Below are 228,660 nucleotides of genomic sequence, written 5' to 3' on the forward strand. Positions count from 1 at the left end.
AGGGTCCTGTGAGCATTAGTGTCAAGCAGCGGCGTGTGGTGCATTTCAGATGGGCGCCATCAGTGGATTCTTTGCCGCATTTAAGGCGTGCATGTGTGAGTGAGTGTGTGTGCGTGTGTGTGCGTGTACAGTGTGCAAATTAAATCGTAACCCCCCCCCCCCCCCCCTCCAAAAAAAAAAAAGATGCCACCGGGCATTTAATCGCCATGCTCGACGGCCAGTCCAGCCCAGGCCACCAGACAGACATTGCATGCGAAACATCTTCCAGCTGATGTTTTGATGCATGCATGTAAGCAAGGGCTTGTGCATTGGACATTTGTGGAAAAAATAAAACATGAATTGTTGCACTTTTATGTTCAATTATTTGCTATAAAACCTCAACATCAAGAGCTTTTAGCAAATATGCGCTGCGACTGAAAGCGTGATAGTGGGGAAGCTGAAATTTGATTGGTTTGAAGAAGGAATAAAAAAGACACAGCTATTATTACAGAGTATGTGTGTCATGAGCCAGCACTGGTTATTCTGAAGGCAAATTACATAGTCGCGCCTGACACAATTTTCTCACTACAGACAAAGCTTTATGACTTGGCAGCAAGTTTCTATGAACAACTGTCCACTCTTTTATTGACTGGTTTACTTGAGTGGCTTAGATATTGTGTGTATGTTTGCGTGCTTTGGGTTTATCTCCTCTTCAGTCTTTATTCTAAAAAAACAAAAGTGCTCGTATGTTTTGTGTCCAAAGTGTCATCTTAACGTGAATCTTCCCCATAATAGTTGAGCTTGAAATAGCCAGCTATAAATTTGTGTGCAAACGTGACGTCCCTCCTCCCGCTCATTATCCTTTTGTGAGGGTTTAATCAGTTGCAGATGTCTGTCTTTTCTTCTTTATCAAGCAGTTATAACTCTCTAAATAATTGTTCAAGAGGTTAAACTTGATGCTTTTGTGAGTGACTCGCCTCTTTGACCTGTACTCCATTTCTGTATTTAAAGAAACAACATTTGACATATTTGCTGTATTATGTGTTTTGCGGCTTTCCAATTTTGTTGATATTGATTTATGAAGTGCCAGCGACTGTGGTCACTGCCCTATTAGAGATTTATGAAATGGCCATGAGGCACTATTATTCAAACTTAATAAGGCTTTGCTCGTGGAACAATAGCCCATAAGTCTGATCAAATGAATCTCTTGTTTCCAGATTAAAAAGTTAAGTCTTTAAAGATGATTCCAGGTCATCCGCAGTGCTTCTGTTGTTGAATTTTCCACCGATTCATCAGGAAGCCAATTTGGGCTTCGACTCATTTAATGTCGTTCTCTTCATATTCACGCTGACTCGGTGTATCCCGATGATGATTCTCCTTGACTTCAAAACCCCAAGGCCTCCTTATTTTTAATGATACAGCCTCGAGACTGAATGACTTGTGTAAGTGCTTTGTTCAAACATACTCTTGGCAGTAGGTTTATTGAACAGAAATAAGAACATCCACACAATGGCTCGGATTCCTCACATGAAGTCACACTAGTGCAGTCAAAGTGAAGGTGCGTAAAAGGGAGTTGAAGTTTTTGTCTTGAGGTGACAGAGGTTGTGCGAGGTGTATATGATCCGTTCCTTATTGCTCACATACGGTCGGCTCATCACACAGTTTTCTTTCAGTGCGAGTGGTGGGCGTAAGTGCTGTGTTCTGGTGGGCAGAGACAGTTAATGTCCCAGATCTCCAGTATGAATAAAGTCATATTGTGAAGTGTGTGGGCTGATGCGCTTGGCAGTCAACCCTGACAAGTAGATTAGCTCTTAGCGGGCCACCTCTGAATGGCATGCACACGGTTCAAGCGTTTCCAGTCACAAAGCTGCATATCAAACATCGACTGCCCGTAAACATAAATGAAAGCACATCAAAACATGAGGAATGGGAAGGAACACTGTATGTTATGCGTCGCCTTGATCGCTGTATTGGTTAACAGGAGTCAAAAATTGGCATGTCTAAAATGTGGGATAATGATTATAAATGTGACAGGCTGAAAAGTAATTACAATTGTCTCACTGTGTTTTCCAATAATGCCTCAAACATTTCTATAAAACTCATTTAAATCTTTCGCAAGTCCAAATTTCAGTCTCGAAAGCCATTTGGCGCGTTTTTCACCAGTTTACGTTTAGAGGGGATTAGCTCAAGAGCTGAAAATAATCACGCCAGCTGTCTGCTACAGCAAGAAAACTGCCTCGCCGTCGGGCTTTCGACTTTATTGAGTTCTTATCAATCCGAAGTGAATGCAATCGTTCAAAGTCCTCGTCGAGGCTCTGTCTGTTTTGGTTTTATGTACACAAACAGCATTACACGTCACCTTTTTTAAATACACTCAGCTAACAAACACACCGTAGGCTTGTGTTAATGTACGGTATGGCGACGATAAACGCATAATATGTAACTGGGCAAGCTGGTGGAACTAAGGCCTAGGGGAGGTATCTCAAGCAGGGTATTTTGCTCAAAGAATATACGCCAAAGGCGTACAACTAATACGGTATTTGAATTTGGGTTTGCAATGTGCACAAAGTACTTTAGATATCTCCAACATCAAGCAAGTCAAACTGAAAGTAAACAAATTGCCAATAGTATAGGAGTGCTTGACCAGCTAAAATTACTCCAAGAGTGTGACGACTCATCCAGGAGGTTGCAAAAGAATCTTGAACATCACCCAAAGAACTCCACATCTTGCTGGCCTCAGTTCAGGTCAGTGTTTACGACTCTATCATTAGAAAGACACTGGCCAAAAATGGCATCCATGGTAGAGTTCACAGGTGAAAACAGCTGCTGTCCAGAAAGAACACAAAGGCTCATCTCACATTTGCCAAAAGACATATTGATGACCTTCAGGACTTTTGGAAAAAACATTCTATGGACTAATGAGTCAAAAATTTTACTTTTTGGAAGATGTGCGGCCCGTTACATCCGGCGTTTAACTGGCACAGCATTTGATAAAAAGAACATGATGCCAAAGGTGAAACATGGTGGTAGCCGTGTGATCTGTGGCTGCTTTGCTTCCTCAGGACCAAGACAACTGGCTGTGATTGATAGGACAATGAATCCTGCCCTCTACCAGAAAATCCTGAAGGAGAACGTCCAACAATGGGGCAGGAATGGGCCAAATACTTTTTTCATGGCACTGTAGTTATAATGAATCTGATATTGTTTCATCTAATAGGGATTAATTTATTCGCTTTTCTTTAAAAAAATACATGTGCAGCGGACTTGGAAAAAAATAAGTGCATATTGAATCGTAATCGCAACATGGAGAGGGAAAAAGAAATCACATTTGGATTATTTTTCAAAATTGTTCAGGTCTAACTTAATACAGTATGTGGGTACAATTTTCAAGAGTCATTTCAAATGATAATAAGTACGGCACAATTTAAGTAGACTTGGAGTTTTGATTGTAGTTAGTCGTGTACTTTTGGACAAAATCTCCAGGCATGTGCACAGTACATACAGGAAATATCTGTTTAGAATTTGGCATACATGAAATGTACTTGCATGTATGTCATTTGCTTGAGAAGTATTTTAAGCACACGCCTTACAACCGTGGTCCACTATTGTTTTGGTTGTGACAAACACATAGCACGCATGTGCATGTTCTCACAGAATACTACAATCACAGTCTCATCGTCAAGACATTTGAACTCCAAGACCATTTTTCAAATAAGTTTTGAATCATCAGGCAACAAAATGCCATTGTCCTGTCATCTAATGGCAAGAACATGCTTTGTTCTTTCGGTTAAAAACTGTGTTGTTGGCTGTCTTACCATTTGAGGAATTGATCCAATATCATGAGGACTTGATGTTGAGAAATAACGAAGCAATAAATGAACATCGATTGTGGCAGGCATCAGTTGTCATGACCTGTTGTGCATATTTCATGTTGCTTGTTTGAGCCTGGGGGTGGTGTTTGTTGGATTTGTTTTCCAGCTTTAATGAGCTCCGCTGGAATGCGGTGTCTCCCACATGTCTTTGGAAGGGCAGGGCCATCTTATTGCTGCCACATGTTGGGCTGCTTGTGACTCTTCCAGGCTTGTGTGGTCAGCCGGTTCAAAGAGCTGACGCTCATTTGTTATACAACTTTATGCAAGAGCGAGTGGATGCTTCAGCGTTGTCCCGACCTGCTGTAACCTCCCACACTTTGAGATCATCACTAAGCACTTTGGGGCGGATAAGATGGCACATTACTGTACGTCGATGTGAAATCACTTATTTGAGTCTGTTCATTGTTTGAACTCCTCACAGTAAAGCCTGTTGGATGGTTCTGGTGATAGCTAGCAGTTGATCACTGTCAGATCCCGGAGTGGTGCGGCGTGCTACATATGGCAACAATCTGATATGGTAATCCTCAACTGAGGTTATGAGTGACTAGGTGTGGGCTCCATGGATCAGGCCAACTCCATAAATTCTTCTGTTCACTTTTTCTGTGCAACAGTCAAGCCCCTGCTGGCGCTTGACAAGACATATCAGCGGGAGCACAAACCCAGGCCTTCAAAAGTAACCTGTGTCTGGCTAAAAAGGAAGGTAGACATATTTGGGGGAGCTGCATTTCAATGTTGGTATTTGCAATATCTCGTTTAATAAATTGTCTTTCTTAACCTCTTGCGATCCAAGTCATCTGGATGAAAACTACACATTTGCTGCAGACAAGCTGTTTTTCCTTCCCCACATCATCCACTCCCAGAGCATTTTCTGGGCTCGTCAGATCGTTAAGTCTTCCGGGACCTGCAGGTCCACTGTGTGTGCTGGCTAGTAGGCCATTTGCAATAATCTCCTTTTTACTGTTTAGAGGCTAATTATATAACATTACACCTGCCTCCCTGAGCCTGGCTCTGGCACGGTGCAGACTGTGGGCCCCCCCCCCCCCCTCCAACACTCCCTACACCAACACACACCACCACTCCACTAGGGGTGGTTAGAGTTTCTTAATGAGATTATCCCAAAGCTAAAATCTGCTTTGCGTCCCTTGCTATATGGCAAGATACTGGATCAGCAGAATCAAAGCTGAGAGGGGGGAATCATTGGAAGATGGAGGCAGCCGACCTCATTTCTGTCTCCACCCCCCGCTCCCCCCCGCGTGTGACTTGGACCAGATTCGTTGCTATCACACATGACATTGTGTGCAAGCTTTGCATAGGAAATATCTTTGTCTCACTCTGATGTTTGCTTGCCTCGATGTTTTTGTGCTTTTCTTTTATTTTGCCGTCCAGTTTCTGTTTGCTTTTGGATCTAACTTCGCAGTAGACACTTTAAGAATTGAGGACAGATGGCTTTAAATATTGAAGATTGGAGAAGAACAAATGTTTTTGTTTGTCTGAAATAGGAACTTGTCTGGTTGGACTCGGATTGTTTTATTTTATTTTATATTTTTTATTGTGTCAAATTATAGGATGCGTTTTACTAGAACTTCTAAGGCTGTCAGTAACACCACAATTTACAATGACAGTTGGAACCCTAATGTCCTTCTTCCTCTCAAGTCAGACAAATATGGAAAAACCAACCGAGACGTCTGGGTCGAAAAACAAACACACTAACACTTGTGCCTACTGTACATGCATTCATGCACATTCTTTTGGGCGTACAGCAGCAACGTACGCGCGAACACAAACGACTTCTCTCAAGACACATTCTCACTGACCGCTGCGAGAGATAACATGTAAATATTTTGCCCACTTGCTCTGAATAAGATGTTGATTAAGAGAGTAAAGGTTAAGGTTAGGGAAGGGGCAAGGATTAGTACTCTAGGCTGCATCTTGGGTTACCATAACAGCCAGACTGCTGGGACTAGTAATAACAACAGAAGTAATAATAATCACAGACTAATTGATTGAACCCTGTGGGTTCCTTGCAAGAGTCATATTTGTAAAGCCGAATACCTTCACTATTCTCGCCGAAGTAATGCCTCAGTCACCGGTCTGACTTTTATGAGTAATAAAAGTTACTTTACTCATGGTTTGAAATATGATCGCTTGTTTGTGAAATCGGGAGTCAAGGAAAATTAATGGAAAGCAGCCATAGAATTTACAACATTGCCATGATTTAATTGAGGTTTGTAGAGTTGGAAAGGGTTGAATACTGTACTTTAGCAAGGGGCATCTCCCAATTTTTCATTTTGATTAAGCAGTTAGGTTAAAGCCTCGGTTAGCCGAATTAGGGATAATATCAAAGCAATCTGATTGTGTGCTTAGTAAGTATTATGATCTTCCTGAAATGCTATGACATCACAGTTTCTCCCCTATTTGCTCATCTGGAATTGTGCCTTTCAACTTCTTGTGGCAAAGTGCAGCATTTCGGAACCAATAAAATAACAGTTCATTTTTCTCCAAGTAAATCACCAGCTTGGTTCCTTGACTGAATATGAACCACTCCAAATGTTGATGTCGGTCCATGTCAATTATAATTGGGTTGCAGGAAGACATCAGTGTGTATGCGGATCGTTATGCGTCAGCGCTGTTTTAAAACTTAAAGAAAAAGGGAAATTGTTGATAAAAGTAATTTGATGGATTTTAAATGTCTCCTCAATGTCATTGTATTTATTCATCTGCAACGTGGGTGCCAAGCAGCCAGCACAAGATCCTATCGTTGCATTGTAGTTTGTTGCATTTCCAAAGGAGCCCAGGAGCCCTCAAGCTATATACTGCTACAGAGAGCTATTTGCTCTGCGTCAGCGGAGTATCCTGTCATGGAGAGAAAATCCCGTTTGAAGTATGGCCCCCGTCTTTCACACTGACGATAATGCTACTGGCTTTATCGTGTCCTCCGTTGCAAAGCCCATGTCTTCTCTTTTGTCCGTCTCTCTCTCCCCCACTCCTGCACACCCCCTGGCTTTCCTCTTTTGTGTCACTCTCTGTCACTGTGCACTGTGAAGAGAAGCGGTCCAAACCTTATCCCCCTGAGGCATGCTGGGAAGTGTAGTAGAGTTTATGTTGAGGGATTGTTTGTTTAGTTTGGGGGACTTTGAGGGCTGAGCCTTTAACAATGGCCTGGACGTTGCTTCTCCCCCGATGAAAATTGATCATTTTTGTTTAGGTCGACTATCATTGTAATTAAACAACCACAATGTGTTTTATTTAAGCTTTTTTTTTTTTTTAGGATTGACTAAATTCTAAGGTAAATACTTAGCATTTTAAATTAGACACACTATTAGTATTCATTCTGCACAAGCTCTTCCTAAATCCACATCTTAAATGCAAATGCAGTGCAGTCTTTCCATCCGTGGCTTTGTTGGCCTCTCAGAACCTTAAGCTGCTATCTTAAATAGGGCCTCTCATGGCATATGCATGTGCACTATTTTATCTGGTGAATATCACAATCATTCTCTAGGACATCAAATATTTAGACAGACCATACAAACAAGAGACAGGAGAGCGGGCATTAAACAAGCCTTTTGTCTGCTTTGTGTGAAAACAATAAATTGGCTACCAGCCTTCAATATTTTCATATTCAATGACTCGGTAAGATCAGCATGATCCCAACATAAAGAGGGTCTGTGAACCCTCTCTCTTAAACTGTAGCAGGCATATATTACCAGGCTTAAAGCTTGGCAAGCGCTGTATCCCAAAATAGATTTCAACCATTCTCTATGAGGATGCATTAAATAAATCTCTGCTCGACTAATCCATGGAACAGTTCATATTTTTATTTATTTATTTATTTTTTGGGGTGAGAGACACTCTGGTAGGACAAAAGCGCTGCTCTTCTCTTCGTGCCTTCATCTGGAGACAGACACACATAAAGAGAGATATTTAGAGAAATGGTGCATGGGGAGGATAGAAAAATCATTCCCTAATATGGCAAAAGAAAATATAAATTAAATTAATAAATACATATTTTGTGTGTGTGTGTGTATATATACTGTATATATATATATATATAAGATATCTGTGTGCTCTTGCATAGCAAAGCAGATTCTGTACCACTCTACTTTTGCTTTTATTCCCGTGAGTGCAATAACTTAATCTTCCAGCTAAAATGTGGGCATGTGGGCCATTTCAAAACATGTTGTAGATAAATGTTAATCATATTAGCATTTCCCAGACTTCCGCAAATCACCATAAATAGCATGGTGAGGTTGATCCCTCTTTTTTGCCCATTGAGGCAAAATGATGAATTGCTTTTGCCATGCGTGTAGGCTAATGAAAGCTTTGCTCCTGGGTCTTACTTCACAAAGGCTCATGATTTTTCCCACTTTTGACTAAAATAAGAACCTGTTCCACTTTTAATTAATAGTTTTAACCTCTTCTGTGCAAGAGTACACGCTTAGTTTTTGCCAAATTAATTTTTAGGTGGGACCTGGTTATTAATATTGAAGAAACAACCCCTTTGTATTGAAGTAGCAGGGAGGGAGTATTAGCCTGCAGCTTTACAACAGTTTCCTCTCATCTCACAGAAAAGAACAGATGACACAGCTAAAGCTTTTCGCACCAGGTGGCTATTTCATTCACTTCATACTTGTTCAATGGGTGACATTAGGACTCTAAACACAGCAGATAAAAAAATCACATAATCTCCTTCGATATATTGCCACGACCTGATGTTAACGTGACAGTGATATGGCTAGCTTCTTTTAAATTGTATGTGAATCATTTCGTCATATACAAGCTGGAATGAGTGCCTTTCTTCCTCAAAGTGCACGCAATACGGTAAATGTCTAATCGCACTTCACTGTTGTACAGTCATGAGGCTCATCAACACGTGTGAAATGTTGACACCGATCCTGCAGCAGCATACTGAGTGGCTTTGGTTCTGTTGCTTTGTTGCAGTATGAGTATATATTGCCTGTTGCATCTCTATTGACAGTTTCTCACAAATGATCACAAGGCCTACTGCAAGTACGAACAATACAGTGGACCCCCACTATTCACGAGGACCGAGCCCAACCGCAAATAGCAAATTTCCGTTAATACCGTATTTTACGGACTATAAGGCTCTTCGGAGTATAAGGCACACCTTCAATGAATGGCCTATTTTAAAACATGTTTTCATTATAAGGCGCATAGAAAAGAAGCTATGATAGCGGCTGTGGTTGCCTTATGCATCCACTACATGGAGCTATGCTAAAGGGAATAGAATACAATACAATCCAGCTTTATTTATATGGAGCTTTTATTACCGCTGCAGTTGTAACAAAGTGCTTGACAGAACATTTAAAATACTGTGTCCAATGAATCTGAATATTGATGCATATATAATGCACATCGGATTATAAGGCACACTTTTGAGAAAATGGAATGCTTTTAGGTGCGCCGTAGAGTGCCGAAAATACGGTAACTGATGCCCCCTTAAAGGGGATTCGATTTCCCTTATTGTGAGTTGCAACTACAAATAAACTATTGACTATGATCCGAGAACGCTTTAAAAGCATTTCAAATATTCACAAAAGTCTTCAAACATTGCTCTGCCCTTAAAAATACACAATGTACGCACATGTCAAAAATTCTCTTTTGCCATTGTTAAAAAGACGCCTAAATGGGCAATAATCAAAGCGGTGTTAGGCAAGAATTTCCTTGCTGTTGAAAGAATCAACTGACATTGAACAAACCAAAGTGGTACTTGAGCACTTTTCTGTGATTTCATCACAATTAGTGCAAATCGTGTCGTACTTAAGATGATTACCCAGTGAGTTTAACAACACTCTTAAACTGACCCCTCTTAGGTAGTAGGTTCCTTGTGGAGTTTCGTGCCCTATGTGTTCTGTTAAAATGATGTGTTCAGAATTTTCCCCTTGCACATTTTTTAAATTTATTTTTTTAATGTTGGCTGGTGACAACTCTTCCACACTATTTCAATCCCCTTCATTTTAAGGAGGGGAAGGGTGCCTAAGCTGGGGACAAACAAACAATTTCTATCTGTTGCCCCCTCATCTTGGGGCTTTGGTGGAACTGCTCTGGCATGAAGTACAAGCTACTGTCTCCATGGTGATGAGCCACTTCAGCCCCGCCAGCTTTACCCCTTCAGAACCATTTGTGTTAAATAAATGCCATCAAACAATATAAAAAGGTACTAAAAATATACTCCTTCGTATTGTGTAAGATGGCAAAATAATAATAATAATGCGAAAATGGCTTGAATATGAGTTGAATTGCTGCTCTGCTGGTGAGAAGCTAATGGGTGGGGGGGGGGAGTTTTTGGCAGAGCGAGAAGGCCAGGAGAGGGAGAAGCCATCCCAGAGGTATGGATGGAGCTGATGTGATAGTTGTGAACTCTCCCAGTATTTATGTGTCAGCCAGCAGCCTCCAGAAGGAGACTTGAGATGTATTCTCCACCGTCTCACGGACAAAGGCTTCCTCCCCCAATTAAATGAGCTAATTCAAAACCATAAGCTTGTCTTTAATTAAGAAGAGCTTAGACATCTCCTGAAATGAAATGAAATGAAATGAAATGAAATGAAATGAGCTATACTGACGACATACGATGTTGCGTTCCCCATCCTCCATCACTCCATATGCAGGCATTCCACGACATTGATATGCCAAAGGGAGCCTGAACCGCGGCAAAATGCGTATAAATTCAAAGCCATTTTCAAAGTAGATCTAAAGTTGGCTGCCGCTTCATCTGTACCAACATATTCCCCGTTTGCAGGATGCACCCTGGTGTCACAGAGAGGAGGAGCGGGAGAGAGATTGCCGTATTAAGTAAATAATTTGTATGATAATTCATTACAGAGCCGTCTTTTTCAACTTTAATTGGTCTAAATGAAGAGACATTTCACACCATTTAGATAAAAAAAAGAAAAAGGAGGCCAGCATAATGAAAAGGGGCCTGCCTATCGGACTTCAGAGGTTTGCTCTAAATGAAAATGTAATTGCAGGCGGAATGGTACAAGAGGAGAGACCCGCGCCGCAGATCCGGGGGTATCTTCAGACAGCCGAGCAAAAGCTAATGACTGAGCAATTTGGAACATTTACTCACCCCAAAGACTCTCATTAAGTCAATCAGAGGCTTAGCCGAGACCCACTCGCTGCGATGGTGCCTGCGTTTATTCCAACATCAATCAGGAGGGGCTGTCTTCTGCTTTTTTCAGAAGGCACCAAAAAAAAAAAAACGCCCAAGTAATTTATTCGGGATCTTTGAGAGGATAATGGCCAATTATTTGTTTATAACACTGGTTAAATTTTCATTAGGCAGATTAATGGAATATCATGTACTGTCAACACTGGACTGAGGGGTGGTGTGTCAGAGATAAACGGCCAAACAGATGATGTCGCCTAGTTAGTAAATTGGTTTTTCTGCAACCCCCTTTCCACTCTACAAAAATGTAAAGGTGGACAATGCATAAGAGGAGGGGGCATCTGCCAAAAACCGGGAAAGAAAACATTGCCACACAAACCTTCCCCATCCAGTGTACAGTGTTTTATTGCTCTACATTTACATCCTCTAAATGCCCCATTATGTCAGCCATGCACACAGATTTATATTTTACATGGGCAGTATTTGTAGTGATAATTCAGGTGAACAAAGAGTTTCTCGTGGCAACGCGACTGATGGTTTAGTCGGATATTATGCAGCCATCTTCGTAACTGGAAGTGACAGTTAAGAATGCAGTGACACCTACAAGGTAGGCAGGCTGTTGATCTGCTGACTTCAGATGATGCTCAAAGTTGATAGAAAGCAGTTTGAACCTTCAGTTGTGCCTTCACCAGCCGCCACCTAAAAGTGGTCTGGGAATTTTTTTATTCTCAGTGTTGCATATTAAGGTTTCACATAAACCTCTTCCTGCCCAAGTGCAGGTTTCTGAGATAAAACACGGCATATCAAATTATAATTTGAACGCCCCGATCTCAAGCGTGCAAATGGCGCATCGTGGGTTCACATCCCCACATTTTTGGATGTTCAATTTTAAACAAGTCCTTCATTTTGGAGACTAAAAGTTTCCTCTAAGATTGCCTGTATTTGCGTTATGATTACCATTTCTGTAATGTTGTATGAATATACTGTAAATCTCATTACCACGTGTCACAATGCACTTTAAATGTTGTCCGGCAACCAGATGATGTTTTTTCTGTCAATATTCCAAAATTTGCACCCATAATGAAAGCCCCACTGAAAATGAACATCATCATCAGGGCAATTCCATAAATTCAGTTCGCATTGCTTCCTGTTTGGCGGCTCTTGGGTTTCTCTTTCAATGCTGCTTTGCTTCACAGTCTTTACACTCTTCATTCATCCAGTTAACTATTTTTAATACCTGAGCCGTAGCTCATCCCGTTTTAGATTGGGTGAAAAACAGGGTACACCTCGAACTGGTCGCTAGCCAATCGTAGGGTGCTTCTACTGTAGATAGACACCCGTTCACACTTATATTCTTCGACTTTCAAAATTGCTGTGTCAAAAGTATCCTAATCTGGGCACACAAAAACGGTCGCATACTTCAGTTCTTCAGCCCGTCTAAATCCAGTGATCAACCCAATCTGCTGGGTCCAAATATTGAACCCAACTTTGGGTGAAAATAACCCATTCTGGTCAAAATCCACAACTACCCAGGGAGTAGGCTGGAAAAAACAACCCAGCATTTTTTTTTTTTTTTTATGTATCAATATATATTTGTCTTCTGGCTTGTAGGACCCAAAAGAGGAGATCTTCTTGCTTATGGGCACCTTAACAGTAATCAGAAGGCAGACACGTCTCCAACTCCTTGACACTTTTTCTGTCCACAGGCACTTAAACAGTTACAGATAATAGTTTGTAAACGCTGTCTCGCATTTTGGAACTTGCCCGACACTAGCAGCTTGCAGTGTTGCAAAACGTACCGAAGACCTAATAGTTTATAGAACCCAAGGCATCTCTTATATCCACATTACATTATCATCACCAAGATTTCAAAGAGTTGATCCATCATTTTCCCCTGTAAAGCCAGCATCTTATAGGCGGGTTAATTTGGACTCTTGGATCACAATCTGCCAATCTTGGGGCACCGCTTGCTCCCCTATCCAAACACTCATCAGCTGAAGGAGGTTATCGTTGGGCTGGACTATCTGTCACCCGGCCATGGGCAGCCAGCAGGACACAAGGACCATTTAATTAGGCCTACTGCTCCTCTGTGGTGTGAAAGACTCTCGGGGCCCCTTTGATTCCCCATTGCTCTCCCAGCAGGAAGTGGTTGGTGATAATTGACACAGGATTTCCTTGTTAACCAGCAGCAGACTCTGTGGATTAAAGTGACAGAGATCTCCAGAAGAAAGTGGGGTGTAGATAAGGGGGGGGGGGGGGCAGTGGCTGGGAGGTGGGGGCAGCAACTATTTACCACTCTTGAAACCAGAGAGGAAATAGCAAAACCAGACTGGTGCGCAGTCCTGCCGAGAGATGTAGCCCCCGCTTATCTTCGCCATTTCAGCTTGGCTGATCAAAGATTGGCTTTCCTTAAAAATAACCTGGACTCAAGGTTGACTACATGCTCCCATGCCAAGATTTTATTTTTTTTTTTGTGGCTGGCAAATTATCAATCTTTTCTATCTCACCTATAAAGCTGATGGCTGCTTGTGTCGACATAATCTTATTTCATTTGCACAATTATACTGTGCCATGGAATAAATGCATATTTGCAAATTACGTGATTTCCAACTCTGTACTGATAATGCAAATGGGAGCTGTACCTAGTCGACTGTATTCAGAGGACATCATCCGCTTTATGAATCAATATTTTCCTTTCTGCTTATGCAACTTTCCGACACAAGTCCTTCTTGAAAAGTGTTGTGTGTAACTATCAAGTTAACTTAATTCCATTGGACAATTGACATTTACTTAAAACAAATAATAATAATAATCTTGTGCTGACCCACGAATAATGTCATTGAGAACATGTCTTCATTCTTACTCTTAATTCCTAAGCATTCATACATCAATTCTACGGCCATTCTGGTCCAGTGCAATCAATGAATCTTCATGAACTTGAGTGCTTGACATATTTACTCATACACCTGCCAAGGCTCAAGTCTGCTGAAATGGCCAACCTGCCCAGATTGACCCAAATGTGGAGTCCAACTTCATCTGGTCACTTCCAAGTGTTTACTGAATGGGGTGATGGCAGGCTGCCAGCAGTCGGCTGGGGTCACCAGCAGGTCTATCGTATAAATCAAATGAGAAATTCCACTCTCCACTATCCCCTAAGCCCATTCATTTATGCAGCTGGAGATTTGTGTGAGAAGAAGAAAAAGAGAGAGAGAAAAAAATGTTGCTTTTTTGTTACAAAATTGCTTGTGAGCATGTACATAAATGATACGGTGTATTAGTATCGTTCATAACAGGCCAAGCCATTTTTTACTTTAAGTAGCAACGCCACATTCATCAATTGTCTCACATTGTGTACCGTACAATAATAGCAGAACAACATTTCAAGCGAGACATCTTTAATTTAAAATAAAAATCATAGCGAGGAAATGACTCAGGATAACGGTTAGCCAGAAGGAATAAAGAACCTGTTTCTAAGAAGTGACGAGACGTTCTGGCGAGGAGCAGAAGTCTGACCGGAACCTAAATAGCGGATGTTATGAGTGATGGGGAACAGGTGTGCGAGGAGCGTAGCTCACCTGACCACGCCCAGCCCTGAAAACAAAGACAACTACTCAACAGGAAACAGAACTGAAACTATTTAAAAATAAGCGAGGAGCAAACGATCTTGTTCCAACGCAGACACCTGAAAATGTGAGTGTTGCGTATCTTCTTTTTCCTTCCTGAATTCTGCTCATCAAGAGAAAAATGTTTTTGTTTTGAACAACTATCGTGTACCAAAAAAAAATAAATTATGCACAGCAAACTGTTCTCCTCAAAACCATATGTATAAAAAAATATGACTGTTTGTTTCATCACAAGTCCGGTGCAGGGTCCAGAAATGAGTCATACTTGTGTTTAGACACGTTCTTACATAAAAATGCTGCCAAGGCTTTCTTATCTGTGCACCCTTATAGGTACTGTATCTTAGCCACGCTCTCTGACACTTCAATATGTGAGCATTAACACACTTCAAGGTCCTTGATTTCTGTCCACGAATTACTAGGTTGCAACCAGGAGGAGAAGCGAGAGATGTGTTCCTAAGTAAACAGGATGGAAGTGCAAGCAATCAGAAAACCGGCACATTCACCACTATCATGAAAACACAGGAGTCCACAGTAAGATTTGGTCATTTCCGGAATCATTGCTGTTTACTTTAATCTACAAGCAAGGAAAATCTAACCTTGCACATCCCCTCATGGCTTTGTGTTTAATTAAATTGAGATGAATTATGTTTTACTGAACATGTTTACCATTTTAATACATGATTATTGAAAACCATATCATCCGTTGAGGAAATACGACTTTTGAAGTGTACGTGTGCCCAACAGTAATCAGAAGATTTGCTAATTTAAAAAGAAAAAAAAACATACCGGTAGTCTGTTCAATTATTACAATAATTATGACCATTAGTGTGGAGTAAGCGTGAGTGGGAGATTGTTTGTTATTTAGTGTAGTGTTCATAATTTTTTATTTATTTTGTGAAACTCCCTGTGTGGAGTTTGCATGTTCTCCCCGGGCCTGCGTGGGTTTTCTCCGGGTACTCCGGTTTCCTCCCACATTCCAAAAACATGCATGGCAGGCTGATTGAACACTCTAAAATTGTCCCTAGGTGTGAATGTGAGCGTGGATGGTTGTTCGTCTCTGTGTGCCCTGCGATTGGCTGGCAGCCGATTCAGGGTGTCCCCCGCCTACTGCCTGAAGACAGCTGGGATAGGCTCCAGCACCCCCCGCGACCCTCGTGAGGATCAAGCGGTTCGGAAAATGGATGGATGGATGGAGATCATAATGCTAAATTAGCAATATGAATCTACTCCAGACTGCAAAATGATCCTGTTCAATATAATACAAATACAATGCCCTTTGTTATTTAGGGTGATGTCAAGTCAAGTCAAGTCAAGTCAACAGTATTTATAGAGCACTTTCAAACAGCCATCGCTGCATACAAAGTGCTGTACATGGAGCAATTTAACATGCACAATAAACAGTAAGACAAATCGGTAATAAAGGCGGTAGAAAGCACCAAACAGTAAAACCAAGAACAAATCTAAGTCATGCTGAGTCGAATGCCAAAGAATACAATGTGATGTGCTTCAGACATGGGTGCACAAGTGGTTAGCACATCCGCCTTACAGTTCTGAGGTTGGTGGTTCAAATTCAGGCTCCATCCTTCCTGTGTGGAGTTAGCATGTTCTCTCCAGGTCCTCTGGCTTTTGTCAGGTTCATTTGTGAATATCTGCCCTGCAATTGACTGGCGACCAGTCTGGGGTGGACCACCTCTTGCCCAAAATCAGCCGGGATAGACTGCAGCGAGCTCACTTGCGACTCTAATAGGATAAGTGGAATAGAAAATAAACGGATGGTTCAGGCTTGCGACGTTAAGATTTTTCCTGCCTTCTTGATCGTAGCTCGATTCAGAACTGACCACATCAAAGAATGCATTTAAATGTGCACCAAACCATGTTGCAAGTGTAGAGCGCAAGGCAGATCCTTCAGATCTTAGGGAGGAAACAAGTTGAAGAGAGGGAGAAAGTCATGACCTCTCTTGGCCACGCCACCTTGGCCAAAGGATTACCCAAACAGCGGCCACTGACAAACGTTTAGGAAATCAGAACCATATGTTTAAAGGGAGGTACACTGAGGCGATTATTTGTTTTTGGTAAATTAATGAGGGCTAATTGTTAATGTCATTACGTCACGGGAAGGGCACTGGGGAGGGCAAGGGTTAAAAAAAAATCAAGGAATGCTGCCCATCAATCGTCTTTGAATACAGCAGATGTTGGGCTCACTTTCTGCAGAAGATTAAGATATGCTCGGTTAAGCAGGAGCAGACCAAACGCGAACAGAACATTACAGAATGGCGGTATGGAGACAGCACACAGGCGTCGATACTTCATGGTCATCAAACAAAAGTAAATCAATAAATGAATAGATCTTTTACTGGATTCAACGCGCCTTATAACCGTCATCTTAGTTTTCTGTGGCCAAACCAGTGCAGTTGCATGCTGGAGAGAAGATGGTTGCTCAAGCGCTTCACAAGTGATTTAGGAGACAGAAAAAGCAGCTTTCCAAAAAGAAAACAAGTTCATTACACTTTCATACTTGCTGATCACTCCCCAAAGACGCGCCCATGAAGTGCGGGAAGTAAAATAGCAGGCCTCATCCTTCCTGCAAAAAGTAATGCGACAAAGCCCTCGGGTGAACGTGTCATTGACATTTCTTAAACTGAGACCCCTTTGACCTCAAAGCCTCTTGGGTCACTACTTCATTTCAACCTGTTTGTATTACCCGGGTGCGCACCAGGCACAAGTTTCATGCTTTCCTCCCAAATAGCATAAGCCGGTTTTGTACGTGTATGTGTGTCGTTTGCAGGGGTGTTGTGATGGCAAATGATTACAAATGTCTCCGTTCTAGTGTAATTGGATCAAGCTGACTCAGAGCTTATTGAACAAGATCTCGGTTGTTTCAAAGCAGATGGATTAACAATTAATTTTTTTGGGTAATTCCGTGCAATACACCTTGAAAAGACAATAAGGCGCATTAACTTGAATAAATTAAATTCTTTCCACGGGGAATATCATTAGCCGGGAATTTGTACTTAAAGCCTCCCAAAAGACTTTGTCTTCTGTTTCATCTTGTCAATAAAGGAAAACATCTGCAGTAGTATTTACTGCTTTAATGACACTTTGAATGGGAGTTCAACTTTGTATTTGCATTTACTTCATCTCTTTTGTGTTAGTGTCACATCAAGAATGTTTTATTAAATCCGCTGATCATAAATCTTTGTAGATGTAAATGTGTGTGCTGGCTCCTTAATTAATTCCAAATTGTACAATAAATAGAGTTGGTCTCTGCAAGCACAAATCTAAATGAAAATCACATAAATCATATATATATATATATATATATATATATATATAATACACTACACACACTACTCAAAAAAAAAAAAAGGTAACACTTAAACGGCATAATGTAACTCCCAAGCGGTCCCATTATTATTATTTTTTTTTTTTGCAGTTTTATATATCTGTAAATATGGGCTACATGGTAGTCGACTGGCTAGCACAACGCCTCATAGTGTAGAAGTGCAGGTTGCGAGACCGGCTCCGGCCCTCCTTTGTGGCATTTGCATGTTCTCCCCGTGCTCGTGTGTTTTTTCTCCAGGGACTGCAGTTTCCTCTCACAAAACAAAAACATGCGTGGCAGTTTAATGGAACACTCGAAAACAGTGGTGTCAAACATACGGCCCGCGGGCTGGCACCGGCCCCCAAGGAGGTTCGATCAGGCCCGCAAGATAATTTAAAAGTAAAAAGAATGCATAAAAGACACGGAATGAATATTTTTAATAAGGTACAATTCATGGATTATCCGCTACGGGACACACTGTTTTGAACAGAGTAGAAGACAACATTGTTTTGATCAGAGAAGAAAACAACAGCAGTCTCAGTCTGTCACTGAGACAGACCCAATACAGCAGACACAATCAAGGACATGTGAATATTCATTCTTTACACATTAATAGTACTCTCCTTAGTTTGTAAAGTGTAGGCATGGATTGAATTTATATTGTATATGCACATGTGTAAATGGTTGAAAAATTCCTTTCTTTATAAATCTCGTTTGATCTTAAAGTGCATTACGATATTTTTCAATACCAATTACTTGTTAAAGTTTTGTGCCTTTCTACAATCAGTGGGATCAGTTGAAATGCACATATGTGAATGATAAAATTGAATTGCGCATTTGTCCAAGGAAATCTAAGGAGCTTCATGAAATGTTTTGTAAAAGATCTCTTTATTAAATTTCAACATTTTCCTAATGTTATTGTGCTTCTTTAGACCAAAACAAAGGAAAGAGATATTATTTTGGTTATTTATAGCAGAGTAAGATATAATTTTAATGGTCCGGCCCACTTGATATTTACCGTGGCCATATGTGGCCCACAATGTGAAATGAGTTTGACACCCCTGCTCTAAATTTTCCCAAGGTGTGAGTGTGAGCGCGAATGATTGTTCGTCTATGTGTGTCCTGCGATTGGCTGGCAACCAGTTCAGGGTGTACCCCGCCTACTGCCGAAAGACAGCTGTGATAGGCTCCAGCGCTCCCCCGACCCTCGTGATAACGATGCGGATTAGAAAACGTATGGATGGATTGATGTGTACACATGTAGTCGAACCCTTTTTCAATGTACCCTGTTTACGTTTCCACCCCTAATACGTTCATATTTCAAAGTAAATAATTTTGAAATTCCTGATTTTACTTGCAACAAACACCTTCATAATGTAAACTTCATTATAACAACCAGATTGTTCCCACAAAATAGTGTTAAATCCCCATAAATACAATGACCTATTTTTTTCCGCCATTGTTTGTTACTGACATAATTCCATAACTCCAACATTATCCCACCAGTACTATTTGATCAAATCAACTTTCGAGCTATTAAAATAGTACACAAGCCTCCCAACGTCCACCGCAAAGGTGAGACCTTGCGTTGTACAGCCAAGCTTGCAGGGAGCCTATTAGCTTGACAGAGGAAAATATCATTTGTCCTCATCTTATTTTAAAGCACAATGAATGTCATCTTGCATTGCAGATGTTAAACTGAAAGGTAGTTGGCCTCACTTGTTAATATATGGGCACACATGGTGCTGGTCGAATGTTTTACGATGATGGCAGCCGCCACCTGGTTAATATTAGCATCCTCCTTATTGTATACTTGACATTCCTCACATCACTTTCCATTTGATTCATTCAACACAGGTTAGCCGTAGATATGAAAATCTAAGTTCGGTCATATCATAGATTTTGCGATAACTGGGATGAGAAAAACGCACGCTATATTTTATACCCCATAATGCGGCAAGGTCATTTTATAGATAAAAGTAGGTATTGCAATCATGTTGTGGTCATGATTTACGGTGAGTCTCTTGAGATTTGTCATCTGTATACGATTCGGGCCGAGGGACTAACCCATTTCATGTGGCTAAGCTCATCCGAGAACTTTATTTGCAAAGGCTGGTTGGAAGTCAAACAGCTGCAGCGGCGGAAGTAATTCATATTGTGTGTTGGACTCTGTCATCCAAATGTCTTAGTTAAGCTTGTTATCGTACTCGATCTAAAAGTAACATTTATAAAAGCAATTTGTCCCACAAGGAAGATATCGGATGGGACTGCAACAACCGATATGCAACGTTCACGTCATTTGATTGTCAAACTCTACAGTATATTTTCCACCGAAAAAAAAAGTAAGGGTATTCTTACAAAAAATGAGTTTGACCTGATCCTTCTTTGCGAACCTCGTCACAACCGCATGCTCCCGAACTGGCTTGGGTGCATTTTAGTCCTTGACAATAAACCAACAGCTGTAGAACTTACAAATGCTTTACCAGAGTTAATTGAGTAAATTGAAGCAAGCTGCAGAGCAGTGCTGATCTACGATCCCCTGTTGAGGGCCCAGAAGGGAGACAACAGATTTACTGCGAGGACAGTGGGCGGCCTTTTGTTGGGGCCCTGGTTCACGGGAAGTTTGAGGTCAATCAGGATTAAAATGTTTTAGGGAACAAATGAAGTAATTTGAGCACAATATGAGGAGTGCTCTGACAGCATTTACCAGGGATCCAGGTGAGATTTATTTGATTTTAAGCCCCATGTCCCCTTTTTATCTTGGTATGTACCCCTTCCCTTATTATTTGGGCTTTATATAACATGAGGAGTCGACCCTTTTAACAAGCTCTTTAGTTCTGGTTGACAAAACTGAGCAAGAACAATGCACACAAACGGACACTGAGGAGGCAAAATCTCCTCTTTCTCTTGGAGAACTTTTGAAGTGTTTTGAAAGGGGAGTCCGGGAGACTGCAGACGGAGCGCTTCTCGACTTGCTCTATTTTTTTCATCATCCATCAAACATCTTGTAGACAGATAAGACTCATTGTTTGCTTTTTCCTCATCTCTGCGTTGCTTCCAACGTGAGCAAAAATGTTGCTTGCTTTGCTCTATGATATAAGAGACACAGGTTGTTTGAGTCTGGGTTCCATCACACGTGGATAAGAGTCAGATAGGAATCCATCCATCCATCCATCCATCCATCCATTTTCTGATCCGCTTTGTCCTCACAAGGGTCATGGAGCATGCTGGTGCCTATCCCAGCTGTCTTCAGGAAGTTGGCGAGTGACAGCCTGAACCTGTTGCTAGCCAAATGCAGGGCACACAGAGACGAACGACCATCCGCGCTCACGCTCCCACCTCGGCACAATTTAGAGCAGAGTGGGCAAACTACGGCCCGCGGGCCAAATCCGGCCCGTTGGTCTTTTTAATCCGGCCCGCCAAAGGTTGGTCCACAATTAAGGTTTGATGTGAATGATTGCATTCATTTCAATTGGACTTGTAATGACAGGCATTTCACCGCCAGGTGGCGCATTGACTTGAAGTTGCAGAACACGGGGGGGGCAGGGCAATCTTTTCGACCACCTAGTACCTCTGTATCGCTCTACTTCTACTGGTCTGACCACAACCCATCTGCAGCGATGCACAGGCTAAAACAGGTCATCAACAACACTTTTGTCATTTAAAAAAAGTATATTAATACCGTACTTTCATGCTTTTGTTCTGTTGATGTTTGATATGGACTGTCAACAAATGCAGTTTTTTTTTTAATGTACCATAGCTCGTGCTGACCTGGCCCTTCTGTCAAATTTTAAAAGTCAATGCGGCCCCCGAGCCAAAAAGTTTGCCCACCCTTGATTTAGAGTGTTCCATTAACCTGCCTTTTGGAATGTGGGAGGAAACCGGAGTACCCAGAGAAAACCCACACAGGCATGGGGAGAACATGCAAACTCCACACAGGGAGGCCAGAGCTGGAATTGAACCCTGCAACTCAGCACTGTGAGGCCGACGCAGTAACCAGCCGCCCAGATAGGAATCCTTTCATGACATCGGTTGAAAGCAGATGTGCATGTAAAACTCTCCATGTACTGGTACCTCTCTTTTTAAAGACTGGATCAACATATCCAGATTGGAAACCAAATTCCTCTGGCATGTAAGCACACTCCGCATGCTCACGTCTCTGCTGAGGCCTATCTTTCGTTAGAATTTTTTTTTTTAAACCTTCATTTATTCAAGTAAGAATTTGCTTCCCATTTTGACATCACAAATTTAAATGCATTTAATAATGCGTTTGATAGCGTTAAAAAGGCAATCTATGATGAACTATTTCAGCCACTCATATTAAACTTGTCATTCCTCTCGTCGGCATCCTACAACCATGAGAAGACCTTTGGTGTAGACATAGTTTGGCTGAAGATCAAATTGCTCCCGGTACATCCATAAAACTAAAATAGTAACCTGATAGTCAACAACTTGCATTGGAGTTGAGCGTTTAAGGTACGCAGTGAAGATCCAGTCCAACATGAGGCGATCGCAGGATCTTCAGTGGCAGTTGATCAGATTAATTTGAAGAGGGGGCATAGCATTTTAGTTACAGGGGTCAAGAGTTTGATCCTCATTCCGGTTTTCCTCCTGACCAAATGAATCAGGTGGTTATCGTGGTCCTCCTGTGCAATGATTGCGCTAAATCGAGCATTCAAGGGGAACTACGTGGGGCCCCTGTTAAATTGTGAGTGAGCACATGTGACTGATGTTCTGCACCGTGAGGACTGAGGGTGTCACAGTAATTAGTTCTTGCAGGAAACCGAAACCTATTTACATGAACTTGACTTGTGTTTGTTATTCTTGAGCCAGTTTAATTCTATATTTGTCCATTTTTATTAATAATCTCTGTGTGTCAATGAAAAGAGCAGTTTAAAATATATCTTAAGATTTTTATTTTTCTTTCCCCCAAAGATAACTAATTAATTTCGAGTTTTCTGAAGAGTAATTCTGAAGATGCAAAAGGAATGGGACGACTGTTTTTTATTTATTTGGATTTTTTCCCTGTGTTGGACTGCCATGTGATTTGGAAAGGGACAAAGGCAAGACGTTATTAAGAATCTGGTTTTGGAACGCTGGACTGATGGAGCAAATATGTCTCGATGGCTCAGGCGTACCGTACTGGAAACAGCTGCTAGTGATTTCGGAATTATTTCCTTGTGTGACTCAATTTAGTATCAATATAGTGTAATATGAAAGAACTCGCTGTTTTTATGACATACAATAAATTAAAGACTATATAAAGCAGTCAGGACTCTGCTTTTCCAAGGATCTAAGTAGGATTTTGTCCAAAAATCAACACACTTTCAATAATCGGACCTCAATATATTTTTAGGGTTCAGCAAATAGCAATTTATGATTTTTATCAATTGTCATGATGAAAGTAATATGCCCTCCCACCCCAACCCTAAAAAAAACCCCCAAAACCCTTTGACATGGTACTTATTGGTTTGGAATGCATCACTGCTGGGCTTGAGCAGCCCTCGTGATTACTCATGTTGATGGAAAATAGTGCAGTTTGGTTAAGTTAGAGCAAACATTATCATATGACTATCATAATTAGAATAATCACAACTGGAAACACATCCAGTTCTGTGCAACCACCAGTTTATTTTTTATGAGCCTTTTTCATAACGGTGGCTAATATGACTTCTACAACATGAACGAATAGGACCACGGCAGATTTACACAAATGAGTCACACAATTTTGCAAACAACTGCATTTCAACAATATATTATACTGTATTTTATTACCTCCATCCTTTTTGATAAGGACCTGGTAAGAGTGCATGTTTTTTTTTTGTTTTTAGCATGTGAATCACTAGGATTCCCGCAGAATATTTCATCCTCCCGTCTGTTTCCCCAACTTCCAACAACCAGGAAGTAGCCTGCTAACTAACAACATATGGTCAAAGAAACTCAAACGCGAAGCCCTATGTATTGTTAACACGTTTATTAATCCTTCATCCATGGTGGCGGTCTGCGCTCTATTTATTTACTGTTGTGGAATTCAAGTTTTAATGATCATAATGGCCTAGCACAAACAACAAATGTAATTTAGATCCCCCCTTTATTTTTTTGCAACAATAGCCGATGCATATAGAAATCAAAGAACTGCTGCCGGCTATTTTCCTGTTGCTCAACATCTTGTATGTCATTGTTTAATACATTCTTGGTTGTTCATATTGCCACTTTGATATATATCCTTTCTGCGAATCATCTGTGTGTTTTACATATCAGTGTGTCAGGTAATTATTCACAGATAGTATATATATCATTGCCAGGGAGAGGACTTTTGATAGATACCGTCCGGTATACAGTACTTCTTATCATTAATTGTGCATTCCATATGCCTCTTATGGCCTCAAGATTAGGTACAGCTGTACAATCGAATGAGATCCAGTGTTCCCTCGATACTTTGCTGTTTGGCTATTGTGGTTTCACTTGATCGTTGTGTCATCTATTGCAGTTTGACGTCGCTATTTTCCGGGTGTTTTACCTATTTTTCTTCCTTCTAAGACAGACCAGTTAAGAATCACACACCTCTGACAAACAAGCAGATTGAGTGTCAACAAAACAGTTTTGGCATGTCCCCCCAAAAAAATTAACATGAACAACATGAACCTTATGCTAAAGTACATTTATTGTACTTTCATGGGTGAAAAGCATTTTTTTTTCTTTAAACCTTTTACAACTTCTGCCACGTGGCCCTGACCTTCGCAGACTCCATGAAATGTAGATTTCCCTCCATTAAAAAAAAAAAAAAAAAAGTAATATACTGGTACAGTACTAATTTTTTTAATGGTTGCTTAGCAACAAGGTGTGAGCTCAACTTTCCCCATAATCAATTTACCTCAATCTCCACACACACACACTGGATATTTACATTGTTTTGGTTGTACTGTTCATCTTTAAATCAAAACTGAACATAACTTCTTTTTTCATACTAACATTAACATGTCACAACAAAAGACAATGACAAAAACATCATTTCAATCAAAATCCAAAATACAACAAAACACAACCATCGCACAAAACAAACAATCGACAATACAAAAGCTGAAATACACAGACACGAATGTCAGTGCAACAATAACAAAAAGATAGTTTCCAAATGTCTGATTAAGATCACTGAAGATTAAAATGCGTCTTTTTAATCAGAACTAATCATTTCAACATTTTAATATTCGTGCTAGTACACCAAAGCTGTGGCCTGTGAGTGCATATTGGCAAAAACATTAAGCAAAAAAAAAAAAAATGGCTGCTTTTAAAAAGTGTTTTGAGTTCTTCTGAGTGGCTTGTTCACATCAGGGATTCATATTTAAGAGGAATTTAAAATAACAGTTTAATTCGTGGAAATATCTTGAAAATTGTCCAAGGATGTTGAACACCACAAAAAAAAGGCAGTGGTTTTATCTCTAATTGAATAATCAGATTGCAGTTTTGGGAAAACTACTAATTGCCACCCCCCACACACACGCACACAATGCATGCATTCAAATAGGTCAATCTGCCTAATGGGGATTTTCACCACGCAGCCAAAATAAAGCATAAGGTTTTATCATCACAGTTGAGACAAAATATTCCTCTCTTCTCAAATTATATTTCCAAGCCGGTCTTTTACATGATCCTTGTTAAAGCCCAGAAGGCTCTCGGTCTTATCTTGGACAGAATATGTAGGCCATATTGCATGTGCTCCAATCACGAGTGATAATTAGTCATATTGTGTCAATGGGCTGCCAACTACACCATCTTTTGAAGCCTCGGCGGCACAGACGCAGCCAACAATTGGCTCCGTTGCTGCCGCATTTCATTCATACAGTAGAGTCGGAGAGCAACTGCATGTGGCTTTGTGAAGGGGAGGGAGTGACACACACACACACAAACACACAAAGCAAAACAGGTTAAGAGAGAGCGAGCGCTCGAGAGGAAAGATGTTTCGTGGCGGAGGGGTGGGTGGGAGAAATAGCAGGCCAAACTCGTTTTCCGCTTGATGGGTTGGCTGGAGAGAATGTGCCTTTACTAGGTAAATGATTAAGGGGGCTGGAGGGGGCCAAGCTGCTCTGCTATTATGTACTTCAAAGGTCTGCAAAGGCAGGTTTAAATGAAAAGCAAATGTGCTACCCCACCGCTCAAATACCTCAAATGTTTTAGCAGGTGCAAGCAATGAAGAGGTGGGCGGTGACAGCGGTGTGCTGCACCTTGCTCAGGAGTCATGGATCGATCCTCCTCTTTGGGGGAGGCAGTGTCCGAGGCTTGACACGGGTCCATTGTGTGGGAGCACGAGGGAGGTCCACTTCTGCACAGTGTTCCCACCACTCTGACCTCCTCAGTTGATAAAGCAAACTGGGTGCAAGTGATGTAACCGAAGTCTTCTTGATTAAGACGTGGGTGACTTAGCCCGATGTACTCGTGCGAGGTTCACTTGGGGAACTCTGCAAAGTGACAACAACACAAATTGCTAGTTACACTTCATTCGTCGAACCACTTTTTATTCATTAATAGAGGGGACGGAAGGACAAACAGCTGCTAAAAAAAATATGCAAGTACACTTGCAGAATCTGCCGAGATCCAGTACAAGAGCTTTGTCATAAGATATTCATGTTGAATCGACACACATTCATTTAACGTCTTTTTAATTGTGGTCGATTAGCAGTGGAGAACTGCATGACTTCCTGCTGAGAGCCGTTTATAACGTGTTACAGTCGCGGTAGGTTGCATAAAAACTGCCATAATAAACATTAAATTAATACCTCTCTGGCAGTGTAAAGTGTTAATAAATATCTGGAACCGACTTTTATAGTGGGTCTCAGTTGATGGAGTACATTCAGCTTTGAGGACATTTTTGTGTTTTGATGTGTCTATTTCCACGCAAGCGTGGACACGCCTTTAGTGTTTCGGTGACGCTTTCTGTTTGAGGTTTATTCATTGCCTTAGGGATACTCCAATTCATCCATCCATCCATTCTGGGTTCGGCTTATCCTCATAAGGTTCGCGGGTGTGCTGGATCCGATCCCAGTTCACACACATTGACATTCAAAATTCAATTTGAATTCTGTTAGAAATTCTGGTAAAATGTTGAGAGGTCACGAAGTTGAAAGGCCTCATTAAAGCACTTCATAATGCTGTTTGGTCTCTTTATGACAGCTGGTCTAATGCCTTTGTTAATCCTTGGATATTTTTTCAAAGGGGGCATATGTCAACGTTAATTTTATGTTGCTTGTACACATATGCAATGAACAGCTGTTCATCGCAGAGCATATTTATAGAACCACCCACAATGCGTGAAAATTTGCAAAACAGAGAGCCCATACAACCAAGAACTTGTGTGAGGGGTCTGTTGTGAGCTGTGGCCAACAGCAACTCCTTCATGAGTATGCTCATAGTGTTCATGTGTATTCCTGTTCTCCTGGTATTGAAAAAATGGCTGAAAAGTTTATCGGCAACAGTTCCTTTCCCACATGAGCAGGCATTACGGTAGATAAGTGTCATGCGAAAATGACAACAAAAAAACCCGACATTCAATCAGTGGAATTAAGTTTTTTAAGTAAATCTGCCTATTACTATAAATGTGCTTGTAAGTGGGCCTTTTTACAATTTGCCAACTTACATCATCGCAATTCACTATTGAGGGCCGTAATGTACGGCTCATGAGAAGGCCGGCGTGGTACAGGCACACTAAGATGGTGTGAATGACTTTGGTTGGGCGTATGTGCAATAACAGCAGGATAAGTGTGGGTGTTGAAACGCCCGCTTCCTCCACGGGCGCAACACCTCTGCATACTTAATTGCTCTGTGAAGTTGCCAACTCAGCGGGGGGATGTTTGAGTTTGGCGGTGTCCATTGCGGACGTCACACGCACAGATTTGCGCACTAATGGACCATATGCAGAGCAAGACATGAAGCATTTTCCATCAGAGTTCAGGTTGCTGTTGTATATTAGAGAAATGAAAATACCATTATGTTTCCAGACTCACCTTATTTTTTTAGTGTGAGACGAGCTTGTATTTTTAAATTTATTACTAATCTTGAATATGTTTTGTTGCGAAACACGTTAGTCTATTTAACAGTCATACAAGTGAAAGTGAGTGAATATTTACATCACAAGTCCACTTACAGCATGTGCCCCTAAATTTTCTTCTTGTGCCCCAAAAATCTCAGTGGCGGGGCCGCTGTGCTCCTCGAAAAGAAAAATAAGAGTTAGTCTGGATCCCTGTCTGAACTTTTCTAACACCAAATTTAAGAAATGTCTTAAGAATTTTTTTTTCCCAACACATAATACAAAAAAAAAAAAAAAACGTCACTGAGGTTCACCTCTCCCATATCAGCAGGGTCCATTACATAATCACCACACAGTGATTACAGGTTTCCTTGTTGCAGAGCAATTACCTAATCTTGGTCTTTATCACCTCTTAACATCATCGACGCTATGCATCAGTACAGGCAACATAGCTGCCTAGCTCAGCGCCATTACTTAGCAACAGGTCACAAACTACATCTGACACACTAATGCGCCGTAATTGGTTCATTATACAAGTGGGCATGTAATAGCAGTAAGCAATGATTAGCACACTTACCATACCTGTACTTACTTTTCGCTGTGACATTAAGCCCGGTAGTCCAGTGGTTAGCACGTCGGCTTCACAGTGCAGAGGTACCGGGTTCGATTCCAGCTCCGGCCTCCCTGTGTGGAGTTTGCATGTTCTCCCCGGGCCTGCGTGGGTTTTCTCCGGGTGCTCCAGGTTTCCTCCCACATTCCAAAAACATGCATGTCAGGCTGATTGGATGCTCTAAATTGTCCCTAGGTGTGAGTGTGGGCGTGGATGGTTGTTCGTCTCTGTGTGCCCTGCGATTGGCTGGCAACTGATTCAGGGTGTCCCCCGCCTACTGCCCGGAGATGGCTGGGATAGGCTCCAGCACCCCCCGCGACCCTAGTGAGGATCAAGCGGTTCGGAAAATGGATGGATGGATGGATTAAGAACATATGACCGACCCATGTAACCCATGACTGCATGAAAAGATATTAAGCGAATTGTATGAGGTATGTCTTTTAAATAAATGAGACCAAATTGTATCATCATTATTACATATTCATATTTTAATGTACTAAGTTGAAATTGCGTGACAGGACATATGCACAAGTGATGGATGGACACCTTATTGTTTGTGATGTTAAATCTTGTGTTTGAAAAAATGTACTGTATATTTTTCAGGAAATATTTCAGTATGGATAGGCATGGAATGATTTTTGGTCAGCCCACTTCAAATTACACACTAACCACTCATGTGTCACTTTTCAATGTTGTCATGAGAACAGACATTTATTGTCCTAGTGAAATTTGTTCATGCAGTGCACCAGCCCCCCCCCCCCCCCCATACCACCGAGCCACTGGCAAGGCCATTTCAACACCCAAAGACAAGTGCAGGAAACATTCTCAAGATCTCAAGGACTTCCTTTGCATCTTTTGCACATCTGTTATCATAATTACCGCACTGCTGGTTACTCTATCTGCTTCATTTGCACAGCTGCCATTGTTTGGTACGATCGCGCTAATGGTATCCTTTGAATTGCTTCATGACTCTCTCTGTGTTGTGTCCTTCATGTTCATTTTGTTATAGTACAGAAGCTTGTCGCTTTGATACCAGAGTGGCCCAAACTACCACAAACAAATTATTTGTATGATTTTCAACATACTTGGCCAATGAAGATGATTCAGAATTTGATCAGGCTAGTTGAGACTTTTAGCTAACAATAATCTGTGTCAACACCGCAGGTTTGCTTACCTTATGGCCTTGACATGATAGTGCTTGGGCTGTTGCCACAAAGTGACTCACGTGCTCTTAGTTTGCTTACGTGTTCATGCATTGAAACAAATGGTGGGTTGAATTGACTCCATTTTATTTCGTCAAGTGTTCGCGCGAAACCAAATCATCTAGATCCAGATACATTTTTAAGTAGACTACACATCTACTTCAAAAATGCATCTAAATCCAGATTTAAATTCAGATTCTATTGTGTGTCTCCTGACAAAATAAAATTGAGTAAATTCTACACACAATTTATTTCAATGCGTCATTGGCTGAAAGGAGTGGCACTGGTGTGAATGAACCCCACTTTTCCATAACAAACGGCCCGTGGTGCAGGACGGCTCACTTTCACGCAGAGAACTGAGAAGAGAGTAAAAGATTGATTTGGGTTTATAAATTCGTACTTCATGGATGCTTTAATGCAGTTTAGCGTGTGGGATTTTTCCCATCATAATTACAGCAACACCACCACACACACATGCACACAAACACACCAACAACTAATTAGCTACAATAAGCTATTCACTTAATACTGCAAATGTGTACCCGGCCTGTGAGTATCTTCGATAGATAAAATGATATTTATAGGCCTATATCTCTCTTGATGGATACATCGAGCTTGATAATTATTACAGCCACACACATTTGTGTGAGTATACAGTAAGTGCACAGGTGGTTGCATGCATACATGTAGGGAAGGTATCATTTCCACATGTAATTTAAAAAAAACTGCAAAATTGCGTCAAGCCCTTATAGTAAAAACAGACATGCAGTACAGATATTTAAGAGTGAAGTTATACATGCAGCATGAATATCCATTGCCCCACAAAACATAAACACTGATCAACAGAATCTAGTAGGCCATAGTTTGAAGATCCCGTGGGGGGGGGGGGGGGGGGGTAATAAAATAATCCATGGAAACGAACTGGAGCTGTTGCTACAGTATAACCACTTTTTTGGCTTCTGAAAAGATCAAGATGTTATGTCGTTGCTCGTTCAACACATTCACCCGCTGTGCAGCTGGATTTGTCTCTAAAATTCAGCAAGTGATTGATACTATTGTTTTATTGTTTTCTCTGAGCAATGACGGTAATAGTATGCCCCTTTTCAAAGTTTTTTTTTCTTTAGAAGTCAGGTTGTGCACTCATGGACGGAGCAGTGTGGAATCTTGGCGTCTTCTCTTATCTGCTGAGTGGAGTGTGGGCTTCCTTCCTCCCCTCTTTCTCCATTTCTTCTCTATCTCTGGCACCAAACTTATCAAAATAATGTACAGTAAGATCATTTTTGGCATGTGCCTGACAAACTGATATAAATTTCAATATGCGTCTGACAGAAGTTTCATTTTGCCAAGAGTGCAAAACGAGGCGTTTGCGCATGTGTATGTTGTGTATGTGTTGGCTGTGTATCGACTTCTTTTTGAACACAAGTTGAAATTTACCCAAAGAGAAAGATGCCTCCATAATGGTGTGTTGAGAATCAACAAACATTTGTAGCGTATTTTCAACGCCATCAGTTAACCGTAAAAGTATTTTTGTGCCAATACTGTTTCCCAGATGAGAATAATTGAACAACTGTTCTTTCATGGAATTATTTCATTATATCATGAACAGCACCTGTTAGGAACCAGTCCAATTTAGCTGAGAAAATACTGCTTCTTAATGAACATTCGGAATACGTCAACTAAGGCAGAAAGTGCCCGGGACAAAGGCAAGACTATAGTTTTTCGGGTTGTTTTCATTAGCAGGATTACACAACACCAAAAAGGTGATTTTCACTAAATATTATGGTGTGTGCACATGAATGAAATTTACCGTGTTTGGGAATTTGGCCAAACCTTATGCGCCTCGTTGGGCATTCCAGTGAAATGAGGGTGTTTGAAACTTTGGTCAGGAGAAAGTAAACGAGACCAGCTAAGAACCAGTCTTAGAACCAATCTTAGTTGTGGCGCAGGTGCTGAAACATGATTTTGATGCTTTCGATCAAAGCGCATGCAGACGTATTCTGCGCTCCGCTGATATGTGTGGATCATTGCATTTCATTCAGAAATACAACAACGGTGTGCATTGACCCCTCTGAATTCTTGTTGAAACAAAGTACAGTCATAGAACGCATCATCTTTATTATATTTTTTAAAACACCCACCTGAGCTGTGGCACAGCAAGTGGGTGTGAGGGCTTTCACACAGATGGACAATCGGGGTGAAAGGTGGTCTCAAAGTGCCCCCTTCATACTGGCGATCTGTGATCACCTTGGTCAACTTTACATCAACCGCAAGCATCCTATCTACGTGCCGTTCCTTATAAATGTACTTTGTGCTTATTCTAAATGCACTCAAGTGAGTCTATTTCTGCTTCTGCAATGTCAAAGACTGTGTGTGTGCTTCACCTACGTTGAATTTAAAGTTGGCTGTGTTCACTCCCACAACAGCGCAAAAGCCTCATTTCTAACGTCCCCATCTACGATAAGTCTTTTGAAGCAAACTGCCTTTCATGTGCCCAATTACACTCCACTTTGTGCTCGATTGCGTCAGGCCTTCGTAGATTCAGTTCCCACTTGGCAATGGTTTGAATGTGAGCGTGAACGATTGTCTGCCTCTATTTTCTACCCTAAAAATTGTGAATGCATAAGTCCTTTGCCAATTTTGAAATGCAATGCTCAGTGGCACTCCTTCCAGTTTGTAATATCACCAAGAAGTAGTATTCAACATTTTATTGTCACTACTGTTCATTTTTCAGCCTTGGTGGAATGTCGTGTTCTACTGAGTACCGCAGCAATTTTTCATATGTTGGTCTTTGTCAGGTGTTCATTGTGAAGCTGATGTCACAGTCAGGGATACTAGAACCTCTCTTTCTTCGTCATGCCACTTGACATGGTGCCTCCAGCACCCCGGTGCCGCTTGGCTCTAACGTCCGGTGAAGGAATTTCGCACCCTCATTACACCTCAGCCACTCTAATTACAACCTGCTCAAGAGCTGTTATCCTACACCTTGCAGTGACAATGACAGCGACGTCTATTAGAGGCCAGTTTCCTGTTCGGTGGCGCAACACAACACCCCTGTAAATGAATGACGCCATTGCTGCAGAAAACACTTGCTGCAGGTACCAATTACTTCCGCCATTTTAACAGCATCTGACTTTTCGGATAGCATAAATCTATATTTCTTGATTTTTAACAGTTGTGTTAGGGATGCTGCTGTAAGATGATGAAACTGAGCCGATGGTCCTTTGCTTGTTGTCATGGAAGAGAAATCCAGTTAAACAACAGACAGCACCATTGAACGTGTTCCATGGTGTGTGCGTGTCTCTCTCTCACACACACACACACACACGCATTCACGCGCACATACACACATTATTGTTGGAGATCCTGTGTTATGCTGACAAATCCTCTCGTGGCAGCAATCACCTAAGCGTCTTCCATGAAGGGGATGTTCATATTCCTCCACTTATTTCAGAATTTATTGTGTTCGTCACTAATCCAAAGATGGGTTCCTCATGTAATACCCGCCATCTAATCATTCTTAGTACTCCAAGAGCTTGTTAGACAAGATCCTGTAGACTGTAATTGTTTTGTCTATAGCTCCCTCAGCGAAGTGCAAATAGATTAAAGCTTTTGAGACTGCATCGTTATTTTTGCAGGAATATATCACATTAAAATCTCTAACGGGGAATTGGCATATTCAGTGAATAATACACACGTCTATGTAAATACCTTGCTGGTTAAGACTACAGCATGCCCATTGTTTCCATGAAGTGGTTGGCTTTAAAATCAGCAACCTGCCTCTGCCTGCACTTTACAGTGTGTCCTTGCTTAATCTAAACGTATTACACAGCATAATGTTTATATACAAGTCCATATTAGGCCGCGCAGATTCTAAAAGGTTTATGACGACCATTTAGCATCATGAGAGAGGGGCTTAACATGGCCGTGTCAAGATAACATGCAAGCGCCTGTGTTGTTTTCAGTGGCTGTCAGGACAGATTTTACAGTGGCTGCAGGGAAAAGGGGCCATATGTGCTTAAGATGCTCATGCAAGGGCTGAAACTGCAGGAGAGCTGGGACGGGGGCATGCAAAAATAGAACAGAGAGACAGATAGCTCTCCCTGCCCAAATAGATGATGAGGAAGAATAGAGCGCAGCGGGTAATTTGACTGGAGAAGCGGGGGGCTAACTTGAAAGCAATATTTTGTTGGAAATGACAAATCTCTTCTCCTCACAGCCTCTCTCGGTCATCTCTGCACAGAAACTAGGTGGAGCTATTGCTCACATTTGTGCGTCCGAAGGTGAGGAATCAGCAAAGAGAAGGAGGGGGAAAACTTTGTTGAGGAAATCAATTGAATGTCTGCTTGACCTGTGATTCGAGTAGAGCACATGCGACACTGTAAACTGGGGCACATAAAATAAAGGTGGACTTTGTTTAAAAAAAACAAACAAACAAAAACAAACACGTTGACTCATCATTAAGATGACACCCAACACGAATCCATCTCGGAAGATTGTGTTGCAGTTGTGCTGAGTTGAAATTATTCTTGAACTCTATCGCGCCACGCATCATAAAAGAAAGGGTTTAGTGTGAGATGAATAATCTTGCTCATGCATGCCTCCTTCTCTACTGCATGCAACCCCCACCTTCTCCCGCCACCCCACCTCACGTCATAATCATCAGTAGGCAAGCCAGCTTAGTCAACCCTGTGCTACGGGCCAGGATAATAATTGCTGTATTAATTGGTGTTGTCCAGGCTAGACTAAATATAAGAGATCCCAGTGGGGCTAATAATTAATGTTTTGTACCCTCACTTTGTCTGCCTCTGCCTCTGCCTCCACCAGCACAGGCATCTCCCTGCACGCCCATATTTGTGGTATCATTAAGAGTGCCTCGTCCTATCTGAATGAGAGCGATGACGTCTCACAGGGCTTTCAAACAGCGGACTGCAGCACCGCTGCCCGCTTTGTGCACTTTAAACACTGTTCAACTTTGATATAACACTTTCGCAATCATTCCCTGACACCTGTTCTCGCTGTCGGGAAGATGGAGACAATCGTATAACATCACGAGCAATCACGCTTGCTTCAAGCCATCTGTCACTCCCAGTTGCGATTTGCTGTAAAACCAGCTCATGACACAAACATAGGATTTAAACATTGTACATTTACATTTCAAAATATGCCAGTAAACCATATCATATCAACCATCTGAAGAAAGTCTACGAGCTTAATGCTAGCATAAATGCAAAATACCATAGAAAAGCTAACCGAGATCATCATATATTTTACAGTAAACTTTTAAACAACTGCGACACACACAGGGCAGCAACACATACAAACAGAGCATGCAGCAATACTCACAGGCAGATATTCTCTCTGCTCTGTAGGAACAACCAATGTTAAAAGCGGCACTCTGCGGCACACTGCTCTAAATTTGGACTTGGATGTTGTATGTTGTAAAAACCCATAAATGCTTAAAAATCTGAACGACAATGGGATTTCACGAAATTGCGTTTCTGGATGTTTACAAGGATTGGAGAAAATTACCTGTGTGTGCGTGTGCGTGCGCGTGCGTGTGAGATAATTTGACATTTTTGACCAATATAAAGTGTTGGAAATGGCTTGCTCTCTTTGATGATGTGATGTTAATGACAACAAACATGCCGTTCTTTTGTTTTTTGAAAAGTGATGATTTTGGAAAATGCAACGATTCCACTTGATGCGAGCCAAACAAAAGTAAAGAGTGCCACAATTTGTCATTTTAACTTAATTTGTATCTTAAACTCTGAATTTGTTCGCATAATTGTTTGTTGTGTTTACATTAGCCATTTTCCCTGGGCATCCTATATCACCACAGCAACTTAAAAGTTGCCCCGCAGTGCGACTCTCTGTTCCTTTTTCAGTCATGTAACAGCCAATAACGACATTTCAAATGATCTGGCTGTTACTCATCCTGCCAGGCAAGGAGAGTTGGCTGCTTTCTCATTTCTGCAGAAGATGGCCCAAGCAGGGATGCGGTTTTTGCTCTCGTCGAAACACTATGGGCCAAATTTGCCAAAGGATTGCATGGCTTTTGCGTGGTGCTAACCGGTCAAATTGGAGCAAACAGATAGCATCTAATTCAGAAAGCACGCGCAGATGGTGAAATGCGTCACTCACTGAGAATACCGAAGAGAATGCATCTCGGTGCGCCGGTGGATTTTGCACATATTTCAATGAGATTCTCTGCATATTTGTTGGAAATATTGCCCACCCCTTTGCAAATGAGCCTCACTCATAAACAATTGCTAATTCACTAATGCCAATGCCAATAGCCACATTCAATTTGAGTGAGGCAAATAACGGTGATGCTAAAAAATTGCCGCTACTCATTTGAAGCCGTTTTTGAATGAGAACAGATGCAAACTGCACACGCATTGTGGTGGTGTTTGCGCTGGTATGTCATTAGCACAATGTCCTTTGTGAATCTGACGGAGCAAACTAGTTGTGCAAGTGTAGAGCAATTAAAGGGGCTATCAGTAGCCGCAGTTCATTCTTTGTGGATTCGGCCCGAGGTTTCTCCTCTCTATAAAGCCGAACATTGAACGACTTTGTAACATCTTCCCACTTGTCATCCCTTCTGCAGCAGCAGTGCGCGCGCAACCTGAATACATCATCGTTGTTTACGAACTTGACATGGTTCTATTGCGACTTGTGTTTCCTTGGAAGGCTGTTTCGCTTATCTGGCATAATTCTCGCAATTTCCCATCTCGCAATATCTCATTATTCTTCATGCGGGACTCGCAACGGTGCGGAGAATTCAACCCGGCGGGGGCGGCGCCCACCTGGAGGGTGATCTGAGGGCAATGGGCACCTCGCTATTGAGTGTGCAGGTGTATGTAGTGGTGTTCTTGATCTTGTTATTGCCCTCTCATTCTACTGTCTTTCTTTATCATCCACTGTCTTGGATTTAAAAAAATTAAAAAAAATTTAGGGGGCTTATTAAACCTGAACAGCTGTTTTGGAACGATAAGTCAGTTTTGTTTCAACAGGCTTGATTAAAAGTCATTTAAGATCATATCTTGCATGTCACAGACTGAAATGTCCCCCACCAAGTCCATTGACTGTAAACCACAATTACAGCGACCATTTTAATAAGGGCCAAAGCGAGTGGAAACACAACACTGGTGTGTAACGAAGAGCAGTGGGAATTGGCCAAGGAACAGCTTGGCTTTTACAAACAGGCAGGGAATTAAGATTACATAGAGGCCCACTTAGTTAACACTTCAGACAGGGCTATTTGACCATCTGCTTTAATTACCAGGTAGCGAGACAATCTCCAGCTAATGCCTCGCTATAAGCAGTACAAAGGTGCAAATTAGTTTCCACTTGACAAAGCAGGGCGTGCCACAAGTTGGACTAACGGCATCAGTTGGCCTCTGACATTGCGCTCCATTAAGAGTAGGTGCTAATCAGTGGGGTTAGCATGATTATGAATCAGATGCGGTGGTTAGCGTGCTTTGTTGGCTTCCTTTCACAATTCGCTTGCACAAAACATTTGCATTGTTACTCATGTTGTGAGAATGCATGTTGCACGAGGAACTTTTTTTTTTTTTTTTTGCAGAGTATTACATGTGCACACATGTTGACTTCGAGGCAGAATTTTGCCACAGTGGTTGGTATTTCAAAAGCAAATGTTTATGAAGCCCAGAGGGCAGATTAAAACAGCTGTCTTCTCCACACGACGTGCTGTACCCATTGTCAGTCGCCTTGAAAGGAGCCTTGCATTTACTTGACTTTGTATGACAACTTTTCGTTTTCCGGTGTTTGAGCTCGGCCAGGCCGCTAAAATAGCATGAAACACTCTTGTCGGATACCCAGTTGTGAAGCGCGCCTTTCCTTCTCCACTTAAACATCTGCAGCACCTTTACTCAGGTCACGACACGAGGGAAGTCTCCAGGATTACTTTTCACTTTTCACCCGTGCTCACCTCTGACTCAGTGGGTGTTACCTCAGCCGACGATCATCACAGGCGGTTTTCCTCACCACGTATCGACGGTTTGCCCGTTATTCTGCTTTCGTGTAGAAAAGCGGCGGCTATGTTGTTTTTAAATCAGGCAGTCATTAGTTGAACAGATGTCTTTTCTTCCAGTGGCTGTCCTTCAGATAAACAGGCCTGAGTGCGGACATATGATCCCTCCAGCTAACACAGCCCATCCTGACCAAGTGATGGGAGAAATCGTAATCAGACGGGCAGTCATGTGGATGACACACTTTCCCGCTTCCCACAGGATAGACACTCCTTAAAATACATACTTGTTGCATCGGTCTTTTCTTCAAATTAAGACTTAACAATCACAGTACATTACTCACACAAACATTATTTGGGTACCAATGTGCTCCATATTACACGTAACACTTTGAAATGTGATCGCTCATCAACTGACTGAGTCCAGAAGAGGAAGAAATGGACGCAGGCTGAATCCTATTCTTGGCAAACGCTTCCTAATGAAAGCTAAATGTGTGCCATTGAGAGCTCTTCCTGCAGGAACACGGTGTTCTGACAGCCCCGCAACCCGGGCAATCGCTGTCATTAATTAGGCAGATAAATTACGTCCAAAACAATGCCATGTTTAAATGGTCCGATTTAGCCCAAATGCTAAATGAGATATTACATCAAAAGCCAGCTGTTTTCTCTCTGTTAGCCCATTTAGCGCGGCACGCTGCCTTGCTAAAAGCGTTTGAAAGGTTATGATGTCCTCAGACGATAAGGCGGTACCTTTTAATGAAATTCTAATTAGTAATTTCATGGACTTTGTTAGCTACCGTATCTGATTAGCACATATTTTCACAGCCCACTTAAATTAAGCGCACTTAGTGTACAGTTTCCAACATTCCCCATTTGAAGAGCCGGTACGTCAAAAGCACACTTTGTCGACAAAAAATGTTGGCGTGACAGAATTTTATTTTATTTTCACCGTCACTGTTTGAACTTAAAAGATGTGGCGAAAAAAGGTCTTCATCTTCTTCAGGCCATTATTTAATACAATAACACAGTCGGTTGGCATTTAAGTTGTCTCTATTTGAGCTAGAAACGTTCAAGTAAATGCGCGCGCAGTAATTTCACCGAAATACAGTTACTGTGATAGGCACACTATGTATAAGCAAAGTCTCCACAATGTAATCACGTTACATGTTTTCCCAGTAGATCGCACGTCTTCCGTCCCATTTTGTCACAGCCAATTACGCACCATATAGCTCCATTGAGGCTTAGTGACTGTTGACCAAGGAACCCCAAAAAGACGTAATCTGATTTCACTTCCCTTCAAATCATTTCCCACGTTTAAATCTAATCCTGGTTTTACAAGATGAACTCTGACCTCGAATATCAACTTGACTGCATTTGGTATTTCATGTTCTTAGCAGCTCAGTGTGGGAGTCTTCACCTTCACAGTGAAGACTGCTTTTGACACAACCTTCACCCAGCCGCCCCATACTGGGCCCCCGTGGACCCTCTAAGGTCCCTAACCACACAAGTGTTTCCACGGTGGCGAAACTGTTTCGCTGTGAGTGACATCCCAGTCAGGGTGTTGGGGCGAACGCTTTTAAACGTGCATAAAGCGTGACAGACCACCTTGGCCCTACCTCCTTTGCCTCATCTCTCCTTTTAAAACACAGGGTCCACCCTGTCAAGTCACATGCCGTTGCCGTAATTTAGACTAATAATTGCCAGACATCACCACAATGAAACATCAGTGTCTGAACTTCTTTGGACCAAGCTGAATTTTAATACATTTGGAAAAGGTTGGCCGGAGGCACGAACCCCGCTCCCTGAGAAAGGCAACGCACATGTGGAAGCACTTTGGGAAGTGATAAATGATTTGAAATCCACAGCGTCCCCGAAAATGGAAATTAGGCAGAACAGGTGTTAAATGGGAACCACTGGTGCATTTTGAAAGGGAGGGGAGGCAAAACGGCCCGGGCCCGCGGGGCCAGATGTGACGGGGCTGGCCACGAGATGGGGAAGGCGTAGCTGGGTGCTTATGGCCTGGGGCGTGTGATGTTTGAAGCCCCCATGTGCCTGACCTCCCCTACAAGACATAACGGATCCCTCGTGTCAGCTGTTTGCTCCTGCTGCCTCTCCCCATCCTGAAAAGTACGGTGGAACATTTGTGGCTGACGCTGGTTGACCTACGATTTGTTCCGATTTCCAGACAATGTTTCCCATAGGAAATATGTTCCATGGCTGAGCTGTCAATATCATTAAACCTCTGTTTGCTCTGCAGGCATTTTTGTCGAATATTTTTAACACACTTTACAGTCACACAATAAGTTAAAAAAAAATGCCAGTCTTTGTGAAACAATAAAACACTCTTAATTTAAAAATGATCAATGATGAGGCACGAGGCATCTGCCATTGCATCTCATTTTTACTTGTTACACGTGTGTGAATATGAGTGACCCTAAATCAGGGCTCGGCAACCCAAAATGTTGAAAGAGCCATGTAGGACAAAAAAAACAAAAAAACAAATATGTCTGGAGCCACAAAAAAATAAAAGCCTTCTATAAAACTTACAATGAAGGAAACACGTGCTGTATGTATGTAGGAGATTGGACTGTCTCAGGATTGTTTCTATTATTCATTCCTTTGTTGTGTGTTCACAAACGCCCCCATAGAATTTACTTTGTAATTTCCTCGCTTGATTTTTTTGTTTTGGTGTATTATTTTTGCTTTTCTTAGTGTCAGTGAAGTGATCATTAATTTCCGTTTTTCTGAGGCTGTCTTTGAACACCTCTCGAGTCGAACGAGAAGAGAGAAGGCACGGAGCCGGACGCAGACGTGTCTGTGTTTGTCGAGAATGTTAAAAGCAGAAATAAAATGTACGTTTTAAAAAAACAACAACACCACAGCTCTCCTTTTTTCGGAGCTGCAAAGTGTATCTATAGCTATATGAGCTATATTAGCCTACTATCTAAAATCTTTTTCCACTTTCAAATATTTTTTTATAAAGCTCCAGGGAGCCACTAGATGTCGCTAAAGAGCCGCATGCGGCTCTGGAGCCGCGTGTTGCCGACCCCCGCCCTAAATCGTAAAAGCAATCAAGCACGCTATCTTAACTGCGTCAACAAGCAAAAAAGGTTTGGGAAAGCACTGGAGTCCAGCAAACAGTTCATCATGTGATGAGTGCAGAACTTAGGTGCCACGCGATACGCAAATGACAAAAATAGCCAAACAAAAGCAACGCTGTACACACAGCCAGATTTATCCTTTTGACTCTGACTGGCATGAGGTCTCACAATTACTGCGGTCTCTCAGATTCCCCTGCACTTAAAGACCACACCAATATCTTTCAATTTACCAAAGGTAAAGATCCAGTTCGAGATAAAACAATTTTGCTGTTAACAGTTAACGGTCAAAATATAACAGCCATTTCAGGGCAAAAAAAAAAAAAAACCCACATTATTTTCTCTGCGGTTCCTAGATGAGGCCCGAATCAAAATGCCCCGAGTCTGATCACCAGTTGGAGCCGTTCCAAAAATGATAAGTCATTTACATTGTGAGATCTAACGAATGAATAACAGTGCGGCCAATTGTGCAGTCATTATGGAAAATAAGCCAAGTGGGCAAGAGGAACATGGAATCGGGTTTCCCTGCTGGACAATGAGCGGTCTCTCATTTTGGACAATGTAGTCCCTGACACAGCCTCTGTGCATAAGTAACTACATGCCAAAGCTTTAATTTCCTTTCCATAGGCACACTTTGACACACACGACATACAAGGTTTGCGAGACTTTTCTGGATGAATTTCTTCTTCTTCCCTTTCAACCTGTCAGTCCAACTTATAGTGCAGATCTCATGGAAACTTTCTCAGGCTGTGCTGAATCGTCCGCTTGTTTTCGCACCGACTCTCAAATTGTTTTGTCACAGCTGTCAAAACACGAGGCGTCAACATCGGCTACGTACGCAGTTTTGATTGATGTTGATGTGCTCTGTATTGCCGAAATGCGTGAGGGCGGGAGAACGATACTGGTCTGGAAAATAGACAGCTGCCGCTATTTGAAGAATATAGTCCTCACAGTAATAGAGTGGCGCAGCGCCCAGATGGAGCTTAATCCAATCTATACATCAACGTATGTTAACTATTTCATTAACCTTGCTGTACAAAGCATTGCCGGGGAACGTGGGGAAGCTGCATTGTTTTGACATGACACCGCTGCACGGGAGTTTAATTAGCCGTTCCATTAATAACACGGCAAACTCATTTGGAAGAACCTGTCCTCTTGAAACCACAGGAACAAAGAGTAGGAGAGTGGAAATCAATCTCAGCTTTGTGCCTGAGCCACTGACCCGTTCACGCTTTGAAGATTGCTGCTGCTGCTGCTGCAAAAAAAAAAAAAAAGGCATCTGAGAAGTTATTGAACTACAAACAGAGCCTACCTTCCCCATCCATTCCAGCTGCATAATCAGGCATAATAAGTGACTGCAAAGGTCCACTTAATGTATTTCTAACACTGGAGACCTGCTAATCCTGTCAGGGGGAATGAGATGGAGGTGGGGGGCTTGGTGGGGGGGGGGGGGGCGGGTGCAGAAGCCAAGCCATGGAGCTGAGCATTTAACTCCATAACCATGCAGGCAAATGCCTGGGCGCCTTTCACACAAAAAGAGAAAGAGAGAGAGAATAAGCCCAGCTTCGTATTTCAGCCCAAAGTGGGGATCCATTTTTCCGCTTTAGTGCCCATCGAGGAACAGTGGGAATAACAACAACAGTAGCCGTGGCTGTAACAGCCCGTCTCGCCGGTCTCAGTCCTCATAAAGCCGCGCCATTATCACTCTCTTTATGGGCCTTTAAACACACAGCTTCGTAGATCGACTGTCTTCTGGAGAGCTGAGTCTCTACCTCTTCGCTGCTCTCAGACAAAACATGAAATGCTCTTTTCAGGGTTGTTGTTGTTTTTTTAACCCACAGTGCAGAACCAACACATCAAATCACAGCTTCTTTTCTTTTTTTTTTTAATTTCAAAAAGGATATTTTGTTTGAGAATTTGTCGCATGTACACTTTGAAAAGTGCTATTAAGATCAGGATTTTGTGGGACACATGCAACAACAGCCCTCTGCTCTGCCATTGGTGAATTAAAACTTTTTTCTCTACTTTTTTAATTGATGTAAAACAGTAAGTAAGTAAAGTAACGTAACAACATTTAAAATCTGCTGGGGGGGTTTTTAAAAGAAAAAAACTATCATAGTGAGTTAGATGTGTAATCAAGGAATATTTGTAAGATGCTGCAAGAGCAAAAAATTGATTCTCATTTTACTTCTGCTCTCAATATTTATCAACATTGACCGTCTTGTCGGTATCATCCCCTCCTTTGGGGAATAATTAAGTGTGGCAGTCGCGTTTCATAACATGCATTCTAAATGTGGAACTGAATGAATGCACATAACCAGAGGAACATTTGCAGTCTCAGAGATTGACCAATATTTTTTTTTTTAAGATCTAAATAGAAGCATTAAAACATGCAAGAATGAATAAACGAGCTCGAACCAACACACGCAGTGAGAGCCATCAAGATACCGCGTTTTCTCCAGATTTGTTTGTCCAAACACCTTTTATATTGGGCTTTGAAATTCAGGGAGCCCATTAACAGTTCAAGCATATAATCACATCTCTGTAATGAGGTATTAATTAAGCGAGGGGCATCTTTTGGCTCGCTAAATAGCCTCATAAACAACTGACTGGAGATTTGTGATTTTTGACACCATTAAACAAATCAATATTGGATTTTGCAGACATGCTCTCCGTCTGTCTACCCGCGCTCATTGCCAATCAGCTCTCTGGAATACTAATGAAGGAATTAGCGGCCTCATATTCCGCATGTGTTCCATCAAACAGATCCTTATCAAGTGGGTCTCATTTGCATGGAAGAAGACTTTGCTTTGGAGGTAAAGATTTGACAATATGTCACTCATTATTCCAGCCCACCCCAAACTCAATCTGCCGTCCGTCCACTTGTCTCTGATTTTATTTATTTATTTATTTATTTTTCATGAATACCACCATCATACACAATAATACCCACTAAACAGTCCTAACCTGCAGTTTCAATTCAGGTTAAGACATAATAATAAGTGTCATGACTTCCAAGTGGTTTGTTTGTTGATTCTCTGCCTACAAAATGGAAAGACTGCTCCCTCATCATGCTCCTTTTGACTGCTGCCCTCATCATATTAGAGTGGAGCAGTCTAAATAAATCCGTTTGGGTCTTTAAATTTTGTGTAATATAAATAGTATTGTTAAATGTCCTCAATTCCATTTGGACATATCAACAGGAATTTGTGGGGATAGTTTAGGTCAGGACATTTTCTGCCTGACCGTCCCCCGGTGAATCAAGCAATGCCAATATAGTGGCTTGTTTCAATGAGGTCGGCTTGGAAGAATGTGCACAGAACCCTGACTTCAACCCCGTCAAGCACATTATGGGATGGACTAGAACAGAAAATGATGAGCTAGCAGGCCTTTTCAGTAACTTTCGAGCCAGCGCAGATGCGTATGTGGAACTGGGAGTCGCCGCTTGGAATTGAAGCGGATTTACATGGGACAAGAGCCAATTTCTTTTTTTGTCAACAGCTTCTTGTTCGCTTTCTTGTTAGCTTGTAGCACACGTGTGCACCTTTTCCGCATGCCGGCTCTAATCCACTGGTGAAAGGACATTTTGATTCTCTCCTCATTCATCTTTAACTGCTTCAAACAACAAAGTGAATGCAGGAAAAGTGGTTAAGATTGCATGACTGTCTGTGTCTTATGTGTTGTGTTGTATTATTTTGTTATTTTATGTTAACTGTTCTGTTGATGGTGGCGCAGGTACCCACAGTGGCTCCTCTCGCTCGTGTGGTTGCACTGTGGCTGAAAGGGATTTCATCTGTGCTGTATGTTGCACAAACAGCATATTTGACAATAAAAGCTGACTTGACTTGAACTGACAAATGATCTTCGGTGTGCGTTACTCTCACCTGCCTGACATGTGCTGGTAGGTTCAGTGATGACCAAACTTGACACACTCACGTTTTAAATTTGCGTAATATTGGTTTGCACAACACCGGGAAGAACATTTTCATGTGTTGCTCTGGATGCGATCAAATAAGAGCCCCGTATGCGGCGATAGATTTTGCCAAGTAAAATAAGAACTATTTTGACTGGAATATACCACAACGGATGTTACGAGATGCAGTGAAAAATATTGTGTTGAATTCACTAAATTATGTTTCATCAAGTGTAAAATCATCTGTATACAGATTCTTTAATAAACATTGACTTTTAAAAAATGGATCTAAATCCAGGTGATTCTATTGTGTGCAGGCATTTGACAAAATAAAGTGTAATGAATTCAAAACAATTTGTTTCCAGTTTATATTGCTTACTTGCTTTTGTTAAATGTTGTTACTATACATTCCAATGAAAAAAATCCAATAACACCCGTTCCGTTGCATTGCTGCTTCAGTTTCAGCTCAGTTTCTTTAAATTGAGTCCGGCGGCCCGAAGGTCGACTGGTTAGCACGTTGGCCTCACGGTGCAGAGGTCCAGGGTTCGCTTCCAGCTCCGGCCTTCCTGTGTGGAGTTTGCATGTTGTCCCTGTGCCTGCACGGGTTTTCTGTGCAGGCACAGAAAACCCGTGCAGGCACAAAACCTCCCACATTCTAAAAACATACATGGCAGGTTAATGGAACATGCTGAATTGTCCATAAGTGTGATTGTGAACACATTTAGTTGTTTGTCCGTGATTGCCCTGTGATTGGCTGGGAACCAGTTTAGGGTGTACCCCGCCTACTGCCCGAAGTCACCTGGGATAGTCTCCAGCACGCCCGCGACTCTCGTGAAGATAAGCCGATCAGAAAACCGATGGATGGATGGATAAATTGAGTCAGAACTCAGTAACAACATAACTTTTGTCAGGCCGTTCAGTCTGTCCGCACTAGTTTGGTCTCGACGTTCACTAAAATGATGACATGACAGTGTAACATTACGTCAAACTCAGTCCGATCTGCTTCATTGCACATGTTTGCAGCATTTCATTCCTCTAGCTTATGTTTCAGCAGGCGATAGCAGAAAGCGGGAGCATCTCATTTAATCTGTCCTGGGAGTCCACTCGACACTGCTCAGACCAGGAAAATGAGTGACAGGGGATGGTCCCGTTGTCTTTGTGCTGTGTGTGTGGCCGCGGGGCCCTGAGTTAATGCAGGAGATTGACTCTTAATTGCAGCGGGGAACGCTCATCTTTTCTCATTAATGAGACGGAGCCGGAGCCCAGAGATTTTCTCATCACACAAACACTCCTCCACCGGCCAGGTTAAGTGCTGTTTAGATATCGACTTCCCTGCAGAGAGGATTTTTCCGGAGCACTGTGTGTCAAATTTTGAACACAAGCAAAGGATGAAATGGAAGTGAGGCAAGGTTAAGAGAAGACGGCTGTGTGTGCGTGTGTGTGCGCGCGTGTGTGAGTGTGTGTGTGTGTGTACGTGCCGGGGAGGAGATTCGGGTGAGGGTCTCACAAGAGGCCGGCCTCAATATGGACTGCTGAACCCTCTTCAGAGCTCCTAACAAGGCAGATGAGAAGGCCGCTGATGGGATCATGTTACATTTGCACTTTGTCCAGCCTCCAGATCAAAAGACAATCCAAATTTGAGGGCTTTACCAATAAAAAGTGAGTGTTCCTTGATGGACACACATGTTGCAGACCAGAGGAAAGGACATCGGTCCGTCTGTCTGTCTCGATGTCGAAAGGTGGGGGTGAGCCTCCGCGTGGAAAACCAACCCTGGCTGGCTCCCCATGATGCATAACCGTGAGGGATTAGAGCGCACAAAGCAGCAGACTGTTTGGTGGAGCACTAAAATATGCTCCTCTGGGGCTCATTGAAAAATGATTGCCGATTAAGTGTTTGAGGTCTGCCAAAGACGTGCGTTTTCAGTGGCGTGCTGATGAAACTCTATCTTTCCCGCTTGTGCGGACAATTTTCTCTCTCTTTCTTCTGCAAACTGTGCTATGATGTACGCGCTCTTGTCCTGCCTGCAGTTTGAGGTTGCCAAACTCATTTCACCTCTTGGACCCCAGCTTGACTGGAAGCCAGACAACCTAAAATGATAAGAGTGAATTAAGCGGCTCTTCTCCAGCGGGAATGTTATTATCCACCCGGAGAGACTCATTGATTTCCTTAGGAGAACAACAGGTGAGCTTGTAGAAAACAACTTGCCGTCTATCTCAAGAGCAAAATGTTTTTCGATTCCAGTTGACCAGTGATATGTTGTGATGTGTCCTAATAACCTTATTTAGAGCACTACAAATGGCATTTGTTCTCGAGACAATCCAACCAAAGGTGAAAGTTTGGATTGGAGAAAACTTCAAATGTTCTGTTCTTTTTGTGTGCGCTACACTGACCCCAAATTATGGAAGTTGTCTTGTTTTGGTTGTTGTTCTCTTTTATTACCACACCACTTAGGTGAGGAATGGAACGCATTTTTAAAACTAAAAAGGTCACAGGTGTCCCAGTAACGTGTCTGTGGCATGCATTTGTTCAAAAAGCTCATCGATCAAGAAGCAAAACATTTTATCCATCCTATTTATTTCCTGTCTTTCCGAAATGTGCTCGCGCCACCTTATATGCCGTTGGAACAATCGTTGAGAGCTCTTGACGTTGATGTCACACATCCCACAATGCACTGTGACAAACGTAAATTTTGGCAGGTTAGAAACCTTTTCGCTAATTTGAGGAAATGCAGCAGTTCGACAATGGAAGATTGCTGGTCTGTACCACAACGAGATGGCACAAAAGAACCAAGGCGAAGTGCTGACACAGGTCGTTCTCCAGTGCCGCCCGCTTCCCGATCCCATACGCCCCCCTCAACAGCGAAAAAAATGGAGAAAACTACGACCAATCACGATCAAAATTCACATGCAAACCCCCCCTTCAATCTCTGAAAATATCAAAGTAATAACACGTGTATTTTAAATTTTCAGGCATTTTGCCTTTTTTTCCCGTAGACGTTCACTGTAGAGAAAAAGTCATCTGAGTGCAGCTCTGCTTACTCTTTGGCTTTCAGACATAGCGGCTTGAAAGGGGAGGCTCTTCGCTGAGCCTAGTTGTCAAGTCATGGGTGGAGAAATGTATGTAAATTTGATTAATTGTGCTGTTACAATCAGTGAAGTTCAAAATGGTGTGGCAAAATACATTTTCCGAAGCAGGCAGATAACCTTCGACCCTGAGCCAGACAAACGGTGTGGAAAACGGGTGCCACTTTCTCTGCAGACCAAACTGTTTTTTTTAAAGCATGCAAAAAGCTACATTTGTATAATATCTTTACCTTGAAGTAGAAACCGGAAAATTATTTGACTCATCTGTAGTCTGACTTTAACTGGGGTCAGTTAAAGTCACTCTGCAGAGACATATGGAACTGCACTTCCTGTGATTAATTGTGCCCTAAGATGACAAAGTACTCTAAAGAGAGCTTGAGGAAATAATTTGTGTGAGAGACAATGTCGAGAGTGATGACAAACACAGCTTGGTGTTTTCCTGCTCGCACGTCAACTCACTGCAACGGCAGCTTTGAAACCGCAACGCTCCTCCATCTATTATTGCGTTACAGCCATTTGTTTTCATTATTGCATCAAAGAGGACCTGGTCAAGCGGCGGCCATTTTCCGCTGTACTGAGACCTACAGAACAAATGTGACTTGCGAGTCACCGGGAGGTTATGCAAACAATGGGGAATTTGTAGTTGAATAAAGGGTTAAACTCACATTCTTATGTTACTGCGTAAACAAGAAGAGCAGCCGCTTGAGTGCAGAGCGCAAAAGTATTTCGTGTTGCCCTGCTCTGGGATGATTTATGATTATTCTTATAAGGCATACGCTCATTTAAGGCAATGTCATCAAGCCGTATTGTCCCGCATAATGTGATAGCGCTCGAAAGCAGTGTTGGTAAACAAAGCCCAAGGCTTGTTCAGGAGCCGTAAACGGAACTGAGCCGCTTCTGTTAAGTCTCCTCCGAGAGAAGCCGGAGGGCGAGAGGTGACGGGTGAAGCTCAGCCCGCCGGACAGGTGGAGGTAAACTGAGAGTCGTACCACCCAAGGGGGAGCGTGAACTTGAGACCTGTCCCTCACCGTCCCGTGAAGGTAGAGGTCAGCGCGATGAGATGCTCCAATCAGGCGCAAGGAGCAAAGCCCTCTTCCCGAAATGAAATAAAGCCAGCGGCCGGCCGGGTCAGTCACAATTAGGACTCATAAAATAGAATCAAAAGCGGACCTGCAGTACTCGGGTGGTCAGGAGAGAACAGAGCATCTTTGTCCAGGAAGAGGTATCACTCAAGCGTAAAAACAGACACGCCTTTATCACCGTATTCATCTCTTAATCAACTCATACCGCTTTGATAAACGGGGAACACTAAATGTTGGCATCATGGTGGCTTTTCCCCTCAATAGTAGAAAAGAAAAGCAAATCAACTTTATGACACAATTATAAACGGAGCAGTGTAAGAGCAGAAGCCGCCGTTTCTGCCGTGTCTTACTCAGGTCAAATAAAATTTTGTTCCAAATTAATTCTGTTTCGACAATTGAACAAACAAAGAAACCATTTGTCATACACAAACATTTGCAGGGTGCCGCTACGTCTGCTAGCTAGCATCGGTGATTTTTGACAATACATTACAGTCTACCTATATAACTTTACAATATCTTGAACGGGTCTCTGCGCTTAATATCGCAACTTTATTCTAGTTTTATCGTGCCTTGTTTTGCTCCCGTATTTACATTCTCAGTGCGGCCCTTAAACTGTTCTCCTTTCTGCCAAAATCCAAAATGAATTGTGTCAACTAATATTCACTCACGTTGGAATGTCGTCAACCTCAACGTTGAGCCACTTCCACAACACGTGACTTTTATTTAAAAAAAATTTTTACTAATCTTGCTAAAACATCATAATTTGGCAATAAGCCCAGAGGTCGATTGCTCTCCAGCAGCATCTCTATCAAAAGCAGGTTTATTGTTTGTTTTTGAAATCCAGTAATTAAGGCAGCCGCAAATTTGTATTTCTGTTGTCTGAGGCCTCAGGCCAGGATTAACAGCACTTAGCATTGTAGAATGTAGCCCGCCTCCGTTAAATAGGCTAGATAAAACAGCACCAACAAAAAAAAAGAAAAAAAAAGATGAGTTTGTCTGCTGAAATTTTTGGAACAAAGCCTTTCTGACACAAGTATGTAATTCTTCACGAGTGAATCAATCAATCATCCACACACACTGAGTCACTGTTAAAATGAATGACACGACTTAATGTAATGAATTATTGCCTCATGACAGTCGTTTCTTTTCCTCCAAATTTCAACATAGTGTTATGTCGGCGCATGTCTTGACGAAACGGGGGGAAAAAAAAGGCTGGTTGTATAAATGTTTAATGAGTAACATTTATGTTTTCAGCGCGTCGTGGCTCACCTCTGACATAAATCACACGTCGGGAAGTGAGACAGTGTCAGCTGCTACACCTGCATGCGGATTGCGTCTTTGACACCAAAGAAAAGGATAGCAAAAGGTATTTGGAACGGCCACAGCACTTTGACACTCATTACCCCGCTATTACACGAACACGTCAAGCATGAAAATATTTCTCATTTCTGCAGAACAAAGAGTTACATTCTGGCCCAGGAATCCAAAGATGCTCGCAAGGACTCAGTTCCCCCCGAGGCAGCACCCATGGGTGACAACTCAACTGCCGGGTTTATTACGCCTGCTTGTCAAGCTTCAGCACTCAACCTCTTGCTCAATAAGTGACATGATTTGAGCTGTCAGCAGCAATGACCTGAGAGGAAGTTTTCTGTTCGGATGCCGCTTGTGAAGGCAGATCAAGGTGATAAACCGGATTTGAGCAGGTAATGAGTCATTTTAACGGATTCATCATTTCGCTCAGGTTGACGCGCTGATACCCGCGCTGATAATATCCACTCCAAATTATAGCCTGCGAAAATATCAACTTTACAGGTTTCACTGATGTGACAGTAAAGAGATTCGAGCGGCAGATTAGGACGCCTGCGAGATGAGCGGCGGCCTCAATCGCAGCCCACAAATCACGATGAACGTCTCTCCGCAAGTTTTCCAACTTCTGTCTGCTTTGTCCCCGTACAGTCTGAGAGAAAGGGAAACAATTACTCACATTCTTTCTGTCGAAAGTGACTTTCTGCTTCACTAACTACCAACGGCAATGTGGAGAGTTAAGTATTTGACCTTTAACAACACAAACGACAGCGTCATGAGGAAGTCCGCCCCAGTCCGCTGCAGGAGACAACGCTTCCTCCATTTTTCTCCCGTAACAAATCGTGGAAAAAGAACAACTCTGTTTCAACTCTTTCCATTGTTTTTGTTACTTCCTGCTCTGAGTGTCGCTTCGATTTATGTTCGGATAAGTTTCCAAATATTCTTCCACTTAAACACCCTTTGTTGAGGCTGGGCATTTGGAATCTGCGCCATAAAAATGTGCAGCGCTAACGCTTTCGTGCTCCTATAATGCGCAATGTCATCCGTAATGATGGCCTGAATTTCCAATTTTAGAGGCAAAATTTCCCTCCCAAAAGGTTGGTTAAAAATTGAAACTGTAGACTCAAGCGAGTTTTGTCTTGGTGCCAGCGCTACCAGAAGCAACAAAGTGTTAACGTGGTGTGAGTGCTTGTTGAGTCAAGTCGCTTCAAATCCTGTTGAATGAGCGTAGGACGTGTAGCACCTTGAGGAGGAAACACAAGATATTGCAACACCTTGGCCTGTAATGGGAGAAAGCAACTATTATTGTGTCTTTCACCACACCAAGGAAGACGTATAATTATGAAATATTTCCGATAAGGATTTATGATTATGACTGTCATCCCCTAGTTGAGTTTGTAAGATTTGGACGATACTGTAGTCACAATCTGAAAGATCGGACAAAAGTAATGGTGGATTATTGTTTCTGGAAACCGTGACAAGCATTTAATATGACTGTGATTTGAACATTCAAATGTGTGCATGTGAAAAGTTTCTCTTTTTTTTTTTTCCTTGTACATTCCTCCACCTCAGGCTATTTTCTGCTCCACTGCAAATCCTAATTGATGGAGCTCAATCTCAGCTTTACATTACATGGGCAGATGACATCAATTGATATTGATATATTTTGCACGGTTCTTTCAGGCTAATGTTGTTTTGCCAGCCTCATGACAACACATCGTCGAGGCAAAGGTGTGTGTACACAGAAATCCAATGTCTAAATGTTTAGACAATCATTATTTTAATTCCAAAACGTTAGGGTTGACTTAGCTTTGGTAGAAGGCGCGAGTAATTGTTGGATTGTGACGGGGTGATTGTGTTGTGCGAAGGCCTCGGCTGCTTTGGAATCTGTCAGGCTCACATAGTTTGGGAGACAGCAGTCAGACAATAATGTAGTGTAACATATCACTGTGATGAATGTCAGACTTTCTTTAGCTCCCCCAAAGGCCAGTCTTGGCAATCAACTTGGAATTGCTTCATTCATGCAACGCTGCAATTGATGAACTCATCCGTGATCGAACAGCGAAAGGTTGAACAAAATATATTCCGGTTTATTGATCAACATCTGTTTTGTCCACATTGAGAAGAGATTTTTTTCCCATTATAAATATTCCGGTGAAAGAAAGAAACCGTTTTGTATTGCCAAGCTGAACCCTTACGAGTGTGAAGAGAAGTTAAGCAATGTTAAGTGCTGGAGCCTATCCCAGCTGTCTTTGGGCAGTAGGCGGGGGACACCCTGCCCCGGTTGCCAGCCAATCGCAGGGCACACATAGACGAACAACCATCCGCGCTCACACTCACACTCACACCTAGGAACAATTTGGAGTGTTCAATCAGCCTGCTATGCATGTTTTTGGAATGTGGGAGGAAACCGCAGTACCCAGAGAAAACCCACGCAGGCCCGGGGAGAACATGCTTCCCTCCACACAGGGAGCCCGGAACTGGAATTGAACCCGGTACCGCTGCACTGTGAGGTCAACGCGCTAACCACTGGAACACCGGGCCGCCATGTTAATCCATCCATCCATTTTTATACTGCTTGGCATTATTAGCATCACTCGGTCACAGGAGCTTACCCCAGATGCTGCGTACATCCTGGACTGTTTGCCTTCCAGTCGCTGGGTACATACTGGGCAGACACACAACCATTCAAAGATTCCCACGTATGGGCAATTTGGAGTCTTCAATTAACCTAAGAAGCACAAAACGACCTCAAATTCCAAGTGATGATCCATATAGGATCAATTGGTTCTTACTGATGTGAATGTGAGTCGGTTCACTTCATATCACTTCCAGTGCAAATTGTTCTTCTCTTTGCATGTTGTTTGAACAATTTTTGGCTGCCCCTTCATGAGGGATAAATGTCACAATAAAGACACAGAGAGCATACACACCTATGGCGATGGTTCGAATTTTTTTGGAAATGTATTAGTCCTCAAAATTCATTCTGATCTGACAGAATTTTGAGTTTCCACTCTATGTTTGAGAATGTCCGATAAGAACAAAGATATGTTTCCTTCAAAAAATACTAATTGAGTCTTTGTCGTTCTTTCACGATTCATTCTAGGCGTCAGTTGCTGCCGGTTTAGTGGTGCTCATTCTCCAGGCTTGCACAGGAGCCTCCCTGAGGGACTGCAAAATCTACCTCAAGACTGGTGCTTTCACCCCTCCACTACCTTCCTTCAGACGTTTACGAATAAACAACGGGTCATCACCTGTCGTGGTAGGTGATTTATTTGACCCTGAATGGCCATGATGGGCGTGCACTGGAGAGGGTGGCAGGTTGGGGGTTAAAGAGGGAATACCTCCAGCTCCACAGCCCTGCAGGCCTGGAAGTCAACGCCCCCACTGTAAAGCACTTACCACGCACTTCGTTCTGCTTCTTATTTGACTGCTTTCTTTATTTGCACAGTAAAAACGGCCTAATCATTCCCATTTATCACCAGGAGCTCATAAAGTGCCTGAAGGATTGACTAGTCACTTCTTTGGCAGGTGTGCGCATGACGGGGTGGGTGGGGTGAGGGACGGGGGGGGGGGGGGGGTGCCCCAGACTATGACATCACATCCTGAAGTCCAGCTGCCTCTGAGTAAGCTACGCCCAGTCTGATACCATTTAAGGCCCGGCACATGGCCACCATGTCATTGAGCAGCGATAACGGATTATAGCATGTTTCCCCGCATCTGTCCGATGGATTGAGATGATCAGAGGAGGTACAGGGCAGGATCGTGTCCAGGAACCTAACTAGCGCAGAATTATTCAGGAACAGGAAATTAAAAAATTCCTACAATGCCGATCCACCACTAAAAGCAATTCTTGTACAATCTTTCTTGTCCCCTGTCTGAACCTTCAGTCACTGGGGGTTCTGTTTATGGGCCATAACAAGTTTGCCTGTTTTCCATGCTTTGGATATCAAAAGTCTACACACTGCTGTGTTCTGTCAGGTTTTTGGGAGATAAAATAATGAGACCAAGATAAGTCACTTAAAAACCTTTTCCGCTCTTAATATGACATATAACCTGTACAACTTCTTTGAAAAAAAAGAAATATTTTCTCAAGGGGAAGTAAAAAAAAAAAAAGAACTGCTATACAGTAATGCGGTTGCAGTGTAGACACCTTCTTAGACTGTAGCTGGGGATATGATCGCTTGTAAATAACCAATCACAATCAAATTACGGGTATTTAGAAATGGGAGTCAGCGCAACCTACCACCATTTGAAGTGCCTTTAATGAGCCCCAAATAGAAGCCTTAAGGTTTCTTGCTAACACAAGAAATGGGATAGGCTCCAGCACCCCCCGCGACCCTTGTGAGGATTAAGCGGAACAGAAAATGGATGGATATATATATTGGCCTTAATTAATTGAATAATACTAATGCAGCCATCTGCGAAAACAGAAAAACTTGGTCTCGGCTGCCCCTTCACATATTTAGACCACGCAAGGTGTTGGTATGTTCGTAGATGCATGCAGTTTAGCCCCATCTTGCTTCTCAGCCAATCAAAGTGGCTTCTCTCATTCCTTTCAAAATCAGTGCACATGCGGTATACAGTCCTTGACATGATGAAAGAAGAAACTGATTTGCTGAAGTCCATGCAGGAAGGCAAGGCAAACCAATTACGTTTATCAGGAAATTCAAGATCTTAACTTGCAGATGATGTTAAGTTGGACAGGGCGATCACTTCCCACTGGGAAGTCAGAGCTACCTTACACCATGATAGTACGTATTCATGTGTGACCCCCAAATCCTAACAATGCCCCCCCCCCATGCAGTACTTGTGCCACGGCCAGGAGAGGGTGATTTAAAAACAAATCAACTGTTCAATGAATTGATTTCTACAGTGAGTGAGTGGGCTCAATGCACACTGTTATTGTATTTATGAATGGCATATGATGACATCCACCACACACATTTCCATTGAGCTTAAAATCTGTCTGTCTGCAGCTTCATCAAATTCACAAAATTTGCATTCGGCTCCTTGTGCCAACACTTAGGCGTGGTTCCAGCAGGTGCGAAATTTTGTTTCTTTCAGACACCAAATTGTCAGTTGCACCGGGCATGTGAGAGGACTCATCCTCAGTACGTCGTAACGCCCAGCATGACGAAGACATAAGAACTAAATAACCAAACAGGCAAAACGAGGCTTGCACCACCCCAAAAATCAAGATGAGCCAGTTTTTACACTTGAGGGCACTTGCACTGTCTATAAACACTGAGCCGCTGTTGTCAGAACTACCGGTAGCTATATTTGTATTCCTGTTCTTTGTTTTTAAGTCTCTAGCTCGGCCTTGCCTTGCCAAAATTGTGCAAAGAGAACTGAAATTTTGAACAGTTAGACATGCATTCAAAAATTTAGAGAAGGTGCTTTTTAGGTTCATCACGAAATGTCACCAATTTCAAAGCCAAATATCCCAAATTTATTGTGACTAATGTCTATATTTCAATACAACAATGTTAATAATGTATTTCATTTTACAACATCCACAAGGAAGAAGAAGATAGACAGCTCCGGATGGTTAATATGAAAGCAAAAACCTGATTCCACACTGTACAATTTCTCCATTTAAGGGATTTCCAGGATGTAATTCTGCAGATGTTGACGTTATACATACAGTAAGTTATGTCTCTTCATTCTGGAAATAATGTATCTGCCGCCGGTATCCACTTCCCTTTCAACATACAGTACTGCATTAAGGCTGCAACGTGCACAGTTGACTGAAATGTTCTGTGCAATAAACGTTCTACATCCGTCACCGACTTGAAAGTATTGTTCCTCCATGAACCAAATCAGACGGAGGGAAATTATGACATGGCGAAATGGCCTCCGAGTTAGACTGTGCGCTTTTATGTGGGCAATATTACAGATTCTGTGGCCGCATTACACAACCTCCTCAAAGCGGTTAAAGTTGAAGCAGTCATTGTAAAACTGTAAGCAGGTGTGAACAAAATCCGAACACAAGTATCAAACTGTGACCGCTCGCAAAGGTTGACCCTAAACCCACGTGTAAAATATTAACAAACGACGGAAGAATTACAGGTGTATTACTTTAAAATTTCAGCGGCATGTGGGAACAGTTAATGTGGCACCACTAATATGTCCTCGCGGGCTTCTGTCATTAACAGGCTGGCTGTGTCAGGAAGGCGGGGTGCGGTGTGACGGAGACCAGTCAAGCCTATTTGTCCAAGACCTCAGCGCACCTTTAAAGGCTGCATGAGGATGTCCATGTTTCAAAAGAATCACTCCTCCTAGAAGCCTTGTCGCTGGGATCACGTACATGCCCCATCAGTCTTCTTCTTGACCAGATCGGGGTCATATTGCGTTGGCAAGTAGTTCATTTGTTTTAGCCACTTCGGAACGCTCTGTGAATGGGCTTGCTCAAGTGGAACCATGTACAGTGGAGGGTTTAAAAAGCGCCGATTTTTCTTGTAATAGTGTTTTGAAATCAAGGTATTAATATTTTATTTGTCTGACCTCAAGAAATGAAAAGATGTTTATAAAGGTCACTGGATGAAAGATTAACACTGGAAGCGTCTATGTGGCGTGTGCGTGTGCGTGTGCGTGTGTGTGTGTGTGTTTGTTCATGACTCTTTGGGGACAAAAGTCACATCACTGGAACCTCTCGCAGAATAAAGTAAAAATAATACCAAACGGGAGCTCTCCCCTGAATATCTGTTTTCGCATTGGTCCTTACAACATATTTTCCTCCGGTGTATAGGTAGCAATCAGCTCTGCTAATATTAATTCACGTTAATTTGTCTGTCGATGACGTTGCAAATTCCATTCATAGTTTTGACTCTGACCTTTCCTTTTACAGTCTAAAGCAAAATGGTGAAATCACCGTAGGTTGATTTTTCTTCCTGTCCAAAGTTGGTTTCAGCCCGCTGTGACATCATATTTTCCCGTCAGGAATAGGTTAGCAAATGTTTATTGTATATTTATTTACTCATGCTGTAGAGCAGACGCAGCAACGTCACCCTTTCGGCAGTCAAACAGAAGTGTAACGCTCGCTCTCCTTTCCACTGTTTTTTTGGCCTCCACATACTCGAGTGAAGCTTTTCCAACAGCCAGCTCCTCAAGGCGTCTGGCTGGCAGGTAGCATTGCAGTTGGTTCATAAAAGCTTATTTGCTGGAAACAGCTGCTGATGAGTATGGCGCGACTCAAAGACACGTGACACGAGGTTGATCTTCGTCTTGCTTCGTTTCTGTCTGCGCTAAGTCAGCGGTGTTAAGTCAATCGGGTGGCGCTTTGGCTGCATGGTACACACACACACACAAAAAAAAGCAGTTATTCGAGCAGAGTCTATTTAATGCCTTTTCCAAAGCGGAGCCATGTTTAGCCCTGTCATGTACATTACATCAACCTTTAATTCTGCTGCCTCCTACAACAATCATGTGGAGGAATTGTCAGGGAAAATCTCAGTATACACACCGTGGTAAACGTGTGTGTGTGTGTCTAAACTCACACAGCTATTTTTCTCTCTGTCAGAAACGTGGAGTGTGAGTTGTATTTGAAAGGTGGTAAAGCGGCTGAGGCTCTTTAATTTCCCCCCTCTTCACTGGCATGAGGGATGGTTCAAAGGGTGACTCTCTGACAGTGCGTGTGATCGCTCCTCCGTCCTTTATCTGCCTCCCCACATTAGCACGTAAATGAGGCTGCACTTTGGGTTTTGGGAGCTGAAGCGTGCTCAGTGTAAACAGGAGTTGTACTGTTATCATTATTGGACAGATTTCCGACACCCTAACACCTCCCTTTCATTAACATTCAAAAAGGCTGGGATTTTGACACGGCCTCTGTTTATACAGATTTTGAATACTTTGCTGGAGGGATTGTATACAAAATACTGTATACATAATACCGCCACTATTGAGTGGAGTTATTGGCAACCTCAGCACAGCATTAGAGCCCGATGCGTGACCCAGTAATTATGGGTCGACCAATATTTCTTTTTTCATTAACACGATTTTATCCGAAGGGCGGCCCGGTAGTCCAGTGGTTAGCACGTCGACTTCACAGTGCAGAGGTACCGGGTTCAATTCCAGCTCCGGCCTCCCTGTGTGGAGTTTGCATGTTCTCCCCGGGCCTGCGTGGGTTTTCTCCGGGTACTCCGGTTTCCTCCCACATTCCAAAAACATGCATGGCAGGCTGATTGAACTCTCTAGCATTGTCCCTAGGTGTGAATGTGAGCGTGGATGGTTGTTTGTCTCTGTGTGCCCTGCGATCGGCTGGCAACCGATTCAGGGTGTCCCCCGCCTACTGCCCGAAGACAGCTGGGATAGGCTCCAGCATCCCCCGCGACCCTAGTGAGGATTAAGCGGTTCGGAAAATGGATTTTATCCGAAAAGGTGTTTGGACAAAACATGGGGAAAGAGGGTGAGGGGTTCATGAGGGCCAAGGCAACCAGATCAGTCTTCAGTCCGAGGTTTTTAGGAGGGCACTTGAAATGCATTGGGGGGGGGTATGCGTACTACCACATGAACAGAGGTGTGTGTGTGTGTGTGTGTGTGTGTGTGTGGCTGGAATGCAACAGTGCAACGGATTCTTATACATCATGTTTGGCTCCAAACAGGACCTCTCACAGTTTACGATGTTGCTCAAAGCGCTAAAAATGTGTCGGGTTTTGTTTCATGTGGTGTAACATAACGTTGCTTTCTTGCATTTGAGTACCCACAAGCACAACACCATGCTCTGGTTCAAAGTCTCCTTTTTTAAATCCAAATTACCTAAAAAAAAATATTTACCACTAACGCTGGAGAATTGTGTTCTGCACAATGTTCTCTTTAACTTCCACCTAAATTCCCAGTGTGTCTCTCAACTTTGCTCCCGCTCTCGGATGTTTGCATTTGGGTGCCTTCATCTGATGTACCGCGGCAAGCATGAAATGAGCAGGGGTGCATGGGCAATTTACAAAATCCTGCCGGTCCGTCATTCATTTGTCAGCGGCCTGGGCACCCATGCGTCATCGTCAGTCTGTCATTTTTTCGAGCCGAACCAAACTGTCATTGTCAGTCGGTCAGTCCATCATGTTATTTTAACCACATCCATAAATGCTTCCAGCAGTAAATTTCATTGATTCGCCAATCCATCTATTATCCCATGAAATAAAGAACACATTATTGTTAAATAGATGAAAAATCTAATTTGATTAAAACGGTAAATGGAGTGCACTACCCATCAGTGTATCTCCACCATACACTGGCTGCCCAAAGATCCTTTTACACACATACACTCACATGTTTATTTCACATTCACTTATTTACCAATCTAACTGTTAAGTACAGCGGGAGTACTCCTAAAGTGCTAAAAAGTTTTGGAGCTTAAAATGACAAACCCCACTTCGCTATATGACCAAGGGTATTATCCATTCCAAGGCGTTCTCCTATTCCTATCATCATCGTCGTCTTCTTCTTCTTGATCTTCTTGGTTCATTGACAGATTTCCAGCTCTTTGTTGAATACCGCCACTTACTGTACAGGAAGCGCAAAACAGACAACGGGTGTGACCGCAACCAGTGCTATCAAGGTGCTCGAACAAAATTTTGTTTCCCGCTACTATTTGTACTTCTAACTTTGAGCGCCACAACATTTTGCATCTCCCCTTTCCCCTAACCTGCTATGTCACTGAGTAGCACTCTTTCCCTAGCAAACTAGTGTGACAATTTGTTTTTGTGGATAAACGCGTTGCTCTTTGATGCAATAGAAATGCAAAAACATTGTGTGTTGCTCGGTGGAAATGGTTGAATCAACAAACTAGAATGAACAAGTGATCAAGAGAGTGTCTCAATCGTTGTGTTCATATGATGCGATTTGATCACATATCTGTACGTCCGGTGCTATGTTGAAGTGTGTGACTCATCTCGGCGTGTTTGTTGGAGTGCGTTCTCAGGCCGACAGTGGGGTGACTGCAGTGGGGTCCTGAAACTCCATTGTGATTCGAGCAGAGCTTATCACATGGGAGTGAACTGGCAGGCTCTTAAAAGGTATTATACGTGCTCCCGTTCGCCTTCCCTCTGTCTGACAGGAGCCCTTGGGATGAAAGGGAAAAGCTGTGGAAAAAGAGACATCGGTTCCCAACATGGGGAAGTCTTTGTTTCTATTCTCTCCATCCCAAGTCTCCCCAGGAATCCTAATTCCCACCATTCACCTACCTATTGGCAGATAAAAGCTGGGCGAGCAGGAAGGCTTGGTGGTGGTGGTGGGGGGTGGGATAGGGGCTCCTCAATTCAGACAGCTTGTAACCAGTCTAGTTGAGGGGGAGCGACACAAAGCTCTTGAGTGAGAGAAGGTTTGGAACATAGATCTCCAGTCGCTTTGAATTTAACAATATGGCTGCGCAAATTCTTCCAAAGGGCATTTTTACAGGAGCTGATCTGAAGTCTGCTATTGAGCCTGTGAGAAGTGGTTTGTAATCACAACATCACATAACATGACATGGGATTCGATCCTCAATCTCGAGAATCCTCCTCAAAGAAGGAGAGCAAAGTGTCAGTGCTCAACTCCCCAGCCCTCTCTCCCTCATTATTCCGGTTTCTTGAAACCACCCTTATTAAAGCTGTTCTCTCCTTTTGGAGGGGGCTGAGACGGTGATGTCCAAGTTCAGCCGATGCCAAGCCTGGCAGCTGATGCGCCTAATGCGGGTGCTTGGCATTCGAATGAGGGATACCAGTCTCTGGGGGAGTGGGAGGTGTTAACTTCTAATGGCTTTCTCTGTCACGGCCCTGACATCTGCGGGGCTCGCGGCAAAGTGAGTGAGGCCTTTTTGAAAAATTAATGGAGCCGAATGCATCTCGCAGCAAAAAGAGGGCTGGATTAATCAGCACATTAAGGGCTAGCTCCGGATTGGAAATAATTATTGGAGCTGACAAGGTGCAGAGATGCCAGCACCGGCTCCTTTCAGGAATGCATTTTAAATAGCAGTTTAAAAAGCCTTCAGATGTTGGCATTATCTTGCGTGACCAAATTAGGAGCAAATGAGAAAAGTTTATCTGGCATTTTGGAGTATTGAAAGAGCTTAGGCTTTATAAATTATACTGTGTGGTTCTTGTGTGTGACATTGTGTGTCTCTTTATGCACGTGTGCGAAAAGAGGGTACGGATATCTTTCCTGCAAGTATACGATGAAGGAATTGGGGGTGGGGGTTGTGGGGGGGAATCGCAGGTTTCAGATTAAAAGTGGGTGGTTTGTTTTTTTTTTTCTCGACAAAACTTTAAGGGGGATTAATTTATATGGGTGCTTGAAACCATCATGCTATTTGTGCAAATGAAGAGTGCATGTCTTAACAACCTGAAAGAGGCAGACACTAAACTGATTACTGCTGACCACCCATGAAAAGCATGAAGAGGGGCTGATTTAATAAGCGGCATGTTTTTTCCCCTTTCAGGAATAATCCTCTCTAATTTTTTTTTTCTCCCGGAGAAGTGATTGGGCCATGTTACAGACATTATTCATACTCAGTCGATTTTAGACATCAATTGCCTTTCATCTTTACAAAATCGTGGTGAAGTAGAAGAATGAAAGATGAAAAAGTAACTTTTTAAGATTAAAAAGCTGACATTTTTACTACATCCTGATGAGTGAGGAAAATGAACAGATCGAATGTTTCCCTAAAGCTGCTAAATGTTGTCAAAATGTTGAGTGGCATTCAGATATGCCACCACATCTTACAAATGCAACAATGATTATTTGGGATGAGGCATTAATCAAATTCAAATAGACATCTCAATGCAGTAGGATGCAAATTATAAATTGCAAAGGGTGCAATTAGAGACCAAAAAAAATTAATTGCTTAATTTAGGTCACCCGGGCGGCCCGGTAGTCCAGTGGTTAGCGCGTCGACTTCACAGTGCAGAGGTTCAATTCCAGCTCCGGCCTCCCCGTGTGGAATTTGCATGTTCTCCCCGGGCCTGCGTGGGTTTTCTCCGGGTGCTCTGGTTTCCTCCCACATTCCTAAAACATGCATGGCAGGGTGATTGAACACTAGGTGTGAGTGTGACCGCGGATGGTTGTTCGTCTCTGTGTGCCCTGCGATTGGCTGGCAACCGGTTCAGGGTGTCCCCCGCCTACTGCCCGAAGATGGCTGGGATAGGCTCCAGCACGCCCCGCAACTCTAGTGTGGATTAAGCGGTTCGGAAAATGGATGGATGGATTTAGGTCACCCACCAGGCTCTATTGTTTTTTTTCTCCATGTATTTATTTACATTTATTTGTCTCGACAGGTTCACTGCTGAAGAAGTTGTGCGTTTAGATATTGTTTTGCAAAACATGAAAGTTGAAGTGATAAAGCCACAAAATTGTTTGCATTATTGTTGTAATTGGATTCATGGTTATGCCGCATTTGTTTGGTAGATTTTTTTTAATTTATTTTTTTTAGTTGAAAAGACTGCAAGTCCAAGCGTCAAGTAAGTTAACAGCTCTAATTGAAGTAGATACATAAACTGTCTATCATGGTTTATTTGCCTTTATTTTAGCATAATCCTAACCTGTAAAACCAAAACATTTATGTAGAATAAATCTGATATTGTTTACTGGAATATAGATTAATTTATTGCTTGTGTTAAAAATGAAAATAAAACACAAAAAATAATCACGCATTGTATTGCAATCCCAATTCGATTATTTTCACTCCGCCCTATTTTTTGGAAGTTTTTAAAAGTGTGTTAAGTTAGTCATTCTGTATGAAACAGACTCAGTCCTGCCCTGAAAACAAACAAAAGAAATAATATGAAACCAACGATTAGCCCTCATAATGTTAACATAGTTATGGTTGGGGGAGGACAACACTTTTGAAGGGGCCGGTGGACATCAATGGGACTCGGCGAGGAATTCCAAATGTTTGCCTCAACTGTTTGATCTTTGGAGCACCTCCATCAGATATGTCACCCTTGGATAGAGATCTGCATTATAGCTGTTAGCCTCTTTTAACTGGAGCAGCTCTCCAGGTAGGAACAACATGCCGGCTGGTCAACTGGAAGCACCGAGTGGCCGCAATCATCTTTACGATCTCCGTTGCACTGAAATGAAAGAATCCCAAACTAATCGACGCATTATGTTGTCTCGAATGCCATTCGCAACTGTGTCATTGCACGAGGCATGACTAAAGGCAAGCCTTGCAACACGGGTGGCTGCGCCGATGCAATCATGTTTATGATTCACCTGATTTGTGGGGTGGCAAATACCATTGAACTATTCAACAGGGAATTGAGGGAAATGATACTCTCATACAAGCAGCCACATTGGAAGAATAAATAGGGAAGCCATCGTCGTGATTAGCTTGAAATTTGACTCTTATTGCATGATGCGGCTTATCACCAATTGACACCAGGTTGCATTATCCAGCAGTTATGTCCTGATTGTCGCTTACTTAATATGATGCAGTTGGTAGTAGTTTGAATGAAAAGATTCAATACTAGAAGAGTTCACTTGAAATGTGAAAGGTACATTTGTCCATTGACAGTTGGCTTGAATCTGGACCAGTCCCCCACAAGCTAGGAAAGTACAACGCCGATAGCTTCCCATGTCAGGGCTGATGTCTTCCCGAGTGCCCTGAATACTCACCTCGTCACAGACATTGTTGACCAAGTCATGATTGATAGTTGGCAAGATCTGTTAAACCGAAACGGGCGCCAGCAAAATATGCGAGGCAAGTTGAGAGAAATGAAGAGGTTGATTTCACACATTAGAAGGGTTGAAAAACAAAATGAAAGACCTCATAGATCCCAAGATCTCAAGTAGGCTACAAGTACAAGGTGGTGGACAGGGTAGTGAAGGTGACGTGCACATGCCATTGTTGGAATAATGAACTTTGCTGTACGTTATTCCAACACGAGCCAACAAAAGGTGTGCATGCCCTTGGTCAAAGCAAGCAAATTCTAAAAGCTCAACGCTTGATAATGGACACCGAATTCCTTTCACAAAAAGTCACTGAGTTCCAACACATTCATCCGGGAGCCTCCGTGGAATCTGCCCACTCTTAGGCCTCTTACTGAAGATGCACACATATGTCAGACTCTTTCAAGAGGAGCACTCCAAATCCGTAGCCTGAAGCCCTTCTAGCAAAGCCTGGTTGGAACAGGCAAAGGTGTCTCTCAGCCAGATGATTCTCTTCAACCCGTTTCTCTTCCACCAGACTGCGGAAACATGCAGCAACCTTGGGGACTCTGCTGTACATGGCCGACGCTGAGTTGGACCAGCTGGCCATTTTTCTTGGTCATGACAATTAGAGACCACAACTGTAATTCCATGATGGTTCTGCAGAAAAATGGTGCATTTCCTGATTTGGTCATAAACCAGGTCATTAGTAATCCAAGGTCCCACTGTATTTATTTCTCTTTATACTAACCACTACCAATGACAACCAACCAACGACTGTATGCCTCCGCGTGCCGAGCTTTACATGCATGCGCTAATACTGCGATGGCTTTCCGACTGAAGCGATCTCTCCGCAAACGAATGATCCCCACACGAAGTGACAAACTTCACAAAGGTGGGTGTTTCTCCAGAAGCATTCCCAGCTATTCATGACTGCCTGTTCCAGCTCCTACTTCAGCGCTTGCTGCATGCGGCAGCTCATCTGAGCCCTGTGGCCACAGCCTCGGGCAAAGCATTCTGGGTAGCGGTTGAAAACACCCCCTTTCTCCTCTGTTCAAAAGCTGTTTAGAGTTTACCGATGGCTCCTTCTCTGCTATCTTTGCATACCCACACAAATGTGTACAGTGGACGTGGATTAAAGGAACTGTGTGAGAGTGTGTAAGAAAAAGGGCTGCATATTTTTTGATGTTGTCATTGTAACCTGATCATTCAATCCACCCTTACCGGGTTGTTCAATTGTTTGCCGCAGTTCTCCAACCTTCTGCATACATGCTGCATGATTGAATTTTTAACCAAATCAAGCAACATAATCAACCTACCATTCCTCAAATGCGTTTCATTAAAAATAAGTCGACGGCTTTGTAGTTTCCAAATAAAGAAGAATCTGCGATCTCCCCAACATCCTGCAATTAAACTATCTTGATAGCACTTCAACAAAGAGAAGATCAAAGGTCATCGGCTGGCACCGCGTCCACTGTGTGGGTGCTAGCGGGACAGTGTGGCAGCGGTGGAGAGCTGAGACTGAGGGCAGCTGCTGTTGAGTTAATGAGCGAGAAGGGCACTGGGCCCCCCGCCGCTACTTGTTGCCACTTAATGGCCCCACTAATCCCTGCGGAGGCAATGGCTGTGCGCACAATTGCTTTGCCCTCCATGTGGTAATATATCCCGGTGGCTGGTTCTCACACCCAACAACGGCGCTCCGTTGTTCAATCCACAATTGAGAGATGCGGCTAAGAAGAAAGGCCGAGCCGCCTCATTATTTGTCCTTCAGTCTAGAACTTTCTTTGAATGTTGTTTTTTTTTTTTTTTGACAAACACCACCTTTCACCAGAAGGCAGGAAGGTCCGTCCAAAGGCTGTAAAGTTGAGCCCATTATTTTCTTTTTTTAACCAGTCAATGGTTTGATTTTTTTTTTTTTTTTTTTTTTTTTGCAAAAAGACTCATTTTGTGTAGGCTATTCTGCCATTTATTTTAAAATAATTCAAATTTGTCAGGGTTATAGACACCACTCTTCTGCGTGTGTGTGTCAAATTTCCAAGATTTTTTTTTTGTTTTTTTAGTTGTGCTTTACAGTGTCTTTAATGAAGAAATGGAAACATCCGGAAAGTGTAGACATGTACACCGTGTGTTCCCCTCAACTACATCCCTGGGTGGAGATATCATGATGTCTGTAGTGTACTGTGCTGGTTATCTTTTGTACTACACCACACGGTATAGGAGCAAGAAACACACACTTGCACACTCACCCTATGACAAGCTGAACATTTTGTTTCAATTTGTTGTGAAATAGCTCTGCTATTACGTGTGGTTCAAATGTTAACATTCAGCAGTTTTGGTTTTGTAGAATAACATGAATGTAAACGCTCTCAGCACTCATACAATTAGTCTAACTTTCTGACAGTGTCAATCAAAAATGAGCATGATTTTCATTGTAGGATTTTGGATGCAGCTCTTGTAATTAGGATCATTAGATTGTGTAAATGTTGTGGTTTGTGTGTGTATGCCAACATCTCCAAGTACTTGGGCAACAGTGTTGTAAGCGCAGAAGGGCATCAGGGAACTGATTTGCTGGGGAGATTTGAAAGCATGAAAATTCAAACCACACTCTAAAAACATTCCGCATCTGAGTGTGGTGGTGGTGTCAGGTGTCAGGTGGTGTCGCAGGTCCTGCAAGGTAACGCGTCTACAGCAGAAATGTCGGCGTTTATCATTTATAAAACTTCTCAATATGTCAATGCAATGCTAACAGGACTTACAGTTTGAAAAATTAACAGATAGAACTCAGTCACGTTTTCCCCCACTCAGGAGCTTTTCTTTCCTCCCGAAGCCGCCAACATACATATACCGGTTGTCTGGCTAATAAATACAAAGTTTTCAAAGCTTTTCCTGAATGAAATTAGTCTCACAGGGAGCCCGGGGCAGTGTAGAAATTATGATTTACAACTTTACAAGCATCTTTTTTTGTTTGTTTGTTTATGAACTGCTACTTCAATTAATTTGTGATTAGAGGAATAGGACAGTCGTCGAACCTCCAGAATGTGCTGCCTGCCCAAAATACAGACATGCGCAATCCCTGCAAACAGCGCTCATATATAAACACTTTCCATCCCTCAACCTCACATCCAGATGTGTGGTGCTCCCGGCTTGCCAGCTGAGCGGAGCACATTACCAACAGCAAAGAGCAAAAAGCACAGATGAAAACACTCTCTCAAAGCTTTCATTTATGTATATGAATTATGTGTAACTAACTACCCATAATACATTCACACTTGTCTGTGGTTGGAGTTGGAAAAGGTTTTACGCTGTTCTTACTCCTGCTGGAAGATACTGGCATTTCTTGGAGTTATTGACGTGGCACCCCATTGCTGTATTTCAAGAAATCCCCAGAAACCGTAGAATATTGGACAAATAAACTTTCAGGTCACTAACTTTATCAACACACTGCAAAGACATACTGTACATTTCAAACACTGTATGCATATATATATATATTTTTTCTTCTATATATACAGTATATACTGTATATATTAACTTTCATCATGAGATTGGGTGTTTTCAGATCATAATGCAAAAATAGCAAAATGTATCATGAGGGCAAAACGTTTCAAGATCAACAAAAATTATAAATATATAACAAATGTACAAAATATAAAATTTATACCTAGGAATGCTCATAAAATATTGCCTCTCTGAAATCGGTTTTATGAAACCGCTTGACTCCTTTTTTTTTAATGGGTAAATTGAACCAAGCTAGTTATCCTCTCCATTGTTCAAGCAAAATCCTGAAATACTTTCTATCTGTGAGGGGGAATTTTTAATCAACCACATTAGCTCTCTGTAAGACCCCTTTTGGTTTTGCAGGTGTACTTAATGCTATGGCGTGTATCTTGATTTTCCCGCAGATGTATTTATCCTGTTCTACTTTTATGTTGTCGCTGTCTTGATCTCACTGTGAGACTGTTGTGTCCGAGCAGGACAGCAGCCAAAGAGTACAAACCTCAAGGGGTGGTGCTTCATGTTCCTCTCCAAAAGGATTATGGGGGATTTTGTGCATGGACACCTCTCCACCACCCCCCCCCCCCCCCCTCCAAAACATATATATCAGTATATATACACTGTACAGTAGACTGGTGCAGACATTTATTTATTTTACGTTGCAAAATACAAGGAGATAAAATCCTGTCCAAAGCTGCAATGTGGCGAAAAGAAATGTTCTTTCAAATTTTTGCTGCTATTTGTCACCATTTGTAAAAAAAATAATAATAATAATAATAATAATATTAATACAAAATAAACAGGAGGCCCTCAGGCTTTGTTAAATTTTAGTTCCCTTTCAGCTTGTTCCACACACACACACACAACCACACACGCACACGCGCACACACACACACACACACACACACACACACAGTCAAGGGTGTCTCGGTGCTACTTTCAGCAAATAAACTGCAAGACATTAAAATTGCTAAGCTAACCAAGGATGAGGTTAGCACATTTAACAGTGATTGAGTCCATTTTTCACAGACGTCTGGCTGGAACTACATTAAAGCGGAGCGCATCCAACTTTGCACAGCAAAGTCATTAATGTGTAGAACTCCTCCGCAAAAAAAAAATAATAATAATAAGTTATTTGAAGCCTTGGGTCATATCCATTTCTTAAAATGAAATTCAGTCATTGAAATGCAGTAAATCATTAAACGCCTCTTTCAAAAACTAAGTTTGTTACATGAAATTACTCTCAAGGCCTTGGTCAAGTATAGAGGACTCCGTCCTTTTAGCAATTACCCAAGACATACACGAAGTCTATGGCTTGGGTAACTGGCATTTCTGGGCATATACGAAGTCTATTCGTGTATGGCTTGTTTATAACAGCCCTCCAATATGGCCACCGGTAGTGCATTGTGGGTAATTGCTCAAAGGTCGGAGCCCTCTATTCAGTTGAATCAATCCAGTAACACTGAATTCAAAATGTAGTTTTCATTCCTTTCAATTGGTCAAAAGTGACCAAGGCAGAACCAAAGATACAATTTGATGTACATAGTGTATTGTTTATACATTTGAAAAGCATAAGTTGGAAATTACAAATCAGACAAAGAAAAACAAAAAACATCACTGGAAAATTTCAGTACATTTCCATCAACAGCTAAATTGATTTCAGCACGTCAGGTGGACACGAATGGCCTGTTTTGAGCCCAGAAGATTAAAAAAAGCCAAATCAAACCATCTTTTTATACATGGTGGTGAATGTATATGATGAGCCCCGAGTGAAAAGTGAAACGAAGCGAGGTTTTCGCTGCCATTGCCCTCATCATCCTTGATAAATGGAGCAGCGGTAGAAAGGCCTCTTTGAGTGAGCTGTAACTTTTGGCAGCCCCTCGCAGGTGTGGGTGATCTTTCATCCTCCTCCTCCTCCTCCTCCCGAGCCTCCATGTCCTATCTCTGGCCTCTATCAAACGTGAACGTGCCGCCCCAGGTTCAGATTAACTCGGCTCTGGCCCCTCTCTACTTGTGCTCACACGTCGCCTGCAATAAGGGAAATTAGGGCTAGTTTAGCAGATCTTACAGCAGCACTCAACGACGCCCCAGATTGTTTGCTGATTGCCCCGCTCGCTATATTATTTCCCCCCTGCCCCACCTGCCTCATCCACCCTGTGCTTATCTTTTCCTTTTGCCAAAAGCGGCACTTGAGCCACCACATGCACATGCTCACACACACACACACACACACACACGCACACAATCCTCCCTCCTGCGTGCTTGGAGAAAATCTATAATATATAACTAACTCACAGCAAAGAACAGGTTCAGTAGTTCTTTGAGATATGTGCCTTGTCACAATGTTTGCTTTGTGGTTTTCCATAAAAAGTCACCCGCGTTAATCTTTCCCTTAATTGTTGTTTATTGAAAACATTACCGTGTCGGAGGTTTTTTTTGTGATAAACTTCACACTTTATCAAGCCACAATTATTGACAGACATTATAAACCATAAAAAATGTTTCTCGGTTACGATTAAGTTATTACTAAGTTATATAAAATTATTATAATGATTTTGTATCGTATCTTCATGATCAATTCCGTATCTTTCTGCTGATTATCTGAGAGAGATCTGTCACATCTGCATCGTGAGATGTGCCTAGTGCATGTTCAACACCTACTTAAGGAACCAATTTGGATACAAGGGTGCAGAATGTTTTCCCTTGTCCTGCTCCAAATTGAAAATATTGTTATAATTTGGACGGCAGCGCAAAAGTGGGAAAAAAAGGAAAGCACTACATTGTATTTGTGTGTGCCATTTTGTTCACTAGTTCGCAGTCTGCTTCCTGGTTCATGGCTGAAGGGGTTGGACTCGACTAATCACATCATTAGTCAACATGTTTGCATGCGCACATGCAACTTCCATTAATGTCGACTTTTTTTTAATGTCGATTTAATCCATCCTCTCTCCTTGCCACTCGTGTTCTTCTCTGCAACACTCGGTGGCAATATGCCCCTTTTCCGCTTGCTTCGCAGTGGAACTTTTTTCATGACCAAATATGGACTCCTCCACATATAGCTTTGTCCATGGTAATATTCATCTTCTTCGAGTCATGCTTTTCATGTTCCAGGTCACTTGCCACAGAAGAGAGCCTGGTCAGAATCCAAGCGAAGCTGGCTGTAAACTTGATTTACCTGAGACTTTTTGGAAATTTGGTTGGAGAAAAAAAAAAAAAGAGCAACAGTAATTCGATTTTCTCCATTGACATAAATGGATTTAAAGTGACTCAAAGATTGAAAAGAGAAGGAAAAAGTCATGATTTACATCTTGATCTGGCTCCAGACAATATTTCAAGAGGTTTTGTTTGTTTTTTAACCCGTTTTAAAGAATAGGTATAACTCTCGTCCCAATTATGTTTGATCTAGCTTTGTGGCAGAACGCTTAAATGCCCATGGTTGGGTGAGACCGATCATTTGTCTCTCTTGTCAGTTTCCTGTTTTCCTGAGCGACTCCTCTGACCTCGCTGTCAGGCCTGCCTGCCCTAAAGAGCACTTTCGCTTTCCTCATTCTGCACGGGGGATTGAGAGCGGAGAAGGATGAGGAGGAGGAGGGGTTCAAACTTAATCTGACCCGTTGCTCAGGTCAGTGAGCTGCTTACCAGGTCTATCCAAACATAGGGGCTTGTTTTGCTAAAGCTGTGGAAAGAAGAAGTACCCTCTTAAATCAATGCTTTACTGAGAGCTGTGCACATGCAAGGTTGTTATGCGTGAAACCGCAGGAGGCCGAGCTGGCACACAACCAGCAGCGTGCTCCTCTCCTCCGTACTCCCCTCAACATGAAGGCGAAGAAAAAAGAAAGCCTCTGTACGTGGCCAAAAAGGTTTTTCAAGCCCACAGCTTTTATGCTTGGACCTTTAAAGCTTCTACCTTGCTGCAATTCACCGACAAAAAAAAAAAAGAAAAAAAATTGCTGCAGCGTTTTTCATCCAGTGCAGACTTTTTATTACACCGGAGAAATGTTTTCAGCTGTGTGCACTTATCTTGTTTCTTTTGACATAGCCCGCCCCCCCCCCCTTAAAACCATGAAAATAAATAAATAAAAACAAGCAGGGACTGGTCTAAACATGACACTGCCGAGAGACACGTGTGACTGTGGCTGGAGTAGTTGGAAAGCTGACGAGGAATGTAGAAATCAGCCAGATTTATTGTTCCTCTTTGGCTCAGTGCGATCAGAGGAAAGCAGAAAAAGACGTTTTCCCCCCAGATCGAGGAGGCATTTAAGGCATCTTTAAAAGACTTTAGGCCACTTAACAGCCTTGTTGCACAGCCTGCAGATGAAATGAATTGTCATTGGGATGGGCGTTTTATGAGCGGCCAAAGGCACTCCTCTGAAGTGGAGCCCCGGGTCCTTGTTCTTAAATAGGTTGGGCGTTGGGAAGTCATTGAGCCTGACCCGGTAAAGGAAAGGAATTCATATGTGTCTTTAGTAGTTCGAACTCAAACAAGCGTGCTATGTTCACTCCCCGCAAGTGAACCGTGGCACACTTGTGAGCTTGGTGACAAACATCACTACTGGTTAGAAGGCACCGGTTGTGATGGTAAACAAATACTCTAATTCACCATAATGGTTGCATAGGTTCATTGCTCTGGGAGATGCAAAGGACAGTCTCAACAGCATAATTAGCATTCTAATTTGTATTAATGCTGGCTATTCTCTCAGGGATAATTATGTATCTCAGGTGTGAGCGGGCTTAATGAGGTTAACGTTCTGCACCGAATCAGGGTTGAGTCACCCTATAGTGGGAAAAATGGCCGCCAATTGCAGTGTTTTTCTCAAAGGGGCAGGATGACCATTAGACAGCGGGTTCTGGAATTTCAGGACAGCATTTTCAGCTAAAAACTCTTTTAGCTCTTCATTTACGCAACAAAAATTTGGAGGCCTAACATTCAAACGTCTAATTTCCTGCCTGCCTTAACATTGAGATATTAGCCCGAGAGACACCCTCTTCATGCTTCGTTTAAAGCATTCACCAGTAAGTTGCACCAAAAACAACAATGGAGCACCGGAAGGGTTGCTGTTGTGTACTTTTACTGTTCCAGCGATGTCATATTACATACAAGTGTCCCATGTGAAGTTGGAACACTTACGTCCCTCAATCTTCACATATACTGTAACATGCACGTCACCTACACCAATAGAAGATATATTGAAGATATATGTTGAATCCAGACGAGCAGGCATTCATATTACAACAGATTTGGCTATTGTTTTTTTTTTCTGGTCTGTGTTAGTCTGGGAGGTTTTTGCCAACTTATCAAAAAAGCACAAACTTTGTTTTCACAAAGACGTTTCTTGACGTAAACCATTCTGATTGACAGCCTTTTACCTTATGTGCTATCAGGTGAATACAACTCGGTTTTTCATTCACCGCGCAGTGCCAGCTCCTCTTCTGTTGACACTTTCTCAAGATCTCTGAGAATCGACCACTCACCGAGCACTGAACTGCACTGTGTTTAGCTGCTATGGATAAGGTGCTGATAAGAACTTGCTTCCTGATCTCATCTAAATTCCAAAAGTCCTGTGATCTTGCGCCATTTCCCTCTAGGCGCATATGTGACATATTGTGTTCAGCAAGCACTAAAGACGACGTACGACAACCAGCCACAACTTGATGTCCACATGTACACTATAACTACCTGCACACTATCAAGGGGCCATATCAGATTTCTGCCTTTACAAAAATGATCATGTTCAGTGTCAAAGTGTGGTATTATTTTTCTTTGAAGTCAAATAAGAACTCTCATGCGACATAATGAGAGATCTATGTGACATTTTGGTAACCTCGAACAGTTGCATCAGAGGGTAGAAAAAAAAATTGTCGAAATAATAGAAGCGCTCTCATCACTGCAACGTACAAGCGCTATAATAACGGTGAAATTAACCATGGGCACCTATCGTAAAGACAGAATATTTAAGATAGCTGTTGTATTGGATATCATTATTTTGTACAAGTGGTGTGTAGTCAACGCATCTCCTCTTCTGTCTGTTTGACTGGACAGTATGCAAATGTTATCCGCACATCCGTTTGCCGAACCCTCCCATTTAGTTTGCGCAATAATTGTTGATTATTGTTTCCCCACGGCAATTAGCAAGAGAAACCATCTTATCGAGGACTTTTGAGTTTGATTACAGAAAAAAAAAGAGAAAAAAAACAAAGATAATTGCTATTCATAGGCCAAAACTAACTAATATTTTGAATTCCACAGTTCTTTTTTTTTTTTTTTTTTTTTTCGTCCTGCTATCTCCAGCCTTGCCTGCAGCGCGCAGGAGGGGGAGGTCACACTGGACGATGAGGGATGGCCCGGGCAAAACTTCCACTTGGTGCCACTGGCTAAGACTAATGTGTGAGGAAGTAGTCAACATGAAAAAACCTCTTCCATGTAGGTCTGCCTGGAGCTGACAAACACCTGCTCTACTTAACCGGTAATGAGTCTACATCTGTCTTGGACTTTTGCGTGTGAGCGCAATCCGAAAACATTTTTCGGAAATCAGGTTTTAAATCATGACCGTGCGTGTTCACTTTTGCACTGTATTGGGAATAATCACATTCACATTGGCTAAAATTCCCCTCTGTTTTTCCCCTTGGCACGCTGCTCTTACAGTGAAGATATAACCTGGCATCTGAAAGGTCATACCAATGCTATGATGATTGTATTACCTGAAACACAGGAAGCATCTTTTTGTCTGTATGGGAAGGGTTGGTTGCAGGCAAAACAGGAAATGAAGAGTGTTGGGCTTGTCTGTCCATGCTGATCCTCCAGCTGACCAGGAGGCAGGGAGTTTAAGGGAGGGGAGGGTGAGAGCGCTCAGATGGGAGGTCACGAGTTCACAGCCCAGGTGTTGTGCCTCGCAGCGGGACACTTCCCAGTCTAAACAGTGTCAATGCTTTTTGAGAGTGTAGAGGTTAACCTGAGATCAAGACTGTCCACCTATGACTCCAACCCTCGACTGTATCAGCTCGAAACATCACTCGGTCAAAACAGTAAAACACTCCACATTTCAATTTGATAACATTTGATTATAACAATTTGGTTGATTTTAGATCAGTGGTTCTTAACCTTCTTAGAGGTACCAAACCCAATCAGTTAATATGCACATTCACAGAACTCTTCATTAGTGAAAAATAAATAAATATATTTTTGACAAATCCAAGATATAATTAAAATATAACGCATTTTTTAAAAACAAAAAAGTAAATAAAATTTCAAGAGATAAGTATATATACAGGTGTGTGTATATATATATATATATTTATTTATTTATTTGCTTTGTTTTACCACACGACGTCTGATCACGACAGTCACATGTAGACTACTGAGTGAACTAAATTTCCCACAGCACTGATTGGACAAGCAATGTCATGTGATCATCTGCCGCCACTGATGGTCACGCGGGCGTGTCATAACTAAATGTCATGTTGAGTCGGGTGTGTCTTACCCTCCATGGCAGAGGCTCTGTCGAACCTCCGAGATTGATTCACCGAACCCCGAGGGTTCGATCGAACCCAAGTTAAGAACCACTGTTTTAGATTGACCTATATGACATTGATATTTGTTCCTGTGGGGAGGGGTGAAAATATGAAGAGGTATTTCCCAATCTGGAGTTATTGTCACACTTAAGAATAGAATCAATTGAGTGCACATTTGCTTCGTGTAAGGCTAAATCCACCTGAATCGTTATAGGTGGTAAACAATAATGACGCGTATGCACAACCCGCTACTTGAGGGTAAGGCAAAAGCGAGAATCTGCCAACTAAGTTATAATAAACAATAAATATACATATATATACATATATCATTTGGAAAGCATCCCACCCGAGGATCCCCAGAATCCAGCTTGTCCTTCTTCCCATTTCATTGATTTAATTTCTCATCCTTTGAAGATGTCACTTTGCGAGGAAAATGTATTCATCCTGCACATGCAACTCTTACCGACGCTAATCTTTTCGCCAGCGCAGAAATCTCATGGAGGGATAATCTCAGATAAATATAGTTAATTGAGGCCAGGTGAACTTTCTTTATCAGCTGCATAGTCAACCAATCTGAAGTAAATGTGATAATTAGGACGGACATGTCTTCGCTGTGAACAGAGCGAAGTTATGTCCCTCAGCCATTTTCCTCCAGTTATATCTGATTTCACAACACGTCCGAGATCCATAGCGTGGTAACCATCACAGCGTTGCACTGCGTACATTTATGTGTGCTAGGGAGAGAGGCACATCTTTGAGTGTGGTGACTGATCCTAAATTATATTGCAACTTTTCACATCAGCACATTTGCAGATGATAAAGCAAGCCCATTAAAGATGCTGTGGATGTGAATTAAAAGTAGATGATGACTGTGGACGTACTTACGCTCTCTGTGCTCCGCTGAGCCTGGCCACCACTCACACCCCAGAGAAACCTCGTCCTAATTACTCATTCACCCTGACAGAATCTCCTTAATTACAAACTTCATTAGCCCGCAAGACTTTGTTTTTCTGCTGCAAAGGAGGAAGCAGGAGACAACTCAGGCCAAAGTGCAGTCAGGGTGTGAGTTAGCTGCTTTAGCACCTTTATCCCTCGATGCTTTTCTCTTTTTTGTTTTTTAGACCCCAGTCAGAGATCTAATTAGATTCGTGGTGGGAATCACACACCTTTTAACTAGCCTCTGGAGCCTTTGTAAAAGGACAGCAAGATGAAGGCGCAGAAAATTGCCAGGGCCTGCTAGTGCCAGTCATGTGCCAAGTCGCTAAGCAATATATATATATATATATATATATATATATATATATATATATATATATATATCCATCCATCCATTTTCCGAACCGCTTGATCCTCACTAGGGTCGCGGGGGGTGCTGGAGCCTATCCCAGCCGTCTTCGGGCAGTAGGCGGGGGACACCCTGAATCAGTTGCCAGCCAATCGCAGGGCACACAGAGACGAACAACCATCCACGCCCACACTCACACCTAGGGACAATTTAGAGCGTCCAATCAGCCTGACATGCATGTTTTTTGGAATGTGGGAGGAAACCGGAGCACCCGGAGAAAACCCACGCAGGCCCGGGGAGAACATGCAAACTCCACACAGGGAGGCCGGAGCTGGAATCGAACCCGGTACCTCTGCACTGTGAAGCCGACGTGCTAACCACTGGACTACCGGGCCGCCCCTATATATATATATATATATATATATATATATATATATTTATTTATTTATTTTTTCCTCGTCTCACCCCCGCTCGGGTGGTGTCCGTCCCTCATTCAGCTCAGGTACTCTACCAGAGGCCAGGAAGCTTGAGGGTTCTGCGCAGTATCCTTGCTGTTCCCAGCACTGCACATTTCTGGACTGAGATGTCCGATGTTGTTCCCGGGATCTGTTGCAACCACTCATCTAGTTTGGGGGTCACTGCCCCGAGTGCTCCAACCACCACAGGCACGACTGTCACCTTTACCTTCCAGGCTCTCTCCAGCTCCTCTCTGAGCCCTTGGTATTTCTCGAGTTTCTCGTGTTCCTTCTTTCTGATGTTTCCATCACTTGGGACCGCTACATCCACAACAACGGCTTTCCTCTGCCCTTTATCTATGATCACGATATCTGGTTGGTTCGCCATTACCATCTTGTCAGTCTGGATCTGGAAGTCCCACAGGATCTTCGCTCTGTCATTCTCCACCACCTTCGGAGGTGTTTCCCATTTTGACCTTGGGGTTTCCAGTCCGTACTCCGCACAGATGTTTCGGTAGACTATGCCAGCCACCTGGTTATGGCGTTCCATGTACGCTTTCCCTGCCAGCATCTTACACCCTGCAGTTATGTGTTGGATCGTCTCAGGTGCCTCTTTGCACAACCTACACCTTGGGTCTTGTCTGGTGTGGTATATCTGGGCCTCAATGGCTCTGGTGCTCAGGGCCTGCTCCTGAGCAGCCAGGATGAGTGCCTCTGTGCTGTCCTTCAGGCCAGCCCTCTCTAGCCACTGATAGGACTTCTTGAGATCGGCCACTTCAGTTATGGTCCGGTGGTACATCCCGTGTAGGGGCTTGTCCTCCCATGATGGTCCCTCTTCCAGTGCCTCATCTTTTGTTCCCCACAGTTTGAGACATTCTCTGAGTACGTCATCCGTTGGAGCCTTCTCCTTGATGTATTCATGGAGCATGGATGTTTCATCCTGGACAGTGGCTCTCACACTCACTAGTCCCCGGCCTCCTTCCTTTCGGCTTGCGTACAGTCTCAGGGTGCTGGATTTGGGCTGGAACCCTCCATGCATGGTTAGGAGCTTTTGGGTCTTAACGTCCGTGGTCTGAATCTCTTCCTTTGGCCACCTTATTATTCCTGCAGGGTATCTGATCACTGGCAGAGCATAGCTGTTTATTGCCCGGGTCTTATTCTTGCCATCGAGCTGGCTTCTTAGGACTTGCCTCACTCGCTGGAGGTATTTGGCCGTAGCCGCTTTCCTTGTTGCCAGTTCGAGGTTGCCATTGGCTTGTGGTATACCGAGGTACTTGTAGCTGTCCTCAATGTCTGCTATTGTTCCTTCAGGGAGTGAGACCCCTTCAGTGCGGACTACCTTTCCTCTTTTAGTCACCATCCGACTACATTTCTTTCGCTCTTAGCATACAGCTTTATGTCATCCATGTAGAGGAGGTGACTGTAGCTCCATTTCTGAGGCGATATCCATAGCCTGTCTTGGTGATTACTTGGCTTAGGGGGTTCAGTCCTATGCAGAACAGCAGTGGGGGGAGTGCATCACCTTGGTATATGCCACATTTGATGGACACTTGGGTAAGTGGCTTGCCATTGGCTTCAAGTGTGGTTTTCCACATCCTCATCGAGTTCGCAACGAAGTCTGTTAGGGTCCTGTTCACCTTATACAACTCCAAGCATTCAGTGATCCATGTATGTGGCATCGAGTCATAGGCTTTCTTGTAATCAATCCAGGCTGTGCACAGGTTGGTACGTCGGGACCTGCAGTCTTGTGCGACTGTTCTGTCAACCAGGAGCTGATGTTTGGCTCCTCTGGTATCTCTACCAATGCCCTTCTGTGCTTCGCTCATGTATTGATCCATGTGTCCACTTATCTTAGCCGCAATGATGCCTGACATGAGCTTCCATGTTGTGGAGAGACAGGTTATTGGCCGATAGTTGGATGGGACTGCACCCTTTGAGGGATCCTTCATGATCAGGATCGTTCGCCCTTCGGTTAGCCATCCTGTGTGAGTCCCATCCCTCAGCAGCTGGTTCATTTGTGCTGCTAACTCAATTGAACTGTGAGTTTCTTTAGCCAGTAGGTGTGGACCATGTCCGGGCCTGGTGCTGTCCAGTTCTTCCTATCTGAGACTCTTTCCTGTATGTCTGCCACTGTTATGGTAACTGGGTTCTGTTCAGGGAGGCTGCTGTGCTCCTCTCTCAGGGTCACCAGCCATTGTGCACTGCTGTTATGTGCAACCTCCTTCTCCCATATGCCTTTCCAGTACCTTTCAGTTTCCAGTCTTGGTGGGTCAGCTCTGTTGTTAGGACCCTGCCACTGAGCGTACACTTTCGCAGGTTGTGTTGCGAACAGCCTGTTTATTCGTCTGGCCTCATTCTCTTTCGTGTACCGCTTTAGGCGGCTGGACAAGGCTTGGAGCCTTTGTTTGGCAGTTTCGAGTGCTTCAGGTATGGTCATCTGGATGTACCTCTCGGGTATCGGCCTTTTCATCACACCTCTCTGGGCCTCCGTCAATTGACTCACATCTTTCCGAGCCGCCTTGATCTTAGCCTCCAACCGTCTTTTCCATGGTGGGTAACGTATCTCATGGCTTCCATGGTTGCTCTTATATCCAAGCATCTCAAGGATCACTGATGCTGAAGCGTATATCAGCTCATTGGTTTCCGTGATCGTTACGGTAGGGATCGCCCTCAGTGCTGCATTCACACTTTCCATGAGACTTTCAGGTGGTACTTCACATAGCCGTTGTAATCGGTTTCCAGGTTGCTCAGCTTTCATTCTCGCCATGATCTTAGCTTTCAGGTCAGTTGCTGCCTCGCTCAGCATTTCATTCATTGGGGCTGGCCTCCCAATCTCATCATCTGCATTCATTGGGGCTTGCCTCCCAATCTCTGGTATGACCTCCTCTGATCTGGCAGCCTGGGGCACTTCACCATGGAACCTGCGTTGTACCTCATCAATCTCAAGTTGTGATAGCAGTTGCCGTTTGTGGATGTTGGAACACTGAGCTACTAGTTGTTTCGTGGTCAACCGTGACTGTGGGTTTCGAAGTAACCATTTCGCCCACATTCTCTGCATGTAACCCCTCTGACGAGGGTTGCTTGAGTAGTAGCATTCCAACAGAGCCATGTTATCGCATCTCGCCCATCTCCGCTTTGTTCCAGTAGCCCATTTTTCATCACGGCTCTTGCCCAAGGACCCACACTGGATGGTGTTATGTGCTCATTTTTTGCATATATGTGTGTGTGTGTGTGTGTGTGTGTGTATATATATATATATATATATATACATATATATATATATATAGTAGCGGCCCGGTAGTCCAGTGGTTAGCACGTCGACTTCACAGTGCAGAGGTACCGGTTCAATTCCAGCTCCGGCCTCCCTGTGTGGAGTTTGTATGTTCTCCCCGGGCCTGCGTGGGTTTTCTCCGGGTGCTCCAGTTTCCTCCCACATTCCAAAAACATGCATGGCAGGCTGATTGAACACTCTAGTCTGTCCCTAGGTGTGAGTGCGGGCGTGAGTGGTTGTTTGTCTCTGTGTGCCCTGCGATTGGCTGGCAACCAATTCGGGGTGTCCCCTGCCTACTGCCCGAAGACAGCTGGGATAGGCTCCAGCAACCCCCGCGACCCTAATGAGGATGAAGCGGTTCTGAAGATGAATGAATGAATGAATAAATATATATATATATATATATATATATATATATTGGTTAGCGCGTCGACCTCACGGTGCCTCCGTGGGTTTTCTCCGGGTACTCCGGTTTCCTCCCACATTCCAAAAACATGCATGGCAGGCTGATTGTACACTCTAAATTGTCCTTAGGTGTGAGTGTGAGCGCGGATTGGTAGTTAGTCTTTGCAATTGGCTGACAACCGATTCAGGTTGTCAGCCAATTTCAGCTATACATTAGCCGAAATTGACCATGTCGTTTTTTTCGGCTAAAAATTCCGTCCAAAAACGCCTTACTATACATGGTCGGTTTTTTTCGGTCAAAAACGCCTTACTACACACGGTTGTTTTTTTTTCGGCTAAAAACGCCTTCTTGTACATGGTCGTTGTTTTCGTCTAAAAACGCCTGACTATACATGGTTGGTTTTTTTCGGCTAAAAACACCTGACTATACATGGTCGTTTTTTTCGGCTAAAAACGCCTTACTATACATTGGTCGTTTTTTTCGGCTAAAACGCCTTACTATTAATGGTCGTTTTTTTCGGCTAAAAACGCCTTACTATACATGGTCGTTTTTTTTCGGTCAAAAACGCCTTACTATACATGATCGGGTTTTTTTCGGCTAAAAACGGCTTACTATTAATGGTCGTTTTTTTCGGCCAAAAACGCCTTACTATACATGGTCGGTTTTTTCGGTCAAAAACGCCTTACTACACACGGTTGTTTTTTTTTCGGCTAAAAACGCCTTCTTGTACATGGTCGTTGTTTTCGTCTAAAAACGCCTGACTATACATGGTTGGTTTTTTTCGGCTAAAAACACCTGACTATACATGGTTGGTTTTTTTCGGCTAAAAACACCTGACTATACATGGTCGTTTTTTTCGGCTAAAAACGCCTTACTATACACGGTCGGGTTTTTTTCGGCTAAAAATTTCGTTCAAAAACGCCTTACTATACATGGTCGTTTTTTTTGGTCAAAACGCCTTACTATACCATGGTCGTTTTTTTTCGGCTAAAATCGCCTGACTATACATGGTCGTTTTTTTTTTCGGCTAAAAACGCCTTACTATACATGGTCGTTTTTTTCGGTGAAAAACGCCTTACGATACAAAAAATGACTTCAATAAGCCTTACTTATCATGTTGGTCAAAGAAAGAAGGGATATGGTTGCAACCTCTGGGGATCGAACACCCAACCGCTAGTTTGGGAGATGGTTTCTCTACCCCTGAGCCACACCACCACATAACTTCTTGTTTGTTTTGTGTTTTCTTCAATAAAGCTGCAAATGGTGGTTAAAGAGAGATGTTACCTTGTTGCAAACACTGGGAATCAAACACCCAACCGCTGGATTTGGGACTTCAGCTTTCTACCACTGAGCTAACCCACCACAATGAACCTTTGGGTTGTTTTGTGTTTTTCCTCAAATAAGTTGTATATGGTGTTTAAAGAGTCGACCTTGTTGCAACAACCAGGGATCGAAAACTCAACCTCTGGTGTGGCACTCCATCACTCTACCACTGAGCCAAAGCACCACAGAGAGCAATGGGGTTGTGTTTTATTTATCAATCATGGTCGTTACGGCTAAAAACTGACTATACATGGTCGGTTTTTTTTTTTTTTTGTCTAAAAACGCCTTACGATACATTGGTCGTTTTTTCGGCTAAAAACGCCTTACTATACTATACTTGGTGGGGTTTTTTCGGCTAAAAATTTTGTCCAGAAACGCCTTACTATACATGGTCGTTTTTTTCGGCTAGCTAAAAACGCCTTACTATACATGGTCGTTTTTTCGGCTAAAAAATTTGTCCAAAAACGCCTTACTATACATGGTCGTTTTTTTCGGCTAGCTAAAAACGCCTTACTATACATGGTCGTTTTTTTCGGCTAGCTAAAAACGCCTTACTATACATGGTCGTTTTTTTCGGCTAGCTAAAAACGCCTTACTATACATGGTCGTTTTTTTCGGCTAGCTAAAAACGCCTTAGTATACATGGTCGTTTTTTTCGGCTAAAAACGCCTGAGTATACATGGTCGTTTTTTTCAGCTAAAAATTTAGTCCAAAAACACCTTACTATACGTGGTCGTTTTTTTCGGTCAAAAATGCCTTACTATACATGGTCGTTTTTTTCGGTCAACAACACCTTACTATACATGGTCTTTTTTTCGGCTAAAAACGCCTTACTATTAATGGTCGTTTTTTTCGGTCAAAAACACCTTACTATACATGGTCTTTTTTTCGGCTAAAAACGCCTTACTATTAATGGTCGTTTTTTTCGGCTAAAAACACCTTTCTATACATGGTCGATTTTTTCTGCTAAACATTTCGTCCAAAAATGCCTTACTATACATGGTCGTTTTTTTCGGCTAAAAACGCCTTACTATACATGGTCGTTTTTTTGGGCTAAAAATGTTGTCCAAAAATGCCTTACTATATACATGGTCTTTTTTTTTTTCGTCCAAATACGCCTTACTATACATGGTCGATTTTTTCCGCAAAAAATTTTGTCCAAAAACGCCTTACTATACATGGTCGGGGGGGTTTCGGCTAAAAATGCCTTACTATACATGGTGGGGGTTTTTCGGCTAAAGATTTCGTCCAAAAATGCCTTACTTTACATGGTCCTCTTTTTCGGTGAAAAACGCCTTACGATACAAAAAATGACTTCAATAAGCCTTACTTATCATGTTGGTCAAAGAAAGAAGGGATATGGTTGCAACCTCTGGGGATTGAACACCCAACCGCTAGTTTGAGACATGGTTTCTCTACCCCTGAGCCACACCGCCACATAACTTCTTGTTTGTTTTGTGTTTTTCCTCAAATAAGTTGTATATGGTGTCTAAAGAGTAGACCTTGTTGCAACAACCAGGGATCGAAAACTGAACCTCTGGTGTGGCACTCCATCACTCTACCACTGAACCAAAGCACCACAGAGAGCAGTGGGGTTGTGTTTTTTTATCAATCATGGTCGTTTCTTACGGCTAAAAAATGACTATACATGGTCCTTTTTTTCGGCTAAAAATTTCGTCCAAAAACACCTTACTATACATGGTCCTTTCTTTTCGGTCAAAAATGCCTTACTATACATGGTGGGGTTTTTTCGGCTAAAATCGCCTTACTCAACATGGTCGTTTTTTTCGGTCAAAAACGCCTTACTATACATGGTCTTTTTTTCGGCTAAAAACGCCTTACTATTAATGGTGGTTTTTTTCGGCTAAAAACACCTTTCTATACAGGGTCGATTTTCTTCTGCTAAACATTTCGTCCAAAAATGCCTTACTATACATGGTCGTTTTTTTCGGCTAAAAACGCCTTACTATACATGGTCGTTTTTTTGGGCTAAAAATGTTGTCCAAAAATGCCTTACTATATACATGGTCTTTTTTTTTTGTCCAAATAGGCCTTACTATACATGGTCGTTTTTTTCCGCTAAAAATTTTGTCCAAAAACGCCTTACTATACATGATGGGGTTTTTTCGGCTAAAAAATTCGTCCAAAAATGCCATACTTTACATGGTCTTTTTTTTTTCGGCTAAGAACGCCTTACTATACATGGTTGTTTTTTTCGTCCAAAAAGGCCTTACTATACATGGTCCTCTTTTTCGGTGAAAAACGCCTTACGATACAAAAAATGACTTCAATAAGCCTTACTTATCATGTTGGTCAAAGAAAGAAGGGATATGGTTGCAACCTCTGGGGATTGAACACCCAACCGCTAGTTTGAGACATGGTTTCTCTACCCCTGAGCCACACCACCACATAACTTCTTGTTTGTTTTGTGTTTTCTTCAATAAAGCTGCAAATGGTGGTTAAAGAAAGATGCTACCTTGTTGCAAACACTGGGAATCGAACCCCCAAACCGCTGGATTTGGGACTTCAGCTTTCTACCATTGAGCTAACCCACCACAATGAACCTTCGGGTTGTTTTGTGTTTTTCCTCAAATAAGTTGTATATGGGGTGTAAAGAGTAGACCTTGTTGCAACAACCAGGGATCGAAAACTGAACCTCTGGTGTGGCACTCCATCACTCTACCACTGAACCAAAGCACCACAGAGAGCAGTGAGGTTGTGTTTTTTTATCAATCATGGTCGTTTCTTACGGCTAAAAAATGACTATACATGGTCCTTTTTTTCGGCTAAAAATTTCGTCCAAAAACACCTTACTATACATGGTCCTTTTGTTTTCGGTCAAAAATGCCTTACTATACATGGTGGGGGGTTTTCGGCTAAAATCGCCTTACTATACATGGTCGTTTTTTTCGGCTAAAAACGCCTTACTATCCATGGTCATTTTTTTCGGTCAAAAACGCCTTACGATACATGGTCTTTTTTTTTCGGCTAAAAACGCCTTACTATTAATGGTCGTTTTTTTCGGCTAAAAACACCTTTCTATACATGGTCGATTTTTTCAGCTAAACATTTCGTCCAAAAATGCCTTACTATACATGGTCGTTTTTTTTTTGGTCTAAAAACGCCTTACTATACATGGTCCTTTTTTCGCCTAAAAACGCCTGACTATACATGTTCGGGGTTTTTTTTCGGCTAAAAACGCTTTACTATATATACATGGTCGGTTTTTTTCGCCTTTGTTGCAAACACTGGGAATCGAACCCCCAAACCGCTGGATTTGGGACTTCAGCTTTCTACCATTGAGCTAACCCACCACAATGAACCTTCGGGTTGTTTTGTGTTTTTCCTCAAATAAGTTGTATATGGTGTTTAAAGAGTCGACCTTGTTGCAACAACCAGGGATCGAAAACTCAACCTCTGGTGTGGCACTCCGTCACTCTACCACTGAGCCAAAGAACCACAGAGAGCAGTGGGGTTGTGTTTTTTTATCAATCATGGTCGTTTCTTACGGCTGACTATACATGGTCGTTTTTTTTTGGTCTAAAAACGCCTTACTATACATGGTCGTTTTTTCGGCTAAAAACGCCTGACTATACATGGTCAGTTTTTTTCGGCTAAAAACGCCTTACTATATATACATGGTCGGTTTTTTCGGCTATAAACACCTTACTCTTCATGGTCGTTTTTTTCGAGATAATATGCCTTACTATACAGTACATGGTCATTTTTTTCGGCTAAAAACGCTTTACTATATATGGTGGGGTTTTTCGGCTAAAAACGCCTTACTATATACATGGTCTTTTTTTCGGCTAAAAACGCCTTCTTGTACTTGGTCGTTGTTTTCGTCTAAAAACACCTGACTATACATGGTTGTTTTTTTTTCGGCTAAAAACACCTTACTATACATGGTCGTTTTTTTTTGTTAAAACACCTTACTGTTCATGGTCGTGTTTTTTTTCGTTGAAAAACGCCTTATTATACATGGTCTTTTTTTTTGTCTAAAAACGCCTAAATATACATGGTCGTTTTTTCGGCTAAAAACGCCTGACTATACATGGTCGTTTTTTTCGGCTAAAAACGCCTTACTCTTCATGGTCGTTTTTTTTTCGAGTTAAAATGCCTTACTATACAGTACATGGTCATTTTTTTCGGCTAAAAACGCTTTACTATATATGGTCGTTTTTTTCGGCTAAAAACGCCTTAATATACTGTACATGGTCTTTTTTTCGGCTAAAAACACCTTACTATACATGGTAGTTTTTTTCGTCTAAAAACGGCTTACTATTCATGGTCGTTTTTTTCGGCTAAAAACGCCTTACTACACATGGTCGTTTTTTTTCGGCTAAACATTTCGTCCAAAAATGCCTTACTATGCATGGTCGTTTTTTTCGGCTAAAAATGCCTTACTATTAATGGTCGTTTTTTTCGGCTAAAAACACCTTACTATACATGGTCATTTTTTTTGGGCTAAACATTTCGTCCAAAAATGCCTTACTATACATGGTCCTTTTTTTCGGCTAAAAACGCTTTACTATATATGGTCGTTTTCTTTCGGCTAAAAACGCCTTACTATACATGGTGTTTTTTTCGGCTAAAAACGGCTTACTATACATGGTAGTTTTTTTTCGTCTAAAATGCCTTACTATTAATGGTCATTTTTTTCGGCTAAAACACCTTACGATACATGGTCGTTTTTTTTTCGGCTAAAAACGCCTTACTACACATGGTTGTTTTTTTTCAGCTAAAAACGCCTTGTTGTACATGGTCGTTGTTTTCGTCTAAAAACGCCTGACTATACATGGTTGTTGTTTTTTTGGCTAAAAACACCTTACTATACATGGTCGTTTTTTTTTTCAGTTAAAACACCTTACTGTTCATGGTCGGTTTTTTCGTTGAAAAACGCCTTACTACGCATGGTCTTTTTTTTCGGCTAAAAACGCCTTACTATACAAGGTCGTTTTTTTCGTCTAAAAACGCCTTACTATACATGGTCGTTTTTTTCGGCTAAAAACGCCTTCCTATACATGGTCCTTTTTTTTCGCCTAAAAACACCTAAATATACATGGTCGTTTTTTCGGCTAAAAACGCCTGACTATACATGGTCGTTTTTTTCGGCTAAAAACGCCTTACTCTTCATGGTCGTTTTTTTTTCGAGTTAAAATGCCTTACTATACAGTACATGGTCATTTTTTTCGGCTAAAAACGCTTTACTATATATGGTCGTTTTTTTCGGCTAAAAACGCCTTAATATACTGTACATGGTCTTTTTTTCGGCTAAAAACACCTTACTATACATGGTAGTTTTTTTCGTCTAAAAACGGCTTACTATTCATGGTCGTTTTTTTCGGCTAAAAACGCCTTACTACACATGGTCGTTTTTTTTCGGCTAAACATTTCGTCCAAAAATGCCTTACTATGCATGGTCGTTTTTTTCGGCTAAAAATGCCTTACTATTAATGGTCGTTTTTTTCGGCTAAAAACACCTTACTATACATGGTCATTTTTTTTGGGCTAAACATTTCGTCCAAAAATGCCTTACTATACATGGTCCTTTTTTTCGGCTAAAAACGCTTTACTATATATGGTCGTTTTCTTTCGGCTAAAAACGCCTTACTATACATGGTGTTTTTTTCGGCTAAAAACGGCTTACTATACATGGTAGTTTTTTTTCGTCTAAAATGCCTTACTATTAATGGTCATTTTTTTCGGCTAAAACACCTTACGATACATGGTCGTTTTTTTTTCGGCTAAAAACGCCTTACTACACATGGTTGTTTTTTTTCAGCTAAAAACGCCTTGTTGTACATGGTCGTTGTTTTCGTCTAAAAACGCCTGACTATACATGGTTGTTGTTTTTTTGGCTAAAAACACCTTACTATACATGGTCGTTTTTTTTTTCAGTTAAAACACCTTACTGTTCATGGTCGGTTTTTTCGTTGAAAAACGCCTTACTACGCATGGTCTTTTTTTTCGGCTAAAAACGCCTTACTATACAAGGTCGTTTTTTTCGTCTAAAAACGCCTTACTATACATGGTCGTTTTTTTCGGCTAAAAACGCCTTCCTATACATGGTCCTTTTTTTTCGCCTAAAAACACCTTACTATACACGGTCTATTTTTTCATCCAAAAACGCCTTACTATACATGGTCGTTTTTTTCGTCTAAATACGGCTTACTATACATGGTCATTTTTTTCGGCTAAAAGCGCCTTACTATACGTGGTAGTTTTTTTCGGCGAAAAACACCTTACTAGACGTGGTCCTTTTTTTTCGGCTTGAAACGCCTGACCATACATAGTCGGGGGGGGGGGGGGGGGTTCGGCTAAAAACGCCTTACTATATATACATGGTCGTTTTTTTTTTCGGCTAAAAACACCTTACTCTTCATGGTCATTTTTTTCGAGTTAAAATGCCTTACTATACAGTACATGGTCATTTTTTTCGGCTAAAAACGCTTTACTATTTAAAGTGTGCACGCTCCTAAAAAGTGTGTAATGTTGCGGTGGTTGCAGCAGCACGGCAAGATGTGAGACAAAGATCCCATTTTGCGGCACATTGCAACCTTCTCTTATCGCGTCGCGAGGGCTAGTCAGATTGTGCTAAATTATGTCCATTCAAGCCCCCTTGGATCCGGATTAAGAGATTAAAGTGGACCACTGGGCAGGTGAGGAACCAACTGAGGAAGATGAATGTGAGGAAGGCAGCAGGTCCAGACAAGATCAGTTCCCGGCCCCTCAGGACCTGCTCTGACCAGCCGTGTGACATTGTCCAGCACATGTTCAACCTGAGCCTGAAGCTGAGCAGAGCTCCACAGCGGTGGAAAACTTCGTGCCTTGTCCCAGTGCCCAAGACCCCCACCCTAAGGAGCTGAACAGCTACAGACCGGTGGCGCTGACGTCTCACCTGATGAAGACGCTGGAGAGACTCGTCCTCGCCCACCTTCGACCGCTGGTGAGCCGGCACTGGACCCGCTGCAGTTTGCCTATCAGCCTGGCATCGGCGTGGAAGACGCCATTATCTACCTCCTCCACTCAGTGCTGTCACACTTGGAGAAGGCTGGGAGCACTGTGAGAATCATGTTCTTTGATTTCTCCAGTGCCTTCAACACCATCCAGCCCAACTTACTGGGAGGCAAACTGCAGAACGCCGGAGTGGACCACCATCTCACAGCATGGATCATAGACTACCTCACAAATCGGCCGCAGTACGTGAGGTTACAGAGCTGTGAGTCGGACAGGCTTCTCTGCAGCACTGGAGCGCCGCAGGGGACTGTTCTGGCTCCATTCCTGTTCATCCTCTACACCTCGGACTTCAGACACGCCACTCCAAACTGCCACCTTCAGAAGTTCTACGATGACTCTGCGATTGTTGGCCTCATTACAGAGGGGGACGATCGGGAGTACAGGGGACTGACGAAGGACTTTGTGGACTGGTGCCAGCAGAATCTCCTCCAGATCAACCCTGGGAAAACTAAGGAGTTGGTTGTGGATTTCTGCAGGAAACAGTCCTCACCGGCACCGATGAACATCCAGGGTATGGACATAGAGAGGGTGACCTCCTACAAGTACCTAGGTGTTCTTCTGAACAACAAACTGGACTGGTCTACAAACACAGACACCCTGATTAGGAAGGGACAGAGCCGACTCTTCCTACTCAGGAAACTGAGGTCTTTTGGGGTTCAGGGGTCGCTCCTTAAGACTTTCTATAACTCGGTGGTGGCCTCGGCCATCCATTATGGCATTGTCTGCTGGTCAGGCAGCATCTCAGCCCGGGACAGAAAGAGACTGGAGCGACTGGTCAGGAAGGTCAGTTCTGTCCTGGGCTGCTCCCTTGACACTCTGGAGGAGGTGGGCAACAGAAGGATGCTAACTAAGCTAAAAGCTATGATGGACTGTCCCTCCCACCCTCTCCAGCCCGCCCTGACAGCACTAGGTAGCTCCTTCAGCCAGAGACTGTTACACCCGTGCTGCAAGAAGGAGAGATACAGACGCTCGTTCCTACCGACTGCTGTCAGGCTGCTGAATAAAAATAACAACAATAATAATAATAATAATAATTAAATGATGTGAAAGACAATTGTAAATAGCACTGCGATTTATCCATTTTGTATTTATTTTGCACTTAATTGAACGGTGTTTGTTGTTGTTTTTTCTTCTTTCTTCTTTCTACCTACATTCTTGCTGCTGGAGGCTGTAAATTTCCCCAGTGTGGGACAAATAAAGGATATCTTATCTTATCTCCGTCCCCAGACCTCATCCCCATTGAAAACCTGTGGTGGGGGCAAAAGAGGAGAGCGCGGACATGATTTTGAGAAATTGTGCAAAGAAGAATGGTCTAAGAGTCCACTATGTTGTACATTTGGGATGTGAGATTTTTTTCCTCCACTGGATTAATGCACTTGAGGTTACGGTTGGAATTTCCTTTTTTGGCACGATATTATTTAGGAGGGAAAACGAATTTATTATCATCTAAGGAACACATCTTAACCAGTTGAACCAATAATTAAGGGTGGCAGTCTATATACAGTACTGTACAAGCCATAACTGTAATGGATTCAATGACAAACATGCTTGTGTCTGTGTCCACATGAAGACTAATTGCAGTTGACTTTGCGATATTGCGATTCCACTTTATTGTTGACCGATTGTCACTTTAACCATATTGTACCGATCAGCTGGGTCATGAATATCATTTTTACTAAATTAAAATTCATTCATTCCTAATGGACTGGACATCCATGACCAAGTGTTTAAAGAACACATCCTGGGACAGACACTGGAAATGTCACTCTGGTGTGCACACAGAAAGAGGGCGCAGTGGTGATGTTTTGTTCAGGTGTGTACAAAGTATATGGAACAACGACTACATTTCTTGTCAGACCAATATTGTGATAGCCAGCTCGTCTAAAATGGATTGCTGCACTGTCAATGTTTTGGCAAAGTCGAAAACACTTCTTCAAAATTCCCATCTCTTAAGTATTTCAGCTTCTGTGAACCCGCAATAAGGCTTTGTGCTTGTCATTCATCAGTCATGGCTGCTTGAGATCATTACACAATGTTAGCGTCTCTCTTCTTCAATGACTAAACTGACAGCGCATAGGAGAAACATTATGAGTGAATGAAAGCAAATGATTAGCAGGAATCATTTGAGGTAGTTGGAATGGCGGAAGTGTTCATTAGACAATCACAGATGTCTCAGTGTGGATGATGACAACCAATCATTTACACACTGAAGTCAAAACATTTTCCCTCTTTACAGAATGATCATCCAAATTGGTGCCCATAATAAACAACAACCCTCCAGCTCTACACTACTGAGGATTTGAGATCACTGGAAAACACTTTGTGAGCGTACGACGCAAAGATTGTATGGTACCTACATCTGCCATCTTACATGTTGTATAACAAGCATGAACCTTTTTCATATTCCCTATTGTTAGCCGCCTAGCATATTTACATCATTTTTATCCATCCATCCATACATACATACATACATACATTTTCGGATCCACTTTATCCTCACAAGGGTCGCGGGGCGTGCTGGAGCCTATCCCAGCTGATTACGGGCTGTAGGCGGGGGACACCCCGAACCGGTTGCCAGCCAATCGCAGATCATTTTTATCATAAGGCATTTAAATCAGTCATTCCCAACAAGGGTGCCATGGTTCCTTTGTATAGCGTAAGAGATCGTCAGGGCTGATGAAGGAAATGATCAAATTATCATTGCAACATCTACTTTACCAGCGATATATTTTGAAAGGCAGAGCAATTAAATGCTCTTCCATTAAATGGCAGAAAGTACAAGACCCATGTCTATCCACTTGATATTCATATACGGTAACTTGAATAAATCATAGCTTCCCTGTGTTCAATTAAACGGGCCCAGATTTCATGCTGAGTAAGTCCATTTGTGAATCAGTTGAGAGAAGATCATCATTATTTTGGTTGTCATACTTTTTGTGACTTTTTGTTTAGTGGTGTGCAGCCAGATTTTTTCTAATGTCAAATGGATGTCTTGGCTCAATAAAGTTTGGGACAAATTGATTAAAGTCCTTGTAAAATGAAAATTAAGGTCTTCAAAATTTGACACACACACACACACACGGATGAGTGTTCTTAATTACTCTTTTGTGCGTTTAGTCACAAATTGCAATGAGGCGCTCTAACATGTGGCCCCGAAGCCCCAGTCCACTCGCTGGCTGTCGAGTTGGATTTTCTTTTCCTTGTTCTCACTCGTTTATCATTCTCCGCATGATGTGCACACACGCGCATGTATTTTTTGATGGCGGCATTGATAAACAGTTAACTCTTTGGTGCAATTGAAGCGGATAACCGTTGATGGCACCCAAGTGCATCACTTAGCCCCTTTTTAGCCAGGTCAATAAACTAAAATTTGTATTCTTTTGTTGTAACCAGGTGAGGCGATTGAAAACAGTTTGTCATTTACAGCGCTGACTTGGACAGTTTGGAAGGCAACATAATGAATTGTATTTAGAAACAAATATGAACAGATTTTACAGCAGTTTTAGGATCAAGAGAAAATAACAAAGCACTCACTAAAATTGTGTATTTTCTTGTTTTCAGAAAACATTCAAGGAATACTTCCACATACTATAGTTTGGACTATAAACTGTATTTCTTCTTCCATATCGAACAGTCAAAACAATTTGTCTTCAGGTTTGTTGGGGCCATTTTGGTGTTTATGCTGAACCGAGAACCAGCACATTTGCAGCCCCAACATCACGACATTAAACTCTTCAAAACGACCCCACACACTATTTTGTCATACAGACCGAAGAGCGTTTTTCCACTTAAAGAGGCGAGTCCAGAATGCACACAACTCCACTCCCTCACCACAAATATAGTGCATGAGGGAGGACATGGTGGAGAGCTGCACACAGACAGCTTCATGGAAAATATTGTTTGGGAATATTAAGTCATGTTAAAACTAACTTTAAGGGTATGTTGTGTTTGGAGGGGTGCTATTATGACAGTTCTGATCAAGGAGCTGGCCCCCTTTCACACGGATAACACAAATAGTACTTGAAAAGGATCTAATGAGACTTGGCGTAGAGGTTAGCTTCACGTTTCAGAGTTCAAACTTTCTGCATATGTCTTGATTGGGCTGCAGACACAATTTGGAACATTCCGGTTCTCACAAACACTGCGAGAAACTGATGTGAAAGTCTTTTTTTTTTTAAATACTGTATAGTGCTTTAATTCCATCCATTTTTCTACACCACTCATTCTTTTCATTGTTTCGGGGAGCTTCAGTCTGTAGCTCGTCGCCTTTCATTCTGTGCACATGTGGAGACAGAAAACTCGCTGAGTAGGAAGTCAGCATCAGCCACTGCTTTTAATGCATTTTCTAAAATAAATTAACACAATGTAAATAAAAAAATAAATACATAAGGATGTAATACTTTTTTTTTTCAAATGTTTCGTGACCAAAAAATTCCAAATGCTAATTTATTCACTTTGCAAAACTATGTTTCACATACCTGTAAGTAATAATGATAATTGAATAAATCTGTTCTGGGATCAATAAAACATTAGATTTAAAAAAAATACTTCTATAATATTACTACATTCACACTAATAAAGGCCATAAAACAAGTCTTATATTGATAACAAGTGGCATACTGCTCAGCATGGGCCAGGTACCGCTTTCAAGCTATGCCATTGTTTTAAAAAGTCACCATTCCAAAACCACTAAAACGTTCCATCAGCCATATGAGCTGTGAGGTGTTTGTTTGTTTGTTTGTTTGTTTGTTTGTTTGTTTGTTTGTTTGTTTTTTATCGTCAGTGCAGGCAATGTGACCCCTGTGTTCCAGTTGATGGTGCAAGAGGTCAGGAAAGTACATTATGGGGGACAGATTTGCAAAACATGCTTTGAAGAGTGTCAGCTATAGAAGGCAATACTTGCAATTTGAAATCACAAATTCAACATAACGTTAATATAAATGCTGTCTCTAAATGATTACCGGTACTAGCAAACAGCTATGGGAGTTCGCGTGACTACTAATGGGGAAATTGTATATGTTAGTTGCTCCATATACAGCACTTTGTATGCAGTGATGGCTGTTTGAAAGTGCTCTATAAATACAGTTGAGTTGAGTTGAGTTGAGTTGAGAAATAAATACTATAGACTCACGAATTAGCTGGCAAGCTAACTAATGTCGCTAATCCTAGTTAATTTCCACGCTCATCATGAAATGACTTCACAAAGCAGAGAAGTGAAAAGTAGCTGCTGATTTTCTGAGAAATAAGCACTTTTATTGTTGCACTGTACATGTACTAACATTTGATTTTCATTAGAAAAATGCCAATTTTCTTTAGCTTTACAAATGTCAAGTCAAGTCAAGTCAACAGTATTTATAGAGCACTTTCAAACAGCCATCGCTGCATACAAAGTGCTGTACATGGAGCAAATATACATACATACAACAATAAAACAAGTTAATAACAAAGACAGTAGAAAACACCGAACAGTAAAACCAAGAACAAATCTAAGTCATGCTGAGTCGAATGCCAAAGAATACAAGTGAGTTTTGAGGAGGGGTTTGAAGATGGGCAGCGAGGAGGCTTGCCGAATGTTTAGTGGGAGGTCATTCCAGAGCATGTATCTACAGAGCTCTTTCAATGGAAAAAGTTATTTACCTAAACATTTCAAAGCAATACATTTTTCAGCTGTAATTACAATACTGAGACCTGGTGAAATAATATCATACCACAATACTTTTTCCTCGTGGTAAGAATCTGGTATCAGCCCATGCCTCCATACAGAGAGCCCGTTGCTTCCATCTATATCCTTTTCATCTTTTCTCACCGCTCCTGATAAGTATTGGGGAAAAAAATCCAAAGAAAAAAAATCCCTTCATGACATTACTCTGACCTCCAAGTTTCTGCATATGTCTTCCATAAGTTTTGGTTGGTTCCAATTTTGAGGTACACCTGTAATTCCAAACATGCCAACAAATCCTCTCCAATATATTCAGCTAGAGTGTCTTCTAAACTTTTGGAAATATAAAGATGTGCATTTTATTTTGAATAGATTTGCATATTTGATGTCATGTTGAAACAGAAGTGTGATCCATCCATCCCAATGCAAACAAGCATTCGTCCTACACCACTGCTATTTGTCTGTTGCTTCACTTTCCAGACACTCATTTGCACCTGGACTTTGCCAATAGAAATGTGATATATTGGGTGAGGGGGTGGGGGGCGGGGAGGGGAGGTGGTTATATTAGACTTACTTTTCCACAACTTTGTTACCAAGAGAGGGAGACACAGAGAAACGGTGCTATGTACAGAGCAGGTGTACACCTGTCACCCACTGCAAGCTTTATTTCAACTGCACTCACAATTAAGTGCAGCAGAGTAATGTAATGAAAGACAATGTGAGGGAGTGTAATCTTTAATCTTGTAAGCTTTATTTTCAACATTAATAGCCGCGCTCGATGGGCAATAGAGCTGCACAGATGACTCTCATATCAGTGGTGATGAGCGAGGCAACTCACAGGTCAAGAGATGCCGAATAGTTCAGCAGGCACATGTGATATATTTAGTGAAGCCATTGTTTGTTTTATTTAGGGAGCGAATTGAGGATTTTCCAAACTGCAGGGCCCCTGAGGTATTTTATCAGGTGTACAGTCCACCATATGTTACACATTAGGGCACTGAGGGGAATGTAGCCGCTTGCACATACGACTTATAAAATGTTTGTAATTTCAGAGGACGGGGGGTCCACAATTGCTCCCTTCAGAGCTGGCGGACGGATGGAAAACATGCCACTTATATGCAAATGAAACAGCATCGCATTACACACACACACACACACACACACACACACACACACACACACACACACACACTCCCACACACACACACACACACACACGCGCACACACACACACACACACGCACATACACACACATACACTCACACCTCATTAAAGAAAATAAACCTCATGGAAACTGCAGGACTTCAGCAGGCTGTATGAGGGCTGTAAAAGTTGTGTAGTGTGGTGTTCAAGAAAAAAAAAGAGGATAAATAGCTCTTATGTCACAATGCGTTCAGAGAAGACAGCACTGGAGTACATGTGCAGAGCAGTGCATCGTGGGTATGAAGTCAAGATGAAATATTGCCGTATTTTTCATTTCTTGTTGTGTTTTGACCCCGGGCAACATGCATGCTACGTGTTTAAATCAGTGAATGACTTTTATCATGTCACTACCTCATCACAGTTGGACAACATGTGTGTATGTGCAAATGCTGAGTTCACACAGTGTGTTCAAAAGTTGGATACGTAAAACACACATAAAAATAAAACATGGAAGTATTACTGCCATCATTATTATTACTCTCTTATAATTTACATGTCTGTCTCTAAATCCGAATTAGCTACTAATCCAAGCAACATATAATAATAATAATAACAATAATAACAATTAAATAATAATAATAATAATAATAATAATGGGATTAATGCAGAGTGTAAGGGCAGTTACACTTATGTGCTGACTGCACTGGTTGAGACTGGAAAGTGCTGCGACTGTGAAATCATCACTTCACATCATGTATGGCTCATTATTAATCAATTTTTTTTTAAAAAGGAAGACCGAAAGCGAGCCTGCAATGTTTCATTCATTATGATGCAAGCTGTTTGAAGGCTGATTGTAATTGCTCATTTGTCTTGTATATTTATCGCTGCGTCTTATGTCAAGGTCGAGAAGAATTGTGTGGGGTCCATTCTCTCGTTTCATGGATCCATTTCAGTGGCAATTTGCGAAACGGGGCAGCTCAAGTTAGTCGCGACCCGGGTCCGCGAACGTGCGGCGGCCTGGTGTGTGCCGCGGATTCTCCAGCCATGGATAACTTCTACTCGCCCAAAAAAAAAAAAAAAAAAAAATTAAATAGAGCTAAAAATATCAAAATGCAATTTGTTGTTGTTTGATATCAGCGCCGACATTGAACCTGTCTGGTGTGTTCCCTTCCCCCATTCAGCCTCCATTCACATTAGTGGTGTCAGCGGACGTCATTAGAACTACTAATTGCAGATGAGAGGTTTTGGGTCAGTGGGGGTCACTTGATAGGGGCAACTATACACTTTTCACTAAAGGATAATTATTTCATATTGCACGCTAAATCTTTAATGCTGCAAATTGTGTGGCGTACACGTGGAAATGCATCATCCAAGCAAGGAGGACTGGAGATGATGTGTGGTGAGTGCACGATATTTGGAATAGCCTACTCAACATTCGTTTTCGCAAATTTGTATTCCCACATTGCGCGTTTTGATTTTTAAAAAAATGTACGTTTTAAATAATTGACTGCACGAAACAGAATTGTTTTTAATACATTTTTAGGGTTATGTTTTGTGATAATAAATAATAATTTACGATTATGCATGGGGAGTTTATGATTTTTTATTGTAAATGTCGGTTCGTGATTTTTATTACTTAACCTGTGGGGCTTGCTAAATAAAATACAATAGTTTTAGCGTGGGGGTTATTTTGGTATATATTTCAGTTCATGAAAATGCATGCAATTAAATACACTGAAAAAAATGGGAGTCATATTTACATTACAAATAGTAACGTTTGTTTCACTCGGAAATTCTAACATTTTAAAAGGAGAGTTTTTTTTTATTTTAATTGCATAGTCTTTGTCTATTTCAAAAAAAAAGTCCCTCAATGGTTGATGAACAAACCCACGCCACTTTGTAATACATTGCTCAGGGTGTCAGGCGGTAATACTCAGATAACCAAGAGGAGTTTTGAGGATCTCCTTTGGAGACACCAGCTCCTGACATATTGAGTGGCGCGGCTGTCTTCCAAATTGAAGATTGTGGGAACGTTCCTCAACCCTGAGCGACTTCTTTTTATTAAACTACAACTGCGCAAGTACAATTTTGTGTAAAATTCTCCTTGTAAAATTGACTTCGAAATTCTCAGTGGAAAAAAATATACTGTATATAGTTTATTTTTTGAAGTAGATATCACTCCCAAATTTGCTCAGTGCGTGACAACTCTAACACAATATAATGTGATATAATATAATGTGATATAATGAAAGATAATTTAATAAAGATAAAATAATATAATTTGAAGGTAAGTCGTCGAGAAACTTGATGGATACCAAAATATAATATAATATAATATAATATAATATTAGGCCTACATAAAGAGCATCTTCCCATTTTGTCACTGACTTGTCTTCCCTGGTACATGTATTGGGAATTTTCCTAATCGTAAGGGGTTGAATAGAGGGATTTGCAGGTTAAAACATATGCATTAAATTTATCAAATGGTGGCAGGCTCTAATGAGACTCCGTCCTGTCTCCTGTGTGTCCACACAGGCGCACAGAGGGTGCGCCAAATTTTGTTTGTGGCGGATCAAGGCTCACCGCCTCCACTGCACTTTCTTTATCTTAATTCCAACTTGAAAAGATATAATTATCTAGTTTGAACAGGACCGCTATCAAATCCGTCTTTATAGGCAGGGAGGGGAAAAACTCGAGTGGATTGTGAGGCTCTGAGCCGCTCGGTGTTGCCCGAGATAGGAGTAATGAAGTTGTGGAGTCCGGAGATACAAAGGGCATTAACCTCATTAGCATGAAACCTTTTCTTCTAACTATTGTGGGACCCTTTCAGTGCTCTAATCCCCCCCTATTTCAAAGCTGGGTTTGTAATAAAGCTTTTAGCCCCCCCCCCTTTCCCCTCTAACGCTTAATGGTATTCTCTAAAGATTTTTATTGCTGTTGTAATCAAATGGACCGAGTAAGAATTGCCCGTTACAAAAAAAAGAACACTTGCGAAAATATGTTCGTTCAAAAAAACTTTCATCATTCATGCTGATTTAAAGTGTGCACGCTCCTAAAAAGTGTGTAATGTTGCGGTTGTTGCAGCAGCACGGCAAGATGTGAGACAAAGATCCCATTTTGCGGCACATTGCAACCTTCTCTTATCGCGTCGCGAGGGCTAGTCAGATTGTGCTAAATTATGTCCAACCAAGCCCCCTTGGATCCGGATTAAGAGATTAAAGTGGACCACTGGGCAATGCCCCCCTCCCCGACCCCCCCCCCCCCCCTCATATTACTCGCATGATAATTGCCCAAACTGATTTGCACTTTCACAAAAGCTTGTCGAGACTCTTTGGAGCTGCTGCACACAATCATGGGAGAAACAAATCCTGAATTGTGCGCAAATTATGAGCTCTTCTTTTGCTTTTTTACAATGCACAAAAAAAACGGCAATGGCTATCAATTAAGAAGTGCTTTTAAAATAAAGGTCTGCGTACTTTAACAGCGCGCGACATATTGATAAAACTTTATTGACAAAATATTGACAATTACATACTTCTTGGAAGTATACTTTGTGTTAAAATTGTAGCAAATTTAACACATACACAAAAAAGTATTTACATTCTGTAAAAGAGAGTTTAACAGAAACAATAACAATAACCTTTTTTCTGTACATGGAATATGCTCAGTGCTTGGATTTTCTTTTTATTTTTTTTGTCTATAATTCATTTTAGTCCTTGTGGCATCTTTGAGTGGAGGCTCACGTCCTGACAGAAGGCTGCGTGGGGCCAAGCACAACCGCACACTGGTAAAGCTTTAGAGGTTTAAGGAATGTCTTGATAGTTTCCCTTAAATTCTCTCTCATTTTTTTTTTTTAGAAAAAACAGTTTTTGCTTTTTTTTTCTTGGAAAACAAAACATGATAAAGCACTGCTACTTCGTATGTTTTCACAATCACTTTTACACGATAATTATGAATTAAAGACTGCACACTGTTGAAAAAGAATTACAACACCCCTCTGTTTGAAAATAGTTAAATCAAATTTTTGTTTCGTTTTCCACTTGATTGTGTCAAATTAAAACAACTACCATGCAATTCAAGTTTTTTTTTTAAATGCAGTTTTGGTATATCTGGAGTGGGAAAAAAATAGAAGTGCAACCGTCCAATTTGAATTGGAGAAGAAAAAAATAATATTTCAGATGGTGGTGGGTGGTGACACACAATCTGTCAGTACCATGTTCCTGGTTCTTTTGGACTGACGGAGCTGCAGGGTGACAGCTGGGCCACGCCGCAGCTGGCCTTCCGTCGGCTTCAGATGCCCATCGGGGATGTGAAATGAGACATCGGGTTATTTGACCCGACTGTCTTCCCACGGTATCCTGTATTCGTGTCCTCCTCCGCTCAGAAGCACGTTTGAGTCTCATTTTAATCGTCCGAAGTCACATCGATTTCCTCCGGGCTGGACTGTTTGGTGGCCAGCCTCCAGCGGTTTATGTGATGGGAGCCCTTCTTTTTCTGCTGCGACTCGGAGCCCTCCTCCTCCAGCTTCTGTCTCTTGAACTTTGTCCTTCGGTTCTGAAACCACACTTTTACCTAAGGTGGAGAGGAGAAAAAAAATGAATCAGTATCAGCGAACACGGATGCGCAAATCATTGCGTAAACGGGCACAGGCCTTCACTGACTGAACATGTTGAAAATGAAAGGGTAAAAATATTATCACATTGAATATTTGTCATGATTAATTCAAATGGTATTAAGCATAGAAAGGAAAAGACCACCGCTGCAGCTGTTATTTTAAACCGCAACAGTAAATTACAGCTCGTCCTATGAAAACAGGCCGTGATGACACAGCGTCAATTAAGCCAGGCACCATTTTTACATGGCTGCTAAAATAAAATCAGAACAACGAGAGAAAAGGATTTCCATTCGGTGACACATTTAACACGCGCTCCTCTAAATCCACTCATCGTGATGATCAGTGGTACCCTGGGGAATTAACTACATCTAAATCGATAAATTATCTGGCTCACGCAGCTTTGTCACTCCCTTCAATGGCAAGTGAGGTGCATTTAAAAAGCTCTCTGTGTGCTAATTGAACGACGTGATGCTTCATTTGGGCCGATGGGCTCGAACAATGTGGCAAATATGGCAGCGCGACCCACCGAGGCCGCCACCTTCTTTGTATCGCTGAGCCACAAAATGGTTAACTCCTTCATTTAGCCTCCATTTTGAAAGGAAACATTCTCTGAGTCCCCCCCTCGAAACAAAAGTCATGCAACCCCTCCGAGAATGAGGTGAGGTGAATTGTATAATGAAGGGGCGGGGGTCAGGTATTGCCTCGTATACACCACAACACAATTTAAACGCCTCTGCCGCCCAAATACGTGCTGCGCAAATGTATTTTATTTTTTTGCCATTAATGTTTAATTTTAAATACCACAATCAATTATAAATTTTCACTTGAAACGTACAAGAGCAAATATTTGGGGGAAACGGAACATCACGCATGGTGCAGTAATATATTCAAAATGTAAAAGGATGCACATGCACGTTACCATTAAATGGCAAGAGATGCATTAATAAATACATGCAAATGCCAAATTGTAGTCTTACCTGAGTTTCTGTGAGACTAAGGCTGTGCGCGAGCTGTTTCCTCTCTGCGCCCACCACGTAATGATTTTTCTCAAAGGCGTGTTCGAGCCTCAGGAGTTGCGACGGTGAGAAAGCCGTGCGGATTCGTTTGGGCTTTCGGGCCAGCGCGTTGTGCAAAAGGAAGCTCTCGGGACTCGTTTCGTTACCTGAAGCCCAACAAGGAAAAAAAAAACCCCCCACAACGCTGTCAATCTGTTTGGCTGATTTTAAATGATACAGCGTATACGGTTGACAATGAAGGCCCTTGCAAAGATTGGGAGGGGGTTAGAAATTTTAGGATGAAAAATTATTTCAAGAATTACCGTCAAACGTCATCTCACATTTTTCACATGCCAAAACGAAATCAAACCAAAGGCTTAATTTAATCCATTTGTATTGAAAAACTGAAAAGGAAATAATTGTGTCCATTTTTGATTAAAGTCCGTTAATTGAACTTCGCCTTAATTTCAATGCAAATATTTTCCTAATAGTACAAAAATATATAGCGCGAACAATATGCGAGCGTCGGGGCTTGCTTTTTCAACAAAAAGAGGGTGGCCCTAAATTAAAGACATGCCATCTGCAAATTAAAAAAAATAAAATGTAGGCGCAATCCATAGAAATAACACGACTAAGCCTTTAAATGTATTTTTTTAAATGAATTGTGATTGTGTGCCAAAAGGATGCAACCTGTAGTACATATTGCAGAACATATTTCGAAATGCGCAACAAAACACAAAATATGACGAACATTTTTCTTTAAGAAAACATGAGTCAATATAATATTCAAACAAATCAATTGTTTGAATTAATAACACCACACAGAAAGGCGATGACCAATTTTGAAGCAATGTTGCTTAAAAATTCTTCCCTCCGTGCTCTCTGAACACAAACTTTGGGAATGGAGCATTCCACGCCAAAAAGCGAGCTGAAAACTTACCTTGAAATCTGTGTCCTAAGTATCTATATCTGTGTAATAACCAGGGGTAGAAGGTTGAGGGGTCCCTTTGCTGGCTGCCAAAAAGAGGGTGCGGACTATGAGGGGACGAGAGCGGATGAGCGGCCAGGGCGTGCGGCGGGGCCACCGGATGCACCGGGACCGCCGAGTTGGGCGGATGCGAGACCGTCTCGGCGAACACCAAGTCCGGGTTCGAGTAGACGCCCCTGGCGCCGGAGTGAAAACCGTTGAGGAAGGGGTTCATCTGGCCCGAGTTTGCATAGCTGAGAGCCGCCGGCCTGATGGGCTCCTCCGTGCGGGACGCCGGTACCGGATTATCCTTCGCCACCAACGACTCTATCGTGAAACACCTCTTGGGTGTGGGTTGAAACATGGCGCGATGGTCCGGGTTCCCCAGTTTAAGTGGAAGTTATCGCGGAAAATACTCCAGAGTTGGGGAAAGAGGCGAAAGTTGTTGCGCGCGGCGACGAAGTTCAGCAAAAGCGCAGCACGCACCCGCCGCGGCGGACACCGAAGAAGGACGTCAAATCAAAAGTGTCCGTGAGCTCCCAGACTAATCCATGGATGTGATCGTTTTCCTCCGTGACTCGGTGCGGGCAGATGTGTTAGTTCATGAGGCTAATTAGCGCTGCACTCCCATAAACAGCTTCCTGTGAAGTCGCTAATGGCATGCTGATTGGCCGCTGACTCTGCCGCTCGCCTTAAGGTGGAGAAATAGCGAGCCGCTTTAAAGTGCGTCAATGGCAAAGCGGCCTGAGCTCAGAGAGGCGGACTCGAACGCAACGCCGACACGATTCGTCCGCTCGACGGCAACACGCCGTGCGCGCGCAAGCACGCACGCACGCACGCACGCCAGCGCGCGCAACTCACGCACGGAGCTCAGGCTCGGGGAAGGCCTCTGACACGTCCGCACTCGAAACGAGCCTTCGCTAGTTTATTCCAATCTTCCGGGACCGAGTAATTGCATCGGTCGGCCTTAATTCCTCTGCCAATTATGTTTGTCCGTGTATTGTTTTGGTTCAGATCGATTGAGCCCATTGTGGGACTGCGTTTAAAAAGTATTGGAGGCTACAGTCGACAGTCGCAATTCGTTGAAAACTAGCGAGGGAATTACTCGATCAGAATCATTCCAATCTGATGTAGACAAATGAAAATCGAGTATTTACGAAATCAGACATATTTGTCAACAATTGTCACGGAGCATATTTCATGCTGTGCAGGCCTTTCAATCTTTATACGTAGACTACATTGAATCTTTTTCTTTTTTTTTAAATCTAAGTTGATTTTACTCACCTACAACAAGCCTTTTCCTAATCCATATCAATAACTGCTATTATTTATCTACGTGACCCTTTAAAGAAAATCTATCATGTCCACCGTCTCTGGAAAAATACACAATTTGTTATCCCGTCCTTGGGCCAGCAGCACAAGGTAGAAAAAAAACTCCACTAATTTATTTCAGACTTAAAATGTGAATTTCTCCGATATGAATGTATTATTATTATTTTACATGTCGAGCATTTGCTGAAGTGAATTTTTATTTTGGTGCCTTGATATTAGTTTTGAGCAAAATACACCCGAATCCAAGATGATTACTTTTAAATTATTTAAACTTCTGCAACACCTAAATTTCCCCTTTGAAGACCAATAAAGGAGGTCTTATCTTATAGCATTAAAGGCTAATTAATACATAGTTAATAGTTGAATACATGTTCTATTTTAGAGTGCTTGCGTTTTGGTATAATTATTGGGAATGCAAAGTTTCTGATGATATTGAACACATTTCCGCGGTAAAAAAGCCTCATTTTGCCTGCTATTGCCATGTGAAAGGTCTCGCTGCACTCCGTGGAGCTTTAGTGACCTCTAGTGGATTTCATGTGTGCAAAGGCAAAAGTTCGAAAGCGTGAGCTGATTTGCACAAATATTCAAATCGTGTTTGACCCTTTTCGGAAAGCAATACATTTTTAGCCAGCACAATGGTATTTTTATTGATATTGTGTATTATATAGTATCGTTTATATTGTGTGCAAGCGAGAAACAACTGCTAATAATGGCCTAACGAGAGCAGAAAAAAATGTTCAAATACGACCAAGTGGAAGTTTTGACACTGGCATGCATTGAGCAGTATGTCTGCAGGTTGTGCACGGCCAGTACATTTCCTGAATATCCCTGCAATAATGAAACATAGCATGTTTTTAGATTATATAATTTTCCCCGTTTAATTTACAGGGGGAAAAAATGATCAACATATGTGTGCAGACTTGCTATTTGTTTTCATCGTTGATTTTTAGCTCTGGCACCAGTAAGTCAGCCACTGTCCCATTTCTCCTCATGAGAGCTTGATATTAGGATGGTCACATCCAACTTTTGGCTTTTGACAAAAAAGTATACAACTGGAGGTCAAACAATTTTAATAAAGGCTTTATCTGTTTACATGCAATCTGGTATAACGCCATTGCCACTGCAGCGAGAGAAGCAGAAAACTATTAGATGAGACAAATTTAATATTTGAAGCACACACTTCAAAACGGATATTTCACTCATGTAACATGTTAATATCACCTGAAATTGATATTTTCCCAAGCGCTTGGCATTAGTATAAGAGTGCCATCATACAATACCAATGCGAAAGTTAACAGTTTAAAAGAGGCAGTTGGTGATTCACTGAGTTTGCATTGAGAACTGAGGTTGATATATTGTCCAATATGCTATGATAAAATGGATAAGACCATTTTACCTGTGAAGTCGCTAATGGCATTTAGCGACTTCCATGGTGGTCGTCATGTCTGCGGCGATGGTTTGCTTGAGGCCTCAAGTTTTCCAAACTGCTGAAAGTCAACTAATAGTAAAAAGAATATCCATCCCCAGAAAAAATGAGTTATGACACTGAATTTGAAAATGAATAATACATGGCGTATCAGAAGCTTAAATGGAGCTAAAGGAGGAATCAATTACCAAAGGCTAATCTAATTTGTCTTTCCATCATATTTGGAGCCACGTTACAGATGTTGGCACTCAGCGGCGGACGGTGGTCCAGCCATCATCATCGGTTTCGTTCTTCGTGCGACGAGCGTCTTTGTCTGCACGCCAGTTCTTCTCTCCTTCAGCATCTTTGTCTTGCTCGCGCTCCTTGGGCCTGTCTCGTTCCTCACGCCTTTCTTCACCACCACGACGCCAAGTGCCTCCTGCAAAAAAGGGTTGCTCATTAGAAATGATGTCTATAAAGTCATAAATTTGCTCACTCTGTTGGAGCCATGCAGAATAACTACTTTCATAGGTACACGACGCCACCTACTAGCTGCCGTTTGAAGTGTGGCTCATTTACTAACAGGTCCCGTACCATCAAAATCCATCTCCCCCCAGTTTTACACGACATACAGTAGGTCAAAAGAAGACAGAAGCCGAGTTTACATGGATCCATATATTCCGATTACAATGAATCTGAATGAACAAATGGAATGAAAATGAGCCATGACAACATCTCAATAGGAATAAACGGGTCAAATCTGAATGGATGTTCGTTTGGATTCAGAGGTGATATTCCTTTTGCCAATCTGACCGAGCGTAATGTACATGGTTCAATCAGAATAGCCAAGCTGCATCCGGTCTGTGCACACCCTGTCTTGACGTAAATGCTTATTGACGTGGTCGTATATGCACTTTAAAATGGCAGCGTCTTACCAGAACTCATCTGTGATGGGAGAAGTTGTTTTGAAGTACTATACCTTGTTTTTATCAAGACGTTGCTTTAATAAGTGTTAAAACTATCATGACCACTGTTCGAAATAAACTTCTATCTTGATAAATCGTGTGATGTTGGTATCAAACTCCGTGCATTACACAGCTGGTATAATCAACGGAGGTAAGCGGCAGATCGGAAAAGATCACGTTGCATGTCGTAGACTCACTACTACTTATTCTTCAAGTATGTACCTACTCTACTCAGGAAGAATGGCTACCCGGTGACAAACCTGCCACCCTTCGAGGAGTTGAGCAACGAAAGGCTGAAATTCATTTTGGGAGAAATTCCAAAGCATTTCAGAATGACAATTGTGCTGTGTTCTAAAAATACACCGACCACCACCAAGCCATATATGTGCTTTACACAATGATTAACTATAGTAAAAATTGATAATGCATTCATGTATGTGTGAGACGAGATCTTTAGAACATTTCTACAGCACTTTTTGCAATACAGTGAAACTCCTCTAGAACGAAACCTACATGGGCGAAAATATGTAGGTTTCGTGCAAAAATCTTCATGCATTCACACAATTTCCATTCTCCTGCCCCCATATGACGAAAAAACCCCTGTTGCGTGATACAAAATCATTCTCTCTGCTCCAGCCTCGCAAAGACATTAACTACAACAAAGTCTTATCCAATAGCGACCTCCACTGCTTCGTTCGAAAAAAGGCAACAGCAACCACCACACTGGTTTACATAGTGAACAATGTTTATTTCGGTCACAGCTGCGAGTTTCCTGGACTCAACATACTCATAGCTGCTCTGCCATTGGCATCATCCTGGCCTCCGATTGGCCAAGAGGGACCTCACTGTCTATGTGTGTAGATACCGTAGCATCCGATTAGCTGCTCAGAGTAAATTGCTTATGACTCGACAGACATTCAAATAAACTAACGTTTCCTCGAATGCTTTACTTGTTATCATGATAAAAACACCCACAGGACGCTTCGTAGTCCTCGATGGTCATAGTTAGCTCTCGAAGGCTAAAAACCTTATGCTAACTGGAGCTCTTCTCTCTCATTAGCGCTCCAGTTAGCGTAAGGTTTTTAGCCTTCGAGAGCTAACTCTGGCCATCGAGGACTACGAAGCGTCCCGTGGCTCGACGGACATTCAAATAAACGAATGTTTCCTCGAATGAATAAATATTCTACATTTCCCAATAATACCAAACCTACCACTAAAATATGTCTGAAACCCTTGTGATGTGATGAGAGTGCAAGCACACGCTTGGTTTACCATCATTCGGCTCTCTCGGTGGAGCTTTCTGAGGATCATCACAGCGAGCTCCGTCACGTGGGCGATCATCACGTTCCCCGCCGCGATCATCGCGGTTGCCACGACGGTCAGTGTCCTCTCGGCGAGAATCTCTCCAACTGCCCCTTCCTTCTTCTGATCTCCTCCAGCCATTGTCCTCTCTGGAACCGCACACATTAATTAAAGTGACAATCCACACAAACGAACAAAATCCGGGATTTTCCTGCGTTCAAAATTACCCTCAGCCAAATGGATTGATATCGCTTAACACAGCTTAAAGCTCCAGCTTTGCTGATTGAGCAATTGATGTCCCTTCTGTGGCAGCTTCGTATTGTAACTGCAGATGGAGCATTACGTCACTATGAAGGTGAGATATCAACTGCAGTGCACAGGACAGACCTGAAGCAACTACAGAAGAAACATATCAAATCGTGATTTTTCCACGCTAGTCGGTGCTCATGGCGTCCGAATTTTCTCTGGCTGATGGAACACATAGGTAAATTTAGCCTTTTTTGCGTCCAAGCATCTCGTGTTTATTAAAATAGAGTTTCCTTTTATGAATTTTAGGCACTTTTTAAAAAAGCGAACTGGGGTGAAAGTGAAGCTGAGATAAAAGAGCAGAGAAATGAATGCAACAGGCAGTTAACATGTAATAGTTCATGGTGGTGGTATGAAACACTGAGTATAGCAAGGGTCAGAATGCAGGACAGGACGAGTCCGCGAGGCTATATAAATCCGTTTCCAATTAGGTGTATAACATCGCAAGCGCAACGTGTACGTGATGGAAACCTTATTTTTTAAATTCCTCTTTCCATATCGTCTCAAAAACATACAAGCCAGTGGCTTTGACAGGCAGTGGCTAATTGAATTTACCTGGCTCAGGCATACTGGGGAAGGCATGCACTGTTATTTATGCAAAAAGCACCGTGCCCCCCCAACACAGCAGGCAATTGCTGCGTCCCTTGTAAGACAGCCATTAACTAACTACAGGCTGGACACATTAAAAAAACATGAGGTGACAGCCATTCACAAAGCAGCAGAAGGGGAGAAGTATATTAAAGAACTCAAATAATTTACAATAAGTTACAAAACCAAAAATAATATCGCTATAATAATGCTTTAACATGATAATAGTCATTCTTATTGGAACTCTGAATGTAAAGTATGTTTCCTGTAAAAGAAAGTGAGTCAGTTCAATTTACAGAATACATGCACGCCATGGAGCACGGTCAGGTTGGTCCCACCTCTGCCGCAATTTGAGCCAGGAAAAACCCTGAACATGATCTTGATTCTGTCAAACTCACCTTTGACGGTCTCTGAAGCGGTCATTGGGTCGCTCCTCTCTCTCGTCGTCATCTTGGTCATCATTGGTACCGCCACGAGGAGGCCCCCAGCTGTCCTCCCGAGCCTTTTCCCGCTCACGCCAACCACCTGCAACATGAGCCCCTAGCTCGTCATTTTATCAAAATCAAGTACACTAGAACCTCAGGTTATGAACCACCCACCTGATCGACAAACATTCAGGTCTTGCACAAAATATTCGCACAAAAAAACCACAAACATATGCATTGATTTACAGCGATTAGCCCATGAACAGTGTTATTTCTTCGCAAATTAAATTTCACGTATTTCCTATATCCTGCTGTATTTACAACACATCCATAAAAATAAGGTAAATACAGCTTAGTTTTGTAACTGGGATTGATTTCTGTGAAATGCAGTGAATGACACTCAGCCCCAGTACTAGATGCCCCCCCTTAAACTGGCCTGATAATTGAGCCTCTCCAGTTGGGAAGACGAGTCAAAACTTAAATAAAAGCCTACCAAGGCACTGATGTTAGTGTATTACTAAATTTGGAATCATTTTAATTTGAAGGTGGCATCACGACTTTGCGGCGTGCTCCACCATGGATAGCATGAACAACTGTTGCTGTTGGCTTGAATAAGTCTTCCCCACGGTGCACACAAGCATTTTTGTAACATTGGACAATAAATATGTTGGAATGAATGTACCCTTCTCTTTTTAATAACATTTAATGTTTTTTTAATGAATCTTGAGTACCATACTGTGGGGTGACTTAAAATCATTTTTTAATTGGGGGGGACTCACTGGATTTTACGCTAAGTGCATTTTATTAATTCCATTCATTTCAATGGAAAATGTTACCTCAATTTGCAAGTTTTGTGTTGCTACTGATGTTATGGAACAAATTGAAATTTGTACTCCGAAGTTCCACAATATGGATTGAGAAACCAACACAAGTTTGCTTCACCACTACATGACATTAAAGGGACTGGACGATTAGGCCTGTCAAATCCATTTGGGATCAACCAAATTTAGAAGCAGAAAACCCACTAAATTGACAATGGTCATTTGGGAAATGTGTAATAATGCGTTTTCTGCAACAAAAAAAAATAAAGGTCCTAATGCTGTTCTTGGCTCTTTTGTGTTGACAGACATCCAATTCTAAAATTGCCTTGAGAGGTCAAAAGCATTCAATGATACCTTTTCTGACTAGTCACAATCCCAACTTCTTTTTTACTGCAGCTCTGAAACTAAACTGTTCTCTGGATTGAACTTTAGTCCCCATTTACGAGATGACTCAATGGCCAAATGCTTACCTGGTCTACCGAGGGGCTTCCAGGGTGAGGGGTCATCACGATCATGATCATCTCTTCTTCCACCTCTGTCGTCATCGCCCCCTCTTCTTGCTCCCCAGTCATCCATGCCCCTACGTGGACCTCTGTCGTCATCAAAGGCACGCCGGGGGCCGCGATCGTCGTCAAAGCCACGCCGCGGGCCACGATCGTCGTCAAAGGCACGCCGGGGGCCGCGATCGTCGTCAAAGCCACGCCGGGGGCCGCGATCGTCGTCAAAGCCACGCCGGGGACCGCGATCGTCGTCAAAGCCACGCCGGGGGCCGCGATCGTCGTCAAAACCTCTGCGTGGGCCTCTGTCGTCATCCATCCCTCTGCGGGATGGACGGTCGTCATCTCCACCCCGACGTGGACCTCGATCATCATCATAGCCCCTACGAGGTCCTCTGTCATCCCCGCCCCTACGTGGAGCCTCTCTTTCCTTGTCGTCATCACGACCCTCTTGCCTCCAATCCCTACGCAGAGAGAGAGAGAGACCAAGTTTTAGAAGAGCACAGACTCCTGCAACCAATGAGTATAACAGCAAACACACCTGTCAGCTACAGGACGACGCCACTCTGATTCCCCTTCAGTGCGCTTCCGCCATCCTCCCTCCTCTTTCTCACCCCAGTCCTGTTTAGACCAATGAAAACTTTATCCTTCACAATAAGACTGTACAGCAAAGATGCAGTATATTGCCAAGTGTGTGGTAGGGGTAAAACGATAATAATGTTCTCATGCGGCCTCTCATAGCAGATGTTGACTTATCACAGGAGATGGGTGGCTTGGAACATAACTCCACAATAAACTGGCATATACTGTTTGTATGTGGCCCTAAAATATCTAGAATAACTGATGAACACATTGAGACAATTGAACCTTGGGTTTCTCATCTGGGACGCGCCTCTCCTCTTCACGACGGCGCTCGCGCTCTTCGATCTCCTGCTGACGAGCACGCTGCTTCCGTTCCTGCTCTTCTAGTTTGCGCAGGCGCTCCTGGTACTCTCTCTCCTCCTCCTCTCGCTGCTCCTGTTCAATGCGCTCACGCTCCTCACGTTCTGAGAGAAAAACAGCAGCCAACTTCAGTCAATGTAAACTCAAAAAGGTTTTAGTTAAAAAGGGGGGGAAAAATATTAACCTTTTCTCAAATGCATGTTTCAAGTTCAACACACAACAAAACAGAATGGCTTCAACTATAGAACAAGTAAAGCAAAAATATGTTTTGATATCTTATTAACCATCTGGTGTAGGTGGGCGATACGGGGGAGAGAAGGAAAAAAAATCAATTTTCAAAACATTCAATGATAATTTGACAAAATTCTGCAAAAAATTCATTCTGAACTTACTTCACAGAACAATTATGAATAGATAGCATTTATGAACAACAGCTCGTTTTTATTTTAAATTGCTTCAAGCATCTGCCAAACATTGTGCGACATTCTATGGCAATATTCAACAATAAAGGACTTCAAATTTGCGCAGGCTATATATTAGGCCTGTGTGATATGACTGAATAGCAGGGGTGTGTGACTTCCCACAAACGACAAGTCCATACGTTTCGCGATACGTCGGGTACAAAACGATTCAAGGACAGTTCGATTTGAAGTCGGAACGATTTGATTCAACTCAATGGGATTACGATTCAATATGGTACAGTCAGTTCAAGAGGGTATGATGCAATTACTTTTTTGTTGTCATTTTACCAACAGTACATTTCAATGAATGTGTTGGTATCGTAAACGTACAAAGATACAGCTTTCCAATAAATATCTCCATATATTTCAAAGTGGAATCGTCCACACCTACCCTCTGGTTTGAGCGTCATAGTGTATAAATAAATGTTCATTACCTTTCTTGAGTTGTTCCTCATGGATACGCTGTTCTTCTTCCTCTTTCTGGAGGTAGAAAGCCTTACGTCTGTCTTCTTTACGCTGCCTCTTCCTTTCCTCAAGACGATTCTTCCTTTCCTCCACGACGCGCTCCTGGAATGCTTTCAGTTTCTCCTACAAAAAGAAAAATCCAAGTACACATAAAAAGTGTGCTTATATTATGTTACTACTAAACCAATGTAGGCATTCTATCTCACCTCATAAATGAAGCTTCGAGCAGCAGTTATTTTGGACAAAAAGTTTTCCTTGTCCTCCATCATGCGAGACATGCGCTTTTTGTGCTCCAAGGCCTTCTCCCGTTCTACTTTCATGTTACTGATCTGCAACAACAAAAAAAGTTTGTAGAATCTGGAAGGGACTTAATGTGTGTACAGTACTTTATCTTCCAACGAACCCGTTCCTCCTCCTGGAGCTCCCACAGTTCCATGTCCTTGATTCGCTGCTCCTCATACGCCTTTTTAATAAGAGGAATTTCCTCAAGTCGTTTTGCCCTCTCAAAGTAGTCAATCTGCGGAGAGAGAGAGAGAGAGAGAGAGAGAGAATCCAGTACAAAGGTAAGTGATCTCACCAATAAAATATCTCAGCCATACCTTCTTCTCCTGATTCTTCAGGCGCTCTTGGAGTTCCTTCTTCTCTTTCTCCAGCTGCTCCACTTGCTTAGCCATGATGAAGTCGGGATCCAGCTCCTCCAGGTCCTGCTCGCCAAAAGGTATGTTAGAGACATCGTCGTGAAAATTACGATATACTGCTCCAATACAGAGATGATATGAAGCAGCAGGGATGTAGTGGCTAGACGTTACCTCAATGTCAATATCCTTGAATGCCTTGGCTCCCAGTTCAGTCTTTTTAATTTGCTCCAGCCGCTCTCGCACCGTCTTTTTCTTGATCTGCTCGTGTTCTTGCATAATGCGCTCCTTCTCCCTCTCCTTAGCCTCCTGGCGTAGGCGCTCCTCCTCTGCCTTGCGAACCTTCTGCATCTCGGCTTCCCGCTGCTCTAGTTCCTCCTTCTCACGTTGTATGTTTAGGCTTTCCAGGCGCTCCTTGCGCTCTTCTATGGTCTGTCTGCGAGCCAGGATACGTTGATGATCTTTGCGGGCATTTTTCAGATAAGCAGCTATGGCCTGCTGGCTCTGCTCCTCACGCTCTTGCTAAAAGAGAAAAGTATGGTTAGTTAACATTTTGCATTGAAGAATACAAAACCTATTTAAGAATCAAGGGGAATTATGCCACATCTGTTCAAATGTGAGGATATACAGGTCATTTAGCAAAGAAAAGCCTTTTTTTGGCTTTGCAACATTTGTGAGAATTTGTCAAAGTGTTTGACGTGCAGGCATAAATCAGCATGAGGCTATGATAGTAGTTTTATGTAAGTTCAGTTTTGGTAGTTGTATAAATAAATTTTGAAATCAATGAATATATATATTTATCGTGAGTTCAATATGAAACTAAATCGTGATTCCTATTTTTTTTTTGTATAATCCCCCAGCCCTCTTTTAGCAAAGCTAAACTAATAAATAAAAATCTACTGAAATGTAATTTTGAGAACATTTGTTGAACAGGCCTCAGAAGTCAAAAATAATGACTACTGAGAAAAATGACAAATAACTATTGATAACAAAATTGTTATATTAATACTTTTAAACTTATGGTCCACTCCTCCTGGCTGAAATACACCATAACAAAATTAATTTCCGATTTCCATCCGGTTGAGCTGTGTAGTGAATAAGACGAGTATTAAATTGCCTGCTAATTTGCCATTTCAAATTGTACACCCAAGCAATTAATTCTGCTGTTTCAAGATTATTTGTGAAACTGAGGTTAGATTTGGAATTAGCACTGCTTTTCCGTCTTTCCTCATCATCCCTTCATGACGATACTCGTCAGAAGTTTTGCTTATCCACCACCACGGAGGCAATGACTACCGACTTAGGAGTGACACTGCGACGAGTTTAGCCACACTAGTACCCAGCCAAAGCTCGTTGCTAGCGAGTTAGCTGCTGCGGCATAAGTAGCACCAAGTTTCCTTGATCTCAGACAACCCATGCACGTGTTTTTGCCATCGATGCAGCCCAAGCACAGTTTTGTTTTTGACCGTCTTGCGAATCAATGACTGGAAAAAAAATCTGTGATTATCATTTTTGCTATTCAATGTGTTTTTGTCTTGCACTCTAAAATGCAACCGGTGGCGACTTAGATAAAAGTGGCAAGCGACTGTGCGAGAAGAAACTGAGCTCACCAGTGTGGAGGCAGGTTTGATGACCTGCAGAGCCTTGGCCAAAGAGGCCGACATAGCAGTCAGCTGGTTCCTTATTTGTTCAGAGGGCATGTTTTGCAAGAAAGGACCAACTGGAGCATCCTCCTTTGTCGAGTAGTTAAGGTCTGATCCAAAGCTCAGCGTTCGAGAGGTGTGGTCAATTCGAACCTTCATAAGGGAACACGGATTTTGATGATGATAGCCAACACTTCTGTGCGCCAGTGTGCGATGTGATCATGACCTTACCTGCAGATCACAGTGCCTGGCAGCATCAACAATGGAGCGCTCCAGCTGGAAGGCATCCACGAATGGAACAAGGGAGGCCAGACGACTGAACTCAATGCTCTGATAGATCTGCCCGACCTATTATCATGGACACAAAATATGAAACTACCACAGCAAAGGTGTGCTTGTAAAATCAAAGGGTTTCAAGGAAATACATTGTTTTTACTTGTTGCAGGAGACGCAAGATGGTGTTACTTTGCAGGTGAGGGACATAGTGCTGAAGGTCAGATTCCTTCTCACCTTGGTCTTTCACCCAATTCAGCACCTGTGAACAGAACAAAGGAGATTTTGGCTTGGGAATGGGGAAATTATCAAAGGCAACACAAGGCATACATACGGTATGCATTTTATAATATTCTACTTGTGGAAAAACTACGATATTGCAAAGTTTATTGCTCTCAAATGCTTTACCTTGGTTACTCTTCCACTCAGCTTCAAAGGATGAAAGTCGACTTCAAGCCAGTTGTGAAGGTCTTTTACTTCAGGTACTACATATTGCAACAAGTTAAATCTCACCTGGAAGGAACAAAATAATGTCTTTCAATACCACCAAGACAAGAGGTTTACAAAGTTAAGCGGCATGCTTGTATATGACCACATTATACTCCACGGGGAATTCACCAATTATTCAATATTGTAATGTAGACAATGTACAAAGATAAAACTGATTTTCTTTCTTCTTGCATATTACACGACTGGCCACAATTTTATGCCCATCTGCACTATTCAATATGGTCTACGTTGTGATTTCAAGTAGGGCTGTAACTATCAAATACAGTAAGTATTCCCACCTACGGACTTCTGTCAAACGGAAATTCCCTCACCCAGAATAAAAACCTATGCATTAAAATTTCGACTATGATATTACATTAATGATCGGTTCAGAACAACGGAAGTTCTGGTACCCAGACTCATACGGAAGCCCACAGTCGCGCAAAGTCAAGCAAGTCCCCCTCGATACTATGAAATAACTGTGTCCGCGACGCTATTTACTCTCATTGGGTTCAAAACGGCGACATGTCAGTGACTCTATTGGCATGAGTTTTACTGGAATCGCGAGTGATTTTTTAAAAAATGTCATTCATTTACATTTACGTCCTGTATATCGCAGCATCCAAACGAAGAGGAAGGGTAATAACCGTGGAAGAGAGAGTGGAATGCATCCGATTAACTGCTCGGAGTAAATTGCTTGTGGCTCGACGGACAGTCGGGTCAACGAACGTTTCCTGGAATGCTTTACCTGTTGTCGTGCTAAAAACCTTCCGCTAACTGGACCGCTAATTGGCGAAAAGGCGAGTTCCATAGTGCTAACTATGGGCATCAAGGACTTCAAAGCGTCCCGTGGCTGGCTTCAAAAGTTCGTTGCACGACATCAGATGAGCAACGCTGTCATGGGTGGTGATCGAGGGGAGGTAAAGTTAGAGACAGTGAGTGAGTGGAAACAAAAGGTACGAGGTCTGTTACTAGTCTCATTTTGTAGCAAATAGTCCTACTTTTGTGACGCGTCTTGTTATACTGTATTTTGTTCATATACCTGTACTGTATGCTGCAGTTTTTTCAAATGAAACAACATCAACATAAAGAACACAAACTCACTCTGAAACATATCATGTAAAACTACTCCACAATCTAAAATATTTAAGAAAACATTCATACAAACGACGCACCATGTCATTGATCAGACTTTGGCGGGTAGGTGGCGCCTGCAGGCCCAAGAGAGTTGCCAGGCGGCGGTGTTTCTCCACAATGATACCATCCATGTCCAACAGCCGAGCGATATCTGTGCGCTCAGGGGTGATGGGAATGGAGAGAGTAGCCAGGAGGACTCTGGTAGACATCCTGAATGTGGAGTGAGAAGGTATTTATAATTAAATTGTCTTCATCAGAATAAATCTGATACAAATCTGAACGTATTTATAAAAAAATAAAATACAGATACCTCTGCATCTCCTCTTGTGTGAGATTCTTGCGCATCTCTCTGGAGAGGTGATAAAGCCTGTGGAGGGTGCAAGCATGGAAAAGTGCATTTCCAGACTTCCAAAACACAGTTGACACCTTGTTGTAATAGTTGGCCATTAGCTGCGGTTTGGGTGGCTTCTTGGACAGAGCAAACAGACCATGGATGTCCTCAACAGCCTTGAATGCTTCCTGGAAAGACAAAAGTTTTCGCACAGAAACCTTTATCTTAAAAAGTTGCAACATTAGAGACCATTTACAGTATCATTAATGGGCTACCTCAACTATTTCACAGCGTTTCTAAATATTTGTCATATACAGCGGAACACGTTATTCGTGAGGCTGACCGTACAAATTTAAAGTTACACTGTGTAGAATTTAGTGCCATCTAGTTGTAAACTAATAGTATGCAGTGACCAAAGCTCGAAGATTGCATTTTGAAGCATGTGCACTGTAGTTCCTTGGACAGACAACACTTTGCGAGCCTATTACCAATTTTCTCAGCAATATTTATCCCGAACGGCTTCTATATCATTAGTACCTTCCCTCAAATTATGGAGTTCATGCATTGCATCTGTTACATAAGCAATAGTCATTATGTTGAAAACTATGTTTGCCAAGTTTGTCGCCTTCGGTTATGCATAGCAGAAAGATAAGAGGCGACACATGGCATCCTCTTATTTCACAGATTATTTCCATTTCCAATATTTATATTCATAAGTACCACAACAGATTGTGTTCCACCTTTTAGATTTCACAGTATTCAAAGTGAACGAGATATTCATATATTCTTCTGTGAGAAACAGACCTGCCAGAGCTCCATGCTTATGGCACTGTCAAGCTGCACCAGGCGCGTCTCCAGGTGCATGGACTGGCTTTCAGGGTTGTTCAGGTTGATGGCAGTGCTCTGGTTATGGTGTCGCTGAATCTGACCCAGATGCATCCGCAGGTTGTCACACAACTTGCGAAACTCTGCCTTTCGGGTGTACTGAAGGCAAAACTTGAATGCTGCAAAAGAGAGAACACTCTTGATGAAGAGGAGTTTGCTTCCGAACGCTTGATCTTAAAAGAGAGACCTTAAAGTGGTGATTTGTGCCGAGGTAACTGCGGTGAGAACATAGTTTTGTCCATGTGAGCAATAAACAGACCAGATTTTCTCTTTTACCAATCCGCCCCTTTGAACATGAGATTAATAAATACATTAACGGTACCTTGCTGGGCGATGTCATGGTAAAGGCGCTCCACCTTGGAGTTGTTTCGAAGAAGGTCCAGGCACTGGCGGTAGGACTCCCACAGAAATTTCACCCATGGAGTTAGGAGCAGACGATCAGTACGGTCCTGAGTGTCCTCTCCACTCACAGCACTCAGGAGCACACTGAATGTAGACAACAAAGCCCAACGTAATAAGACTATTTAAGTGGAACCAATAAACCGACACTTAAAACCAAAACAAACGCTCTCACTTTTCTGGAGTCTGGATGCTGTCCAGATCTTCGATGTCCAGGACCATCTGCTGAGACTCCTCTTTAGCCGTTTCGGTCTTGTCCTCCGCCAGCTTCAAGTAAGCTCTAACCACATCCTCGAGAGATTTGATGTTCACCTGATAGTACAAACAAAAAAAATACTTTAACCCCTAAAGAGCTGAGACAAGAGGACACACCACAACCTAACCTGCTGGCAGATGTTTTTGTACTGGTAGAGACCCTCCTTTGCCAGGTGGCTCTTGCGAAGATCCACGCAAAGCTCCAGGTATTTGAGCATAATGGGCTCGTGGATCTTCTGCCATGTTCGATGTTTCTTGCTCTTGATGACATCATACAGAACATCCAATGCGGGTTGTTTCTTGCCAACTTCCAGAAATTCTGTATGTTACACAAAAATGAAATGACTGTGTAAACAGACAATCAACTCGGCAGAGCTGCATCACCTCTCGTCAAATGACAGTTTTTAGTACGCAGCAGGGCCCAATGGGAGAAAACATTAGCATATACATCGTCACCGGTTACGAAAGGAGAAATTTTACTTTAGGAACTTGACAAGGCATCATTCAGTTTGACTGTCCAACTTCAAATGGTCTCTGGGCTTAATTCTCATCAATCCACGACAGCTGCCTTGCTCGTTAACTGGCTGAAACATTCATGGTGACTTCCTCCGCGCCATTCACTAGCTAGCATTAGCATTGGCACCGTTAGGGGTGACGAGGCGGCTCAAGGCTAACCGCTGAATCAAATTATTTCTACTCACCATTCGCTCGTTTCAGAGCATTCTCTGGGCGCTGAAAGTACGCCGGCATCTTGATGGTTTGCTTGTCTACTCAAATCGCCGAATTTATAAGAATTTTGAAAGAATCCACCAGTCCATCCAGGCCACGGGTTCATACACGGAGACGTCGGTGCCTGAGAAAGGAAGAACCTCGTGAGCGGCCTACTAAGGTTGCCGATTCCGTCAGGCGCTATCCCCCATCAAAGTAGCAGTTTACATGAAGGACATTTAATTGGTGTACTTACGATATATGTTACAGATAATATAGATATTAGAATAATTCTTGATACCAAAAAATACTTTCGACAACTTTGAAGGACGTGCCTTAAGAAAAACTTACATCCAAACGGGCGTTTCACAAAATCTGGCCTCCAAAAGGGGGTTTCACAAAATCTGGCAACTCTGGATGGCTCTAAAATTCCCGTATGTACGTCATTTGTTGTGCGTTCGTCGACACTCAAATATCACAAGTATGAAGTCTTAGTTATGTTAAGTGTTGATTCCGTGTCAATCCAATATAAGTCAAATGTGAAGTAATTGAGACATCCAACTGGATTGCTGGGGTTGCCTAATAGCAGTTGCACTTAAAAGAAACCCCATGACCCAGGTTTATAATGCAGTCAAAATGAAATATGCATTCCTGTATTTTCTATTGTTGCAGAAATGTGTATATCTATGAGGGAAAACGGAATTAATTTAAATACATTTTATTGATAAAGGATTAGGCCGGCAATTTGATCATAAAAATATTTTAGACGTAGCCTGGAATGCGTCGTTTACGCCCACAATGTGATTGGTTATGCGAGGCCTGTCAGGTCTCTTGACCCGGAAAAAGGAAGAAATAAGCACAGAGCAGAAGAAAAGTGGTTGACAGCAGAGGTGACAGAAACAACTCGTCAATGTCATCGCGCTTTTGGTCTCATCACTTGACTGCAGCATCCACTTCGAGCTTTTTGCATTTGAATAGCTTTTAGGCTTCGCGGCTTGACAGTCGCATCTTCATGCGATTTTGTGCCCCCCAATTTTATCAGTGATTTGTTTAAACTCTACGGGAATGGAATATGGCAGCAACTGAAACACAGTCTATGTTAAGCATTGGATTGATTGGTAAGTTAACGTTCTCGAGCCAATATGTTACCTCTGTTCTTTTTCATGGGAGGTTAGTGACTCACGCAGGCAGTTTGTGCTGTAGAATCACATGATGGCAGTGTGAACTAAATTGCTCCCATAGCGCAATTATCATGCTCTGTCTTGTCGCTGTTACACCATTGCATCAGTGTGTACAAGTGTGTTCACAAGAGTCATCCATTTAAAATGTCCCATGCTGTCCCCAGAAAAAGATGTGAACGGGGACACTCTGTGGGTTTGGTGCTATCCCGCGGTGGGCTCCGAATTTAGACAAGTCCTGCTCAGCAAGTGCTGTCTGACACAGAACAACGAAGATTTTCACACATTTGTATTTGGCCAATTCTGTCGTTCTTGGTACTATATCAGCACACTGGAGGTACAGGAGCCTACACCTCTAAAGAAGGTACTTTGCTCATTCATAACAACAAAGGCGCAGCAGTTGCTTTTCTTAAATACATAAAGTTGTTTCTCCCTTTCCTAGGTCACTCATTTGTCAGTGGTTATTACAGCAAAAGACTTCAACCCTGAGAAATATGCCGCACTCAATCGAATACTGTGCAGGTACAGTACTGTGCATGTAACAAAGCTAGTGAACTAATACACAATTTGAGAGGACCACCTTTAATAAAGCTTTGGTATTCAGGATGTACATCAAATATGGCAGTCCGGTGAAAATGATGGAGGTCTACATCGCTGTTCTCACCAAAGGTATTTGCCAGAGTGAAGAGAATGGCTCATTTTTAACCAAGGACTACGATGTTCGAAAGGCCTTCCTGGCAGGATCAATCAAAGGTAGGGATGTAAAATGTGACTTCTGCTTCATTTCAGTAATAGACCATCACTTGATTTCAATTGGAAGTGAGGTAAAATATGAGGATTTCCTGGGATGGGGTGACAGATTGAACTTCTGCCAATGTAACCCAGAGAAAAGACTTGGGCATAAAAAAGACGAAAACCATGATCCTATCTTATTAAAAACAACATTTGGATTATGAGTTATAGTTCTGTAATAATTGCAAACTAGAAACTGAAGAAGCCAAATCAAGCTGATAAAGCATTGTTGCTACCATTATTACCTCATCTTAACTTTAACTTTTTTCTCCTTATCAGTGTTTGTAGATAAATAGATAGGTGGTAAGACACATACAAATGTGCACCTGTATTTTGTATCAGATGTGGTGTCTCAGTTTGGCATGGAGACCATTATCCTGTACACCGCTGTCATACTGAAAAAGCGTATCGCTGTGCACCATCCTCGAATTGAAGCCTTGTTGGAATTCACAAGGTAAATTTAATAATATTTCATTTAAAATGTAATTATTATTTCCCTCTAGTGGCGGCTGTGGTAATTTTAGCTATGCATGTTCACACTGTGAATCTTGTCTTTCAGAGTGCTTCCTGCTCTATCGTGGCACAGGAAAGACTGGTCTATTCTGCATCCATATGTGCACCTGACTGATACTGAACTGGAGCATCTCAGTAAATGCCCAGGTGAAAAAAGTTTCCTGCTTTCATTCATCCATTTTCAATGTTGTCTCATTCAATGAATAGCAGGTCAAGTGGGGTCCATCCAGGTGACTTTGGGTGAGAGGTTGGGTACACCCTAAAACTAATTGCCGGCCAATCGCCGGACAGATACAGACAAACGACTGTTCACACTTACAATACATTCACACCTATGTGGGATTTAAAGTTTCAATTAACTTAATAGCTGGAATACCTTGAGAAAACCCACACAAGCTCAGGGAGAACATGCACGTTCCACACAGGAAGGTCTAACAGGCTTCCCTGATTCTAATCATAAATTCTTGTAAATAAAGCACCAGAGGTGGGCATCATCAGTCCATCAGTGAGCTGCTGTCAGTATTTCAGGCCGGCCCAGTCCGTCAAGAGTCATCGTCGACAAACAGTGTCAGGAGCGAATTTGCCGTTCCTACGTAACCACACACCTGCCGCACACCTGAAACGCAGCTAAATATGGAACAAATAAAACTGTGTTGTATACTCTCTGGTCCCAAAGACCACAATAACATTATTCCATATTTATATCACCACACTCTGTGTGTGTGTGCGTGCGTGTGTGCACTCTTTTTTTATTTGATTTATTTGGCTGCGTGCGAAAATACGCTCTCGAATGCTGATTGACTGTTGCCACCGACATGTTGAAAATGTTGTGATTTCCAACACATCTTTTGTCATGTTCTTGTGTCCTTTCTAGTAAGAAGACAACATTTCAGCAACTAAAGGAGTCACTTTAACTAAACATTTGGCCAGAGTATGAATAAATGGGGAACTGAACTATATTTTTAAGGGTGGGGAAGAAAAAGGGTCACCATTTTTTTTTAAAGGATATGACTTTTTTTCTCCTTAACTGATAGGTTCAGCAGAATCAACCTTGTTAACCCCCCCCCCCCCCCCCAGCAGTTTAGCTCAGTGAATTATGGAAGAATGGGTGTTGCAATGGTCTGATCAATGTAATTTTTGTTTTACCATGGTCAGGGATCTCAGTTATTTATGTGCAATTTTTTTCCCCGACAGGGTATATAGCAGGATTTGTCGATCCAGAGGTGAGCAACAGGTCAGACCTGTTTGATGTGTATGTGAATCTCCCAGACAGCATCATCACTGTGTCACAGAGTGCCAAAGGTGCTGTAAACTTTTAGTAAAGAAAGTTAACACAATAGTTCTGCGTTCGTGAGCATTTTGACCGCAGGGAGTAGGGAAATGGCAATAAAGGATCTGGTGTTTCAACACAGAGGCTATGATGATGGGGAAGTTACACAAGGACATCGGCCATCTTATTCTCCAGTCTGCAGAAGACACAGAGAGGTCAGATAGTCACGTCATTAAGGTGAGAGTTTTTTTGTTTTTTTTTTAAGCTGCAAGGAATGGATACACTTTTTTCCCCAAGTGTGACACCCACATTCTCAATTGCAGGACATTTCTTTGAAGACCAAACAGATTCTTGCTCATTTGGGGACCTTGGCTGATCAATGTGAAGGCTCTAAAATCACTCTGGAACATTTAAAGCAGCAGAATTTCCCTCCAGCGACAGAAAACTTCCTGTTTCATCTGGCTGCCGCTGAGCAGATTTTACTGGTGTAAGACTTTTATAAGATTTTGACAGATTTTCAGATGCTTTCCTAAAGGGCGATGACAGTGCGGGCACGCCTGTCACTTTAGCAGACCCTGCATATGACAATAAAAGTATGCCAAATGTGGCACTTATTTATTTTTTTAGATGAGGTATGAGTTTAAAAGTGTTCTTACTGACCTCAAATTCCAAGACCTGATACAGATCCAGAAATTAAGTTGTATCTGCTCATATGGCTTTGTTTTATGTCTTACAATAGGTTACTGTGCCTCATTGATTCTCAGCAGAAAATGTTGGTAATATTTGCTATTAAAAAGAGAATGAATTCTTTTTGACAAAAGATAACATTTTAAAATATGTCTGTCCTAAGCTCCTTGTCGGAATGTAAAAAAAACTAAATAATTTTAAGCCTGTTTTGAGGGAGCTTTCCTGCCTCATGAAAATCAGTGACATATAACCCCGCCAGCTCCACCGTAACTGAATAAGGCTTTTGTAACCATGACGACTGTGAGAGGAGCGATGTGTGCCCATCAAGACAATGAAAACATTTTCACCCATGAAGTCAGTTCTTCTTTCTGTCAGCCAAGTACGTTGCACTCACCTCACACAAACGTTAATCTGACTCCGCTTCAAATGTAGTAGTGCTCTTCAGTTTGACCATGCCTTGAAAGTGGTGGTTTCTTTTCCATGGGAGGAGAGTTGAGGTACTTGGGTGCCAGGCGCAGTTACAATCGAAATGATCAGAATTGTGTTGTCACAACGATGAAGCGCCAGCTCACAGACACATTGACAGCAACAAGCAAGTCATAGAAAAGTTACTGGGTTCTTTATCTTCATACCTCATGCATGGGCAGAAACTATAATAAACTATTTGCCAGTCAATTTTTCATGTCAGTTTGTGGGGGGGATGAACAAACAAACTTTGGATTGGTTGCCATAGTGCTAACAATAATTATACAACGATTTCAAACCATTTGCCAACCATTTCAGATTTGTTGAAACAAGTGTTTCATTTCATGTTATCTTGTTAACAGATCATTGCCTACACCTACAGATGCATTGTCTCTCTGTTCAGGTTTTTTAAATGTTACTAATAAGTACTTGGGTTGCGGTCTACATTTGCCAGAAGGACAGTTAAGTGCCTCAGTTTTTGATTACCGGTACATAGTTCAGTGCATAGAATTCATGATATAATGTTGGAGGGTTGCATTTACTGTACTTGTATGAGCAGATGTGTATTTGGCATTGATTGATATGCTGAATATTCTTCCTTTATTAATTAAATGTAATGTTAAAAAAAAGGGCGCTGCTTAGTCATTTTACATCCAAGCCTACTAGGTTCAGTTGTATTAAACTTGCTCAAAGTCCTCGGTGGTAGAATAACTGTTCTTCAGCCACCTTGGCCTGTAGGTCTTCATCAACATTTTCTTTCCTTATCTGGAAGAACAAGGTCAGTGTCGGTGAGCTCAAGTCGATAAATTCAGTCAAGAGGACTTCCAGAATCTTACCATCCCCAATTGGGGGTAGAGACTGAATGAAAGTGGGATCATCAGGCCGAGGACAAATGCGACACTGATGTGACGGATAGGAGCGACCAGCAGCACATTCTTCTGGAAAATTCTTGTTCTGCATGAGAGAATTTGTTTAAGTCACCAATTTCAATCTGATGATTCATTTTAGAGTAAGCTGACCTCTGTAAGACTGAAACCAGGAGATTAGGAACGGCAGCAGTTGTTCCAAACAGTACTGCTCTTGACAATGCAGTTTCCATCACAGCCTGACAAACATACCAGAGTAATCGTGAGGATAAACAACATGGAACTTTGAGATTTACTCTATTACCTTTTCTGCCGCTGCCTTAGATAGGCCGACAGAATTCCCATTGGAATCGAACACTTGGATACCATTTTGACATTCCTCCCCTCTGACAGTAAACACGTTGAAGAAAGCGAGAGCAGCTGGCAAGACAAAACATGTTATGCTATGAAATATTTTACCATCCAATTCTGACAAATTGGGTCAGTTGCATTTTTTTTTCTCAAAATACTAATTACTGTTAGTCAGTCCCCTCGAGCTAAACAAAATTAACCAATCTTAAGTTCTGAAAATAGGCTGCTGTCAAATTATACAATGTTTTCATAACTTAAAACAAATCCTAAAAAATTATGGGTTTGTAGATATGAGGATTCCCACCAACAGCAATGTTGCTAAATAAATATAGATGTATTTATCGAACTGCTTTTATTTTAAGAAATGACAAACCTGAGAGCGGGATTGTTGCAAAGAACCTAAAGAAATTTTGGATGAATAGACTTCTGATACCTAGGCGGTTCACAATAATTTGAGGAAGGGCCTGCAACCAAAAAATACAGGATATTATAACAATCTACAATCTCTCAAACAACTTAACAATATCGAAAGGACAAAGTATCACAAAAAGGCATAATGTACAGTATACTTATATGAGCTGCATTAAAAAAAAATCTACGTTGTCAAAGATAATCAGTTGTACGCAAAGGTAAAGTATACTTAAATGAGTCCATTAAAAAAAATCTGTGTTGTTAAAGATAGAGTTTTATGCTTCATGACAGCGTTGTGGAAAATATCTTGCACTCTAGCCCTTGAACTGTATCTCAGCGAATTGTGGTCGTGACTTTTACAGGTACACTACAAAAATATTGACAGTTGATGTAGCACAATAACTGCTGTACATACCCCTGCACATGTTGTATACGAGACTGTGCCTGCTATCAAGAGGAGCTGCTTCGGAGACGGCGTCTGACCCTGCAGATAAGCAAAAAGTGCCAACTCCTCATTCATGAGTCATTTGATTGCAACTGTCAAAGTGGAGGTCTTATGCAGTCACTTGATTTAGTATATTGGGCTTCATGACAGTCTTGCAAAAAATACATTACCTTCTCTGAGGAGCAATTTCTGTTTGCATAGTTGAAACCGGCAGTGTAAGTTTGTAGCAAAAACTGAAATGAAGCGTTTGGATGATGTTAATCAAGTAGCATGCAACACACAATTTAGAAAAGAGAGTTTAATATGGTAAGTCCCATACCTGCCAGAACAAAGTTGGTTTGATATTTCTATGTGGCAAAAAGCTGGCAACCACCTGAAAATGGAGACATTTTTAAATATTCCTCCAACAAGTGCCAGACTATTACAAATGACGGACGTACCAAAGGAGCTGTAAATGGCAAAAATGCTGGAAAGAGAAGAGACAGGCACATTCATTAGAAGCACTCAAACTTCTTCGAAAGGGAGCTTTGCAGTTTGTGGCTGAATATGAGTAGAGAGTACAGCCCCATGCACATCACAAATATGTGTTCGTGTACTTGTCAGCAGTCACTTTATCAATAAACACCAATGTGTGCTTTGGTTGTCTTTTACAGCTTCTCAGGCCATCTCAATGTTGTTGGGCTGATGGGCACTTTGTTGATTTGGCCACATCAATGGTTTCAATCTTCAAGATATTGTTATTATATTCTCATGATGGCCTCCTTTGTTTGCATTAAGTGCTATCCTCAGACTTCATGTTGCTCGAGTCAAAAAGCTGCCAAAAGGCAACTCAATTTCGGTCGAATCTGGACTTACATGGGCTTCATTTGTTTGGAAATAACAAGGTAAGAGCATGGGGCCAAATAACCTCTTTGTGAGTCAAGAGTCCAAATTGTCCAAATACTTCTGAGCCTCTGAAAAAAGGAGGAAGTCTTGACTTTGACACCTGTGATTTAGAGTGTTCCATTAACCTGCCATGCATATTTTTGGAATGCGGGAGGAAACCAGAGTACCTGGAGAGAACCCATGCAGGCACAAGGAGAACATGGAAACTCCACACAGGAAAGCCAAGGATGGAGCCTGAAGCGAACCCTGCATCTCTGCACTGTGAGGCGGACGTGCTAACCAGTCGATCACCGCGTCGTCACGAGCGCACATGCGTGTGTGTGTGTGCGTGCGTGTGTGTACATAATGTACCTGGAGGGCGGAAAACTAGTGGAAGCACAGAACCAGAATCAGCATGGATGGATGACTGTTAAGACAAACTGGTCGTTAAAACATGAATATGAACTTTAATTCTAAGACCATGAATGATGTAGAAACATTTGATTGAATTACAAGCCCAAATTATGGTACACATCAAATATAGGCCAAACAATATTTCTAGCAACTAAAACAGGGATGTGTCTCTTGCATTACTTACAAGGGAGATGTTCCATGCATGTTCATCCTACAGGCAGTAAAAGCAAACAGAAAAATTTGTACGTGTAGTAGTTACTGTGTCAAAAAGACAAGCGAACACTGAGCGTATCTGACCTTTTGGTTGAACTTTTCTGCATTTCTGAGTTGGGTGCAGGTTTCTTGTATTTCTGCCTGAGAGGAGCGGGCTCATCATTTCACCACTTGTGGTACATCACTTTCCAGTAGTGTTGGGAAAATGAAGCTTCAAATTTTCTTCAGGAACCAGTTGTTTTTTTATTTATTTTTTACTATTCTCGATGGCGCTGTCGATTTAAATGAAGTGGGTGGATGAATGGCAAGTCAGTGTACTGTACTTTCAGCCCAATGTTGAACAGAGTGCCATCTAGAGGAGTCCAAAAATACAACAACTGGTTCATGAAGCAAATTTGCAGCTTAATTTTCCCAACAATACTGTCTAATATTGTTAGACTGAAGGTTCCTGATACTCACGTTTGATGTGAGCAGAAAGGATGGATCCAGAAGATTTACCCAGATCTTTAAGCGACTAAATACAGACTGAAAATAACACGTTCATCATTGGAATCAATCTGTATCAAAAGAATGTCTATATATAACCCTTTCCACGTAAATATTCACGCAAATTATACAATGCACAAGCTACATAATATACCTACTACAAATGGAAGGGTTATTTTACGAAATGATGATGCTGAAGAAGTTTAACTTGCTAAATTACCTCTCCACGGTTCTTCCAGTACAATAGATTGGCATCCATTATACCAGTACTGAAATGGCTCTCATTTCAAGATACACACAAAAATATTCTCACATTCAAACAGAAGCGTCTGACATGTTGAGGTCAAGTAAGAGCTACTTCCGTTTTAAGTCACGTGATCATTGTTGTTCAGGGTCGGTCGGAAAGTTGAAAACTGCAATCGTCCATGTTGACAATGAGATTACAGTATGTTTAATTTACAGAAACACAAGTGTTAAATTGTACGACGTGTATCCCATTCTGTATATTCAACTCAAGTTGAAAAATATCCAGCTGCATGTTTAAAATATCAGCAAATACATTTTGTCAGTTCTGTGAGCACTGGAAGTCTCATCGATTTCGTTTCATTTTTTAGTATTTGTTTATTTTAATTTCAACATAGATTTTGTACTGAATAACAACAATAGCAATAGTATTACAATTATATACAACACTGTAGTATATAATTCAGTCATGCACGATGTAGTAACGTCCAACCGCACTCTTCTGACATAATCCAAAATGGCAGCCAGCATTGGAAGTCTCCTCAGGACGTCTGTGAGTTCACGACTTAACACTAAATTATATCACGCTGTGTTTGCTTTCGTTTCACCTGTTAGTAATGTCACTCGACATGCTGTTGACGAATACCTTCTTATGTTGTATTGACATGCTGCTGCACTTTTTGAGCTACAACGGTGAACATGGGGGCAAATTTCTGGTTGATGACCACTTGGCGTTGTATTTTACATTTCGATAACCAAGTGAAAACCCAGTCAAAATATTCACTTTCATTTCGATTTCACATCTGGAAATGTATAATACGGAATAGTCGCTGAGTTTGCCTCCATAACTTCCCTCCTGATAAGTCAATTGGTTACGAAACTGAAAATAAATAGAACGTGCGCAGGTCTTTTGAAAATGCGCAACAGTTGACCATCAACCATGTTGCCATTTTTAATTTTTTTTTTTTTTACAGACGTAGTCATCACTCTACGTATTATTATTATTATTACTATTATTGTCACTGATGGGACACTTGCGTGAGTCAGTTGTGATAGGCTCCAGCTCCTGGCATGCTGTGGCAGGCACAACGTGGTACTAAACTGAAGGCACTCAGTTTAGAGCCTCAAAATTAAGATGCCACTAAATTGGCTGTGTAAAAAAAGATGTCTTATAAGTCTACAATAACACAGATGCACGAATTATGGCACACGATCACAGAGGATGACGGTGACACACAAGTATAACTGCATGTTTAATCATGACTATTATTTTCTAGGCAAGAGTTGCAGTCGCATGTCAAGGAGTTGCTGCAGCTGGACAAATTGTGTCTGCTTCTGCACTTCACAGGGCCTGTTTCTCTACCAGTATGTACTCATGTCATCAGTCCGTTTCTGCTGTGGCCACATATCTGAAAAATTAGATTTTGTACAGATTTAGGACAAAGTAGTGCCGAGTTCACAGTGCCTTAAGTAGCTAACATATTCATTCTCTCAGGCTCGAGCAGATGGATCGCTGCAGTCACTCAACCAGCACCTGCTTTTAAAGCCACAGCGGTCCAGAATGGGGAATTCAAGGAGATGAGCCTCGCTGACTTCAAGGGCAAATACTTGGTCCTCTTCTTCTACCCACTGGATTTGTGAGTTCTGCCAGTCCCTCCGACAAACTTTAAAACCTCCCATGCTGTGCTCTGTCAGCGTCCTGTGTTTTTGACAAGTATTTCCATAATGACAAAGGCCAGACCATTTATCTGACTAAATGGCTAGCTGGTCAGATGAGTTAATATAGTAAAGGAATGATGCTGAAAAAGCTGATAGAACTTTGATACTGAAAGTTCTTAAGCTTATGTGAACCCAGTTACAGAGAATGAAATTGATAGCAGGGGTTAAAATGTAGTGAACCTCAATTTATTGTGAGGGCTATGTTCTCGACCCCCCCCCCCCCCCCCGGCAAATGTTGAAAAAATGAAACATGGAAAAAACAAATGCAATATAATGTTGAAACGTCAAGCAACATTTTAAGGATCACCATATGTTTACTGACCAAATATTGCACAAGGCAACATGCCTGAGCCATAAATAGATTAACAGATGGAAGTTTCAATTATGTACTATACTGTACTTTAAAATGGTTTTTTTGTCTTTGCTTTATTGTAGCACCTTCGTGTGCCCAACAGAGATAATCTCATTCAGCGACAAGGCAAATGAGTTCCATGACATCAACTGCGAGGTAGTGGGTGTGTCTGTGGACTCTCACTTCACACACCTAGCGTGGACCAACACACCTCGCAAGGTATGCTCCCTTGTGGAATAAGATACAATTAAATTCGATCCTCAATGCAACAGACACGTGGTGTTTATAGCTGGATGAAATTTGAATTGTTTTATTAGTAGTAGTGTTGAACATAAACGAATGCCCCAGTTTGTTTGAAAACCTTGTTTTCCTTTACAAAATTTTCTATTTTATTTTTGGGCAAAAATACTGTTTGCCGATGACATTTGTCAACAGATAATTTTTTTTCTTACTTTCCAAAATGATACAATGCAAGAAAAAGTATGGAAAAATGCATGCTACTAATTTTTATCTTTTATATGCCTACACGTATCATAATTGAAAATATATTCACATAAAGCATCCGGTGACTGGAATAATGTCCCACCGTGTCATCGTGGGGACATGGTACTCAGAATTTTGAAACATTATTTTATATTTGCTTGGGTTGTCTTTGTGAGATATCACAATGTTTAAAAAAAAAAAACAACAGATTACCGGCAACCCTTTGAGCAACTAATACCCTGACAAAATCGGGCATTAGGAAGGGGAAAATACCGTTTTATCAGCACTGTATGTTGAGTGCGGTAATTGACGTATTACCTGAGCGTTATAGACCGTTGTTATGGTGGTGTTGACGTTTGTCTTGCAGACCGGAGGCTTGGGCAGCATTCATATACCTCTGCTCTCCGACCTCAATAAGCAGATTTCCAGAGACTATGGTGTACTGCTGGAGGACCCAGGCATTGCTCTGAGGTACAAACAGTATTTTCAGCAGATTACTGTGAAATATTTGATAAACTCAATAAGTAAACTATTAAAGCGTCCTGCCAGGAAGTAGGTTTTTGTTCCTGTTTGTAGTTCAAAGTCCAGGCACAAGCCTTGCCATTTAAGATCATTCAGGGTGAATGCTGACCTGTATTGACCCAATGAAATTATATTGTTGCGTAGTTTTCCTGATATTTTACATTTACCTGCAACTTTCCTCTTAGGGGTCTGTTCATTATCGATCCAAATGGTGTGGTGAAGCACATGAGCGTAAATGACCTGCCAGTGGGTCGTTGTGTTGAAGAGACCCTTCGTCTTGTGAAGGCTTTCCAGTTCGTGGAGACCCACGGTGAGGTGTGTCCAGCAAGCTGGACTCCCAAGTCGCCAACAGTGAGTGGAAATTATTCTAACATGCTCATATTAATTTGTTGAGAGACTCTGAAATTGAAAGTCAATACTGTATTGTTTTTCCTTTTGATTTCAGATCAAACCAACCCCTGAAGGATCAAAAGAGTATTTTGAAAATGTCAACTGATGGTAAATCATGACAAGTCCATGTAAAGTTTTTGTTTGATGCACTGTGACTTGGACAATTATGCTAATAAAAGCTCCTTTATGGGGAAAAAAATAGTAAAATCTCTTCCACTGTTGGTACTTTTGTTTTGCACAATAAGTACACGTCATTTACAAGATAGCAGGCTTAAGATTGCGACCCCTGTACATAAACGTGTTTATTTCCTCTTTTTACAATATGCAGGATGAAAATGTCTCATCAGACATTGGTACACAACATGGTGCCAAAATCAACTTCAGTGGGGAATAACGAACTGAGAAGGCAGTACAAGTAGGGAACATACTGTATATACATACACAATATGTAGGGGGTAAATAAAGACTTTGAAAGACTGAAGCACTCCGTGTGGTTATGAAGACATCGAAGTGTGCGTTGTCTGTAGTTATGTGATAAGAAAGCTCATTCCTTTGGACATTCACACAGAACGTGTCGTGTTAGGCAACAAAAAGGGTGTGCAAGGGAAATGGCTTACGAGATGCCGAGCCTTTTTTAAAGCTTTAAATAATAGGAAATTAAGTGAGCCTAAGTGTACCAGCCTGCTTCCACAATGCATTTCATTGTGAAGCTGATCATAACGGTGAAACAATTTGAGTTATCTGGTATGGTGAAATCCTCATGCAATTTCAGGCAAGATGAAGCAGCGTCACCAGCCCCCACCCCAACATAATTTTTGTTTTTCGCCGATTCATAAAAAAACACCCTATTGTAAATCTGTACAACGAAAATACATTTGGGATCTACATCTAAAGGTACATTAAGGTTATATACACTCCCCTCATACATATATTATCTTTACATGTAGACGTAATTCAAAGCCAAACATTAAACAAGACTAAACCTAGGGGAAAGCATCACAGCCATTTAAAAGTCTGTTACTGTCCCCCAACGGCTGATCTGACCCTCATTCTCAATTCCACAGTCAACTACAGCAGGACTCGAACATTGCCACTGGATGGACAGGGACCGTAACAGGCAAATTAGAGCCGCCAAAATGGGGGGATGACTCAAGTGACAGCAGTGGAAATAAATGGGAACAAAGTACTTCAACTATGCACTAATGGTACAAAATAGAAATCAAGTCAGAATGTGGGCACAGAGCCAACTCTGTTATTCTGACACATTAGAACAAATAAAGGCTTTCAATATACTAAGGCCTCTTCACTGAAGAGAGCTGCACTATTCCATCCATAAACATGTATGTAGTCTGGTCTCAGGTGGGACTGGTTTGGAAGAGAAGCCACGTAAGCCTTAAACATTTGCCCCCGATATTTGTATGAAAGCAACTGATAAAAACAGATCTGATCACTTCATGTTGCAGCGTTGAAAATCATTCAGAAAATGGAGAACTACATTGTACAAAGTGAGATTCTCACAATCTCTTTGCAAGAAAGAAAACTACTACAGGATGTTGTCTGCCGGCCGTCTTCCAGGATACACGCAGGTGACTCCATGACCATGATCCATCTTGCTGTGCTGCTTTAGTCTATTTTCACATTTGTGTATATCTTCCTCACAAAGGCACTTGTTCCCATGTATCCGACTGCACCTGCAAACACACACACACACACGCACGCACACACACACACTAAGGTTCAGTCCAAGTTATTGGGATTTTATGATGCTGCCTGCCTATTCCTAACAAAATGCTGGTTATAAAAAAAATGCAATGTGTCCACAATATCCTCCCTGAAGGCACTATTCAGAATGCAGCATTCTTCCCTGAAAAATAATGTATAACGCAGTCTAAAGGCTTCAAAATATATAGATCTGTCAATTACTTCGATTTTTAAAAATGTGATGATTGACAATGAGACAACTTTTGCCCAAAAGGTAGCTGGGACAGGCTCCAGCTCACCCATGACCCGAATGAGGACAAGCGCTGATGAAATTGGAGGGATGGATATTTTACCAAATGGGAACTTATGTTAACACTAGTGTCAACGCTGAAGTCAGGGTTGTGTGACTTGTTTGTACGAATGAAAAGTAAAACGTTCAGACAATATTTATTTCAGCATATAGTCCATTATTTTGTGTGGTGCTCTGGTCATGACCATGTCTTTATTAAAAACGTCTTATCATTTGTATTTGATAATTTGGTTTTGAAGAACAACAGGCAGGACTGACCACACATGATTCCAAGAGCAGTGCTGAACACAGCCATGTAACCAAAGTAGAAGGATGTCTGGAACAGCCCGTACATCCTGAAATAGGCCAGAGAAGAAAGCGTTCAGTTTGTGCAATTGTTTTGTACAAAAAAAATATACAATAATAATCACCCAGACTCAAACTCACTTTGTTTTGAAGAAATAGTAATAAAAAGAGTACATGTAAACATAAACTGCAGTGGATGCAGCAGACAGGAAGCTTGTCCACTGCCTGGAAAGGAGAAATGTCATGTTCCGTTATAATTTAATTTCTTCCAAAATTACAGTCTGAGACAAGACAAAGATGTTCACCATCTGTAGTCCTCGGCATTGAGCAGGAAGTACGTGCACACGATGGTGACACACACCGTCACAATGCAAAGGATAACCAGGACCAGCATCATGAAGCCGTAGACGTAGTAGATTTTATAGGCCCAGAAAGATGTGAAGATAAAATACCTGATGAGGGAAGAAAAGTCAACTTGTGTCATAAAAAATGAGCCTAAAATATAACCACCCCTCTCAGGATGTCGACTTACATTTCAATGAAAATGGAACCGAAAGGAAGGATTCCACCGAGACAAACGATGACAGCTGGCTCCATGAACCTAACGGCACAAAATACCCCACAGACGGCTTTAGTGGGTGGTTGTAAACATTAAGAGCATGTCACTGAGCAAATGCAGACGACCCTTGTTTGGCCCCAGAGAGAACGGTGCTCAAAGCACACCTACCATTTCTTTTCAGGGATTGGCCTCGGCACAGCGTTCACCCTGCATGGGAAGTTAGGCTGCCCTGAAAGATTCCTCCCCAAAATTGTTCCCACCAGGTTTAGTGGCAGAATGACGAAGAAGCAGATGCAACAAACAGCCACCTGCAAATGGGCAGAGGCAATTTTCTTATCGCCAAAGGTGGCATGACAAACACCACCACCACTGATACAACAGTAACAGAGATTGTTCCCTTACATGTACATTGTTACCAAATGGAAACTGATTCAGTTTCCATACAATTCGTTTTAGTGTCACTTTTTGGAACAGAATCAGAAAAATCGAGACTCCACAGTATTATATACCAATCCATCTGCCTCACAATATTAGTGCCATGCAGGTTCACCTCAAAACTGCTAATTATTGAACTGGGCAAGCTTTCTCATATGATGTGGTGTACATGTTTGTCTAAACCCACCATGGTGCCAAATGGGATTGCTCTGGAGGCATGATAGTAGATTGCGATGAAGTTGATGAAGAAAGCAGTTCCGCAAACCATTGCTGGGATCATAAAGGCCCCGATGAACATTTGCTTGATCCATCTTCTTCCTGTATTTGTCAAGAAATCAAACAAGAAAATTTAAATCCAGTATGATGACATGCAAATACAACGGTCGATTGTCAAATATCATTACCTCCTTGTTTAGCGTATAAGCTTCCACCAAAATAGCCATTAACAGGGGAGGTGGCCGCATAGACAAAAATGGCTGTGCTCAGCATCGATCCTCTCCTGTAAAGGGGGGGGGGGGGGGGGGGTCCACGTCTGTTAAGTCCATGATTCCTTGCATGGAACTGTACTTTCTGACTTACTCTGTATACAGATCCTCGACCATTGCTACGATTATGACAATTAGAGATACAGAGAAGATCTGGCAGCCAGAACCAATGAGTGAGGAGAAAATCAGTGGATGGCTTGAGGGCCGGAATACATCCCCATGCACCTGCTTCCAACCGTATTCATCTCCCAAGTCTCGGTCCTATTGGGAAAGCCGCAGCATGGTATAAGCTCATTTGAAAGTGCAGGTTGTCACTCAATAACCATTAGTGATCTAACCATGTCATCCATTTCCTCCTCTTTGCTGTATCTGGCATAATCCTTTCGGAGAGTTCTCATCAAAATCATGGACACCAGGCCCACCAAGAAGATCACCATCATGAAGGAGTTAAAAATAGAGAACCAATGTATCTAGAAATGAGTGAGTGAATACCACAGGTTAAGAGGTTCAAAATTCAAAGCTGTGTGTAAAAGAACTTAATAAAATATTGCTTGCAAGATCCCCCGATACCCTTTTGAGAACACTTCACCTGAGAGAATATTCTTAAACACTGAAACGAAATGAAACATCTGCGAAAGCATGTTGACATTGTACGCAAACTGCTTGCTTGTCATTGTGGATAATTTTGCATGTGGATTAAAAAAGAAAATCTATTCATGTGCCCTGAGATAAATTTTGCCATCATGTCTCAGTTTTTACCATGAGAGAGTTCAGACACACACTCACGTCATGGCAGTTATATGCTTGTTCGTGTGACATGATCTAAAGCAGACAATGGACTCACTCACCCTGTGCTGGAAGAAGGATGGGTCGAGGTACTTGTCAAATCTGTCCTCAAACTTCACATCCGACTTCTTCCATTTCACCTGTATATGCATTTAGGGACACTCAAATGCATAGTTTATAACATTTGTTTACAACAAAATCACATTTACAAGACTGACATTGCAGGCACAGCCATCATTATTAATTATACCAAAGGAAATTCGAATAGCCCATCCAGTACTCACAGAGTAAGACATTGCAATCCTTGTGTTGGGCACGAGTCGAACTTTGCCTTCACTTGTAAGATTTACATCAACAATTCTGTTGCCGTTAAAGCCAATCTCGAGTTTCTTGTACGTCCAAAGGTAGTGATCTTCTCCATTTTCATCTGCCTCTCCAACAATCCCTGGACAAAAATGAATAAGGGTTGACGTTTATATCAGAAACAGACCAGCGGATGTACACAAGCACATTGTTAGAGTATTACTTCATCAAACATGGTACATGCAATATTAAGAGCATTTGTGACACTGGCTATTTGCCAAGAGACACTATTCCAGCATTTGCCAGACACAATCCCACTGATTTACCTGTGTACGAGAACATTGACTGCTGTTATGTTTTGGTATTCCGATTGGTAGGAGTTTATACAAAGGGTGTTCCGATCAGGTTTTATGCTGCTGATTCTCATCCATAAGTGAGATCGGCCGATACAGATTCAGATACATATGGATTTGCTACACATTTTTCAATTTTAGCAAAGCTCACCAACAATTATTTTAATAATTCATTAAACTGTCAAACATCTTTGATTTGATGAATCAGTTGAAAAAAAAATCTACCTTCACAAATCCTCCTGTTCATATTTATTCCAAACTTTTCCTTTGTGGGAAACCCCGCCTAATGACATTTTTTTTAACTGTACTGTTCACCACAAATACTGTCTACAGATGTTTTATCAGAAATCAGGGCCAAACAATTTTCATCTGACTGCTACTGGCTGAGAGAGCTCACCCCCAACATTTTTCTTCCACGGATGGCAGCTAAGGCAACCTGAAAGATGCTATATAAACTGGGTCTGCAAATCCTGTTACGGTGTAACTTAGATCTCGCTAAACATCGTCGATGATCTTAATGAGCAACAGGTTAGAAAATGTGACGCATTTAAAAGACTTATCTTCTAACTGAGCAGTCGAGCACGACACAATTGTTTTTGTGCCTTACTGGTTGCGTTTGACAAGGCAATTCATCAAAAGTGATGAGTGTAAACGAGCTGAGTTGAACACTTGCCCACAACTATGCAACTGAGGCTGCACTGACTTGTCATACCACGCATTCGATGAAGGCACAGTTTTAAATGACCAACAATAAATGTATTGTTTACTATAGAAAAGGCCAAATGGCTCAAACATACTGTAGAAATCCTATATAATATTCATAGCTATCAGTATTTACCCATCCATATCATACTGAATTGTTGAGGTACCATATCGAGAGACATGCAAAATCAAGAGGGGCATATGGACATTACAATCACTTTTTGGGTGACCCCCTGCAATTCAGACTTTTGATATTTGTGGCCAGGCTTGATGCCATTTCCCTGCCAACAGTGGTGGCCAAAATGGGAATATAATTATCTCTCTCCCTGGCCGGATACACCAACTCTTTTCAGAAAGTTTTGCCTTCCTGCACGGTGAGGTCAAAAAGCGGATCCGACAATTTGCCCTTTTTCACATGTGAATGATTTATCGTCGTATTTGAATGTAAAAGACGCACATTGGCCGAGGGAGTTCAAAGTCCAAATTCATTTATTTTTGCTACGCTGACAGTAGATACACAACACTCCACCCATTGAATTATAATTATTATATTTATACTGCGCTTTTGTTTGAGCAGCTGTCAGGGAATTCACCTGAACATCTTGAACTTTGAATTAAAAGACTCGATTCAACTCAGGAACGGATTGTCTTTTGCTGATCAGCAAAGGGAGCGAAGTTCCCCGAAGGCAGCACAGGTCGTGTTGAGACTCTCAGATCGAAACCCCACCTTTGCACCCCCGCTGACCACTTTTTATTCACAGCATATGCAAAATACAAGTAACATATCAGAAAAATATTCCTCCTTATTTGCATGTCGCGCTTTCCAGCCCAGCCCACCGTGGACATGCTGCCCTCCCGAAGTTGAACCTTCCTGTCTATATTATCAGTTCATGAAGCCTTGGCTTTATTCAGCTCAAGTTGGCCCTTTTTTCTGTGTGCTCCCTTGTGTACAAGTTGTGAGAACATAGCGTTCGAGGTCAATCAAGTATAAACTGAAATGAAACTTTGAAACATGATAATATTAAGTTTGTCTTTCTCCATCAGCAGCCCCAGGTGTGGCACTATGTGTGTGATGAACTAATAACATACGTGTTTCACTTTTTGAAAAAAAATATTGCAATAAATTGATTTTTCACACCCACCAATATTAGAGGTAAACCAAAGCATTAGTTAATTAAAATGTATGGGAAAAAAGCTGTTTTTTTTAAATGAAAAAATAACAGACTATAACACACAAAAGGTCTGTAAACTAAAATGCTAACATTCTGCAACAAAGGCTAACCGTAAAGGCTGATCCAGACATACAGGACAACAGACAGGGCAGCAAAGATTATAACAAAACAGATGTGTAGCTAACTATTCACTAATTCATCTTTTTGATTGTCACTTACCCCAAATGGGCAGGTCATCAATGTACATTTGGTACCAGTAGTGATTCTTTATTGCATATACAAAAGCATCCCGTTTGGCTTTGTCCAGATCAATTTCACAAAACGTTGTCTGCATGACTTCATCTGCAGAGGTAGAGAAAATGCATTGCTTTGAGTGACATATTAAAACTGTGAATGTGAAGGCATACATCTACACTTTGAGAAGCTGTCATAATGAGAAAATTGTCCAACTTGATGTCTATCCTCCCATTAACGCTTGTGTAGTGTTCGTATGTTTGTATTTCAGCAAGCCAATGTACACGGGTCTGGTGGAAATCTATGATCAAGTCTGAAATGCAATAAATCATCTGAACTTCATTGATGTCGGACTTCCTCCCACCTCTAGCAAAATGTTCGGGACTATGAGAGAATCAATTAAATCCTTTATTCATCCATCTATTTTCTAATGCGCTTATCCTCACGAGTTGCGGGGCATGCTGGAGCCTATCCCAGCTGTCTTCGGGCAGTAGGCAGGGTACACCTTGAACTAGTTGCTAGCCAATCACAAAGCAAACATGGACAAACAACCATTTGCGCTCACAATCACACCTTGAGACAATTTGTAGTGCCCAATCAACCTGCCATGCATGTTTTTGGAATGTGGGAGGAAACTGGAGCACCCGGAGAAAACCCACGCAGGCACAGGGAGAACAAGCAAACTCCACACAGGAAGGCCGGAACCGGAATTGAACCCTGCACCTCTGCACTGTGAGGCCGAAGTGCTAACCAGTTGTCCACCGAATCGCCCTAAATTCTTAATGTAAAAGGTTTAAAATGTGTATATTCTCTGAAAATGAGCCAAGGAGTCTGAGCCTAAAATAAGGCTTCTTAATGTTCTCATAAGAATACATACACAATGGCTTCTTAAAACGTTTCCTAAGAAAGGAAATCATGCCCCACCATCCTTGAAAGAAAGGCAAAGCACGTTTTAGTTGATATACCATTTCTCACATTGGGACGGTCGTGTCTGGAGGCTATCCTAAGCACACGCAGATTACAACGCGAGTTTCGTGTACCATAACACAATGTCATGTTTGGTTACACATATTGTAGCATCTACTATCGACTATAGGGCCATTCGTCAGTGAACCCTGTTAATTAATAAACAAAACACAGCTGCTGTATGTACGGCCATATTGATGTCGAGACAAAAACATTACACACGCTAACTTGCTCTTGCTATCTGGTTCCCACACTCACGAACATAATGATGCGTTCACAAGTCGGAAACAGGAGCACTCAATGTAACAGAACTTGAAATATTTGCCACAACACCTCAACAGCAACACACACATAACCCAGTTTGTAACTACTAAATGTTTCATAATAATACATTCCTACTGATCATAAAGGATTTTTTTGTTTTGTTTCAAATCCGTACCTTGATTTGGTAGATCAATGCAATCCTTTTATTAGTCAACCAAAGCTTTTTGGATAAATTAATGAATGTACAATCATCATAACTGTTTTTTATTTTTAATTTGCACATACGTTGAAGAATATTCAAGCTGTCAAATAATGATAGGGCAGATAGTTGCTAGTGTGATACGCCACCATTTATTTACCCCTATTACTCGTTGATTACTCACACGTACAATTGGTGACTAGTCGACTAGCAAAATAAATGTTTGTGGCTGCGCTAGCGCCTGACAAGTTGCAGAATTTTAAAAGCAACTGATCCCTCTGATGAAATGCTCAAATATTACATTTTGGGTGCACAATTACATACCTTTGAACTTGATATCAAGACCGCTAAATTCCAGCTCCACTCCCTGCAGCGCTTCTCCAAGTGTTTCATGATAATGACTGATGGTTTTCTTTGTTCCAACACAGAAGGGTAAAGAGAAATACTTGTAGGTCTCCTGTCGGTTGTGGTAAGGCCCCACTGTGTTCATCCATAATACTACCTCCTCTTTATCTGTGTACTGAAAGGGAAAAGGACACTTAGTTTGTGTCAACATCACCATAAGATGACTGAGATTTCCCCATTTCACCCCCACAAATCTTATATTTTCGATTCATATATATTGTATTGAGTAATGTTATGCTCAATACAATATAATATAAATGCAGTAATGCATTTGTAAAAAATGGATATTGGTAAAGCCCTCACACTTTCAGAAACTTACTGCAAGCAGACCATGTACGAGTACAGTATATGTAAACAACAAAATATGTGAACATGTTAAGCTTGTCAACATTCAACTATACACATAATAGGATGAACATTATGCACCATAAATTTAAATCTTCAACCAGAAATGAGTCACAGTTTCAGCCTCTAATAAAAAATAAAATGTGAGGGTTTGCAAGCGAGCACCTTAGCTTGAACCCTGAATAAAAGAACGCCCAAGTATTTTTGTTGGTTTCAATACCAAAAAAACCCATCATTTCTTCAAACTCACGCACAAAAAAAATGGAATCCCTCGAGTCCATGTCGAGGAAAAAAAGCGAAACAAGATGAAGAGACTGTGACTCTGAGAAATAACCAATTAATCGTTTGTACGTTTTCTCTACACATTCTAATTTTATTTCATGTGTTGTTTTCACACATTTCCCCCATGTGCACTCAGCCCTGATGCGCATAATGTTATCCCACACTGATTGATGTTTGTGGCAGTAATAAACTATAACTTACTTAGTAGTAAACTATATTATAATCAAATTTAACGGGGCAAATAATAATTTATCATTACGTCCATACAGACATTATGTTGCAGAATCATAAAATATGCCTGTATGTCTAATAATAGTAACATAACTTCAAAAAATATCTCATTCAACTAGGGCAGTGCTTCTCTAGGTTTTTACAGCAAGGGCCACCTAAAAACTGTGATTTTACAATTACCGCTAGCGGCCATCATCAAAATACAGCAACAGATTGGGCCTAACATTTCATAAAAAATAGGTATCCCCCCCCCCCCTAAAATATACCTTTATTTATTATAGTAAGCAATTGTAGAGTTATGCATAGTCGAAACATTAAGACTGTGCTATACAATAAAAAGTAGTCATGATTACGTTTAAATGTTTGAAAAAATGTTGAATAATATTCATACTCCAATAACTCTTTAAAAACTAACAATTCTTAAACGCTAAACACCTTTCGGTGTGTTTTATATCACTAAATACATTTTAGAAACAAATGTGGAAAGAAATAATAAGACTGACAACAATTAACTCTATACTGAATTGCTGAAATTTATTGTAAAACTCTTTTTTCATCCTCCGACATTGGGGGCGGGGCTGAACGCAGGCAAGTTGACAACCAAGGAACAGCTTCCTGACTGATGATAAAGTTGCTCATTTGAACTACAACAACGTGCAGTTGGGCTATCAAGCTGTGCCTATAACCTGAAAGACAAGCTCCAGAGTCGTCCAAAGGCCGCATTTGGAGCGCATGGTGCACAAATTCACATTATGCCTGTCCGAATTTGCCACGGTTTACGCGGTCGCTAAGGCTGCATTGGGAGTAGCCTTGGAAGGCCTTGAAGGACTCAGCATACGAACTGTTTTTCGAGAATGTTAAAATCACGTGCGGTCGAGTCGCGCCGAAATTGACGTCACGCCACCAAGAAACGCGGCCTTCTGTGGACGTAGCCTGCGAATTTTGGACACGGCCGAAGTGTGGCTAGGAGATTTATATTCAGTTTAGCCACATGGCCGAGAGGGGTTCATGACAAACCACCAACCCAGATTCAACCACTTATTACAGTGGTTAGCAACACAGTGTGGGCCACAAGCCCAAATCAGGAAGACATCAGAATTTCATGACACTAGTAGTTTTTATGTCACGGCGATTGCTATAGGAACATCAGTGACATTGACCCAAATTCTAGGAATCCATACTTACATATAAGGACTGACACAACACGAACATTTGAAAACTTATCGTAGCCATGACGAACGCGTGATTAAATAGCAGCAAATTCCAATTCAGCAGTTATTTTAATCTATACGCGTGACAACTGAAAATCACAAAAAAAAACCCTGTCAATTCGAGAGACTAGTGTGAGGCCTGGCACTCAACTAGTGTTTTCAGATATCCTTAGCACAGAAGAAAGCAACTTGGTCTCTTACGGGCTGCCTATGCGGTACTGTAGATAGTTTTACGACGGGGTGTATAAAAACACTTTGTGACATGACCTGATAACGCGACTCATCAAACTTGAGCGCCGCTTCCGCCGGTCGGTGCTCCGAAATAGCTTAGGAGATAGGAAGCCGTCCTGGCAAACCAGTAGGCAAACGTTTGGCCATAAGTACTTAGGCCGACGAGCGCTGACAGGTTAGCTAGCTAATGGTCGGGCTCGCTGTCGTTTCCCTAGCCCAATATGTAACGAGAAATAACACGAGTGGCTCTCCTCTCTGCGAAACGAGTACAGCTCCACTTTCAAGCTAAGCATAACGTTAGCATGCTGAACACAGTACAAACGTCTATTATTTCAAAGGAAGTCCTTTTTCATTCGGCCTTACTGTGTGTATATGTTCATCTGCTTCGACAGGTAATAAGGAGCCGAGTAGACTGAGGAACACCGCAGCTGCCACCCTCCACCTGGATGATCCCATTCTTTTTCGGTGAAAGTGTGCAGAAAGATGTTAGCTTTGCAGGGCTATCCCACCTTCTTCCTGGTTCCGACTGAGGCGATTTTTGGACGCTCCTCTACGCATATGGCGTAGGTGTTTCGCGATTACTCATCGGATACACTTTCGATTGGACGAAGGGCACCACGTGACTCGGCTAATCCAATCATGCTGGGTAGCGGTGAATGAAACGATGGATAAGGAAACGGTGGCTGCGCATCATCCGCAACCTTCAGCCACGTCATCCGACTGCCAAAGACCGGAGCTTTTTTTTTCCTTGTCAAAGACCGGACCTTTACGTTTACAAAGGATACTGAATGACGTGAAAGATGTAATAAAGCAAACACCATCCGAACCCGCCTCCCTCTACATGAGGTATACTGAACATTTATTTAGCTTTTCAGTAAAAAACAAATAAAAAGCGCACGCCAAAGTGAATGCAATATTTTAGCTGTGTGTTTCAATATACTGCATGTTTGCACTGTGGTTGAGAGAGGAAAGTAATTTCATCTGTGCTGTATGTTGCACATATTTGACAATAAAGCTGGACTTGATTTGAATATGTACATTCCCCAGGGTTGAGATTTTTAGCTTTCTGAATGCCTATGCAAATATGACAACGAAGACATGCGTTGACGTTCAAACAGGATACGGGGAAAGGTTGAATACTGGTATTTTAAGGTTGACACGGAAAAACAAGGTTCCGGATATTGAATATTTATATTACAACGTTCACCATATTGCGAAACTGTATGTTTCCGGGGTCGCTTGGTTTATAAACTAATGACATTTAAACACAAACTCTACATCGAACCAGGACATTTATTAGTCGCTTCAAAAATCAAACGCTTGTTCTGAATTTTGCCGTGAAGATCCTCGTCAGGGAACAGCAACTTGTGCAAAAAGAACTGAAACATCTAACAGTTTTAACATGTGCATTGAAAAGCTGAGAGAAGGTCACATTACGTTCACATTGCAAAGGTTTGAATGCATTTTGGGCTCGTCCCGTGATTTCAGCCAAAAGCCAAATATCCCTAACTTTTTTTCTAGGAGAGAGGGAGAGAGAGACAGACAGAGAGAGAGAAAAAAGAGTGAGTGTGTTGAGTCAAAGTGGAGTGTGTTTCTAGCTGAACTTCCTCTAGGTGATGTTATTTTTCTATTCTTCAGCCAGCAAGCTAATGCTGAATCACTATCTATCAATACTTAATGTTTCATCAGTTTTCATAACATCTCTATAATTGAAACAAAAATAAACACCAGACTGTTTTCAGGAATTACCAGGGTACGTTCTGGAGCTTTGTCATCCCTTAATTACATGTCCTAGAGCAATTACCCAAATGCGTTTGCATTGATCACATGTATAAGACAATCAAAATAATAAATGGCATGCTACACTTGAGATAAAGCAAATCATACTTTCAACCATCACTGAATATCCACTGAAGGTGTCTTCCCACATCACAAAGTCAACACGAACTTTCTGTGGAGAAAAATGATACACTGTTAAGACGCTATTCCTTAACATATACAGGTATGTAGCCAAATATTTACTTCACTCTATACATATACACACACACACTATATATATATATATATATATATATATATATATATATATATATATATATATATACATGTATGTCAAATTATCAATGGTCTCTCACTTAATGATGTCTGGCAGACGGGGGTCTTTGTACAATCCATTGTGTAGATACCCTAAAGACCCTTCAAAGGACACAAACTTGACTCGCTCTGCATTCTGAGCACTCACTGCTACGTTGTACAGCTGGCGAGAAAGGCCAAACATATATACACATAACTAATAATACTGTCACATTTGGTAAATAGCAAAATAATCATAGTAATACTTGCTGAGCAGAATGAATGAGAACAATTGGATCGTCTTCTGCATTCAGGAAAAGTAGAGGGCTTTTCATTTTTTTTACACTGCAGAATAATACAAAATCATGTTAGGCAGGTGAATATTAGTTTGAACAAATTACAATGTAAATTAATGTTTGAACAGATTAGGCACTGCCAATAATTAAAACTTACTTTTCCTCAGTGGGAAAGACAACTTTATTTTCAGCCCATGGCTCTGGAAAGAAATATCCCCAGCCAGGAAACTTCCAGTAATACTGATACAAAAATGTAAATAAAAGCAAAATCAACATTATTTTTAACCTAAAATAAATCTATCAAGTGACATAAGTGGCACATGTGAGCGTAGCTTACCCATGAAAACACATGAAATGGTAGTTTCTCATTACGCATGTTAAAGGTGCCTTCGAGAATCACGCCGTCCAAAACAATACCTGCTGATGCAATCACAGTAAAACTGAATTGGATTTCATAATTAGTATTTGCTTGTGTGGCTGAACCCACCTTGTTCTACAAGTTTGACTGCAGTGTTCGTGGACACTCTGCAAAGACACACATTATAGAATTTTTTACACTTTTTAACTGTACTTTCTATTACTTCTCATTGACTTTTCCCACAATCTTTTGCTTAATTTCTGATACCAAAAAAAATAACACGTTTTAGCTCGATCACTTAAAATTAATTGAGGTGCACAAAGAAGAAAATAAAACAAAAATAAAAAACAAGTTAAACAATTGAAACAGTGTGGTTGGTGCCTCTAAAGTCTAAACCAAACTATAGACACATCTTGCTACACATTATATTTGTATTGCCACAGCAACACTTGAATGTTTGATACTAAAAATATGTTAATGAGCTTCCATTGACTAACCAGGTTTGTCTAACATCCAAAACAGAACTTCAACGATTTTTCTTTCTTTGGACTTCGCAGCCGCTGAATGCACTGTAGCACAATGCTGCCCCCCACAGGTCAGTCTTGATTTTGAATAAATACTGTAATTACTGTACTGTGTGTGTGGTGTGCTGTGTTGGTCACCTTCAGTGAGCCAAAAATGGTATGTGTGTACTTTGCGTTTGTAATGCTGACTATAAATAGTTGCTAATCCAACTGACCCAGTGCCAAGAGAATGTCCCCAGAAGACGACCAGGCTGCTTCCGCTGCGTTCTTTGACCCAGTTGTACACATGGAGGGCATCTGTTGTGAGTCCAACTTCAGTTGGCTCACCACTTGAGTCTCCAAAACCTGTCAGTAGTTCACTGAAGACGGTTAGGTGGAATTTCCCCGTGTCACCACTAGATGGCCATCACGCAAAGCAAAAGTTGAAGCGAATGGCAGGCTGACAAAAATATTCAACTGCGTGCTATTTATTACTGCCAAAGCTTTCATTTCTATGTAGCTATCAATCATTCGGACTGAAAAAGAAATGAAAATAAATGATTCATTTTCACCGACCTCTGTAGTCAGGCACCAACACATGGTAACCAAGTGTACTCAATACCTGTTAACAAATTAAGTCTTACTTGACATTGGACGAGCTTGACTGACTTAATATCATTGTGAAATAATTAATAGGTTTGTGTGTATAATCACTCACTTTTGCAACTCCCACCCGATGAGTCGCTGCCCTGTTGAAACGATTTGTAAGAAATAAATTGCTAATAATTTCGAGGGAAAGAGCTAGTTGACAGATGTTATGTTCCCATATTTTCTAACCAGGACATAAATAGATTGAATAGCATACCGTGTGCCTGTGTTCCCATGTAGATATATAAATACTGGATTTCCATCACTTAATGTGCTTTGGTACCATGCCATGTCTTTACCTTGCGCCTCCCTCCAGTGACTCTCAGGCACTGTGTGCCTGGAACAAGTTTAAAAAATGCAAAGCTGATAAGTCACTCATTAAAATTGAATATCTGTTTAAAATTAGATACTCAACTCACCATACACCAAGAGAAATCCCTTCTTCTGATGTTAAGTACATGTTGATGGTGTGATTTAGGGAAAAATCAACAGGTTGGTTGAGGTCAACAAAGAATGGAACCTTGACTGCAAACAGAAGACAAGAATATTTTTTATAAGCAAATAAAGGATTTATATTCGTATTGGGAATTCACTTACTTCTGTGCTTGTAAACAAGGTGTTGGAATAATTCCCGTGACATGATCAGGGTGAAGGGAGCCAAAAGAAGGATGACAAACAGTGCAAATAAACAACGTTTCATCCACCGGGACCTAGCCAAAGACAGCAGAGAGAATACTTGAGTGACTAAATTTCTCCAGGCGGTGCTTTTGTCTTCACGGTTAAATGCAAATGTTTATATGACTTTCACTTTGGTATTCATTTACGTGTGCCTATGAGGGTTCTCTGCACGTACTCCACCAACCTCCCACAGTCCAGAAACGTGTATATTAGGGCAATTATAGGTGTCAGCCTTTCAACTGACAGGCTCCGGACGCGTCCGTGTGTGTGAAAAAGATCCACAATATGTATGTAAGTTTAGGGGTTCGTAGTTTTGTAGTGGATAGCTCTACTTTAAGAATGGGCAAAAGGAGAGATGGAATCCTTTGAAGGCAGCTTTTTTTTTTTCCAACGTCTGTACCTCCAAACGAACGAACGAGAACACACCTTCTTCCGGTAACACAAACACTTCCTGGTTTCCTTCAGCCAATCAGACAATATCAACATAAGCTTGTTTCAGCAATTATTAAACGGAATATAACTTATGTAACTGTAACACAAAAGAATATAATGCTCAAATATAAAATGAAAATAATTAATAATGTAACATAAGCTTACATGTATCCTATCCTATCTTATCCTCCATACTGCAGATGTATAATGTGTTGAAAACATATCTATTCTGTTTGCAGTAGCAATAATCCATAATAAAGTTAATGAGTTGAATGATGTGATGGGATGTCAAGACTCTTACTGTAATCGCCTTGACCTTGCTAGAGGCAACAGCACAAAAGAGGGTGCTCTTCAGACTGTTTTCCGTTAATGGACAACACATTGTCTCCCCCCGTTAACAATGTAATATGACATAAGAGCCCGTTGAGGAGAAAGACTGATTTCTTCACACCCCTCAAGTGAAACACAGAGCAGGTCATTATTCCACCAGCCTCCCAAAAATCGAATAATTTGTCCAGATTTAGTACCAACTTCTGTACGAATGCTCTCAATCTATCTATTTAGCCGGTTGGCTGGATGGCTCGTAAATCCAGAACTGTCATCATAGTAAAAGTGTTATTTCGAATTCTATCGTACAATTACAGTACTGGCGATGTAGGTGCTTTATTAGATATGACATTGCACAATGAATGCTTTTATTAAGTCCTACAGTGAAGTATGTGATATCCAGACTGACTCCAAAAACATTAAACTAACATGCTAACTTACTCATTTTCGTGCTTCCGCTGAATTTGGGCTGTTGTCTGCGCGGAGGTCGACACTTCCTTTTTATGAGTTCTTTGTCTCATTTTGAACAGCAATTTTAACGCGTTTTGCTACCTCGAGACTCTTTCAGTTGTTCGTGCAGCCCTATTGTTCGTTCAAAGTTCGGTTTCAGGGCGGTCTGGGAGGAGTTAAACTTACCTACCTTTTTATTTAAGGTGGCACCAGTCATGAATACAGCCTGATCGGACACAGAGCACCAATCAGATTTTTTTTCTATTGTTAAGAATCGCTGTAAACTACAAAGCATATAATTTTTGCAGCTTTTTGAATACTGGGTAGTATATTACTAATTAAAATAATGCATCTTCTGTCCTGATGCTATTTGACAGTTCAACCTTTCTCGTTGTAATTAAAGTAAATTATATTTTAATTGTACATGGGCATTTTGTGCCGTTGCTAATTATCGTGTAGTGCACCTTAACAATTCAATAAAATCAAATAAAACCGCAGTAATAAATCATTTTATTTATACTGTGCCTTCCTACACAAGGAATTTAAAATGCTAGACATGGATCATATTTACAACAACACAAGAATATGGTTTGATAATGCAGCAAACAGGAAGTGGTTCATTTGATGGTGGTTAAATTAATTTACAATCCAACAGACTCCAACAGAATCCAAAAGCACTACCGTACAATACATAGATTGTAGTTTTAAAAGTTTATAAAAACTTTTAAAAATAAAAAGTCAACTGATTGCTTTAATATTGATATGACAATAATAAAGCAGATTATAGAATATGTAGTGCGACCTTTCACGCACATATGCAACCTGTCATTCAAAGCTGGTATCTTTCCATCAAAAATTAAAATTGCTAAAGTTATTCCAATCTATAAAAGTGGAGAAGGACATCTGTTTACAAATTATAGACCAATATCACTACTACCACAATTTTCAAAAATATTAGAAAAACAATTTTCTCGCAGACTTGATAGCTTTATACAAAAGCATGCGCTGTTCAGTGAGAATCAATATGGCTTCAGGGAAAAACGGACCACCTCAATGGCAGTTATGGAGTTTGTGGAAGCAATAGCCACTAATATAGACAACAAAGAATTTACTGTTGGGATTTTCCTAGATCTAAAAAAAGCTTTTGACACAATAGATCACAGTATATTATTGAAAAAAATAGAAAGATATGACATAAGATATGACAATGTCTGAAATTGTTGGCGGCCGTCCCTCCAAAACAAACAACGCTATCTGGCCCTTTCCCCTGGATGGAAGTATGCATGGAATCTAGGGCCCCCACCATCACCCCCCTCCTTCTCGGCCATGGACTGATAAGCCGGGACTGTCTTCATGAGCAGACCTCGACGAAGCAGCTATGACCTGTACACGCATACACATCCACAACTGGACAACCACACGCGCATACACATCCTTATTATCACCGTCTTCATCGCTCCGATTCTTTTTCCCCCGTGACGTGGTTCGATCTGCAGAGCGCTCGTGTTGTCCGCTCAGCTGGTCAGGACTGCCGCGTCGCGGTCACCCCCCTCCTCCCCACCTCCCCTTCCCATTCATCCTCCCCCTTATTACATGTTATGTCTTGTGACTTGTTGTAACTGTCATATGCTTATTTATGTGCTAGGGTCTTTTTTTATCCTGGACTTAAATTATCCTCAGAAGAGGATAGTTCGAGCGGGGGTTTTTTCCCCCCTCTCCCTACCCAGCGTTTTGCTTTCTGAATTCTGACTGTAATTTCCCCATTGCGGGACAAATAAAGGGATATCTTATCTTATTATCTTATCTCTTATTAGAGGTGTAGCTTATAAATGGATAAAAAGTTATTTAGAAAACAGATATCAGTACGGGCAGCTCAACAATAAAAAAACGAATCAACTGAAAATCACTCATGGAGTTCCTCAGGGGTCAGTGCTTGGTCCAAAACGATTCATCTTATATATAAATGATATCTGCAAGGTCTCAAAATAATTTAAATGTGTCCTATTTGCTGATGATACAACTTTCTACTGTTCTGGAATAAATCTGAAACAGCTCCTGACAACCGTAGAAAACGAATTAAACAAATTAAAAAACTGGTTCGACAGAAATAAATTGTCACTTAACCTGAAAAAATCGAAGTTAATTGTTTTTGGCACAAGACCAACCAAACACCAAGCTAAAATTATGGTAAACTCAATTGAGATAGAAAGAGTGTATGAAACCAAGTTTCTCGGATTAGTAACAGACTCAAAACTATGTTGGAAGCCACGTATCGATAACGTAAAAAGAAAAATAGCCAAAACCGTAGGGATCCTCTACAAAACCAAGGAAGTGCTAAATAAGAGATCTTTGTACACATTATACACTTCATTATTATTACCATATATGACCTACTGTGTGGAAATATGGGGAAATGCCTGCAAAACAAACACACTCCCTATTCTAAAACTACAAAAAAAAGCAATTCGAATTATTAATAGATCAAAATATACGGAACCCACAAATCCACTATTTATCAAATTAAATACGATGACATTTTATGACCTGGTTGACTTTAAAATCGCCCAATTAATGTACAAAGCACACAATAAACTGCTCTGCCAAAACATTCTGAAGTTTTTCGGAATTCGAGAAAAGCAGCTATGATTTAAGAGGTACCAACTTATTCAAAAAACTCAAAACAAGAACAAACATCAAGCAAAGAAGTGTATCTATCAAAGGTGTTAATCTGTGGAACAATTTCGAAACGGACCTGAAAATGAGTAAATCGCTTGCTGAGTTCAAAAACAAATTCAAAAAAATAGTACAAACAACCTACATCAATCAGAATTAAAATGATAAATTCTAAACATTAAATATAATGATAAATCAGAACTAAGTTGATAAATAGAGAAAGGTATTGAAATATCCATTATGAATACAAGAGAAAATTGACACAAGAGTCTTCTTACTTTTTTTCTTTTCTGATTGATATAAAAATGATTTATTAGACATAAACACATAACGGGGTAGGACTAGATAAGTTTTTTACTTCTTCCTACTCCCTTGAACATAATAACTGTGTTGAATGAAGACTGATTTCTTTCTTTTTACTATTTTATCTACCTTATTTTCTGTCAAATTATTACTGTATATGTTTTATGTTCAATAAACAAAAACAAAAACAAATAGATAACACAACAGACATCATGGTATTACAATAACATGAAAATAAAATGTAATTTGCCAAACAATGGTGTGCCTGTGCCTGTGCCACCTAAATGGCTTATGGTGTTTTACTCCAGCAGTCGTTGACTCAAAAACCCCATTTGGGGACCCCACCCTAAATTCTGCAAATCCTGTCTCAAACATTCGGTCAAATGCAGCACTTTGTTTGTTTGTTTGTTTATTGAACATAAAACATATATACAGTAATAATTTGACAGAAAATAAGGTAGATAAAAAAAGTAAAAAGAAAGAAATCAATCTTCATTCAACACAGTTATTATGTTCAAGGGAGTAGGAAGAAGTAAAAAACTTATCTAGTCCTACCCCGTTATGTGATTGTATCTAATAAATCATTTTTATATCAATCAGAAAAGAAAAAAGTAAGAAGAAAGAAGTCTCCATTAAGGCTCATACTTTACCCTTAACCGTGATATTTTTACAACTTTTGGTTTGTATCGGGATTATATACTTCCACACCCTGACACTCTTGTGTCAATTTTCTCTTAAATTCATAACGGATATTTATATACCTTTCTCTATTTATCAACTTAGTTCTGATTTATCATTATATTTAATGTTTTGAATTTATCATTTTAACTCTGATTGATGTAGGTTGTTTGTACTATTTTTTTGAATTTGTTTTTTAACTCAGCAAGCGATTTACTCATTTTCAGGTCCGTTTCGAGATTATTCCACAGATTAACACCTTTGATAGATACACTTCTTTGCTTGATGTTTGTTCTTGTTTTGAGTTTTTTGAATAAGTTGGTACCTCTTAAATCATAGCTGCTTTCTCGAATTTCGAAAAACTTCTGAATGTTTTGGCAGAGCAGGTTATTGTGTGCTTTGTACATTAATTGGGCGATTTTAAAGTCAACCAGGTCATAAAATTTCATCGTATTTAATTTGATAAATAGTGGATTTGTGGGTTCCGTATATTTTGATCTATTAATAATTCGAATTGCTTTTTTTTGTAGGTTGAGAATAGGGAGTGTGTTTGTTTTGCAGGCATTTCCCCATATTTCCACACAGTAGGTCATATATGGTAATAATAATGAAGTGTACAATGTGTACAAAGATCTCTTATTTAGCACTTCCTTGGTTTTGTAGAGGATCCCTACGGTTTTGGCTATTTTTCTTTTTACGTTATCGATATGTGGCTTCCAACATAGTTTTGAGTCTATTACTAATCCGAGAAACTTGGTTTCATACGCTCTTTCTATCTCAATTGAGTTTACCATAATTTTAGCTTGGTGTTTGATTGGTCTTGTGCCAAAAACAATTAACTTCGATTTTTTCAGGTTAAGTGACAATTTATTTCTGTCGAACCAGTTTTTTAATTTGTTTAATTCGTTTTCTACGGTTGTCAGGAGCTGTTTCAGATTTATTCCAGAACAGTAGAAAGTTGTATCATCAGCAAATAGGACACATTTAAATTGTTTTGAGACCTTGCAGATATCATTTATATATAAGATGAATAGTTTTGGACCAAGCACTGACCCCTGAGGAACTCCGTGAGTGATTTTTAGTTGATTCGTTTTTTTATTGTTGAGTTGCACTGATATCTGTTTTCTAAATAACTTTTTATCCATTTATAAGCTACACCTCTAATGCCATATCTTTCTAGTTTTTTCAATAATATACTGTGATCTATTGTGTCAAAAGCTTTTTTTAGATCTAGGAAAACCCCAACAGTAAATTCTTTGTTGTCTATATTAGTGGCTATTGCTTCCACAAACTCCATAACTGCCATTGAGGTGGTCCGCTTTTCCCTGAAGCCATATTGATTCTCACTTAACAGCGCATGCTTTTGTATAAAGCTATCAAGTCTGCGAGAAAATAGTTTTTCTAATATTTTTGAAAATTGTGGTAGTAGTGATATTGGTCTATAATTTGTAAACCGATGTCTTTCTCCACTTTTATAGATTGGAATAACTTTAGCAATTTTCATTTTTGATGGAAAGATACCAGCTTTGAATGACAGGTTGCATATGTGCGTGAAAGGTCGCACTACATATTCTATAATCTGCTTTATTATTGTCATGTCAATATTAAAGCAATCAGTTGACTTTTTATTTTTAAAAGTTTTTATAATATTTGATACTTCTTCTTGTTTTACAGCAGTAAGGAACATCGTGGAGGAGTTTTTTTCTACATATCTATCTATTTCAAACAAGTTTGTTGGATCAGGAATTTGTTTTGCTAGGTTACTGCCAATGTTGACAAAATACTCATTAAATTCAGTTGCTATTTCTGCAGTTTTTTCCAAAATAGTATTTTTGCCTTTGATAAAATACTCTGGATAATCCATTTTTTTAGGACTACTTCTGATTACTTGGTTAAGTATCTTCCATATTTCTTGTGTGTTACTTTTATTCTGCTCTAATAGTGCATGATAATGATCTCTTTTACTGGTTCTTATAATATTTACTAGTTTATTTTTATAGGTCTTATATTTTTTTTCTGCTTCTTCAGTTCTCAATTTTAAAAACAATTTATATAAATTGTTTTTCTTTTTACATGCGTTTTCTATGCCTTTCGTTATCCATGGCTTAATTGGGTCTTTATACTTTTTGGAGACTTTAGTTAATGGAAAATGTTTATCATATAAGGAGATTATGGTAGACTGAAATACTTCAAATGCTGTATTTGGGTCTTCGTTTGAATAGACCTCGGTCCAGTTTTGTTTTTCTAGGTCTTGCTTAAAGGCGTCGGTGGAGCGTTGGGTTCTTAGTCTTATTTCTGTTATGCGAGTTGTTGACTTAGCTTTTCTATCAAAATAATTATGAAAAACTGCAAAAACAGGTAGGTGGTCACTTATGTCATTAATGAGAAGTCCACTTTCCATTTTATGGTCAATCTTATTTATAAATATGTTATCTATTAATGTGGCCGTGTCAACTGTTATTCTGCTAGGTTTCAGGATTACTGGGAAAAAGCTGTTGCTGTACATAGTATTTATGAAGTCGGTTGTTTTTTTGTGTCCATTTGGGTTTAATAAGTCAATGTTAAAGTCACCACATATTATTCGTGTTTTCTTATCGTTGTTGTAACTGAGCATATCTGTTAGTTTTTTATTGAATGTGTCAATACATGATCCTGGTGTCCTATAGATGCAACTTATGATGATATTTGATGCCTTTTTATTATGTATTTCAATGGTTAGACATTCCATTAGGTTTTCTATTGTGTTTGTCAATCTCTCGATTTTACTGCATTTAAGTGCTTTGTCTACATATATTGCAACCCCCCCTCCTTTTTTGTTTTTCCTATTAGTTGCAAACATTTCATAACCTTCTATTTCCATTTCAGTTGTTTTATCTTCATCAAGCCAAGTTTCTGATATGGCAATTATTTTGAATTTATTGAATTTAGTCAGGTATTCTTTGATTTTTGTGAAGTTTTTATAGAGACTTCTACTGTTTAAGTGTATTACTGAAAGTGCATTTTCCAATTTTATATTAGTGTTGAATTGTTCATCCAGGTAATAGTCAGAGTTTGTTACCCTTTGTTTGTTCTGGAAGAAGTTGTTGTCTGGGTCCAAATTGTTCTCGGGATCGAATGGCTTATAGTCAATATCTTCAAAGGGTTGGAAGTCCATGTTTTTGGGATGTGAATTTCCCGCTCCCATGCGGTCGTCGCTGGCTCCCTCGCGGTCGTCGTTGGTTCTCTCGCTGTCGTCGCTCGCTCTCTCGCCGTCTGCACTGGCTCCCTCGCGGTTGCTGGCTGGACGTCTCCTGGGTCCCTCGTGGTCGCTGGCTCCCTTGCGGTCGTCGCCGACTCCCTCACGCTCGCTGGCTGGCTGCCTCCTGGCTCTCTCACGCGCGCTGGCTGGTTGTCTCCCGGCTCCCTCAGGCTCGCTGTCTCCCGGCTCCCTCGCGGTCACTGGCTCCCCTGCTGTCGTCGCTGGTTTCCTCTCGGTCGTCTCTGGCTCCCTCGCGGTGGTCGCTGGCTGGTTGTCTCCCGGCTTCCTCGCGGTCGCTGGCTTCCCTGCAGTCGTCGCTGGCTTCCTCGCGGTCATCACTGGCTCCCTCACGGTCGGTCGTCGCTGGCTCCCTCGCGGTCGGTCGGTCTTGAAAAAGTTATTGTCCGGGTCCAAGTTGTTCTCAGGGTCAAATGTCTTGTGGTCAGTAGGGTTGGAAGTCATCAAAGGGTTGGAAGGGTCATCAAAGGGTTCGAAGTCCATGTTTTTGGTATGTGAATTTCCTGCTTCAGTAGGGTCAGAGTTTTTATCTTCGGGTGGTGAATAATTCTCAGTATGCTGCTTGATGGTGTTGAACTCGAGCCTGTTGTGTTGGAGTACTGGTGCGGGGGTGGACGATAAGTTTGTCATGTCTTAAGTAGGCAGTTTCCCCTCTGTCACGTGCAGCTTTTAATTTTGGGAGGAGCTCTTTTCTTTTTTGTCGTACGGCATCTGTAAAGTCTTCGTTGATGTAGATGTTGGAGCCTTTTAAGTATTTTGCTTTTTGTAGGATCCTTGATCTGTCCTTGTATTTGAGAAATTTCACCACAACTGGCCTCGGACGAGGTCTTCCAGGTTCTTGTCTTCCTGTGCGGTGAGCTCTCTCCACCTCAATTTGCCCCTGTATCAGCAGCTTCTCCTTGAGGATTTTTTGAACTTTTTCCTCTGTTTCAGTCCACGTTTCTCCCGGTTTTTCCTCAATTCCATCAATTACCAAGTTGTTTCTTCTTGACTGTCCTTCCAAGTAGTCCATCTTGTCTGTTAATACAAGCATGCCGTCACATATTTTGTAGAATTCTGTTTGCATGTCTTTGGAATGGCCAGTTTGACAGATTAGATTTTTTTTAATGTCGTCTACCTCTTTTTGGGTAAAGTTGATGCTGGTTTTTATTTCTTGGACTTCCCTGGTAAAAGTGTCAAGTCGTGAGTTTGTTGAGTCTATTATCATCTTGACAAATCCTTTGAAGTTTTCCTGTTGTTGTTGCAAGAGCGCCGTAAAAAGCTATTTTTGTTGCTGGAGTAATTCGTTTACTTGAGTGAGGGTCAGGAAATCCTCATCCTGCTTTGTGTCTTGCTTCTGTTTGGGTGGCATTTTGTCGGGTCTCGTTGCTAGCCAGTTGTATGCTAGTTTCTGACGTGTCCAGTGGGCTTGCTGCTGGGTGTTTCTAACGTGGCAAGTGGGGTTGCCGGCTCCCTCACGCTCGCTGGCGTTCGGCTGGTTGGTCTCTGGTGGTGGGTTCCAGCTGCGTAGCGACTTTTCGCAATTAGCTTCCGTGCTAACGTCCGCGGTTAGCTTCCGTGCTAACGAGCTAGCGTTTCGTCCAACCCCCTCTTCACGTCGCCAATTTCTACACACGCGCTGCCACCATGTTTCGCTCTGTTCTTTACTTTCAAATGTGGGAAAGCTTCACACGAGAGAAATGTTGACTTTGCTGTTGCTGCTCCTTCTTTCCGCTCTGCAATGCGTAGCAACTCACACTTCCTCGTAGCTCACTTTTATAGTGATTAAGACAGTGGTCTTCAACATAGAATATATAAGAAGATGGTCATCTTACTCAGCAATCTGACCTTTCAGGAAATACAGCTTTGTTGTTCTATTTTTCAGGGGGGGGGGGGGGGTATTCAACAAACATAAGATGATGGTAAAGTAACGCGTTTGCCTGTCTGGTAGTTTTGTTCTTCACTGGGCAACTTTTTTTTTTGTTGCTTCTGTATTTACTCTTCAATTTTGCTGCTGTAAATTGGGAATTACTCCATTGTGAGTCAAATAAAGGTCTTATCTTATCTCATCTTAAAAAGTCTGTCTTGGGTTTCTGGCAGCAGGCTTAGTGGTGTGTTTGGAATAAAAAATGATATGAAGCCCCACTGGAATAACCAGAGGAAGAATTGTTGAGCAGGTTAAAATGAGAACCGGTGATTGCATCAAGCCTGACTTGTGAAATTTGTGTCTACCAGAAGTTTTCCACTGAAGTTGGAAATTTGTTATGAATACTTCAGCAAATTAGCACTTAATTTGACTACAGAAACTAGGGCCCTACATTTTTACAAACAGCAATCCTCTTTATTGCTAAAAACAATTACCGCAGTTTAGTTTAGGTTTAGTTTAAGTACATTTTGATTCATCCAGTTATTAATTTGTTTAAGACAGTGACAGAACTTAAATTGAATTGTTGTCACTTGCTGACATGATAGATATGTTGTGTATCATATGCAAGGCCATGATAGCCATTGTGAAGACCATAGGCTAGCACAGGGGTGGGCAAACTACGGCCCGTTGGTCTTTTTAATCCGGCCCGCCGAAGGTTGGTACACAATTAAGGTTCGATGTAAATGATTGCATTCATTTAATTTGGACTTGTAATGACAGGCATTTCAACGCCAGGTGACGCAGTTACTTGAAGTTGCAGAGCACAGGGAGGGAGGTGGAGACGGCACGGAAGCCCGCAGTAGCGCCAACTCAAGCAACTCCCGCTCGATACGACAGAATAATGGGCGCCGCTATTTCTATCATTGGATCCAAAACAGCGACATGCAAGAGACTCTTTATTGCAGTGAGTTTTACTGGAATTGCGAAAATTTTTATGTCCTGTAGATCATGGCATCCAAACGAAGAGGAACAGTAATGGCCGCGGAAGAGAAAGTGAAGTGTATCTGATTAAACGAAGCAGGTTACAAAGTACGAAACATTCAGGAGACGTTTGGAGTCGGAAAGTCTCGAATCTACGAGACTTTGAAAAACGAGGAATCGATTCTTGCTCAGTCAGATTCTGGCTGTTTCCATGCTCAGAATGAATTGCTTGCGGCTCGACGGACAGTCGAGTAAATACACGTTTCCTGGTATGGCTTGACTGTTATCGTGCTAAAAACTTTGCACAAACTGGACCGCTAACAAGAGAGAAAGCGAATTCCATAACAGTAACTATGGGCATCGAAGACTTCGAAGCGTCCCGTGGCTGGCATCAAAAATTCATTGCACGACATCAGCTGAGCAACGCTGTCTTGTGTGGTGATCGAGGAGAGGTCAAGTTCGAGACAGTGAGTGAGTGGAAAGAAACCACCAGGTCTTCTACTCGTGTCATTTTGTAGCAAATAGTCCTAACTTTGTTATATTTTGTCACCTACCTGTACTGTATGCTGCAGTTTTGGGGCAATATATTATTGCACTTTGTTGCTTGTGTTGTCACACATGTATGTTGTTAACATACTTGGACGTTCATACAGGACATATACCACAGTTGTTTCACTGTTCTCATTAAAAAAAAAAAAGGTAATACTTTAATGCTTTTGTTCTGTTGATGTTTGGTATGGACTGTCAACATATACAGGCTGAACAAAAGGGGTCAAGGACTGACCATTCAATCATATTTACAGGGTTAGAATGATCACAAAAGAACTAATTTTCTCCAAGTAGGAGCTGAACCATTTTAGGACTGTTCCATTTCATCCACAGTAAACCCTTGTTTATCGCGGGGGTTACGTGCCAAAAAGAACCTGCAATAGGCGAAATCCTTAATGTAGTCAGCTTTATTTTTTACATTATATCATACAATACACCCACGGACGGGGAGGCAACTGCACCGACCCCCCCTTCCCTCCCCGCCCCGAGCCTCCCAGCAGTCGGCGCGCCCCGCCCTTCCCACCCCACCGGCACGGGGTAGCGTGTCGACCTCACAGTGCCGAGGTACCGGGTTCAATTCCAGCTCCAGCCTCCCTGTGTGGAGTTTGCATGTTCTCCTGCATGGGTTTTCTCCAGGTACTCCGGTTTCCTCCCACATTCCAAAAAACATGCATGGCATGCTAATGGAACACTCTAAATTGTCCCTAAGTGTGAGTGTGAGCGCGGATGGTTGTTCGTCTTTGTGTGCCCTGCGATTGGCTGGCAACCGGTTCAGGGTGCCTGAAGACAGCTGGGATAGGCTCCGCAACCCTTGTGAGGATAAAGCGGATCGGAAAATGGATGGATGGATGATACAATACTGTACAAAAGAATTAACCCAAAGATCAAAACCTATTTTTATTGCAAACGTAAATTTGGCACGCTGTGAAGAGACGAAGTGGGGAGACTGTTGACATTGGTCTACAGTCCCTTTAGCCAATCCGGATGCAGACCACTGTCAAAAAAAAAAAAAATTAAAAAGCACAAAAAAAATCTGTGAAACAGCGAGGCCATGAAAGGTGAACCACGTTATAGCGAGGGTTCACTGTAGTAGGATTTACTGTATCAAACACTGCATGTATTAGCCATGTTATATCGACTCAATGCTCTGATATTGAAAAAAACCCTGTCCAATTCTTTTCCCCTGTTCTTTCATGACTACAGGAACTGACAGGCTGTGAAGGGCCAAGGATCTCACCAAAATATAATGTAGCAAACATTCATTCATCCATTATTTGAACCGCTTTATCCTCATGAGGGTCATGGGCGTGCTTTAGCCTATCCCAGCTGACTCCAGGCAGGAGGCGGTGTACAAAATGGACTGGTTGCCAGCCAATCACACACAGACAAACAACTATCCACATTTACAATCACACCTAGGGACAATTTAGAGTGTTCCATTAACCTACTGTGCAAGTTTCTGGACACCGAGAAAACCCACGCAGGCACAAGGAGAACATGCAAACTCCACACAGGTAGGCCGCAGCCCTGAATCGAACCCATGGCATGTGCATAGTGAGGCTGACATGCTAACCAGTTGATCACCGTGGCGCTGCGAACAACAGTATATAAAATAAAACCCACGCGCACACTCAACACGTAACTATCTGCAATCATGAGACAAATCCCCCTGATGTTGAGGGTAAGTCACCAGTGTTTGCTGAAGGAAGAGATGGTGATGGGGATGGGTGACCAGTTTCAGAAATATGGGGCTCTGGCAGTATGTGGGAGCCAGCACTGAGGACACCAGCTGTCGGTGACCCTTTTGGCAACTGATGGCTCAAGTAGACACCAAATGTAACCTGGAAATGCCAGAAATAACAAGCAACATGATGAGGAACCAAATATTATACTAAGAATTGTGTGGCAAGAGGAATGGGGTGAGGGGTGGTGGGTCAGCTTTTTGTTTTAATTTGAAAAGAGGGGGAGGCGTAGCTACTGTAAATTTGTGTATGTTTAGTTCTCCACAATTACCGGTTAAAAAAAAAACATTGTAAACAAGAAAAAAGAAAGGAGTGGATGAATTGAAGTCGCTTGGCCTTGACTCACCTTTCCATTGTGGTATGCAGAAAGAGACATCAGAGGCTCCTTTGTTTTGGTCCCAGTGTTCTGATCAACCCCAACCATTTGGCACCGTACGCATTGGCCTCTGACCTTTGTGATTCATCACACAGCAAGCAGATTTAGCTTTTTCAGAATCTACTTTTAATACATTGCAAGACGTCATCTGATTTCCCAAAGTGGAAGCTCACCATGAATCGAATGTTGCCAATTACCAAGTGTGACCAATTATCTTCTTCAAATGGTTCAACACCCGAGATGACGAAATTGGATCGGAACCGACTGATGATGTTCTCTGTATCAAGCTCGGGATAGTCTTGCCTTTGAAAGGTATAGTGGCAATTGCATGTTATTTTCTAACACTCTCTATGTTATACAGTGTTATGTAAATGTTGTCACATCCTGATGTCTTTCACTGCACGAAGTGCACATTGACTATTTTGAATAAGATAGCATGTGTTCAAACCTGCTGCTCATTACTTTTTGAATGAGCTCCACACTTGCACGGTTGATCATGAGATACTGAGCCTCATTCACCAGGGAGAGTGTCGAAGAGGTGATGGCTAGAAGGAAAATACTTTGTATTACCCATCTATTTCAGGCACTCATCTCTGCTGGAAATCCCCAATGAATGTGAAAATTGAAGTTCTACTCATCAGGGTGGAGGAGTTACTGCACATAAACTGCACATTCAGGATATTTGTTGTTATTTTGGATTTAGCCTGTGCACTTTCGATTAAATAGGGAGTAATATTGATCACATTTTCTGTCATTGAACAAATATAGTTTCATTACTAGAGGATAATGATGCTCCAAATCTTTTTAGCTGCAAATCAGAGAAGATACAGCAATGCATCTGGAAAGTATTCACAACCATTTACTTTGAAATTTTCTAAAAAGCATTTAGAAAGAAAATTCTCTTTTTGGCGTAAATGTCAGGCATCATGTGCAGAGGAAACCAAGCACCGCTCATCACCGGACCAATACCATCTCTAAAGTGAAGCATAGTGGTGGCAGCATCATGAAGTTGGGATGATTTTCATCGGTAGGACCTGGGAAACTAGTCCGGTGTTAGGGAAAGATAAAAGCAAGAATGTACAGAGTAATCCGTGCTGAAATCCTGCACTCGAGTGGTCAGTAATGAGCGGGCTAGACTAGTTTTGGTATTTTTGCAGACATAGTGTGTCTCTTTGATCTGTCCTAGAAGGAAGAGAGCATTTGAGATGTTACACTATGAAGCAGAGCACAATTTGGACACATTTACCTGTATCAGACTTCTTGTTCATGTATCGAGTAAAATCTGGACTTTGTCTAATCAAGCGGCATGGCTGTCCAAGCAAGTCTGAAAGCCATGATGCAGCCTCATCACCACAGTCCATCGTCTCAACCCTGGGGAAAGCAGGAAGATTTTGTTTAGGAGACCCCAGGTTTGCACAGTTTGATATCAGAAAGAGAAGGTTGCAAACTTTGCGCATCATCTAATCTAAGAATCACCATCTCTGTAGCCAATTACAAAAATTTGACTCATTAAAATGTATCCATAATACCTCTTACTCATTATTCCATTTTCTCATTAAAAAAAAAAAAAAACAGCTGTGAATTTTGTTTGAAATTCTGAGGCTCTCAAACACAAATACTAAACTCAAGGTTGGAGGGCCAGAGCTGGCTCAGCACATCATTTTCTGTATCGCATGAAAGCAAATTACGTGCATCGACTTCATGTTTCTCATTAAAAATGTCTTGCAAATTGTCTTTACTTTTCAAAATGTTAAGATATGCAAGCATTTTTGTTACCAATCCCACTTATAAATAAATGTAATATTTGAACAAACACTTTTTATTGGCTCTCTGATTCCAAAGCTGGTTATTCATTCATCTGTTGTGTTTATGTAGTGTCATATGGGAAAATCATACATTTATTTGTATTGACCGTCATAATGGCCCTCCAAAGAAAACCATAACTATGATATGGCCTGCGACAAAAATGAATTTGACACCCCAGCTTTAAAGTGTCATTTGTAGTCCAAAAAGTACCGTCTGTAAAAGGAGAATAGAATGCTGCTAAAAGCGGCAAGTATAAATATCAAACAAATGTGAATTGTTTCCTGTCCGCAGCTCACCTGTCACCACAAACTTTACTCTGACAGATTTGAAAGCTTGCGTGCATTTCCCTCCTGATTTCCAGTGGAACTGAAATGGTATTCATCCCTGCAGGACAGGAGGAAATTTCTTTGAAGAAAGAAAAATTACAGACTGACAGACTTTTTTTTTCTTGCTCGAGCAGTGTGTCACATTCAGAGAGCCGATGACTGACTGACTGACCTGAAGCCCGCAAGAGCAATTCGTTTGAGGACAAATGAACTTGTGGGCGAATGAGGCATAAACGTGACTCTCTTTTTTGACTCAAGCACACGCCATTTCCATTTACCACCATCCAGCTTCTGTCATATAGTAAACCCTGAGGTCCTACCGGCCAATTGTGGGCCTAGAATAAATGACAACATGTTCTGTATAAAGATAAAGAATGTTGAAATGCAGGTAGTGACTGAAAGTTAAGTGGATGCTCACACCTCAAATGCACCACATGATTTGATGGGGTATATGTAGATGTTGGTCAAGCTATAAGGCCCCTCACGGCTGTTTGGACGCACAGGTTCAAATCCCTTCCGTGAAACCTTCTTCTTTTCTTCAACTTTGTGTGTTACCTCGCTGATATTGACTGTTTTCTCTTCATTTGATACGATGGCTGCTTTAAGTCTCTCTAGTCTTGCATGGTCAACTGTGACTGGTTTCTCCACAAAACACTCAACAACAAAACTCAGGAACTTTTGGCAGTCGTCAAATGTCGACATGTAGCCAAATGACACGCGAACAGATCCGGTCGGCTGCCCATCCACCAAGTCGATGGTGTCTCCGCAGACGTGGCCAGCCTCAAAAAGAAAAAGATGTTTCCTTCAACAAGCACAGATTTTGGAATGCTGTATTTGCGCATTTCTTTTCTCTTTTTTTTTACCTGCAGGTTTCTCCTCATCTCCTGATTTGTGATCCCAAGAAAGCTCTGACAAGCTCCAGTGTTGCAAAAGCAACCAGTGCGCACATGAATGTTGTACAAACTTGCCATTCTGTCTACCTGCATGGAGGACAATTATTATGGCACTCATAAGAGTTGCCAGCGTATCTAAACGGGATGTTTTTTAGTTGATATGGCATGAGCAATCCAACATATGCACCTGAGAATATCCAATTATTTCTCCACACGAATCAATAAGGTTGAAGTTTAATATTGCGCCCTGGGTGCTTGGACTGTCAAACTGGCCTAGTGTGTACATCTGGGCCACTGGTCGCCCGTTGCCATGGCAAAGACTTGACAGAAGCATGTAAGTGTAACGCGCTAAGCCAAAGGTGTGCTGTTGTATGTTCTGCATTCCCCCTGAAAGAAAGAAAAGAAACAGAGGGCTGTTATTTCCCTCTGCGTGGCTGTTGTGTCACTCTTACTTACCGGTGATCCTGTATAAAGCTTCAAAACTGTGGTTGAGGGCAATGATGTCCAAAAACGAGACGGTGCCATCTTCAAATCTTATCCAGGAAATAAAAGAAACATTTGATTACAGGGTATGAATGCGCAAAGTTATGGTGTTTTCAGAGACTGTCCATGATTGGCAATTTTGTTCACGGCTTTACCTGTCAGAAACATTTGCAGCCTGCACATAATAATCTTCGCTAGAAAGGTAAGCTGCTGCTGTGCCTCCCCCAAAATAAGTCTTTTTTAGTATGCCTGCAGCGTGGTTGCGGACAAGAAGGGCGCCCAGACCTGTAGGGAAGCCAAATATCTTGTAGAAGGAGATCGGGACGAAATCAGCAGGGCAGTCTTGTAGGTTAAGAGGAGAACAGCTGACAAGCGAGGCTGCATCCAGCAGCACAAACCAATGGCCTCGATGGTCACATGCTGGATAAAGGCGTCTTGCCTGTAAGCCTTCTACATGGCTGAGGGGATACTTCGTCCCTGAGTAGTTGCTCTGTGCCGGGTAGCAGAAGAGATGTGGGGTCTGACAAACCTCAACTTCACCCAGAATCTTATCTTTTGCCCGATTTTCCACTTCCTGAGGGGAGACGGGCAGGGTAACTACTCCCCGGTTAGATGTTAGTCCCCTTATGCCAACAACAGATGTGTGGTTGTCAGTGAGGTAGCAGAAGTGACTGCCCGTCTCGCTTTCTGTTTGCGACCTCCAGGGGAAGACCTCTGCTGCTAATTTGATAGCGGCTGTACAGCCAGAAGTGAAAATCACTGAATACTCCTCTGGGGTAGTGTTGAAATGCTGCAATATCCTGAAAGAAAATGATCTCTTTTTTAAAAAAAAAAAAAAAACCTCATTTCATGCATGGTAGTTTCAAAGAGGGCACATGGGACCATTTAGAATGTGTCTCAGGGCATGGTTGGAGCTCACCTGTATCTGACCCTCTCCATGGTCTCATGTGTCAATCTGCTGCTGGGGTTGTGGCTGTGAGGGTTTCCTATTGGGAAGATGATGCCGTACATCAACATTACCGCTTCATAAAGTATCATGAGCTGACAAATAAAAAGAACCGTTGCTTTTCATACCATACACATTCCTTGAAATATCAAGGCTGTAGCTCCTGACCAGTGATTCCGGGTACAAAGTATTTGCTGCATGATCCAAATATACAGTGCCTTTGTAGAATAACAAGAACTGTACTGTTATTTAACTTTAAACCGCTCACAGCAATTCAGAGGAGAACGCAATTCTTACCTTTCATCCGCGTGAACTCCCTCTCAAGCATTTCCTCCAGGTTTTCTCCGTAGCCATAACAACTCCACACCTTCTTAAAGGTTTCAAAAGAGTTAAGTTTTTGGAAGTCCATCGAGCGTCTTGCGATACCAAGTGTCCACGTTCGACACAGCTAAACTCTCACAGCTGCTCGAATGAATGCAGTTATTGATTGATTTCCACGCTCAAAGTCCGCTGACCACGTGCTCAGTTTCACAGTCCCATGAAGAGCACAAGACCATGGTCCCGCATTGTCATAGTCTTGTGGGAACTTGAACAGCAATTACTATTAATATTAAAGTTAGAACCAGTGGTGTGCTGTGGGGGAGGGGCAACAGGGCATCCTCCTCAGTGAATATCCACAGCCGCCGCTCACCCCTACCCCGACAACGAAGCCATTTGAAGGAGCATCTACACGCCTTTTGATGGCCTTTTTTACACCCGACGCATGTGTATCAACTGGCAATTTTTTCTTACTGCACCGCCGATTTAGTATTTTGAAGGGGCATCCGATTTTGAGACGAGCATGCAACAGATCAGACAGCGGATGTATAGGCATATCGGCCATCTAAAACGCTAACCTCGCCCTCCCACCCCAACCCTGGCGATGATCTTTCGCAAAGGGCAACTTGCACGTGTGCTCACCCTGGGTAGAAACGATTCTCACGGCTGTGATTACAACAAGGGTGCAACAAGTTAACAAGTACCCTCCTCAAAGCCAATTTCTTCTCTCGTGACTGTGGACTATGCCTCGAATGCCAGATCATAGGTATTCAGGAATAATAAACAGGTGAGAAATATGTGACAAAAGCCACAGCCTCTTTCTTTCACCTCAGATATTTTTACAGGGCCATTTACATTCCAGCAGAAACTATAAATGTGAGACCAATGTACAACATCATATGCATGTGATAGAAGAGGGAAAACTATGGCCCGTGGTCCATAGGGCTTCACTCCAATCATTAATCCGTCCCATCGATCATTTACAATAGCAAGACTCATGTACTATATATATTTTTTTGCATTAATTCATCCCCCACCATGAAATGTACAGTACATATTAATGTTTGGATCAGTTTAGCTGATTTAATGATTGCTTTATTGATTTATTGCAAACAGGGCTGTAACTAATAATTATTTTAATAATTGATTATTCTGTCAATTGTTTTTTGGATTAATCTATGAATTAGACAAAAAAACTTTCATCCATGTATTGTAATTCACAGACAGCACGTTGGCCTCACAGTGCAGAGGTGCAGGGTTCGATTCAGGCTCTGGCTGTCCTGTGTAGAGTTTGCATGTTCTCCCCATGTCTGCGTGGGTTTTCTCCGGGTACTCCGGTTTCTTCCCACATACCAAAGACAAGCTGGCAGGTTAATGGAACACTCTAAATTGTCCCTTGGTGTGAGTGTGAGCATAAATGGTTGTTCGTCTCTGTGTGTCCTGCGATTGGCTGGTAACCGGTTCAGGGTGTCCCCGCCTACTGCCCGAAGACAGCTGGGATAGGCTCCAGCACCCACTCGTGACCCTGTTCAAAAGAAGCGGTGTTGAAAATGAGAAAGAGTTATTGTTTTGTTCTGAAAAGAAACTGTTTGATATTTTCATTGAAACTTGGTGAAGAAAGGAAGGATGGAAGTAAAGATGAAAAAAGAAACTCCGTGAGGGAAGGAAAGGAAAAAAATTAATTATACCTACTTTTGGTCCACCCTGTATATGACATTTTTTTTCATATGACATACCTTCACAGAATACAAGAAATGTATTAGAAAAGTTCTACGAGTGGGTTCACAAAAGACATATTTGAAATAAATTCCCAAACTACAAGCTGCTTATTACTTCACTTTATTGTGAGCCAGAAAATCAACCAGCACATCGACAAAGAGTTCCTGCGACATTTGCTTTGTTCAGTGGAGGAAGAGAAAGGTGAGCTGTGACAGGACAACCCGTGATTGCTTCACCATGACAATGCACCTCCTCACAATGGCCTGAGCGTCCGACAGTTCCTGGTTGAGAAGAACATCAATGTGCAGGAGGCGTTTGACTGCGGATTTTGTTGTTGTTGTTGTTGTTGTTGTTGTTGTTCTTTGCCTGGCTCAAGTGGGTCATCAAGGGGATCCTGTTTTGAAGACGAGGTATTATCAAGATGGTCTTTATACAGAGGTGTGAAGGATCCCGGAAGAATCCTTTCAGGAGTGAATGAAGGCGTGGCAGAAAATTAATGCTGGGAGAGTTAAATTGATTCCAGTGCGATTACATCAGTGGGAGAAATTTAGATATGCAATTTTGATTTCAAGTATATGTATGTACAGTATGTATCAAGTATGTATATGTATCAAGTACGTATATGTGACAGCAGTTCTGGAATGTTTCTGACCAGCTTTGTATACTGTAAATAGTACAAATAGTAAAAACATAACATTAACCTTTCTCAGGCACAGCGGTTACTACAGTGGACAGCTCATCATCCTATCAGGTTAAAGGGTGCATGAAAGGGCTAATGAGGACATTTTGTGCTCAAACAATTCAATAAACAATGTATCGTCATTTATTCCAATATTACCTTAGTGATATGCAATGGACGACACTCTCAAAATAAGAAATAGCACCATTTAAAATACAGTAGCCTTCTCTATTTCTGGTTTTAATCCTCATTGAAAACATAGTTTCATATAAGAGAAAGAGTGGTCTACACTGTTTTTTTAGTAACTGAAATGAGGTGAGGCTGTATTTGTTTAGGGTGTGTACTGTTGGTCTCTAAGTCTAACTGGAACAAGTTACTGTAACAAATTTTAAGTAATCCTTCCACAGTAATCCCATTACATATAATCCCATCCTCAACAGAACCATCAGTTTAGGAGGGAGATTAGGCACGAGTGACTTGAAATTGAAATGTTTTATCAGGCCAAATAATAGCGAAATAAATCTTTGGAGAATTGGACAATGAACTTTTGTTGACTTTCTTTCTTTAATTTATGCCCCCCGTTTTACTTCCTCACTTAACACAAAAAAAATATCAAAATACGCCTTTTCTTCTCATGACTAAATTTAACAGTTTTATTCACAGAAGAACTACTGGGGAGTTGTATTGAACTGCTGAGCAGCCCTCAGATGTCTAAAAGACTGCCATGAGGCTCACAGCAGCCATCATTGTTTCCGTGCAACACAGTGAATAGTAATTAAATATGCCACTTATGCTTCACTGATTCACTTCCCTCACAATTTTGAAGCTCAGCTGAATACATTTTTCTGTGCAGAAGGGCTGTATTGTATTGCGTATGGCCTAATTTCCAGGGCAGAGGGGCTTGGTGTGGGGGAGGGCACGGCAGAGAGAGGGGGGAAGTACCCCATGAGGACATTGTGCTTAACATCACTAAATACCTTCAACACCACATTGTCCTTTTCAGCCCTCAATTAGTCGGGCTCCAAGCACAACGAATCGATTTATTCATTTATTTATTTTTTCAACCATTAAAAATTTACTCACAAGCAATATCGGTTAACTGCATCTTCCCAAGTCTGTCTTTTTTTGCTAGTGTTTTTATGTTGAACAAAAGGCCCTTTTTTGGTGGTGGCCCTTACCGTAGTCACTGCTATCTGTGGCTTGGACAGTGGCCAGCAGAAGAGACTCTTTGCCCTGCCCTTAGGCCTTTTCAGCCTGTGGATCGACGTGTGGAGGAACGCCTCTTTGGTGGCAGGGACGGAGAGAATTAGGCAAGAGATGTGGGTTCACTTGCCCTGTGTAGGGGCTTATCTTGGGCTAAGCTGAGGGACTAATAGCAAAGCCAACCTCCGCTCCAGCCAGTCTAAAGGCACAGGGAGCCATCTGTCCATTCTGTGGATAAGTGACAACAAAGGACGTAAACACGGAATACGGACAACAAACTAAGGGGTTACTCCATTAGGAGCTGTCCAATTTAAAGGAGACGAGTGAATGGTTGGCATATAAGGTCAGTACATTTTTGTAATTTTCCGTGTTGCATTAGGCCTCCATCCAGAGATATAATTACAAGATGTAGGGTGTTCGCCGTTGACTTTGGACAGCCAGCAGTGTTGCAGACAACTGTAATGTTGGCAATGAAACAATGAGCATCTTTGTACCTATGTTTAACTCCTGACTTCAATTAGTGAAGCGAAATGGATTAAGATGGCTGTTTGTCTTCAGTTAGGTGCGTTAAAGTTATTTGAACCGGATTTTATCAATACCTTACACATTGATGCAAGATATTATTCAGCAGTTGTCTCCTTTCTAATAATTGCTCGAACATCAACTTGTGCTAAGCATTGTTTTGTGTTACTCCAAAAAACACTTGAGCATATAAATGAATCATTCTTTTATGCCATGAAAAAAAAAATTACCTCCTCATTACAATTTTCAAAAGCCATCAATCGATCTATGTCGTTTTTTTTTTTCCTCACCTGCCTGAATAACTAATCGGTTGTTTTAATTGTGTTGATCATATTGCATACACTGTGGATGCCATTGTGAGCCAATGTTTTGTTCGGAAGTCTTGAGTGGTCGCTGACATACTAGAGGTGACAGAAATGGGTCAAAAGGGTCTTAGCATTAACTAAACAAATCCTGGCCTATAGGATTAGGAAGAGATGTTGCTGTTTATTTGATGTTGCCACCGTAATTTTGTAATAAAACACAGAGGGGAGAAGAAGCCTCATTGTTGCCAGCAAAACAACCTCAAAGATATTCTTAGGTTTTGATAATTTTGTCAGTATCAACGCAGGAACACGGTAGGACAATTCAGAGGACTGTGAAAAGCCAACAACTCATTATCAAACCATCATCAACTCTTTTATTCTGGTAATTGCACCAAGATTAAGGTACAGTCGCCTCTCTCTTTTTTTGTTTCCTTCAAGGTTTGGAATGGAAGCAAGGAGTTTGCCATTCATTGCTTTATGTAAGTATCCAAACAGGGATCTGCGGGCGGGTCAATGGTCATGTATTACAAATGGAATTGTGTATACAAAATCCTGCGGTAGGACCACATGAATCTGGATTAACAAATAACAGCTCATGGGTATGCACCAATAGCATGTAGCCACAATCCCTTCCCTTTTTTTTTAACTCTGTGAGGTCTCGGGGGAATCAGTCTGGATGAGGCTTCATGGAATGAACCCCCAAAAGTCTCACTGAAATACAAAGAGAAAGAAAATTCTCTTCATTGATGTTGATTATACTGCTACAGAGAAGGAAACATTTTACGCAAAAAGTGCTGTTGTCTGCTCCGGGTCAACTATAGCATTAACCGCAGGAGAGGTCTGCACACACCAAGAACACGTCATGGTCCTCTTTCTATCAATAAAGAAATAAAACTTTCTTAATACTAAAAGTAATCCAATCTGGTAAAAAAAACAACTTCTTTCTCTTTGTGTGTTATTTGCGAGAAGCCCCTCTTCTGACACTGAATGCCTTCAAACATTCTTCATTTGTTCTGAATAGACAACAAAGATTTGATTCACAGTGTCTTCCAAACTGAAATTGTGGGTCAGTACATTGGAGACCATCACACACATATGACTTGATTGTCGGCTCTCCACAGTGGCGTCCTTTGTGTCTTATCATATTGAAGGGAGTCACACATCTCGCGTTAAGCCGGAACCAAAGACTTGGTCCCATGTGAAGATTGCACCTCGTGATAGGCTTATCTCACCCGCACTCACAACGACAAGATCAGGAGAAAAACCTCACCTGTCCACACTCAGTCCCTTGATGAGGTTCTGAACATCTTTACAGACATAAAGCAGTTTTATTTCTCCTGGAGATTGATAGATTGATGATACAGCCGAGGATTTTGTTATGAAAGCCATTGCTTTTACATAGTTATCGGTCGGACGGTATTTTCTCAAAGTGGCAAATTGGATGTGATACATTTCCACCGGCAGCAGTAACTGCACTGCAAAGCCAGTTTAGCAGGGAAAGCGACGTCCGCATCATCTCTCCATCAACTGTATTATGTACTGGAATATATCTCTTGCCTAAACTATTTTCGTTCATTTGCAGAGTATTTACATAGAAAGTGTGAAAACACAGGGCATGTCTGAGAGGGAAGAAATGGCCTCAGATGGAAGCCTGAATGTTACACTGACACTGAGGCTATTGATGCATGGAAAGGTAATTGACTAATGTGGAACAGAGGAACAAAATCACTGTGGTATTGTTGTAGTCCATTTTTTTTGTAGCTTGTTACTGCTGTTATTTATGGTTTCCTGTCATTACAGGAAGTTGGCAGTATAATTGGAAAGGTAGGCTCATTTTAAAACAAAACATCCTTTGATGCGTCACTGCCATCTTTAAGATGTTTATCCCCTTTATTTGCTTCCAGAAAGGGGAAACAGTGAAGAAAATGAGAGAGGAGGTAAGAAGCAAACCATGTGTAACTTAGCATCTTCTCACAGGTCTCTGCATGGCACAGCATAGGAATTAGATTGGATGTTTTAAGATAAGATAAGATAAGATATCCTTTATTTGTCCCGCAATGGGGAAATTACAGCATTACAGGGAAATGTTGGGGTTTTTTTTCTCAGAGTGGCGCTCGCATCAACATATCAGAGGGATCGTCTCCCGAGAGGATAGTGACCATCACAGGACCCACAGAGGGAATCTTCAGAGCTTTCTCCATGATTGCGCACAAGTTTGAGGAGGTCAGTATTGCCGGCATCCTTCTATTCCCAATTTAAAGCTAGTGTTGATATTGACCTTGCGGATCTTCTCCTCAGGATATAACGGCTGCAATGACAAACAGCAATGCAACCAGCAATCCGCCTGTGACGCTTCGCTTGGTTTTCCCAGGGAGCCAGTGCGGTTCACTGATTGGAAAAGGAGGATCTAAGATCAAAGAGATCCGAGAGGTAGGTGGCCTGGTGTTTCTGCAATTTTCTCTCTGGAAGTTGTTTGTCTGCATATGAATGGGAAGAGGCCACCTTTGACCTGATGTTCTGGAATCAAGGGTCCTCCAATATCAAACATTTCAATCAAGCCTGCTGGAACTGCATATGAGAATCTGAATGACTAAGCTTGTGCAGAGGCTGAAACCCCATTTTAAATGGAGATTATTTATGTGCACCTCTTTAAATATTGGTGCACACGTTTCTATTTGGCCTGCAGGCGCTCTTTGCATGTCCGAATCTTATCAGGATAAAGCTGCAGGTGTCTGAGACTGCATTTCAATTTTGGGTGATGGAGTGCTCTTTCTGGCAATAAATAGCCATTTTGCTCTGTTGTCTGGTGATGTCAAGACCACAGGGGCTCAGGTTCAGGTGGCAGGAGACATGCTGCCGGATTCGACCGAGAGGGCTGTCACAATCTCTGGCACTCCACAGGCCATCACTCAGTGTGTGCGACACATCTGCTCCATCATGCTGGAGGTATGGACGGTCAAACCGCTCTTCGTGACTTTTTTTTTTTTTTGGACATGCAACAGTGCTACATTTGTTTATTTGTTCAGTGTTGTGGAAATCGCTTTGCATTGAGTTTCGAGTTGAGCCTCACTGTGGGTCATATACAACGACGTGCAGTCACCGGAACAACCCCTTACATTATACCACCCATTACAATATATTTCAAACGTGTCTACACTTTCACTAGTGGTTATGTTGTGATCTTTTTATTTTACCATATATGCATATTCATTTTCCTCTGTGAGCCAAATGGCCCAATGCTTCGGTGCAGTTTTTACAAAGGGAAGCTTTCAAGCATGATGCCATTATTTCTAAAGTGATCATTTCAGTAGGAGCACAGAATTAATTAGCTACTTAATAAGCTTTAAATCAACTCACCTTTGCATTCATGAAAGTGCTCCAAATTAGATGGGTTATTATTGCAGAATATCATGAAGCATTATCTCCGTTTTACCTATGTCACAGCATAATTTGTATTTTCGGAGTGAAGGAGTTGGGATCATTAATTTATCTCTCTTACCAACCCATTGGCAAGGGCACGATTATCCTCATGCTGGAAAAATGAAGTCTTGTAAATGAAGCGTTTATTTAATCTGTGGCATGCAAGGTCCATGTACCCTTCTCAACCGATTAGATGGCTATTAAAAGATTCAGCGAGGGATATATGTGATGTAAAATGCATCAGTCTTAGTGAAAGTTCTGTATATAAAATATTCTTTTTTTTTCCTGGTTCTCCTAATTTTGTCTCAAGTCTCCTCCAAAAGGAGCAACTATTCCCTACCGTCCAAAGGCCATACCTGCTGGTGCCCATGCAGTATTAGCACAACAGCAAGTAAGTTTCCATCGACACTTTTGCCTTTTTGTAAAAAGAGAAGACTTGAAAATGTTGCTTTTGAGGGCAGGCAGGGTTTCCTCAACCTTAATTGCTTAAATTTTCATGGACGTATCTTGTTAAGTGAATGAACACAGGGCATATTTATAAGAACAAACATGAAACTAGATGTCTTTTTCTAGGAGCAAATGTGCCTTTGTCAACAACAATTTGATTTAAATAATAGGTTTTAATTTCTCATCCCAAGTGCTTCGGAAGCTACTGGAAGCTTGAGGTATTATGGGTGTAGTTGCTCTAGCCAACGCAAGTGACACTTTAGTCGCAAAACAGCAATGCGGCACCATGGAGATTGTGTACAATTTCCATGCACGACACAACACAGTATATTCGATGACGGGTAATGTTTTGCAATTCGAGGAAGAGGATTTTTACGCACAAAAGTCGACAGAAGCGGCCATGATCAAACCCCTTAGGTTTGAGCCGATCAGCACATCGTTGCCAGTCAGTGGATGAGAAAGTGAAAGTGAAAGTGAGGACTTTTGCACCTCTGTATCCATATATACATATTTGCTCTAGCAACCTCAACTCGGCAGCACAACAGATTTAGAGAAATGAACAGTCGGTCGTGCTGTGCATGCGGTATACATACTAATAAGTCTGCCGTGCATGAAATGTTGCAACGTGTGGACAATGAGTTTGAGCTGCATTTTCAATGCATGAAAATGGTAGATGTGGATCACATGCATTGTAAAAAAAAAAAACCCAACATGGCTAAACAATGAATGTGGGTATAAAGGATACCCGTTTACATTATTAAGCAGTGTGAAACATAAACAATATAGTTAGTCAAGCAGATTTTCTTCCATTAACTGGCATGCCACTGTCCTAGATTTGGCCCAGGCTGCTCTGATTTATCGGACATCTGTTATTGAATTCCTGGCGTAGTAAAAATGGGGTAAAACCATTGGTGTGACATATTGATACAATTCCATCAAAGCCATTACAATCATGGGCCATGGAAAAAGTGAAGGGATGGATTTTCAATCAAGCGCCCAAATGCCTGACTTTACTCTTGAGGCTCACATGTCACATAACATGTTATCACATTTCTTCTCTTTACACCATCCAGGCATTTGCACTTCCAGGGCAATATGCGTTTGCTCATCAAGATGTAAGTGTGTTCCTTTAAATGACTGACTTCTCCCCTTTCTGTCCAACTCTGCCCACTCCCACCAGTCCCACCGATCTCCTTTCTCAACCGTCCCAAGCATCAATGAAACTCTGATTTGTCAACATTACTAACACTAACACAAATTAGCAGCATGCTCTGATTGAGATCAAAGTTTAAAGCTAGTCCCTTCATGATCAAGTTGTAGTTTTGTAGCCAGAGATGTGACTGTATTTGCAGACTACTTCCATGAGAATCCAGCATGCTTTCTGAAGGAAATGTATCTTCTCACTGACACCATCTGTGATGTTTGTGAACTTCAGATTGACTCTGTATTGTAGCTGTCAACTCCTCTAAAATAATCCACTTTGATTGGTTAGCTCTAACTTCCTTCCTACCCTGCAGTTGACCAAGCTTCACCAGTTGGCTATGCAGCATATCCCCCTCCCTTCCCTTGGGCAGAGCAACCCTACCTTCCCTGGTACGTACCCACGGCTCCCCGGGGAAGACCATCAATCCCTCTGTCGTCACTCCTCTTCCAATCACAACATCAAACAGCCCTGTCACGTGAGAGAACATCAGGGTTGCCTCCATTCTCTCAGGTCAATTGTTAGTGGCCACATCTCGCCAAGCACAAGTGATCAAAACAAAATATGATACCCGCAAAGTGGGTTAGTCTGTGGATAGCATGTAGACTGTATAGACACAAGAATTGGGAAAATCAAGCTGGAGGGAAAAATAAATGTGAACATTTTCTATTAATCTTTGAGGTCAGAGGTCATTAACATTGGTCAAGAAGGTCTGCTGCCTCACAAGCTATGCCTCCCCCAAAGGTTTTCGATGGAGTTTCAATTAGGGTTCACAAATTCATCTAAACCACAATTCTTCCTTTATGGACCTTCATCTGTGCAGTGGGGGCACACTGATGGTGGAACAGTAAGCGCAATTTCCTTAAACTGTTCAGGCAACTGTAGAATTATACAATTCTCCCACATGTCTGCAGAAGCTCTAATAAAATAATAAAGTCACTGACGCATACACTATTTTTCCAAATTATAAAAGAAGGAAATGTGAAAATGACAGCCGTACATACAAATTTGTCAATATTTCACCATTTATCACGATTTCCCAATCCTCTGAACGAGCCCCATTTCGCCGTCTGAAACAAATCCCAAACTCTTGACCCCCATCCCTCCCATCCAGCAACATCTCCCCTCAAAATCTAACATAATCTTGGCTCGGGCTGTCCTTGACATCATCAACCCACATTTTCATGCATTCTGCCACAACTAACTGAGTCTGCACCACATAGAGAGTACGGCTGTCAAAGAGGCTAGCCATGCTGTGCATGACATTAAAGCATTTGAACTATAGCCGTGTGATATATGTGGCTGAAATCTAAGTTAAATAGGTGCCGGTATCAAATGTATGGTACACATGTGGATAGAAAGTTTCTTTTTGTTAGTCCCATGTTATCAAAATTAATAACTACTGAAAGTAGGTCAACTTGTTATGTCATAAAAGTGGAAGCCATTAGTGCAGTTGTTAGCGTTCTGTGTCCTACTTTACAGGATTGGATGTGTCTGCCCCCACAAGTTCACAGGAGCTGGCGATACCTAATGATGTAAGTTTTTCGTTGTTTTGTGTTGTGGCAGTACTTCAAATCCACACCAATGATATGGATGCTGCATATTTCATTTGCACTGTCTGGTGGCTAGATTTGATAAGGAGTGTTTGGACACCAGTAATATGAACTGCATTCGCTTTGTCTTTCATTCATTTCAGCTTTCAATACTTTATTGTTCAATGTTAGTGTGGATTGCTTATGATAAGCATGTCTGTTTCAAGATAATTTGGTCAAAGCGAAGAGAGATAATGTTGAGCTAAATTTGCAGGACCGTACAAAAGTTATTTCTCCATAATTTGTAGATCAGTGGCAAATGGGACAAGGAAGAACCCATTAAGTAGGAATGGGTTTGGATAAAGTTGCAGGTACAAAGATTTTGTTTAATCCTCCTTTGGTATCAATAGAGCCAACATAATAGCATCATTCGGCCAGCAGTAGCCTGCTCATTGACAAATAGACGGATACACATGTGCCACCCCCTCAAAACTTCAATGCACTACAACTAGCTTGTGTTGATTTGCGAAGGTATGGCAAGAGGTCACAAATTTCATAATCCCTAAGAGTGAGCTGTAATATGTTCCCACAGTATGCGTTAATAAGTGGGAACCCACCACATTTGTTTATTTATTTATTTGTTTGTAGTTGTTCCCCTGCGATACTATTTCTGCAAAGGGGAGAAACATGAGCTCATTTGCTATTTACATTATTTCACTCTACTGCTCTTCTAGTTTATTGGCTGCATAATTGGAAGACAAGGCAGCAAGATCAATGAAATTCGCCAGGTCTCGGGAGCTCACATCAAAATTGCCAGTGCCACTGATGGCTCAGCCGTGCGCCAAGTCACGATCACAGGCTCACCGGCAAGCATTAGCGTGGCCCAGTACCTCATCAGCGCCAGGTAAGACGATGCACAGCCACCATTTATAGCAGGGCTGCACAGTGCACTCTGACATAACAGCCAACCAAGCGTTTTTGTGAGGGTGGAATAATTGTGGTCAAGGAGCGCTTGGTTTTGTTGCAGCTAACTGCTCCAGTCTCTTGACTACATCAAAAAAAATATATATATCCTGATTGTCTCTGCTTTTTTAACACGTTGCTACTCTGACTCTCATGTTTTCTCCTCTCTCCCCCCTTCTCTTTTCTGTTGTCTTACCCACATTTCGTCCCTTCACGTTCCATTGTCTTCTCTTAACCTCACACGGCGTGCAGTTTAGAGATGGCTAAATACACCATGCAGGCTGCCGCCGCTGCGAACCCAGTTGATCTCAACATGAGCTACGCTCAGTCTGCTTCCACCGCCTCCAATGCTGCTACCTCTCTCGCCGTCCTGGCGGCCACCACCCCAGCCCCCACCAACATTAACATCCACTCTCCCTCCACATTACAGGCCCTCCAAAATCCCCACTATGCCGTCCCTGTTTCCAGCCTGCTTGGCATGAAAACACTACCCGTTCTGGCTGTCCACCCAGCAGCTGCTACCAGCCTGACACAGAGTTTAGCCCCTTACACAGCAAAAATACCAACCTCTGGCATCAAAAAGTCTGAGCGACAGAAGTTTGCTCCATATTGAGTAATCTTGGACATGTCTCTCTAATTGGATACCAGATTACAAAATGATGGTCAATGTGTCAACGGCTGGCACAAGTACTATATGCAAGATTTCCCAGTGAAGCACTTGCATTCCAATAATCGGGAAAGCATATTTTTAATAGGCGACAGAGGTGTGTGTTAACTCAATTGCATAGTATGCTATGTGCGAACTCAGGCTTGCTTTGAACCCAGGAAAAAGAATACTTTTCTTATGGCTTTGTGTCCCAGAGCTTTATATGAAGACTTACTCCAGGAGATTTGTTTCTTAATATGCAATGTTTACTTTCTGTGTTCCCTCCTAGACCTGTTTTTGATAGCGAATTAAATTTCTGTAGGCAGCAAGCGGGGAAAATGGGTTGTTGTGTACAATAAAAGTGGTTGTGTTTAGTGTAATTAACAAGGATCGCTTCATTTTTTCTCCTGCCATACTTCTCTATGTTCCTTCACTGTAGGCTCTCATCAGGGCTAACAGGCTTGGGTGTTCTGTAGTAGCGTGGCACTGCTGCAGTTCTGATGGGATTATTCTAAAACCACACTGGATTCTAGTGGATTTCACTCTGCACAATAATCCTGTAGAGCAGGACTGGTCCAAACAACTCATTTATTGTTTCTGCTTGTTTTTTGTTCAATCTCCATCACAACTGATTAACCATGTCAGAAACTGTTGCAGCACAGGAATTGTAATACGGTACTTTTTTTTTTTTCATGCATTCTTGATGATGAAGCACTGCAGTTTTGTAATGCTTGATATTAATGATATGGATTTGGAATAAATGTGACTTTTTATGAATAAAAAGGGGTGGTTTTCATTCGAGGAATATGAATAATTATTTTACTTGACGCAAATCATTTAACAAGTTGAAAGATTCATGTATTGTTTACTCTTTTAAATCACATTCATTTTTTATTGTATTAAAATGAAGACCACACTATGCCTTATTTGAAAGAAATATTTAGTATCTAATCCTTCTTTAAATACAGTTTTTTTCAGTTACAGTTCCCCCCCCCCCCCCCAATTTTATTCACAGAGAGCCTGGGGAGATACCGGTAATGTAATAATTTGCCCAAAGACCTAAACATGCAATTGACCGATTAATGAAAACGATGTTTTTATATAGGTCAAGACACTGCCAAAGCAAAGGGTTTTATTATTTTTTTTGGTACTATTTTGGATGGAGACTGTCGTTAGTAAATATACTTGCAAATCCCAGGTGAGAAAGGCGGAGAGCAGAATATAATCCTTGTAAATATTCAGAAGGGTGCAATAAAAAAAAGTAGTTTGCACAGAAGTGTATATACCAAAGTAGTGTATTGCTAACAGGCTGCTTGTGTATTGGAGCGTAGTTACTCTGTGTCCCCCATGCTCTGTCCCAACCTTGAATTGACCACTGGAGAACCATATGGGCCATTTTGCTGGGATTAAATGTTGAAGTGCAGATGATCAATAGTTAATGGGGCTGAAATATAATGACAATGAAGATTGACATTCAACCTCGGGGAATGTGAAACAACAGAGAGCACTGATGTGTCTATGCTGATCTGTGTTCAAAGTTTTTGGGTCACAACCAACATCTGATGCCAAGATAATGATTTCTATTTTCAACCAACAAAGGTAATAGGGTGGTCTTTACAACTTGAATCAAAACTCGGCTGACAGAAAGCAACCTTTTTTCCAAAAAAAAGACTATCAAACTTGACAACAGTGGTCTAAATGTTAGCAACATTATTATTTCCTGACAGTGGAGGGAAGAGTGCCAAGAAGATAGCGTACTTTTTTGTCACACCGCATTTAAGGCTGTTTGTGTTTGTCTGGTCACTTTCTCTTTTATTTTGAAAGAAGGACTCTTCTCTCATTTCCAGTCACTTGCTTTTCCTCCTATGTCAGTCTGATTGTCAGTCCCGCCCTGATTGTTTCTACCCGTTGCCCCTTACCTTGTGTTTAAATTGTCTTTGTCTTCCTTTTTCCTTTGCCAGTGTGTTTCATCCTTATGCATGCACTCCAGCCTCTCACCACAAATCTGACCAGTCCTTGCCTTGTTTCCACAGCCTTGCCTATTATGAATTTTCAGTCGCTGATCCTCAAATAAAACTCTCCTTTTACTTTGAGCCCAGCATCCGTGTTCTGTGTCCAAGCCTGGTTTTGACACTGTACACAAATCTATCGTTTCATATACTCGAAGAAATATACTATATTGGGTGTCAGAAAAAGGAAACAATACATTTTTTTTCAAATTATGTAGCTAAATTTGCTCTTGATGAGTTGGCATAGCAGGAAACACGGGTATCAAAAACTCTAGCATAAGCATTGATTTCCAACCACGTTACTGCACTTCCAATACATTAATACTAACATAACTTATTAGTGTAAAATTTGATTATCTTGTAAAGGATTTATTCAAAAATATTTTAAAATCAATCATTTTGACGGTGGCTCCATGGGCATCTGGTTAGCGCACGGCCTCACAGTGCAGAGGTGCAGGGTTCGATTCCGGCTCCGGCCTTGCTGTGTGGAGTTTTGCATGTTCTCCCTGTGCCTGTATGGATTTTCTCCGGGTACTCCGGTTTCCTCCCGCATTCCAAAACCATGCATGGCAGGTTAATGGAAAACTCAAAATTGTCTCTAAGTGTGATTGTGAGCGTGGATAGTTGTTCGTCTATGTGTGCCCTGCGATTGGCTAGCAACCAGTTCAGGGTGCCCCCCGACTACTGCCCGAAAACAGCTGGGATAGGCTCCAGCACACCCATGGCCCTCATGAGGGCAACTGGATTAGAAAATGGATGGATGGATGGATGGATGGATGGATGGATGGATGGATGGATGGATGATTTTTCAGGCGCCCGCGCCTCTGTAAAATGTTTGAGTCAAACAGCCAAGTATTTGATATCAAATAAAACATTTCTCATACGTGTCCCATATATGTCACCTGTACGAATCCAATTGTGATGGTATATTACCTTTTTTTTCTTCCTTAAATCATGTTAAAAAAAACAAACAAAACAAAACTTGCATTGTTCAGACGCTCAATCACCTGATTTCCACCGTCCGCAGTTCACACTTTTAAAGTGCGTCATCCAGCGGCCACTTTGTTAGTTACCACGACGTCGGAACCGAGCCACTCCGCCCCCATTTATTTAATAATTTGGGGAGAGAGAATAAAGTGCCCGTGTGTGCAGCAGGGGGACGCCACACTCTCTGAAGCACAAGCAGAAAGCGGAGCACCGCGGACACTCTTGTGAGACGAGTAAAGTTAACGAGCCGCCTTCTTCCAGAAAACCACCGTCTTTGAACAAAGTGGACCAGTCTGCACTTGTGATCATTTGTTTCCACCGACACGCAATATACTGTTCGAACTGCGCGTACTGGTGACCTAAAGCGCTGACGGATCCGTACGTTTATGACAGGTAGGTTCCCATCATTGTCGTTATAGTTCAAGTGGGAATGCTCTTTTGATATTTGGTATGTGTTTCAGCGCACTTAAAAGCAATTTACTCAGATTGAAACCATCATATATCAACTGTAATTATGGATTATACAAATGGTATCTACTAGTGCATATACAGTACAATATAGTCGCTACTCGTTGGGCACCTGTGGATGCTGCGTGTGTCTTCCTTTAGTGTGCAATTTAAGGACGGGAGGAGAAAATACAGCAAATAGCATGGTGGGCACGCAATGCATGTAAAATGGAATTACATTAAGAAATCTTTTCAGGTAGGTATGGGGATTGCTAGGGGTGGGCTTTAAGAAAAAAAAGCAGTTATATGTTCTGATGTTTGTGTTAGATTATACAGTCAGTAACATGTAAATGTCACTACATTTCTGGGTTGAGCTGCATCAAAATGAAATACACACTATGTGTCACATGTTGCACTCTGCGCTTTAATATTGACTCTGTTCTTTTGTACTTTTCCTGGCTGGATTTGTGCACACAAGCACATTTTCACCTTTTATTCCAGGCCAACATGATCCAAAGATTACATGACATTTTTGCAATGGTGGTTGCCTTTGCATTGTATGTTTCGGAAAACTTTCATTTGATGTGGGTCACTCGTAAAATTTACAGTGAAAGGATTAAATTCAATAAGAGAGCCCCACAGCGATTTATTCACTGTCAGATGGCTTAAAACCTTGCTCTGGTGTAGCTCATCGCTCTAATTAGATTGCATTATTCCACCCTTTACCTGTGTAAAAGAAAAAAAAATTAACATGGCATCATTAATTCAATGCTTTCTCAGCCCTGTCACACTGGAGCCCACAAGCAAACACTGTCTTAACCTTTCATGTCTTATCCCGTGTGATGTGCTTTGTCACAAATTGACCCAAAGTAAATCGTTCCATTCCCCGAGTGTGTAGATGGCATGTTCGAATGTTGGAGCAGTGAAAATCAGGAATTCGATTCAGCGTGTGCAAAAATTGAAGTGGAGACAGCTGTGCAGGCATATTGTGAGTCTGATTTAATTCTTGCCGGTGGACCTGCTTTTCCTCTAAATGACATCCAGTTTGATGTGATAGGAGGGCATCACTTTACTTTTATTCACTGAGACATTTTGAATGCAATACTCGCTGTGGAGGTTCATTGCCAGCCAGCCTGTGTGAGCCTTGCACTGTTTACAACAACAGCCCTAAACACAAATCAAAACATGGGGTTGCTCCTCACTGGGCAACCTTATTGCTCCCTCTACATGTCACCGCTCATGTGGATCAAACATGCTCGTAATAGATTTGATTTTTTATTTATTTAAATATTGCCAGAATGCATCCGAGCTAATTAGAAATCAACGAAAAGAGAGACGTCTCAGCTCATGTGTGGAAAATTCCTGAAGATGGGTACTCTGCCTCATTTTATTTGGGCCTATTTATAGCATTTATGTGTTGGTTAAATTGCTCAAAGCTACCCTAGAAGAAACATCTGAGTGACATTACTGCAGAAAGAAAGAGGCAGGTCAACCTTTTCTCCGCATCTTGTATTATTGAAGTCTTGTCAGTCTAATCTATAGGAACAGAATGAGTAGTGTCTTATTAGTCAAGCTTGAGCTAAATTTTCTCCCTGAGCAAATGCGCCTTCTCAAGACTTATGGGCTTTATTTCCTCTGCTTGGTAATGAAAGCAACAATATTTATTATGAGTCATAAATCAACGCTATGGTGAGAATCACTGAACCATGAACCAACAGCCAGGTTAAATCTCTCTTAGATTAATCACCGTGGCTGTACCTCAGTGTTCAGCTGTGACAAATACGTTGACGTGAGCAAAATGTTGACCTTTGACTTAGTGAACGTGTGTCCAAAGTGACATGACTTACCTGCTCATGCTGGAAAACAAGCGGTTTATTAGTTTTAGTGCAGAAATTCAGCGTAGCATTTAAATGTCAGTGGAAATCAGGATCATGGAGTTCTTAAAAAAAAAAAAAAAAAAGCATGTGGATCAATAGCAAATTTACAATATTAATAGATGAGCTGAGCAATGATGTGGACAATTATTTGTTATAAATCTGGCTTTGTGTCAAGGAAAAGCTCTCAGCATCATTAAGTAGTCAGAAGCACTTCTGGTTTTGTTTTGAGTTGTTTTGCTCATGCTGCTTTGTTTTAACATTCATCAACTTGATTGTCTCAGTTAAGTTTTATTGGGGGGCAAAAATGTAAACGTTTATCGCCACAATGAGCCGTGAACTTGAATTGAGTGCTGATGCTTTGTGTTAAAGTGTTTTATTTAGTGTTAATATGGTGTAGGGCCCAATTGCATTACCATGTAATCATCTGATGCTTGCTCTCTTTCCTCTTGTGTTAGCATTCTTTTCTCAGGATTAAAAACAATCGTATTTACCATTTCCTCTGCTGTAACTGAACATTCAGTGTCATTTTACTTCTATCCAATCGTCCAAATGCATTCACACATTCAGCAAAACAGGATCAGTGCAAAGTGTCATGTATTTCTCTGACCAAAAACATCAGTTACATGGATTTTGTTACACTGCATAAAAGCAATCCACCCGTTTGTGCTCCGAGAAAAGAATCTACTGCAGTTTACGAATAGGTATAGCTGTGAGGAGCAATCCCATATATATATATATATATCCATCCATCCATCCATCCATCCATTTTCCGAACCGCTTGATCCTCACTAGGGTCGCGGGGGGTGCCGGAGCCTATCCCAGCCGTCTTCGGGCAGTAGGCGGGGACACCCTGAATCAGTTGCCAGCCAATCGCAGGGCACACAGAGACGAACAACCATTCACGCCCACACTCACACCTAGGGACAATTTAGAGCAACCAATCAGCCTGCCATGCACGTTTTTGGAATGTGGGAGGAAACCGGAGCACCCGGAGAAAACCCACGCAGGCCCGGGGAGAACATGCAAACTCAACACATACATATATATAGACACACAGTAGCCAAACATGTTTTAAAAATTGCAAGGAGTCACTCAGTGAGGGGGAAAAAAAAATAAAAAAAAATATATATATATATATATATATCTACAGTTCTAGATGAAAGAGGAGAGGATATATATATATATATATAGACCAGTGGTTCGATCGAACCCCAGGGGTTCGTGAGTTGGTCTCATATATATATATATATATATATCCTCTCCTCTTTCATCTAGAACTGCTTCAGACAACAAAGTGTATGCAGAAAATTGGTGAAGATTGCACGACTGTCTGTGTCCTATCTGTTGTGTTGTGTTATTTTTGTTATTTTGAGTTCAAAATGGCGCTGCGACAGTGGCTGCCTTTCCAGCAGCTCCTATATTTTGTTGTTCTACTTCTTCCTTTCATAACTTTGCTGCTGTGAATTGGGAATTTCTCCATTGCGAGACTAATAAAGGTTTTCTTATCTTATCTTATATATATATATTTTATTTATTTATTTATTTTTTCCCCTCACTGAGTGACTCCTTGCAATTTTTAAAACATGTTTGGCTACTGTGTGTCACATTTGACAACAAATACGTCTCAGCATTGCAAAAAAAAAGTGTTTCACACAGTCTAGACCAGTGGTTCGATCGAACCCCAGGGGTTCGTGAGTTGGTCTCAGGAGTTCGAAGGAGCCTCTTCTATGGCGGGTAAGACACACACGACGACTCAACACATGGTAATTAGTTATGACACGCCCGCTTGGCCATCACTAGCTGCAGATGATCACGTTACAGTGCTTGTCCAATCAGTGCTGTGGGAAATTTAGTTTGCTTAGTCGTCAACGTGTGACTGTCGTGATAGTACGTCGTACATTTAAAAAAAAAAGTGTATTTATCTCTTGAAATGTTATTTACTTTTTTCTGTTTTTAATAAATGCGGTTTGTTTATATCTTGAATTTATTAAAAACATTTTTTTATTTATTTTCCCTCATGAAGGGTTTGGTACCTCTAAAAAGGTTAAGAACCACTGGTCTAGTCTAATCACGCACAAATCACTTCAGAATTCTGATTGTTATGTGGTATTGATCATTGACTAAAGTCCTATTCAAGCAATTGAACTAAAACAGAATGCACACCTTGGCTGCAACCAGCAGAGGTGCTGTTGATACAGTTTGTGCTCCAAAGAACAACATGATGACAGGCAAGACCAACATCTCTTTGTTCAGAAGTCCCCAGGGAAGGGATACCTGCTCTACAGTACATAACAATGACATCACAACTGGAGAGTAGAACATTTGAAATCAAAATTATTTGAAATGATTCAACAAACCACTAAAATATGTCATACGACTTGATAGGGCTAATTAATATACTGTATATACATGTACATACCCTTGGAGATTTGAGGTTTATTTTCACACCTCACAGATTTAGGGAGCATTTTTATTTCCCAATATTAAAAGAATGAAAAGAGCAGACTTTGAGCCTGGTTCCCTAAAACTATTGTGGTCCATTACTCAGCAATACAAATTATGATTGACGCATTATATCTGCCACACGCAGTGCAAGTGTCTTTTTTAATTGACAGTTTTGGAATTTCTGTATTCACAACATTGGAGTTGGTTGAGAGCTGTCCAATATTTGGAAGGATTCAGACACATGACGGAAGGTCACCGTGATAAGAGACCACCCAATGTGTAAATCACGTCACCACTTACTGCGCAGCTTGAAAAAGAAAATAGAAATGGTTCCGCCAAACTATATTGTACTGGACTGGTCTTTTTTTTTTTTTTGCAGATTTCCCTGGGATAAATACATGCAAATTAAAATAAGTTTAAATGATTTTTTCCCCCCACCTGCAGAGATGATTTAGCTTAATTTTCAAGACGCTATCAGACATTTCCAACATATATGAGCTTACAGTACATGAACTCTGATGACGGCAATAAGTACAAAGGCTTTACTCAGTCCACAGGGCCACATCCGTGCTCAGTTTAAAAAGGCTTCATTTTGACTCTCACTACAAGTAGAGAGTTGCAGCATTGAATATGAGTCTTTAAAAGCAAGCTGCACCCCGAGCAACGCAACTGAACACGACAGAACAATTAAATTGTGTTGCAGGGTTCTACAACAGGATTTTATTACTTCCGAGCCATCTGCAACAAGTTTGGCTGTGATTCCGAATGCCAAATCGCAAGTGTCTCGCACTGCAAATGATGTTTTCGGCGGGTAAATGAAACAAAGCCCGCAATATATCCAGTGCAATGTCAATATTTGCAAATGAGTCTTCGCAGTTTATTCATTGATTTACAATTGTGTATACGTGACAAAAGATGAGTTAACAACTTCAACCTTATGTGTAAAGTGCCAGTACTCATCTTTGATCTTCCATGTGTGATGTCCTGTCAGTTTGCGCTCGCGAGTTATTTAGGCGAGTGTGCTATAGGTAATACTACCAAATATGTGTGTGTGTTTTTTTTATGTTGAATACATTATCTACAGAACAGAGTCGTTTATGTAACATTGGTTCATGATTGTCATTCTAGAATGGTGGTGTTGATGTTTTGCTGATGTCATGTCCTTGTTTATCGTAGTTCCTTGTTATTGCAGGACTAGTGTAGCCTGTAGTATCGTAGACAAATTCCTTGTGTGTTCTACAAACTTGGCCAATAAAGGTGATTCTTAGTGTGTACAATAGCACCCCCCCCCCCACACACACACGCACACTTTTTTGACTATGCTCTCTGTTTTAAGTGCTTTGCTTCCATCCAGTGGTAATTGCATTGCATTATTCCAGGGTTCACATTCGTTTCTTGGGATTATTTTCCAGAACATTTCCAGAATTTTTCCAGGCCCATTTAATCTGTTGCAGAACGAGTCAAGTTATCACAACATACACCAATAAATTCCACTCCAAGCTTTGGAGAATTGTTATTTTCTACTTTTTTTTTTGTTGCTTCAACGTCACAATATTGGCTCACAAAACTGAAACTGAAACCCCATCATTCACGCCAAGAGAGCCGTTCAAAAGAACGATTTGTTTGCGAACGTCACAACTCTAATATAAGACCTGAGTTGAATGTTGACATCTAAATTACTTTCATTGCAAAATAAATCAAGATGATGGAATAGAGCTGACTGACTAATGAGCTGCTAATGGTTTGTCGAGAGGCCAAAGCCCATCCGAGCACCGATGGCACTGCCACATCCAGGTTGACTAGCCCAAGGGCAAAACACTAGCTAAAAATTGCATGAAAAGTTTGAGCTCTCCTCTTTGTGCACAAAATCAGCATTTTAATAGAACTGAATTCCGAATGAATTTTTCTCATTCACACATTTTCTGTTTCTCTTGTCGCACAATGAAGCAAGACTGAAATAGTGAAATCGTGAAATGTGGCCCAGTAAGATGACCTGTTGCTCTCTCCAAGCTGTCGTCATGATCGCTGCAGCTTTACTGAAACCGGGAATGGATTTCATCTCAAAGCACACAGCCAAAAGTGTTGGCACGCCCACTACAGGGCACTGTCACTCAACAGAGGGAGAAAAACCTCACACTCGATATACAGTGCAGCACTCTTGAACTTAAAGTCTCCAGTTTTGCACTTCTTAAAAACAAATCCTGACTTGGGTCGAAAAAGTGGGTAAATCTAGCAACAAAGTCATGGAATCTGATTGGCTGTTAGTGTCGCGTTGGATGCTGTGTCGGCTCAAAGCAGAGATGAGGCTGAAAAGCGCTGTGTGCGCATGTGTGGCTGTGTCACTAAAAATTTGGAAATTTATTTTTAGTGTCTAAGACGACTGACTTGGTGAAGTCATCCTCCACGAAATTTGCCATACACAGCATGATTCTGGTGATAGAGTTCCTCCAACAACAAAGTGAAACACCTCCGCGATTAGCAGATGACTCAACATTTTCGGTGTTGTCGCCGTCAGTCATTTTTCTTGAGTTGAGTGGGTGTGTAACAACCAGGTACTTGAATCATGCACCACGATTAAGTCTGTCACTAACGAATCTTTTTAGAATTGATTATCTTGCCCTTTTGCACATTCTCCCCCGTTGACAAATGGTTTTATTTTTCCCGACAGTGATAAACACACCACTGCAAATAACGTCATTTTAAGTTAGCTAAAGTTGATGTATATTAACACTGTAGTCTGTTCAAAATTTTTATATTCACTTTCATAGAAGAAATGGTCCGGCGTCTCACTCTTGCCGGCATAAGTGTCCCACGTGGCCGTTAATGGCTTTTCCAAATGCACGCTGGCAGCAAACGTGAGGAGCACTTGTACAAAAAAAAAAAAAAAAAGATCTAACCGCGACTGTCACACTCGCGTGCTTTTCATTTATTTTTCGCACACATTTCCCAAAATAATCATGTCACTTTACAGGCACTCGATCATTGCTTAGTGATGTGTTGATAAGAGGTGCAAAGGAGCACGCTACGCTAAACTAAGTTAGGTGGCTAAGCTTCAACTTGCACCGAGACAATCTTAGCTGGACACTGTGATTTACTGGAAGACGCTTTTGCTTGGTAAATTAGTGATGGGACATACTGTGACAATTCTTTAGCTTGTTCAGTGCTAGTTTACACCGTGAGCTGCACTTTGTTGAAAGGCGTGAAATGGGCACTCACACAAAGCTCGATTTGCAACAAGTGTCGTCCACAAACGCAACTCTAACAATGATACCTAACATCCAGATTACAAGATTACATATAATAATGAGGGGGAAAAATATATGTTACCTTTAGGAATATGTGCTGGCTGAATATGTGCAATTACATCGTGCTTGAATTCCCGTGGGGATGTTTTCACTTTAGGCTAAGCTAGCTGTTTTGTAGTAATGAAATAAAACTATTTTTGTCCTTTTTTATAATAAAGCAACCGTGAATCTTGGGCATCTTTTGTTTCTATTTGTGTATTGCTCCTTGGCAAATATATGAGACTGTCTGAGTGCGTGCATCTGAACAAATGCCGGTGCGGCAAACAGGTATGGTAAACATATGGTTCCGGGAGGTGCAAATATGGTTTTTAAATTAACATTTAAAGTTAGGAGGCAGATTTTTTTTTTTTTATGTTGACCAAATTTTGTGGTTGAATTAACTAAGTTAGTTGATTTTTTTCCCAACTTATTGCATGCTATTGCATGTAAATAACAGACATGTCAACTTCATTCCATGTCTCACAGATTCATTTTGACTCCTGCATAAAACAGTGAAAAAATTTTATTTTTATGATGGAAGGGCCCTTTTAAGAATAATGAAAAAGACAGGCACATTGCCCGTACACTGAATACAGCTTTAATGATTGTGATAGATTGACCCTTGAATTCATTTTTCTTTTTCCTTTATTTCCTGTGGGAAAAATAGATTTTAAATCCGGATGAATTAAATGCAAACCAGCAATTACGAAATGTGTTTTCAAGTATCCTACCAGAATATTGAAGCATAGCCCAATTTCATAAAGTGACTTTTTTCATAGCATTATTGCTCTGTCTTTTCTCATCTGCTGACCTCGAATTTATTACAAAAAAAAACATCCAGGAAATAATGACACACCTGTACCAAAGGGCTGATTTGTATTTCAATAGAGCTCATTCAATGCTTGCAAAGTAGGAATCCAAGGAAAATATGTGATTTGCAATAATACAGCGGGATTAAGGTTTCGAGAATCGACTAACCTTGAAAAAGCTGCAATAAATGCAATTCAGTTCAGAATGAAAGAAGCTTGTCCGACAGTCAATTTTCCTTTTTGTCCACCATTGCAATGGATTTGTTCTTCTTGTACGACCTCAATTCCTAGTGCTCATTTTGTATCTCTTTAAACGATAAAAGGACAAGATTTTCAATGCATATTTATGTATTTCAGTTTTGAGACAATAGCGCCCAGAGGTAGTAAACTGCTCTACCTAGAATAAGTTCACTTGGTTTATTTTTTCCCTTTATTTTCTTGTAGCCCTCTGTAGAATTGTTGTTTCCAAAAAGAAGTCATATTTTAGGATTTTTTGACAGAAAGGCGATACACAATATAAATCGTTATTTCTCCAATTGTTTAAAGCCACGAAATGTCTGTTTTATAGTCCTCCCAACAACAAAATAAATAACAGCCCAGGAACATTTGAAATGAAGTTGCCTGTAAACCATTTTAACCCTGAACAAATAATAAATACCCCAAAATGTTTTTAATAAAATAAAAAAATAAGATAGGTCTATCGCCTCTAAGTAATTTCAAAAACAGTACCAGAGCGATGAAGTGCAATCACACAGGTTTTCTTGTGATATGCAACACAACAAAAATAGTAATAATATGTAAATAGTATTTGTTGGGGGAAGAGCGGCCTCCTCTTCCACGCGTGTTTGTTGAATTTCGGACGAGGAGAACGTTGGTAAACCAAATAAAGGCTGGAGGCGATGAACAGTTCCTTCGAAGGGTTTACTTTATTTTTCTGCAGTTTACGAATCGATTCGGGCTCCTGAGGGGTCCAGATTTGAATCAGGAAGCGTAAAAGAAACACATTCATGAGATTATATAGAGACAATATGATAATGAGAGGTGGGGAGGTACGGCTCTCATGCAAATCCCAGAAACAAAGAAAGTAACATGTCATCTGACCCGGTGTGGCTGGAAGAAGTTGGGAGCGGTGAGGTGAGACCAGACCACCACTACCCACCATTTGGTGTGATGGCAGGAACACAGATATTTGAGATAACAGTTCCTCTTTTGATGTTAAACATGTCCTGTGGGGGGGGGGGGGGGGGGGGCTAAAAGTGGTGGGGTTCGAGGGCACTAAAGGTGATTGTAAAAACAGTGAGCAGGAAATACCTTCAACAGCATTCTACATTGTTTCTTTCAAGTGTCTGAACAAACACAACTAACAGAGAGGAATAACACCTTAACCATCAAACCTAACTAAGAAGAGAGGAATAATACAAGAGTATTCCAATTCTAGGAGATGATTGTTACAAGGACGCCAAGCTACGCTGTGGGCATGGGAAGGTTAGACAGCATGACTAAATATGAGCAGAATACAGGCTTCATATTAAAACGGTTCAAAGAGAAATAAAAATGTTGATATGTACACATATGTTCGCTTATATAAATAAAGTCCTTTCTGTCGTTCAATTAGAAATGTCATTTTGTGACTGGAGGTGTATTTCCAACAAGCCTGCTATTAGAGGCCCCAATAGAGAATTCTCCGCAGTAGTCACTGCAGTTAGAGTTGGATGATTTTGGAAGATCATGTAATTGTGATGTTTCCCCCTCAATAATGTAATTTTATTTTTTCAAGCTATTTTTCCAAAGTATTTTTCAACAAACCAAGGTAATTAATTAATTGCATTTATTACCAAAAATATCAGCTTTGCTGTACATTATAGTATTTCAGAATAAATGCAAAAAGAGCATTTAGAAGAAATGAAACAGTAATTACCTACTACAATTAGGCACACGTGTGTGTGTGTGTGTGTGTGTGTGTGTGTGTTTGTGTGTCGGTGAATCGCGGGTGTGCTGGAGCCGATCCCAGCTGTCTTCGGGCAATATGCGGGGTACACCCTGAAATCGATGTCATGCCATGCAGGGCTTTGGAATGTGGAAACCGGAGTACCCGGAGAAACCCCACGCAGGCACGGGGAGAAATGCAATGATTCGCTCAGCCCTAATTGCAGTGTCCGGTTTACAGTTGTGTCATTGATATGGACCAATATCAGCCGTCTCTCAATGCGGGGTTCTCGACATGTACACGTTTCACTGTTAAGCTGTGCTTTGTAATTGATATGGGTCAATGTCAGATGGACCCTAGGGCCACCCTCAGCACGATCTTGCTTTGCTTGTCTGCTCCGTTGCGGTGCATCAAACTATCCAGTCAACACAGTCGCTATTTCACTGGAATACAAGCAACACTGTTCTAAGTGTAGTTTTATTACTGTGTTCCAATTCGTTTGACGCAAGCACATGCATGCTCTTGGCTGCTCCACGATCATGTGTCAGCATTTCAAACTGCACGAAAGCTTTTCTATAGTTATCCACATTCAATAACAAAAGTTCTTGTTGTATTTTTGTCAACCACTTGAACATACAATATTTTCATTTCTAAACTCCTATACAGTCATCAATTCAATTCAGCATTATAAATGTTGGGGTGTTCACACGGCACACATTTGCTCCGGTGCTGCACCGATGTATTTTGTTGCGATATACAGTATCTTACACCGGAGCAAATTTTGTGGAGCATTCACACGTACCGTACAAGGCCGCTGAGCGTGTTAACCCCGGCACAGCCCCACTTGCGTTCACACGGCAGTTTCTGCAGCGGTGCAAAACAAAAACAAAGCACTGTCGTGTTGGTTCTTTTTAAAACATACACAACTCAAGCAACTACTGGACAGGCACGTCCTTCTCCTTCTCGGTTTCCGTGCCTTCTGCTCGAGAGGCGTTCAATGACTGCCCCCGAAAACGTAAATCAACGATGACTTCAATGACACTCAGAAAAGCAAACATATAATGCGCCAAACAGAAAATCAAGAGAGGCAATCACAAAATAAATTCTATGGGGGGGAGGGGTGTGAATACACAACAGAGGAACAAACTACACAAACAACTCAGAGACAGTTCAGTCTCCTACAAGCATTTGTTCCAGAGCAAATTTTTAAACCACCTCCCTGAGCGGGGTTAAATTTGCTCCGGTTTAAGCTGTTTTCAGGGGCTACACCGGTGTAACTTTGCACGTGTGAACGCTCTACTGGGGCAGCACCGGAGCAAATGTTGCCGTACGAACACCCCTTGTGTCACTCTATTATAGTGACATATATGTTTGAGAAAATTTGATCATATCATATACTTTATTGTGAAAAGTCTATATACTGTGAGTTGGTTTTTTTTTCGGGCGGGTGAATAGTGGAGGATGGCAAATGTGAATTCTTAAATGCCAAACTGCAAATGTGTAATTATTTACTGAGCCCAAATTGACACCATCATAAAACATTTATTAACAGTACAGAGCAATGATTTACTGTAAGTAACATTTCAACATTATTATCATCAGGAAATTGAAATAAAAACCAGTCAAACAGGATTTTTGTTTGATATTTGATGACAATTGAAGTGGAGGTAATACATAATGTTCGTTTTTTTTTTGTAAACAACTAAAGAACACAAAAGAAGAAAATCGAGTCAGAAGCAACAGCAAATGCTGGTGGCTATGATGAGAAGCTAACTTAGCAGTCTTTGTTGTCACTCAGTGCTCTTCCTTGTTGAACATCGCCCACAGATGGACTCAAAACAGTATCTAGAAGCTTCAAATCAAAGTTTGTTTGCCTGTTAAGTGAGTCTCTGGTGTGCTGAGCAGCCATGACAGAGATCTGTGTACCACTTTCATATATCGCATTAAGATTGTCTTTATATTTTCTCCTTTGCTATGACTAGTACAAAGAAAACTTAAAATATCAGAGAAAATACAAAACGTTATTTGCTTGCTGACGTGAGGTAGTTTGTGCTCATTTGACAAGCCACCCGAAAGTCACACAGTCGGTGATCACTCCTTCAGGAGCACAAGGCAAGGACGCCAGTATCCATGTGACAGCTGTTAAGGTGGTGAGGGGTGAGGTTTCTTTACTAATGGGCTCATCTCTTCATCTCTCTTCCTCTCTCTCTCTCTCTGCTGCCTTTCACTTCCACAACAACTCCAAAGCTTCTGTCTGAAACATTGCTCAAATACTGTTAGCTGCCAGCAGTCAATTTCAGCTTTTTCCTCTGAGTGGCTCAGAATTTATGAAGACTTCGGCGCCATAGCTTCAGTCAGAGTGAATTTTGTGTCAGGTTGTCTGAACGTAACATATTCATCTCGTCACAAACTTACAGTACTTGTTGTGTGCTCACGCTAACTTGTCTTCATTCCATCAGGAAAGAGTCTTGAAGTACACAATGAATCCATTCAATTAAAAATACGCTGGAATGAATTCAAAGGATTCCGCAGGATGATTTTAAATTTAGTCAGGCAACACAGAATAATTATATCGTTGTATAAAATTGTTAACATCAATACAACTGCAGCATTTGCTTTGCCTCAGCAATGGCACGGAAATAAATGGAAGTAGGCCACCGTGCGCAGCAAAGCGTCATATCAGGCATTTGAATTTCAAAGTGCCAGAGTAAATCAAGTTTAGCGAGAGGCAAAAATAAAAATATCCAGCACAGCTTTTTATAAAATGTGCTGCATTTGCAGTTTACTCCAGGCTTTCGGTCTTCCTGAGGTGTTGTGTATTAACGTACTGTGCAAAGGTTACGTTCAAGTGATGTGCAATTACATGTGATTACAACACAAAAGACAGCTCCAAGGAGGGTTTTGATTTACCGTATTGTACTGTGAAAAGTAAAGCCACTCTACACTGAATGACTTCACACGGTTACAGTCTGACAGAAATGATGTTCTTTTTCAAATCCCTTCAATTGACTGCAATTCATTCAAAATGCAATGCAAGAAGTAAATTGATCCAAACTCTTTGTTCCGTTAAGAGGAGCGGAGGCTTAGGAATGCTTGATTCAAGTCCTTCCTCTTTGTCAACGACAAGACCGATTGATGCGGAGAACTGTTACAGTATCAGGCAGCATTGATTTCCGAACACAGGCCTATGAATGTTCCCCATCTTGACAATACAATTCACTGATCGTAGACTCACTGGGGTGTTTGCTTGACGTGATGGAACAAAGCCGTGTGAATTTGTTGCCCTGTACCAAAGCCCACACCTGGGATAAAAAGTGACAAAATACTGAGCGCATAACCCCAGTTTCATTTTCTCTTTCCAGATGGACTGGCTCACACCTGAGATGTGAAGTGTGTTATGTGATCCAAGGTGTTTTCCCACCTCACTGGTGGTGGGGAGAGATGCTGCACTCCGTTGCCATGACAGCAGAGGTTCTCTTTGTTCTCTGGTTCCTGATGAGTGGTGCTGAGAGTAATCCTATAACGACCCTACCAGTTAGCCGTGAACGTCTGGAAAGAGTGTTGACCCAGGCTAGGGAGGACAAAGCGGTCCCCAAGCAGCTGCAGCCCGAGGACAACGATACTTTGGGTCTGAACAGAACCGGCACAAGCCGTGCCAGGTCGAACCTCAGATCTAAGGGTGGGAAGTCCCAAGAGCTGTGGAGTGAGCCAGATACCTTCAACCAAATAGACGTGGGCCCCACAAGTGACGTCACCTTGTCCTTGGAAGCCATTGACGAGTACGCCTACCCGGACTACAGGGGTAAAGGCTGCATGGACGAGAGCGGTTTTGTATTCGCAATCGGTGAGCAATTCACCCCAGGCCCGTCCACATGCCCTTGCCTCTGTACAGATGAAGGTCCTCTGTGCAGCAAGCCTGACTGTCCCAGGGTGCACCCTCGCTGCATTAAAGTGGACACGAGTCAATGCTGCCCTCAGTGCAAGGAGAAAAAGAACTACTGCGAATTTCGTGGAAAGATCTACTCTTCGCTGGAGGAGTTTAAGGTGAGTTCATGAACTGCATTCACTTCTTTGTTTGACATTCTTCAAGTGGAGCGAAACGCTGACAGAACCTCCTTTGACGTTCAAGCGAGTCTATGGCAAGCACTACATAAAAAGTAGATGCCCCGCAGCAAACAGGCGGGGAAGAAGGCATGAAGGCAGATCTATAAAGGCAAAGGTTAGCACTTGTCTTTGCTCTCGCTATTCTGTAGGATCAATCTCGACGTGCAACTTCAGCAAAGTCTTTTCCTGTTGTTAACTGTACCCTTGTAGTAGTCTTACGAGTGCGAACTAGAAGCGTCTCTCAACAATTATAATAATCATGGATCATGTGTGTGGTGCAATTATTTAGCGAACACAATGTGACATTTCCCCGTTTTATGCTGCCGATTGCAAAAACTGGAAATGAAGCTTGAGATTACTCACAGATGTTAAAAGCGGTTGAATGTCAAATGTGTGCTGAGCTAAACCTGCAAAAAAATAAAATAAATCTCGCATGCCTCATACATTATTAGCCTTTGTGCTGTGCCGCGGGATTTGCAACAGGCAGGTTGTTCTGCGTGATTGTTGACTTCTTTGGGAAAGTGCTGCCTCGCTCCATTTTTCACAGTGAAGGGGCATGTGTAGGCGAAAGCCTCTGCAATCAGCAACAATGCTGTCAGAATTAACCTTCGCGCTCTCGATTGGACCAAAGGTGTGCTGCTATGCACAGGGAACTGCCAAACAAGCCTTTCACAGGGGGCGTGCCATTCAATCTGTACACAATCAGCTCCAGTCTTTTCTGGGCTATGAGACGCATGGGAACAATGAGGAGCAAAGACATTTGATCTCGTTTGGTTTAAACGTGGTCTCAAAGACACGTGTATGAAATTCAGATGCTGTTTTATTTCCTATACCTATTCATTTTCACGGTGACATCTGATTAGATCCTGAAACGTCACTCGACATAAAATGAAGTACATTTCCGACTTGGAAGTTACATGATGTGCAGTCTATTCACAACTGCAAGATGTCCTCCATTATGGTGGCTGCCAGGGATGAAATTTGAAGTGTGTGTATGGACAGTATGTTTACATGCACACATGAATCGATTTGTTCTCTAGTTTGTAATTTGATCTTTGAGCAAAGACTGTGTGCCTCAGCAGCACTAGGGGGCGATGAATCTTCTTTCAACTCAGGCGTGCTCGTTGCTAAACGGTACAAACCAAGCGGTAATGGGCTAACGTTATGGCTCGATTCACAGGGGTGCACATAAAAAAATAATATCAGTTGAAAGGAGCACCAGAGTTGTTTGGTGCTCGTATTTTTCCCGACCTGCTGACCTCATAGAAGAAATGTGTCATGATTCGGTTTAGGGACCAACAGGTGGCACTGTAGGGCTCCCCCGGAAGCTGCACACCTGTTGGTCATAACTAATTAGGGCTTTAAAAGGACTCCCAGCCCGAACACTCGGTGTTGGGTCATTGTTCGCTCTTGCTACTGTCATGTGTGTTGCTATTTGCTCTTAGTTTCTGTCATGTTTAGTTCATTGTTATGTTTTAGCTTTAGTCATGGTTTTTGTTTGATACTTTGGACTTTGTTTGTTTTGGATGTAGTTTTCTTTGTTTTAAATACAATTCTTCAAATACACCCTGCTCCTCCCTCCTGCCTGCTTTTTGGGATCCACCACCACCTCGCAACGCAACAAAATGAAAGGCTGTGGGCCACATCCGACCTGTTCACAGTCTGTGAGCGGTCCTCGCAGCCTTTACGTGTACTCGAAAGCCCAATCTACAAAGAAAAACACCCAAGGCATGTGGGAAAATGTGTTCAGAAATTAAAGTTTGAAGTTGTTGGCCATTATTCAAAAATGTGTGTCTGACGCAAACACAACACTACTCATTGAATGCCATGAAGAATTCGCTACTGCACGTACAGTGAAAATTTGACTTGGCAGCATCATGTTTTGGGGCTGTTTTTCTTCAACTGGAACTGGGGAATTGGTCCAGGTGAAGGGAATTATGAACATTTTCAAAAATGTAAGGCGGCGGGGAAGGAAGGAAATGCCAAATACAACATCTAAACTTTATTTGGGGATTAATCAGAGGCACTTACAATGGTGGCAAGTGTGTGCTGACTTGCGTTTAACAAGAGTTTGAATGTGATTGATTGCCATTTGAACAAGGATGTACATCCTTTTTCAATCCACTGCGCCACATAAACTAAAATAAAAACATTTTCCAACGACAACGAAAAAAAAATCGAATGGGGTTGTTTTGGTTACTGAAACACTCAATTCGTGTTCTGATGTCACAGATGTGTGAGGTGGTCATATTCCTCTGAGCCACAGCCACAGACAGACCAAACAAACCAAAAGGTCGAGTCAAATTTATTTATGAAGGTAAATGTAATGTATTGCAGTTTAACTGCTTTGAGTTTGGCATAACATGATGCAACGGACGGACTTGCTGTACATGAACAGCCAGCCATGTACTGTATGTACATGCTAGCCAGAGGAGGTACGAGCAGGGCCTTCAAGCATACAAGACGAGAGCAAGTAATTTACATAACATGCCTCAAGCACAGGACTTTTTATATTCCTCAACGTAAATATCAGTGAGCATGATTCACTCAGGTGGCTCGCAATGTTGGATCAGTGGCGTCTTCAAAGTTATGATTTCTGGAATCATTCGCCCCGGTATTAATGTGTTGTAAATTACTTTGCTTAGCCTTGGGAGTCTCGAGACGCAACAATGGAAATGAAATCATTTTCAGAATAGTAAAAAAAATAAAAATAAATCAGCCGCTGATGTTGACATCCTACTGCTCTGCTCTCATGTTTTAACTTGATCGTTTGTTGTTTCTGCATGGATGTATAGAAGTGAAAACACTTGCAATACCATCACAATTTTTGTGTTGTGGGAAAAAAAGAATATCAGTATTATCTCGGACGGCATGATATGGCGCAACCTTATTGCTTAGATTCACTTTGTGTGCCGCAGTGGCTTTCTGGCAGGTGCCCCACTTCTGCTTTCCACTGTATTCATTCTGCTGGCATTATGTGATTTCGTAATCAATAATCAGATTTATTTTCTGAATCGATTCAGTATCTTTCATATGCATGAGTGCATGTTGTTGTTTGGAACTCTAATAGGGAGAGGAACAAGGAGATACAGTCCGAACACAGACCAGTAGGAAGTGGGATATCACCAAAGACTCACTTAAATGACTGAACAAAAAATCTATTTACAGAAAAGCGAGATACCAACACAGTAAAGAACTTAAATCGCTGGCGAACAAAAAACAGAAAAAACTAAACACAGAGTAAAAGCCGCTTGCAAAAGGCAAGGTAAGACTACACACACCAAACAGAATGAAAAGAGTTCAATCTCACGAGCAAGAAAACCAAGAGAGACGCGATACTCCGACAAGATGAACACATGCAGAAAAGCAAAGCTATGACGAGAAAATCGGCTATGAACAAGAGCAAGGAGTCTAGAAAACAGCACTTGGGCAATAACAGCTGATCAAGAGCAATAATCCCACAAAGAGGCTCGTGGCAGTCCTTAAATATACAGGCGCTTGATTCCATGACGAGAGACCACTGAAGGGTCACGCCCAACTCTCCAGCTGGTGCTGAAACACAAACAAAACAAAACAAGCAGAACATGACACAGGCTGTATTTTCAGATAGGTTGACCTAATTTAAAACGAAAAACTAAATAAAAAGTACAGCCTTGAAAGGGATTTTAGAGTTGATTTGTCAAAATACCCTAGTAAAAGTGTGTTTTTTAAAAAATGTATTTATTTTTATAAACCCATAATGATAATGTCATACTGACTCATGACTTCATTGTCACTTGATTAACCGTAAAGTCAACAAGAAGTTACAGATGGCTCAAAATGACATTGAAGTGTTAAGGATATTCTGTGTGAAAGCTGAAATGTAAGACACCTTACTGGAAATGTGTTCCATTTGGATTGAATTGTTGTACTTGTGGAAAGGACTCCTCTCATTATGTTCTATGTAGAGTGTTACTTGTGCGTCACATTAAACACTTTTTTTTTGGTTTCTATGCCGCTTAAAACCCCCCAAAAAGACAAACTTAAGACACTTTTAAATGTTGCATTTAATTTTAATGTACATGCAAGAGTAGACCATTTGAGTGGCTGCCGTCCTCGTGCGATTTTCTTCAGAATATGGAATGAGCATTTCCAGTGCCTCTAAAATTCTTCAAAACAAATACATTCACATAAAAAAAACAAAAACAAACTATTGACCACTGAATATGTGACTTGCTTTTCTCTAAAATAATCTTCCATTTGCGCTAGTTAAGTCAAGTTCTTAGGACAAGAGTCGCCGTTTCAAATAGTGAATCACAATAATTTCGACCTGTTGACCGTCTTGAAATTTTTGCCTGTTTGAGCAACTGGTGGATATTTTTAATGGAAATTTATCAGCCAATAAGAGAAGGGAGTTCCCCGAATAGAAGATGACATGAAAGGGTGGAGGACTTTGAGAAATAATGGAGTTGCATCACGCATCCATTTTCTTAGCCACTTTATCCTCACGGGGATTGCGCACATGCTAGAGCTTATCCCAGGTGTCTTTGGGCAGTAGTCGGGGTACACCCTGAACTGGGAGCCAGCCAATCGCAGGGCACACATTGGACAAACAACCATTCAAACTCACCCTCACACCTAGGCGAAATTTAGTGTGCTTCATTAACCTGCCATGCATATTTTTGGCATGTGGGAGGAAACCCGGAGAAAACCCACGCAGACACGGGGACAACATGCAAATTCCACAAAGGAAGACCGGACCCGGGATTGAACCCTGCACCTGTGTATTGTGAGGCGGGCATACTAACCAGCGCACCATGCCGCCATGAAGTCGTACTGTTTGACCCAAAGCTGTTTTTTTGACCGGATTTTCAACCGGTCATATCACACAAAATCATTCCCTCAAAAGGCGATTCTGTTACAACATAGAAAATGCATTTATTTTATTTTTTTTGTAATTTTGTCATGCTGCTATTGTGAAAGAAGGATGTCAAGGAATTAATTAGAAAAGGATGCTTCCACTGTGTGTATTTGTGATCTCCTTCTCAATGTGCTAATTTGGTTTTCCAGGTGTCTCCGTGTGAGAAATGTCGATGTGAGCCAAGCGGAGAGGTGCTGTGTTCTGTTTCAGCCTGCCCTCAGACAGAATGTGTGGACCCGGAATATGAGCCGGACCAGTGCTGTCCAATCTGCAAAAGCGGTAAGTGGAGGAGCAAGAGTTATTTGAAATGAATCTGCAGCCCACAGATTCAGTCAATCTATCCAAATCAACAAAGGACTGCCTTCACCATCCACGGTCTTCCAGTGTGTACGGGTTGCATTGCTAGATTTACACTGCAGGTCTAAGTGCCCAGTTCAAATTTTGATTTGTCTCGTCAAATGTGCATTCAAGTGATTGATGTCAGTGTGTTACCGTTCACTGAATAACAGTCCACGTGCACATGTGGCCACAATGCACGATGAAAAAAACAACACCTTTGATTTAACGTGCACGCCTTAGCCTCCAAAGCGGGAGTACATGTAGACGAAATAAAGAGGAGTTGATGAAAAGATATAAATATGAACACCAGTGCAAAGCTGCAGTAATATAACTCGCTTTTCCCAGAGTAGAAATAATATTTGACTGCTGAGTATTGTTGTGTCGTCTTTCTGTATTTGTTGCTAAAATCTTTGAAAATTCATTATTTAAAGGTTTTTTCGGCAAGTTCCGTGCTATTTGTTAGCCTGTCTGTAGGGTTCCGCGGTATGTGTTAAGATAAAGCGAAGCTAGTGGTCCTTTGCAAGACTAAGCAAATGTGTAATCCTCTTTATTATGTTCAGTTACTGTAAACTTGATCTCGGAATGTCAATAAATGCCCGTTGAGTTGTTTTTCAAGAACTGTCGGCCATCTGCCGAGCTTCACACTGCGCACTCAGAGAGGTGTAGTGTATAAGAGGCTGGGAAAGCGGTACAGTATTGGTGTCATCGTTTCCGAGCAGTTTTATGAGTATGAGTAGGAGTACAAAGTTATAATATCAGCAGCGATGGCGATACTCGTATCAGAGCGTCCCTATTCATGTGGTGATGTGTTGTTTCACTTGAATGTGCGAGGTGTGTCTTCCTAGACCAGTGGTTCTTAACCGGGTTCGATCAAACCCCAGGGGAGTTTGACGGAGCCTCTGCCATGGAAGAAAGGACGCACCCGATTCAACATGTCAATTAGTTATGACACGCCCGCTTGGCCATCAGTGGTTGCAGATGATCACTTTAAACCGCGTGTCCAATCAGTGCTGCGAGAAATTTAGTTCGCCCTGTAGTCACCATGTGACTGTTGTGATAGTACGTCATACAATTTTTTAAAAACTACACTTAGGCCATGTAATTTTATTTACTTTTTTCTATTTTTAATGAATGTGTTTTTTAATGTCTTGAATTTGTAAAAAAAAAAAATCACTTTTTTTTTAAACTAATGAAGAGTTCGGTGAACGTGCATATAAACTGGTTGGGTTCGATGCCTCTAACAAGGTTAATACAGCTAGACATTTTCCATTTTTAAAGAAGTGCCTGAAGATAGAATCTGTTGTTCTGTTGTGCTACATAAACCAAGTTGAGGTGATTTCACTCAACCGACAATGCATTTTTTTTTAAAGGACATTACCCTAATCCTTTAATATTACATTTCTAACTTGAATCTTGCATGTTCTCTTTTAAAATGAAAACGGTGAAAAATATTGATCCTACAATGAACTCTGGGTGTGCGCGCGCTTTTGTGTCGTACCTTAGTAGCTGCTTCTCAAAGGTCATGTCTTGCATGCGGCTTGTCAGCCATGTGTCTTTCTGCAGTTTGACAAATTATTCTTCATTGCCAGCTCATTTCAAAGACAGGCTCCAGCGTATGCTCTGTGGTACACGGATGTCTCGGTGGGGTGTGTCATCATGAGTAGAGGTACTGCATTCTCATGTCTTGAAGGTGGTGGTAAAACTCGGCATTGGCCCGTTTGAAATCATGCAGCGCAGTCGATTCAAGTCAAATCTGTTTCAAATGATTAATGACGGCATGTCCTCGTGTCCTATTTATCTGTTTCTCGTTTTGTACGTCTGTGCGACTCCAATACCATTCAATGTACTGTAGATATGTCATCAACATTGCTTCCTTCAGCAAAAAGAATGACAAAGCTGATATCGTATATACCCCTCAAGTCAGATTATTAAGTATTGCCGTTTTGTTTTTCCTCTGAGTTTTGTTGCTACGAGCAAATCTGCCAGAGGAAGACGACATCGAAAATGTTGCACACAAAAAGCCAGTTAGAGTGCAACAGTCCTGCTTGAATCCCTTCAAAGTAGAAAAGAGATTATGGCGTTATCATGTTGGCACAGAGCTTCATCTTCACAAGTGAAATTTTGAAAATCCTTTACCGAATGGCTTTGAGAAGAGATACAAAGAAAGGTAGATTACATTGCAACCAAGTGAATAAATAAAAGAAGACTGTTGGTGATGGTCCATCATCATAACACAAATGAAAAGCAAAAAAAAAATAAAATCCTGTTTCTTTCCCACTCAGCATACACCGGGAGTAGACAGTCATATTTACCTGCTGTATTTTGGCAGACACCCCCGACGATCTTCTGTTCAGTTGTGAATTTTCACATGCTGACACTGCTATGTGTTGCGTTTGGGCTCTGCTCCATCTTTTCTCCTTTGGATTCCACAGTAGATTTGCTGAGCTTTAGCTGTATGCACATCTGTTTCGAGACAGATGTGGCCCTGGGTGTAAAATAATATTCACAACTGCCACCAAGCCCGCATGCTCTTTCAGCCGAGAAGGATATGCTGTGTTGCAGCGGATTGCATTCTTATTATCATAAGCTTGAGTTCAATATATCGAAGGGAGCACTGCTGTCGCTCTGCTGTTTCTGAATGAGAAACTGTGCCATTCTCTGGTCAAAATATCAACTTTTTCAAGCAATAAGGATATCGGGGTTGCAATTTTAAAAAAGTCAACTCCGCAAAAGATAAACTATAACAACTCTGTCGAGCGATGGTACAAAACTATGATGGTTGAGAATAGTGGTTCGCCTCACTATTTTAGGTGATTCCGATTGACGCTCTTCTTAAAATATTTACACCGGCAGCACCACGGGACTGGCAGCAAGGATGGAGGGAAGCATCACAAAAATCTCAGTTATAGGTGCCAAAATGTTATGTTCAATAGTGCGCGGGCAACATCTTTGTGATTAACAAGAACTTTATAACATATCACAAAACGCACTAGAAACGCTTGTCATTTTATGGCATAGAGTTCCACTAGACTACGAGTGTGTGGAAATGTTTAACCAAAAATAAGACTGACAACACAGTGGCTTGCAAATCCAATAAAAGTGAAATAAAAGCTGTGAAACGGAGAAAGATTCATAATTTTTTTAGGAGCATGTCCCATCTTACAACATGATATGATATGGACCACAAGATGCAACTGGCCGGCTCTTTGAAAAAAAAAAATACATGCAGACTCTCATTAATTACAACTACAGGTGTGATAGTGAATTGTAGTTTTAAACCTTTTTTTAAATTTCTTTCTACGCCAGTCAGTCAAAATATGTCTTAACACTTTCTGGGATAGCGGTTACTACAGTGGACAGCTTATCATGTTATCAGGTTACAGGGTGCATGAAAGGGTTCATGTGAAACCGGGTCCGCGGCGCAAAAAAAAAGGTTGGATACCATCGTACTGTGTTGAAAACAAGTAAACATCTTTTGTAAAACACCAACGACATCACCAATGAATCGACTTGGACTGGACCTTCATCAATTTATCGTCAACTTCAGGTAGTCAACCCCTAGCTGTTGCTACAATATTGTTGACTGAGTCAGATACATGGACGTTAGAACACACACACACCTGCATCCGACACATAAATACAGTGATGCCCAACCTCCTGCTGCTCTCATTCAAAGGAGAACTGTGACAGCAAGAAATAGCCCCGTATTAAATGATATTATCTGTTCATATACGCCGTAGCCTGTAAGACAGGAAATTATACCAGACAGACAGCGAGCTCTGTAATTAACCGTGCGGCACCACCAACAAGGTAAGTTTAAAGCAATGAACACACACACGGCGCATCGCAAACGTACAATGAAGCCATCCCGAATCAAAGTGAGCCGGCAGGCCTGAAGATAAAATTGCAGCAGACAGCAGAACACTAGAGACAACTTACTCATCAGATTCTGAGACATTTGAAGGACTGTAAAGATTTTGTGCTATGGCGATTGAACCCAACATCGGGTTTGGGCACTGTTTGTGTGAATAGCATGAAAAAAGATCTCCTAAAATGAAATTGATTATCACTAAACACGTGGTGTGATGCTCTGCAAAGAATTGAATATCCATTTAATCACACCAAACCAATCAATCAGTGTATACGGAAAGATATTGATGAGCAATTATGCAGGATTGTATAGATGTGCATATGACGCGTGATGATTCATTGAAAACGTCCCGTGGCATCTACAAAATAAAAGTCTCTACATATTCCAGCTGTCAGTCCGGCTTTAATGTGATAAGGTGCGACAACAACAGCGCATGGAACATTTTTGACAAAATGAATAAAACAGCTTCACTATCACAGCACTCGAGCCTGTTTTTTTTGAGCTGTGCGATACCTGAGATTGGTTATCGATCGATACCAAGTAAACACGGGAGCCCATATTATCGATACGATACTAATACCAAGTACTTTTAGGTGGATAAAATGTCGTATTTTATACCAGTTGTCTTGTCCTGTTGTTCGCAAATTCAACTTTCTTGTAGGGTTCTTAGCCATGCCAGAAGAAAATATTCTCAAAGGAAACCTGGACTCTGTAAAGTTACACTGCTCTTCATATTCGTAGTCCCTGTCTCTTCTGCACTCAAAGAGACCTCGACCCCTGAATTTCCCCTAGTCAAGACATCTTCTTCCAGCTTGTTTTGATTTGATTCATTATGGTTGCACCAAGTAGCTTATTTACCACTATTTTAGTTTCTTTTGCGCTGGCTTCGCATTGCAAGTCAAAGAGCACGCAAGAGAAAAAATTGCACTCTCAGACAAGTTACACACAGAATACCATTCAAGACCCAGATCTTTTTCGGGTATTATTTCCAAATTCCTAAATTCAATGCCTTTAAGACTTTTTAAGACCGTGTGGGAACCTTGATGACTAGTATGCCCAGTTTTACACAATTACACCACTGATATCACCACCACTACTAGCTGGTCCAGAATGCCGCTGCTCGCCTCTTGACTGGTACTCGTAAGAGGGAGCACATAACTCCTACTCTGGCATCCCTTCACTGGCTCCCCATTCGTTTTAGAGTTATTTTCAAGATCCTCTTATTTGTTTTCAAATCTCTGAATAATCTCGCGCCACCTTACCTCTCTGAGCTCATCCGCCCCTACACACCTGCCCGGCGCCTCAGGTCTGTGGACCAGACCTTATTAGAAGTACCAAGAACTAAACTGAGGCTCAGAGGGGATCGAGCCTTTTCTGTTGCTGGTCCCTCTCTCTGGAATGACCTCCCACTGAACATTCGGCAAGCCTCCTCGCTGCCCATCTTCAAAACTCTCCTCAAAACTCACTTGTATTCTTTGGCATTCGACTCAGCATGACTTAGATTTGTTCTTGGTTTTACTGTTTGGTGCTTTCTACCGCCTTTATTACCGATTTGTCTTACTGTTTATTGTGCATGTTAAATTGCTCCACGTACAGCACTTTGTATGCAGCGATGGCTGTTTGAAAGTGCTCTATAAATACTGTTGACTTGACTTGACTTGACTACTACTACTACGACTGCGAATACAATTATTACTACTTTCGGCACTTCTTTCTTCTTGCTGTGTCTCCTCCTCCTTCTTTTTTTCCATCTTCCTTGTCTTCTTCTTTTTTTACGTGCCCTATAAAACCAGTGCCATCCAATGTTGAAGCACATCGCAGAACCTTGATGCTGGCTGGATTACATGGTGTCTTTAGAATACGCCAGGACAAACACTGCTGTCAAGGCTCTCATCTTAAATGCTGTTTGAAATAGTTTTTCCACTTGAAATTTTGCACCCCCTAAGATGCCCCGAATGCATACACATTCTCTCTCTCTCTCACACACACACACACACACACACACACACACACACACACACACACTTACTCCCACACAAACTTAGCCACACTCTCTAACATCCCCACACTGCAGAACATTGAATACATTGTCATTTTAAACAGGGGATGTAGAGTTTTGATAAAAAAATGGCTCAACAAGAGCAGCCCGTTATTTTTCCTTCAATGTATTTATTGCTGATTTCATTCTGTGTGACATGCATCTGAAAGCATGCACCAAATTGAAAGTGGCATTTGTAGTCAGATGAAATCATGCACCTTTTCTCCCAAAAGTACAATGTTTCTGCTTCTCCGGCAAAGATGTTTGCCGTATTAAGTCTACCTTTCTGATTAAACTTGAAAAATATCACCGCATATTTTAACCTAGCCATTTCAATTATGATACAATTTGCTCTCTTGTAAGTGACAGGAAGTTCAATTATTTTCCAATTTAGTCAGTCGAGTCCATTTTATGGTTCTTTGCAAGAACAATGTATTGCCAGCACCCAATTTCCATGCATGCACGCTTGCTTAAATTTACTTATAAAATAGAATATGAATATCAATGGGACAAAAAAGTGTGAGTGGTGGAATTAAAAAAATAATAACATTGATCAACAGCAAATTTTAATTAAAGATTTATAAAAATTAAGATATTTCTGAAGCTAATTCATAAACGGCTTTGCTGTTTCTCCAGCGCATTAAGTTTTTGAGATGATTTCAGCTTTAATTGCGCCAAGTGCTGTACAAAGAAATGCAATTCATTTTTTTCAGTTTACCTCGCAGCTACGCAGGAGCTCTTTCGTGTAAATAGATATTTGCGATATGTATTTGATACACGGAAACAGAAGTGGTTGAGTCATCCATAAACTTATATTGACATATAGTAACTGAACTTCATTACCCTTTGCCATGATGTGTCCTTAAAGGTGAGAATTGCAATGGTAATAGCTGTCACATTCCACCGACCCACTATTAATCACACAGATTCTACATGCAAGAGAAAAGGGAAAACGTGTTCGCCCTACACAGTAATTAGTGTAAAATAAGGTTATCGACAGTCATGAATGTTGTCGCCTCGTGAGCATATGCTGTTTAAGTGCAACAGATGTTAAAAGCTTGTCGGCAATGTGTCACATCAAAGCTTATCGCATTAATAGGAAAACAACAGATTCCTCCTCCAAGGGTGCTGTACCACCACTGAGTAAATTACTGTTGCAGTGCCTATGTTGAAAAGCAAGGTACACAAACATTGACAAAATTAAACAAATGGATGAAAGGGTAAAACGTTAGTCCTACGGTAAGTATCTGAATGAGATTCCTCATTCAGCATCTCTGCTCTCTGGGTGATATAGCCAGTCTGCATTTTTCTTTTGTGTCATTTTGATTGTTAAATACTGTAAAGTGTTGCAACGTTTGATCTGTTCATCATTTATGCACTGGCATTATCGTGGCCTTTTCAGACATGCAAAATCGATGCTTATGCCAGGGTCTCCTGTCTCAGATGTGTTATTCGCTTGTTATGCATAGAGACATTTGGGGGAGAGCCAGGGGATGAAGATGAAAGTGTGAGGCATCGCTGACATCTCGCCCAGACAGTTGTTCATGAATATCAAAGAACAGCTGTGAATTCAGGCAGGTTCGATGCATTTTACTCAACCTGAATGCTTTTACCGATAAAGATTGTGACTGACATGAGCTGGATGCTGTCAAGTTTCATTTAGTCACTCTTAAAAAGAATATGTGTGGACAATGTGATGCAAAGAGGAAAGAGAAAAATAAGTGGTATTGAACATCGCTTGGATCTTTGTATTTGTATGAGTGTATCTATCTATCTATCTATCTATTATCTCTCTCTCTCACCACTCTCTACAGCAGGGGTGTCAAACTCATTTCACATTGTGGGCCACATATGGCCTTGGTAGATGGGTCGGTCCATTTAAATTATACCCTAATCTGCTATAATTAAACAAAATAATTTGTCTTTCCTTTGTTTTTGGTCTAAGGAAGCACAAGAACATGAAGAACAATTTGAAATTTAATGAACATGTTTTTTACAAAACACTTCATGAAGCACTTTAGATTTCCTGAGACAAATGTGCAATTTACTTTTATCATTCACGTATATGCATTGCAACCGATCCCACTGATTGTACAAAGGCACAAAACTTTAACAATTGGTATTGAAAAATATAGTAATGCACTTCAAGATTAAACGAGATGTATAAAGAAAGGAATTTTTCAACCATTTACACATGTGCATATAAAATCTAAATTTAATCCCTGCCTACACCTTACAAACTAAGGAGAGTGCTATTAAATTTGTAAAGAATAAAGTATTCACATGTCCTTGACAGCGTCTGCGGTGTTGGGTTTGTCTCAGTGACAAGACTGAGACTGTTGGTGTCTTCTACTCTGATCAAAACAGTTTGCCCCCTAGCGGATAATCCATGAATTGCACTTTATTAAAAATATTAATTCCGTGTCTTATATGCATTTTTTTTCACTTTTAAATTATCCCGCGGGCCTGATGGAACCTCCTTGGAGGCCGGTTCCGGCCCGCGGGTCATGTGTTTGACACCCCTGATCTGCAGTATATGTGCACTGTACTCTGTGCTGAAGAAATGCAATGGAACAGGACAGGAGTAGTGAACCAGGAAGTGCTAAGTGTATGTAGTTGGAGTGGCTATGCAATGTCAAAACCCTTACACAGAATTTGAGTGCAATGGGAAGACAGTCCAGATAGTTAACATCATACAATGGCTGTGTGTCGCAACTTGATTTACACCAAAGACTTAATGCTTGCATGACAAAGTCTTCTACTGCTGTTATAATAGAGTCTCGGTACGCAGCCATCTGTTTGTCTATTGTACGCTGTAGTGTCTCCATAGCAACATTTGCATTAGCTTGGGGTGGCACATAAGCCAATTAAATTATGATAATCAATGTGGGTTCTCTCTGCAGCTAGAGGGGCTCTACACTGCAACATAATCGATGTTTGGACAGCAGCAAATGTCCTTAATTTTGGCGTTAGGGCACCAAATGGTGTTCATATACTGTATATATATATATAGACATAGATATACACACACACACACACACAGACCTACTCCACGTTTCTTAGCAGACTGATTGGTTCTATTAGCTCTGAAGCAAGCGTGGCGTGTTCGCAGAGTCCTGGATATATGGTAAGAGTCCATGTCGCGTCTCCATTATAACCATCACCAAGTACTGCAGTCGTACGTCATCCATTTTATTGTTGAGTTGGAAGTTGGCAAGAAAGAGGCTTGGAATCGCCGTTTTGAAGGGGTTAGCGTTTTGTTTGGCTGTTAGCCTTTTCTTTCCTGTGTGGTCACTGTCTCCGCCACTTTCGAATGATGGTGAAGTCCATTGATCTGCAGATCTCTGTCAGCAATCCCAGTTGCTGTCATTAAATAAATCACAGAAATCGGGTCTGTGAAGTACAGCAAACATGCCCTGGCTATTCCGCTCATGAGAACCAAGTTAAAAACAAACAAACAAAATGAAACACTGCTAAATCTACTCGTAGATCTGCTGCATGTTGAAAAGTGACGGTTCGCTGCATTTACTCATGTCACTATCTTTTCCTCATGCAGACAAGCAAATCGATTATTTCGCCCATCTCCTATTTTCCATGTAAAATCAATATTTTGCACTACCTGCTTTGGAAGGATGTTAAAATAAAGAAATTAACACCCGAGAGGCTTCTCTCCTCATCAACTTGGCCATGGCGCCAACCAATTCTTGGTGTCTTTGGCGGGTGACGTACAAGGAAACAAATGGTGATCTTCGAGACCCAGTCATTAGGGTCAGCACTAATCTGCGGAGATGTGATAAACGGTGTGAACCGGAGCCAGTATCACTTCAAATAGAGACATGGCGGCACTGCTGCCAAGAGGAATAAAGGCTGATTTGAATTAAGGCAAGAATAAAAGGCCTCTTTAGATGTGGGTGAAAAAAATAAAAAAGAACACTATGAAGGTTGTTTCTCAGCCCATTGTCCCACTTCAGGGTGTACTGTACTCTGCCTGCTGTCCGAAGACAGCTAGTATAGGCTCATGATTACAATAGACAGGCTGCCAGTGTCCAGGTGGATTCATCAATGAAGATTCTCGGTTGTATAACATGAAAAAGAAAAGATTATGGTGGACGTAACACAGGCACTCTAAGCTATGAATATCCTGAATTCATTTATTCATAGTTTTATTCAGTTGGTCCCTCATGTTATATATCTTTCCATATCACTGACACTTTTACTCTGCATTTATAATGCAAATACACCCAAGAAGTCCATTAACATGAGTGATTTCAGCTACTTTGCTCTCTGGATAATTGAGATCGTTTGGTTTACTTTTATTCGATTTTTTTGGAATGATGGGATGTGATGGTTTGAACGTGTCTTCTCTTCCGTTCCATGATGTGGTACTGCTTTGAAGCTACAGGTGCTAATGGCATATCATTTCCTCATGCGGCCTTTGTCACCTCTTAACAGACTGTAGCGAATGTCCGGGTCCACATGCACAGTCCATTTGTCTCTGTTGAGTGTTGTTGAAAAGCTCTTGTGGTACGGAGTGTGCTGCAAAGAAAAACGGAGTGTTGCAGATGAAGCCTGCGTATTCATGAAGCCATGACAAATGAATAAAAGGGTGATAAAAATGAATGCGCTATACATGTTCCAATGCAACTGTATAAAGTGTTCCATCGACTATAATCAAGATGAAGTTGAACGTTTGCTTTCTGATACTATTGTCCTTGCAAGTCTTTGATACATTATACTTGAGAAGCCGTTGTAAAGACCCCTAATGATGATGAATCAGGAACGACAGCGGTTCGCGGCCACAGGATGAGCTGTTCCCCAGCAAGGGTGTATGCCGGCATCTAACGGACTCATGAATGTGTTAAAGCTGACATTTTGACAGGCTGTTCGCATTGATTGATGTGCTAGCAGCACACTTCCTCTGGGTGCTGACACCCAATGAAACGCGGCGGCTGCAGCGGAAAGACTCCTCATTTTTCAGTCTCCTAATTACATAGTAATGTATAACACAGCAGCATGAGAGCTTGTTAGTGCAAGAAATGGCCATTGTTATGCTATACCTGATGCTGCGAGAAACAATTCCTGTCAAGTTGATATTTAGTGTGGTGCAGCTGGGGAGATAATGGATGCTTTATGGGCTCTGTTTTTCTTCCTGGTGGCTGAAGACAAAAGCACCTTCAGGAGACAACAACCATCCCAAAACGTCGACCACAAACAAAAATTTGGTGGAATGATCTATCAATATAATTTCCATAAATGTAGCAATGAGCATCTACCATTCAAATGAGTTTTGTGTGTTTATACTTCTACTTTGGAAACATTGGCCAAAAGGTCCAAATGGAATTGCTTCACAGACATTTTCATGTGTTCAACTCCTCCATAGTATCCTAAAGAATACTTTGTATCACAAGAAATTGAAAATGCATGTGCTACAGTCCCATTGGACACTAAAACCAATGTCACTCAAGCATTAGTTTGCCATACACATAAATGTGTCATGTTGAGCGTGATGGTAGAGAATCCAAAAAGCAGTGAGCCAGGAGAAGTCGGGTGTACTGAACCCAATGTATTCACAACCCCCCTCAATCTGACAAACAACAATCTGACAAAGACTGACAGAAACCAGGGAACCAAATACCTGTACAATCAAACTGACGAGACGAGACAACAGGGAACACCTCAACAAGACACAAAGGGTTGAGGAAACTGATTGGTGAACACAAGGGACCCGGATGACAGGAACGGGTGGAAACAAAACCAAAACAAGGAAGACAAAAGCACATGTGGAAAGAAAAAACTATGAAACAAAACCAAATGTCTCATCCAAACAAAAATAGAATCATGACAAGATGTGCGGAAATTTATGTCCACCACTTTGAGCATCTCTTGTTGGGGTTTGTGATGTCTGAATAAATTTGGCATTAAAATCTTTATGCGGGTTACCCTTTTATTGAGGTGCATACACATTGTTTTGACTGACTCTGGTACAAGCAGTTAGATTGGTGCTTGAGGCATTGTGGTGCTTTTCCAAGTACCACCAAAGAGCTTGGCAGCAAGGTTAGCACATCTGCGATTCGAGAGGTGCAGTACACCCTGAACTAGTCAATAGCCATCCACGCCAATGTACTTAGTAGAGGATCAGAAAAAGGGGCCAGAAGGCGAATCTCTCATTAAATAAGATGTTTGTTGTCTATCAGTGTCAGAAATGGTTGTTTCAAGACATGGAGGGCGACCATCTTTTTTTTGCGTATTGCATCAAGCAAATCAAAATTTTGTTGTATGGTAGGTGGTGCTCATCAAACAAGCAGACATGAAACTGAAGCAGAAGAGGCAAACGATGATTCTTTGCTTTCAGTTGCAAAGATCATGATACATTTGAATGGACTACAATGCCAATCCAGTAAAAATAAAAATAAACATGTCGTGTTTTGCATGATGGTAGTGCAGAGGACCCCAAAGAGCAGGAAGGCAGAGAGGAGTGACCAAAATGTATTTAACAAAAACACAAACCGGAGTACACAGGAGAAACAAACTCCAAAAACTCACTCAAATAAAGTCCAGAAATGACAGGAAACAAAGTAGCAAACAAAACCTGAAGACTGAAAACAAACCATGACATGTGTACACAGCAGCACACAACAATGACCCGACACTGAGTGGTCGTGCCGGGAGTCCTTTTAAACAAACAAACTAATGACACAAAGACCAACAGGTGTGCAGCTGCAGGCGGAGCCCTACAGTGCCACCTGTTGGTCCCAACAAAACCATGACAAAAAAATCCCTGATCATTTGATTTGTCTCATTGAAATCCACTAAATTTAATGACCCTACTCAAAGAAATTGTATGAATTTCAAAGATTTCTCTTTTCTTTGTTTATGGTTGTTGGTACAGTGACACATAATGCTCTGCTTCGATTAAATCTGTAGGAAAAAAATTGGAGACCAACTATTCCAGATCTGAAAGGGTTTGATGATGCTTAAAAAAAGAGAGAGACTGAATTGCTGTTGTGTAGCACTACTGGTTTATTCCCTAAAAAGCAGCCTTAGCGGCTTTTTTAAAAATTATTTTTTAGTGGAAGCACATTTGTAAATTGTTACTGACTAATCAAGGAATCTGTTGCAAAATCTAAAAATATAATTACAAAAGCAACAGCAAACAAGGCAACAGCAAATATTATTTGAACAAAAAATGTCATTTCAGCGAACCCATTCAAATTGCACTAATAAGGAAAGACTTGTCTGAACAGAGAGCACCAGTGCCTTCATTTAAAATATTAATAAAAAAGAAAATGTTAAGGCACCTTTCTGCTTCACAAATGGCTTTTGTATGACTACGAAAGCGACAGACGCTTCCGATTGATGAGTATAGTGACCCAGGACTATAAAAATAAGACTTTGAGAAGGCTAACATTATTTTGTGAGATTTGGCTTTTGCTCCTTCCTATTACACCAACAGATACATTTGCAACGTTTTCAATTCCTGTAATTAAAAAAAATGTGGATCCCTCGTCTGATGCTAAAAGGAAAATGCTTCTCTGCATAAAACAAGGGCGGCCACTCATTGGTCTCAAGAGCCTGTTAATGGCAGTGAAAAGCTAAAGTAGAAGCGGATCTGAGTCCTTTGGGTGATTCCTGGCAGTTTGGGGAAAATGTCAGAGTGTAAATTCCACCTTTTAAATGGCCCTAGTGAAAACTTTCATGCATCCTGTAAAATGTCTTCGGTGTTGTTTGCTTCTGATTACCGTCGGTCAGAAAAGGGCACCACGTGGCACCGACAGTATTACAAACCTTATCGCAAGATATCATATTTGTTTTCTTGCCCTTTTCATCCTCATAACGTGATTTCGGGACAGCCCAGTTGTAATCTTATCGAATTTTAATTAAAGAAGAATTTTGCCACGGAGCCAGGAAGTCAACAATCTTTTACAGCATGAGAAATCTGCTTCTTTGGGTACTGTCAACGGTTAACGGTTTGATGCACACTTCTGAAATAACGAATTTGTTCAAATGACTACATCTATGAGAAAACTCTAGCTAATTTTGTTATTTCTCTTGATAAGGCTCAAGAATGACTGAACAAAGGAGAAAATGGATAAATGTCAATATGCAAAAGACCGTGGTGGTAGTATAATGCTATGGGTCTACTTCAGGACTTGCTGGGATTGATGAAACCATGAATTCTGCACTTTACTTGAAAATCCATCCACCCATCCATTTTCAGGAACCACTTTATCCTCATAAGGACAACGCACAATGATGATGCAATTAGAGGCCGAAAAGCGATTTGAATCAGAAAGTCCGTTTTGATTTAACCAAACTAAATCCAAGTGTCACGTATGCGAGGTGGTGGTGGACCCCAAAAAGCAGGCAGGAGGGAGGAGCAGGGTGTATTTGAAGAATTGTATTTAAAACAAAGAAAACTAAATCCCAAACACACAAAGTCCAAAGTATCAAACAAAAACCATGATTAAAGCTAAAACATAACAATGAACTAAACATGACAGAAACTAAGACCAAACAGCAACACACATGACAGTAGCAAGTAGCAACACACATGACAGTAGCAAGAAGCAACAATGACCCGACACCGAGTGTTCGGGCTGGGAGTCCTTTTAAAGGCCTGATTACCTATGACCAACAGGTGTGCAGCTGCCAGGGGAGCCCTACAGTGCCACCTGTTGGTACCTAAACCGAATCATGACACCAAGCATTGTACTTGAAAATGAGTCAAACCACATCTTCCGACTTGAAAATGTACTTTCCTCGAAAAATACAATTATGAGTCCTACTAGCGAGTCTCAATATTGAAAAGCTGAATATTGAAAATGTGGAAGTGGAAAAATTAATTAGTCGCATATGAAGAAAAGAGGAGGAATCAGTCAGTCAGAATGGGTGAAAAGCAATAAGACTCAAACAAAGTTTCGATACAGATTATTTATATGTGGCCGCCGTTATTGGTCTGATTCTGGTTGTTGCTTTGCAGTTCCCATTTTCCATTTTTCTTCTTGTCAACAGGACCCAACTGCTTCGCAGACACAACGGTGATACCGGCCGGACGAGAGGTGAAGATCGATGAGTGTACAATCTGCTACTGCACATATGAAGAGGGTACATGGCAGATCGAACGCCAGGCCTCCTGCAGTAAGAACGAATGCCAGCACGGTTAGAGACTGGCACGGTGAGAGGAACGTTGGCATGCGACACCAGCGAACACTTGGCCTTTCACCCAGACCTCCGGACATCAGGGTCAGCCGGCTCAGCATTTGGAGTCTGTACTAAGCAAAGGCTTTTATGGAGATTTATAAAATGCACATAGAATATTTATTTATATATGTCTTGAATTATTTATGAATATATAAACATATGGTCTAAATGTCATGATGCTGAACTAGGTACTCATATTTTTATATAGGGTCTGTACTTTAATAATTGTCATTGACTACAAAGAAACACAAGCGAATGTATAGAACACACACGGCTGTCTTTGGAGGCTGAAAGTCTTCAGAATTCTGACAAGCCCTGACACCTCCTCCTTAACTGCCATTCATATGAGCAGCCAGCTCCATCTGAGGTAACCTGCCGGGCGCTACTGTTCAAGGTGATCAAGCTAAAAGTGAAATTAAAGGTGACTTGACTGTTTCTGACTTGTACTACGATATGTTCTTTAGTCTCTTTGGGTGTTTCAAATGTGCTTTGATTTTGTAGGTGTTTTTATTTTTTATTTTTTGCTTTTTTATCTTGGTGCTCTATGTTCCTGTTTCAAATAAACAGCAGTCTGTGGCTCTGCGGGTGTTGGCATGATGCTTCTGATCAGCCTGTATGAAACCCGGTGCTTGTTTACTGACCACCAAATGACTAAAATGTTTGGTTTCGGTGTCGTCGTGACATGGACCTCAGATATGAATAAACTAGGTGACATTTTGGAGATCCTTGAATGTCACCCAAAACAAAAACTGTTGAAAGTAATTGTGTTTCATTTCAGGCTAAAAAAATATATGAGATGTATTTCATCGGATTCTTGTCAGCATGATAGTAACTCTTTATAAAGCTCCAATTAAAATTTCAAAATGATTTCAGTACACTGAAAAAAAATGTGTCTGTCATTTGTGTCTTTTTAATGATATAACAGTGGTATGTCATGACGTGTTAATTGGCATCAGTCTGATGCTTATTTAATTGGTTGTGAGAAATAATATTGGAGTTACACCACTTGCTTGTTTTGTTGTTTTATTTTCCTACATGTGGTCCACTCCAGATATGGATGGATTATGATGATATGAGCAAAAAAAAAAAAAAGTAATCATGTAATCAGATATCCATCCATTTTCTGATCCGCTTTAGCCTCACAAGGGTCGCGGGTCATGCTGGAGCCTATCCCAGCTGTCTACGGGCAGTCGGCAGGGGACACTCTGAACCGGTTGCCAGCCAATTGCAATGCACACAGAGACCAACAACCATCCGCGCTCACACTCACACCTGAGGACAATTTTGAGTGTTCAATCAGCCTATCATGCATGTTTTTGGAATATGGGAGGAAACCGGAGCACCCGGAGAAAACCCACGCTGGCACGGGGAGAACATGCAAACTCCACACAGGAAGGCCAGAGATTGAATGCTGTGCTAACCACTTGACCACCGGGCCGCTGTAATAGTATATCATCAGATCCAAATCATACCTCCATTTCAGCAAGTTCGCATGCTTTGGGTTGTTTGGGTGTTTGGAAGCACATTGATTTTAGACATAGCTCCCTTAAATGTAAATGATGCTTGCAAAGTCTTGTTCTGGAGCTTACAGTGAGTGAAGTGCATTCGGAAGGCACCAAATCAATCATTATGTAGAAACAAGAAGTTTGACAGTATTGTTATCTAACACGGAGAAAATATCCAAGCGAAAAGCAGTAGGTAACAAACCCGGAGACATGGTGAACCAGACAGAATGCTGTACAACAAACAGCAGACAACAAGGAAATGATCTGACATTTGTTTGTGTGGGCGCTGATCTGAAGGGGCCTGATAGCATATAGAGGTGTTTCCCAAACTTTATTGAGACAAGGCACATATTTTACATCGGAAACTGTCACAGCGCACCACCAAACGAAAATATGACATAAAGTTTAACTACTTAAATAATCACGGATACAGGTTAATTGTGCCTTCTGCAATTAAGTCAAAGAGCATTGAATTGTTTTCCCTTTAAATGTGTGGCTGGTGTATCGAAGAATAAGACACATTAATTGGCATAGACACATAAAACTTTCCCGGCCGTTTAAGTGATATAAGTTAATGTTATGGCACATCTGATAATATTGTAGCATCCAGGTGCACAATTTGTTTTCTAGTTCCTTGCCTTTTGTTCCACATTCTCTTGGTTCTTTGTTACCAGCGTCCTGAGTTGTCTACATTTGAGGGATCCGATTATTGCGGACACTTAACACATGCCACGCAGATGACACTACAATTAAACGGCAGACTGAGTATTTTTAACAAGCAAGAAGTGGGAGATAAGCTAACCGTCGTACAAGGAAGGATCTGCTTTCTCTCAACCTTTTGTGATTTCCATGGGCACGGCGCGCTGTGGCCGTTCTGTCCATAAGGTGAGGGCAGTCTGCGCCCTGCGACGCTGGACCAAAGCAGCAATATGACCTTCGTGCAGGTAAGGTAGTAAGATGTATTAATTGCAGCATTATCCATGTGTGTGTCGTGAGCGAAGACATGGCAGACCTGGTCCTGTCTGCAACTCTTCCTTGTCTACTCATTTTCTGAAGTGCATTTTCGCCAACAAAAGACCATCTGACACTGCATCTTTCAAATAAAAGCGGACTCTCACTCAGTAGGCGTATTTCATAGTATTGGCTGGGAATTATATGGCTTCATTTTGTACATCACCGTGTGGTCCAACATTTCCACACGTGGTGGTTATCAAGTGACATGTTTCAAGAACATGGCGGCTAGCCATATTATTCTAAAATTGTTTGGACTTAAATCATGAAGTTGTCAAATGATAGACTACTTTTTACTGGCCGTGTCAAATTAAATCTGACACATTGAACATGCCATTAATATTTGCTTCCTCCAGTTTAAAATGGGTAGTGATTAGTGCACGTGTCTGGCCAAGCCTAGCGGTCCCTCAGCCAGCAGATCAAAATGATGCCTCATAAGTCCAGGTAATGAGCACCCAAGTGCAAGCAGCAGATCAATGGAAGCAGATGCTACGTTGCTATGTTTACAAGCTGTCTTTTGCATGAGCAACACGGTGCACTCGCACTTTACAATGCGGCGGTCATGCAGCACAACTCTGATCCAGGGGGTTGCCAGACAACGGCGTAACATCTCCAGCAGTGAAACGTGCCTGTGAGCCTACCAGCGGGATCTGAGGCAAATCAGCCTCAATGCATGTACATGCAAGCTGACAGGCTTTTTTTTTTCTGAGCAGCCGTGGAGAGGTGGCTCAGCTCCATTAAGGTTTCTTATCAAACCTAACAGGTGAGATTCTTTGACTGTCCTCTTAAACCAAATCCATTCATTCAAGAAAGAATGGAAATGTGCTCATGCATAGGAGTGGTAAATGACAGTGGAATATTTTTTCACTGCTCAGTCCGGCGTCCTCTTTGATCATTGTACAACCTACGTCTGGTTTCGAAACGAGCTTATGAACATTATTCAGGTCACATATAAAACTTTTGTCTTGTTATTCATACCTGTCAACTCATACGGTTTAGCCATAGTTCATACGGATTTTGTGGTGAACCTTACGTATATGGCCGTATCGCATATATCATACGGATTCTGAAAATTTCCGCCCCCCCAACCCCCCAAACAGGTAGTTCCGTTTGCTTTTGCCCAGAATGGTGCTAGTCTACTCAAATGTTTCATTTCCAAAGTACCTAAATATGAATGGATGCTGTAACTTCGAGCCGATGGGTCAGCATTTGGAGTTGGTGAAAAAAGTAACGCAGGAATACAACTCTGAACACAATAATGCCACGAAGTAGAATGATGATTATACATTAACCAGACATTGTATTATGGAGATCTACAATAAGTATCATTGAAAATTTCGTGGGTTTTTTTTCTGCCGTTATTTTGACATATAAAATGCTTTGGTATGTTATAAGGATTTTTTGCTCTTTATAAGGATTTTTTTGGTAGTTTATACAGGTTGGCGCGCCGAAAAGTTGACAGGTATGGTTATTGCACCCACATTTTCACAAAACCCTGACGCAATATTGTACAAGCACCACAAGCAGGAAACCCTTGCCCCAAAAATAACACCTTTAAAATAATTTGGGTGGTACGCTGGTTTGTCACCTGAGGAATACTGTCACTGTGAATGCAAAGGCAACAGCTCACTTGAGTGGTTGGTGCTTACGCTATTCATAGGGCCTTATTTTTGTAGACCCCACATGTGTGGCGGGCTGCATATGCAGGTACCAGCACATTTGGATTTTCATGCGAGTGCAAGGCTCCCTTCATGTTTTTGCCAATTTGGCAGATGGGTCTTTGCCAAGAATCTCATACCACTGCAGCAGAGCGAGTGTTGTTAGTCGTCCGGCCAGTAAAGGAAGCTGGCTGTATTGTGTACCTTTCAGTCCCATACAATACAATACAATACAATACATGCTGATTTATATAGCGCTTTCACAACAGCGACAGCTGTAACAAAGCGCTTCACAAAACAGTTAACATAAAGTAAAATAATAAACACAACACATAACATAAAACACGGACAGTCGTGCAGTCCTAACCACTTTTCCGTCACAAGCTTTGTTGTTTGAAGCAGTTTGAGATGAAAGAGGAGAGAATCAAAGTGTCCTTTAACCAGTGGATCAGAGACGTCATGCTCAAAATGTGCACACGTCGGCTACAAGCTAAGTTTCAAAGTCAACAAGAAGCTGTAGCATCCATTGACGAAAAAAGAGATTGGTTCACTTCTCCTGTCCCATGGAAATCCATTTCAATTCCAAGCGGCGACTCTCAGTTCCAAATACGCATCGGCGCTCTGCGCCAACGCTCCTCTCTCCTCATCCTCAACTTCAGCAGCCATCCATCCAGCCGCACCAACACCGACTATCCAACAGCGCCGACATAGCCACTGAACAAAACGGGATTGTGAAAAATGCTGCCCATTACAGGCGCAAAAAACACAAGCGCCCCAGGTCTGTCCAGCACCGACAGTCAATGGCGCAATACCCATAGACTGCAATGACACTGTTCCATATTATTTTTAGTTCACCATGATGTCTGTGTGTCTTTTTTTAAAACGTTATTTGTCTATGTGTCTGCTTGTGCTGTGATCGGCATGGGCCATTGTAAATTTGATTTTGATGCCGATTGGCCGTCGCCGATGTGACGCCGTCAAAAGTTACAATTAGCTGGTGATGAATTGCAATTTAACAATGACGGAAGCAAACTTAAAATAATGATGAGAAACTGACGAAACGACTGGTGGGCCGGCTGCTTGCGAATGACGGACCGTCAAAATATACGGATGCACTCATCTCTGGTTTCTTATCGTGTGCTGTGGGGAATCAAAACATGTTTACCTCTTTATTTTTATTTGTACAGGAAAATGTAATTTTAGCTCCTCTCAATAAGGAGGTCAACAGCTCAACAGGTAAAAAAGTCGCTCTCTCCTTACTGTTACTTTAACATTTTTACATGACCGATTCCTTAAATTAAAGGACTTATTATTCATTCCAGCACTTTATGAACTGTAGTCTCAGCATTTGACTAAAAAAGGATAGTCTGATTAAATCTCACCATAAATCCTCGTCAAAAGTGAGTCTTGGGTATTTTACTTTGAAATAAAAATCCCTAGATGGTATGCATCTAAACTAGTCTTCCTCCAGACAGGCTATTAATTGGAGACATCTGTCAGAGCCACTCATAAAGGATTAGCCTCTGCACTTCCCAACACCGCAACTCTGTAATTAGACTCCTGCCCTGTTCTGGCCACTATACACTCCTGTGCTAGCACCACTGCTGATCATATTACTTGGGCTGATGAAATTCATTACATATTTATTGCAACCAGCCAAGTCTCTCATTTGTAATTAAAGTGCCACAAGTTTCACATCACTCACAAATAAATATCCTTAAAAAAAAGAGAAAAAAAAAGAAATCTGTCACTGAAAATGACTGAAAACATGTCAAACATTCATAAAAAATGGACATAAAGTGAGGTTCATTTACATATATTTCTATCCTTACTAGTTGTTGGTATTGCAGTAAAAATGTGATTGCTATAGATTTAAATTTCTGTCTTACACTGAAATGAAGGATGATACTTTGAAAGAGAAATCTTTGTGATCTCTCCATCTTCCCCTAGCAGTAACACATGGCACAATATGCCATGACATTAAATTTTAAATGCATTACATTTATTACAGAAGCATTTCTGAATGCTACCAGTCATACAGAATTATTTTATTGCTCAATTTGAGTCAGTCAAAATATTTTTTACGGAGTTGAAAGCCCAACCCCCCCAAATGCATTATCATTTACATTCGGTAACAATACATCTAAATATAGATGACTTCATTCAGTGGTTTACAGGAGACTGTGTAACTTGATAACATTTGGAGAAAAACATTAACTCTAATTTTCCCCAAACTAGCTTAGGTATCTTTTTTTTCCATCTTCTTGATAGTCACACGGATGAGGGACAATAGAGATTTGAACACAGGATGCATTCTTCTTTTCTCAAAATCAATAATACTATCACATGCATTATGCCATGCCCCTTTGGAAGGGGGAGATGCTGGGTTGGTCATGTGCTTATTAGCAACCCAGGAGCGTAAAGAAACCTATGCCAAGGAAACCGCGGCTGCAAATACGTGGCCTCCAGAGACCCAAGGTCTAAGCAAGGATCATGTCACACAGCAGGAAAATGAGACCATGGGCAAACAATATGTAATAAAAAAAAACAACATACAGGTTTCTCTTCTGAAACTGTACAAAGCTTTGAATGAAACTTTCAATCCATTATATTTGCGTCTTCAAGACGAAGATCACGAGCCTGCTCTCGTGACCGTGCTCTAAAATCAAAAGCCAAATTCATGAACCAGTGATATGAGACATGAAGCTGCTGGTTCCTTTCTTTTCTTTGTGGTTTTATTATTAGTAGTAGTAGTAGTATTTTACTTTTGTGTCTTCTGTAGCGGTGGAATACTGCTACTGTACATGACCCGGGCTGCTGCAGGGATCCATCTTCATTGATCTGGAAATGAATGATGAATGGAATGAATGCCAACATTTTTTTTTTGTTTGTTTTTCAAGTCCGCACATTTATCGTCAGCGAGGAAGAACCAAAGCTTCTACATTTTTAATGGCAGACGATCTGCATTTATTTCAGTTGGAGAGAGGGAAATGAGTTTTTAACGAGAATAAATTAATATAAACAAAGACTTGTCATCTGATAGTGAATGGTTTTCTGTTCTGGGTGTGATTTACAGAAAAAAAATTGTTGTTCGCGTTCCCTGATCCAGAGCTTTGAGTTTCTGCTCTGAGATTTACTTTTCTCATGCCCACCTTGGCTCATTCAAATTGCTCTGATATTATGATGAACTAAAAATTCTCTGCACGGCAGCCAAATGTGGTTGATGCTTTGAGAATTCTATTTGCGCCTTCTGGATTTATTTCGAAGCACATCTCCGCAAATCCATTCAATCCAACTTTGAATCCCCCTGACAGCTCCACCTGCTCAAACCGTGAAGACATGCGTGATGTTCCCTTGCGATCGGGTTGCTCCTTGATCAATCCGAGCGAATCGTTTCACCAATGAGCATCTGGAGCCTCAAATTACCTTTTATAGATTTAGCTTTGTTACCGCAACTCTGCTCTCACGCCATTAACTAGACGTTCACATTTTACATTATACTTTTCATCTCCTAGAGGTGTTAAATTGCCCCTCTGTGCATACAAGTGTTCCTGTGGCACACACCAGCACGACAAAAAATATCTATTTTATAATGTCGGCAAGTTATCTGCCTCAAGGGTCCTTTATTTTTTTCGGATTACACACACAGGCTGAATAGGCTAGAGCAAGTTCATGCGGCTATCTAGTCCATCGCAGGCTCTTAAGGAAAGTGAGTGACAGTGCTTAGAGTGCCCAGGATGGCAACATTTCATCCACAACAGGCAGCTCACTGAGCCAGCATGACCTGCTTGATGAAGACTTTACTTATTTTGGTGGTTAATTTAGATCAGCGCTGCTGCATTAATGCCACACGTCTGCACATGACGCTGGCAGGTTGGTGCTCTCATTGTGGTTTGTGGGGTTGTCGACAAAGAAACAGCGCTCGTTTGAGCTGTGACGAATTTTAACCATAAGAGTTTGTATTTGCAGAAAACCTTCAGCCTGTTGTTTTTTTTCTTCTCCTGTAATACATCATCCACGTCCCATAGTAATCCATAGCGTGAGAGTGCACATATGCTGCTAGCTCGCATGCCAATGTGGACTCCCTTGAGATATTGTGTGCATGAAAAGATTCTGAATATAGACAATGCTATTGAATTAGTTTTTCCCCCATTTTGTCTCCTAATAACTTGAAATCACAGGCAGGATTAAAAAGTCTATTTTAAGGCTGCGGGTGTCCATTCTGCGGGTTTCTCCTCTCTTTATAAGGTTCAAAAGAAGAGACTTTTGGTGGCAGCGTAATAACGAAGGAGTGGGACAAGTCGATATTCCAAGGTAACAGAAAAAGTCCATTACCGTTGCTGCTACTTTGCCGAATGCAACATCTACGTTATTGAAAGGAAATCTGTGTCATGCTGCTGCAAAAAAAAAAAAAAAGTCTCATGCATGCCACTTTTAGATGCCATAGTTTTTCGCTGTGCCATGGTGGAAGAGTCACAACAAATCCATTAGTGAGTCTTTTTCCCACCTGTCCAATATCCATTAATTTATCTTATGCCGCTTATCCTGTTCACAGTTACAGATGAGCAAAAACTCATCCCAACTGACTTTGGGTGACAGGCACACTCTACTGGCTGTCACTCAATCACAGGATACACGAAGACAAACAACAATTTACAGTAATGGGTAACTAAGAGTCTTCAACTAGCCCAACATACATTCCCAAGTTTTGGGAATGCCGGGAGAAGTCGCAGTACCTGCAAAAAACCCATGCAACATGGAAACAGTACGCAGAATGGAAAGAGCCCATATTTGTGAAATTACAAATTAAAAATCAAATGACATTATTTAGAATAGTACAGTAGTCATCGTGAAAACCATGCATCATTGAAAGCATTGAATAAAGGGAGACTACTAACAAACACTGGAGGAAAAGTGGACTCTCCTGTATTTAGCACAATAGAAGGACAGTTTAATTGATTGATTGATTGATGTCTGGTCCATGTTATTTATTCCATCCATCCATCCATTGTCTAATGCTGTTCTCCCCATGAGGGTCGCGGGCGTGCCGGAGGCAGTGCCAGCTGTCTTTGGGCAGCAGGTGGGGGGCCCCCTGGTGTGGTTGCCAATTGCAGGGTACACATAGACAAACAAACAACTGGAGTACCCGAAGAAAAGCCACGCAGGCACGGGGCGATCATGCAAACTCCACACAAGAAGGCTGGAGTCGTAATCGAACCCTGCACCTCTGCACTGTGAGACAAATGTGCGAACCAGGCGCCCACCGTTACGCTCAATAATAATAATCATCATCATCAATTTTAGTGGCGTCCCGGTAGTCCAGTGGTTAGCACGTCGACTTCACAGTGCAGAGGTACCGGGTTCGATTCCAGCTCCGGCCTCCCTGTGTGGAGTTTGCATGTTCTCCCCGGGCCTGTGTGGGTTTTCTCCGGGTGCTCCGGTTTCCTCCCACGTTCCAAAAACATGCATGGCAGGCTGATTGGTCACTCTAAATTGTCCCTAGGTGTGAGTGTGGGCGTGCATGGTTGTTCGTCTGTGTGTGCCCTGCGATTGGCTGGCGACCAATTCGGGGTGTCCCCCGCCTACTGCCCGGAGAGAGCTGGGATAGGCTCCAGCACCCCCCGCGACCCTAGTGAGGATCAAGCGGTTCGGAAAATGGATGGATGGATGGATAATAATAATACATCCATCCATTTTCTGATCCAATTATCCTCACAAGGGTCACGGCGTGCTGGAGCCTATCGCAGTTGTCTTTGGGCAGTAGGCAGGGGACATGCTGAACTGGTTGCCAGCCAATTGCAGAGCACACGTAGACAAACAACCCACCCGGGCTTACACTCACACCTGGGGACAATTTAGAATGTTCCATTTACCTGCCACACATTTTTTTGTTATGCGAGAGGAAACCGGAGTACCCGGAGAAAACCTAATAATAATAATAGTCATCACCATCATCATATATTTATATTTAGCAACATTTATGAATAAAGTTTTATGGTCAGCAACAAGTGGATTTATTTTCTGAAACATAGAAATTACGACACATGATAAAATCCATACTGCACATATTTTTACAGGTCAAACTTAACAACAAAAATTTAAATATCTCCAAACCCTGCTTTATGAGAAAGATGAAGTAAAGATATACGGTATCTTTTAAATCAATGTCAAAAATACATTTAGGGACACATCAAACCATCTCTAATTAAAATGTGTTATTAATGATCAGAACACAAATTTATGATGTCCCTATTCATATTTGAAAACATGGATCAAAGTGGCTAAAAAGCAAGATCGAAGAGGATGACAATTTTGCACGCCTGGTCGGAAGAGTAAACACAGCTCTGGTTTCAAATGAAATTGTGGCAACAGTCATTGGATCTGTCATCAATCATCATTTGTCCTTTTCGGGAGGCTGCATGAACGGTCCAGTTCATTCTGAGACGCAGCACAGCGGCCTAGATTTTCAGAAAAAATGATGACACGCTGTCAAGAGAAATGGTGTAGGTCAGCCTGTTTTCATTTTCTCCACAAATGGTCTATTGCAGTGCTTTTACATCATTATCAACGTCCTAGGGCTGGTGGGTTCCTAAATCAACTCCAAGATTCCCACGCATCTAGCCACATTTCTACCCACATTCTTGCTGCTGTAGGCTGTAAATTTCCCCAGTGTGGGACAAATAAAGGATATCTTAATCTTAATCCATCCATGTGGGATCGCATCGCAAGGGCATCAGCCCAAGCATGGAAAGGCTGCTCCAATTCCAAAAACGTTTCAGAAAGGTGCCCATCTTGACCAACCTCTTACCAATAATCCTTTACGGCAGAAATATTTCCAGCAACAAGCCACTAACAACGTTCTCAGATTCTGTGCAAAGAACAAAAAAAAACTAAATAAATAAATAAATAAATAATTTTTTTCGACAGCAAAATAAGACAGAGGAGAATATATATAACAAATATATACAACATCAGAGTACAGTCTTAATGAACATTAGCAATTTGAACAGAAAAAATAGCTTCAATTGAAAGACTGGATTATCCATAGAGAAAACACGAAATATTAGAAAAAATAGAAATGTGCGAGGGAAACAACTTTGAGTGAGAGAGGAAAAAGGACAGGAAAAAAAAGCTTCTAATTCCATCTCTAAGAGGAAGCCCACACACCTTACGCAGGAAATTCATTTGATCTTTTTATTTCCCACACTCAACAGCTCAATACCTCAGTTGAGGGTATGAAAATAGATTGACCAGTAAATCAAGACCTCCACCACAACAGACCAACACTGCATCTTCGGTGATTTTTCATCCACCCGTCCTTTTCCCAATTCATCATTCCCCAACTTTTAAACAAGACGCCAAGATACTTGAACTCCTCCACTTGGGGCAGGATCTCATCTCGAACGCCAAGCTTTTCCATGGTCACAGATTTGGAGGTGCTTATTCTCAAGTCAGCCATTTTATACTCAGCTGTGAATTGCTCGATTGAGTGTTGAAGTTATCTTCCATACACGATATTAATCGTGTGTGGCTTGTTTAAAACAGCCCTCCAATATGGCCGCCTGTAGTGCATTGTGGGTAATTGCTAAAAGGACGGAGCCCTCTCTTGGAACAATGTCTCTGTGAGAGCAAAGGCAATCACTAAAATTTGTGACTTACAGTATGAAATTGGTGAACCAACTAGGTCTTCCATGCTGAACAAAAGTTGGACTTTTTTTTAATGAATAAAGTCAATTTTATGAGGAGAGTTTTTGACTGAATTTGACTAGTTGTTCAGCTCCTACTGGTCTTGGTGAACAATCAATGGGCTTTCACTTGTATAGTGTCTTTTGACCTTTGAGAAACACTCATTCACTTATGACGCGTCATCTTGGGGGGTCAGTATCTTTGTTGAAGGACAATTCAACATGGTCACACAAAGGCCAGGGGTTGAATCCGACAACCGCTAGGTTGGGAGACATCCACTCTACCAGTGAACCATGCCGCTGCGATATATTGTGTGTTCGTATATCGTTGTTGTCCGGGGGAACACTCACAACTCCAAGACCGGTTTTGGGGGTCCCCTTTTGGAGACACCAGTCAATTTACTGATGCATATTAAGAGTGACAGGGCTTCGGTGGTACAGTGGCTGTCTCCCAACCTGAAGATAAGGGTTCAATGCTCAAACCTTGAGTGATGTTTGAAAGAAAAAAAAAAAGATAATACTCAAATTGACTCAAAAACTCTATAAAAGGTACTCAGAAAAGTAACTAGGTTATTGATTCATTCATTCATTTTCCGATCCGCTTATC

The 228,660-nt window shown here is 41.5% G+C and overlaps 10 protein-coding genes across 23 annotated transcripts; 4 read left to right on the forward strand and 6 right to left on the reverse strand.

The window, feature by feature from the left end:
- Positions 1 to 98,976: 98,976 nt before the first annotated feature.
- emx2 (empty spiracles homeobox 2) lies at positions 98,977 to 102,744 on the reverse strand. The gene is made up of 3 exons (XM_086122052.1): positions 101,965 to 102,744; positions 101,007 to 101,191; positions 98,977 to 99,986 (listed from the first exon to the last, which is right to left on the reverse strand). The coding sequence occupies exons 1-3, from the start codon at positions 102,353 to 102,355 to the stop codon at positions 99,819 to 99,821; spliced, it is 744 nt and encodes a 247-aa protein (XP_085978178.1). The 5' UTR covers positions 102,356 to 102,744; the 3' UTR covers positions 98,977 to 99,818.
- Positions 102,745 to 104,376: 1,632 nt separating this feature from the next.
- Positions 104,377 to 118,419, reverse strand: eif3a (eukaryotic translation initiation factor 3 subunit A). Of its 3 annotated transcripts, XR_015102047.1 has the most exons (23): positions 118,249 to 118,417; positions 117,676 to 117,866; positions 117,468 to 117,604; positions 117,216 to 117,379; positions 116,813 to 117,012; positions 115,988 to 116,196; positions 115,716 to 115,887; positions 114,460 to 114,564; positions 114,215 to 114,313; positions 114,010 to 114,126; positions 113,746 to 113,931; positions 112,310 to 112,657; positions 112,100 to 112,204; positions 111,904 to 112,017; positions 111,707 to 111,829; positions 111,470 to 111,623; positions 110,500 to 110,678; positions 110,174 to 110,253; positions 109,606 to 110,096; positions 108,288 to 108,414; positions 106,966 to 107,144; positions 104,938 to 105,167; positions 104,377 to 104,821 (listed from the first exon to the last, which is right to left on the reverse strand). XR_015102047.1 is itself a non-coding variant. In XM_086122026.1 (22 exons), the coding sequence occupies exons 1-22, from the start codon at positions 118,295 to 118,297 to the stop codon at positions 104,998 to 105,000; spliced, it is 3,699 nt and encodes a 1,232-aa protein (XP_085978152.1). In that variant the 5' UTR covers positions 118,298 to 118,417; the 3' UTR covers positions 104,377 to 104,997. The 3 variants fall into 3 exon arrangements, 2 of the variants coding, with proteins under 2 accessions (XP_085978152.1, XP_085978153.1); XM_086122026.1 differs by having other exon boundaries at positions 104,377 to 105,167; XM_086122027.1 differs by lacking the exons at positions 104,377 to 104,821; positions 104,938 to 105,167 and adding an exon at positions 107,223 to 107,320 and having other exon boundaries at positions 106,998 to 107,144; positions 118,249 to 118,419.
- Positions 118,420 to 119,091: 672 nt separating this feature from the next.
- dennd10 (DENN domain containing 10) lies at positions 119,092 to 123,370 on the forward strand. The gene is made up of 9 exons (XM_086122418.1): positions 119,092 to 119,373; positions 119,601 to 119,797; positions 119,876 to 119,955; positions 120,038 to 120,186; positions 120,568 to 120,679; positions 120,785 to 120,885; positions 121,933 to 122,040; positions 122,151 to 122,245; positions 122,332 to 123,370. Exons 1-9 carry the CDS (start codon positions 119,328 to 119,330, stop codon positions 122,497 to 122,499), a joined length of 1,056 nt encoding a protein of 351 aa, XP_085978544.1. The 5' UTR covers positions 119,092 to 119,327; the 3' UTR covers positions 122,500 to 123,370.
- Positions 123,371 to 123,746: 376 nt separating this feature from the next.
- On the reverse strand, positions 123,747 to 127,573 carry sfxn4 (sideroflexin 4). The gene is made up of 14 exons (XM_086122419.1): positions 127,431 to 127,573; positions 127,184 to 127,249; positions 126,809 to 126,865; positions 126,696 to 126,722; positions 126,470 to 126,524; positions 125,674 to 125,699; positions 125,553 to 125,606; positions 125,404 to 125,466; positions 125,204 to 125,272; positions 124,751 to 124,841; positions 124,331 to 124,446; positions 124,180 to 124,265; positions 123,997 to 124,114; positions 123,747 to 123,925 (listed from the first exon to the last, which is right to left on the reverse strand). Exons 1-14 carry the CDS (start codon positions 127,467 to 127,469, stop codon positions 123,848 to 123,850), a joined length of 945 nt encoding a protein of 314 aa, XP_085978545.1. The 5' UTR covers positions 127,470 to 127,573; the 3' UTR covers positions 123,747 to 123,847.
- Positions 127,574 to 127,908: 335 nt separating this feature from the next.
- Positions 127,909 to 131,126, forward strand: prdx3 (peroxiredoxin 3). The gene is made up of 7 exons (XM_086121413.1): positions 127,909 to 128,006; positions 128,731 to 128,818; positions 128,949 to 129,090; positions 129,608 to 129,743; positions 130,375 to 130,478; positions 130,715 to 130,880; positions 130,975 to 131,126. The coding sequence occupies exons 1-7, from the start codon at positions 127,971 to 127,973 to the stop codon at positions 131,023 to 131,025; spliced, it is 723 nt and encodes a 240-aa protein (XP_085977539.1). The 5' UTR covers positions 127,909 to 127,970; the 3' UTR covers positions 131,026 to 131,126.
- A 77-nt stretch (positions 131,127 to 131,203) lies between these two features.
- Positions 131,204 to 142,929, reverse strand: tm9sf3 (transmembrane 9 superfamily member 3). Its single transcript, XM_086121408.1, has 15 exons — positions 142,742 to 142,929; positions 139,998 to 140,193; positions 138,230 to 138,352; positions 135,765 to 135,925; positions 135,543 to 135,620; positions 135,033 to 135,164; positions 134,789 to 134,955; positions 134,614 to 134,708; positions 134,397 to 134,527; positions 133,943 to 134,082; positions 133,748 to 133,816; positions 133,521 to 133,667; positions 133,357 to 133,440; positions 133,189 to 133,265; positions 131,204 to 132,610 (listed from the first exon to the last, which is right to left on the reverse strand). Exons 1-15 carry the CDS (start codon positions 142,832 to 142,834, stop codon positions 132,543 to 132,545), a joined length of 1,761 nt encoding a protein of 586 aa, XP_085977534.1. The 5' UTR covers positions 142,835 to 142,929; the 3' UTR covers positions 131,204 to 132,542.
- Positions 142,930 to 143,651: 722 nt separating this feature from the next.
- Positions 143,652 to 148,310, reverse strand: LOC147199408 (lysophosphatidylserine lipase ABHD12). Of its 4 annotated transcripts, XM_086121410.1 has the most exons (14): positions 148,135 to 148,310; positions 146,854 to 146,966; positions 146,676 to 146,781; positions 146,474 to 146,593; positions 146,327 to 146,357; positions 146,185 to 146,230; positions 145,845 to 145,974; positions 145,235 to 145,272; positions 145,085 to 145,167; positions 144,905 to 144,987; positions 144,718 to 144,796; positions 144,514 to 144,635; positions 144,266 to 144,329; positions 143,652 to 143,895 (listed from the first exon to the last, which is right to left on the reverse strand). In XM_086121410.1, exons 1-13 carry the CDS (start codon positions 148,212 to 148,214, stop codon positions 144,308 to 144,310), a joined length of 1,053 nt encoding a protein of 350 aa, XP_085977536.1. In that variant the 5' UTR covers positions 148,215 to 148,310; the 3' UTR covers positions 143,652 to 143,895; positions 144,266 to 144,307. The 4 variants fall into 4 exon arrangements, with proteins under 4 accessions (XP_085977536.1, XP_085977537.1, XP_085977535.1 ...); XM_086121411.1 differs by having other exon boundaries at positions 143,652 to 144,329; positions 145,085 to 145,164; positions 148,135 to 148,309; XM_086121409.1 differs by having other exon boundaries at positions 143,652 to 144,329; positions 148,135 to 148,309.
- Positions 148,311 to 158,977: 10,667 nt separating this feature from the next.
- Positions 158,978 to 165,464, reverse strand: mocos (molybdenum cofactor sulfurase). Of its 4 annotated transcripts, XM_086122737.1 has the most exons (15): positions 165,299 to 165,464; positions 165,130 to 165,219; positions 164,975 to 165,041; positions 164,211 to 164,855; positions 164,029 to 164,105; positions 163,760 to 163,959; positions 163,543 to 163,659; positions 163,100 to 163,459; positions 162,852 to 163,014; positions 162,650 to 162,737; positions 161,794 to 161,918; positions 160,996 to 161,092; positions 160,721 to 160,850; positions 160,518 to 160,622; positions 158,978 to 160,270 (listed from the first exon to the last, which is right to left on the reverse strand). In XM_086122737.1, exons 1-15 carry the CDS (start codon positions 165,408 to 165,410, stop codon positions 160,082 to 160,084), a joined length of 2,565 nt encoding a protein of 854 aa, XP_085978863.1. In that variant the 5' UTR covers positions 165,411 to 165,464; the 3' UTR covers positions 158,978 to 160,081. The 4 variants fall into 4 exon arrangements, 3 of the variants coding, with proteins under 3 accessions (XP_085978863.1, XP_085978862.1, XP_085978864.1); XM_086122736.1 differs by having other exon boundaries at positions 162,650 to 163,014; XM_086122738.1 differs by having other exon boundaries at positions 162,650 to 163,014; positions 165,130 to 165,238; positions 165,299 to 165,446.
- Positions 165,465 to 168,744: 3,280 nt separating this feature from the next.
- On the forward strand, positions 168,745 to 178,739 carry LOC147199410 (poly(rC)-binding protein 3). Of its 4 annotated transcripts, XM_086122239.1 has the most exons (15): positions 168,755 to 169,263; positions 170,186 to 170,226; positions 171,330 to 171,440; positions 171,548 to 171,571; positions 171,652 to 171,684; positions 171,854 to 171,970; positions 172,046 to 172,177; positions 172,565 to 172,693; positions 173,478 to 173,558; positions 173,806 to 173,832; positions 174,688 to 174,729; positions 175,132 to 175,207; positions 176,298 to 176,350; positions 177,082 to 177,251; positions 177,563 to 178,739. In XM_086122239.1, the coding sequence occupies exons 3-15, from the start codon at positions 171,363 to 171,365 to the stop codon at positions 177,921 to 177,923; spliced, it is 1,323 nt and encodes a 440-aa protein (XP_085978365.1). In that variant the 5' UTR covers positions 168,755 to 169,263; positions 170,186 to 170,226; positions 171,330 to 171,362; the 3' UTR covers positions 177,924 to 178,739. The 4 variants fall into 4 exon arrangements, with proteins under 4 accessions (XP_085978364.1, XP_085978365.1, XP_085978362.1 ...); XM_086122238.1 differs by lacking the exon at positions 173,806 to 173,832 and having other exon boundaries at positions 168,745 to 169,263; positions 178,396 to 178,739; XM_086122236.1 differs by lacking the exon at positions 173,806 to 173,832 and having other exon boundaries at positions 168,760 to 169,263.
- A 2,389-nt stretch (positions 178,740 to 181,128) lies between these two features.
- On the forward strand, positions 181,129 to 217,082 carry vwc2 (von Willebrand factor C domain containing 2). Of its 3 annotated transcripts, XM_086122858.1 has the most exons (6): positions 181,129 to 181,345; positions 195,104 to 195,543; positions 195,634 to 195,785; positions 195,871 to 195,960; positions 200,895 to 201,024; positions 216,006 to 217,082. In XM_086122858.1, exons 2-6 carry the CDS (start codon positions 195,183 to 195,185, stop codon positions 216,155 to 216,157), a joined length of 885 nt encoding a protein of 294 aa, XP_085978984.1. In that variant the 5' UTR covers positions 181,129 to 181,345; positions 195,104 to 195,182; the 3' UTR covers positions 216,158 to 217,082. The 3 variants fall into 3 exon arrangements, with proteins under 3 accessions (XP_085978984.1, XP_085978982.1, XP_085978983.1); XM_086122856.1 differs by having other exon boundaries at positions 195,104 to 195,785; XM_086122857.1 differs by lacking the exon at positions 195,871 to 195,960 and having other exon boundaries at positions 195,104 to 195,785.
- Positions 217,083 to 228,660: the final 11,578 nt, after the last annotated feature.

This window comes from Hippocampus guttulatus, chromosome 10, assembly GCF_054856545.1.
Source record: "Hippocampus guttulatus isolate MCC_2025c chromosome 10, RoL_Hgut_1.0, whole genome shotgun sequence".
Lineage (NCBI taxonomy): Eukaryota > Metazoa > Chordata > Actinopteri > Syngnathiformes > Syngnathidae > Hippocampus > Hippocampus guttulatus.

Coding starts and splice junctions, on each gene's coding strand:
- tm9sf3 (XM_086121408.1), bottom strand. CDS start 142,834: ATGGGATCATCCAGGTGGAGGGTGGCAGCTGCGGTGTTCCTCAGTCTA. Junction 138,353..139,997: donor TCTTGATATCAAGTTCAAAG/GTATGTAATTGT, acceptor CTACCTCTGCAG/ATGAAGTCATGCAGACAACG. Junction 134,956..135,032: donor AGGAGGAAATGGATGACATG/GTTAGATCACTA, acceptor CTTTCCCAATAG/GACCGAGACTTGGGAGATGA.
- eif3a (XM_086122026.1), bottom strand. CDS start 118,297: ATGCCGGCGTACTTTCAGCGCCCAGAGAATGCTCTGAAACGAGCGAAT. Junction 110,679..111,469: donor TGAGGAACAACTCAAGAAAG/GTAATGAACATT, acceptor TTTTTCTCTCAG/AACGTGAGGAGCGTGAGCGC. Junction 110,097..110,173: donor CGTCGTCCTGTAGCTGACAG/GTGTGTTTGCTG, acceptor CTCTCTGCGTAG/GGATTGGAGGCAAGAGGGTC.
- prdx3 (XM_086121413.1), top strand. CDS start 127,971: ATGGCAGCCAGCATTGGAAGTCTCCTCAGGACGTCT. Junction 129,091..129,607: donor TTCTTCTACCCACTGGATTT/GTGAGTTCTGCC, acceptor GCTTTATTGTAG/CACCTTCGTGTGCCCAACAG. Junction 130,881..130,974: donor GGACTCCCAAGTCGCCAACA/GTGAGTGGAAAT, acceptor TTTTGATTTCAG/ATCAAACCAACCCCTGAAGG.
- LOC147199408 (XM_086121410.1), bottom strand. CDS start 148,214: ATGAGACAAAGAACTCATAAAAAGGAAGTGTCGACCTCCGCGCAGACA. Junction 146,594..146,675: donor GGGATTTCTCTTGGTGTATG/GTGAGTTGAGTA, acceptor AACTTGTTCCAG/GCACACAGTGCCTGAGAGTC. Junction 146,358..146,473: donor CATGGGAACACAGGCACACG/GTATGCTATTCA, acceptor TCGTTTCAACAG/GGCAGCGACTCATCGGGTGG.
- vwc2 (XM_086122856.1), top strand. CDS start 195,183: ATGCTGCACTCCGTTGCCATGACAGCAGAGGTTCTCTTTGTTCTCTGG. Junction 195,786..195,870: donor CTTCGCTGGAGGAGTTTAAG/GTGAGTTCATGA, acceptor TTGACGTTCAAG/CGAGTCTATGGCAAGCACTA. Junction 195,961..200,894: donor GCAGATCTATAAAGGCAAAG/GTTAGCACTTGT, acceptor TTGGTTTTCCAG/GTGTCTCCGTGTGAGAAATG.
- emx2 (XM_086122052.1), bottom strand. CDS start 102,355: ATGTTTCAACCCACACCCAAGAGGTGTTTCACGATAGAGTCGTTGGTG. Junction 101,192..101,964: donor CTTAGGACACAGATTTCAAG/GTAAGTTTTCAG, acceptor GTTGGGCTTCAG/GTAACGAAACGAGTCCCGAG. Junction 99,987..101,006: donor TTAGTCTCACAGAAACTCAG/GTAAGACTACAA, acceptor TCTCCACCTTAG/GTAAAAGTGTGGTTTCAGAA.
- sfxn4 (XM_086122419.1), bottom strand. CDS start 127,469: ATGGATGCCAATCTATTGTACTGGAAGAACCGTGGAGAG. Junction 125,607..125,673: donor TGCCATTTACAGCTCCTTTG/GTACGTCCGTCA, acceptor CTCCATTTTCAG/GTGGTTGCCAGCTTTTTGCC. Junction 124,447..124,750: donor TGCAACAATCCCGCTCTCAG/GTTTGTCATTTC, acceptor TTGTCTTGCCAG/CTGCTCTCGCTTTCTTCAAC.
- LOC147199410 (XM_086122239.1), top strand. CDS start 171,363: ATGTCTGAGAGGGAAGAAATGGCCTCAGATGGAAGCCTGAATGTTACA. Junction 171,971..172,045: donor TTGCGCACAAGTTTGAGGAG/GTCAGTATTGCC, acceptor TCTTCTCCTCAG/GATATAACGGCTGCAATGAC. Junction 175,208..176,297: donor GAGCAACCCTACCTTCCCTG/GTACGTACCCAC, acceptor CCTACTTTACAG/GATTGGATGTGTCTGCCCCC.
- dennd10 (XM_086122418.1), top strand. CDS start 119,328: ATGGCAGCAACTGAAACACAGTCTATGTTAAGCATTGGATTGATTG. Junction 120,187..120,567: donor CCTGGCAGGATCAATCAAAG/GTAGGGATGTAA, acceptor ATTTTGTATCAG/ATGTGGTGTCTCAGTTTGGC. Junction 120,680..120,784: donor GCCTTGTTGGAATTCACAAG/GTAAATTTAATA, acceptor CTTGTCTTTCAG/AGTGCTTCCTGCTCTATCGT.
- mocos (XM_086122736.1), bottom strand. CDS start 165,410: ATGGACTTCCAAAAACTTAACTCTTTTGAAACCTTTAAGAAGGTGTGG. Junction 165,220..165,298: donor GGAGTTCACGCGGATGAAAG/GTAAGAATTGCG, acceptor TATTCTACAAAG/GCACTGTATATTTGGATCAT. Junction 165,042..165,129: donor TATTTCAAGGAATGTGTATG/GTATGAAAAGCA, acceptor TCTTCCCAATAG/GAAACCCTCACAGCCACAAC.